Source organism: Cuculus canorus, chromosome 2, assembly GCF_017976375.1.
Source record: "Cuculus canorus isolate bCucCan1 chromosome 2, bCucCan1.pri, whole genome shotgun sequence".
In the NCBI taxonomy this organism is placed as follows: Eukaryota; Metazoa; Chordata; class Aves; order Cuculiformes; family Cuculidae; genus Cuculus; species Cuculus canorus.
In genome coordinates this window covers 52,043,910-52,332,267 of record NC_071402.1, presented here as the reverse complement: position 1 = coordinate 52,332,267, position 288,358 = coordinate 52,043,910, and the positions used below count along the sequence as shown (strand labels likewise).

Below are 288,358 nucleotides of genomic sequence, written 5' to 3'. Positions count from 1 at the left end.
CGGGGAAGCCGGCTTGGCCAAGGGCACAGTCTTTCCGAGTGGTACAGCAGCAGGAAGGAAAGCAGTCTCCTCCAGCAGGGGAATGTAGTTCTTTGTGCCAATGGAAGACTCCACTAGGCTACTCTCGGGAAGCTTGGTCCCTCGCCGCGAGATAGTGAATTGATTTGGGTCTTTGCCGTCCTTCCTCAGCATGTCAGGTAGAAGCCTGCGGCGTGCATTGATAAACCAGTTGCAGACCTGGGAATATAATAACAACTTAATTTCTACCTTCATTCATTTCCAACTATGTGCCATAAGAGTCGTTGAGTCAGATTAATGAATCCCTCCAAGCAGTTTCCTTAACTGCAGAACAAAAGAGAGACCTACTGACAAGTTCTGACATGCCTGGCAAAGGCCCTTCCCTTGTCCCAGCTCTACCCCCAGCTCCCGCTCCAGATACATGAAGCCCCGGGACATCTGAAGACTGCTTGGCCAAACCAAGAGGAGTTTAGCTTTTAACTCTGTGCACACACATTAACCTATTAGCTATTGTTCCCTAGCTCAGGTTAATTAACAACAGGAAAACCTTTTCTCTCTGAACAGAGCCACTCCTCCCACAAATAGTTACTGATTTTCCTTGTTCAACTGACTGTGTCGACAGACATAACATGAATTACCTCATTGAAGTTTGTCCTTGTTTAAATATTAAACCAGTTTCCTGGGTGATACAGGATAGTTTATAGTTTAACGTCTTTTTTCTGTTTACTACATAAAGGAGGATTTCTTATGATGTTACATTAAGGAAATTTTACTTTACAGCGAATTACAAAATTTGTACTAATGAATTCATCTGGAAAAACAAAGCCCAGAAGCCAAGAGGAACACTCTGTAGCACCTCTCAAAACCAAGCCAGGGTTTACCCCAGTTCTCGTGCATCCACCTTCCCATGAGGCTTCCCAGGTTGTTCCACTGATCTTGATGGAAGTCATCATACACATAATTATATACGTGCACACTCTACAGGAATGGGCCCCAAGCTGCAGTTTTAGAAGTGGAGAGCTGCCTATCTATCACCATAAAACCTCTGTTGACAAATAAATACCTTCTTCTCACAATACATTACCTTATACAGACACTTTATGTCTTTTGGGCCCCGATTGTGCAAAAATTAGAATGCATACTCGATTTCATTACTGTCTGTTCTCCCAGAGAAGTAATTTTATTCCCAATAAACAAAGATCATCATAACACACAATTCATTTGTATTTCTCCTTACAAGTACCATCAGAAGGAGAGCAAGTAACAATAAAAAAACGAAATCTCACATGCAGTACAAACATTTGTACTGGTGACCAGACCACAGTTAACAAAACAGAATACAGTTCCTTTGGAAGCAAGAACTACTTTTTCTAATACCTGTAGTGTGGAAAGGTGTGTTTGTCGGGATAACAGCGCTTTTTCTTGCTCTGAAGGATAAGCATTGTATCGATGCTCATATAGCCAGTCCCGAAGAATCTGCACGGATTCCTTGGGCAGGTTTCCACGTCTCCTCCGTTTGCCCGAGCCAGCAGATGACGAAAGATCCAGTGGGACATCCATAGTGTCATCATCCTCTGTTTCACTGCCTGATACTGCAACTACACCTGCAATTATAAGAAGACAAGAACAATCAGCCTTCTAAATCCGTAAAATACTCAGCTCCAGCGTTCTATTGGTTCAGACACTTTAATACATTAACTGTCTATACTACAAACCATGGTAAAGCCTCCTATGCAGGAGATCTATCCTATAGTGTCAACTTGTCAAGCTGCAGGTTTTTTTGTCAGCTGAACAAAAAGTAGCACCAATGATCCGTTCCTAAGGGAATCCTCTGTAAACCCTCATTTTCTTGTTCCCCTGGCAACCTTTTATCTACTGCATGTTTTCAGATAGATTCTATCTAATGCCAATATTGTCCAAATTTGCTTGCCATGGTGTGCAACACTTTTCTTCAAGGATAACTATCCAGTGGTTGGGCAAAAGATCAATACGCAAGAACCTAAAAAATCCAACCCAAGCAACTGGTTATTTAATTACTTCTGAACAGGCTGATATTTTCCTCCTGAGAGAGATAGCTTGTAGAATTTATAAATTAATACCTTATTCCAGATCTATTAACAAAAACTAACAGAAGAGAAAAATTGTATCTGCCCCTTCTCCCAAGTGGATTTTCACTTAGGAAGAAAAAAAGTGAAGGAAAAGGAAAGAACCAGGCGCCTAACTCATACGAGAGTCCCTCAGGGGCTTCTGCAATTTAATTGCACTTCTGTATTGAAGAACCACAATCACTTAATGTTTTAAATGTACTACTTTGCATCCCGATTATTTTTATAACTTAATATTGTTTTCATCTCATATTTCAATTTGCACAAGTGTGTGTTCTGTGCTACAAGTACTACAAAGGCTCCAGATTTACAAGTTAACTGCATACTTTTTTCCTTCAACACAAAGGAAGGAACAGGTACCAAAATTTGATTATCCCTTCATATATGCACCACACTACAAGAAACAAAACTATGGTATGTAAATAATAATAATTAAAAACCTAAACATAATAAAAAAAAATCAAACACATATTCAAAGTTAGGAAGACTACAATTTGATTTCTTTGGTAGGATATAACAGTCATAGAGGAAACAAAAACTACTGTAAAACAAAGAAACCTATGCTTGAAATACTCAACAGGTTAACCTCACCAGAAATTTTAGGAAGCTTACAATATATATAAATCCAAATAAAATACCATCAGTTATCAACAAGTACAATTAAATGCTAATTTAGAGTGAAGTTACACTGGCTTTCAAAGCATTTTCTAGAAACTAGAGAAGGAAAACAAGCCCTTAGTCTTTCTGCATTTTGAACTTGGAGGTGGGGGGAGACAACTTGCTCATTCATAACATCTAAACTAAAACGCTTCATAGTAAAAATGAGTTTTAAAAGTGCATTGTTTATGCAGGCAACCACCCATAGCTCAAAAACTCTGTAAGGAAACAAAGTCAGCCCTAAAACATGAGAAGTGTGCCCACGAAAGTATAAAACTATATACAAAGCTATAGTTATGTCTGTAAGTAGAAGAACAGAAGGAACTAATGTCACATACAAAAAACAGGTGGGGGGGACACTTCTCTCCACACTTTGAGCCAAAGCTGACATGGTGAATTATTCTTCTCCCTATTTATGAACTGGTCCGTTATCCTTAAATTTAGCTTTACTTGTCCAAATTTCAATGTGTACTTTGACATGCAAGCATTCCCAGCAGGGTGATCAATCTACCATTTGTCTGGCATAGTTACTTTAGTAACTTACTTAGTATTGTTTTCATTCTCCCAACTGCTGATTCATGTAACTGACAAACACCAAACTGACACACCAAATTTTTCCTCTGATGATTAGCTACATAAATTATTCAGTCATGGAACATGAACAATAGGACAATATTTAAATAGCCAACGCAAGATAAACCCCAGATTATGTAAACAGGTTCTTAATTCATGTAGAAAGTACGTCAAGTTTGCTTTAAAATGATTCCAAGCAAACTGCTTTACAGCTGTCACAGCTTCACAGGAAGCGCTGTCATACTTGCAAGTTAACCTGAGAACACGCCTTGCACAATGGACTACTGGAGCCACGAGGAGCACTTCTTGGAACAAAGATCCTGCCCAGACAATACAATGGCTCTGCAAAGTAGCTCATCCCTTTTAAATTGAATTCAAAAACTAGCTAAAACTAGCCCATGCAATTCAGCCGATGTTTTCAAGCACGCTGTTCTTGTTTGTCAGAAACCAGAAGTGTTGCAGCACTTCAGTGGGTTGGGGTTTTTTTGTTTGTTTTTAAATGTAATGGGCAGCAAGACAAGACCTTGGAAAACACGGAGAGGCAAACAGTGAGGGCTGGAAGCGAGAGGGAAGAGAAGACAAAGAAACTACTCCTGTGAGAAAGTTAGACGTCTAATGGTTTGCGAGCTGTTTTTAGGTGGCCTTGCAAAAAAAAGTCCTCCCAACACACACCACCCCATCTGGAGCAAACTCTCCAAGACCTAACGCGCAGCTAAGACACCACAGGAGCCTCTCTGAATTTGAAAAAATTGACTTGACAGCAAAACTTGCTTCAACAACTGTTGCATTTTTTTCACTGAAAAAAAAAAAAGTGACAAAATACTGTTGGAAAACGAGCAGCACAAAATCGTTTCTCTGTTTTACAAACATGCTAAACACGGTAAAGTAAAAGTTGCTGTCTGTCTAACCGTAACCTACCTAGCAAGAAATGAGTCAACAGCAGAGCCTGCCCTTTGACCTACTCGCTTAGTGTGTCATATTAATTGACACAGTAAGTTAGTGACACAAAGCAGGTTTTGGTTAAGCAGGAAGCCCAGTGTAGTACAACTTCTCCTCGTTTAAATGAGCTCATTTAAATAGACTATCAGCCGTCTGAACTTGTGGCAGTCTGAACTTGTGGCAGCTCTCCCCAGCACAGCACAGAGCGAGCAGCAACAGGAAGTCATGGCTAGAAATCACACACTACCCCAGCCTAGACTTCTTTTTTTTTTTTCACTAGAGCAGGAGCCACGTTGTTGCTGTCAAGGCTCTGTTTTCATTAAAGCATTCCTGCTGATTACAACCCAGCTTTGTTTTTCCGTTTTGTTAGTAATCAGGCTATTCGCTGCTGGTTTCCTGTTTTAAACGGGGCCCAACTGAAAAGGCTTCTGGCCAGGCTCCACCACTGGACCATTGGCTTACTTTTATTTACACTCAGAATAAAGGCTTGAGGACACGAGGAGTAGCCCCAGCTGACCTACTAATTTATTTTGCCTGAGAAGCAGGCTAGTGTCATGTTATTTTACATCTCCTACTAAATACGTTTAACCTAAACGGAAAAACTGCTTTTACAGGGCTTATTTAAAGCAGCACGAGTTCATTTGCAGAGAGGTCTGGGAAACAACACAAAAACCCAGTTGTGCGCTCCTGCCATCACGACTTAGATGAGCAGTCCAGGCTATTAACGACCTAAGAACTACACGATCAACACCCCTTCTTATAGATTACTTTATCCTCCTGGCTTCCCAGCTGAAGTCATATACATGATTGAACGCACTGTTGCATTGTATCACAGCCCAAAGGCTCTACAAGTCCTTCCGTAATCAGCTCAGAGAAGATTACACCTAGGTCTTCGAGGCTAGGCTCAACACCCAACCTAACAGCTTGAAACAACTTGAGTAAAAAGTACAGTGATGACTAAAGTTGATTTCAAAATAAACTGCTGCTACTTCAGAAGGCATGCTGAAATACTTTGAGGGGGAGCACAAAGCATTTAAAGAGGCCGAGACACAAGGAATGGAAGCTAAGCAAACGAAACATTTAGGCTGGGTATCAGGGAAGAAAAACCCCACAACTATCCCATTGTGTCGAGGAAGAGCTTCACAGAGGAAGTGGCAGGAGCCAATTGTTATTCAAAACGGAGCAAAGTACACCCCAAGGAACAATCTCTGCCCTCCAGAGAGGGCATGGACAAAAATCACCTTTCGGGAAAACCTCCCACCCCCTTAGGGTTCTCTGAATTTTTTTAGCTGGTACTATTTATTTTTTATAAGCACAGATAAACAGAAACAGTTCCCATCTAATGCCCCGATCCTGTTGTAACAAAGTTCAGTAGGATTCCACACATGTATAAACTTGAGCAGATGCCTGTGTCTTTGTGAGATTGTATTCTAAATCAGCTAATTAACAACGTGAATGTGTTCAGTGTGATTGCTATCACGTTATTATTTGCAAGTGAAACTATCCACAGAAGAGTCCTCGGGGTTTTAATCCACAGGCTATTAGCTAAACACGCCCCTAACCAAAAAAAACAACCAACAAAGAAATCCAACACAAAAAACCCTAACGAAAATGTAATGTGAATTTTAAAACCACCAACAAAAATTAATTAGTTTAAAGTTATTCATAAGTAACCAAGAACTAGAAGGGAATTTTCACAGTTAAAAAAAAAAAAAAAAAAGCCAACCCAAAACAAACCACATCAAACTTTTTCTCTGAATAGATTTCATAAATGAGGAACCAGGATACTTGTTTTCCTCTGCATTTCACAGCTTGAACTCTATCGCTTACACTTTAAACTTTTTTTTTTTTTTCCTAGGACTACAAGCAAGAAATCTGTAACAAAGTCACTCTTTGAAACTTTTTGAATGAGCCTCAAATGCCAGGAGAACACAAATAACTCCAAGCCCTACCTGTAACAAAACAAAAAAGGCACCCTAGCCCTAACATCTTTTAAAATGTTTCCGTCTTTGTCTCCTCACCTTTAAATTTCTGGCACGCAAACCCCAGGCCCATGGCCTCTCTCAAAAGTTCTGCCTCCCGCCTGTCACCTTTCATTGTTTCCATTGTTTCAGCCCAGGACTTGCAATCCTCAAAGCAGATCTCTCCCCTTCTCTCTCACACATACGCGCACACACAAAGCCCTACACATGCATACCTAGAAACTACGTCAGCATTTTTCACACGCATTTATTTCGGGGGTGGCAAGGAAACAGTTGAAAGTGCAGAGAGTTTGGTATTTCACCAACCAGCAGCTGCCCTCGGGGAGAGAAGTCTGAACAATGGAAGCAACAGCAGACAGGAAACCAGCTCACCACTGCTGTGCAAATAGGGAGCATAGGAATGTCCTAAAAATAACTCGGCTAAATTAATTCAGTTAAACCATTAAAAAAAAAAAAAACAAAAAAAAAACCAAAAAAACAAACCCAACAACCCTGCTTGCAATAAGGTTAAGATTATCCCAGGCTAAGACGACTGAAACACTTTAAAGCCCATGCTGTCATTGTCTCCAGGCACTGGCGGCTGAGCTTGGTATGCAGCACATGGTGTAATTTAAAAATCCGTGCAGTTTGCTCGCAGGCTGAAACGCGCCCAGATCGTACGATCCTGCGGGAACTCGGAATGCTTCGCTTTTAAACACCACCCTGCCTGTTGTTTAAACTTCGTCTTTGTGCTTTAATTCCCTTTGTGTGCCCTCGTCTTAGATGAGCAGCACGTCCATGGCTTCTTACGAGGGCTACAAACCATATTAGTACATCATGTTTCCAGCCGCCCAATGATTTCACGAACTACATATGCGTTAATTGCTCCAAGGATACAACAATGAGCGAGTCTGCTCTACTACAGAGCCGCAGGAATGCGTAGTAGGGGAAAGCCAGCACAACTCTGGAGTACTGAACATGCGCACTGCTCCCCTCTAACCCTCTACTTGGGATAATTTCATGGTCTTTGAATGCCAAACACCCTTCAGCCACACTATGGGCCGGTAAATCCCAACTTGAAAAGATCGTGCTTGGCTATAAACTTCTTTCCAGCCAGCGCAACGTGCTGAATGCGAAAGCACATTCTGCGTTTTTTGTGGCCGAGTTCTCATTTAAAGGTACTAAAAGAGCTAAAAGCGCCAAGAGCAACAACCCTCCGACTGCAAAGTTTGTGTCGGTGGCTGCTGCGAACAAAGAGCGGCCAGGCGCCCGCTCCGAGTTGCGGGCAGCCCCTCTTTCTTCGCCCCAAGTTGGGAAAACGACCCGCACCCTCGCCCCCACGATACCGGGACGGCGCGGTTCGGTGTGGAAAAGCGACAAAAAGCGTTTTAACGGAGGGCAAAAGGAAGAGGGTGGGCAGAGGGAGCGAAAACAAAACTTCGCAGGGGCACAAAGCGAGCGGCTGGACGTGTTTTTGACAGGGAGCCAGCGGCGCGGAGAGGCGCCTGATCCCAACAACAACCCCGCGTGTTTTGTCTGCGAGCGGAGCATCCACTGCCATCTCGGCCGAGGGAGAAAACGGCCGAGAAGGAAAACACGACCCTGTCTGGCTCGGCACCAGCCTCATCCCCCTCCACGCTCCCCGAGTTCTCCCGCAGGGAGAGGCGAGGCGAGCGCACCCCGCTTTCTCTCCGAGCGCGCCCCAACGCAGCTACCTTTTTTACTTTTCATCTTGATGGCCAGAACTGAGCCGCTGCAGGACACCCCGCGCACCAAGTTTCTGTCCTTCTGGCGGATGCTGTTCCCCTTTTAAACTCAGCGAGGAGGACGAAGGAGAAGCAGGAGCAGCAGCAGCAGCGGAGCCGGGCGCTGCTGTCAGCGGGAGCCGCGGAGCTCTGCCTTCCCAAGCGTTTTCTGGTGCGGCCGCTGCCGGGGTGGGCTTCCCTCTCTCTTTCTCTTTGTTCCCTCCTGCCGGCGATTGGCCCCGGCTCGTTAAAGTGAGGGAAGGCACGGGAGGAAAAGGTGCACAGGGTCCGCCCTCCCCCACCTCCCCGCAGTGAGTACGGGAGAGTAGCTGAGCGCTGGCACCCGCCGCTGCCTCCTCCTCCTCCTCTCTCCTCCCTCGCGGGCCGCTGTCAGACAGGAGGGGAGGGACAGGAGAGGGGGGTGCGTGCCCGTACCCGCTCGCTCACACACAACAGCGGCGCGAAGCGGGGGGGGGTGGGGGAGATTTCCGTGCCTCCCGCTCCCTCGCCTTTCTTCCAGGCAGACGTGTGATCATTAAACTGGAAGGAGAAGAGGGGGGAAGGGAGGGAGGGGTAAGATTTTGACAGCTGCCCTTGACTAGCCTCCTCCTGTTGCTGCCGGATGAACCACCCACTCCTTCGCCTGAATAGAGAGGAGAAGAAAGGAGAGGGAGTGCGTAGGGCAGGAGAAGGAGCCCTTCAAAGACCGGCGGGGGCTGCCTCCCCTTCCCCATGGCACCCGCGGAGCCCCGGCCGGTGGGTGCTGGGCAGCCGCGGGGAGGAGAACCCCGTTTCTGGGGTTATTTTTATATCAGTTCGTAAAGGTTGTTTTTCTCTCCTCTCCCCCCTCCTCCCTCCCCCTCCAGCCCGATGGATTTGTCTGCGACACATGGCTCATAGCTGTAAAAAAAGAGAGAAGTCTCACAGCTTGACTCATCCCTCTTAGGCGAGCACGTGCTGCAGCAACAGTTTATTTTCCTCCGGAATGGGAAACACGGGACCTTACGAGCCAGCTCCTTGGCGGAGAGCTCGCTCCGGCTTCCCAGCGAGCTGGAGAAGGCAGGGGGAGACCCTCCCTGGAATCCGCCCGGTGTCCCCCCCCGCCCCGCCCCAGCCAAAGCGAGGTGCCCCTAAGCGCTGAGCGCAGGCTCCGCGCCCCAAGGTTTTGGCGTTGGAAAAAACCCAAACCATAGAATCGCTAGGTTGGAGAAGGGCTTTTGAGACCGTCAAGCCCAGCCGTACCTGTCCACTACTAAATCATATCCCTGAGCACTTCATCTACCCGTCTTTGAAACACCTCCAGGGATGGTGACTCAACCACCTCCCTGGACAGCCTGTGCCAGCGCCCGATAAACCTTCCGGTGAAGAAATCTTTCCTCCTGTCCAATCTGAACCTCCCCTGGCGCAGCTCGAGGCTGTTCCCTCTCGTCCTGTCACTCGGGAGAAGAACGAAGCGAACCCGCCGTGCCCCGAAGCGGGCGCAGCGCGCTTTTCTCTTCCCTGCGCGGGAGCGTGTTTGTGCGTTGCTGCTGCTCCACCACGTGCTGCGCTGTGCGGGCTGGGGAGGAAGGAAAGGCTTTAAGCGGCCGATGAAAGAATCGTAGAACGGTTTGAGTTGGAAAGGACCTTAAAATTCACCTAGTTCCAACCCCCCTGCGATGGGCAGGGACACCTCCCACCAGACCAGGCTGTTCACGTTCCCATCCAACCCCACCTCCAGGGATGGAGCATCCACAGCTTCCCTGGGCAACCTGTTCCGGTGCCTCACCATCCTCATAGTGAAGAAATTCCTCCTTATGTCTACTCTAAATCTGCCCCTCTCCAGTTTATTCCCATTGCCCCCAGTCCTATCACTACAATCCATTGTAAGCCGTCCCTCCCCAGCTTTCTTGTAGCCCCCCTCCAGGTACTGGAAAAGCTTTAGAAAACAGTGATCTCGATGGAGTTGCTGCTGCCCAAAGCATAACAAAAATGAGCTGTGTGGATTTTTTTTTTCCCATTATTGCTTTTCAACGTTTCAAAAATGTTTTCTCAAAGCCCCATCCAACCTGGCCTTGGACACTTCCATGGTTGTGGCATCCACAACTTCCCTGGGCAACCTGTGCCAGCGCCTCACCACTCTCATCATGAATAATTTCTTCCTAATGTCTGATCTAAATCTTTCCCCTTCTGATTTAAAGCCATTCCCCCTCGTCATGTGACTCCCTGCCCTTACGAAGAATCCCTTCCCAGCTTTCCTGCAGCCCCTTCAGGTACTGGAATGCTGCTCTAAGGTCTCCCCAGAGCCTTCTCCAGGCTGAACCCCAACTCTCCCACTCTGTCCTCATAGCAGAGCTGCTCCAGCCTTCAGATCATCTACTCTGGACTAGTTAATAATGAATTCCTACAGTGAAGCAGGGATCCTTCCCCTCACTCATCCCCACACATTCAGCTCACTGGGAAAGGAAGCAACAGCGTTTTTTTACAGCAAATCATCTTTATTACTCTATTTACACGGTGTAATTACAGCGGCCTCACTGGAGATAAAACAGCTGTTACATCCTGAACGGGGGAAGTGTGCGGGAGCGGAGGGAACACGACACACTGGTGAGTCACGTCAGTTCACCAGGCACCAGCGTTTTGGTCACCCCCCCCTTTCCCCTCTCTTGTTTGTGTCCTGCTTGGATTCTCACCCAGGCAGGGCTGAGAGAGAGCTGCTTGGTGCCATCCTAGACCGCAGCAGCTCGGGAGGGACTGCAGACTCGGGGGATGTTGGAAGTCCTGCTTCCCAGCTGTGAGGGCTGCCTCTTCACCTTGGTGTTTTGAGCTTCCCAGCATGGTCATGCCAAAAAAGTAATTACGGGAAGTTAATGAAGACACATCAGGGATTTGAAGAGATTTCCCTTTCTCCACATCGACTGAGCTGCTTCATGCCGCTCATTGTCCGTGGCACAGCCAGCAAGCTTGTGAAACAAGTGCCTCTCTTTTCTTTCTTTCTTTCTTTCTTTCTTTCTTTCTTTCTTTCTTTCTTTCTTTCTTTCTTTCTTTCTTTCTTTCTTTCTTTCTTTCTTTCTTTCTTTCTTTCTTTCTTTCTTTCTTTCTTTCTTTCTTTCTTTCTTTCTTTCTTTCTTTCTTTCTTTCTTTCTTTCTTTCTTTCTTTCTTTCTTTCTTTCTTTCTTTCTTTCTTTCTTTCTTTCTTTCTTTCTTTCTTTCTTTCTTTCTTTTCTTTCTCCTCCTCTCTCTTTCCTCCCCTCTCTCTTCCTCTTTCCTCTCTCTTTCCTCCTCTCCCTTTCCTCTCTCTTTCCTCCTTCCTCCTCTCTCTCTTTCCTCCTCCCTCCCTTCCTATCCTTCCTCCTCTTTCTTGTTTGGTTTTTTTTTTTTTCTTTGAGGCTTGTTTGTCTTTGGGTTTTTCGAGTGGACTTTTGGGGGGGGAGGTTATTCTGTTTTGGCAGGATCACCCTTATGAAGGGAAAACATAAAGTTTTGCTTTCACACTGGGCTCAGGCTTTCTTTTTAGAGTGTTAGGAACAGCCTTTCTAGGTATACTGGACCTTTGGCTCCTGTGAATTTCTCAAAGAATGTTAGGAGAAAATTGATTTTGACTTAGCACAGCAGCTTTAGCTAGTAGGAGCAGAAAGTGGACTGCTGGGTGTTCATTCCTAGCTCCCTTGGTACAAAATGCATGGAGAGGCATTTTTTTGAACAAAGTTACTTCATGGATATGAGTATGGAGAGGTATATCCAGGAGCGGGACCAGTGGGAAAGACAGAATGGGCTCACGCAGTGCACCTTGCAGTTAGCAGGTGTAATACCTTGGGTCTGTCTACAAATTCTGGCCATCTTTACCGCTTGAAGACTCTTGGTATGTGTTTGAGGTGGTAGGGTGGATAAAGTTTGTGAAAAAGTAGGGCAGCTGGAAGGAAACTGCTGTAAACTTCTCTCTTAATAAAGCCTCAACACACCTGAAACATGGTTGCATCTAAAGAGAGAGCAGGTGATTTTTTTTCTCACCTATCCTGAGCTCAAATCTAAGAAATCGAACAGCTTGATTTTACGATGAATGCAGTAACCCAGTGTCCCATAAGTTGATGATGGATATTTGTTTCGGCACATTCATGCCAGGCAGGGGTAGATATGGAAGACAATGTGTAGCTTCCCGCAGTATTTCTTTTCTCTTTGCATGTTGGTGAGGTTGTGTTTCTTAGCATTACTTAATCTGCTACAGCTGCATCAGCACTAATCACCACATCTCACAAGCGGTTCACACTGCTCACTGAGCAACTTTGGCATCTGTGCAGCTCCTTGGTTAAGTAGTAGTATAAACGTGCATCAAGAATCATCTGTGCCAACAGGTTTAAACAGCTTGGTTTAGTCAGAGCAAGTTCAGCTCTGTCTGGGCCCATCTATGTAGACGTGCTGTAAGTATTTGAAAAATTGGATTACAAGAAGGAAGAGAAATAAAACTGGAGTGGCTGGATTTTGAATTGCTCGATGATTGTCCATATCAGAGGTTTGTCAATGTTCTGTGGTGATGCACCCATGTCCTGTCACACTGCCATGTGTGATATCTTGCACAAGTAAGTGTGACTTACTTTATAAGTGGTTTGCTTTGAGACGCTGGGACTGTGTTTGCCTTACAACCAAAGTCTCCAAGGCCATGCTTTGGGCACAGAAACTGTTGAAGGAAGTACTCTGGAAAATTGGGATGTAGGCATCTCAGGCCTTTGGGTGGTTGTTATCTTAGTCTGTTTGTTCCAGTTTGCCATTTATAAACAGGAGTATTGTATTTTTCCCCATTTTATAGGATTTTACAAAAATAACCACATGGATTTTTGTGGAATGCTCAGATGCCTTTGAAATGTTTGTGAGAAAATTTATTCCTTTAATTTATTCTAATAAATTAACTGGTGCACAGTAACTTATGCCAGTCATACCTTCAGCAATGAGAATGAAGTATTGTAACAAATAACTGAATAGTGAATAAATCTGTCCTATGTGCAGAAAAACAGGAATCACTACTGTGGGTCATACCCATTCTTTACCTTTCCTTATCCATGACATTGATTAGTCTCAGCTGTGTCAGAGGAAAAGGACAGGCTACAGAAGGCAGATGTGAGGTAATATTTTCCCAGAAATATCCCATCCAAATCTTTAATAGTTTGATACAGACACTGGAGCAATAGTTTAATAAAACTTCGAAAGTTGTTACTGAGGTAGCTGGATGGTCTTTATACTTGTATAAATGTTTAACATCTCTATAGCATTAGAACTCTGTAATGGTAGTGGCGGTGTAACACGCTGGGTTGTGAATTACATAAGAATGTTTTTATTTTTTTCCTTATCTTTTTATTTCATTGAATATTCTCTTGTGATTTGAGACAATGAAAACAGAAGTTCCTGGTTTTTACCTTCTCTGTACCATTCGTTACTTTACACACTTTCATCACGCCTGCTTTCTGAGATGAAATTTTTTCACTCTTCTCAATATCTTTTCCTATAAGAATTACTCCCAGCTTTTGATCACTGCCTTGGTTCTCCCCCAAGTCTATTTAGTCCTACAATATTGCACTTTTCAGTAAAGATGACCTATGCTGCATGCTGTATTCTAAGGAAGGTTATGCCTCTGATTACAATATATATATATATACTTGATATTACTCCATGACCTATTTCTTATGGAATCCGGCATGTTAGGCTTTACCTTTAGCTGCTGCTACATACTGAGCATGGGGCTTTATCAGCTTTGGAGTTTATATAGCTTGTTTAAAGTTTCTCTTGTGCATGATTTCATGTTCATCTCAGTGCTGAATTTCTTCTGTCATTGCATTGGTCATACATGTAACGGAAGTCACACTGAAGTTACTCACAAATTTCTCTTGTCTCAAATATATTTTTGATAGCTGCAGACTCTATCACCTCACTATTCTTTACCTGTCCTTATTTCTCCCTCTCTCACTGGTCTGAGTTAATATACTAAAAACACTGGACAGAGTATAGGACCCGGAAGCACACTGCTGTTAACCTTTAGTCATAATAAAACCCAACCATTTGATCTTACACTTTGATTGTCTTGCTCCCACCAGATATTAGTTCATTACAATCATTTGCCTTTGCCCTCTAGCAGCTTCTTAGTTTCTCCAGTAGCCCCTTGCATAAAAGCTTGTCAAAAACCTTTTGGAAATCTAAATATATTATGCCAGCCAGCTGTGCTCACATAATTATAGCTCACTTTGCCACCTTTGTGCAAGGGCAAAGAGGATATGTCAAAGTAGTGAAGACAATCGTGAGATTTCTGAACTTCTGCATAGTAGACTGCTTTTCACTTCTTTTATGTAGACATTCTTGTGGTTGTGGAATATCAAACAAGAACAAAACCCCGAGGAGTTCCTTATCTAGAATCACACTGACTGCTGTGTAGAATCAAGTTTGCAGGTTTCCAGTATGGACTTCAGTATGGACTCAAGGTAACAGGCAGTAGTTATTTTTCTAGATGATCAGCTGCTGGAGCAATCTGTGCTTGCCATTCAGTTTCCAGACAGGTACTGGCAAACAGGACCAACGGCTTCTCTACAAGATTCTTGTGTCAAGTCTCTCTCTGGAGAGTCTTCCCTGTGACAGCCCTAGCTTCCTTATCTCCACATGGGTCCTCCCTCATGTCAGTGCCTTGGTATATAAACATATGGAAGAACTACAATGTTATGATTACTTTAGGGGCAACTTAAGTAAATACAGTAATGTTAGTTATGATTATAAGACAATGCAGAAACTTCCTCAGTGGCATAATCATGCTCTGAGACTAAAAGCTGTGCAACTACTCTGGAGAGTGGCTTACGAAACTTGCATTAATGTAAAAGCAATTTCTTCTCCATAGTTTGAAGTCAGACTGTGTAAAATCAAAAATTTTAAGAAGTTAATTATAGGTTTAATCTTGCTTGGACTAATAGTGTTCACTTTCAAGTTTTAGCTTAAAAATAAAAGTACAAGTTTGACAAGGAACAACAGACCTCATGTATTCCTTCCAGTTATGCAGAAATTATAATTTTTGTCCACTGCAGGTGCATCTCATAACCACTTTGCCCTCTTGTCTAAGGGTGGGGGGTGGAGGGGAAGGCAGCTCTGGCTCCATTTTCTTTTGTGGCGCACAAAAGAACACATTTTGAGAGCATCAAAATCAGCGTGACAAATGACATGATCCTTGACAGTCTCAGTTTAGCTCAAGAACTTGGGGCAATCAAGGAAACGTCCTTCTCCTGAAATTTGAAACTATGGGTGGAATTTTGCAATTTATGTAATCAGTTTTTGCTTATCTGTAAGAAGTTAAGCAAGTAAAGCAGGTATGGTTGACAAAAAATATGTGGTTTTAGGGGGGGTTGCTTTGTTTTGTGTTGTGTTTTAGTTATGGGATGACTAACTTACTTTTACCACAGGCCAGTTAGTGCATACTGAAGACAAGGCAGGAGGTTTACTGGGAGGCTCCTAAGCAAGAGTAACCTTGCTTAGTTGACCTTGTCTAACTAAATACTAGAATGTCTATCTCTGCTTAAGGTTTTGCATCAACAAACCATACCTACTTGTATAAAATCACATTATAAAGCAACAAAAACAAGCCTAAGAGATGTCCACACTTCATAACATTCTACCCTGCTAAAACTATCAGTTAATTTAAACAATTCTTTCATAATAATTGTTTCTGCACATTTTTTATACTGTTTAGTATAGTGCACGCTAAACAAAATAAAGATGTATTGAACATTTTAGAATAGTTCAGCTGAGAGGGACATGCAACAACCTGTCCAACTGCCTCCTTTAGAGCTTCTACTGTGTTTTCCTGAAATTGGGATGGAAAGAACTTAAACATTCAAGATACAAAAATCTCAAAACAGGAAATAGAAAAATTACTCTCTGAAATTCCAGCTTTCAGGATTACGCAAATAAATTTTAGAAATTGTGCTTATGGTACTAATTGTTATCTTAATGGTCAGATAACTGTTTCTTTGAATCTAATCTAAAAGTTTTCTGGTTTGTTTTTTTTTTTTAAATAATTATATTTTAGAAACATTGTCTCCAAAGTTATTTCTGTCCCTATAAGACAAGGTTAAATTTGACTTGCAGAAGGACAAAAAATGTAATTGTAGTGAATGAAATATATTGCTTACTGTTATTTAATGTGATACCAAATACTATATAATATAGTTTTCTTTATAAGAAAAATATAACGTGGAATACTTATTATGACTGTGAACTGAGGGCACCACATCTTAGTACTTCGGGAAATAGGAAGTTCTTGCTAAAGACACACTGTCATCATTCCCTGTCATTGAGGTGGAAGGCTTATGTAGGAGATGAGTTCCTTCTGTGGCTGCAAGTTTTCCCTACCTTTTTAGCAGAATATAAATGGGGATGTTATTTACTAGGTATAATAGTAGAGGGAAAACTATTCAGATATATAACCTCACGTTCAACAAAAATTGAAAAGGATACAGACTAGTTAAAAAATAGTGAGATTTTATGACAGGCCACAATTAAACACTGTATATTCAATTTAGAGAAGCTTTCACTGCTGTGTACCTGCTCTGAATATATGTTTTATTTTCAAAGCCGTCAGCTTTATATGTTTATGGGTATTGCATCCACTTTATTTTTGCTGCTGTGATTGTTTTATTAGTCTTTGATATTATGCAATTTAAAATTAATACTTGAATTATTCTAAGTTACCTGTAATTTTCATATATTTAAGTGCAAATAGAAGATTCTTTCAATATTATAGACGTGTTACAGAGATTTTGAGTTATCAGTCAATTTTACATCATTATGACACACTTTCATCAATTGAATATATAAGCAAGCTACTCATTTTATATACTGAGCACTTATGGACATAGTACTCGGCTGAAAAGACTCGGTGCCTGCTTGAAAGGCTTAGACTTAAAGAGAAAATTTTGCAGAATTGGGGACTACTGCATCTGTCTTCCAGGTGATACTTGTGAACTGATGTTTTCACCTGGGTGGAGTCACGGAAAGGATGTTTGATGACTAAAGAAAAGAGTTAAGTTTTCACTGCTGCAAGAGGTGTGTAAAGTTTTTAAAGTGACGGGTAATGGGTGTTGGCTACCTTTCTATAAAATCCTAGACAGAGCCTGAGGCTCTGGTCTTCTGAAGGCAAATACATGTTGTGATGGTTTGGAACTGTGCCTGTCTGCACTGAGGATTTCAGGCAGTAAACCTGCATGTGGCTCACCATATTAGGAGACAATGAGCACTACAGTCTCTGGAAATTAAGTTTACAAAGTGTTTTTTGGTGTTTTTTTGGGGGGAAGATCACAGCAATAGTGTGGAGGCTTCTGCTTTCTCGCCCTCAGTACTTTTGTACTAGAGAAAATAAGTCAGGTGTCAGTGCTTGGTTTTAAAGCCAAAATCCTGAAGGTTTGAAGATGAAGGAGGATTGAGTAGGGCAGAGAAACAGAAATGTACGCTACTTGTGTTCAGTAACACTGACCTTTTTGAGTCTACATAAGGCTCTCTGCTCTTTATGTAGTGCAGTCTTACACATAATTATCAAGTCCAACGCTACTTAGGAGAGCATTCCTTTTGGCTACTGCTCACTAAAGAAAAATAGCCGAATTTAACGAAACAAAAGGCATGGAAACAAAAAAAACCCCAACCTACACACCATGAGAAAAGTGAAACAGAGCTTTTTATATAAAAGTATTTTGTCTACATCAGGATATTTCTTGTGGATGCTGAAGTAAAATGATGTCACGTACAGAACTGTAATCTTCAGGGGTTTTTTTTTTGTACTATGATGTGTTGGTGAAGGGTAAACTGTCGCCCAGGAGGAGCATCCCTAGGATTGTTTTTTTTAAGAACAAGGCACTTAAAAATACGGGTATTCTGGGCAGTCCATAAGCAGCTTCAGACAACCAGTTTGTTTTGTGAAGCATTAACTTCTGTAAAGAGAATGGCATCGTGTCAGGCAGTCCCTAAAACTGTGCGTATTCTAAGCAATTACTTTTGTAAGATTTGGGCATTCGGATGCTTTTAGAGAGTAAATGTTCAAACCATCCTTCACACGAATATTTTCATGAAAGTCTTCATGGTTTTAATCAACTTCAGGAGTCTTTAAGACATAGTCAACTCGGATGGGGGGGGGGGGGGGAATCGTGGGGACATTCTTAGTACTTTTGTGGCTGCATAATTAGATAGGTGATAGGAGTCCTAGCTAATGATTCTTTGTCCTGCAGCAGGAAGAGCCACATTGTCCTTTGAAGAGAAGTGGGAGATAACTGCCCTGGGAGCTCCAGGAAAATTATTGTAATGCATTAGGAGTAGTGAAGCTACAAGGAGTTGAGCTTGGATCCTCAGTGTAATGTGAGTACATTAGCAGCTGACTGCAAGCAACCTTGGATTGAATACTGAAACTATAGAGTGGAGAGTTCGTGTCTTGATGAAAACGTGTCTCAGGACGCTTAAGGAAGAAATGAAAGTAGGTGAAGAAACTATGTATCCTTATGGAGCAAATGTTAGTGTTTACACAGCTGTTAATTATCTGTCAATTATTAAAATGCTAAAATCTGTGTCTCCTCCCTCCCTTGCAGTTAAGAGGCATAATAAGAGCTACACTTGTTCGTACCAGCAAATACCAGAATCTCTCATACCCACCCACCTCTCCACCCCTTACGAGGTGTAACAAAACCTGACAAGTCTAAGTAGAGTCATTAATCTCCCGAGGAACTAGAATTGAATCACCTGGATGCTAGCAGTCTTATGCAGGATCATCAGCTGTTCAGAGATAAACCTCGGGTGTGGAGCTGTTTGATTAACTGGTTAGTCCTGAAAAGTGTAACAGAGGCTACAGTAAGTTTGAATTACTTTCAGTGTTTGTGTTGCATTGTTTACAACTTTACGAAGCTCTAATTGTCTGTCTTACCTGTGAGTAGTTAAGGCAGATGATTGACATCTGTTTCAATCTCTTGCAAGTCTGCCTGCAGTCACAAAATAGAAGCAAGCTGCATATAGCTAGATCCTGGCTAGCATTTCTATTAAATCACGTTAGCTGAAAATTGAGTAACTTCCCCTTTGAAGACAGAACATTTTAACTTTAACTGTGAAATGAAAAGACTGAAAATTTCAAAATTCCCATATTTATTTTTGACTCGTTAACTGAAATCTAATTAATACTGAACCAATGAATGTGTTCTTACTCATTTTTCTGGAAAAAAAATGCTGCCAGGTTTAATGCTAGATAAATCATGTATAGTTGCAGTAAACTCTAGTGGACACAAAGCACTATATAACTCTACATGATCACATTGTTAACCTATACCTGTTCATGGTTAACATAACATGCCTAACTCGTACTAAAACAGAGAAGCACCTGGCCATGCATGATTATGTCATGTGGTTAGCAGGAGCTGTGCTGCGATGAGCAGTGCTGGCCAAGAGGGCAGTAGAGCAATAGCTGCTTTTGGTGAATCTCATTTCTTGTTCTAGAATAAAGAGCCTTTTTGTCAACAGTGATAACTGCATAGACACTGCATTGTATGCCATGTACAACAGTGAGATGAACGGGGAATCTTAGGCCAAAGTGGCATTAAATACTTGCCCTCACTGAGCGCTTGGAAGATTTTTGGGGAAAAGGGGGAGTTTATGCAATGTGTAGGTTACAATCTGTGTTCCAGTTACAGAAGTTGGAAAAGCTGAAATAAATTGAGCTTTTTTTTTTTTTGTTTTCTCACGTTCCTTAACACACACTGAACTACGTTAAAAGAGACAGAAGTAAGGATTACGTTACAGACGGTACTCATTGCTTGATAATGAATATAGTGGTAGTAAGTGTCGTCTTCCAAAACATAATTTCTTACATTGTTTGGTTTTTAGAAGTGGAGTAGCTTTACATTGTACAGAAATTTAAATAAATTTAAATAATGCTTATTCTATGCTATGGAGATAAAACACTGAAAGAAAACAGCTGCTTTCTTGCCATGCTTTACTGTTTCTTACTTTATTTTGTAGTAATTCAGTTAATATATCAATAATCTTAGTATGGAAGCATGAACATTGCTAAGAAACCAAAAAGTTAATTTCATGGGTATGTCCTATCAATCTAAGAGGAGAAGAATATCACAGAGTGCATTTATCTAAACCTTTTTTTGCTGCCTGATGTTCTGTTCTATAAGTATGGATGTGTCCTGGGCTTACGAATATGTATGTGCTTACAAACACACACACACACACACACACATGACTGCGAAGAAAGTCATGCTGATGATGCTTTTCAGTAGCACACTTTCCCTGAAGTGGCCGAACAACATGTTAACTGCTGTTTCAGAAACACAGTGACCCTGTGAAAAATGTCCATTATATCTCAAAAGAGTAAAATTCTGTTCAAATAAGATAAGGCTTCTGGGTGGCCCAGTGTCAGGAGTAGCTTAAGGCAGCAGAAAGGTAGGCAGGTGTTAGTGAAGACAGATAAACACAAGATCATCTGGGACTGCAGACTGCATGGACAAGTGAAGCTTCTTTGAGTGGGGTGCTCAGCATTACTCATGTTTAGATGATCTTAGAGTTTGGAAGTGACACTTCGGTCTGCTTCAGATTTATAAAAACACTTCCATGGACTTCAAGTGAGGTAAGGTGCTATAACTTCTAGCTCTGCTAGCATTCAAAGATGCTGCACTTCTCAGTAATTCAATTTCTGCAATGTGAATGTACCTGATCAGCAAATTAATAAAGTGTAACTTGCTTTGACAGAGCCAGAGGGAGATATAAAAGAGATATACTGGAGACAGGAGAATGAGACATGCCGGAGAAGAAACACTGAGGCTGCCCATTAATGCCTGGTGATGGCATATTGTGCTTTGCTGTCAGTCTGTTGACTCATGTACACTTCAAAAGAGCTCTCAGGGGAGCCAGTTATACGAGTCACTGCCTGATGCATTGTAAATCATGGCAGTACTTTTTTTCTGTTGTGATGGGCCTTGAGTGTGCCTAATGCTGTTTCGAAACATCATCTAATGCTATTGGAACTGGGAGATTACTGCAAAAGTGGACAGTGGGATAGGGAAAACCTATCACAGATGTGATCAGTCAGAGCTGCTTCTGGGTTGGCTGGTCATCTGCTCTTTAATATCATGTACTGCTCCTGTTCAAAGCTAAGGAAGCAGCAGAAACTATGAGTTTCACCTGATTTGAATAGAGGTGAAACCAAAAACTCTGTCTCCACAGCCTGTTTCAGGGAAGTTGAAGTGCTAAGACTTGGTCAGTGAACAGGACAAAGGCTTCAGAGGGGCAGGGCAGGAGTTGGTGCTGCCAGGTGCTGCTTTGGCATGGAATTTCTTCTTAGGAACAAATGAGTGCTTCTCTAAGGAGCAGGCCACAAAGGCTACCCAATGAAACTGAATGAACCTTGAAATGTTGCAGTCCTAACATTACAGAAGAGCCAGGTCTGGGCTTTTAGCCAGGGTTGCCAAGAAAAGCAAGCTTAAACAATTACGTTGCCCTTATCTGCTGGTCTGCCTGGGTTCCTCGGTAACTTTGGAATTTGTTAGACAGTTTGAGACAAATTTTACAGAGTTCACAACTCTTAAAGGTGCTTTGTTCTTGATGAAAATGATTGAGTGGGTAAAAGCCTGAATCTTTCCACAGAAAGAAAGGCTTTAGCAAGAGTTCAGCTATATTCTTAGTGATAAACCAGCAAGGGGGATATTTTGAATGCCCCAAGCACATGACAAATGACTGTCAGATTTTGCATCTTAGTTGAAACAGGATAATACAAACATGAGACACAAAGGTGCAGGTAAACATGAAAAGCATTTAATTCCCTGTGAAACTGTTTAGGCCTTTTAAAGACTTGATGGATCATTTCTGTTCTTAAAGCTAAGTTGGACAGCTTACAGTTACAAACACACAAGCCTAACTGAGGTGATTTCACAGATGAGTGACTTATTAACACCAAATTTGATGTCTACTCTATTTATGTCCACAAAAAAAAACACCACCACCCAAACCAAACAAACATAAACAATTATCCATCACACCAAAACAAGTATCTGTCTTGGTCAAGTTAATTTTGTGCAAAGATGTTAAACCAACAGCTTGGCTTGTCTGTCCCTTGTCAGAGTTCAGTTTCTAGAGTCCAGCACAAAGAAGTCAGTGATATCTCCAGTTGTCTTCCTCTTCTTTTAATTACAGTAGATCACCGGTGGAATTTAAACAAAGGGTAACTGATGATGAGGTTTTTAATTCAATTGCTGATAACAGAATGATGCCTTCAGCTATGTTGTTGGAAGTATTTCCTTTTAATTTTGAATAACTAATGGAAATCAGTTCTCTCTTAAACTAGTTGAAGCAGTGGCGGTTCCTATAAATTCAAAGCACAGAATTGCCTATGTAAAGACTTGCAGATCAAAGAGGATATGGTTACGAAACATTAAAACAAACTGTAATATCCAAGTCGGAGATTATCTAGGAACCTTTGGTTCTGGCAATTCAGGAGCTCCCAGAGCTGCATAGGTTTGCCTCTTTCTTTGGTGCTGAGAACAGAGGAAATCCCCCTTCTTTTGAGAGTGCTAAGGAGAAAATTTTTATTTATTTTAAAATATAGTAAATATTTGCAAGGAACTTAGGGCTGTTCAGATTCTTCTCTTGCTTCACAAAACCCAAGAGGGTTACTTTAGATGTCCTTACTTCAGGCAGTGATGTCACTATTTCCGCATACTTACTCTGAGAACAGAATGGGTTCTGATCTCTGACTCCCAATTCACTAACTCATACTTTCATGGCTATCAGAGCTCGTAGAGCTGATGACCCTATTTTGTCAATAGCAGTGATCACAGCGGATACAGCTTGAAAAAGATTATGTCCAGCCATGAAGACACAACATAAGCAGTAGTGTCCAGACCTTAGATTTGAATCTGGTTCTAGGCTTTGTCTGGTATTTGCAGTGCCAAATTGCTATACTTGCACTTAATAATTTGCAAAACTCTTGAAATGCATCTTAAGTATGTGGATAGCTATCATTAGGATAAGGAAATTAGGAGTCAAGGGACTTGACTTCCATATCTGATGCTGAAGTACTTGGCACAGGGAAGTGGTGGTGGTCTTTCCATATCTGTAAAACCAGAACAGCTTTTACTGCTGGGCAAATATTTGGGAAAAGGTTCTCTCCAGTTAACATGATGCCATTCGCGTTGTCATAAATGTGACTAAGCTCACAAGATTACTTAGTGCAGTTTCGGTATGCATACTTTGCCTTCATGTAAAATTATTTTATGTGCTTAATATGTTATGGGCACTGCAATGTTGCAGGATGACAGTCCAGCCAACCAGTTAGCTCTGAAGTTAAACTGTAACAATGAAATGGTGCTCAGTATGTTTCCTGCAGACATATGAGTAGTTACACAAAGAAGTGCCTGATTGGGTAGATAGAGCCTGAATTAATGGTTACTCCTCTACTTTCCACTTGGGCCTTAATGAAGGGTTAAAAGCTAAAAAAACCTATAAAGCACTACTCAGCCTCTGAGGAACAGAAGGAGGAGATGTGTGGAGAAGGTCTTTAAGAAAGGAGCAAGGAGTGATGAGTCCCTGGTCTGAGTGTTTTGCAGACTCACTACCAAGAAAATTGTATCAGAAACCAAAAAGTATTTGGATGCCCCAGGGAGTTTGTGGACAGTTTTTACTTCTCCTAGGAAACAGACATATAGTTTGGATGGTGGGATAATGTGACTGTGCATGGAATTCTGAGTTTGCTACCTATTGTCAGTTGTAAATCAGTGACGTCTCTGCTGATGCAGTAAAGTGGCTAAGTTATGCTTTACTGGAATGGTTTCACAGGCGGTGGTGAATGTAGAATCTGCTGCAGAGACAAGACTAGAACTTCTTTTTATGATTTTGCTCTCTGTTCCTCCTCTGGGTCAGGTAGGGATGTCCTAGCCAAAAAAAGCGTATTCTTATCCGAGCTGTGGCTTCCCAGAGTAGTACATCACAGGAACTGAACTAGCAATGAATTACATATCTGAATTCTAGCAAGGCAGGTGCTGTCTTGTCGAATATGTGCCAAAAGCTCCAGTGTCAACAGTGAGGGTGAATGATGTAATGCCACCTTACAGCCAGAACCATCATGAGCTCATTTCATTAAATAATGATCAGTTGGAAAACAGTTCTTTGTCATTAGTAATCTGCCAACAGATTTACTACTTAATTTTCTATTGAAAGTGGCAAGGAGACCGAAGCAGCTCTTGCTGGTAGAGCCTTTGTTTGGCCAAAACCACCAAATCAGATCTGACCTAAAAGTAATTTTTGACTGTGTGTAGAACGATCATCTAAAAACCCAGTCCAGATATAAAGATTGCAGCAGAAGAAAGGAGTGGGAGGCAGTAAGCTGATAGGGAGGGAGTTTTGGCTAGGATTCCCATGTGCTACTTATATCTTTAGCTGTGTTTTCAAGCTCTTCTAGCTGTTACGGTGAATGACAGGCTTGGGAGACCTCAGAATCCTCTAGATTTTCATGAGGAACTTGGGTAATTCTCCTTTTAGGAAATATTACACTCTTTTGAAGTAATAATATTGTGCAGAGATGGATGTAAGGTTGTCCATAAAGATAAGTGGTGAATTTTATGGGTTTGGGAAAGAAATTGCCTCTCCCTGCCCTGTGTTTATATAGCTCACTAGGTCTCTAGGTTAGTGGTACAGTGGAAAAATATTATTTCCTCCTTTTCCCCCCTTTCCCCCCCTTCCCCCCCTTGCTACTATTTCCCCTCTTGCTACTGTTTCTCTCTTGCAATTATTTGTTTGAAGAACATCTGCTTTATAACAAGTATACTCATTACTGCTGTTTATACTATTTAATGAAAAGAATGAATTAGAATGTAAAGTAATATTATACATCATTGTTTTGTTGTTTGTTGTTGGGGTTTGGTTTTGTTCTTTAAGTATCAGGTTATTTATCAGAGGCATGGAGCCTTCTCCTAACCTAACTACATCTTGTTTCTCTAATACTGAAATATCAGTTCTAAGCAATTGCCAAAATCTTTTTCATTTTTCTTTTTATCTTGACTTGACCTTCACTGACTTTGAAGTCTGGTTCAGGTCAAATTGTACATTTATCTTTTAAAGTATCTGAAGTGATAACCTCAGTTTGTCCTTTAGGTCCTGAAAGCTTACATTTCTGTTCAACTTTAAATCGGCCCTCCGTGGTCTGTACCAAAATTATTAGAGGTACCGAGTGACTGATTTTTAATGAAAAATAAAAAGTATGTATTAAGCATTTCACAGACTTTGCAAGAATGTTTCTTAGGTTAAAAGCTCTTTAACTTTTCTGCCACTGTCACTGGTGAGTTTGCTTTCCAACAAAATCTGATTTATAGACATAAAAACAGGGGCCTTGAAAGCTTTCAGTCCAATAAGAACAATTCATTAATTAGCACTTCTTTGCTCTTGATTATGAGTGATATAACTTTATGTCCTGGAATTTCCTTTTTGCGCCCTGAGAGTCTAGTCTGCATAAAACATCTGTATCTCCACATACGATTCATTATCTGCACCGGGGTAAAAAAGTGTTATAGGTACCTTGCAAAATTATATACTTTGTAAAGATTTATGTTTTCTGCATCAGGATCATAATCTGTCAGGCAGATTTCTATCATCGTTCTGATTGAGTTCTGAGAATTTTGCACTCTCCAAAATGGAGAATGCATTAGGGCAACTATTTTGAACTAGGACCTGCCTTCCCAGGAATAAGTTTTAGATGTCTTAGAGAAAGGACATGATAGGACAGGGTTTGGTTTGATCTCAGAACTGCCAGAATAGGCCCTTGAATTAGAGAGCACTGGATTATTTTTTTAATTTTTTTTTTTAATTTTTATTTTTTCTTTGCTTTTACAGAAGGGAACCAGCATGGGTGACAGACCTGCTGCTTCTCAAAAGGAGCACAAAATGAAGAGAGCCTGTTTGGCAGAAGAGATGGGTAGGAGGCAGACCTGGATTGTCTGAACAGGAGCACTTGGAAAGAGAGGAAGCAGGAAAATCTTTGTCTTGAAACGCTGACAAAACTTGGACTGCTGTGGAGGCAAGGCCAGGCTTTGCAGAATTTGGGGACACGGCATTACTTCTTAATAATAAAGCGGCTGGTTGAGAAATGCCTTTGTTAAGCCTAAGTACCATGTGTTTTGGGTTGGGTTTGTTTTGTGTGTGTGAGAGTGTGCCTTGGGGTGTGAAACTTGAATTACAACATTGAGGAGGGGTTCGGAGAAAATATAAGAAGATTACTGAATGGAAAGGGCGTCTTGGACACATAAGTCTGCCATTCACAGCCCTGCACTAGCTGGATCAGGGAGCACTGTGGCTCAGGGAAAGGTTTACACAAGGAATCTGGGCCTGGGTGAGAGCAATGCCAATCCAGGGACAGAAACAGCAACCAAGTCAGTTTAAAGAGAGTCAGCTTTGGATTCATCTGACTCTCCCAGCAGGTTAGCAGCTATCCCAGGCCTGTGGGCTCAGCTTTAGGTTTCAGTGAAGAGTTGTAAAGTCTTTGATCCGTCGGCTCTTAATGCCCTGAATTTTCAGGAGTGCAGAAGTGGCAGAAATGGATGCTGTTGTCTTCTAGCTTGTCTTCTGGCAGCTTTGGGGCACTTCTAGTCTGGCTGCATTCATGGAATGAGAACAGTGTGATGCTGTGGCTCTTTGTGAATCCCCATTTGCCATGTTATTGTGGGCAAGTCACGATCCCCACTTCCGAACAGAAGATGGAGACTCTTACAGGAGAGTTGGATCCAAATGTTAACATTACAGTGCCTATACTTAGGCACTCTATGTTCTTATTTAGTGCCTTACTAAGAGGTGACATATGCATCCTGTGTAATGAGCACTGAGAATGCAACAGGCCTGTTCCCAATCTGATAGCATTTTATAATGATTTTAACTTTGATACCAGTGAAACTATTACTCACAATTTTTATCCTTTGACGCAGAAGAACTAGGTTTTTGTGTTTTCTCTAACTGTGGTGAGACCTTGACGTTAGTTGTAGTCTTCCCCTGCTCTGGTAGCTTCACCTCCAAGTGACAGCATAGAAAAATTTTTGGAGCTTAATTGTAATGCAGCTTTTTCAGTATCTGCTACTAAGATAGAGAATTAGCTGCCAAAGTTCAGGTTTGTTAAGAATCACTCCCTTTTTCTGTAATTAATAGAATGCCTTCACAGATGCAGCCAGATGTACAAACTCAATGCTGAAACATTATGATAAGGCTATAGTGATTATTAACTAATTTGTAACGGTTGAGTACTTCCTTCAGGAACTTTTATTTCATATTTTAAGAAAAAAAAGTGAAAGAAGTAGGACGAGAGGATAGAAATTGATCATTCTTACCGAAAATAATTACACTGGCTTTCCTGAGACATGTTTTGTGTAAGAAATTGGCACTGGAGATCTGAGACCTCATCTGGAGTATTGTGTCCAGTTCTGGAATCCTCAACATAAGAAGAATGTGGAACTGTTGGAACAGGTCCAGAGGAGGGCTACAAAGATGATCAGAGGGCTGGAGCACCTCCCATACGAGGACAGGCTGAGAGAATTGGAGTTGTTTAGCCTGGAGAAGGAAAGGCTTTGAGGAGATCTTACAGCAACCTTCCAGTACCTGAACGGGGCTACAAGAAAGCTGAGGAGGGACTGTTCACAAAGGCATGTAGTGATAGGACTAGGGGCAATGGGAATAAACTGGAGAGGGCAGATTAAGACTAGACATAAGGAAGGATTTCTTCATGATGAGAGTGGTGAGGCACTGGAAGATGTTGCCCAGGGAAGTTGTGGCTGCCCCATCCCTGGAGGTGTTCAAGGCCAGCTTGGATGGGGCCTTGAGCAGCCTGATCTAGTGGGAGGTGTCCCTGCCCATGGCGGGGGGCTTGGAACTAGATGACCTTTAAGGTCCCTTCCAACTCAAACCATTCTGTGATTCTATTCTGTGATTCTATTCTATGATTCTATGATCTAGCAAAAGGTGACACATTTGAATTTATTTGCTCAGAGGGTTACTGCATGTTAGCTATGTTGTAGTAACTGCTATTGCTTATGTGCTATTAGGCTATCAGAAGTCTAAGGTAAAATGTGTTAGAGTGAATTTCCAAGAAAAAGGTTTAAGCTAAATTGTATCTCCTTTTGATAAGCTAAAAGGAGCCACATACTATGTTCCTGCAGGACCCTGCAAAGTGTCATAATTAAGCAGGGTGCTGCAGGAACATCATGCTCCAGAGGTGGAACTGCTCTGCTAAAATAATTTAAACCTGGATCTGCAATGTTTTTGATTTGGTGCCGGTATAGTTTGTTTTCAAAATAGTGGGGTAAATGAGGAAGGTTTTGGTTCAGTCTAGTTATCCCAAGAAAGAGTAATTATGCAATTTTAAAAGTATTTTGGGATGAGTGACCTGAATTCTTAGTGCTGGTCATCCCTGCGTTCACTGAAGTGCAAAGTCTAGCTTTGTAGATGGCGTTTGTTTTACTGGGCAGTCAGCCCTGGCTTAATCCCTAACACTGACTCTGTCCAAGAAAGGCTTGGTCTGAATTTACTTTAAGGAATGAATACACACTATGAAATGCTTGCATTCTACGTCCTGTCGCTTCATTCATACCAAGTGAGAAGCCAGACCAGCTTTTGCCTGGCTGTCTTACATAAAAGGAACAGCGTAGGGAATGCTGAGTCATGTCAGATCTCACCCTGGTGGGACACATGTTTTGTGTAATGTTGCTGGAACAGTTTAGCCCTTTCCAATCAAACAAAAACCAGGTCTAAACTGACTGTTATTATCCCGTCTTACCCCTCATGTTTATTTGTATCCGCATATGTTTGTTTACAGAAAGCTGTTTGCGTTGTGCTTAGAAACATTTGAGATGCCTTGTGATCAACTCTCACCTACAGGTCATTTGATAAAGATCAGTGATCCAGAGGTCTGGGTCAAACATGCCTTTGTGTGGCACAGAATTTTCTCCTTGATCTGTGACCTAGAGATCATATTGAAAAAGGCTGTGATTTAGAAGAACTAAAATTGGGTGAAATTGATTTTGATGTTTTCCAGAGGAAGAATTCACTGTTTCAGGAGTTTGTATCCAACACGGCAGGAGAGAAGAAAGAAAAAATAAGGTGGTTGTTAGAAACATTTATGTTTTCAGACCATCTTGTTGGTTTCCTCTGCTTGAGTTTAAACCCTGTGAGATTCTAGAGAGTTTAGTTGTTGACACTGCCCCCCCCCCCTTAACTAACTTTGTCAAAGATTCAGTTTCACACGTTTGTCTTGGTGACTGTTAAGAGACATCTTCCTTACCTTCAGTCTACTATATATTTTTTCAGTTTCAATTCAGACTGTCAAGTCACTCCACTCCATTTACAACCTTTTTTGGAAGGACTGCTGTTTTCCCAAGTCACCACGTTGAGCCGGCTGTGCAAACAGGAGAGTGACCAGAATAGCTGTGATTTCCAGTATCACGAGAACTGTTCAAGTCCTCCTTAAGGCTTAAGGTTGTAATCTTTCTCTCTGTGTCATCATCCTCTCCTGGAGCTCTTTCCCAACCAGACTGTGGAAACTTTTTTTTTCAAGCTGTGATCTTTAAATCTGGCGAGTCATTCAAAAGTAATGCCAGTCATTAGCTAGAACAAGCATATGCTGCTTAGTCATGAAGTGATACACATCCTAAGGGAATGTTCCAGCTCCTGGATTCCTGCTGCTCTGTAAGAGATCTCTTCCAGTCTCTTGCAACTGAATATTTATCAAGTCAGAGAAAGAAAATTACTTCCTCTCTCACTCAGCTGCCTTGTCATTGAGTGTGGTTCATATCTTTGCTTTAATGGATGTGTAGTTATTTTATGCAAAGCTATATAGAAAGTTAAACAACTTAATGGAAACTTACCTAAGAACAGTCTGTGTTACACAGAATCACAGACCCCTGAGTTAAAGTCCAGTTTAAGGTCTTGAAACAATGTCTTCCATGGTAGTTGTAAATACTCAAAACACTAAGCTACTATGAGAAGATAAGTGCTAAACGTTGGGGGTGGGGGGAGGATAGCTTGTTTTGGCTTGTCAAGCACTACATATATTTTAGGGATGTTCAGAGCTGACTGAAGTGATGCTGAGATGTGTTTGAAGACATCAAACAATGAAAGTGTACCTATCTGCAGGGTTAGAAAGCAGCTGTTGCTTATAGTGGCCTCAGTTATCTCGTATCACTTGAGTTTTTGGAGCTTTTTCTCTGTGTTTACGTGTCGTTTAGGTTGCAGTTACTGATACAGGCAGGGATTAGTTATGTGTCCCAGTATTGCCATTTTAGAATGAAAACCAAAAAAAGTAAAATGGTCCTTGAAGCATTCATGAAAGTATCTCAGTGTCTCAGGGAACAAATAGATCTAGATAACAATTTATAGGGTTTTAGGTTCTTCTTCCTAAAAAAACCCCAAAACACTTAGTCTTGTTCCTAGATGCTTTTTGACCCATTCAAAAATGTGACTGGAGAAAAGTCTGTCTGACTGCATTTCAGCTAAAGGTATAATCATAGTAAGCTTGAGGGAATACCACCCGCCCCTTCCTCTTCAAAAGGAAGGTTTTAACAGTTGGGGTTTTTTGCTCTCAGGTGCATTTTCATAGATTCTGGAAGTTGGGAAAATCTATAGGTTTTGCAGCATGAACAGAAGACCAATAAAGCAACTGCTTTATTTCAGTCTTGGTAGGCAAGGGGAAGTCAAGCAACTTTTTGAATAAAACTGCCAGGCTGTACTCGCTTGCTGCACAGAGCAGTATAACCTGATGGATCCAAGGGCTGCACAGGGCTCTGTAGAACAAAACCAAATGCTTAAATTCAGTCTGCTAATACATAAGTAACCCATGCAGATTCAAAGCACAAACCTTTGATGCCTGTGAAAACTATGTTCCTGTAACTAAGGAACTGCCCGATTCTGCAATCGTTTCAGTGTCTGGATATGTTTAAAATGCAATGTGACATGAAGGAAGAGGAAGAACAGTCTTGGGGATCGTACTTTCATTTACCTGACTATGCCTAACTGTTAATTTAACATCAAGTTTAATTTCATTCCAGGGTTTAGTTTGCTCACTTAACTGGGGTAAGTGTAAAGTGGATTTAGTGACATTGTTTCAGACTTGTGCTGAATTAAATCAGGATGTGAAATCAGGATGTGGCCTAAACCATAGCAAGTACAACATATTTTTCCACAGTTCTCTTTTCAATGCTTATTTCAGTTTATGCTGACAAATATTGCATGCTTTCTCTACTTTTTGCGTCTTCTTTTGCACACTTGTTTTGAAAAAAGTATGGTTGATGTCTAGGCCTGATTTAATAATTTGAGTTTGAGGTTTCTTTCCCTTGTTTCAGCAACAGCAGAGTAGTGTTAGGACAGGATTAGGATATATAATTACACGTAAAAATAAAAAAATAAATTAGTTCACCCTCTTTTGGGGAGGTACCACACGCTGCTCCTTGATGTGATTATGAATATTATCTATCACAGTTTCTAAAATGAAGGCTCCCCACATCCTTGCCTTCCTTCTGACAGCACCGCGAGGTTGGGTGCTTCTGAGGAAGATGTTTAGGGAACAGGAGCTGAAACTGTCACAGACTTTTGCACACAAGGCAAAACCTTACAAGCAGTGTGTCACCCCTGCTCTGGAGAACTGGGGAGAGGTCTATGGCTCAGCTAGAGCCTGGAGAGCCATGTGGCAACACCTCACACACAGCCTGGCTGAAGGAAGGTCTGTACCTCCTGGTCTGGGAGACAGCTGCCCAGCCAGGGCTTCCCCATCCTTTGGCAGACTGAGCTCTCCTCCACAGTAGAGTGGTCTCGTCATCCGTTCCTTCTCTGTGGGAAGGGCAAAGCAGAGTGGCATCTCAACAAGAAGAATCTTCTTCACCTGCCTGAGAGGTGAGAGAGTAATAGGGGCCTGAACCTATGAATCCATGTAAGCAAGACAGTCCCTACAGACGTGGCTCTGCTCTACTGACATACATTGGATGATTGGACTGCTGAGTGTGAAAGGTCTTAGCTTCCCTGGTGAGACACTTTGTGTGCAGTGGTGATGTAGGAGGTTCTTCCAGAGCAGCCGAAACAAAAAATCCAGCAACACTCCATTTGATATGTGTGTGTCCTTCATCCAGCACACCCAGCTCCACCAGTGAAAGCAACCTTGTTGGTAGTTCACCATGTGAGGTGAGTCTAGTCCAGTGGCATTATTGCAACAGATTCAAGACCTTATTTCCCTTTAGTTCCCCGTTCCCTCTTTGGATCTTCCCCAATATTCAAGGCAGAAGCCTCCAGGGTGGAAGATGAAGCTTATGACCGCCATGCCTCATCTGACCATGGAAGGGAAGGCAGTTTTGGCAGTTTGAGGGCTATGCCAGCAGGCCAGTGAGGCAGCACCGAGGGAGAGCTCAGGCTCCACACAGAAGAGGACTGCTGATTTAGTGTGTCCTCATATAATAGATGCAGGGTGTTCTCAGATCAGAAAGTGGCACTTACAATATACAGATCCCTGTTTAATCAGATATGCTTCCAGAGTACTAGATTTGATATAGCTGTTATAATTTCCAGTTCTATGTGAAAAAAATTGTTTTTCTTAAAGAACCCTAATCTGTTTAATGAGATAATTGGCTCCCCACCACCAACAGGATTTTGATGTACAACTTTTAAATAAAGGCTGTGGAAGAAGTGTTTGCCTAGGTTCAGGATGCTAATTTTGGAGAATGGCAGTTTAATATATTGAAGAAATTTTGACTAGGAATGTTCGATGCATCAAAAATGACCTTGGTACTCTGTATTGTTAAACTAGGTGTCTGTGGAAAGAGAAGCAAATCTTGTATTCAGTACCTTAGCCTTTGCTGTACAATGCATCTAGCAACATTAGTGTTTACCTATTACATTATTTTCTCTGGTTAGAAATGCATATAAGTACTCATAGCTATAAGATCACATTCATTTTATAAGGAGATCCAGTTTCCCAAATCCTGCAATTGGACTATTGCCATGGTCATGACTTATAATCAAAGAGGAGATTTTGGCTATGTCATGCAATAGGATTCCAGTGAGATTGATCAAATATATAGTAGATGAGGCCTCGAACTGAAGAGATTTAGTAAGTCAGAGTGATTTAGTGACATGTTTTTCATGGTGCATGTATAAAAGAATGACTAAGAACCCAAACCCCATATAAGGTATATATTTCCATGTAAGCATGGAAATAAAAAGAGAAAACTGAGCTTATAACCTGATTGGGAACAGTCCAGGTCCAGTATTTGCATCCCATTTTGCCAGCTCTTTTTCTAATGTTCAGATACCTGCACCAAAATAAATGGTATTCTACATTTCTGTCATCCACAAAGCCTGTGGACTAAAGAACAGCAGAAATGCTGTTGGCAACAGAGTACTACTACCCTGAGATATAAATAATTTTTAAACAAATGGAGGTGAAATATTTTTCCTTTGAGCTCAGACCACAAATGGGACATCTCAAGTGCATGAAATTGGAGTTTAAAATGGAGATCTGCAAGTAATTTCAGCTATATGGCTTTTGCTCCACACATTCTAACAATGTGCTTGCTGCAGCAATAGTGCTGTGCAATAATTACTTGCAAAAATAACTTATCTCTCTGTTCACATTCACCAGTCATCATTAAAGGGCTCCTGTAGCATTAAATGCAAGTCTGATTTTAAAGTGATGGTTGCAATAAGAAAAGATACTGGATTAACATCTGAATAAGCAGGAGGAGATGATCCACGAGTGATTGATCAAGATTATTTTCACCTATCATTGTTTTAATGTGCAAGTCAAAAGTTTTCTTAGTAAAGAGAGAGAGCTTTGGGGGATGACTGGACTTGTAGTGAAATGTCAGTTTAATATTTGACTAAGCAGAAAAGCCTTGTTTTAAGTTTGGAAGGGGATAGCTTAAACAGCAAACTATTTTGCTGCTACTGTTCAACTCAGGCAAACTTTCAAAGTGTAATCAAAGCCATATCCATCATACAGTATCTTTCCCCTGTTCTTGAAAAAAACTATTTCTATGTAAATCAAATGTTTTCTTTCTAATCAGAAAGAGTTCTATGATGTCCAGGGGGCACACAGCCAGAAGCTCTTCAGTTTTAATCACACCTTCTATGTGACTTTTTAGCTTGCCTCCCTTCTCTGAAGGGCAGCAATAGCTGCCTGCATAAATTCTCATCTCTCAGGCTGCATCCTCATTCTCCTCTGGAATGTGGAAGGGAGCAAGGAGCCTGCAGGGTCCATTGGGTCCAATGTTTGGTCAGCCACTGAGGAGGGAGAAGGAGTTCTGTTGAAGACCCACTAGGTCAGGTCCTCTGTGCATGAATCTGACAGTACCCAATTCAGATTTGGGTGCCACTTCAGTATTACCATTTTCTGGACTTGGATACATATTTTGGGAGTATGGGAAGATTTCTATGGGCATGTCTCCACTGGATCTACCTGCCATCTAGGTCCTCAGCCACCTTCAGCATTTTCCTCAGTTATAGTAGCATTTGTCCTTTCCTGAGCCCTGCTAGTTTACTCAGTAGCTACTGATGTCTGCTGTAGGACCTTACTGGTAGTACAGGTCTCTGCCTCTGAAAGCCCATGTAGGATAGCAAAGCAGCGGTAACCGGCCCAAAGTCCTGGTCTTAGTCATGTAATGATGTTGCAACGCAGACTTTGACAGCAAAACCTATACACAGGAAACTATTTTGTATAGCAAGTATTTATTCTGCCTATTACTTTTACGTTAACCTACGTTTGCTTTAGGTTACAGTTTCACCTTGTAGGGTCACTTTCAGGGTAAGAATGAATCAGCATGAGTGAGGATGACAAATGGCTTCAAAAAATTCAAGAGGTAATGCAAGAGAATATTAAGAAACGGGGCAGTGTCATCCCTGCTAGGTAAGTGTAACCTTCTTTCAGTAGTTGCAGGAGTCTGCGGCTGATTCCCAGCCCACCTGCCCTGGCCACAGCCCATGAGGTGTGCTTACCTGATCTGTGCCCTATGCAGCACTGCTGATCATGATTGTTGCCTCTTGTAATGCTGAACCACGAGCTTCACAAGCTGTTCTTCCGCCCATTCCTCTCTCTCCTCATCTGCTGGTGCACTTCAGTTGATAATGCCCCTCCTTTCCCGCAGACCTTCGCCTTTAACTTTCCCAGCCTCTGTCTTGGGGGCCGCACACAGAGGATATTGCTCATTAGAGGGAAAAGAGGGGGCTTGATCTAAATACATTTTCTAGGTGGAAGAATCAGAAGAGCACAGAAGAAAATAAAATTTTAGCCTGATGGTGTTACTTATTTTTTGTGCGTGTTAGTTGTAAACACATCTGAACTGACTGTGCCATCCATACAGACAGCAAAACTTCTGGTTTCCAGGAATTTTCCTACTTTTGCTTTGAAATGGCTGCCAGAGTTCTGGGGTTATATTGTTAAACCTGACCACAGAGGAGTGGAATAAATGCAAACTTTTGATTTCCACATGAAATATTAAGTAAACTTCTCAATGGAGCAACTCAGCAGAATTGACATGTGGTTTGATCTGAATTTTCCTCTGTGGTTTCTTTTGTCTCATTCTGATTACACTCCATACAGTCAGTTCTATTCTTGCCCTTGCTGGGAATTGCCCTCTTGCTCGTCTCCCAAAACTGGAGACAAATTATCTACAGCTGGGCTCACCTACCCAATGCTCCTTTTGTTCTATATGTTTTTCCATCATCTCACCACTCAGAAAATGACCAGCCAGTGCCTTTCTGAACATACTGTTCCTCTTCCAGCCATATTTCCCCATCTTGTTCCATACCTTGCTAACCTTTCTCCCCTAGCCATTATGAAAGCGAAGAGTTATATTTTGGCCTATTGGTATCTCCTTTCACGACCAGGAACTTTCTCCATGCCTCAAGGTATCACAGTACAAAGTAATTTGGGATTCTCAAGTAGAAAAGACCAAGGTAATAGCTTTCCTCATCTGTCATACATACTGATGCTGTGCTATTCTACAGTGTTCTCAGCAGCACACTAATTTCTGTTATTAGTTGCTATCAGAAGATGCTAATAATCCTGATTCCCTTTTCTATACCAGTAACTTTCATCTCTCTTTTCAGCTTGGCTTCCTCATTTGGCCTTTTTCCTGAGCTACATGCAAAGAATTTTGATCTGTGTTAATCTAAATTCTCTTCTTCCTTCAAAAGCCTCCTACCAACTTCTAATACTACTAGTTTGCTTGCTTCTGACTTTTATCAGTAGGCTCTTATGCCTTCCCATCACTAAGGAACCCCCGTATAACATTTGGTCTGTGCTCACCATCATCGCTATTATTGCCCATTGCCCAGATTTCCTGAGCTTGCTCTGTAGTGGGAGCCCCTCTGCACTCTCCCATTATCAATTGCTCCTTTCATGTTGACAGTCTGACTGCTTCCTGTTGAAGCTCAAAAGCTCCCTTTTCAGTGAACAAATCATGAAAGCACCTTTGTTTAATCTTTCAAGGTTTGTCACCAAATACAGCTGAAATTAATTTTAACTTTTTTAAATCTTTCACAGCAGGTAAATAATTAAAGATTTACTAAAGCTTTCTCTTCATAGTTTTCATGTGTTCTTGAACTTGGTAACACTTTGTATACTAATTATTGCTTATATAGTAGTTATGCAGGCATCTTCCCCATTAGGATACCTGTTTCCCTTAGTTCATAGTGATTCTTTTTTAGTACCATAACTTCTCTTCCACGACCCTGGAAAGGCTGTGTCAGACCATATTTGGTCCTAATTCTTCTCTGCAAACACGTCAGCCTGCACCAAAAAGTATTTCAGTTGGGTGTATTCTGACTGCTTGGACTGGAACAGGAGCTGCCTGGGTCAGACGCTGAAAATGGACTTACATGGAGTGTGGAATAGGCTCAATGTACTGATTCCAGGCAATTTAAAAGAAGGAGAGTTGCAAACAAGCAGGCTTGTTGCATAACTTCAACTCACATCAGAGAACAAACCACTGGATCAATGCCTTGCCACTGATGGAACCACAGATGTGGAGCCAGAACCAGTTCACTTTCATGACTTGCCATACCCATGCTACTTTTTTCAGGATCTGGGCTAGGGGCAGATGAATTCTGCCACAGTACACTGTAAAAATATTGAGAGAGCTACACAGCTTACTCCAATATTACAAACCCTAAAAACCACAACTGGAAAACATGGGACAGGGTGCATGTAGGACTTCACTCATGCAGGCACTTGTAGAACCCCTTTGCATTCCCACCAGTGCTTGACCATTATCCTGTCATTCTCCATTGTGGTAGGCTAATGCAATGGGAGTGTACCAAAGGTGTCCCTGTTTCAAATTAATCCCATACCGGCGAGGCACCCTGCGTTGCTGAGAGCATGGAAAAGCAACGTAATTTAAAGGCATGGAATCCTGTGTGTTGGCATGGTCGGGCTGTGGCATAACAGGTCTGCTGAGAGGGAGCTAAAAATTGGCAAGACTGCTGTCTGAGGTTAGGGTTGGGTAGGAGCCCGAGCAGAAGCAGGCATAATCTGTAGCACAGACACGGTATGTTCCTACGTACCACCCCCTCTCCCCCTACCTTTTACAGTTATTTAGGCTTGACAAATGCTAATCCTCTAAACTGGACTTAAAACTTGAAATATTGCTTCAGGTACTTTGGTATTGACCATTCTAGGAGTCTGAGTAGCTCTTCCATGATTTTCTACATCATAGGCCTAGGCTCTACCTGCTGTATCGGGCTTTGGGCATCTTTCTGTTAAATATTTAAGGACCATCTGAAGAGGGAGCAGGTCAACAGAGAAAATGTATGAGTTGTACATTTGTAGGTGTTTTACCAGGAATGGTAGGTCCAGATTTGCTTTGTGACCTTTTCCCTACTGGAGGAATTTTTGATGTGCAGCTGCTTCCTGAGTTATGCAGTGAAGGAGTTCATCACTTGCCTGCACACACCTCAGCCTCATCAACTATTAGTTATAGTCATGATGGAGGTTACACTTATGCTCCACTGGATGTATAGTGGAGGAAACTAAATGAAGGGCAGAAAAGAGCATCTTTCAGTCAAGTCCCCATTGCCTGTGTGTTCTAAAAGCCTACAAGAATTCTCCAACTAGAAGTTCAGACCCATGTGGAAGAGTAGAGCATAGGCAGCCTCTTTCCCTTATCTATATTCTTGCCGAACACACTATCCAAACCTAATCAACAGTAAATCAGGAAGCCAGCATCTTAACTCTACTTTTTCATTAAATCCAGATAGAGAAGTTGCCTATTTAAAGAAAAAAAAATAAAAAGAAAGAAAAAAAAGTTCCTTGTACTCAGGATAATCTGATATTAACGTATCAGTTCTTGCATTCCCGTCCATCCTTCTGGTAGCCCCATTTAACTGGGGCTTATTTGCAATGATCTGTGGATAGCCTAAGATCACGCTGCCTTCTTGAGATTTTATTCTTAGGAAGAGGACCCGTTAAGTGTTCCTTTTCACTAATATAATTTTCTGCCCACAGAGTTATAATATCTATTCATACACCAGACCTTCACAAATGAGAATAATATATTCCTTGAAGGAGGATATATTTAAAATGCAACAATCCCTAATAACTCAGATCCTAAACTAGCAATTGCCATAATGACTAACGCAGCATATGAAATCCCACCACCCAGTTTGCACAGTACCATATAAAAAAAAAAATTCTGTACACAAAAATGAGACTGATAGCCATCATATTAGGAAGAGAAGCCTCTTAATTAGACTAAAAGAAACACAAATAATAAGGGTATGAACAAAGTAGAAAAGGAGGTGGGAAAAAGAAAATAAGTTTGAACCCACTTTTACAGTCCACTAAGAAGGTAATTTCCCAGGAGGGAAGGCAGGCCTGGTGTCTTCTGAGGAATTCTTCGCTTTGAACAAAATGCATAAGCTGTATTGGGCATTGGACTGAAGAAGCCCAATGTCAAGTTCTTCAGAAACTTCTGAATTGCAGGGCCAGGCATATACACTTTCTTTTTTCTGTCTTCCTTTGTGCTCCCATGAATCTGACCCTCCTTTAAAAGCGCAGGTTCAACAGGAAGAGTAGGAAAACGTCTCATTCTAGAACAGCTTCTGATATAATAGCCTTGAGTCTTCTCAGGCTCAAAAGGAAATTGCATCCAGGTCTGTACTTGCTGTATGTAAGCTACAGATACTGAGCTGGAATGCAAAAGGCATGAATCTCATCAGTCATGATTCTGCATGAGATGCCACTGTGCTGTGCTTCACTAAACGCTGTCCACCCTTGCTAAACATGTTCAGCATATGATTGCTGGACTCGGGCTGTGGAGGAGTGGGATATGATCACATTGCAGATCACTTGTGGCTTTAGGTTGGAAATAACAATGACGCTGTTCAGCTCAGCCTGAAACACGAGATATATTATGAGTCTTCTAGAAAAAAAATAAATATTAAAAGGCCTCTCCAGACAATCAGGCATGTAACCAATTATCACAGGAAAAGTAGTTTACTCTGTTTAGAGTTTTAAAGCCTCAGTTCAGTATGGATTGAAACCTGGAAGTTTTAAATTCCATTGCAAAACCTGTGTGCCCATGCATATGGGACATCAGTAGATGATGAAGTCATTTGTTATCTTAGTTGTCTCGTGTTCTCAAAAACAGAACTTCCTTTCAAGCACTTCAGGATGGAAACAGATCTTCACTTGTTAAAAAGTGAATTGCAGGCACAAAGCCAAAACTTGCCTGTCAAACTTGTATGTGTACAGGATTTACTTGTATGGATGCAGTCTAGGACTTGGCCAATACAGCTTGTTCCAGTCCCGGGTGTTTTAAATGGCACTAACATGTTGCACTCTAGCTAGCCATTAGTGCAAGGACTAAGAGTGTCTTGTCAGTAACGTCAATAAAATGTAATTGGACTCAGTTCCTAGGCTTATAAAACCAGCTTTGCTGAAGCTTCGGCACTACTTTCACCTGTGTGATTCATGCTTATATAGCCACCTGCAGCTGTAATTACCGGAGTTAAGTGCGAACCTCTCCGGGAACCTCTCTGAAGGTGCTCAGTAGCTCACTGATTTATGCTATCCTAGGAAGTGATTCAGACCTCCTTTCCTCTTGCTCTTCACAGAGGGTCTTAGCCTGCTGACACATTTAACCCAGACACCTCTAGCTACATGCACACATCGGTTCTGTTCATTCATGCATGGTGCCAAAAGAACACTGTCATAGAATGGGCTTCTTTTGCAAGACATAATAAAAGCTGCATAAGATGAGATAAGCTCATTTAACCCACAGTTTCTGAACTCCTAATACAACATGGGATCTCTGAGCGGGCATGAGAGCTGCAGATACAGCGGGGTGCAGCACAACTGACATTAATCAGCTAGATTACGTATTCATCTGTGCCGCGAAGGTTCAGCAGAAGCTTCAGCAGTTTCACAAGGAAACAAAATCTTTCTGATGCTTTATGGGAGGTTTTCCCTGATTCTCTTCACAACACACCAATGTGCATGCCTTCTGCTAAAGCAGAGAGTCACTGAAGCTGGCTTACTCACCTGACTGCTTGGAGGAGTGGCTCAGTTTTAGTCAGAAGCACGCAGACCATATGGTGCCCAGATGATGTTTAATAGCATTTATTTAGTGGCCTGGAGATCTGATGTTCCACTGGCTGGCAAAAGAAGCAATTTCCCTCTAAAAAAACTCTATTGACAGGTGGCAATGCTTGCATTTGCTCTTTTGTAATACCATCCCCATGGAACTGCAGCCAAGAGCTGCATGGAGGACCTGTGCAGGCAGTGTCACAGAATGATGATTAGCAACTTGATGACAACATAAGCCAAAATGAGAGATAAAGCACAGCGTGTAGTTAGCAAACAAGGTACAATTGTCTCCTTTTGTCAGTAGTCTGTGGGATAAGAAAGGATGAGGCAGCCTTGGAATATTTTGGTTGCCACTTGTTATCTAGAACACTGCTAACAGAAAGCCGCTAAATCACCCTAACCAAAGCTGGAAACAATGTTCTGACAAATTACAGAGGGCATAGTGGAAGCTGTTCAAGCACATTTTTTTTTTTTTTTGGTCAACTCTACTGAAAAAATGCTTATTACTTTTATTATGGAAATACCTTAAGACACAATATTTTCACTCACCCCTCCTCCGTTTTGCTAGACACTGTACAAACGCAGAGGGAGACCTACTCACCTGTCTGGAGCTCTGGGAGCATTGTGAGCATTGGCTCAGAAGCTGCTCTTCATCCAGCTGTTTTTCAGTGTAGTAAGAGGAAATATGCTCAGCCAAACAGCAAAATATCTATTAAAGTCAATTCAGGAGTCTGTCTGTCTCTTTCCCAATAAAGAGGTAGCTTATTTCAGGAGTCCAAACTATTTCTGACTATGGATTACAGGACAGACTGTCTTTGCCCAAAGTTTCTATCTTAACTCTGCTCTTATTTAGTACTTAGCTTCAGTAATAGCACATGTAGAAGATTATGTAAAACAAGATCGTACTGTGCAAAGGGCCCCAATTAATTTAATCAATATGTCTCATTGTGTCTGGCTGATTACGTACAAAATGCCAGGGGCAAAAAAGCAATAAAATCAACAAGACACTAGAAGTATTGTTCAGGTAGCTGTGTAATAATCTTAAGCAATTTAATTTTCTGTGTTGAAAGTTAATTACTTACTTTAGGGAAAGACCAATTTAATGTCTTCAGTCAACTAAGTGGCTAAGATTCATTAAAAGGAACCCATATTACAAATACCTTCATGCCACATTGCTTTTCTTTCCAAGGATAAAACTTCTCACCCCCTACGCCAACCAACTTCTGTTCCAAACAGATTTTATACAGTCCTTTTCTCCATAGCTTCTGGGAACAAAAACTTGAAACAAGCCTTTGTGGACTCTGTAAGAACATGCCCAGATATCACAAGCGTTTGACATCAGCTGCATATAGCAGAGAAATGCAAGAATGTTCTTTACATGGAAATTTAAACTTCCATAGAGATGAAATGGGGCAAACTGTATAGGAAAGTTATTAATGTGCTATTGATTAGAGGCTAAAACTCAAACAAACTGTACTTTTAGAAAGAAAGGTAACACATCTCCCTAGCCAACTAAGAGCAGCAGAGTCAGGAAATGAGCCAGAATTACGTATTGGTATGTAAAGGTAAATATTGGAAACTCACATAATGTTGCTGAAATGGCCTTTTTAGGTGAGCATAAGTGAATTTAGTGCTATTTCCTTGTAGGAGGAAAGCCTGTGAATAGACTTAAGGAAGGCATGGAGGGATTGGAAGGAGAAGAAATAACTAAAATAAACACAACCTAATCTGTTCATAATAACAGCATCTCCCAAATCCTTTCCTTGCTTTTATAGTCATGTTAAAAACCACGAGTAGGGAACAAAAACATTCCTGCAAAGGGGATGTGTGAGCAATAAATCTGTCATAGGTAAGAATAATCCAGAATCAGTCACATAGGTGTAAAGTACCCTTCAAGTATGGAAAGTGGTTGTGAAAATAAGCAGCCAGCACCCCTTCATTTGATATGTGCTCTTTCCTAGCAATACTTGAGATCAGTGGTGGAAGAGGCACAATTACCAACCCTGAAAACCTGGCATTGGATAAGATCTTCCAGGCATCACTAGTAAGAAATTCAGCCAAAAAAGCCTCCTGTTTTCCTAGCTCACTTAACCTACTGCCCTCAGATGGCAGTTTTGTCATGTGTTGTCCCATTGCTGTACACCCAGATATGCGCACAAGAATCTGATTTGCACTTTCAGCCAAGAGCCTGAAATGTCTGAGGTACTGACGTCCCACTCAGAGACTGCCAGTATTTCCAAAGATGCCACTGAATTACTCCTAAATCCTGCAGTTGTCTGAATTTTTACTCATAAAAATTTGCAAAGTCTGCCTCACAGCTTATTAGCTGCTTTGAATCCTATCTCAAGGTGAGGTCCAAGGTTTGGTACACAAAGCAGGGAAGGGAATGCCTTTTTTGCTTGAGGGCCTCAGCCTTTAGGCATGTGTAAAGCTCGTAACAGAAGGAGCAGATGCAGATCACAGACATGTGGAAGGCATTTAAGTGCTTGTATAAAGGATGGAAGGAGGAGGGGGGAGCGGGAACAGGGAGAGAGGGTGAAACGTTAAATATGAAACAGAACCCTGGAAGAGCTGCTGTGCCTTACCAAAGTGAGGGGTTACCTAAAGACCTGACTAGGCATTTGTGTCAGCTTCCGGAGAAGGCTGAAGACTGGGATCTCAACTAGAGAGTCATCTCTGATCAACTGCATCAAGAAATACCCAAGTGCCTCAAACCCTTCTCTCCGTTTTCTGCTATTTTAATCTTCACTACCTTAGATGGCTACTTAGCTATCCAAATTCTGTATGCAGAGTGGGGCAGAAAATTTCTGGGGCAGCAGGCTGCATGTATTGCAACAGGAACAGAGTAAAGACCAAGTGCTTCTAACAAGCCTCTTTCCTGCCTTCCAATTATCGTCCCATCCGTGTTGCAACTTCACTACAAATTCTGCTATAGCTACTACCAGCTAAGGTCTCTGCTAATCACACAGCTATAACTAGAACTTATTTGCAACAGTTTATTCTCCTCTGTTGGGGCTCAAGTAGCTCATAATCATCTTCCAGTAAGGGAATAGGGGTTTTTACAGTGTATTCCTTCCTCATCCTTTTGTACAAGTTTGATGATTCCTTCCTCTCAGGCCTGCATGTGGTAAGACATTCCCAAATACAGCTGTAACAGTACTGCTGTTCTCTGCCTCACTTAGACAAAGGGGCCATGGGATAGACGGATGTGCTAAAAAACACCAAGAACAAACACCAGCAAGACAGATGCAGTTTGTCTAACTACACTTGTTACAGCAGAGAAACTAGTTATTGTTAGTTACATTCTAAGATAATGCTCAATTAGTTACAAAAAAAGGTCAAAGTCTAAAAGAAATGTTGTTTTCCCAGAATTGAAAATTGCATTGCTACCTTTTAATTTTTTTAATTAGCGAGGAGGGAGGCAGGCAAACTAGAAGGGTTTGGATTCATGGCCAAGTTCCCCTGTTTTCCAACAGGATAGCAATAACACTATTATAACTTGTGGTTTGCACAACATATATCTCAGGTTCTAACAAATATACGATAGTTTATCTCCTAAATCAGTAAAGCAACAGGCAAGCAATAACTACAAGTAATTTTCTTCCATTTAATTCTCTTCCAAACATGTATCACAAAGTTCACGGGCTTATCTTGCTAACATGAAATCTGTCAACTCCCCTTTCAACCGACTCCAGCCCTATAGCTTTGAAGCTTACTAGGGCTGTGGGGCACAGAGCTGAGCAGATTTCTCAAGGAAATCTTGGGGGTGGGGGAGGCAGCATGCAGTGATTGTGGTCTCGCTGTATCTCTTTGCAAACATTTCCAATGTCACAATGACCTGCAGTTATTTGAAAAGGAAGTTTCCAGCTGCAAGTATCTTTAATTGGCAACTCTTATCTACTCACTGAAAGAAGCCTGCCGGGACTGGTATGCATCCCTATTAAAGTTGTGTGAAAGCTTTCTATATTTGCAAATACTCAGTTTACATGACACTTCTGATCGTATGATGATTACATAGGAACTCTAGATAGGTTTGCCATTCACAGCTAATGAGTATTACTAAAATAATTTTTATACTTAAGCAATGGGATGCATACAGTGGAACTTGAGATGAGTCAGCAGTTAGCTAAGGTTATTTGAATACCGATATAAATCATGCCTGCCACTAGGAAGCAGCCCACAAAGGTCATACCGAGTTCCTAGTATATAGACGCTGCCGCTCTGGTGATATGAATTCTCTTAAGACCCTCAAGTTTTCAGTCCAAGCTAAAGTCCAAGTCTATTTGGCATTTGGATGTTGATGTATGAAATACCCATTACATGGTATCCGGATGACAGGGAAGAATGCTTGATATCATTTGTCCTGCTCACAGGGAGGCCTGCCTGCCACATTGACAGGTGCTGCTCCCTCCTCATCTAGGGCAGTTAGGCACTGAAATTAGTAACTATTAAAAGAAGTGTTACTGACCAAGGATCCGCTGAATTTCAGCAACAAGAAATACTGGAGAGAAGGAAAGGAGTCGCCTCTGCTCTCTCTACTGGAGATAGGGCTGTAATTCACAAGTAGAGAGAGCATTACAAAAGGACTGCCACCAGTACAGAGATAGTTGCTCGAGGATAGTCGAGTGCAGCTTCCTGCAAACGACGTTAAAGCAGAGTAAGGGCAGTGACAACCTTTACAAGTTATTACCTATACTGATGGGGAGTAAGAAAGGGATGTGAGGCCAGATACAGGATGTGCGAGCCAGTTCCCTGGTGAGGCACTGCTTCTAACAAACAGCCTCGCAGAGGGAAACGTTTACAAACAGTCCTGGAGAGGAAACGGTTTATAAGCTAAAACTCATTTAGTGTTCAGCTCTGTTGCCTCTGCAACCACAGGAAACAAATATACCAGCCCCACTTGTGAATCATAGCTTTTGGGAACTTCACCTTGAAAAGCCGGGAAGTCTTTCTTCAGGTAGAATTGATCTTTTTAATCCCTTCTACTGAGATCATTGCCTAAGCTCCTTCATTTGCCAAATAAAAAAAAAAAAAAAAAAGGAAAAATAAAAGCATAATAAGAAACACAGCTGCTTGTGATGGTTCCACCCTCCCTTATTCAATTGTTTAGTGGTTTAACGTTCAGCCTGAATGTTGCAGACCTACTTTTACTTCTCTCTTCTAGCTGAGAAGATTGAAGGCCACATTGTTCCAGCCCTTCATTCAAGTGACCGAGCTACAAAACAACTGAATTAAAAAAAAAAAAAAAAAAAGAAAAGAAAAAAGGAGAAGGACATCCCATCATAAACGGCTTCATGTTCTGCTGACGCACTTCAGTGAGAACACTTGAGATTCTGCACGGCTTCTCATCGAGACTGATTTCACCAGGACTGAGAACTGCATTTAGTCTGTAAAACCAGTGTTACTGGTTCCAGACAGACACAGACTCCAAGGCACCTTCTGCATTAGAGGTGAGCAGGGTTTTATAAGTTCTTTGCAGGAGAAATCCCAGGCCTCTGGATTACCCACCAAAAGACTAGGTTTATCAGTCCCTCTGACAAGTTTGCATCAGAGCATTAAATGCCATTAAACTTGAGGGGGGTAAAACAAAGATTCTTCCAAAGGCAAAGCTAAGAACAATAGCATCAGTGAATTGCAGTTCATCATCACGAGACCCAACGGCATTCAGGAGTTGCTGTGCAGCAACACAGTGAAGAACTAGGGCTTAACAATTGACATTTATTGCTATAGATAAATACCAGCTGCCTCACCCTGAGTCTCAACAGTTTAGTTCGTATCACGAGATTTAGTGTTTCATATGTAAGCAAAGTTATGCAAAAGTATATAAATTTGAATTTGGAGTAGTTTTTTTCAAAGCTAATCTTATAAAACATCAAGAACACTTACTGAGATCCGAGAAAAGCAGGAGCAGGGTACCTGGTCTGAGTTACAGAGGCAGACCTAAGTCCTTTTGAAAACCAGTCTTTTTTAAACACACACCACGTGCGTTTGTACATACATGACTTAGATACCCCTTCACTTTCTTTTGTCAGGAATGAGTTTAACTAAAGAGCCAAAATTCAGTGACTACCAAAACTGCAATTTGAAAAATCCCGACAGGATCAGTCCTTGTGGTAGGAGCAGGGCTTCTACGGGAACTGACCGTGTTTTCCTCCGTACCAAAGGAGTTCTTCGGGACTCAAAACAAAAAGCAGCGTGTTGTGAGCCATTTGCCGTTGAGCTGTTAGTGCTGGGAGCTGTAATGCCACCTACTGGGGGTTCTGGAGAGTGGGCTCAAGCTCCCACCCCGCTCCCTTCAAAGGGAGCAGAAAGGAAACTTGTTTTTGAAGCCTTTGGATTTGTCTTCTCTGAAAGCGTTTTGAACCCTTCCCCCCGCTCTCTGTTTTTCAGAATCTTCCATACTTTTCTTAAGAGGCCTCTTTTTAGCATCCTGTGGGCCTTTATGTGGCCGGACAGCCCCCACTCTTTTGCAAAGCTAACTGGGACTGAGGTAGGGCAGAAGCATCAGAGCTTCTTACAGGTACCAGTGAATGGTTTTCATGGCATTGTCCTTCTCAAAAGATGACAGTCCTGGTAGGTTTTTCATGAAAGAACAGTGTAGTTCTAAAACAAACAATCACTGTCCTCTAATAAAATTTATTGAAAGTTCAGTTCCCAATAGCAGCCTACCAAGAAACAGCAAAATGCTCTAAGCCAAATAACATTTCTTAACTTTATAGTCTAAATTCTTAAGGTATAACAATGTCATTCCTAGAAGCGACAGGAACAGCTCTGATCACCCTTTCTCTCAAACGAAAACACTAGAACCACAAGTATTCAGATTATGTCAGAGTTGCTTCAGAGTACCGCAACAAATCTGCTATGCATTCCACACCACAAGAACTAGACGATATAATTACGAGAAATGGAGCAAAAAGGAATGCTTCCTTCTCACACACCCAAAGCACCACTCTCAGCAGAAGCTCTTAAAAATACCTTGTGTATGGTTTCATTTGGGAAGCAAAAATAACACTGTCAGAAAGAAAACAAAAATGAGACAGCACACCTTCCATCTTCATACAGCCCCATTCTTGCTGTGCCTTGAAAAAACACAGGAAGAGGAAAGAAAAAAGAAAAGAAAAGAAAAGAAAAGAAAAGAAAAGAAAAGAAAAGAAAAGAAAAGAAAAGAAAAGAAAAGAAAAGAAAAGAAAAGAAAAGAAAAGAAAAGAAAAGAAAAGAAAAGAAAAGAAAAGAAAAGAAAAGAAAAGAAAAGAAAAAGAAAGAAAGAAAGTTGCAACAATTCTGAATTGTCAGCCCTGCAGATATAGTGAGAGGCATCACTCAAGCATTCTACTCACACACAGTATCTTTTTTCTGAAAACACTAGGATTTACCACGTAGGTTTTTGAAAAGCACCATTAACATTGTAGTCAGTGTCAAGTAGAGGTGCTAAGGAAGTAAAATACCCCCTCAATTACATCCATAAGATTTAGGTTTTTTAATGTGCAAGTGTTGGAGAGAAATCATTAATTTACAACATGCTAAAATTCAAAGGATGGAAATTTATTCATTGTATGTGATCATAGTAGTAAGTGAAGTACTTAGTTGGTACCTAGTACTTACTGGATTACAAACATCAGTATGCTTAAGTGACTTATGCTTCATTCTTAAGGCAAAAATAGGTAACAACACAACTGCTTACAGCTGCAAAAAATATTTACAGATATGAGTAGATAAACAGTCCACTTCTAGCATGAAATTTTAATAATGTACTTAATATAACAGTGTTTTATTTGAAAAGTTAGCATTAAAATGTAAAATTAGCTAGGATGGGTAGCACTGGCTTTTCACCTGGGCCTCCACACTCACTGATCTTTGTCCCTAAACCTGTATCAGTGTAAGCTGTCCTCTCTCCTTGTCCATTTCCAGTCTTATTACACAGGTACAGATGTGCCTGAGCAGCCCCAGAGGCCACAGAAGAAAAAGCTAAAAATGTACGCAGGAGGTCCCAACAAGAAAAAATAAAGGAAAAAAAAGGATCCTGAGAAATAAAATTAATGTGAGTGGGGGTAGAAGCTATCTGCAGGTATCCAGGTATTTGCTCAGTCATCCTTGTCTTTTGCTCCATGTTTCAGGATGCGCGTGAATTCAATGTAGTTGAAATTCCCCTTTTTGTCAATGGGTGCCTCTCTGTAGAGCTCATCCACCTCTTCATCTGTGAACCTGTCTCCCATTGTAGTCAGCAGTTCTCGCAGGTAGTCTTCCTGAATGAACCCTAGAATGAAATGTACAGAAAGAAACATAGAAGGGAAGCTGTTTCTTAGCTGAGTCTTCAAACACAGTAGGATGAACATAAGACAGACATGCAACTATCTAACACAGATTGCAATATAGGCACTTGCACCAATAGTTCAAAATGGTTTCTTGATTGAATTCTAAAGAAATTCCTTGAATTGAAAGCGGAAGGCAGAGAAGTTTGATGCCTTTCATACAGATTTTTGAAGAGCGCCTGATCTGCTGTGATCTAATAATGCCTATTTTCATGTTGATCTTCAACAGCTCAATGTGGAAAAATAGGTTCCTGTCACTGCTCGTCCTCATTACACAAGCTGTTCTCTTAATTGAATTATATTTTTCTTGACTTAATCAGATATATTTGCACATCCTCTATGAACTAGTTTCCTCTAGGGACTCAGTAATCACTGCTTGACTCTTCACTGCTGCACAATAACGTTGCTGGAGGCATTTTACATGGATGCAGTGCAGTCCTGGCAAGCTTCCAGGGAAATAACAGAAAAGAATTTCAGACAGGATTGAGCAAGTTAACTCAGGAGGGAGGAACAATGTTTACTCTGGAGAGGTAGGAGTGGAGAAGCTACTCAGAAAAAGATAGGATATATTATCTATTTTATGCTAAAATATTAGCAGAAGATTTTGGAGGAAATTAACAAAGATACAAAAATCAGCAGTTGATAAGTATGTTCTGTTAATTCAGTTTCAATAGATGAGGAGAAGCACCAGTTGCCAAATAGTTCCAGGATTAAAAAAGGAATGTGTACAACAAGTAGATGGAAAAACACAGGAACTGCTTAAAGTTGAAATAAGACCTACCATGCCTTTAAATGCACAATAGTGGCTTCATTTAAGGAAGAAATCGGTTATTGAACTTTAGTTGGAGAAATATCAATTAACAAAACAGAGGAGGTAGAAGTACGTTCCAAAAAAAAGATAAGTAAACTATGTAAAGTACCTGGAAATAACTTGTAGACACCCACATCAACCAATGTAGATTCAATAAGAATGTGATAAAAAAATAAAAATTTTGCTTTGGAAAGATTGTTGAACTTAGGCAAGCAGAGTTTATTAGAGAGATGAAACCGAATGGGGGATCAGGGGACCAGAAGGCAGTCAATGAGCATGACAAATTATTATGGGGTTGGTCTATGCTGCAGGGAAGGGAAAAAAACCCATTACAACATACGCTAATTAAAACAGCATCTTATCCCAGTGCAGACAAGCCCTTCACTACTGGCTCCAAATGAAGTAGGCGAACAGCAATGCTCTACTTTAAAAACAGAGCGAATGTTCAGTTAGCCAGGCCTATCCTATCTGGGTCAAATTTTGGAGTTGTCTTGTTGTGGATGTGCATGAAGAAAGGGGAAAACATCCAGGTAAACAGCAGGCTTTCTATTTCGGCAGTCCTACAGGGACCAAGTAGTGATGAGAGATCATGTAAGGATCAGTATCCAAAGAATGCAAGGCCTTTGGTGCTACGAGTTTAGCCTCAAGGACTTAATTGCTTCTGTCTGACGAGCTAGGTGTGTTTAAACACCGAATTAGGTTGCCAAACTAGGAATACACTAAATGTTTTAGTAGCACTGAATTGTCAAGCAAACAGTAATCCCACTCTCCTTCACACACAGCTTCAATGAAGATTGGGAGTAACAAATCAATGAAGCAAAATTTAAGATTCAGCCTGTGGTAGACAGCACAAAACAGATGACAATGCAGGATCAAAGAGCAGACAAAAGTCATAACAAATACAGACAGATATAACTTTTGTACCAATTTCATTGCACTACGCATGATAGTAATGCTGAAACAATATACCCAATTAGATTGGCAACACAGGAAATGTAGGGGAAAATCAACAAGTACGACTACCTTACCCTCATCAAGAGGATCTGATTTATATTATTCTTTCAAAAGAATTGGAAAAAAAAAGAGCTGGAAATGCTTTTATTCATTTTCAGAAGTAGCAAACTGACAGAAACCAAGTTTGAGAATAAAATGAATAAAAGGCAAGCATAACAAGGGTTCTACAAAAACACCACACATGGTTTTGAAGACAGCATTTTGACTATAATGAATCAAAAATTAATACACTATAATGATTGCTGGTTAAAATTTTGAGGAAGGCGTAAGACACAAAAGAGACTGTGGAATCATTATCCTTAAACCATCCTAGGACTAGACTAAAACTTTACAACACAGCGTCAAGAGATAATAAAATCAATCTTATCAGGACTTGGGGGCCTGAACTAGTAACTCATTGTTTACATAGACGTAGAAGGTTACTCTTCAAAAGCTCTGGTAGCACAATAATTTTCTTTATATTGTAATTCAAGGCTCTTGTTTTGATGCACACAAAAAACCCCTGTAGCACAGTGAGTCATACTACCTGTGGAGAGAAAATAATTAACTACTAACAAAACTTCCTACTGTAGGAGATGGCAAAAAGATTTCCCTCGAGAGGGAGGAAGTCAATTAACATTTGAAAAGGCCTAACCAGCAGAAAGCCTGTTTACCTACACCTCAGCAGGAAGGGGATGCTCTTTGAAAAGGCAAAAGGTGCTAAAAATACACAGACTGAAAATAGCTGTTTGAAATGCAATAATAGCCTTTGAAAGGTTAAGAGCATCCACGTATCCACAGGTTGCACTGAAATATTGCGGTGGACAGCTGCAAAGAAAGTTATAGGTGCAGTAACGTCTCTAGTACAGAGGCAACCTAATTCCAGCACGCACTAGTAAGATGTGTTCACAGCATGTCAAAGCGCTGATATTCTGTAATTCTGCAAACCTGCCCTAAGGATTCACCCCTACTTGATACACACTTCTCTGGAATCTTAGCCTACATGAATAAACAAATAAAACCATAAAGTCTAACTTCAAGATTACAGGCACATCCTTGAAAGTCTGGTATAGTAAAAATGAACTCTGTATTTTCCTCTTTCGTCTGACCCCTTGTTACACAATTTGTTACACAAGTCAGTCCAATCGGTCACTTCTGTCTTTTAGACACCACCTACTTTTTATCTTTAGATCTTTAAGAGTACAGCCCTTCCTGCAACTTAAAAACAAACTGAGCCGCTGGTGAGGGCATGACAGATACCATTTGTTATCAAAGCCATAACATACACCAGGCAAGATGAGGGTTCAAAAGAGTTTACATAATCTGGACAGCTTGTCTTGAAATACTAACAGCATTGAAGAACACAGATGCATCTCAGATCTGCTGCAGCGGGAAGACAAACTCAGTTGTATTACAGATTTCACACCCATTACCTTTTCAATGCCACAGAAAATCACGTATTACTGATTTGAATTCCTCATCATTTTCCAGCAAATGCATCTTATTTTGCATTTTGAAGAATGTACGCGCTGTCCACTTAAAACACATTTCTTTAAAGTCTCACAGAAGAACACGGCTACTAATCCTCAATACTCACACAGAACAGCCAGTTTCTCCTCATAGTAACCAGTCAAATTCTCATTACTAGGTAGAATATGCCACCTAGAAGATTATTGTGTCACACTTCATTTATAAAGGCGCAAAAATGAGCATACTATTTAGAAAACCAAGTAAACAGCTTAAAAGCACCTCCCTTCCCTGCCAAGCAGTTGAGTTGCACCCACATACCTGTTGCTTCTTCATCAAAGCAAGCAAAAGCATTCCTGATTACGTCTTCTGGGTCTGTGCCATTTAACTTCTCACCAAACATTGTGAGGAACATTGTGAAGTTTATGGGGCCTGGAGCCTCATTCATCATGGCATCTAGGTATTCATCTGTTGGATTCTTTCCTACAATTAAATGGATTCATATTTGGTTTAGCTTTCAAACTAAAGCAAAAAGTAATCTCAATAGTGTCACACCAACTGAGACAACTCTCTAAGCCATCCCAAACTCAATATTATTGTAACAGCACAAATTTGCTTGGCAACTGTAAACAGAAAAGTGACATTACCAAGGGAGGCGAGCATGTCGTGCAAGTCCTCTTTGTCAATGAAGCCATCCCTGTTCTGGTCAATCATGTTGAAGGCCTCCTTGAATTCTTGAATTTGTGACTGATCAAACATTGCAAATACATTGGAAGTGGCGCGCTGAGGGCGCTTCTTGGTGGTCTTCGTCTTTGCCTTTTTGCTAGACATGTTGATTTTTGGACACTAAAGAGAGATGTAAATATGGTAACTACAATAAGATCAGAATTAGGACTTATACTTCCATCTGCTTTCATCAGAATGTATTCCCCTAATCAAGAAGGGAAAAAGAGAATCAGAAAATACAAACAAATGAAAGACAGACTCCTAAATAGAAAAAGTCACTAAAAGAAGACCTAAGTTAAAGAAGTCACTAAAAAAGTCAGTAAAAGAAGACCTAAACTTGAATTTCAGTCCTCAAAGGGACAGCTTTTGCCTGGGATTCCTTCTTGAGACACGCAGCTGCAAGAAGGGAACTGGACAGGTCTCAAGTTTAAAAGAGCAAAGGAAGGTTTTTCAGAGCTGTTGTTAAGCCTCTAAAAGAGCTCTGTAAGGATATGCATATATGATAACTGTGTGCAATATTAGGTAGCAGGGGAAGGAGAATCACAGCTCAGTTCACCTGAACGAACTCTGAAGTGCCTATACTTCACACCTGAGGCGTTACCAGTTGCTATTTTGTATAGTGATGGGTTTCTGACCTTGCCTTGCCTTCCATTATTTATAACACCCTAAAATTAGAAAAGAGCTGTGCAAGCTGTATTTCTGCTCATATCAGTAAGCTCTGCCTGACCTCCAATTATGTTAATGCATATAATTTTACCTGAAACATACATCAGGTCTGCCATACCTGAAAGCTGACTTTGTCTGTCTTCCTGTTTAAGCAAAAAGAGAAAGCAACTGATTCACACTACTTTCGCTTTTCCCACAGAAAAACTGCTCAGAAAAAGGTATCTTCAACTCTAATACTTAAGCTAACTGAGCTTGGATATGAACAACGCAGAGCAATAGGCACACTTTGGTCTATTTCATCGCTACCACTGTCATAGTTTACCTGCTGTTAAGCCTGCTAAGGTTTCTATCGTATATTCCTGTGGAGAAAGCTTTAGGATTTTATAGGATCATAGAATTATTAAGGTTGGAAAAGACTTCTAAGATCACCAAGTCCAACCATCAGCCCAATACTACCGTGCCTGCTAAACCACGTCCCAAAGAGATAAGTCTACACGGCTTTTTAATACCTCCGGGGATGGAGACTTCACCACTTCCCTGGCCAGCGTGTTCCAATGCTTCACCACTCTTTTGGTAAAGAAACCTTTTCTAATAACTAATCTAAACCTCCCCTGGCACAACTTGAGGCCATTTCCTCTCATCCTATTGCTCGTTACTCGGGAGAAGAGACCATCACCTGCCTCAAGACAACCTCCTTTCAGACAGTTGTAGAGAATGATAAGGTCTCCCCTCAGCCTCCTTCTCTCCAGACTAAACAACCCCAATTCCCTTAGCCGCTCCTCATAACAGGGAGGTGGTTGAGTCACCATCCCTGGAGGCATTGAAAAGACGGGTAGACGAGGTGCTCAGGGACATGGTTTAGTGGTAGATATGGTTGGACTCGATGCTCCCCATCGCCTTCGCCGCCGGCTGAGGCTGAGGCTCCGGCAGCCACGTATGTGGCTGAGGCTCCGGCAGCCGGCGGCGAGCAGGGAGCCTGTGCCATGGCTTGTCCTCAAAGCATCTCCCAGATGTCACTCTTTCCACAGCCCCTTCCCATCCTTGAGCATACCCCTCTCTCCCCCCCTCCGGCAGCATCACCCGTATCCCTCCCATCCTCACCCCAACGTCGGCTGCGGAAACCCGGTAACCAGGAACCGCGGAAGAGAGGAAGAGGAGGTGTCAGCATCATCGACCCCGGTGCTTCCCGGAGAAACCATCGGCTTCCCGAGCGGAGGGTGGGGACCAGCGGCAGGCTAACAGCGGGATGAGCGGCGGAGAGCAGCGAAGGGACAAGGATGCTTTTTTCCCTAAGGATCGCAGCCCCTCTCCTCGTTCTCCTCCGGGTGGACGGCTTCGGATATCCCCGCGATCGTTTCTCCTCCCCCGCCGGCAGCGTTGGAGCAGCCCAGGGGAAGTCGTCGCCGGTGCCCGGTCCTGCTTCTTGTCGCCAGGCTCCTCCTGCATCCCGGGAGGGGATGGAGGGAGCCCCGGGGGCGGCCTGAGGGTGGGAGTGCTGGGCTGGGCTGGGGAGAGACCAGCGGTACCAAAAATGCCGTCAAATAAACTCTCCAAGAGTCGTTCTGGAGTTTTAAAAAGCAGGCGCCCTTTAATCAGGTCTGGGCAACATGAGAGAGTGCACTCCATCAGTCATGTGCAAAGAGAAAAGCTGAGCACAGGAGGTATTTCCCACTTACATGCATATGTATAAACTTTCCCAGAAATCTTATGCATATGCTATTACTTTCCAAGGACTGCCTTTAAGGTTGTTGTGAAGAGCGATAAGGTCTCCCCTCAGCCTCCTCCAGGCTAAACAACCCCAGTTCCCTCAGCCGCCTCTCATAACGCTCGTGCTCCAGACCCTTCACCAGCTTCATTGCCCTCCTCTGGACACATTCCAGCACCTCAATCCCCTTCTTGTACTGAGGGGCCCAGAACTGAACACAGTATTACGAGGCAATTGCAACTCTTAACCAAAAGAAAGACGTCCTTGGAAAAGCAGCACAGGCCCTTGGGAAGGGTGGCTTTGTGGTGGGGTGCGAGGTGATGGAAGGCAGGACGGGAGCCTGGTACCGGCACAGGGAGGCGGCAGGGCGATGTTGACACTGAAAATGCCAGGAGATAAACTCTCTGAGACTTGTTTTGGGGTTTTAGAAAGCAAACACCCATTAATCAGCCCTGGGCAACATGAGGGAGCGCTCTCCATCAGTCATGTGAAGTGAGACAAGAGCTGGGTGCAAGATGTATTTCTCACTGCCATGCATATGTATAAACTTTCCCAGAAATCTTATGCATATGCTATTACTTTCGAAGGGCTAATTTAAAAGTTATTATGAACTTCACAGCAGTCAAATCTCTTGCTGATTTGGAGCTGGCTACAGCTCTTTGTTTGCCCTTGCATTTGAGATGGGGGAAGGCTACAAACAGGGGTGGTTACAAAAGAGACGCCTATTCAGCACAGATCATATTTCACAGTTATCAAAGAATGAACGATGTCTGGCAAAACACTGCTTGAAAGAAAACATGCTCTCAGAGAGACATTCTGTCTAACTTTCAAAAAAAAAATACCTAGATGAAACTACTCTAGCTTGAATAAAAAATATTCCACATTTTCTAGTAGTAACTACTTCTTGTATCACCAGAAAACTGATGAGGAAGGATAAATTTCTTCACCGAAAGAGTTATCAGGCGCTGGGGCAGGCTGCCCAGGGAAGTGGTGGAGTCACCATCCCTGGAGTATTTAGAAGTTGTGTAGACAAATTGCACAGGGATAATGTTTAGCAGTGAGCAGGTATGGTTGGACACAATGATCTCAAAGGTCTTTTCTGCTCAAACAGTACTATGATAAATCCGAGATGCCTTAAAAATGTGTGTCTGTGATCAGGGGGTCACACAGGACAGCTGTGGGATGGGCGCTGCCATGTTCAGCTGGGCCAGAGTGTGCTTTGCACCGCGAGTTTGAGAGGCGGAAACATAGTTCTGGAGGGCTTCTTTGGGTCAGCGAGCTATCCCCATGTGCTTATTTGTTATGTGTCATATCAGAGATGGAACTTTGGTCCATGTTCTTGAGGCCTGTACTGGCAACTGTGGACTTCACGGGCTCACGGTGTTATAACAGGGAGGGTAAATGAAACCTGATCGTCTGGTAACGTACTGCCTGATTTAACAAGTATATGGTGATGTCCTTATATTCAGTCTTCATCATGTTTCACCTAAAGGATCAGAAAAAAATCTAGTTTGGGTTTTCAGGTCTTCTAAGCAAATACTCCAGCATGAACAAGAGTTAATGCTTCTCACAGGTATGGATCCAGCCAAGAACCCTTGGAGGATTTACGCTTGCTTGTGTTTTCTTCACGAAAGCCGTGAAAAGGATAACACTACTTTTTTTTTTTCTTCATTTACAAATGTAGAATCTCAAAGAAGTCGAGGTACAAGCTCTTTTTATTCTGCTGGGGGGGCACTGCTTCAAACTTTCAGGTTTTAGATCATGACTGCTTCTGTGTTTTTAAAATCATAGAATCATAGAATCATTTCGTGGGAAAAGAACTTTGAGATCATTGAGCCCAACTGTACCTTTCCACTATGCTTCTGAATAGAATGTTTGTTCATATTTTGCATATTGGAGTCCCATACAATCACTTGGGCTTCAAGAAATTGTTGTTTAGACAAAAAAATGATTCAGAAGTATTATCAGATGGAAACACTGTCAATTCATCATTCTTTTAACTCCTTCCCTACCTTTTGTCAGTTTTGTTGGTATGCAATTGGTATCTCGGTAAATAATAATTCCTAAAAAGGAAAGGAAAAAAAATCAATGAACTGAAATTGCTGAAATTGCCAACTATATTTACAAATGTAAATGGATTATGTTTAGGCACTGTGCATACTGAAGTTGATATATAATCTAGAGGTTGCAGTCCCAGATTTGAAGGGAGACACTTTAATTACTAAAAGGCCAAACTTTCTTTTCCTGCCCTCACCTCAAACCAGAAGAATTATTCCATGAGGCCTGAGAATCTGGTCTAATTAGCTTCTAGGAGTAATTCCCCAATGAATTTTAATAATGCTCTTCCAAAATTTGCATCAAAATTGGAGTTGTTTAGCCTGGAGAAGAGGAGGCTGAGGGGAGACCTTATTACTCTCTAGAACTGCCTGAAAGGAAGTTGTGGAGAGGAGGGAGCTGCCTCTTCTCCCAAGTGACAGAGGACAGGACAAGAGGGAATGGCCCCACGCTCCGCCAGGGAAAGTTCAGGCTGGATATCAGAAAAAAAATCTTCACAGAAAGAGTCATTGGGCACTGGAACAGGCTGCCCAGGGAGGTGGTCGAGTCGCCTTCCCTGGAGGTGTTTAAGGAACGGGTAGATGAAGTGCTTAGGGACATGGTTTAAGGGAGTGTTAGGAATGGTTGGACTTGATGATCCAGTGGGTCCTTTCCAACCTGGTAATTCTATGATTCTATGATTCTATGAAAATGCAAGGGGGGGGTGGAAATGCTAGATTGAGAGTATGCTTATGGAAAAAATATTGGGGGAAAAATCTTCTGAACTTACTAGACATAGTTTCAGGATCTGAGTGGGCAGAAAAACAGTAGAAACACCAAGATAGTAATAGAGTTTATTAAAGTACTCCGTGGTATTCTTGAAAAACTGAATTGTGTGATGAAATTTAATTACGAAAATAGTTATTTAATATCTTGATTAAAAATACTTTCATCTGTTACTTTAAATTGAACCACAGCTGCAAACATGCTGCTTTATATTGCATTGATTTTCATTCTATTGAAAAGGGGTTATATGAGATCTGTCACTGTATACATTGTTTCCAGTGTTTAATTTTCAAAGATGTGAGAATAGATACGGTGGCATTACCCAGTATGAGATCAGATCTTAGTGATGAAATTAACTGTCTCTTTCCCTCTCTTAAACTTTTGTGTCCAGTTTGTCACATTGTAATGGAAGGAGAAGCAGTTGTTAAACACAGACCATTTTCTGTGTGATGCAAATCTATATATGCTTTTACAAATGGTTCTATTTTATTCGATTCCAGCATACATTATATCACTAAAGAAATTTAAAGGGGGGAAAAATAGATTTGGGGTTTTTTTTGCCTCATATAATATTTGGAGAACATTTCTTTCCTCATTGACATAAATCTTAAGAAGAAAAGGAAAAAAAAAGGAAAGGTCCTTTTTTGTGACATGTTTTAGCTTGTGCTTTTCTTCTCTCTTAATTAAGAAGATGCGATGATCACTCAGTTGAACAGGTCATACTTCTCCTGTTTAAACCTCCCTCTGGAGAGGGTGCTGTTTGAGAATGGTACCTGTAAGCTGCCCACAGGCTTGAACAGTGCTTGGTTCGCTGTGACAGTGTGTTCCTGGCTGTTGCTGGAGAAGAGCGTGAGAATGGCTGTAGTCCTGCTCCTGGCTGCCTTACAGGCACCTTCTGAGAGAACAACGAACCCATGGGCTGTTTCTTGAGTACACGGACTCCCCTGCGCTCTGATGGAGAGCTCTGCTTGCAGATCGCTATCTGACGGGACAGCAGGTCTGGTCTTGAAGATAGCCTTCTGGCTCTTCTAGAAGAAACCTTCATCCTAAGGAGAGGGTGTTCTGGGAAGCCAGAGGTTGAAATGGGTAGCTCTGCTGCCAAGTGGTTCATCCAAGTTTTTTTCCAGCACACAGTGCCAAGTATATCCAGAGTGCAGCATGCCTACAGCTGCTTTGTAGAGTGTCCTCTCTGCTGTCCTCTGTGTGTGCAGGACTATGGGAGCGTTTGGGACCAGGAATCCACGGGCTGTGTTGAAAGGATGCTCATGTGGTGCTGTACCAGGAAACAGTGACGCCTAGTGATGGGCTCACATTTTATACTGCGCTTCGATTAGGAGCTGGAGAGATATGATTGCACTACCACATCCTAGAACGTATGCCAAACAATTGTTTATGTCTCAGTGCTGCGTAACTGCCTGCATAAACCATACAGAATAGGTATTTTTCTATTCTGAAAACATGATTTAAAAAAAAAATGCCGAGGTCTTAATTCCTTCAGTTTTTTTCTTTCTACTACTTTTTCCTTCATTACTACTTTTACTTGGTTACTTGGTTACTACTTTCCTTGGCTACTCTTTCCCATTTATGTCAGTCTTGCTTAAAAAAACTCCCTTTTAAACAAGATGTGTAACATTTTCCTATGCTTTACATCTAAAGTACTGGAATACTTTGGTGCTGTTGCAAAGCTTTCCTAGACTTGTTTTCTTTGGATTGTCTAAAAGCTTTCAAAATGATCTTTTTCATACATAAGTTCTAAGGCTGTTATAGACAACAAACAATTTTACAGTAAATCTTTTCCCTCCTTTCATTTAATTCATAGAATCATAGAATTATAGAATCATAGACTGGTTTGGGTTGGATGGGACCTTAAAGATCATCTAGTTCCAAAGCCCCTGCCATGGGCAGGGACACCTCCCACCAGACGAGGCTGCCCAAGGCCCCATCCAACCTGGCCTTGAACACCTCCAGGGATGGGGCATCCACAGCTTCTCTGGGCAGCCTGTGCCAGTGCCTCACCACTCTCATGGTGAAGAAATTCTTCCTTACATTAATTCCCTTCATAACCTCACCTCTGCTGAGTTATGATGACAGTGCAAATATCTGTGATTAACTTGGTTGCTTAACGAAGCAGACTCAATTTGTGTCGTATGATGTTTCTTTATGAATCTCATTAATGTTACAGGAATAGCTTCACTGGCTCACAGTGAACTTCTGCCTAGTCCATTGTGCCCTATCAGTAAAGAGATGTATATTCTGGATGTGGAAAGCGGGAAGCAAAATCTCATCCCCATGGACTGTCTGCACTATCTGCTTCATAAAGGCAATTGCACTGGTTGTTAGCTACTTGCTGGTGGTTATGGTGCACCACTTCTTGCTGCAAGGCCAGAAAAAAATACCAGGATCATCCCCAGCACCTGTATTTGGCCATACACAACAGTGAGGAGCAGAGCAGGCCTGTCAGGTTTGCTCATGCTGGAGTTTTGCTCAACATTCAGGTATTGCTGCCTCCTAAGAAGGTGTGAACACAAAATGGGGGTTAAATGAGATTGTCCAAGTCCCACCCTGATTTTTCAGCAAGTCAGAGTTGGCCCAGCAGCTGTGTCCTCCTCCTGCTTCGTGCATTTCTAGGTGGAGCACTACTGGGATGTTTCTAGTGCCTCCTTGGATGCCTTCAACAAATAATAGATGCTGTGAGGTCTCCCCTAACAGGTCCCTGGAGGGTTTATTTTTTTTGTTTTGTTTCAATTTGTTTTCCTGAGACTTGGCGTCATCAAGATTTTTTAAAAAAATCTCTTTCTCTTTACTTCTTTTTGGGCGAGAGCAAGCACTGGGATGCTAGAGCATCATATGACAACAATATGCCAAGGCCAGGGACAAAGCAGAGAAATACAATGGAACACAAATAAAATAAAGTCAGTCTCTGAAGTGTTATAAAACAGAAGAAACAAAAAAAAATTCCAATATAACTTTTAAATATACAACTCAATCACTGTATTAATAGGCACTGAGATATGTTGATGGAGTACGGAGGGACTGGACTCAGCAGACAAAGTGCTCCTTGCATTCCCAGGTCCAAAGTCCTTTATAGGTAAGAACATAAATTAAAAAAAAAAAAAAAAAAAAAAAAAAGAGAAAACCATATCTTGGGCTGTTGATTTATGCTATGATTTTGTCCTTTGCTATCTCTCCTGTATGATAAAGAAGGCACTCTACTGCCACTTGTGCTGTATGTCCATCACTTGTTTTTTGTCCAGCTGGTAGGTTGCAATAACTGTAGCCAAATATTTGTTGGGTTTTCTCCCTTTTTGTACTAGTTCTAAAGAGAATAATTGCCAGATACCATGATTCCACGATGTTTATAATTAAAATGCAAAAAAAAAAAAGTGTTAATAAGCCATTCTTAGTAAGAAGAGAGTGAGGCCTCAGGCCTTTCAAACACATGTAATTAATTCTGCTAAACCTAAGGACACACACACATGCCCTCTCCTTGCATATTAAATTAGTGTTTCTGTCTATCTGACAATGTATATGTACAAATAAGGAAGAAAATGAAATGTGCTCAACGCTTGGCTGAAGGCCTAAAATATTTTAAAACATACCCAGAAAACAAGAAGGAACATATTTACTCAGGTGTTTGGCATAATAAGTAAGCTGTTATCAGTTTTCTTCTTGGCTGGTGCCTGTGCAGGTTAGTTTGGCTGGTGGAACAATTTCAAATCAGAATGCTTCTTATGAGGTGGTAATATGTTGCCAGTATAAAACCTATTGCATTAAAGACAGATAGATCATAATTAAGGAAGATGAATTTGATAGAGGAAAGAGAAAAACAGTATTTGTTAGATACAATGCTAAGTCACGGCTCAAGTTACTTGTGTATGATGCCAGTTCTATTTTAGCAAACACAAAAACAGGGCTCATAGGCCCCATTTTACACCCACACACTGAATTTGCTAGACAAGGGCTGGAAATTATTGTGAAATGCTGTGCTTTAACACCTGTGGGGCTATGACCTCAGCATTCATAAGGGAAAAAACCCAAACAAAACATAGTTCAATAGTTAGTGAGGTTGTACTCACTGGTACCCTAAAATAGTCAAAGTGAGGAAATCACAAATTAAGGATCAAATAAACCTTGCAAAACTGAGCAGTGACAGCTTATACACATGCTTAAATGAATGCTGCTGTCACACACCATCTGCTCCTTTAGGCGCACATATTAGTCTTGACCTGCTTAATCTTGTAGTATTTGTATCTGACTTTTATCAAAGTGCAAGGCTGATTTGCTAAGTAACTGAATCACGGCTCTGTGGCAGAGGAGTCTGTATACAGGAAGCAGGTGGGATTTTCCAGGAGGCAGTTTGATTTCCCGCTTTCCTGTTGTTTACTTGTTTCTCAGAAGCATGTAATTATATTCCCTTAGATTTGTGACATTCATACAAACTGCATGATCCCTTAGGTCTGTGACACAACATCTATAAGGTATGAACTGTTTTCCAGAGAGTATCACACATTTGGTCTAAAAACATTCCTCAGCAGTTATTTTTTTCCTGTATTGCTGAAATTTGCAATACAAGTTTTTTTCAAGGTCTAGTGCAGGAATTCCCAAAGAGTGTGCTATCCCAGCAGCCTCCTGCTCTGTCTGACCAGTCCTACCCAAAATGTGGGGTCCAAAGGAACGATGTGTGTACAAGCCCATGGGCTGCAGAGGGATATGCGAAGAGCAGGCATAGGCTGCCACTTGGACTTTTAAGATGAAATGTTTTATGTCTAGTCTATAGAATCATAGAATAGTTTGGGTTAGAAGGGACCTTAAAGATCATCTAATTCCACCCCCATTGCCATGGGCAGGGACACCGCCCACCAGACCAGGCTGCCCAGAGCCCCATCCAACCTGGCCTGGAACACATCCAGGGATGGGGCATCCACAACTTCCCTGGGCAACAGGTTCCAGTGTCTCACCACTCTCATCATGAAGAAATCCTTCCTTATGTCTAGTCTAAATCTGCCTCTCTCCAGTTTACACCCATTGCCCCTAGTCTGATCACTACATGCCTTTGTAAACAGTCCCTCCTCAGCTCTCTTGTAGCCCCCTTCATGTACTGGAAAAGCTTTAGAAAACGATGATCTCTATGGAGTTGCTGCTGCCCAAAGCATAACAAAAATGAGCTGTGTGGAATTTTTTTCCCCACTATCGCTTTTCAACCTTTCATGATAACTTATTTTGAAACTGCATTTTGAAGAGGCATTTACAGATTTATTTTTGACTCCATCTTGCTTCTGGATTCTGGAATACTATTTCTGAGCTACTGTCATGCTAAATAAATTTCCTGAAGGAGGAGATTATCTAAAAATGACAGTAGAGTTTAAAAAATTAAGTAAGCGAGCCAAAGTACGAGCACAGGTACATAGCAATACCAGTAGCAGATTAACGGCTTGTACGTAAAATGTTCCTGACTTCATTGATTGTTACTCATCCATTATTTGGACTTGCATTGTCTGAATGCCTTCAGTGGTAAAAGAGCTATTCATTGCCATTGGAAATTCCCCTAGGAATTATAGGTTAGTAATGTTCCCAACAAGAAAAGGCCACAGCCAGGAAAAATGTGACAAGATTCCAGGTATTCTCCAGCTTTTGGAACAAATGGACTGGGTGGGACACAAAAGCATATAGCATTACCGATGCTCTGTTGCAGGATGGGGCCCCTGTATTACATTTCATTTCTCAACATATGATAGTGATCCTAGAAACAAGCCATCTAAAAATAGTTCTTAGGTCAGTGGTGAAATCCTTCCTTCAGAGCATATGGACACCACCTCTGTGACATCAGTTAGTTGCTGAGCTAGTATATTAAGCTGACTTCATGTTGTGAAATGCCTCAGTCATCCGATAGCTGTGTGATAAAAGCTGGTTTAATTTGCTTAAATGCAGCATAAAGGGCAGAAACAATCATATCCTGAGTGGCTAAGATGTCACATATTACCATTATCTCCAACAACAGCCAGAGAAGAAGGAAAAAAGTGGCAAGCAAGCATGTACTGGCAGCACTTCACACAAACATAGTCCTCTTTGGAGATTTCTCATGCAGCTGCAATAGCTCTTTGGCTTCAATTCGACCTTTGCGGATGTAGCCTTAGAACAGAGTAAATGGGTCATGTGAAATAAATCACCGCTTTTCAATAGTGCTTTACAAGGCATTATATATCACTGTAGACATAAGACTATTAAATGTGTGCATCAGCCTATGAAAATAGTTGTTCATCATAAGCTTAGTCTGGCATGGACCTTGCAGACCATTATGTATGAACCTCAAGGGAGAAAAGATTAGGTTCCAAGATTTTGACTGCAAAATGCTAAGTCTAAGTCATCAAAATCTTAAGCTGTTTCAGAGACCAAAGTTATTTTTATTTTTGGAAGTGGATTATTGATGACACATCCCTAGAGCCCTTGGCACGCAACCTCAGCTGTCTGGACATTCCTCGCTGCCTAGCTACAGAGTGGATCTGATGCTCTTATATGGTCTCCTGGCTGGGTCTATCAGTTTCATGGCCTTCCAGCAGTTAAAGGGTTTGTGCCCCCTTGCAGGTTAACTGGTCTTCTACATTACAATGCAGATACTGGGGAAGACTGAACTTGGAAGGTCATCATTAGTTATATTCAAACATCCTCGGAAATTCTTTCTCAATAATATGCCTTCCAGAATAAGTATCTTTACAATTAAAACAGTTCCCTGTCCCTACCCTCTAATTCAGAAAAACCAGCCAAGAGCACAGCACCAACACAACAAGGAACAAAGCAGCAACATACCACATTTCAGCTGCCCGTTCAAAGACTGAGAGCTGGAGTACAGATTTTTAAGTGGGCAACTTTCTCTCAAGGGGGATACCAGATTCTTTTACATAACTCATCATATTCACTATTTAAAAATTACTTCTTTAACACTTATTTCTAGCAAGAAAAATCAGGCTGGCTTGTCTGGCAATTACTCAGCGTAACATACCAGCACCCAAGATCTACTGAAAAAACAGGAAAATAATGGTTCAGAGACCCCCAGTGTTCATGACAAGAAAACTAATCCTCTGAATCTTACACCATTTAAACATTCAAGTGAAAAACAAAACAATCCAGAATCCAACATCTATCCTTACTGCAGGTTGCTTGCATGTGCACACGCAATATTGAATTACACAGGTGTGACAAGATCAGTCTAAAGAAGCAACAGCATAAATGTTCTTGGGCTTAATGTTACATAGCAACATTTCAACAACACAGTGTTTCCTTATCTCCACCCTGTTGTCTTTGTCAAATGGGCACTGAAGGTGAAAACTTCCATACATGCATGTAAACTACCTTCTAAAAAATCAGCTGCTGCTAGAACCTTGCAGGCATCTCATGGAGAAATACCTCAGCAACCATACTCAGGAGCACAGAGGTTGCCTTTAAACTAGCTTTGAGAGAAGGAGCAAGTGTGACAGTAGCATAGCAGACAACATAAACTGGGTAGGAGCAAAAGAAAAATTGAGGCCAATTTCCAGTTAGCAGATTAAAAAAAAATGGCAAAACAATGGCTGAAAACTCATTTTAATTAAGCCCAGAAGTGGAAGAAATCACCAAGGAAATTAAAAATAAATAAATAAAAAATAAATCAAAGTATGCCTCCTGAGTATGCTTTGTCAGGTTAACTGATGTACAAAGCTAAAGCCAGAATAGTTTCAAGAACTGCCATACTTGGAACATAAGCAAGATTAACTAACCAAGCCTTTGCACTACCACACAGGACATGACACAAACCCTTCTTACAGTATAAGATGTCCCAGCCTCTACAAGCTCTTTAGCTGAAGTAAAATTCCCACTTTTGTGGTCTTAAGTCATGTGAAATAGCTTAGGGCACGGTTTCTGGATGAGACATCACTTTAACAGCTAAGTATGTAGCATAAAGCCCCTTTATATTTTTCAGCTTGCAGTAGCCAAGACTATGAGACACATGGACGGACATGATCATCCTACAACCTTTCTCTTTTCTTGGTATTTAAGACAACAGCATCAGCACAGCTGTTTTTGAATAAATGAGTGTTGCTTGCTTGAAAGTCATCTTATTGATGTACATAAGAAAAATGTATGACCTTTCAAAAAATGTGAAACGCAACTTAGCAAGTATAGAGTTTTACCAAGTTAATTCTCAGAACTACTTTGCTCACATTCTCACATGCAATTTAAAAGCTGCAGAACAATAAAGCTTTATAGAGGTTTTCTGGCCACATATTGCTGTTGATTAGCACTAGCCTGACACTTCAGCTGAGATGGATTCCTTTGCACAAGCTTCCTTCAGCAGAAGGGGAAAAATATGCCTAATTCCCACTTATTGCCAGCATGAAAGCTTAGCAAATGGGTATGCAAGCTTCGACATGAAACTACTGCTAAAAAAAACCCTATCAATGGTAAAAGGAAACAAGAGCTGGGCACGGTATCTGCATAAGATTCATAAAAGTTCTCTGCTGGCCATTAGGTAGTTGTAACAATCTGCCCTAATCATTTCTTTGGCTAACTTCAAAAACTTGAGATAAGAGATGTGTAGAACTGCATTTTTAAAGACAACAGCACATAATGCTAGGAGCATTCAGAACTGACACTGCAGAAAACATTATGAAAATGAGTTTTCCAGCTTGTTTTGCAACAACAAGTAAAATACAGTTAACACATTTGCAGTTGTAAATGCATAATAGAAATGTCATTCTTCACAAAAAAAAAGTGAGGTATTTTTATCTATATAGCAATCTTTATTTCAAAATGGCATTTATTACAAAAATGTAAAAATCCAGCTAAACCAGAAAGATTGAGATTATTTTCCTGGACTATCTAAGTCCACACATCTTTGTCCCCATACCCTCTTCCGCATAATATTTTCCCCATTTCCAGTCTGATTGCACAGGTGCAAATGTGCCTAAATGGCCTGGAATAGATAAATACATCAAGAAAGGCAAAAGCTGTAAAGCTAAATGCATGCAACAAGTTCTATAAGGAAAAAACCCTCAAAAATAAACATAAGAGTAAAAGCAGAGAATCTGCAGGTATCCACGTATTTGCTCAGTCATCCTTGTCTTTTGCTCCATGTTTCAGGATGCGCGTGAATTCAATGTAGTTGAAATTCCCCTTTTTGTCAATGGGTGCCTCTCTGTAGAGCTCATCCACCTCTTCATCTGTGAATCTGTCTCCCATTGTCGTCAGCAGCTCTCGCAGGTAGTCTTCCTGAATGAACCCTACAAAAGAGCATAAGGGGACATAAGAAAAAGGAGTTTTTACATTTATCTGCTAATAGACAGATGGTAATATCGATCTTTGAATTTTGTTTCAATTAGAGACCTACAGTCTTTGTGGCCAAATGAAAACAAAGCCATTAAAGACTATTACAATAAATGCCAAATAATTACAAGATTTCAATCAAGTCAAGCTTCTTAGTTAATTTGCACGGTCTCACTACTTCAAGTAAAGGCCTTTTTATTATTTGCCCGTGTTGTTTCAAAGAATATGCAGATTTGGCAGTTTATATATTAGATCTTCCAAAACAGCAAGTTTATACTCCCGGTAGTAGTGAGGCCTTCTTACAACCGTATGTTTTACACAAAGAGGATCTGTTTGTCTAGAACATATATAATGAAAACTACTAAAATAATGACAGAACTTGACTAACCAATGTTCAACAAGTGCACGGAGCACAAGGAATTTTGAAATATTTCAAACATTACCTTGATGTTAAAGGTGACAAAACTCAAGTCTACTAGACTACTTGCAAGGAATAACTTTCTGACATTGTTTATTAAACAAGCTGCCTTATTTCACTTGAGATTCCCTGTCAGCACAAGGCTTTTCTTGTATAAATTTTCTTCTATAATTGCAGCTTAACAGAGGGATACAGGTTGCTGACAGAAAACAAGTTCTTCATAAAGCACAACAGCTTTGAAGACAAGGTTTCCCCTTACAGAAGTTGTCCCGAAGCCAAATTTCAACTTTATGCTGTCTTGAACAAGAGAACCGAAGCACCAGAAGTTTGCAGTTTTAAGTTTTATAGTGTTTGAAAAGGTAATCTCAGCTGCTGAGGATACATGGCATGGTTTTATTTTGTAGAAATCAGGATCTTCAGTTTAAAAATTCACCACCACTTCTATGAATATAAGTATTTATTAATACAAACACAAGTAGAAATAATACATGGACACTGTTGTTTTACCCACATACCTGTTGCTTCTTCATCAAAGCAAGCAAAAGCATTCCTGATTACGTCTTCTGGGTCTGTGCCATTTAACTTCTCACCAAACATTGTGAGGAACATTGTGAAGTTTATGGGGCCTGGAGCCTCATTCATCATGGCATCTAGGTATTCATCTGTTGGATTCTTTCCTACAATTAAATGGATTCATATTTGGTTTAGCTTTCAAACTAAAACAAAAAATAACCTCAATAGTGTCACACCAACTGAGACAACTCTCTAAGCTATCCCAAACTCAATATTATTGTAACAGCACAAATTTGCTTGGCAACTGTAAACAGAAAAGTGATATTACCGAGGGAGGCGAGCATGTCGTGCAAGTCCTCTTTGTCAATGAAGCCATCCCTGTTCTGGTCAATCATGTTGAAGGCCTCCTTGAATTCTTGAATTTGTGACTGATCAAACATTGCAAATACATTGGAAGTGGCGCGTTGAGGGCGCTTCTTGGTGGTCTTCGTCTTTGCCCTTTTGCTAGACATGTTGGCTGTTGGTTCTAAGGAGATGGAAACATATCCAAGATTTAGCCTTATTAAATGAGATTATAAGTCTTTGGGGAAAGAGATGGATAAAGGAATATCAAATTCCATGTAATAAGTGAATATTCTGAATTATACATTTATTTTAATATCTCCTGCTCTATTTTCTTTCATTCAGACTTCACTCCCTATTAAGCACAATGTCTTTTGTGATTCAGGGACTGGCACTGTAGGCCAACAGCAGGCTACATTAAAAAACAAATAAAATCATAGTTCTTGAAATGAAACTCACACAATGCTTGTATCGCTGATCCAATACTCTACCCGCATCTTCTGGAAATTAAGACGACTACATACTTGGCATTTTAGGAGGCACTCTTGACCTACCACGCAAAAGGAAATGGGCTGCTAACCTAAACCAGTATGTAGTGGTTAAATAAATCAAGCAGTACGCTAAACTAACATTTGTAAGGAAGAAAGAAAAAGCGTTTAAGTCTCTGAATAACATTCTGTTAGAATAGTTGCTGTTAAAAGAGCAGTAGGTCTCAGGACACAGAATGACCCTGATGAAAGCCTAATGTTTTTGTGAAGATTGTTGGATGGTGCCGGGAGAGATCTGCCAACCCCCCCCCCCATTAGACTGCTTTCAGTTAAAGTCAACTAGAGGACTGTGCGTGTTCAAAAAAAGGACATTGACTTAGTTCAAAAGCACCACATTCCTATTATCTTACACAGCGGAACTATTACACAATACATACACAAGCAAGCATACTGTTTTAAAATTAATTAATGACACAATAGTTCTAAAAATCTGACAATTCCTTCTTTTAAATTATCAGACTTTCAAAACATTTACATATTCTCATAGAATCTTTATATAATCTCACAATCGTACTAATTTCCTTGTTTCTCTTGAGTTGTCAAATGAAGAAATAAGACATGGTATTTCACATGTTATAACACTAATATAATCAGGGTAGAAGTGAGGCTTTCAAGTTACTGGCTTCTTTTTAGCTGGCAAGGTACAATCAGCGTTCAACTAGGGTTGACAGTACAAACACAAAGAGCTGAGTCATTCACTGAAATACAAACACAAAGACCTCAACACTGCTAGTGAATAAAAGTAAGGTAGACCCTGTTTAATGTTGTTAAGTCTTTTATACCCTCTGTGCTTTAGTTTTATCTAATGCAAGCAATCCATCCTGCTATAATCCTTTATTATGCCCAACTCAAAACTTATGCAAACCAGATTCCTTTCATTCTTGATTTTAAATTTTACAGGAAGCATCTGCACGACGTATTCTGAAATAGGACAAATTGAAGCTTCACCTGTAGTCACAATAAAGCCAACATTTTAAAATTAAGTATTTCTTTTAAAGTTATAAAATTAATATCTGATCAGAACTGTAACTCTAATTAGAGTCACGGCACAGTTCTAATAGTTTGTAGACAGTTTGCTCAAAGTTAGTATATTTTCTGTTAAGACTCCTGAAAAGCAAGACTGAAGTTACCAACTTGGATTCATCCTCAGGAAAAAAAAAAAAAGGAGCAAAGTTAAGCAAAGTAACTCCCTTAAATCGTCAATCAATCCAATATTCAGGCAAAAAGCAGTTGGCTTTTTTTAATTTTAATTAAAGGAAATGCATTTTACCTTGCTTTGCATCAGATACCTGACATGCTGTACCAAGCATCTGGATCATAAAAGGATATTCCATGGTTATGTCCTTCTCAGACTTGTCTACCAAAAGCGTTACTGATTTCCCCTGCTAATTCCACACTCTTAAATCCTACGTGCATATACAACGTTCTTCTGACGTATTAAAAACCCCATTATGTCCTGACCTAAAAATAGCCTGTGAAATGCAACTGCACATCATTTGACAACACTGAAGTTCTCTTCATTGCATTCACCGACCACAAGCTATCTGAGATGTCTGGCCTCCAACAACACTTCAACAAATAAATATAAACTCCTGACATCTAGATATTTATGAAGACAGCTGACAATAAAGGTGATTTGCTTTCAAGCTGCAGTTAAGGGTTGTGCTAACTTGAGTCTTTTTCTAAATTCTGTAAAAACACTCATACAAGTTACTGTTAAACTTGAAACTATTGATTAAAAAAGTTCCATTATCCAGAATTGAGTGAAAAAAAAAATCTGTTCATAACTCTTCTCTGAAATTATTCAGAGATTTCAGGATATGGCCTATTCAAAGTAAACTAAAACGTTTACTCTGAATGCAATTCTCATAAGTATAATTCAATCCTAATTGAGAGGAGGTAACAAAAACAGACTACTGACTTTAGCTACACATGCTGGGAAGAGAGCCTGTTTCTTTCTACCTTTGTTCAGAAGACTGCCGTATCAGAATATTGTAGCAGAAAAGATGAAAAATTTGCCACTGCTTGCCTTATTATTTCCTATGTTTCTCTAACAAGGGTTGGGAGGCAGCCATACAGAATACAGTAGGCATGTTGCTCACTTGAATAGACCTGCCAGCCTGCATGTAGAGAAACATTAGGTCTCACAAAACTGTAGTGCCTCTCACCCCAAGTTTGGTGCAGCTGTGCCTGAGATGGTAAAAAACTGGCTGGCTGGCCAGGTCCAAAGAGTTGTGGTGGACAGAATTGGTGGCCAGTCACAAGTGGTGTGCATCTAGTCTTGAGTGTCAGGGCCAGTTCTGTTTAATATCTTTATCAATGATCTGGATGAGGGGACTAAGTGCACCCTCAGTAAGTTTGCAGCTAACACCAAGTTGGGTGGGAGTGTTGATCTGCTTGAGGGTAGGAAGGCTCTGCAGAGGGATCTGGACAGGCTGGATGGATGGGCTGAGGCCAGTGGTCTGAGGTTCAACAAAGCTAAGTGTCAGGTCCTGCGCTTGGGCCACAACAACCCAATGCAGAGCTACAGACTTGGGGAAGAGTGGCTGGAAAGCTGCCTGGAGGGAAAGGACCTAGGGGTGCTGGTCGACAGACAGCTGAACATGAGCCAGCAGCATGCCCAGATGGCCAAGAAGGCAAATAGCATCCTGGCTTGTATCAGAAACAGTGTGGCCAGCAGGAGTAGGGAAGCGATTGTCCCCCTGTACTCAGCACTGGTGAGGACGCACCTCAAATACTGCGTTCAGTTTTCGGCCTTTCACCACAAGACAAACATTTAGGGGCTGGAGTGTGTCCAGAGAAAGGCAGTGAAGCTGGTGAAGGGCCTGGAGTGCAAGTCTTACGAGAAGCGGCTGAGGGAACCGGGGTTTGTCTAGCCCCAAGAAAAGGAGGCTGAGGGGAGACCTTATAACTTCCTATAGCTACCTGAAAGGAGGTTGTAGCAAGGTGGGTCTTGATCTCTTCTTCCAAGTAACAAGTGATAGGATGAGAGGAAACTGCCTCAAGTTGCATCAAGGAGGTTTAGATTGGATAGTAGGAAAATTTTCTTCACTAAAGGGGTTGTCAAGCACTAGAACAGGCTGCCCAGGGAAGTGGTGGAGTCACCATCCCTGGAGGTATTTAAAAGACACGTAGATGTGGCACTTAGTGACATGGTTTAGTGGTAGAGTTGGCAGTGCTAGGCTTGTGCTTGGACTTGATAATCTTGCTTTTACAATTGAAATAGGGTAAGTACAGGCTGAAAATCAAAGAATTTCAAGTAGATAAATAGTGAAAATACTGCACTTTAGATAGTACAAGTCACAACAAGCAGGTTTAGTCTGTCTGTGGTGCCCGAAACGGTCTGGGCCTTGTTTTGGAAACTGTTAAAGAAACTTCGAAAGTAAGATCTTGCCTGTAAGACTTACCATAAGATATTTCCGAAACCATGACCTTTATTTAGGAAGATTTTCACATATTAGGAAAAACAGTAAATTGCACCCACTGGAACTAGAGAGGTAGTAACAGCACTGTGCTACTTGTATATGTACATTCAATTGCCGAGTTAAGCAGTAGCAATGGATATCAAACTACAGAAGCACAAAAAGTCATCTTATGCTACGTACCTCTGGGAAAAAGACAAACCATAGAAGGAGACTAAACTGAGCAACTAGAGAGTTCAAGCCAGACAACAAAACATGAAGCTTTACACCCCCCTAGCAGTGGTGCAACTTCGATCTGTTTGAAGGCAGTGACTAAAAGTTGGGCTTCAAAGAACAGATTTGTTTCAATGTGTTTATAATGACTGTGGATGCCTATCAGTCAAAACTAAAAAAAAAAAACAAAAAAAAAAACAAAAAAAACCAAACAACAACAACCACAAAGCAAAACACATGCATTACATCTCTAGTATAAAAAAAAAAAAAAAAAACAACCCCAAAACCACACACCCAAGAAAGTCTCTACACAAAATTTCACAGAACAACAGGGTTGGAAGGGATCTTAAAGACTGTCTAGTTGCAACTCCCATGCCATGGGCAGGAACACCTTCTACTAGATCAGGTTACTCAAAGCCTCATCCAACCTGGTTTTGAACACCTCCAGGGATGGGGCATTCACAACTTCTCTGGACAACCTGCTCCAGTGCCTCACCACCCCCATAGTAAAAAGTTTCTTCCTAATTAAAAACCTAATCTAAATCTCCCTTCTTTCAGTTTAAAACCATTACTCCTTATCCTATCACTGCACACTCATCTTTCCTGTAGGCCTCCCTTTAAGTACTGGAAGGCTGCTATAAGGTCTGCCTAGAGCCTTCTCTACTCTACACTGAGCAACCCCATTTCTCTCTGCCTGTCCTCACATGGCAGGAGCTCCAGCCTCTGATGATCTTCGTGGCCCCCTTCTGGACTTGCTCTAACAGATCCATGTCCTTCCTGCGCTGAGGACTACAGAACTGAAGCAGTACTCCAGATGAGGTCTCACAAGGGTGGAGTAGAGGGGGAAAATCACCTCCTTCACTTTGCTGGCCATGATTTTTATGATGCACCCCAGGATATAGCTGGTTTTCTGGGCTGCAAGCATACACTGCTGGCTTATGTTGAGCTTCTCATGAACCAGCATCCCCAAATCCTTCTTTTCAGGGCTACTCTCAACCCATTCTCTATACAGCTTGTAACTGTGCTTGGAATTGCCCTGGTCCACTTGAGAACTTTATTAAACTAAGAGATAATAGTCACCTTCTCTTAAATCATCAAATTCAAAGTTCAGTCTCAAAGCTAAACCCCAGGTTTTATCTATGTACACCACCATCACTCATTCGTCACAGTCTGGGCGGTAGCAGGAAGCGATGATACAACCAAGGCACTCCAGCAGAACTGCAGCAAAGCTCAATAAAGAGGAGATCACAGTCTGAAAGAAATACCTTATGCAATCTCACCTAGTCTTGAAAGACAACTTAATGCACTCTTCATTAACAAGTTTTCCTGAACCCTTGCACAGGAGTCAAACCTGCCCCAAAATCCACTTTTTGTGACTCAACAAAGCCTCTGCTTGTGATACAAGAAGTAGTTATTGTTACAAAAACTTAAACATATTCTGTAACCAGCTTTTGTCTCTTTGCACACAACAGATGGAGATCGCTCCTTCGTCTTGCCCAGGCCTGATAAAGGGTGCTTGCTTTCTACAACTCCTAAACGAGTCTTGAAAGAGTTTTATTTGGCGTCGTTTTGGGTATCTATCACAAGCTAGAGAGCGGAAACCTCTACGAAGTGTCCGTAACAGCTTCGTTGCGGCCACAATTATTTCAAAACCTAAGCAGGAAAGGACAGGCTGACGCCCTCTCCTGCCATTTCAACCCCTCCCAACCTCGGGAGCCCTCGGACCAACATTTCCTGTGCTTTAACATAGGCGAGGGAAGGCTGGCGAGTGCCGATGCGGCCAGAAAGCAGCCGGCCCCCCCGACCGGGTCCCTGTGACACCGCGCGCTGCTGTCAGTGCTCCCCCCGACCCAGTCCCGGCCACACAGGGCGGCTCCAGGCCCCGCCTGGACACGGCATCAGCGATCCCCACCCCGCCAGCGACCCCATGGCTCCCGCAAGCAGCAGACGCCGACGGCCGTCGCTATCCCACCCCTTCTCCTCCCAACCTAGAGCTCACCGAGAGGCTGCGGGTCCGCGGCGGGGAGCGGCTGCAGAGGCACTCCAGTACAGCGCGCGGCGGGGAGCGGCACTTCCGGACAACGCGCGGCCACCCCCCTCTCGCCGGCTCAGAGGCAGGAAGTCGTGGGCGAAACCATCCGTGCGGAGAGGCAGGGATGTGCGCGCACGCACTGGTGTGTATGTGGCGACGGGGCTCGTCGCTACGCCGGCACAAACCGTGCCAAGGCAGTGTTCCGACGGTGATAGTGTGTTTCGTGCCTCTTCTCAGGGGCCTCTACCCTCCTCGAGGTGGGGGGAGTAGTCAGGTCAAGGGCTCTGCTGCTTTCCTCCCCCCGCAGACCGGGCCGTTGGTACAGCCCGCGGTGCAGTCACCGCATTCCAGGGGAGCGGGGCGGAGGCAGCGCCGAGCCTGTCCTTAAAAGGCAATGGCGGGAGTTTCCTGAGCGCCCGGCTGGCGGCGGCTCGAGGGACGGGGCCGGGGCGGGCCGGGCCGGGGCCTGGGCGGGGCGGGGCTGGGCGGGGCGGGGGCGGGGGCGGGGGCGGGGGCGGGGGCGGGGGCGGGGGCGGCTCCCGTGGCTCTAGGACGCCGTCCCTGCCCCGCCGTCCCTGCCCCGCCGTCCCTGCCCTATCGCAGGAGGTGATCTTTAAGGTCCCTTCCCACCCAAACTATTCCATGATTCTGTTGACGCAAAGAGCGGTTCCTATTACAAAATGTGGAATATTTTGATTTAAGCTAAAGTAAAGTTCATCCAAGTAGCTGTATTCTTTGAAAGTTAGACAGACTGTCTCTCTGACAGTGTGTTTTCTTTCAAGCAGTGTTTTGCCAGACACTGTTCAGTCTTTGAAGATGATAATGACTCATGTTAGGTATGACCTGTGCTGAACAGATGCGTCTTTGTCTATAATCACCCCTGTTTGTAGCCTTTCCCCATCTCAAACGCAAGGTCAGGCAGAGATGTAGCCAGCTCCAAATCAGCAAAAGATTTGACTATTGTGAAATTCATAATAACTTTTAAATCAGTCCCTGGAAAGTAATAGCATATGCATAAGATTTCTGGGAAAGTTTATACATATGCATGGCAGTGAGAAATACATCTTGCACCCAGCTCTTGTCTCGCTTCACATGACTGATGGAGAGCGCTCCCTCATGTTGCCCAGGGCTGATTAATGGGTGTTTGCTTTCTAAAAACCCAAAACAAGTCTCAGTTTTGAGAAATGCTGGCATTTTCAGTGTCAACATTGCCCTGCCGCCTCCCTGTGCCGGTACCAGGCTCCCCTCCTGCCTTCCATCACCTCGCACCCACCACAAAGCGACCCTTCCCAAGGGCCTGTGCTGCTTTTCCAAGGACTTCTTTCTTTTAGTTAAGAGTTGCAATTGCCTCATAATACTGTGTTCAGTTCTGGGCCCCTCAGTACAAGAAGGGGATTGAGGTGCTGGAGTGTGTCCAGAGGAGGGCAATGAAGCTGATGAAGGGTCTGGAGCACGAGCGTTATGAGAGGCGGCTGAGGGAACTGGGGTTGTTTAGCCTGGAGAAGAGGAGGCTGAGGAGTGACCTTATTCTCTACAACTACCTGAAAGGAGGTTGTAGAAAGGTGGACGTTGGTCTCTTCTCCCAGCAACAAGTGGCAGAATGAGAGGGAGTGGCTACAAGTTGCACTAGGAGAGGTGTATTGGATATTAGGAACATATTCTTTTTTGAATAAGTTGTGATGCTTTGGAACCGGCTGCCCAGGGAAGTGGTGGAGGCGTCATCCCTGAACGTATTAAAAAATACGGAGATATGGCATTTCGGCACATGGTTTAGTAGACATGGTGGTGTCGGGCAGACAGTTGGACTTGATCTTAGAGGTCTTTTCGAACTTTAATGATTCTATAACTACCACAGGCCTAAGCTGCTCCTGTTTTCTGACAGGGAAATTACACCGAATTCCCTGCTGTCTTCAGCTTGTCCAGGGCAGCGTGGTGGTGTGGGGTAGCAGGTCAACAACTCAATAAAGCAGCAGAAGACATTTTATCATGCTGTCTGGCGTGCTTAGAGAAGTGCCATGTTGCAACAACTGATGAAGCCGGTATGTCTGGAAAATTGCTTTTAACAAGTTAATTACTTCTCTAACTTGGGTTCAGAGACAGTAAGTAAGGCTGCATAGCTTGCCTGGTTTCCTAAGTAAAAGGGCTTATACCTTTTTTTTTTAAATTTTGGAATAATTTTTACCCACCTTGGCCAATGCCAGCAAGGCTAACAGGCGGCCAGGTGTCTTGGGCATATTCAGTTCTCACCTAGTCTGTGAAATTACCCCTGTTAATGACTTTTTTTGAGAAAATAAACTTAGCTGGGTGACCAGGAGGTGCAGCAGCCAGGCTGTTCCCCTGGTCAGGGCAGGGAGAGCAGGGCTGGTGAAGAGAGTGGGGCTCTAGGAGGACATACGCCAACACTGCTGCTTGCACAGTTTTTGTAATCACTGCTGCTGCTGTGATATTTTCTGTTTGCGGGGGTGTGTGGTGGTTTCTATCACATCTCCTGTGTTTCTCTTGTGTGCTGAAGGCATGCTGCAGGCTGCCTGCTTGGGATGAGTCTTCTACATTGTAACTGACAGTACCTAACCCCAAGCACGCACGTTTCGATCGCAGAGCAGCTATGACATGGCAGCGGAGACAACCTTTCCTCTCGTGATCCAGGAATGGGTTGTTCTTGTGCTGCATATGAAACACACACCTGTTTTGCACCACTTTCTTCAGTCTTTGTTTTTTACGTTTCTAGAGTCCAGTATTTCCACTACTGGAGTCAGTAGCGAGATTGGCATGTAATTTAGCAGAGTTAGTCTTGCTAAGAGCAGGCATGGGAATATTTATCTATATTGGAGGAGTTTTTTCCAACAATGAAATAAATACTACTCAATAAGAATGAATTCCTAATTCTTTCCTTTGGAACTTGATAAAATACTTACTCAACAATTTATAAGTGTGTTTATTTTTATGATCTATTCTGAAATAATTTTTTTAGTTTACCCAAATTTGAAATAATGAAAAATGTATAAATAAAAGAACAATCAATGGATAAAATGTGAATAGTGGATATGTAGGAATACCTGTCAGAATAAGTCTTCAGATATGGAATCTGTCTCCAAAGTGTCTGGATATGTATAGCTGCCAGATTTAATATTTAACATAATGAGTAATACTTAATATACTGACTAACCATGTAGGACTTCAGCCTATGCTCTAAATTACTGTAGTTTAGTTTACCCATTGACCTTTCATTAGATCATTTTCTCAATCATTTCTTAATGGGAAAATGTGTGCAACCTTTTATTTTGAGAAGCAGGGAGAAATTTGGAGGCTCACTAGATTGTAGACATCTTTAAGAAATAGAGATAGCAGTCATTGATTCATGAAGAGCAATCTTGGTTCAAAAAAAAATGAATAACCATTTATATAAAATAATGTGATTAGTTTTTAACATTCCTCTTCATTAACTCTTATTGAACTTGTTTAGACAGTCCAAAAGTGTTCTGAGTTCTACTTTACAGATGGTGAAACTGAAGCACAAGTGGGTTAGACAATCAGTGATTCATAAATGCTAAAGATGTGTCTGGGAATGTAAAATAATTTTTGGTAAGGTCAGTAGTTTCAGAGTCTATCTTCAATGGGACTGGGAAACTTGCACGCTTCCGAAACTCCTACAAGCTTCCAATCTTTGGACACCTAAATAACTTATAATCTACCTTAAAGTAACTTACCTGCTACTTCCTCAGAGGCTAGAGGTTCCTGAAGGAGGAAGATTTAAAAGGCTGCTTTTAAACTCAGTCTTGAATATATGCTACACTTAGGCTAATCCTTCTGGGTTGGTGTATCTTTTTTTTGTATGTGTAGGTAGCCTCATTGTGGTAAATACAGTATTAATGGAGTAACCAGGCTCCTCTCTTGACTAGCAGGCAATCTGCTTGGGAACTCCTCTGTAGTGGCTTGTTTGCGGAAGAGTCCGCCTTTCTGGGCTTTCTTAGTCACTGGCATCATCATGTTTTGCACCTTCCATGTCTTTTCATGCTCTGCTGTTGTAAGGCTCTCCACCACTGTTTTCCATATACTTTTGGGGACCTTGACACTCAGTAATACCTTACTCTGCATGTAGATCAATATTTCCCACATACATACAATACAATTCCTTTCCAAGGAAATGATCATGTTGCAATGCAGGCTGGTAATGGCAGCCTAAAATTAATTATATCGAGTTGCTGGTCTGCAACCAGCACATTCATGACCATACAGAAGTAAAGGGCCAGAATGTCACATCTCTTTATCAGCACGTCTCCTCTACGAGGATGCATTTTAGTGGGAGAAGCATATTTTAATGAAGTGCATAGTTTAATGAAGCTCATGCTTCATAAAAAAAACCCAAACACCACAGTGAGACCTAGGACATTCAAAGAAGCCAAAGCTGAGCACTGTCCTCAAGCAGATGATTTACCTACTGTAATCGTGTATCAAACTTAGCAGTTTGTCTAATGCTTTTCAGATGTTTTATTTTCTTTGTCTAGAACTGAAACAATGACCAAAGTTAAGTAACAATAATAAAAAAAAATGCTTAATACTTCGCAACAAAGATCAAGAAAATATATTATTTTACACTATTCAGTTATGCAGACAATAGTATAGTCTGACTATTAAATAAAATAAACCAAGGACACTGAACTATAGTTACATTCTGGGAATTGCCAATATTGACAGTCAGGAAAGAAGGAACATGCTCTAATTTGTTACTAATTACAGCAATCAATGCATGTCTTCAACACTGCAGCAAATGATAGGAATTTACTTAAACAGTGCAATTCCAGCTGAACCAGCACATGGAAGGTGGGTGCCACATCGCGGGCCTGGTGGTACCATTCCTAGGGCATTCCTAGCATGATAATATGGCCTTGCACCTCACTGACCTGTGATGATGTGCCTGTGGAGAAGTCAGAGCTGGTGCTGCTTCCTCACTCTGTGCAGGCTGAGCTGGATTATCCTTATTGTCCATCTGCTTCTTGCATAATTTGGATATCCCAGTCACAGCTGAAGTAAAGAAACATTTTGAAAATGAGGAAGGGACCTCAAGGATCATCTGGTCCAACCTTTCTTAGCAAAAGCATGGTCTATACAAGATGGCTTTGTACCCTGTGCAGCTGAATCTTAAAAATGTCCTATGTTGGGGGATCCACCACTTCCCTGGAGAGGTTATTCCAACGGCTTATTGTTCTCTATGTGAAAAATTTTCCTCGTGTCCAATCGGAACCTCCCCAGGACCAAGGAAATCTCACTTGTACGCATTACCCCTTGTCTTTTCCATGTGACTCCTTGTAAAAAGAGAGTCTCCATCTTCTTTGTAGTTACCTTTTAAATACTGGAACATGGTGATAAGGTCTCCCCTATGCCTTCTTTTCTCAAGGCTGCACAAACCCAGTTCACTCAGTCTTTCCTCATATGGCAGGCTTCCCAGCCCTTTGATCATCTTTGTAGACCTTCTCTGGACCCTCTCCAGCCTGTTGACATCTTTTTTCCATAGTGAGGACCAAAACTGACCACAATATTCCAGGTGTGGCCTGACAAGGGCTGAGTAGAGTGAGACAATGACTTCTTTATCTCGTGATGTCCTTGTTGATGCAACTCAGCATCCTGTTGACTTTTTTTGCCGCAGCGGCATACTGTTCACTCATATTGAGGGGGTCCTTGTTTCCACCAGAACACCCAGATCCTTTTCCGCAGAGCTGCTCTGCAGCCAGGTAGATCCCAATCTGTGCTGCACTCCTGGATTATGTTTTCCTAGGTGCGAGACCTTACACTTGTCCTTGTTGAACTTCATAAGGTTCTCGTTAGCCTACTCTTCCTGCCTATCCAGGTCTTCCTGCAGGGTGGGTCTCCCTTCTGAAGTGTCTACTTCCCAACTGGGTTCATCATCAGCAAACTTCATCAGGGTATACTTGATCCCACCATCCAGATCATTTATGATCTTCATAAACAATGTTGGGCCCAATATCAATCCCTGGGGAACCCCACTTGTGACAGGCTGACAGTTTGAAAAGGAGCCGTTCACCACCACCCTCTGGGTGGGGCCTTTCAGCCAGTTCCCCACCCACCCGCACAGACTGATTACTCAACCAGAACACATGAGTTTCTCTAAGAGGAAGCTGTGAAAAGCCATATTGAAAGCCTTGGAGCAATCCTGGTAGGCAATGTCTACCACTCACCCCACATCAACTGAGCTGGTCACTTTGTCATAGAAGGCGACCAGGTTTGTCAGGCATGATTTGCCCTTGGTGAACTCGTGGTGGCTTTTCCCAAACAAATTTGACTTGCGACAGCCCCTAGGAGGATTCATTCCATAACTTTCCCAGGGACTGAAGTAAGACTGATGGGCCTATAATTTCCTGGATCTTCCTTTGAGCCTTTCTTGTAGATGGTGGTGACATTAGCCTTCTTCCAGTCTTCTGGGACACCTCCTGATCTCCACAACTTCTCAAAGATTACAGAAAGCAGCCTCACAATGATGTTAACCAGCTCTCTTAACAACACCCTCAGGTGGATAATGTCCACTTCACTTACCTGTGGGTGGGTTATGCAGGTTGTGCAGTAACTGCACAAACCTGATGTGGGTGCTGTGTGAGCAGATTGGGTTCAGGAACAGCACAGTCACGTTCCAGTGGCATTCACTGGGTGGACTCCCAGCCCTCCCTGATTGGCAGCTGAGACATCCCTGCTCTCAGTAGTTGCATTCCTTCATTCGTTAAGCACCTATTGTAATCTTTATCCTGTAATTTTTATATGGCTTGTACTAGAGCATTACTTTTTTCCAGGTTATTTCTTTCCCTGACCACTGTGGATGTTGACTGTCGTACACTTCTGGTGCAATAACTCTTATGCTTGAGCCTTGCTCCTGGAGGAAGATGTCTTTTTAATTTGCAGGAGCAATCTTCTACCTTTCCGTGCTGTCCTTACAAAGCCTGGGATAGAGAGGCTCCATCCACACCTGAGCAGCGTGCCCGTCCGGGCTCCGAGTCCATCCTCCCAGCAGCTCCCTTCTCACCCCAGTGCCTCCTTTCGGGCTCCGAGGATGATTTTCTCACCTTGGTTTCTAATTCTGACCCGGAGCTGGGCTCGTGGCTCCCGTACCGGCTGCCACCAGCGAGGGGAGCTCCTCGTTTGGGTAGGAACCTGGAGACAGGCGAGGTTTGGTGGTGCCACAGACACGAGAGGACACGGTAAAATGATGTTAAGCCGATTTGGGGCTAAATCCTGCTGTGGCCTGGAAAAGGAAGGGGCAAAACTGTATGAGTGCTGCGGGAGCCCCGGAGTAACACTTGGAGTGCTTCTGCGTTCCTCAAATGCCTGTAGCGAGCCTCCACCTGCCTCTACACAGAGAAATCACTAAACAGTTTACGCAGTGGGATTCTGCCTTGCTGTAGGAGCCCCTCTGTACTCTTCAGTGCTGTTAATTGCTTCTACCCAATCAGCAGAAAAGTAAAGAAATGTCTCCAAGCACGGGTTGCTTCAGCTTTCCCGAGAGCTTGGTTTATCATAGCTGTTAAAGCTCTGTGAAGCCTGACATCACAGTTTCACCTCTGATGAAACTCTGAGCGATCTGGTTTCAGTACAGGCTGGGAATCAGAGCATTTGTTTTATGAAAAGCTCAAATATTTCTTTTTCTGGGATGGAAAGCATTTTGTTTCACGGTATCGTGACCAAAGTTACAAATTAAATAGTAGGTACAACATCATAGTAATCAACACCACCTATGGTAAATATGTTTGGTGCTTGTATAACAAGATTAGTCGCATTGTTTTCAGCAGAGGTACCTGTGTGAGCATGATGAGCTGGAGCTGACCTACCGCTCGAAGGAGGTTTGCAAATCTTCCTTTGAATCTGGATTGAATTTACAGTAGGCCAGAAGGAAATTTTGAATAAATCTGGGTTGCATAAAATACCCAAGTGCTTGGCAAGTGTATGAAAACGAATATTCTAGGGTAGGCTAAGAGCTGGAAAAAATGAGATTTGGGGTCAGATTCATTCAAACCTGAAAGCCAATGGAAAGCTCATATTTTATGAACCCTTTTGAGGGAGAACTGATGAAATGAGCACACAGACAGCAGCGACCAAACAAACAAACATGGCAAATTAAACTCAGCTTCTGTCTTGAGCCATGCTTCTTCCGAGTCCAAGTCTACCTGGATAGCTCACAAGAACATGTTAATTTTGATGTTAGGATTAAGAACATGTTTTCTCCCTTGTGCAGCATAGGAAAAGTAATAAGGACTCCATGAACACCAAGAAAAATTTATGAAATACATAGACGCTTTTAAAATAAAATATTTTCAAGTTTTCCTATATTTAGGCCTATCCCCCTCAACATTATCTGGATGATCTTCTTGCACCTGGGACTCCACTGGCTCCTTGTTGCCAGCTATGGAAGAAAATATGATTTTTACTGTTGATGAGCTGGGAAGACATCTCAAAAGCCCTTGTTTAGAGAGCTGGCTTTGTGCTTTTTAAAAGGAAATCTCACTTTAAAAAAACAAAGTATTAAGCCTCTGGCCATTTCATGGATGAAAGCAGCCTTGAGACTACAAACCAGGCAATAAGGTGAAATGACATGTGTAACTTGACTCAACTTCTCCAACTGAAAGTGGGGATCAGGGAAAGCATAATCATTTTCCAAAGGCTCCACCCAAAACTGTAATCTGACTCGTGGCCCTGGAGTGATAATAGTCAACAGCAGCTGATCGCAAATGGTAAGGGGAATTGAAAAAGCTATTTTGCAGTCCCTCTAGATACTCCTATTTTAAAGACAGTATTCTTGGGAGCTTCTCATATTGCAGAATAGCTGCTGACAGACTATGCTCCCCAAACACCGTACCCCAAAAAGGCTTCTTTGGAGTATCTGACATGTAATGAAATCCCTTTTTTTCCCCCCTTTTCATGCCCTTGTACTGATTTCAAGGAAAAGGGAAGCTCCCATGTTTCTAACTGGAAGTTTTTAAGCCTTTGCCTGGCCCTTTTCTCACCAGATTGCACTTACCTAGCCCTCACTGTTTTTTCTGGAGCATCTGCCAGGGAACACAGCACTTTAGCTTCCTTGTTGCAGGTTGGGTTTCCCACTGGTTCTGCACCCTGCTGTGGAGGTACCCTCTTATTAGGGCAAGCAGCGTGTGCACAAGACCAGGCACGGCTCTCTTGAGCACTGCAGGCAAGCAGACTTGTTCTCCTCTTGTTCCCTTCTTCATTAGCAACCCAGCAGCAAAAAGAATTAAGTGCTGCACCAGGAATTTCTGGAGCTCAGCTGTTATTAACCCTCTAGCAATCATTACACAGCTGCACTTGGTCATGAGTCCCTGCTGGTGTTAGCAAAGCAAAGGCACGTATTCCCTCTATATTTACTCTGCAGCTAGTATAACAGTCCCTAGAGAGCTGTAACAAAAGAGTAAAATTTTATGCAAATGCAAGAAGGTAAACAGAAAATCAGCCCTGCATCAGGAAGCCGCTAAGACCTTTTGCAGGGCTGTTCTAAGACATGCCCTGCACTTACAGCTGGGGGTAGAGAATTCGGATGTCTGCTTGCAATTGCTGTTGGAGCAGCAGACTCCCTTCCTTTCTGAAACCCCATTCTGAAACCCAAACGCAGGACTTTTTTGTTGATGGGAAATGTAAAATACTGTGGTACACTTAATAAGTTAACATTTTTCTGTAGGCAAAATCCAAGAAATCTGAAAAATCTTCATTGTGGTTTTGATTTTAATGACACTTTCAGACCTGCAGAAGTAATGACGAATACATGCATTAGAAATATCAAGTTGTCTTTGAATGGCTTGATTAAAACTGTTTTTTCATCATATATAGGTAAGTAAAAGAAAATACTAGCAAAAATCTTTAAGAATAATGTGTTTCTGGCCCCAAAATATTGCCATCTCCCCATGTGGATTAATTGCAAAGGTTTTTCCCCAAATCCCAATGGAGTCTGAAACATTCAAGAAGTTCAGTCTTTACAAGTTCAGTAACCTAAAACTTTAATTCATAAAGCCACAGAATGTGAAAGTATGCTTGAACTATTCAGTTTGAGCTGTCCCTTGTAGCTAGCTTTAATTTTCTTTGGCTTTTGGCCAGAGCTAATGTAATGTTTAAATAAATCTCTTTTGTAAGAGCAAATACAGTAACTTGTGGCTAAATTTCAAAGAACTGCCAGGAGGTGATAAATGGTCAACAGATGGGCTCAAATTTGGACCATCTCATAGAAAATAAGGCACATCAAGTGGACAAATGCTTCCACTCTGTTTTGGCATGTGACTATAAATAGTAAATGAAGATACACCCTATATTTTCTGCTGTGCACTTTAAGTCATTGGGTTGGCATCATTTTTATAACACAGTCAATCATATGAACTCCGGATTCAACACTCTTCTAACTTTCTCTAATAACTTTAAGTGTTGTGGGTCCATATCATTGTTCTAATTATTCCTATATCCATATTCCTATTCTAATTATTCTGTTGTCTGTAAGAGTGTTTCTAATTAATCCAAAGACTATGTATATAGAGATAGTAATTCTAGGGGCTATCTTCTTTCCACTGTTTTTCTCATGATAGATACAAAGATTAGGAATCATATCCTTAGGGGTCAGCAGTGTAGTGGGCCATGCAGAGCAGCGTCTCTTGTGATAAAGACATTATGTTGGAATTATGTTAGCAGGCATTTGAAAATAATCTACAGTACATGCCTATCCATAAGGAATATCCTCTGTGTGTAGTTCTCTGAATTACTGATCTAGCTTGTTTTAATATATAGAGAGAATGAGTTCTGGAAGAACTATTATTATATTATAAGAAGTTCAAAAGCAGAAAGTACCTAGGCAAAAGAGGCTTTTCTGCCCCATTGCCAGCTCCCTACCAGCAATACTGAGATCGAGTAGTAAAGGTATATGCAGCCAAGGATTTTTATAATACACTTACCAGAACAGTTCAGAGACTCATAGAAAGGGAAAAATCAGATAGGACCAGGGGCAATGGCTATAAATTGGAGAGGGGCACATTTACACTAGACGTAAGGAATTTCTTCACAATGAGAGTGGTGAGGCACTGGCATGGGTTGCCCAGGGAAGCTGTGGATGCCCCATCCCTGGAGGTGTTCCAGGCCAAGCTGAATGGGGCCCTGGGCAGCCTGGTCTGGTGGGAGGTGTCCCTGTCCATGGCAGGGGAGTTGGAATTAGATGATCTCTAACGTCCCTTCCAACACAAACTATTCTACGATTCTGTGATTCTATGATTCTATTATTCTATGATTCTATGATGATTCTATGATTCTATGATTCTGTGATTCTGTGATTCTATGATATAAGGACACCAGGATGAAAGACATTCCGTGACAAAAATGCAGAATTTTTAATGCCAGATCCGACACAGGTTTCAAATGGCTGCCAAGCTGCCCGTGTAGTCCATTTACTAGGTGAGTAGGAGAAACACAAGCAAAGCAAAGCAGTTCACCAGCCTTTCAGTTGTTGCAGAGAATTAGATTGCAACATCTTCCTTAATGTTTGCAAATTTGACTTAGATGACAGGAGGTTGAAATGCATTTCCAGTGCTATGTTCTCCAGCCAGTCTTGCACATATTTGGCTCTTACATCGTATGTCCTTGTTGCCTTCCACCTCCATGAGTAGACTGAAAAGGCAAAGATCACAGTGTAGAAAAAGCAGGGAAAGGATAACTAACCCCCCTGTGCCCAAATGCCACTGGCGCCATTCCTTGTTACTGTGTTTAGATTTGTCATCCCTACATCTGCCTGCTCAGTTTGTGATAATGGTGAATGGAGTTCCCCATGAACTCCACTGTTCTTAAGACCACTGTTATTAAAAATTAAGCGTATATGCAGATCGCTCAGTGAGTGCTGTTCACAAAGTCCCTGAGTGCTGTTTCTTAAACAGCAATACACTAATGTATAGTCTTTCTTCCCTGAAGTATTTTGGGATTTTTTATAGGTATCTTTCCCAGGCAATTGCTTCTCCTAGGTAAAATTACTTGTATTCAAAGATCAATTTGATATTGCAATCTTGTTTTAAGAACTTGTGCTGAGAAGGGACTGAGTGAGTTGTAGAGTTGGTGTCTGTTTGCTTATTACTTTAATGTTGTTTTCAGTGAAATAATATTATGGTTGTATCTAACACTTGGAAAGAAAAACTAGAAAACAAATAAGGCATTGCTGCGTTTGCTAGAGGCAGAGAGTATCAATATTGCTTTCAGCAGATTTCAGTGGTCTATGCAAATAACTATGTTGTTGATTAGCTAGTCTGAGCTTACATTCAGAATACTGATCTATTAATTACACACATAATTTGGAGATGCAGTGCTCTGAAGAATAATGTTATTCAGCAATTTCAGCGAGCAGATTCAAATTTAAAATGCCTAGTGCTGCCACAGCTCTGTGTTCTCACAGCTTGCAATATCTATACAACTCAGTGCTTTCAGTGTCAAAGATGAATACCCTCGTTGTTGTTCAGCATCAAGTTAATCTTCCTTCATATGGGTCAATAAACTCCTGAAACCGCTTCACCTTCTGCGGATTAGTAAATACATCTTTCACAACCAATGGAAAGACGATTTCCTTCTTCTCATGTCTGCATCCTTTATATGGACATGCAGCTGAAGACCTAACCACATTTCTGAACACCATATGGTTGTTATTATTAAATGTTTATGACTGTGAGCCCTCGTGACAGTCTAGCAGTGACTAAACCTTCCTGCAGCTCTAAACCTTCCTGAAGCTAGGTCCAGAGTTTTTCCAGACGTCATGGTTTGCTTTCTTAGGAAAAAAACTGCTTTTTGGCTGTAGCAGCCAACTGATAGTAGGGAAACCTGTTCTCCTGAGAGGCTTTCACCAGATGCATGCTTTCAGATGCTCCCAGCACAATGACTTGAGTTCTGCCACTGATTTTCCAGGGTAGGGCAAAGCTTGGAAAGCATGAGATAGGGCCATAGCATCAGAGATGTAAAACTGGGCAGTTAGATTGCTATGTAAAGAAATATTTTAAATCTTCTTTAGAGCCTGTCATTGTCAAAAGTCAGTCCTTGGGTTGCAGGAGAGAGAGCTCTGCAACCACAGGTAGACACTGGGAACTTGTTCAATGGAGCAAAATTGCTTTGCTTTGTGCCATTGATAAACTACTTGATGCTAACAGATGTTAACCAGTAACAAGAATAGTAAAATACAGAACTACTTGAACTGCAGAGGTTTTTAAAATGGTTCTGTCATCAGACCTCCAAACAGTCTTGTTATTTGTTGTTCTGCAGCTTTCAGAGTGCTGGCAATCCTGTGAGATTATCTGGAGGAGCTCAAACACCAGACTGTAGAGCCAGAAACTTGTCACACTTCTTTAAAAAAAGCCAAAAAAGAATCCAGCTATGATTCTAGAGGGGAACCTCCAAATTTATGAGCATCTATGGATTATGCTTTGCTCTCTCAGCAGTCAGAATGATCAAGAACTACGTCAGGTTGTGGAGAGAGGTTGTGCAGTCTGCGTTGCTGGAGGTTTTTCAAGACTCTATTAAACAAAGCTGTGGGTGATCTCACAGCTGATGCTTCTTTGGGCTAGAGGTTCAACAACAGTCCTCCCAAGTCCCTTCTGACCTGAATTATTTTGTGACTCTCTGATTCTCCTTGTAGATCTAAACTCAGAAGTGCTTTACTATATGTTCATAGTAAACTTATTACTAGAAATTATTAGTTGGACTAGCGGTATGGTACTCTAAGATGGAAAAAGATATGGAAATTTCCACAAACAAAAATCTAAGTAGACAGAAATGATGGACACTTGTCCTCTATTATTGTCCTCAATCCTATATTATGAAAATATATGGCCAGTTTCTTAAGTCCTTCACTTGTACATAGGCTTAATTTTTTTCCAAGGGAGATTTTCTCTACTTAAGATCAAACTTTATTTTCTTGGCAATTGAATGTTTTTCCATGGACATAAATACAATCCAATAAAAGTGAAAACCACTCTTTAATTTTACTTGAGACGTGCAAACCAATCAGAGTAACTTAAAAGGCTGGTCTTCTACTGCCACATACAATTCAGGCTCATTGGAGACAAGTATGATTGAAAACCACAACTGAAGTAGTGCTAGATTTAGAAATTCTGCTGGTGGTACATTGTTTTAAATAGTAATTCCCTCTAGCATAAGGAAAATTTAGAAATCAGTGTTCCATGCAGTTAAGAAATACTAAGATCCTGTGAAGTGCAAAATGCTTAGGGGAAAGAGAGGAAAAAGAGAAGAAAATAAAGGAAGAAGACAGAAAAACAAGATAAAAAGTTCTATAAAAGAGATGAAATATGAAGTGGTGATGCTTACAGACTGGGAAAATTTCCCAGATTCCTCTGGTCTGGTAAAGGGAGCAGGACCAAATTACCAAGCTGGCCAGCAAAATGGGGGTGTTTTGCCACAGTCATTGGATGAGTTTATTTTCGTAGACGTCAGAGAAGAATGGGAAGTTGATCACATTCTTGAGATTAATTTTCTTAATCTGGTGCTGAGAACGTTTTTGTCTCAGCCTACCAGCAACACTTGGCAGATCAGTAAGTGACACTTACTCATCTGTGAGGGCCTTCAGCAGGATTTCTCCAGCTCAGGTTTACTTAAGCAAAGCCAGTGGCTACAAGAACAGGACCCACAGCCATGGAGCAAATCAGTTTTTCTTGTGCAAACCATTATATTGCTGCTAGGTTTCTGCATTAAATTATTTTTTGTCTGTTAGACTGATCTTTGATGCTTTTGAATAGAAGACTTTTCAAAATAAAAAAATATTTTAAGTAAATTTCATTTATATTTGCAGTATTCCTGCCTAGTTTCAAATACGGCAAGAATATAATTCTCTATGGGCCGACATTCAGAAATTCTTTATTTAAAAATGAATAAAATAGGTAAAAAAAAACCCCAGACATTCTTTCAAATGGAAAGAGGTCCAATTTAAAACATGCAGGGAATTCTGGTTTAGCTGAGATGGCCATGACATGTAGTACATATAAAAGTTTTGACAGAAGAAAATAAGAACTGATGAAAAATCCAGGCTCATAAATAAATGGTAAATGAAGCAATATTTAAAATATAAACCAACTAGAATATGTGAGATACAGTATCTTAAATCTAAAACGGCGATTTTTGTGTAAGCACATCAGCACGTGGAAGATTTTTGATGAATGATTTCACATGGGAAGCTTGAATCTCCAGCTCCCACAGCTCTGCTGTGATTTATGCCAAGCAATAGTAATCATCAGAGTTAGAAAGAAAAAAGAGCAAGAGAATGTTTCTCTGTAATGATTTGCATATTCTGAATAAATGTGTATTACTCGTGCCTGTCAAATTTACAAGCACATAAAAAGTAGCTTCCACACAGAGACTGAGTAGTGACAAAGCATGGAAGAGACTCACAGTAGTTGGTGTGAAACTGTACAAAGGTTTTTAATAGATTTTTAGCTCAGTTGGACAATGGTTTGTTTTCAGCATCCGTTTACAATGACAGAATCACTAAACAAAAAATACTGTAGTTAAGAAGCTGGGTGTGCATAATGTGCCAGGCTGTACACTCAACAGTTCTACAGCCTGTGCTTTACACAACGGTCCATATGTCACTTGTTTCTGCCATATGATGTCATATCTTACTCAGCCTTTTAAGACCTTATTTAAGGTTTCAGAAGTTGAGCTCCTGGGATACCATTTACCTGTTTGACAGCATGTAGAATGCTGAATTTATGTTTTTAATACTTACTTTATATATTTCTGAGACCAAATAAGGCATGCCAAATAGTATGGTTTAATATTTTGCCTCAAATTGTGAGGACCAACATCAGCATGCAGAAAGGTGAAAGCGTGGAGATTAAAAGTAAACAAGAACACAGGATTTAAGAATAGCACAAGAAAAAGAGAGAGGAGCAGGTGATCAGTGTGCATCCACATCCAAGTAGTGTGGACACACTGTATACTAGAAGAAGTGGTAGGAAGTATAGATGTGTCATCAGACACAGTGACAGAATTAAAGCTGTATAAGCAGAGCATTGACTAACTAGCACTCTTTGTGTAAGGTAAGTAATTTTCTTTTTTGTTGTTTTCGTTAGAAGGCAAGGCTTTTTTGTTGTGTGCAGTTGTGATATGCCTTCTGTGGTTTTAATAGAGCCTTGAAGACCTCAAGTTCTTGCACTGAAAAAATGATGATTTGTCCACACAGCCATCATATAAAGACATATGTGAGAGAGCAAACTAACTAGTTCATTTGAGCTAGCTGTATACCTGCAGCAGTGCTGCCATCAGGGCTGACTGAAAAATTCACCGCAAACAAACGAGCTCAATAAAGAGTGGATGATAAGGTCCTATGCTGAACTTCGTATCGCCAGAGCTATGCCATCACTGATGCTGGATTTAGCTACACAAATCTAGCATGAATAAATCTATACTTTGTGATAGCTGTTATCAGGAAAAAAAAGATGTTCTGCTTTTCAAGCCAGCTGCTTGTGCAGTCAGAGTAAGATATTTTAATAGCTAAAATTCACCCCTTACTTCATCCTCCTCTGTTCTTGAGGTTGCTTTTGGTACCTACTCTTCCCCCACCTACAGTCACGGAGATTTCTTTCTCTGGCAGTGAACCTGCAGTCCCTTTTCCTCCAGAGTCATGGCAGCCAGTGAGGTTAGGGCACATCGGTTGGTGCATGCCTGCCACTCAACATTGCTGCAGCACGGTGGAAATAGCAAAAAGAAGTGTAAGTGACACATCTAGAGGTAATTATTTTTCACTGGTGGCATACACAAGCACAGCATTTTGGAGGATCATTTCTGAAATTTAGTATGACTAAGTGACCTGGAAAAGATGAGTTTGCTAGAGTAGGATTCACATTTTACCACCGCTGTTATTTAACTTCACAGTGAGTTACGAGGCCTGCTTCGAGTATAAAGATGCTGGATTGTGAATCTCAGTCCTTAGAAAGGAGGCAGTGCTCCTCTGCTTCTTTCCAGTCGCTGTGGGGGAAGACTGCTGCCACCTTGCTGTTATGTCCTGCTGAAGATTTCAGAGGAAAAGGCACCGGGGTGCTAACAGGACATTGACATCTTCTGGGAGAAAGCCAGGAACAAGCTGTAGTGAGAAAAAGACAGATGGGAACTACTAACTTTTGACAGCTTATAAAGTAACCAAATCCAAATTGATTTTCAGAGAGTCAGTAAAGGTTGAGTTCCCATCTGTAGGACTAGCGTTATCCTGAATTTTGAAGTTTTAGTATAAGCAGCTATTGCAAATCATATTTATTTTTAAATAAGGGACTTTGTTAAACTATCACAACTTCTCCTATAAGTCACATGAGTTATAAGAGCCTAAAATAACCGGTAAATAACAAATGTTAAGCTGAAACATCCTCTTGGAAAAGATATTGCAAACTTGTCCATTTCTTGCATCTTTTCCTGGACTATCTAGTACTGACGACCATTAGTCAGGAAACTGGACTGATTTTGCCCTGCAAATTCATACGTTCTCCAGTCTTTGAAGTGTTTTATTTTAGCTGATGCTGGTCCCTTTTGTTGAGTCTCCAAAGCTGAACTTGCTCAGAAACACAGGAAGCTTGTCCTACAGAATGGATGGAGAAACAAAGAGTACCAGCCCATCACATAAAAATCAGAACTGATCCATTTCAGAGTTAAATATACTGCTGTCCTCATGGAATAAGGCTGTACAGCAGCCTAAAGCGACCAGCTATAGGAGATGTTTTAAGTGACTGGAAAAAAAATATTCAAATAATTTAATTAACTCTCTAAATATTTATAAAAAGTCCCAGTGGGTTTAGCAGTTGTCTGAAAATCACTTGCTGCTGCATTTTATGCTGCTGATGTTTGGACTACTTCATACCACACATGGCAAATAATCAATAGAATTGTGACTTCACCCATCAGATCCTTCCCAGTTCTTTCTTTTCTTCAATGTACCTCCTTCTCTTCTTCAAATAGTAAGCTCCAGTCTGTTTTCCCTTTTGGCTTCACCAAGTCATTTTGCATTATGTCTGGAATAGTTTTTAATTCATAATTGATGCTTTAAATTTGATGGCTCTGTGTTGAATGAAACAATCGATTTTTAAATTTCTGATGTAAATTTTCCTCAAAACTTTGCATGGGTTAATTACTGTATTGGAAATAAATTCCAAGTGTGATAGCTAAAAGAATTTTTTTTCCTATTAAGACATTGCCACTGTTCTTTCCTCTAATGGAAAAATGTGATTGATTCAGAAGTATTTCATCAATCAATGTGACAACAATGAAAATGAGTTATATTGTGTACTGAGTGGTAAATTTGTGTTAGCTATGCCTGAATGATTGTGGTAATGTTTATTGTAATACCCGAGGCAATTGCTTTATTTCAGTAGTGGCTTAAATCCGAGTGAGATTATATCTACAGTTTATTTTCTTTGCAATGAAATAGTGCAGTTAAACAGACTTTAGATAACAGGAAAAGGGAAAACAATCAATATAAAGTCACCATTTAAGAGTTTGGGCTTCCCGGGAGCATGGGAGTTGCCCATAGGGTCCATCAGGGTCCCAGCAGCCAGGGCCTGTCCCACCACCCCAGCCAGGAGCAGGGCAGCCAGGAGGACCTGGGTAGCCCCAGCCCTGGGTATCAGGCACCTCTATTTGGCCAATACCCTGGCCAAACTATTTAACTCATATTTTTAAGTGTATTATCTGCTTCTAAAAGCTGCATAACTAAATGGCAAGAGCTCATATATTATACCTCAGTCGAGTTTTCTGGCTTTGGGTTATCTGTGGTTGTAGTGACTCTTCGGTCCTTTAGCAGTCATGTGTCAAGGTGTTCTGGCCAGTCTTACTAAAATGCAAAACTAGATAGAGTGAGGGTAACAGAAATCTTCTGTCATTATTGTTATAAAGGTACTGAAGGATCTATGATGTTTAGGAAAGACTGACGGATACAGTATGGGACAACATTTGACAACCATCTGTTTTGGTATGTAATTTAAAATGACAAAAGATACGACAGATTAAAAAAAAAACATATAGAATCATAGACTAGTTTGGGTTAGAAGGGACCTTAAAGATCATCTAGTTCCACCCCCATGGCAGGGACATCTCCCACCAGAACCAGGCTGCCCAAGGTCCCATCCAACCTGGCCTTGAACGCCTCCAGAGATGGGGCATCCACAACTTCCCTGGGCAACCTGTGCCAGTGCCTCACCACTCTCACAGTGAAGAAATTCTTCCTTATGCCTAGTCTAAATCTGCCCCTCTCCAGATTATACTCATTGCCCCTAGTCTTATCACTACAAGCCTTTGTAAACAGTCTCTCCACAGATTTCTTGTAGCCCTCTTCAGGTACTGGAAAGTTGCTTTAAGATCTCCTCAGAGCCTTCTCTTCTCCAGGCTGAACAACTCAGCCTGTTCTGGTAAAGGAGGTGCTACAGCCATCTGATCATATTTGTAGCCCTCCTCTGGACCCGTTCCATCAGTTCCATATCCTTCATGCATCGAGGATTCCAGAACTGGACACAGTATTCCAGATGAGGTCTCACAAGAGAGGAACAGAGGGGCAGAATCACCTCCCTCACTCTGCTGGCCATGCTTCTTTTGATGCAGCCCAGGATACGGTTGGCCTCGGCTGCAAATGCACATTGCCGGCTCATGTCGAGCTTCTCATCCACCAGCACCCACAAGTCCTTCTCTGCAGGGCTGCTCTGAATCACTTCATCCCCCATCCTGTATTGAAAATGAGGATTGCCCCGACCCAGCTGTAGGACCATGCACTTGGCCTGGTTGAACCTCATGAGGTTCACACAGACCCACTTCTCCAGCCTGTCCAGGTCTCTCTAGATGACATCCTGTCCTTCCGGTGTGGCAACTGCACCACTCAGCTTGGTGTAATCCTCAAACTTGCTGAGAATGCACTCAATCTCACTGTCAATATAATTGATAAAGATATTAAACAGCACCGGTCCCGGTACAGACCCCTGAGGGACACCACTTGTCACAGGTCTCCATCTGGACTTTGAGCCATTGACCACTGCTCTCTGAATACGACCACCCAACCAGTTTCTTATCCACCAGATAGTGGATAGGGCACTTAAAGAAATGATAAGAATTTTCTGTTGGAATGTCTGTGGGAGTCTCCTATAGGCTCTCAGGGTGAGGTTTTAATATGAACAGAAACCTTCAGAATGTTATGAAGGAAAATAAATTCTGCCAGCAATGAATTTGTTATGGGACACTTTCAGCTCTAAAGAGACACTGCAGAATAAATGGTACCATTAATGGTAAGGCAAACATTTCTGTATCACAAAAAAATCCATCTAGGCACCGAAGTGATTTTTTTTCTGGAGAAAAATATCTTTTTTGGGAATCCAGTCAGAAAATTGGATCTAAGATTGAAAATACATTCTGGAAGATGACACATATATTGAAAAACTCTGTCCGCCAAGAAATGTTTTGTTATTTTATTTAGGATTCTACTCTAGTGAAAGAGATGGACTTGGATGCCTTGGAATTTGATTAATACATGCAGCTACAGGATGCTGTTCCTCTCAAATCTTCAATGGCCAAATACTCTAGTAAGCTATTTTTTCCACTGTGTCAGGTTCTAAGTTAATCTTCCAGCTTTCCATTCAGAAAACAAACCAGTTTCTGGCACTATGTAATTCTAATTAGAAGGAGACAGAACTAACACTTATGAGGAATCTCTCTCACAGAACCAATGTGACTAAACATACACGCATACACAGCGCTTCATGGATTTTCTGACTTACAGGTCTCCAAGCGGTTTGAAACATGTACTTTGATATTTAAATTGGAGTGAAGTGCTTTAAAATTAGCTGTGGATATTATCTCCTTTTAAAGCCAGACGAAATTTAAGTGCTAAAATAATAAAAGAACCCAAAATATTTTGCTGTCACACTCTGTCTCCATTTTAATCACAGAATAAACAGAGGCAGCTCAGAATTTGAAAACTGTATTAGACTTGATAGTGCCATTATACCCGCAAAACCACTAAAAATGTTGTTTAGATTTTTATATCCCACCTATGATCTATACAAATTTTATTGCAATGAGAGCAGAGAAACAAGATGTTTAATTGTTTAATTCTTTACATCTCTCTGAATTTCTAAAAACCGATTTGCACGTCATTAAGTCATTTAAGGTGTCAGTGCAAATGGCCCATGGTGAAGGAGTTGATTGGGAGTCTGTAATAGAATCCAGGAGTCCGTCCACTGAATCCTCTAATTTCTTTAATTAAAATGCATATGATAGTCTATATTCTATAGCTCAAGGGCGCTGCCATTGGCACAGAATTCTGGAGGAAAGAAAAGGTTATATCAGGTTTCTTACTTTTTGTTCTTTCTGTTGCAGATTTGGCCAGTTTTCTGAGCCAAGATACAATTTCTATGACCGTACAACCTTTTGCTGTCTGTACTTTCTGTGCTCGGGAGCAAAGACCAACAGCCCATATGGTTAACGGAGCCGAGCAGCTCCTGTTGTGGGAGGTGGTGTAGCATCAGGCAGGAGGTAGTGGGACCCCAGGGAATAACTAGGTAGTGTAGAGAACAAAGAGATTTCAGGTGGAATCACAGCAACGTGGTGAAAAACAAGATACTGATGAACCTTTGTACAGAAAAGCCTGTGACCTGCTGGCCTCATCCAGGCCTTCTGCTGGTGGTTCAGCCTGTGAGTGGAAAGATCTCAGCACAGGAGGAAGATCTGCAACCTTCTCAGTTGTGTGGCATGGTTGGTGTTGTGAAAAGTGACTATAGTGGAACTGAGAGGGTTAATATTTCTGTCAATGCAAATACACAAAATAAAGTAGACTAATCACTTCTATTGACAGTTAAATAAATGTACAGTGCAGAGCAGAATCTGTATTTACAATTAAGTCACAGTGTGTTCCACATATTGGACCTCAGATGACAGAAATTGTTCTGATATAATATTCAGCTGCAGTGATTGTATGTTTCTATGCCAAAATGCTGTGACCAAAATGAAAGAAGCCCATTTAATTATCCTTAGTGGTAATACTGTTTAATTTAGAAACAGAAAGTTGGATCTTAGAGCTGCATTGTTTGTATCTACTTAGGTGCCTCATGAGGTCATGTTCTTAATTTAGTGTTTTATCTTAAAGAGGATGATAAGAAAGTAACACTTTGTCAAATGAACAAAGAAAGTACAGTTTTATTGAATTGTAACACATTGTATGGCTTTATCGAATTCTGATGCTAACTACTTCTCTAGAATGTCTGTCATTAAGCTGAAATATCTACATTACACGGACTGTGGCTTGGCATTTAGAAAAGAGAAGAGAACTCATAAAATATTCATATTCTTGTACCATAGCAAAGGTCAATACAGTGACTGATGTTTCCTGCTTTCTTGTTCATGACACAATACATTTTTTCTTTCTTAAATCTAATTTAACTGAAATAATTTTGAATTCAAATGCTGGTTTGATATGGAATTTATTGAAGATACTTAAAAGGGAGAACTCTCAGCTTGAAGCTGCTGTCACCATGTCTTTGCACAGAGATAGCACAGAGTATCAGTATCTGTCTCTGTCCCTCTTCAATGCTATATTTATCATCCCCCTGGCCATAAAAGGTCTGGACTGGGGCTCTGACATTCCACTGACTGCAGGCATTATTTTTATTCTGGACCCTGAAGTCCAGTCTTCACCCCTCGTCCTGACTACCTCTTTCTTTGCTGGCTTCATCATTGCTGTATTTTTCTGCTATTCATCTGCTTGAGAGCTATTCCATTTGCTGCTGTTCATTTGCGCCCTGGTAAGTGTTCCTTTATGACATAAGATTTTATGTGTTCAGTTATTTTTAATCTGAATCTATAACGCCGAGTTGATGGTAGCTTCCTTTATTCCTCTCAGCTCAACAGTTATTTGAGGGACTTGTGAACGTGAACCGAAGACATGTAAGAGTTCAGCTGTGAAACAGAGCAAAGTAGTGCAAGGGTTCACTTATTATCAACTCAAATATCCTTGCATATCGTCACAGTACTCTCAAATTACTATGGGCTACTAAAATACAGATGGAATTTGATGTGTAACCTCCTTTGGGCCTAGAGAATGTGTAAATAATCTAAATATTTTCTCATTGCATAGGATTTCTTGTGATTTGTAAACCCATTGACTGAGCTGAAGGAAATGTTATCCTTTTTCCCTGCTTACAAGAGTTTTTGGGTTTTGTTTCATTAATTTCACTGATTGATCTTTAAAGGATCACACAGACTGCTAAACAGCACAGGAGGTAATGCCAGTAAAATTACTTTCTTTAATATGCTGTTATGACCTTTGAACAAGTACAGAACTGTCTGTCTCGTCAATTATCATCTGGAAAGTTCAGTTCAACAGCTGTTAACACATAGCTCAAAAACGCTCATATTCATTTAACTATGGCCACTAATATTTTTAGGCCAAGTGCTGCAGTTATGAAGTACTACACAGATCTGGAGAGGGAGTCTTGCTCTCACACTGAAGGGGGCTGATTAGTGGACCCAAACTATGAAGGTGGAGGTAACATGAATTCTCTAATTCTTAAGAGATGAGAGTCAATCCAGTAATCAGACAGTGCTCCAGATAGGAGCAAAATCCTCCCATGGTTCAGAGTTTCTTGTCATCTCTGTTAGTGTCAGACTAGTATATCTGATCAAACTAGTGTAACTAACTGATCCTGACTAGTAAGCAGTGCTTGATGTTTCAGAGGAAATATAGATCATAACTCATAGTGTGAAAAAATACTTGTGAAAGGAATTTCCTCTTACACGACATGAGTCAGAGTTGGCCTTTGATTTCAGCCAGGAGAGCTGACTCTGTGCTCAGCTCCTGCCTTACTGCCTTACTTTGTACTGCTATCATAGACTCTTTCTCTTACTCCTGAGCATACCTTTTTGGAAGAAAAAAGTTGCTTTTATACTTTTTAAGCTGAGTTTAAGCCCACTTCTTGTCCTTTTGCTCTGCTAAGATGTAAATGAAATGTCTCATTTAACTTCTCCTTGATGGGCAACACATGAGTGCTTAATACTTTTGGATCACTTTTGTTACTTTGAAGGTTGTGGGAATCCCTGAGCAACAGCAATAAATAGCTGCTAGCCTTGTTGCTTTTGTATCCTTGATGAAGCTACCAATGCTGCAAATAAGGCTATTGAATATGGAGATAACTGTAGTCATCTACAGAAGGAAAACAGGATATTCTCATGTTCTTCCCCCTTCAGTGTGTCAAACAAGACTCATCTGTACTCCTTAACTTCGCTCAGCAGAAATCACAATGGCTTGCAAACCGCATACCTAGCTCTGAAGAGTTGGGAGAGAAAGCAATGGAGAAAAATGGGGAAGAGATCTTCTGAAACTAGGAAAATGAAAAGGAACTACTTACTAATGGAAGCCAACAAAGTGAAATAAATAACAATGCAAAATATTGATAAGTATTAGAAACAAGGACACTAGACAGAATAGTTGCATTCTTTGGACTTAGATAAAAAAAACACATGGCAGGATAAACAAGGGAATTAAAGATGGACATCAGATTTTGCCAGGGAGAACAAAAGGCCAACGCTCTTTGCCATTCCTCCCTCTTCCTCCAGTGAAAATGAAATAAATGGATGAACTGATCTCCTTGAACTTAGTTTCACTGTGGTCAAGATAGCAGCAATTTCTTATACATACTTAGAGACTTCTGAATGACCTTAGTTTCTTGTTGACTTTCTACAAACAAGTGATCTGCTCTGTTATCACACAAAGAGTAGTTCCTTGAGACAGCCCTGAAATACAAGAAAAGTGAAACTCAGGGTTTTTTTTCACAATTTGCCTTAGTATGGGTGAGTCCCTGAGCAGTTACCAAAAAGAATAGTTTGCAATTTGTTGATTCACTATCAGAACTAAATACTAATGAAAACATCAAGAACTGAAGTCTTGGTAGCATAAAGACCAGGAGAAAAATAATCTTGATTTTCATGAAATCATGATTATGCTCCAGCTCTGTATTATGCTCCAGCTCTTGTATTTCATATCAAAACACCAGATAAGTAGTTTCACTAACATGAATAAAAACAGAAGCAGAACAAGTCTTTTTTTTGTTGTGATTGATATTAAAACACCCAAGCAAGCACCTGTCACCATTGTTTTTTCAATCAACTTTAAACTTTTCTAAACATTCCCCCGTTGTAGTTCATTTCCATTCATAATCATACACCTCCTTCAGGGACAATCCTAGCCATGTTGTAAGCCTAATAATCAATGATAAGAGAAGGAAAGTTTATCATGAGAGATTCATAAAGGCAAATTTATATGTCCGAGAAGAAAATATCACTTTTAGTAACAGCAAAATAAACAAATAACAAAATAAAGATTGGATTGGCAGCTGGAAAAAAAACGAGGGGAAATCCTTTCTGCACTCAACCCTCATCCCATTTTGAGAGGGGAACTACCTCTCATCTGATCAAATTTCTTACTACGATCAACTGCAAGGCAATCTATTTATGACTGTGCAAAGGAAAACTTAGATAAGGCTATCATCTGGAGGAAGTTTCTTAATGATATTGAACATGAAATTCTAGGTTTAAAAAAAGGGTCATTCTCACCAAGGAGCATGATATTACTTTACTCATTGCACACAGATTTGTATCCCTGATGAAACTGCGAAAGTATGATAAGCCACTTTAAGTAGCTCTCTGGTATCACATACAAAATAATCTATGTAATGAATGTTTACAGAGAAAAATGGCATCCTCTCAGTATTAATGCTTTTAATACACTGTTAAAACATTGAATGGACTATTACTTTCAATCTGAAAATTGGATTACAAAAATGAATGAAATGTTAATACATTTTTATTTCAGCTTATATAACATCGTTGGAATTGCTCATGCCTATTTAAAATAATTGATTACTTTATTTTTTATTTTGAAATTTAACAAAAACATTTACACTAACTCTGAAGAAGCTGAGCACGTAGAATTTCACTAGTTTGCAGTAATGAGTGGAGAGGTTGAGCAAGTAAAACTTGAATAGTTTGCAGTAACAGGGAGACCAACTACAAATGAACAGACACAATACTGTAAGGTTTTCTGCTCATGATGAATGACATGAGCATCTTGAAAGTTAAATACAAGTCTTAAAGTCTAAAACACATCATAAAGGATAACACTAAATTAATTGCACTTCATTTTTGAAGTTTAGGTTCTGTGTTAGTTTGTATGAGGTTATGTATTGTTTGCGTGCTAACATAGAACTCTCTTTGACAATGGTCCTTACATTTCTTCTCTTCTTTTTCAGACTATTCTGTTTATTTACGTTCAGAAACGTGTAGTAAAAAACAAAATTAGAAGACATCCACGATGTCTTTACCTTTCTACCAAAGACACCATGAGCACTATGACCGTGCATACCGCCATAAAGCACTGCAATCCACTGTAAGCCAGTACCAAAAGGAAGCAAAGAGCAGATCTGCTGTCTATGCGCAAGGATCTACAGCTTATGCTAGGAGGTCTGCAGCCTATCGCCATGCATCTGCAGCAGACTTCAGCCTTGAATCTTCAGCAGCATACAGTCATGGCTCCTCAGCATATGACCTGGATTCAACAGCCTACAGCTATGGATCTACAGCCTATGATCACTCTGCTGCACAGAGTAAAAGATCTGCTGCCTACAGCCTTGATTCTGAATCCCTCAGCAAGAGGTCAGCTGCCTACAGCCATGGATCTGAATCCATCAACAAGCTGGCTGCAGCCTACAGGCTGGGATCTGAAACCTACAGTCTTGGGTAAGAAAATCTGTCTTTGAAACAGTATTCCAAGATAAAAATGTCCAACCCATCTCCCATTGAAATCAATGGCAAAACTCTCCTCTTCTTCTACAGAAATGGGCTCTGTAACTTGGTGTTAACGTCGTGTTTTGCTTTGGCTTTGACAGTGGGAGTGACAGTGATCAGCATAGTTTGTTGGCCTAACTTATGTATAATAGCATAAGAACAGCACTGACCATGCTGACTTGCCAGAATGATGGCAAATACAATTCACATTCATGCTCTGAAGTGGTTAGGCATGAGTCGCCTCTCCTCCCAAGTTCTTTAATCATGTTAGCGCAGTTGAAACAAATATGCAGCACTGAGGTAACTTTTGGGTTGATGGTGGCTCTTATCTGGCCAGGTTGGACCAATGAAAGACCTTAGGGCTATAGATACAAGTTTGAGCTGACATGTCCATATATCATTAAACAATTCTTCTTTGGCCTAATAAACACCTTCTTTTTTCTGCTGAGTGGTTCAAGAAATTGAGATTTTCACACTGTGTATTACTTGAAGTGTACTGTTTCCAAAGCAGGAATACCCTGACGTGTTCATTTTATATTAGAAGAGCAGCTATGCTTATCTGCCATGAATTTAGTTTAATTAAGATAATAAATACTGCTCAATAATTACATTAGCAGAGTATTTTCGATATCGTAGCTTCACATTATTTAAATATATATCTCAGAAACTTAGACAAATTAGAGGACTATTAAAGTAAGATTAGAGCAGCTGTTAGCACTAGAGGAAACGATCAACAAAACATAGCCCAAAACTTCTGCTTTCGGATATATTAGTATAAAATTTAGAGCATTATTAGCAGAACTGATCAAAACTTGTCCGTAAGAAAATTTAAATTTTGAAAATTGAATATTCTCCAAGGATTGTGGATAAAGACAGATCTTTGGCAAAACCACTGAGGGAAAGATACCTATGCCGCAGTAAACAACACCTTGCAATTACAGCCTTCATTTGGCTTTCAGGAAGCTCAGGGTCAAGTCTCTGTTCGCCAGAGTTTGTTTAGGAATTTGAACCTCAGGCTGTTAGAGCCCAGATGAATGACCTGACTACTTGACTATCTTGGGCTCGGTAATATCCAGTCTTTGCTGTTGAAACAATTTCACTTGTGCAAATCATTAACCACCAAGTGGAGCAGCAAGAAGATAATTTATAATCTGCTGATGAAGGGAAAGATACTGAGGAGAAGCTGGAACTGAGGATTTTGTTTCCAGAGAGAGTTGTGTAGAGGAAGATATTACAGTTTCTGTAGCAATGCAGCTGTGCCTACAACTGTAGCTGAACCCTAACCCAAAGTGTCCTTCTCATAGAAAACAGTCCCATAAGAAATGGGAATGTTACTTGAAGTTGCAAAATGTGATTGTAAAAAAACCTGCTTCCAAGACCCAGTTGCAAACACTTCAGTGACTCTGGGTTGTCAGATGATTTTCTTCTGAAACCTGTATGTTCACACCAAGAACTTTAATGTCAGCAAAGTAATATTAAAGGAAATGGAACTGCTTAATTGGCAGAGAACTTAAGACATTTCCAGGTTGCCCAGGACTTTGTTTGAGATCATAGCTTTTGGGTTAAAATAGTATGTTTGGTGATACTTCCAAGCTAGCGGGTAGTACAAGCGTTGCCAACATATTGATATACTATCCTGGTAAGCAGAAATAAGAATGTCTCAGCTGTAACTTCTTTTTTTTTCTGTGATTCTACCCTTGTGTTTGAGGTTTGAGAAACTCAGTGCTGCTATGCAAGACTAGGACTCAGGAGAGTAGAGCTGTATCATTTAAATCTCTCTTGCACGAAACTTAACTAATGCATGAGAGAATACGGTTCTGAATAATAATCTCAATATTTAAGCTAATTTTATGATCAATATGGAATCTATATTAATATTTATTTGGGTTTTGCAGCCCATCTTGCTGCAATTTGCAAGAGGTTAAATAGAACAAATAATGCAACTATATGCAACTAAATGTAGTGTCAATTTAAAGCAACCCAAGTTTGTACTATCTTCCCCAGATAGCTCAAAACACTTTAAGGGATAATGTGGAGACAAAAAGTGTTGCTAAAATAAATTGGCTCTGAATTGAAATGCTGTGTCTAAATGGCCTAGAACAGTGGTGGTTGCTTGACACCTAAATGGACACACAGATACAAATTCAGAGAAAATTCTTCAGCTAACAATTGATTATTGTATATAATTGGATTTTAATACCAAATATACATTTATGTATAACAATTATAGTTTTGTGGATAAACGCCATTAAGTCCAACAGGAAAAGTATACTATTCAAATACGGAGTTTTATTCAGTTTGCTTCCTATTTTTATCTAAAATAGCTTCTGATAATCTTTAACTTGCAAAATTTATGTCTCATCCCTTTCTGTAGCCATCTTACAGAACAGATTGTTCATAAAGCAACAGCATTGACATGCAGTTAGTGCTATGTGAGGAATTTATCAAGGGAAAACAGTGCAGAAGGACTAGGGACTAGGTAACCCGCAAGACCTTGACCTGAACCTAATTCTCCAACGTTGAAGCCTGACTTGGGTGGAAAACATGCCCAGAATGTTTAAAGACATTTTAAAGGACGTGCAGCTTGCTTTTCTTGAGAACAAGAAAGTGAGCTGTCCCTTCCCCACATTTCCAGTCTTCTTCACATCATGACAGCTTGAAGAAGTAAAAGGAGAGAAATGAAAACTGGCAGAACAAAGAAGCTTGTAGCTTTGATGGTTACAGTTTGCCAAAGCTGCAAAACCCTGGCCTCCTAAAGGGAAGTGCATCTTACTGCGTGAAAGTTACCACTTCACACCTAGCCCTCCCTACCACCTCTACCCAAATGCTTCTTCTTTGCCCTCCTCAGACCCAGGAGAAGTAGGGTGTGCTGCTTCCCCCAAGAAGTGGGCAGAGTCTGTACAGGCGAGGGCTAGCAGCTTTCTCCCAAAATGTCTTGTTGTGGACACCTGTGCTCATTCCTGTGCTGTCCTTGGGAGTGCTGGTATGGGTAGGTTGGCTTCTGTGGGAGAACCTTCTTCCCACGACACCTCTTTATCCTCCATGTGCTTCTTAGAAGCTTCTTGAAGTCAGGTCTGCTAAAGCTTCTAGTAGTACTACAGGCCCATCATTGGGACAGCTGGATTAAATCTGTTTACCTCTCTTTTCGGAAGCTCTGTCATTTGCCTTTGTTCAAACTTTCACTGTTTTTCCATGTGTTATTTTCCTGGCAAGCAGCATCAGATAATCCCATGGTGTCACAGTCTGGTTATTGGCCACCAAATGGGCCCGAGACTTGCTTAGAGGGAAAATACAAGTTATCAGTGTGGCTCAGAAAATTGCTTATATTTTGCAGGTCAGGAGAAATATAGCAAAGACATGACGTACCCCAGGTGAACCAAGCAAACAGAGGAAAGGAGCCTTACTAACTTGGTATTAGTTACACTGCCAGACATTAAGACTGAATGCTGTTCTGAGGAATATTGTAACCAGGATCGGGACAGGGCTGAGTAACTGTCAGATTTTAAGAAATTTAAGAAACATGAGAATACCGTGATCTTGAGATACCTATTGGCACTGCTTATGTGTGGGTTTATTACAGGTAAGCATTGAGAAAGTGACTTCCAAACATCATAGCCAAGCATTGAAATTGTTTTAATGAGATTTGTTATGTGGAAACTATTCCCCTTTAAATTTTTTTTTTGTGGAAGCTGTGTTAGGGAAGAGCGTGATTACTGCTGGTACTATTGCCTGGGCCTGTGACAAATCTGTCAGCAACCTGAAATGCATATAGCCACCAGAGAGCACTTCTTGTCTTTAGAGGCTGGCTTTAAAGAGCTATCTTGTGATCCTTCTTTTTCTCTCTCCTGTACCTGGATTTGTCAATCCGCTCTTTCCTCTTTAGGATGAGTAAATTCAAACATTTAATATTAGGAAAGGAGCGGCTGCTGGAAAGAGAGCCTGGAAAATGCCTTTTGGCTAATTGAGCTCCTCCAGCAGATACAATTGCCACAGCAGTTGTGTATACCACATGCATCCCTCTCTGCTGTTGGAATAAAGTGGGAGAGACACATAACAAAGGTGTGCTAAGGACAAGATACATGATTTTATAGAAGTGTAAATAAGCTTACAGGAGCCTTTTCATGACAGGGTAGATATCTAAGGAATGTAGTATTGTGGTCCACAGGACACATCTTTTTATTTGATGGGCTCTCTGGGGAGGGTGGGAAACCCATTCCTTCAGGCAGAGAAATAAGGGCAGTACCAATATATTGTAGTATATTTATATCAGAAAATTAGACATTGAAACAAAACCTCTGGTTGGGAGTTTCAGAAGCCCTGCATAATGTTGTATTCAGTTTCTCTGTTGGGTTAGAGGGAAAAGGTAAGTGCCTATCTGTTTTTTACATATCCACAGGACAATACCCATGCCTTTAGCATTTACGGTCACCAACTCCCAATTCAGTCACTACTGAGAAACTAAGAAAATGCTGGCCTTGGTATTTTAACAAGAAATGAGGACACTAATCTTGGGTCACCAACCTTGATAAGGCAGTGAAGATACTATCTGACCTGGAAAAAACAGGCATACGCTATCCGAGCATATCAAATGAGGCTGAAAGCTGTTAAAAGGTCATGGTACTGTTCTTCCCTGTGAAACTAGAGAGCACTGATACCCTGCTCCTTCTCCTCCAGGGAGATTCTGTTCCACATATCAGGTAAAAGGTTGGAACATTTTAAAATAAAGGGCAAGATTTTAGAATCTGGTTCAAGAAAGCAGAGGCCTCCTTTGGGCTTCCTAAATAATGATTGTAGGTAGGGTTTGGGTTTTGTGTAGCGCAGGAGGAAATAGTAGTAACAAAAAAGTAAGACAGGGAAATAAACTTCATGATAGAACTAGTGACCTATTTGTTTTCCCATGCAAAGATCTCCATTTGAATATGCATTTCTACTAGTCTGCACATAGTTCTGCCTGAAAGGATTTGAAAAGGAGGAACATTTTTCTACTGCTTAAAATTTATTCATCTCAGCTCTTCATTTATGCAGTGCAATTCTAAAAAAAGTTTTTGGAATTACTTTGGATACTTCTCTGAAAACACCAGCTGGATGCACTAATGTGGTCATGAAGCAACTGCGAGGGAAAGTGAAAATAAAATAGAAAGCATATTTTCTCAGTGTATTAACCCAAGTTATGCTCCTAGCTGAACTACTGGGTGCAGTTCTGATCCTTGCGTCTTAAGTACAATTTGAAACTAGAAAAAGATCAGAGTTGTGCAAGGAGGGTGGTGGGAGGTGTGGAATAACTTCTGCCTAGAGAAGATAAAACACTGGGGCTCTTACCTTGGGAAAGAGACAAATGAGGGCATGTAATGTTAATGTATAAAACAGTGAAAGATGTGCAGGGCATGAACAAGGAACAATTTTTCCCTATTTCTCATGCAGAGAGGCATGTTAACACAAAAGAGATTACAAAGTTTCAGATTAAAAGAGGTTTGAAAGAAAGTGTTGTCCTTATATATAAATAAATTCTAAGTTCACTGCTATAGCCAGGATGCAACCTCTGGATCAGGATGTACCCAGGCATTTGCTTGAAACCAAAAGGATTTATTGGGGGGAAATATTACTCTGCATAAGACTTCTTTTTACATGCTCTTAACCATTGCTGGAAGGAGAAACTGGTCTGAAAGGACCACTGACATTATTCAATGAAGCACTTCTCACTGGGGCCCTGTGTGGTCCAGGTCAAGTTTTTGGAAAAGCAAATGACTGCTGTAAATTGGTGTGAGTGTCATGTTAGCAATCTGAGAATAGCAGGCAATTAGAGGATCCACATACATATGTTTCTCAACTCACAGTTACCATGTGCACTTTTGGTAGCCGAGGGCTTCCTCTTCTGTACCCCTACAAAGTATTGGGACCCAACCCTTGCTCTTAGAAGACAGCACAATGACTCTTGTGGCAGCTGCCCCTGCCAGAGAAAGAAGAGTTGAAAAGGCGTCTAGAAAGGTGCTTTTCTGGTCCTGAGCACACACACACACAAGGGTCAAGCAAATGTTGCAGTAGAATTAAAGATTCAAGAGAAGTAGTCCAGAAAACAGTCAAGAGGCTGCAGTGAAAGGTGCCTTAATCAAGAGACATTCAGTTTAGAAAGCTCAAAAGAAAGTGGGAATCAGCTGTGCGTGTACAGCATTTTTATCCTTGTCATCATACCTCAATAAAAGTCCCAGTTCCATCCCTATTTCTCAGGCTCTGTTGAGATGGAGATCTCTGGAGAGATCTGAAGGATTCGGGAGATATTTTCATAAAGCCAGCTGTGGAAGGCAGAAAAAATGAAGGTGAGATGTTCAACTTCAAACACTTGGAGTGTTTGATGAAAAAAACCCAAACATCAAACATACAGAACCTGTAGCAAATTATTCTTTCATTTTCAAATAATTTTAGAGAGTTATAAGTGAAAGATAGGAAAAAAAAGATGTAGGAACAGCATCAACAAAAGGCCTAGGAGAGAGTGATGTGAATTGCCATGTGCACTCCCTTGTTAATTCCCTACATGAGTGTGCAATCTGGACATTAACTGAAAACTAAACTGACATGACAGCCAAACTCTGTTTTAGGAAAAAAGTGCAAGTCTGGATTTAACAGCACCTGAGCTGAAATTTTCACCATATTTCATCTATTTTTATGAAAATAGAAACTTATTGACTTTTAAACTGCAGTTCAAACAATACTGTGGTTCTTCAGTCTAGAAACAACCAAGAATCAAGTGGCCTACTGAAGAGCTCACCTTAATGCCCCTTGGAAATCCGATGTCAGTTAGAGTCCAAATTCCAGGTTTGTCCTTCTTTAAATTAGCACAGGAATCAAGGTCATTTGCTAAGTAAAGAACTGCAGCTCCTTCCGGGTCATAGTTAATTTCTGAAAAATATTTCAAATACTTTGGCCTTTATGTTTCTCAACATCTATTTGACAATGAGTTATCCCAATACATTTGTGGTTGATTGTATTGACTGCACCTCATTGTTGTTGAGCCCAGGAACAAGGCCATCGCGTACCCTGTTTTACTCCATCTCTTCCTTCTTGTTTTACTGGGCTGTTTTCAAGTGTTTTCTAATGGGATTTCTGTCCCTAAAGTTGGATCTGCCTCCCTTGAATTCCCTGCCTGCAGCTCTGGGCAGCACCTGGCATTAGACACTGGAGCAGAGAGCATCTCTCTCCTGTAAACTCGATCTGTGCCTTGGCTGACCCAGTGGTGCTTGCCATAGTAAACACTCAAACCCAGTCCTGTGGTGTGTGCCAGAGCCCCTTTCTGGTTGTGCTTTTGTTTGCATGGCAATCAGGATACAGATGGAGGAGGAAGGAAAGAGAACTGTATGAGTTAGTTCTTATCCCCTGTACCAAGCATTTCTTGACTGTGGTGCTGTAGACATGGTGGTGGTGGCTACAAAGTGGACACCTAGTGAGCACAGAGGAGAGGGCTGCCTCTCTGTGGTACTGGGGTAACTGGATACAGTTGAGTCTGTATCCAGATGATATTGATGTACTGATGAGGTGGGGACTAAGCAGAAAGGAGGGGAAATTCTTACTGACAGTACTTGGAGTTGTAGGGCAAAGAGATGAGGACTGGAAAGCAGTTGTAGGAGGGGATGTGAAGCTCAGGCAAGGAACTAGATGGAGGAGGGGAAGGCGTGAGAGGAAAACATCCACTAAGAAAGCTAGAAACTGGGAGACTGATCTAACAGGCAGTCGGTAGAAAGAGAACTCAGTATGCGCAAAAGTACAGACATAAAGAAACAGAGGAAGAAAAGAATGAAATTGAACCTGCATGATTCTACACACAGTCCACTTTGATAAATTATTAACACATATTTTCAAAACTAAGCACTCCTGTGACTTGTGTTGGTGGCATCTCCAGAGCTTGGTACTTTTATAGGGCTGCAGCCTAAGGAAAACATTAGCTTATGCGTGTGTCTGTCATCTTAACATTACACATCTCAGGGGCCCAGCGCTAGCATGAGTTTTGATTGTATGTGTACAGCATGCTGTGTAGAGACACCGGAATAAGCTGCCCAGGGTATGGGAAGCAACTTAGCCTCGTTAGTGGTACCTGTCTGTGCTAATGAGTCTTGCTGAGTAAACACGTGCCTTAATTCTGCTCCTGTGTCTGTGCACATAAGCAGTAAGCTTATGCAGTGTAGACAAAGAAGCAGACTTACGTGATTTCCCTTGGCGATGTGGCGACAGAGATGAATAGACACTTCAGAATTTTATAAAAGGCTGACAGCTAATTAGGGTGTTCCAGCTGTAAGACATAGATCTCAAGAGTTAGAGATGCTATGTTGCTTTCAGAAAGGGGGGGAGGGGGGGAGAGATATTTGGAGCTTTGTTAAAGCAGTTTGGAACTTTGTTAAAAGCTCAAAGTGACTGCCTCAAATATGTTGTGTATCTGTGCTGTGTTAAATGGCATTACTTCACACAGATTTCTGCTTTCAGTGGCTTGCGGTAGTATAGGAGAGCAGTGGGAATGGCAACACAGCTTCCAGAGCAATATGCTCCCCTGCAGTTTCCATAGAGAATTAAAGGCTTTACTACTTTGAATATATTTGCACACCAGCATTTTGGTTGGGGACCAGACAATTTCAGTGAATTTTGGAAAAGCAGCGTTTGTGAATTCAGATACGATCTTCAGAATTACTCAGTTGTCTCAGTGACTTCAGGATTTACCAAACCTGGGTGTGCAAAATTTACAAGTCCCAGACCAAGAAGCCATTAAGTGTGCATTGCTCATTCTCTCTGTATTTTTATTTAATATAAAGGATTATCAGTGTTACATTTATAATGATAAGTTTGTTCAAAGTGCATATATTTATATGTTTAAGAACTCTGAAGCCAAGGCTATTAAAATTATATTTTCTAGCTTATCAAACAACACAGAGGGAAAAAAATGTAGCATTTTAATGCTATTTTGGAGTGTTTCTGAACGACCTTTTTTTCCCCGAATTTAACAATATTATTTAAATTTCAGACTGAAAGATGCCAATTTAATGATTGAAGATCAATCCTATAAAATGAGTCCCAAAGCAAAGAGAGCAAAACAGAATTTGATATCCGAGGACAAAGAGAATGAAGCCATGGACTACTCAGTGCCCATTTTCACAGGACGGTATGTTCATTTTCCCTCTTATTTAGTATCTTATTTCTGACATTTTATTAACAAATTATGAAACAACAAATTCATTAGGTCTTTTTACACTCCTGGATCTCAAGGTGATTTTTTGCTCTTCATATAAGTGATAAAAAGGCAAAGATAAGTCAACTAACCAGCAGAAAATCAGACACTGAGCATCCAGAGCCAGAACAAATGAACCTGGGTGTCTGGACTTTGTTTTGAACACATCACCAGAGCCACTTTCTATGAAATTAGGGTATAATTATAATCCTGCTTACTGGGAATTGGACAAGCATGTCATCCAAATTATTTAGCTTGTTCTTTTGATTTGAAGACTTGTTCTGTAATTCAATGTCTCATACCAAGCATTAAACATAGAAACAATAAAACAATGTGCTAATATTTTGTCCTGGCACATGGAAGGAAGCCAAATACTTTCTCAAATCATCATAATGATTCATATTGATCTCACATGTTGGTGATATTTATTGCATGGTTACTACTGATGTAATACACCTTACTGCAGCAATGTCCTCAGTAAAGCTGAATGTGAACTTTAAGTGGAAGCCAGAATCAACATGAGCAAGGAGGCTCCCATGCCCTTTTTGGGACATGGCATACTGATTTTATTAGGAATCTCTGACAGTTTGAGCACAGTCACTTGTTCAGATTAATACATACTGAGGTGTGCTGTGGAAAACTGATTCCTTATTGGAGGCCAGGAGAAAAATTTCTTGCCCACCTCCTGTTGAACAGAAACCTTCCTTCAACTTACCAGCACAGCATTTTTTATGGGACAATTCCAAGTTGTTTCTGGGAGCCAGTGCTTTTCTGTCTACTACTTAATCAACACCCTATCGCTTCTGCTTTCTGTCCAGATTTGTGCTTTCATGTGAAACTGAGTTCCATTTTGTTGGTGGAAGAAGTGATTGCTTTGGCCTTTTGAGCGTTTGTGGTGATTTTGTGATGGGGCCAGCAGTTTTGGTTTTTATTAATTCCCTCCCACCAACATGGAATAATTTTTTTCCCTCCCCTTGTACATTTCTGTGTCAGATTCACCACTCTTTGATCCAACCAACACTCAGAAGCCCACACTGTTGCCTTTTTAAACCACTTCTTTTGAGTTTCAGCTATATGTTCTGCAACAGAAATACATAAATATGAATCATGCAAAACATGGGTAATGTATTCTCAAGGCTTCATACTATTTTTGCACGTCATCAAGTGTTTCTTCTTACATAGCAATATATTTGCAAGTCACTGTCATTGGTCTCCCATGCTCTCAAGTACAAATATCCTTACTTTTTATTGTGTCCTGAGCCTGTAAAAGTAAAATTTATACTGTTGGTCCACAGTTGAAAATCATGACAGATGGTTAGTGCTCCCAGAGGATGATTGCTTTTTTCACACGCTCCTGTGATCTTAACAAAACATTTTAACATCTTAACAAATCTTAATATTTTTTTTACTTTACTTTTTTTGATAAAATGAATACAGTAATATATGACTCAGTGTAATGGTGTATAGATTAATCTATTTATGTCTGTGCAATACTTAGGGGTTCTACCTTAAATGATACTGTCAGATTCTTACATCATTTTTACTATTCTTCTTCTTCTCACTGTTGTTGATATCGATCTTACTTTTTGCACATGACAACTCAGGAAGTTGTGTGTCCTTTTGTGCCACTAAAATGACCCAAAAATACTTTTTTTTTATATTTAAAATTACTAAAAAAGGCATACGATGATTGTCACGGTACCCAACTCAACATAGCATGAAATGGTTGGAGCATCTGTTTTAGACTCTTTTTCTATTGGCATCATGTTGATGACCACATGCCAAGACTGCGGAAGTTGCATGCCACATTCCTGTCAGATATTTATTTTTGTTTGAAAGATAACAGCTGAAGCTCATTGAATCATGTGCATGTTCTATGTCATTCCCAAATTCCCCTGTGAAATTGATGTGTTGTTTCCCATGGGCAGATAGCTTTTACAAGGAACAGTTATTTATAAAGGTCAGCTCTCTATGGGTTCATCGGAACTGTTGCCCTTGCTGCTGGATGACCTTCAGCACTGCATCACCATTTCCATGATTTGGTTGTACTTCCGAGCCCTGAAGTTCTGCTGTGGAAATCTCCCTTGCTCAGATCATTCACTTCATAATTGTTGTTCATAAACACCTAGCCCAATCCTTGCAAGATAAAATTAAGGACATCCATCAGCATTCCAGATAATAAAACGCCTGGAGCTTGATTTAATGTCATAGGTACTAAACCTATGGTATGTGGTGTGTGGAATTATTTGCAGCCACTAATAAGCCTATGCCAAAGGACCACATATGACAGGTACCCTTTAAATAATATTTTGTATTTGCCATTTGGTGTTAGACACCCTTGTTTCTGTTTGAAAAGTGTTTTCTACTGGATCCCCTGAGACTTGACTGTAGATTCATTTATTAAATGGTAATGTGTGCTGTTTCTGATGCATTCATCATTTCAGGGAACATGGTTCTCTTTGATCTGGAAAGATTATAACAGGAAGAAATGGTTAGCAAATCTAAATATTTAATATTGTTGATCAAAAGCATCTGGGGACCACTAATGCAGATGAGTAGGCTGAGTACCATGTTAGTTTGAGGATATTCATCAGCTCCCAGAAGATACTCTATGCCTTGAGGAGTGGGTCCACATTGTGAAGTTGCTGAGATTTTAACTGCTGTAATTAAGGAGGAAATAATGTCACCTTGCCTTTGAGGAAAAATGCCACTGATTCATTTAAACTGAACGTAGACAGCTACATTCATATGAATTAAACAGAGTTTTCAAAATTGCCTTTAGAAAGCTCTGCCATATCTCCACAGCTTCAGATGATGTTTCTAGAGGGAGATGATGTGGCTAAGTGAAGGGAATCAGTTATCTCACTGATACGTTTAAGGATCATCCTGTTAAAGCAACCTGAAATACAGAAAGTTCAAGGCAGAGTTTGAACATGAGGATGGACAAAGCTTGATGTCATTAACTAAGTTTTTTTAGTCTTTTGAGCAATTTTTATGTGTAATTAAGTTTACAGCACTTTCCACTGCTTGGCTGTCTTGCATCTCACTGAACTGAGTTCATAGCCCAAAGATAAGGGGCTGGACAGTTAATTATGGGCTTGAATCCAAATTTTCTTGAGTGATGAGTTGTGCTATCAAATGCATACTATTAGCAATCTTAAAGAAAATAGAAAAAAAATTCATTCTTCCTAACCTTTTTGCTTTGTAGCAGTAGTAAGCATGTTATGATAAAATAGCAAGGCTGTGCTTGAATGCTTTCTGGAAATAGACAGAGGCTACTTTCTCTATAGTGCTGCATGATCACACTTAATGAGAACTTAAATAGACCTTCTTTTCATTGTGCCATTTAATGTTACTCTGAAGTAATTAAACTCAGCATAAGGATATTAATCCTTCTCTTTATGCCAAGGAATTCGCATTATATATGCACTACTGTAACATCTATGATGTCCCAACAGTGCCAAAAAATATGTCTGTAATGATACTTCCAAATGTGCATATGGAAACAGGATTTGACCTATCGAGAATAATCATTCTTTGCATCTCACCCCTGTAGAAAGCGAGAAGAGGATGCTTCAAGAAAATCCTTAATCATCTTCTTGCAAACATTTGGAAGAACAGTCACCTTATATGCATTACAGGATTTTCTATGAATAAAGCAAAGTTTTTGTGATATACAGTAATGTGGGTTATTGTATAAATCACAAATGAGGACACTGTTAAGCAGCTACTGTTATCTCCTGCCCCTTTGGTAGTGTTGCTATGAATGCCGCAGTCCTAAGTCAATAACCGAAGATCTGTGGGCATGCCTTACAGTAATTTTATACTGATGGAGATATGAAACCACGGCAGGATAATGGTTAAACTGAAAATGTGTATGCCATGGTTATACAGAGAGGCACTGAAAACAGTCATGACTTCAGACAGTGAAACAGTCATTCTGCAGTACCCTTCCATGTTTCTGCTTTGAATACTTATGAGACTGTAACAGCAGAAATACGTTCTGAAAGTGTTACCCATTGCAGTTGACTAATTAGAAAGTGTGAATGAAATATACCCTTAGCATTTTCCAATGGTATTCTGCTTTTTAAAAATCCTTTCAGAGAAACGAGTATCAGTGGGATCACAGACACAGAAGAAGAAAGAATTAAAGAAAGTGCTGCATACGTTGCCAAGAGGAACCTTTTTGCCACAGGTGAAGGAGTTAGTGTCAGCAAAGTGGCCAAGTCAACTTCTGAAGAGGCACACCATGAAAAAAAATCAAGGAAAGTAGCAATCCGGGAGTCTGCTGAGCGTGTGGCCCTGAAGAAAACGGTAAAAGAGTAGAAATGAACACCTAGGCTGCAAACAGCATAGGTGGTTTTTGTTTGGTGTTTGTAACATGCCTTGTACAACAGGGCCTTGATTTACACTATGGGCAATAACAATGGAATTAAGGTAGTAAAAAAACAAAGTATTTTCAATGGAAGTCTTCTCAGTAACTGAAAGTCCTGTTATCTTGGTGTCAGGTGGGTAAGAAAAGTGATTCCGTGCCTGAGGTTGTTGGGCACTGGAATAGGCTGCCCAGGGAGGTGGTTGAGTCACCTTCCCTGGAGGTGTTTAAGGGATGAGTGGATGAGGTGCTGAGGGGCATGGTTTAGGGAGTGTTAGGAATGGTTGGACTCAACGACCCAGTGGGTCTCTTCCAACCTAGTGATTCTATGATTCTATGATTCTATGATTCTATGATTCTATGAGGTAGTCACCAGGGACTCTTCTGTTGTGCTTATGGTTATTCCCTGTTTTTAATACAGTAATTCTCCATATATGTGAAAGAGAACAAAATAAATGCTTTCATTTGCAGAAAAGAAGATTTATACTATATTAGGATTCTTTTCTAGCTCTGCAGATAGCCAAGCAGTTGAAACAGTTACCCTGTGGGCACAAAAAGATCCCATCAACAGGAAAGGACTGAGAGCAGCTCTGTTAGATATGGTATAGACACACATAGTTTTACATTAGAGCAAGGTACAGAAGACATCTGAGTTTCAGACTTATTCCATCTTTCACTGTCTATTAAAAAAAATTAAATGTGGAAAATTATTTTACTTAGAATAGCTTTAAGGGAAAAAAATTTAGTAAAATTAAATATAACTATTTTGGAAGGAAAGCTTCTTGAAGATGAAAACTTGGTTTTCTGTGTCCAGGTGAGATAAATGTATTAAACATGTCTATCTGGATTTTTAAATAAAAACTGCATGTTTTTTACTGCTCTTAGGAAAAAAAAAATGCTTTTTGCATCTTAGTAGTTTGCACTGCTGCCATTTATAGTTGAATGTTTTTTTTCCAGCTAGAGGAGACTCAGGCATTCCACAAGAAGTTGAATCAAGACAAACTTTTACATCCTCCTGAGTTTGTTATTGAGCCTCGTTCTCACACTGTATGGGAAAAGCAAAATGTCAAATTTCATTGCTCAGTGGCTGGCTGGCCAGCACCCCGTGTTACGTGGTAAGTTTACATCTCTATCACTGAAAGTCATCACATAACCTGATGTCATCTCAGTGAATGGGATATTTTTTAAGGAAAGATACAAGTTCAAATGAAAAAAAATCAAGTACAGAGGTCTGTCAAACCCTTTTCAGGTTACCTTGTATAAAAAGAAAGTGAAATATTAAAAGGCAAAATAATACTTTGTGTAACAACAATATGAATACGTTGATTATTTTTCTTCATAGAGTAGAGACATCCTATTATTCCTTTTGTTTTCTGACGAAGAAAAAATAGCAGTTTAATTTATTGTCAGTAGTATTTTTAAAATAGTGATTTCCAAACACTTTTGTTTAGTCTACAACTGTCGTTAATGTCCCTGGAGCATTAAAGCGTGCTTTGGTTAAGAACTAGCTGCTTGGCTGCTGAGCAGTTATGGTTCTGAATCTCCGTGAAATTTCACGATGCAAAGTCTTCATAGGAGACACATCACAGTTATTTGAAGTCAAAGACTGTAGATAGATCCAGGACCATCCAAATCTTCTAAAAGCTTTCTATATGCTTGAATGGTCTTTGGATGAAATCTTTACTGTAAGAACTCCAAAATATACTCTTAGTCATAGCTGAAGGTCTAATTTGACTCTTGGGTTAAAATTTACCCTGACTGGAACTGGATCTAGCTTAGTTAACAGTGACTTGTGAATCTCTACTGTCTCACCATCTACTGAGCTGATCCTTCTTATCCATTTCATGCAACACAGTTAAGTGTACATCAAGTTGTGAAGAAAATAGTTAATAACTTTTTTTCCAAGCAAAATGAGATTTGATGCTCATTACTTAATTTGGAAGATTCTTCTAGAATGTGTATTTTTAATGTGTGAATATGTTTAAAAAATGAACAAAGAATAAGCCTGTGCTCAGCATTAAGTCTTAATTAGGAGTAAGTCCTATGGAGATTCTATTTGTGGACACAACAGAAAACATCTACCATATCATGTTATTAAGTAATGCTCATATTTTGTAATTTACTACTGGAATTTCTTAATGGACTCTGTGTTTATTTAGATCTTGAAAACCTTAATATCAAAGCTTGATAAGAAGTCCTACTAAGAGGTACATTAGTATGCCAGGGCTGATGTCCATGAAATCACTTTGTCTCTCTCCTTACACAATGACAACCGGTAGTTAGGCTCTGCATGGACACATTTTTCCTATCATGTAAGAGCTGTGAGTGACCTGTTTTAACATTCCTTCTCCAGAGGATTCCAGACAAACCCTTTAGGTCTGTTCTCAGCTGGACATAAAGAATATAATCCAGCTCTGTAAACTGAATCCTAACCAAGAACACAAGAGCTGGGCCATTTTAATTTCCGTTGAGATTCACCTTATCCTGAAAACCTGACATGGTTAAACCAAGAGTTCAGCTGTCTGCCTCTGCTCTCACTGTGAACCAGCCTTTCATCTAAGTGCTAAATATGGATGGTGGAAATTAATACACCATTTTATCATACAGCTGAATTCCAAAGGGATTTCTGTTTACCAAAGGCTACTAATGGAAAAAAAAGAGTTCACAGCAATTTCAGCAGGTGTCTTTGCTTTGAGATACAGAGCAATGCTAACCCGAATCCATCAGCTTTCATTCGGCATTTCTAATGAAATGCCAGTTCAAACAGTCATTCTTTGTATAAGCAATGGAAACCTTTTCCTGCTAGGCGTGATAAACCATAAAGCTTTGTGAACTTTGTCTAAAGAAAACCTTACTGTGTGATGCAGCTGTTCTAATTCACTTGAAAAAAAAGCATATGGAAAACCCAGGACATTTGAAACCAGTAGCAGAAAGCATAAACTGTCAGTGCATAATGACAGTTGGAGGTAGTGGTCCAACATTAGCTAATGACTTGGCTCTTCTGGAATTTGTATTTCCAAAAATAACAAGTGGTCCTTGTAACATATGTGCCCTATTCTTTCCATGGACTAATATAAATATGCAAAAATGGAATCAATTATTTTTTTACTAACTTAGTAATGAAGAAAAAAGAAGTGAAAGTCTTCTTGCTGCTGGCATGACTCTGTTAAAGCTTATTCTGCACAGCACCACATGCTACCAAATGTCCTTGCTGCCAACGGGATCCAAAGACTGTTGAGCCCTTTGGCGAAAAGTTAAAGAAATTATGGAGTCAAGTCCTGTTTGACAGGATTTCATATTCCCTGGAAAATATTATGAACTGATGGCTTTATTCTATTTTCTAAATTACTTTACACACTACGTGGAATATAAAGATGCCCAGGTGTTCCCAGGCAGACAAGGCTGGGGATCATCATTGCACAGATGAAATGAAGATTGATGGTGAATAGATTACTCTTGCCGGACCCATGTATTATTCCTTGCTGTAAGACAGGTTAATGCAGTAGAAGTTTTGTAATTACGTCAAGCATCTCTGCAATTATTTGAAGTTCAGAATAGAGAGTATTACCCTACATCGAGTCCCTTTCATAGGCATGTTTCTGAGAGAAAGATCGGTATGAAAAGGGTTAGAGTTTATGATCCTCGCTCACTTTGAGACTTGTAAAAATCCCAGTGTGCTACTGTGCCCGGGGAAATATTCTTTGTTCTGCAGACCCTAAAGTGCTGAAAGACAATTTTCAGATTTATTGTGGCTATTGCTTCATCTTGAGACGTGTTTAACTAATATTGGTTTTGGTAAAAATAAAATTGCTTATTACTGACTTGTTTGGTTTAGTGGAGCAAGTCAGTGACACCAGACCAATTCCCTTTCCTGACTGAGACCCAGGAGTTTTAATATTTCAGATCTGAAATTAAGAAGAAAAGCTCTTTGGCTGGATATATGTTATGACTTGAGAAGAGAAGGGTTTATTTAAGCTACATCAAAGTAAGAAATGAAGATACTTCTATGCAGGATCGTTTCTATTTCCACTTCCCGTATATGTATACTTTATGGAGCACAGGGAAAGCTGTGTTAAAGGACACTGTCTTAGGAAACTTACTATCTTCAGAGACCTCAAATCATTCCCAAGTGTACTGGGAGCAAATCAGTGTGTAGTTTTATTAGACTTCTAGCACGTTTGTTCCATATTCCTAGACCTTACTTTAAGACAGGATTCACCCAAACATTTGCCTTGAACCACTGAACTCTTCCTCTATAAGTCTCAAGCTGTTTATATAAATTCTGAAATTAGCCATGCCAGGTCACTACTTGTTCATTCCTTCAAGTTACTTACTGGGAATTTTAATGGTAAACTTTTCCTACCTGAAGATATGCCTGTACTAGAAAACACTGATAGTGTCTACCTGTAAAGGCAGAGAAGGTTTTGCCAGATACCTTGCTGTACTGCACTTGACCAGAAAGACAATTTTTCTTTACCTGTCTAGCCCTGTCAGGGCTTCTGTTAACTTAGCTATGCAAGTAAAAAAAAAAGTTAACTTTCTACTTGCCATTTTTGTAAATATGCAGGTTTTAAAAGTAGATCAAATAGGCAAAGCAAACAAAATGTTTATTATACCCAGTAGGTAAGGACGCAACATGATTTTCGTTGTTTGCAATTCACAATTGTGACTCCTCCATGCCTTTACAAGTAGTAACACAAAGTTTGTGGCGATATAAACTGATTCTCATTCCATTCAAGACTATTTTCTCCTTTTAATTAGAATATAAAATTCACCTGGGGCAGGCCAAAGAGGAAGGGAGAGGGGTTAAGCTTCGAAAAGTATGTAATGTCTTCCCAGGAGATTAGACTGAAGTTTATCTGGGAGAAACAGGCAGAAACTGATGCTCTATTTCAGACATCAAGGCTCTATTGACCTTTTGAAATATATAATTATACACTTCCATTTGTGATGTACTGTTTCTTTGTTTTTTCCATAGGTACAAAAACAATGTGCCCATCGATGTACAGGCTCACCCTGACAAATACATCATTGAAAGTCGATATGGGTTGCACTCACTGGAGATTAGCGAGTAAGGAAATAGTAGATAACAAATAGCTTAAGCTGAAGTGTTGCTATAGATTGAGACGTGTAAAATGTGGACTTGTCTCTTGGGAATGTAAGAGATATCACGTTTGTAGAGCTGAGGTGAATGCTTCCAATCAAATGTTGAAACGGTTCTGGTTTTCCTCAGTAGAGCACATGCAATTTACCTAAGTGAGTAATGTAGCTGAAATATTGGGACATGCGATTTATACTTTTTCCATTTGTTTGTTGCATCAGTACAGCTAAACATGAGAAAAATCTAGTTAAGGGTAAAATACGTGTGTTAACTTTTTTTCCAATACAGCAAATTCCTGATTCTTACTGGAAAGGGGAACAGAATGGAGATAGCCTCACTTGTACATAAGAATGATCTTTAACGGTATTCATCCTCCAAATGGGAAATTTTTGCATTAAAATCAGCAGTCACTTTGCATTAAAAAACATTGCAAATGTGAGACTTAATAATCTAATTTGACAATCAGCAGTAATCTAGATTAAACAATTGAGATCCTAGTAGGTGCCCTGTGAAAATGTTTTACGATATCTACTATTTCTACAGCTTCCACGTTAGGCAACTCTCCACAGGAGGAAGTAAATTAGAGGTAACTTAGAGACAACTTAGACAAATATTTTCAATAGTTTTTTTCCTCCTTCTCCTGTAGTCTCAATTTCAAATCTGAAAGTGATATTTGAAAAGAGGTATTTATTTCAAACTTGGAATTTTTAACATCAAGAGAAACTTAATGGCTATGATCAGTCCAGTGACCAGTGTGTCTGTCTCCCAAGCTTTTACTTCTTTATAAATTTTACTCAGAGTTCTGAGAATTTCTTTCACCTAAAACACAGGAGAAGCTACACCAAAGAGCATATGGGTATCTTGCCTAATAATTTCTATAATTTTAGATGTGATTTTGACGACATTGCTCAGTATCGGGCTTCTGCTATGAATGTTAAAGGAGAAATTTCAGCTTATGCTTCCCTTGTGGTAAAGAGTAAGTTTGCAAAATATTTCTTTCAGATTTTTTTTATGAGATTCACATTACCAATTTTGGTTTTGTGGCTTGGAGAGTCTTTACCTCTTGGTGATAGTGACTGGAGTTGTTCTTTTTCTGTCTAGGGTACAAAGGAGAAATCGATGCAAGTCTTCTGTATGCTGGAACTGTTTGCATGCCTCTGGGCTGTAAGTTGCAATATATGTTTATTTTGATAGCCATTTACAGTTGTGACATCATGACAAATGACTAGGCAGAATATTTTGTAACATTATTCAAAAACAAGCAGGTGTGATTTACAAAGGTACTGAGGTCTACAAATTCTGTTGGTGTTATGCTCACTTATAGGGGAAAATGGCATTTGCTTCTAGGTCTGTGGCTCTTTGCTTATACAAGAAATAACTGTTTTATATTGCATTTTGTCATGGAATAAAATCTGTCAAAGAGAGAGACACTTCATCTTTTGCAATATGTAAAACATGACCTGGAAAAAGAGCTCCGGGGTGCATGTTTATAAGTAGAGTACTTGACTAAAATCATTCTTGTCTGCTGCTATGCAATTCCATGTGTTGCAAAAATGCATAGAAAAGATTAAATAGCCAGAACCCAATTTGAATATTTTGGATATATCATGGTAAAAACTGTAGTTTGTTTTACCTGAGAACCTCACATTTTGAAATGATTTACAGTATTGCATAGATACTTCCATGATGAGAACTGTTAAGACGATTCACCCACACTTGTGATATGTGTGAAGTGCCTTAGGCTCCTGTGCAGGGAAAGCTTGACAGAGGAGACATTTCTTTCATTATAGCAGCACAAATAGAATCGAGGATATGCTGCAAAGGCATAGCAGATATCGTTTATACACCAAAGAGCTGAAATAATAAAAACGGGATTATGTACCACATTACAAAATATAAGGCCACTAGATTCCAATATAATTTGGGATTTATCACTTGTTAATGGGAAAGGAAGGTAGCAATCTGATGATTCATTGATCGCATGAAGACTGTGAGCTACTAGTGTAGGGCAGTTGTGGAGGAGGAAAACATGACCTCAGGCTTTACCAACTGAGCTGTTTTTTAAAAAAATATGGAAGTACCTGTGCCATTTATGTGCAGAATGCAGAACAAGGGTAAGATTTGTGCTTAGGATATCCTGTCTGGAACACTGTGTGATTTGGGTCACACAATATCTGTAATGGTAAATTTGGGAGCAAGTGCAGAAACAGGCTACTTGAATGCCTGGGTGAACGGAGAACTCATTTTATATTGAGAGATCCCCACCAGAGGCTTGTTTAGCTTATAAAAATGAAGGTTGAGTGGACACAAGACTACCCTGAGATTGAGCAAGGAGTTGAAACAGGGAAAGAAAAGAGCCATATAAGCTAAAGATCATTTTGACCTGAACAAATAATTAATCAAAAACTGAAAGCTGTTTACATCATAAAACAAACCTTATGACAAAATGCTGGATCTGAAATTTTGGAAATTGTGAAATAAAATTCTACAGGAGCCTCTCCCTGATCAAATGAACTAGCTGTAAGAACTAGAGTTGTATGAGTAAAGAAATAGTTGATTCTCTGTGACAGTAAGGGACTGGATTATTTGACACTGCAATTACTTCTGAGTATGATTGATCAATATGTCTTGTTTCTATGTATATTTTAAACTTTACCTGTGCTTGGATTCATAATTATAGGATATTTCTGCTTACTACTCTGATCACAAAAGACAAGAAAAATTTAACAGTAGGTTTTTTTTCCCCCTTATACAGTTGGAGTTACCCCTCATGGCTATGCTTCCAGGTTTGAAATCAAATTTGTCGACGCGTTTGATGTAGCTTTTGGGAGAGAAGGCGAGACAATGAGTCTGGGCTGCACAGTTGTCATCAGTCCTGATATCAAGCGCTTCAAACCGGATATTGAATGGTACAGAAATGGTGAGAATGTTTGTCAAGAAGAAATAAACTTCTTTCATGTAAATATTTACTTCTTCCAGCACATTTGAACGTTTGATTTGGTCATCACTTTCTCAGATTTCTAAACAGTAATATTGTCTCTATTTCAATTACAAACTTTTCAAAACTTGGCATTTCTAACTGTGCAACCACAGTTAGAAAACAGACAAAACCCTGGGAAAATGTCTTCTAGGGATATTTTCTTCCTTAAAAAAAAATAGATTAGAGGTATTTCAATCAGCTCCAATATCTGTGTGGCCCATCTACATGTACTACAAGTACATTTATTTGTATGCCAAGACATTTCTTAAGTGGTTGTGCAAATGTGTTAAGCAATAGTTATTGCCTTCTGAATTTGCACTTTGAAAATGAAGACAAAATTGGCATGAGAGCAGAATTAGCTCTAATTTATGATGGTTTTCAAAGACTGAAAGTTGTATAATAAGAATGGTCTCTTGCGTATTTCCAGTCTGTCTATTCCCGATGTTCAGAATCTATCAGTCAGTACATCCAACTAGTTCTCATCATGAAATTCTCTAATTTCTAGGTGTTCTTATTACACCATCCAAATGGGTCCAGATGCAGTGGAGCGGGGAGCGAGCTGCATTAACATTGACTCATGCGAATAAGGAAGATGAAGGTCTTTACACTCTACGAGTGGTGATGGGTGACTACTATGAAGAGTACAGTAGTTATGTCTTTGTTCGAGGTAGGATGTTTTCTTGTGAATAAAATTCACTAGAGAAATGAGGAGAACACTGGCAAAAATCAGCCTCCACCATTTTAGAACCTACCTTTTGCCCCCCCCCCAGGAGAATAATTAATTTCTGTTAACGGATTCTAGCAATTCTAACACTCTTATGATGTTATGTCTGGAAAAATTGAATGCATACCCCAAGCTTTGGTGTCACGTGCTAGAAGACTTCTAAACCACATCGGCATTCTGATGAGGAGATTTAGGGTTTTGATGTAACTTTGCTACTCTTTTTCAATTCCAGCCTATGAAAAGTATTGAACATAAATCATAAAAAGGAAACGTATATAATAACTTAAAAATGTATTTTTGTAGCCATCTCACTGCTAGCTGAACTGCACTGTTTTGATCAAGATTTTGCGTGTCATTTGAGTTCTCGTTCTCCCTACTGCACAATGCAGTAAAACATACAGTGGAAGGGGAACACAAAGGTCTGCACCTGAGGAAGAACAACCTCATCCAACAGTACAGGCTGGAGCCCAGCTGTCTGGAAAGCAGCTTTTCAGAAGATTTGGGGGGTCCTGGTGGACACCAAGGTGAACATGAGACACCAATATACCCTTGTAGCAAAGGACAGTGGCATCTTGGGCCACATTAGGAAGAGCATTACCAGCAGGCTGAGGAGGTGATCCTTCAACTCAGCGCTGATGAGACTCATCTGGAGTGCTGGGTCCAGTCCTGGGCTCTTCAGTACAAGAAAGACAGGGACTCACCACAGTGAGTCTAGCAAAAGGCTGTGAAGCTAATTAAGGGCTTGAAGCATCTCTCATATGAGGAAAGGCTGAGAGAGGTGGAGCTGTTCTGCCTGCATAAGAGAAGGCTTGGGGGGATTTTGTCGGCGTGCATAAATACCTGATAGAGAGAAGTAAAGAAGACAGAGCCAGGCTCTTTTCAGTGGTGCCCAGTGCCAGGACAAGAGGCAATGGGCACAAACTAAAATACAGGAAGCTTCATTGAAACACAAGAAAACACTTTTTTTACTGCAAGGGTGGCTGAACACTGGAACAGGTTAACCTGGCAGGCTGTGAAAGTCTCCATCCTTGGAAATATCCCAAACCTGATTGGACACAGTCCTTAGCAACCAGCACTATCTGACCCCACTTTAAGCTGGGAGTTCACTAGGTGATCTCTGGAGTTGTCTGTTGATCTCGACCATTGTGTGACTTTCTAAAGTAAAGCAGCAAAGTGTAGGATTAAAATATAATTTCTCTAGGTGTTGTTTGCTTCTACAGTGAAAAACTTCCTTGAATTTCTGTTAGAGAAATATTTCTTTAAGAGAAGTCATGGCTATCTAGTTGCGTGCTGATTCTATATCTGTCCCAGCTGCTAGAAGCAGCTGAAGTGTGAAATGCTATTTCAAAAGGCTCTGGGAATTCTTGGCTCTGAGACCATACCCAGAATGGCACTGTGTTGGCAAGTCCAGCAGAGCTGTGTGAGTTAACAGCCTGCTCAGAAAATACAACTCAAACAGATGTTTTCATTACAAGAAGAAAGGGTCTACTGAAATGAATATCGATGACAAGGAATAGGACTCGCTTTGTTTTAAATTGTGCTGCCTTATAAAAAAACGGTCACTCTTGTTCCTGTTACATTTTCTAGCAATGCAGGTAATGACCCGACTGTGAACCCACTAACCTTTTCGCAAAAGTATCTTACTAGCCAATCCATGTATTTCCCAAATTGTAATTAGATTAATTATATTCTACATTTCTAATTAAATGGTCCCTACAGCCTCAATTGGCTAATATATTCCTTACTGCTCCTCCCAAATTGTAAGAATTTTGGTATAAATGTTTAGCTATGGTATTTAAGCAGAAGCAGTTGTCTTTCTGTGTCAAGTCTAGAAATCCCTGTGTATTGATGGAAGTGAGCAATGCACTAATTGGGCTCATAACTTTAGGTCTTTAGACAGGCTGCAAGAACATAAGTGGCTCTTCTGCCATGGCTACAGTTCAGCATTTGTCACCGAGCTATCAGGGATGAAATCCTAGCCTCCCTAAAGCTGATCGGCATTATTGGTTGACCCAGCTATTTCCCAGTCTGTCTTGGAAGGAAACTGTGGTGCCTCATATTAGTCAAGTGGTAAATATGGGCAATTAAAACCTTTTGTAGGGAAATCCCTGAAGACTTCTTACTATTTTGCTATTTTAACTAGATTGCTTACTGGACATTATTGTTTTTAAAAATATATCAAGTTAGCTTTAATTAGAACCTGGAATTGGTAACTTTGGCACAGCTTCAAAAGCTTGATGTGATGCTACTCTTCCTATAAGAGAAGACACAGTATAAAGTGTGGGGTTTTTTTTCTGAGGCTTACTGTTTTACTTAATGAAGCATGTTAAATACTTTTATAAAGCATTTCTTTCTGAAAGTCAAAACCACAAAAAATAGAGATTAGTGTACATGTAGTACAAAATCCTGTAGTGCTTTGAAACACCAAGACTTTTTAAGAAGTCTGGTGTTTAGATGCAATGTATGAATAATATTTATTAGCAAAATATCTTTTTTCTTCAGGTATATACATCTTTCTTGTCTAAGTCAGGTCTTGTTTTGAAATAGGAGGCTTGAAAAATGCCACGTGCAACTGTGCAAATTGATGTTATTCTGCAGAGAATAACATCTTTGTAAGTCTTCTTTGTAAGTCTTTCATACAGTCTTCTGGCAAAAGTTATTTTTCTCTACATGAAAATTACCCCATCTCACAAATCAAACTCTGACTGTGTAAACAGTAAAATTCCCTAGTACTCAACACTGTAATCTGTTTTTTTAAGCTTTAGATAAGATACAAATCCAGAAGCTGTTGCTGGACCTTTGACACCGGTAGTTCCAGATTTGTGATAAACACTTGGAACGGAACAATATGTTCATCCTTATGAAGGTCATATTCCACAGTGATAATGTACATGTAATATAATTAAACTTCAAAAGGTTTTGATGCCTCTGCAGTTCATAGCTAAGCGAAAACAAACAATGAAGAACTAAGTGTGGAGATATTTAATTTATTGTTGTCTATACAAGGTGTGAATACTTTTGATTGAGCTATCGCCTGGCTATAAGGCAAAGTATTGGCCTCTTCTCCAAAGTCCAATAGCAGGTAAATATATAGACTGCCTAGTTTTCAGTTGAGCTGTGTCTCTGGCAGCTACCTAACCAGAATGCATGTTAATAATTTCATTTAAAATACCAATGTGAATTACATTTCCAGCATGCTTCAACATGTCAAGCATTTGTAAATGTGGCTAAGAGAAAACCAAAACCTAGAAGAACACTGGTGATATAGAAGCAAACACTTTTTGAAGCCAGTAATGGAACTTCTTTGAAGTTTTGGCTTAGTAAGAACAGAGTTCAGTCCTTACAGATAATTATGAAACAACAGTGGCTTACATTTGGAAACATATGTCTTCATCCACATAGATGCTGATGCTGAAATCCCTGGAGCCCCTGGCGCACCACTAGATGTGCGGTGCTTAGATGCCAACAAAGATTATGTCATTGTCTCCTGGAAGCAGCCCGCTGTTGACGGAGGAAACCCCATCCTTGGGTATTTCATTGACAGGTCAGTGAGCATGCTGGACTGGAGAATTTGTATTGCTGCTCATTCTAACTCAAAACCCTGAAAGCACATTGAAAAGCGTGAGATAAACTGATTGTTGCTATTGTCATTCTTGTTGCTGGCAGGAATAAAACTACTTTTTTTGTTTTCGATTGGCTGGGCCTGATCTAACTTTCATGGAAATAATTACACCCTGCTTCATTTAACTAAATACAAAGAATTCTGTGAGGCACTGTGTAGCTTAGCCCTCACTGCTTTGCTTGAGGCTTGAGAGGCCTCAGGACTTTGCAGTTTGCTAATTTACAAGATTGCCTCTTTCATCAGGCAGTTTTGGCTTCTTCTGTATCATTGTTCTCCTGCCACTTTCCAAAAAGCTATCACATACCAGAAAGAAAGACAATACCTCAAAGGGAGTTGGATTTCTTTTATATGCTGATATTTTCCAAGTTCTTAGTTTCACGAGCTTCATGCAGATCAGACCTATGTGTTTTTCTCTGCAACAATAAGAACTGGAAATAATTTTTAAAAATATGAAAGCTGAATATGTTACTAGTGGCAGGACTCCAGAACCTCAGGATTTAAGAAATTCAGTCAGCATTTTGAGATTTGCAATGAAGTTTCCAGAGCTGGTAATATTTCTTTGAATTTCAGTAATTGAATATATCACCAGAAATATGGAGTTCCCATGGGCTTATTGAGATGCGTGTAAAAAAATACCCAAATACTGTGTATAATATATATAAATGCCACTATATATAGCCATTGTATATACATAATATATATATATGTAAAAAGAGGGCATTGCTTTGTGAAATATACCTAACAGCAGTACATTCAATTCAAATATAATTTTACTGGTTTTATAACTTACGAGTTGCTGCTGTAACTAAGTAGTGCTACATCTAGGGTGCAGCTCTTTAACACTCATTGGAAAAGCCTAAAGAACTGACAACACTACACTCTGAAAAATAGCATCTCATTTTAAAACTAGGCTACTGAGGGATGTTAGCACTGAGAGTAACTGCAAGACAAATGGCATTTTGCTTTTTGTCTTATGTTCACCTCCTTTATTCTACATTTACTACTAAATACAAAGCTGTGTTACTGCTTTCTAGTATTCAATCCCACTAAAGGTATTTAAGCACCCAAATACTCAGCCAAGGTAACCCCTAACTGCCTCACCGAGTCAGCGGGTCACCCGAGGAAGCAGGATTAATCTATGCTAGTGCTAGAGGTGAAACTCGGGCATCCTTTGCACCAAGCAGAAACCAGAACCACAAAACTGGTCAGAACACAACAATAACAATTCCCAGAGAAGAAGTGCTTGTGTCTACCAAGAAATCTGGGCAGGCACCCTAACATTCAGTTCAGCAGATATCTCAGCAGCAATAAAAAGTCTTTCCCAAACTGATAGTTCATGTTTCTATCGACCATCTTGTTGGATACAGGGAAGCCATCCCCACAGGGTCCTCCTGGTTCCCTGAGCCGAAGTCACGGTGTTCCCTCTATGCTGCTAGTGATCCCTTCCTTCTACCAGAACCCAATGTCCTGCCAGGTGTGAGGCTTTGCAGCAGCAGGACTAGCATCATCCTGCTGGGTCTTATTGCTGCAGTGGCTGCAGCCACCACACCACAGGCTCCTTTGGCAACCCTAGCAGTGTTTAAAGCAGGGTTCAGCTGAGTGCCCGACTTTAACCCCATTCACAGCCACCGGTGTGCTAGGCTAGTCACAGAACTCACAACGGAGATCTTCATGCCCACGAAGCCCATCATTTTGTAGGATTTGCAGTGGAGCACTGTGCATGAAAGATGAACTAGTTGCCTTCTGGAAACTGCGAAAGGCACATGTGTCTGTGTATTCAAGTATGCTAAAGCTGACACTCCCTAAGCATCCTGGACCATACTTAGGTGGGTTTAAATGGTGAAGTTAGTTCTGCTCATGTCACTTTCTCAGTTCAGGAAAGAAAGGGGGGGGTGCAGCTCTGACGGATTTAGTGCATGCCCAGACAGTACTTCAGCCCTTAATGCTTGGTGCAGCTGCCATGAAGTCACCAGTATATAACAATGCTGAGAAAACTAGTATGGACCAGCCAATGAGTATGAACAGATAATGAAGCTATAAAGGAGGTGGATGCTTTAAATTTGTGTTTTCCCCTTTCCATCCCTACTCTTGCTGTTTGTGTTTTTCAGGTGTGAAGTTGGCACCACCCACTGGACCCAGTGCAATGAAACTCCTGTGAAGTTTGCTCGCTTTCCTGTCACTGGTCTGATTGAAGGCCGTTCCTATATTTTCCGAGTCAGAGCTGTGAACAAAGCTGGCATTAGCCTACCATCGCGGGTGTCAGAGCCTGTGGCTGCTCTGGATCCTTCTGACAGAGCCAGACTTAGAAGTAAGATGTGCTCTTTGCAGGTAGTCCGAGAGGTTTAACAAGTCACAACTTGTTAAAAAAAAAAAAAGAAAATAAAAAATATGACTATCTACTCATAAGCCTTCAAAATCCCACTAGAGGGAGCAGTGTAAAACCGAAATATTCCTTGGAGGCAGTTTTGCCAAGAAGAAATCTCAGTGCTCTTTGCACTCAGTGCTCAGTGCTCTATCTGCTCAAATGGCTTTGGCTGACTGTCGTGCTAGGCTCCAAACTTGCAGGAAGAGTGGAAAAGTAGCTCTCCTGTGCCTTTCCCCTATAACTGCCTATAGAGACTTCCGTTTAGCCAATGAAAAGCTGAAGAGATCCTTTGAATAGGCTCTCACTTTACCACAGGTTAGGGTGGCTGAATCATGTGGTGATCAAAGTCTTGCAGTAACATCAACACAATACCCAGGTACCTGGCTAGATAGATATTGGTGGATAACTGATACTAAGCTGTCTGCTTTCAAGCTAACATTTTACAAGTCCAGTATATTTTTCCTGTGTCCTGGCAATATCTCAGACATTTTGTTTCTAAATCCATCTCTCTACCTATGTGCCAAAATTGTATACCTAAAATCCAGTTATTTCTACTTGTTTCTGAAGCTTTACTATTTAAAATGGTCTATTGTGAAGGACCTACAGGGTCCTGCTACAGGGTTCCCATGGTCCCAGCTTGTTATGTCTTGATGTACATAAAGCTACAGGCTACAGACTGCAGTCAGGTGATCAAGGTTCTCATTCAAAATAAAAACAGAAATCTAGAGGAAGGAGGTTTGAAACTGCCAGGAAATATTTTGCTGAACTAGACACAGAGAAATCTGAAGTCTGGGGAAGGCCTTTTCTGCTCGGTGGGAAGTGTGGAAGCTCTCTCTGGAGATGAAGTTGGTCTTGGTAGTCTATTCCTATTGTATCTCTCCTTCTCATTCCCTTATGATCCTCTTTGCTCCCCACTTTCTCCTTCTCTGCTCACATTTCCAAAAGAGATCAACGAACGTAAGGTGAAGCACATGGAAGTGGAGAACAGCATTTACAAAAATTATCTCTGAATGCCCATTGACATGGTTAATAGCTCAAAATGTAACTGCAGTAATGTGATAACATAAAGGTGCTGATAGAGACGCCCAACACATCAAGTTGAAATGCTGAGTAAGGCTGAGCCATTTCTGTTTGTGACTGTGACCCATGATTTGAAAGCTGGTAATATGAGTGAAAGAGGTTAAAAAGAGACAAAGAACAGCCTGCAGGAATTTGGCTGTTCCTTTAATGAGTGACCTGTTAAATGAGACAAATAGAGTATGGAAAATAAAGTTGGAGTTAATTCTCTGAATACGATGAGCTGAGTGAGCCAAATGCCTCTGCTTGTCAGCTAGGTGACTTCAGTGACATTTCAGGAAGGAACAGATGTTTCAGTGGATTAAATTTTCTAGGTGTATTGATTGCTAAACTGCTCTGTATATTCAAGCCGGTTGGCTTACAACTAGCTTTGGTAATTAGCTTGATGTATGAGCAACAGTCACAGCAAAGAAAAAATGGAGCTCATGTAAATTTTGCCACTGTTAGTTCTGAACCATGGAAGAGTTAATTTTCTCATTATTTCAAAGGTCCCTGAAGTTTCCTATGTCTGTGATACCTCTAACTCTGTTTCAGGCCATCCTTCCGCTCCCTGGACTGGACAGATTATTGTCACTGAGGAAGAACCTGCAGGTAAACACAGCCCTTTTGCCTACAAAAGTATCATGTGAAGCTGGCTGAGTAATTAGGAAATCTCAGTGAGTTCAGTGGACTTTGGCATGCACCCAGATTTCATTGTTCTGAGAGTCACTTGACCTTGAATAACTCCCAACTTGGTTGTTGATGTGAGGTTTCATTATTCAGGACCTGAAAAATAAACACATTAGAGTTAAAAGAAGGACATTTAAAACAAACATTTAGAAGACACTGAACTCTGCATTTAAAAAAAACATATCAAATGCCAAGGTACTCCATCTGTATTTTATTTATGGCACTAATTCGGATACTAAATCCCAATTCCCTTTCTTATTCTTCTCCCCTCTCCTTCAGAGGGTGTTGTTCCTGGTCCGCCTACAGACCTCCAAGTTATTGAAGCCACCAAGAACTATGTTGTGCTTAGCTGGAAACCTCCTGGGCAGCGGGGCCATGAGGGCATCATGTACTTTGTGGAAAAGGTAAAATTAGACAAAATCAGAATAATGTTGTGTCAATCTTTTACATTTGTTTTGCCGTCTCTTCTGGACTTTTATTTAACTTTAATTTCCACCTGATACATTTAAGCTAGGGTCGGTACTAGAACTTGTATCCTTGATCAAGATAACTGTTACTGTAGATAAGATAAACTAGGAAGAAAAGAAAGATGGAAAAGAGAAAAGTAGATGCAGAATGCATCACATGCTGTAACAACCTGCCACTCCAATCTTCAAAAGGGCAAGAAGGGGGATGCAGGAAACTACAGGCCAGTCAGCCTCACCTCCATTCCTGGGAAGGTGATGGAACAGCTCATTCTGGATGTCATCTCCAAGTATCTGAAGGAAAATAAGGTTATCAAGAGTAGTCAACATGGATTCACCAAGTGGAAATCATGCTTGACCAATCTGATAGCCTTCTGTGATGGCATAACTGGCTAGGTGGATGAGGGGAGAGCGGTGGATGTTGTCTACCTTGGCTTCTGTAAGTCATTGCTCATCTTCATCGGTAAGCTTAGGAACTGTAAGTCAGATGAGTGGACGCTGAATTGAGAATGGGCTGGATGACATTACTTAGAGGGTTGTGATTGGCAGCACTAGAGTCTAGTTGGAAGTCTGTAGCCAATGATATTCCCCAGGGCTCAGTACTGGGCCTGGTCTTGTTCAACATTAATGACCTGGATGAGCGGACAGAGTGTACCCTCAGCAAGTTTGCTGATGACATAAAACTGGGAGGAGTGGCTGATACACTGGAAGGCTGTGCTGCCATTCGGTGAGATCTGGACAGGCTGGAAAATGGGGCAGAGAGGAACCTAATGAATTTCAACAAACACAAGTGCAGAGTTCTGCACCTAGGGAGGAATAACCCCATGCATCAGTATAGGTTAAGGGTTGACCTGTTACAAAGCAGGTCTGCAGAGATGGACATGGGAGTCCTAGTGAACAAGAAGTTAGCTATGAGCCAGCAGTGTGCCTTCGTGACCAAGAAGGCCAATGGTATCCTGGGATGCATTAAGATGGGTGTGGCTAGCAGCTTGAGGGAGCTTATCTCCACCCTCTATTCTGCTCTAGCGAGGCTACATCTGGAGTATTGTGTCCAGTTCTGGGCTCCCCAGCTCAAAAAAGACAAGGAACTGCTGGAGCGAGTCCAGCAGATGACCACAAAGGTTATTAGGGGACTGGGCCATCTTTCTCATGAGGAAAGGCTGAGTGACCTGTGTCTGTTCAGCCTGGGGAAAACAAGACTCAGAGGGAACCTTAGCTTGCCTGTAAATATCTAAAGGGCAGGTATCAAGAGGATGGGACCAGACTCTTTTCAGTGGTGCCCTGCAAGAGGAGAAGGGGCAATGGGCACAAACTTGCACACCAGAAGTTCCTGTGCCATGTGCTCTAGGTGAATGTGCTTTAGCAGGGGGTTGGACTAGATGATCACCAGAGGTCACTTCCAACACTTATGATTCTGTGATCCTTTTATGAATTGTGTCATTAGCCTACTGGGAAATAGACAGGCTGACAAACTCAAAATTTACTTTACTAACTCAACAGAGATGACAAAATTTCTTTTCTAGAACAGTATCAGTTTTACTGTCAGTCTCCTACTTTTCTGAGATGTTTGTTGCATGGCTGCTAGCCTAAAAAATTCTTCATGCAGTCACCCTTTTTACTTGTATCTCACGGCTCACAAACTTTTATCAATGCTTTTTCCTGTCAGTGTAGAGGTGTCATCATGGGAGACATAAATATCTTCCCATTATGTGTTTTTGATCTCTGTTATGAAATCTGGTCTAAATAAATGAGTTTCACTTAGCAACAGACTCAGAGAGAATGAATATATGAATGTTGAGTTTCCACATAAGCGAGCTTTTTAATAACCTATGGCATACTGAGTACTGAACACTAATGTCACATAGTCAGATAATATTTTCCTGAGAATTTGGAATCACTCAGAAACTAGAACCGTTAGTTACAAAATACCCTTAATGTAAATCACAGGCAAAAATTAATCACAACTATTAATGACCTAAGCAATCATGGTATGTAGAGCTTCTAGCCACAGAAATAAAAACAATTCACAAATTAATTGCACATATTAGTGTTTTTTTCTGGAAAATGAAGGTCAGATCCTGATTAATTCTGAAAGCCACACCAAAAACATGGTCATTAATAACACAAGAACATCTAGAAACAGTGTGATAATGTTAGAATTTTGTTCTTTGGATGATGCTGAACATCTACAGAACTTCTTTTGAAAGTGGTCCAGAACTTGAGGCGGTTAATAATAACATCACTTCCTTGTCTCAGAGAGTAATTTAGCTTTCATGTATTAAAACCAGTTAGATTTTGTGTACATTTTCTGGAGTAGGAGGACATCTGGAAGATTCATAAGCTTTGAAATTGCTCCCTCTGTGGAAAGGCCCAGAAAAGAAATGTGACCCCTTTTTCTCCATAGCAGATGTGTGTTTGGTGGTCTGCATAAAAAGTCTTGTTGAGTTAGACACTCAGGTTTCGGAGACTTTTGTTCCAAATGCAGTTTCTGGGTTTGACTGCAGTGTGTTGCCGGCACAGAGGATTGGCAAAGGGTGAACACTGAGATCCCTGTGAAGTCTCCTCGCTTCGCAGTTTTTGATTTGGCTGAAGGAAAATCCTACTGTTTCCGAGTTCGCTGTTGCAATTCAGCTGGAATCGGTGAACCTTCAGAGGCAACTGAAGCCACTGTGGTGGACGACAAGCTTGGTAAGTGTGTGGTCGTATGTAGTAAATTACTCCTATTGTAACTTTTCAGTTTATGATGTCATTGTTTTGCCTAGAGGAAAATGGGTACGCAGTAACTAATTCAAGTATGAAGAGTAGTGGGTGATTTATTCCCTTTAACTAAAATAGGTTTTTTTGACTTGTTGATCCATTAATGTGTAGTCAAATGACAGAGGCAAACCAAGGGAATTAAGTTGCAGACAGCAGTGCCAAGAACTGCAAAGGCTGCAAACAGTGAAAGAAAATGAAAACTCAAGGAAGTACAAAAATGTTTTGTTTTACTTAGAGTCTCCATTGAAAATAGGCCCAGACATCAGCAAAGTTTAACCTTCCTTGTTTGCCAAATGAAACAAGAATGAAGAATTTAATACTTACATGAATGCACAGACTATTTCCACTGGAAGAGAAGCCAAGATGTTCACCACAGTAAAGCATTAGTAGCTATGTCTACATTAGCAATCTGTTTCCAAACAGCAATGCAGATATAAATACATTCCTCAGATTGTCTCTGTTTGCTTCATATTGATTGGATTCTCAGTGGAGTTTGATGCAGATGAACTACATTGTTTAAGAAGAAGAGTAAAACAGCTCTTCTTGAAAAAACACTTCAGGTGCATTTTGCTACTTAACAGGGGCATTTGTTTCTGATTTATTCTGTGGGCTGCACAAAATCCTTCAGTGTGCACCTAACACATTTTCCTTTTTAGAAATCTCCAAATCATATCTCTAGTGCAGATACTCAGCACAAGGGAATAAACTAAATCTCATTTGTAGGAAATGCCCATAATTATTTGCAACAGAGATGTGAGGAACTTCACTAGAAAAAGCTTGAACATGCTGATCCTGTCCTGCTGTGACAGATTATTTGATTGAAAACAGAGAAGTTTGGGGAAGTTAGATCTGTATTAGTTGTGCAAATATAATCAAGAATAGAATGCCAATGCCACTCTTATTTTATTTGTAAATTTTGACTGACTGGTCACTAATTTATTTCTGTTTCTCTCCCACAGATATTCCCAAAGCTCCTGGGCGTATTATGCCAACTAGGAATACAGATACCTCAGTAGTTGTCACTTGGACAGAACCCCCAGATGCCAAGGAGCTGGTTGGGTACTACATTGAGTCAAGTGTGGTTGGATCTGGTTGTTGGGAACCATGTAACAACAATCCAGTGAAAGACACGAGGTAATGGATTTTAAAACACGGAAATTATGGTCACCAGTTTTTCATTTACCGGGTATATGTGCTTTGCAGCCATTCGTAGTAGTGGAGTTAATCACTCTGTGGTTATAAAAACATATTTCAAACTGCAAGTCTTGTCCAAAAGATATTTATAGTCAACCTTGTGCTAGAAACAATTAGTCAATGGGAAGGAAACATAGACATTACTAGTGAAGAAAAGAGAACCAGCTCACCAGTTTTAGCTATCGTACAGCCTATCAGTTTGATGAAAAACAGTACAGCAAGAAATGACTGAAGTTACAAATGTGGAAAAGTAAACTGTGTAATGCTTAGAAGCAAAGTCCTTTGTTTTGAAAAACTACTGTAAACATTTCTGGACTGTATATCTAGAATGTCAAGATGACATGTGGGCAGTATCATACTAACAATATTACTTTCTAACTGCTCTTTCACTTGCAGACATCAAGATATTAATGAACACTCCTAAATATTGGGTATAAACTTGCATTTCTTACTGACATGAAACTCAGTCTCTAGAAGGGAAAAATAATCAGATTTAAAACTTCACAAGCTAAATAAGATTTGGTTTTGTTTGAAATAGGATATAATCTTCAGAATCTAAAGATATAATTGCAGAACTTGATCTCAGGTGGATTGTTGTTACTCCAGAAGCAGTCCCTGCTTGTTATGACTGATTATGTTTATTTGTAATTGCTATCCATGACAACGCTTATTACAATAAGTAAGGCTCTGCTGAACACTCTTGGATGAACTTCGTCGTTCAGAAGGACATTGTAAATGCTTAGTATATCGGAAGTACTTCAAACCCTACTTGCTTGAACACAAGCATAACAATTTCCTTGAAATATTGTTTTGTGCATTTATATTGCAACAACTGTATGTGCTAATGTTACATACTTTAATATATACTTCTATGTTTTTTATTGTGGTTTACAATAAGTGTTAGTGAAGATTTGTGCTATTTGCTTATTTTAAAATATGAAACATGATCTTGATTCACTACAGAAATAAAGATATTGTTTTGAGTTACTATATATTGTGATGTAACTACTTGGCTCAGGGTCCTGTTAGTGCAATTTTAGTCAATGTGATATACTGTATCACAGTCAGGTACGGGCTGTCTTTTAACTCTGTTTTTTTCTGGGTGAGTTGATCTCAAAGCATTAGCTGTAGCTCATTATTTGCATTATGCAGTATATTTTGATCTTTCGAACTTTGTTTTCACACAACAGTGAAAACTTATTATTTGGAAAAGCCTGGTAGAACAGGTAGGGAAAGTTCTGATCTGAAAATGTTTATTCAAGTTTTATTTTTTCCCTCGTACCACATTTTTGAAACACATTTTACTTTCCACATTATATTCGCTTTGTATATTATTGCATAATGTCAGCATTGCTAGTGCAAGACATGATGATCCAAGAGGTCTTTTCCAAGCTAATGATTCTATGATATTGTGAAATAGAACAAAATAAAAGTAACATGAAATACAATACACTTAAAACGTGTATTGAAAAATAGATGTTATTTAAAATAATATGTTCAAAATTCCAAAACATAGTTTTTCCCAAATAAATCATTCCTGCCCTGGGAAATTTTGTGTTTACCAGAGAAAATTTATGACCTGTAATTTTTTTGAGCACTGCAATTTTTTGTTTATGATTGGAAGTGGATTATGGGAACTTGTGCTACAAGTGTTTTTTATTTATGTCATAAAAGTATTCCACAAAAAAATATAGTCCTTATCTTCTCAGATTTTCAAATTATTTCCATTACAAATTATGGATTTTATGCAGCAGTAGTCTTAAGAAGGAAAGATTGTTGCCTGAAAAGACATGTTTTTAGACATTATTTTCATTGTGAGAATGAGGTGCTTAGATACATTCTGCATTCTCTGAACTTCATTTATGCGAATGAGGTCACAGTTTATCCTCACTTTTCAGAAGCCAGAATAAATTTTATTGAATAAATGCTTTATTTTCCCCATAAGATTTTTATAATAATTTTTAAATATTCATTCACTGGTTTGTTTTAGATTTATTTGCCATGGGCTTATCAATGGTGAGAAGTACATTTTCAGAGTCAGAGCTGTTAATGCAGCGGGACTCAGTGAATTTTCACAGGATTCGGAGCCTATAGAAGTGCAAGCAGCCATTGGTAATGTATTACTTTTTTAATCGCATATATTTTTTTAAATTAAGTAAAAATGTTTTCAGCAAGTATTTGTAGCTAGTTGTTTTGTTTTACAGTACTGTCCACAAATAATAATTTATCTGTAGAACTTATGGCCTCACAGCTTATATTTTCACAGTAACTGCACTCTTGTAGACTGTTCACCTTCACCATCCAGTCTTCTTAAGGTGTTTCTCGTGAATCACTGTAAGACAGCACTGCCAAGTTAACTTCATAGGTATCTTGGAAAATGGAAAGTCATTCTAATTCTGTAATATGGTATTTAATCACCTCTGATGCACGCCATGCTATATACAGTCCATTCCTAAGCAATTTGCATCCATACCTAAACGTAATAATCAGTGCAATGTTTTTTTGTAAGTCTTCTATAACATTGTGTTCTCCCTTTACTGGTGAATTACTTCTGTTTGTCACTGACTGAACTAATCCACAAAGATTAATGAGATCATTGGGTTAGAATAAATTGTATGTCTGTAACATACTCACTCTCATTTGTATCAAAACTGCATACCTCACAATCTTCGAGAACAGAGATGTGGCCTTGGGCAATTTTGTGAGATCATCTTGAAAGGACCAGCAATATTACTTGGAACATCTAACACTAAAATAACTGTAGCTAATGAAGATTACTATTAATTTGCTATATTTCTTCTGCTCTGAAAAGACATTATTAAAAGAGCATTACTTGTGAGGAGGTTGAGAGGTATTCTATGCATTTCAAATTTTTGTGAATTCAAGCTTAGCATTTTGGGCATAAAACCTATGATTTGTCATAATTTGACTGTATTGTTCGCTGTACGCTTTTCTTCATTTTGTGAACTAAATGGAGAAAAAAAATTGTATTCTAATGCAAACTATCTTTGCTGTTTTCTGGAAATTATAGGGGGAGGATTGCTTCATGGTGTGTGTCCTGAACTGAGTGGTAAAGCTGGTGGACTAACAGACTGCACTACCAGCTGGGAAGGCATGCATGAGTCCTCCCAGCCTATCTTTGACACAGATGCTTTGCTAAAATGCAGTGCTATATTTAATAAAGACACACTGCCCAGTTGTTCCGAGAAACTGGGGAGTACAAGAGACAATAACATGAGAGAAATGGTTAAGGATGCTGTCACATCTACACCACAAACAGTTGCTGCTAAGCAGGCAAGTAAGTCTCAACCCAGGGATCTTTTGACACTGCAAAAAGTGACAAAGAAGAAAGATACAGGTGAGAGTTAACAAAATAAATAGATTTCTCTGCTTTTGTACATCCACTTCAGACATTTGTAACATCTGCTCATCTGTGCCACAAGTAAACATGCTCTCCAGTGGTGCATCGTCCAGAATACCCACTAATTACAAGCTCAACTCTCTGTTAAGATCATTATGCATGTAATGGTATCAAAGACCAATTTACAGACTTAGTGGCTACTGAAAATGTAGCATAGATCTGTTCACTAATTGAATAGTGTGTTTGATTACATGTTCATGGTACTGATTCCAAGGTACTGCATTATTTCCAAATCGCTTCAGTAATTTTCTAGGAGTCTTCTTACTTTGTCTCTGGTCTATGTATGTGTGAAGGAAACAAAATCTGGTAAGCATGAAAATCTGTATTGTGTTAGGATATATGAAGATCCTATGTGGATTTATGCCTAAGCTACATCTTATGGTCTGAGAGACAGTACTAATGAATGTTGTGTTGTACTTCTGACTGAGGGTAATATGTAATGAGGGAAACCTATCAACTTGATGGCACATGTGCAAAATCATGTTTTATGTTGTCAACACCTGAACACCCATTGTGCCTGCAAAACATGTGGCTTGAATTTCATTTAAGTCGTGGAGCTTGGCTGGTGAACTGAATTCCTCCCCACACCTGTGAAGTGAGACTCAAAACTCTTGTGCAAAGTGCTGAACAAAAAACAAAGTAGGGGCGCCTGGGACCATCTGACACTGATATAAAACATTGTAGACAAAAGGAAATATATATGATGTGGGATTTCCATTAAAATTAGGTCTTCAATGTCACAAATAGGGCTTTTCATTGGTGCACGACATATTGGGTGTAGACTAACATTTCCCCACTAGATACAGATAAGGCTTTATAAGAAAAAACATTGGGACGAAGTTAATGGTTTCTGCCTTGTTAAAAAAAAATAATAGAAAGAGGATTCTGCAGCAAACTTTTTAATGTAAGTTCCAGTAACAGACATGTGCCATTTCTGGTCAGTCTACAGTGCCTATGATCCACACTTCCTTCCATTAAGGTAAGCTCATGTGACGGGTGCAATGATAAACCTTGCACAGTGTATAAATCTGGAAAATAAAAAGAAAACTAAAAGGAACAGATAACCTCCATTCTCGGAAGGGAAAAATGTGTGCCTATTTGAAAAAAGGAACTGCAACAAATACTGAATGTGTGGGAAAGAATTTGCTTCTAGCAAAAGAAAATAAATCATTGCATCTCCAATTTTTTTACTTTTCCTGTAGTGTTAGTTTTAGTTCCTCATTTTTCACAGTTTAAAGCAAGTCCTGATCACTTACATCAGAGCTGCAATTGCAACACATTCTTTCACTATGTATCAGCTTGCTTGTCAAAAATGAAATCATCCTGAAAACTAATTCATTCACAGTTTGAACTTTTTAATTTGGTTTATGGAAGCTTTTATCCTGCATTACTTATTCTGACTCCAGAAACTTCCCTTGACCACATAAATATTGTCCTAATGAGGAAATGCAGGATGGGAGCCACCCAAATATGGTAATTGAATGTCAGTCTGACTATTGAAATAATGCTTCCTACTCGTGTATTGTTCACATTGAAACAGCTGCTCCATCTCCACCTTATGACATCATGGTGCTGGAGAGTGTTCGTGACTCTATGGTATTAGGATGGAAACAACCTAAAGTTACTGGTGGAACAGAAGTTACCGGCTACTATGTGAACTATCGTGAAGTGATTGATGGAGTTCCTGGGAAATGGATGGAAGCCAACATTAAGGCTGTTACTGAGAGGGCATACAGGGTAAGGTGTTAACTTCTGTTATTGCTATGGGCGCAGACAGTATTTCCAAAACAAGTCTCAAAGACAGATTGGGATGAATTATGATTCAGAGTATAGGTTGCTGTTCAGAGGATTTTATGATGATAAAATAATTTAGCTCTGTTAAACTTCTATGCAAGTTATTTGTACGCTTATCTGTTAGTCTGGTACCAGCCATCATCTGTGACTGCACTATTCTAGACATAGCCTGATTGTTTATAAGTCAGGCCCTCACAACATGATGATGCAATCATACTGGGCTTGGTGGGCCTACTCCAGTGTTTGTGGGTTCTGGAACCAGCTCCGTGCCAGCTGTGATCAGTTCTTGACCCAATTTAGAGATGGTGCTAACTACAACCTCATTGAGCTGCTTTACAAATGAAAAGTAATGCCAGGACAGAGTTTCACCCTGCTGTGAGGACAACTCTTGCCTTAAGTGAACTCACTCTGTATCACAAGACAGATTAATATGATTGTTGAGTAATACCCTGTACACCAAACTGTCAATAGGAAAAGAGTTTAAAATTTGACCATGTTAAAACCCATTCGTGTATACTCCACCACTGATTAGAGGAAAATCCAAGATAGTTATCTCCTTATATATGATGTCAATAATGCTTTCATCTCTTCAGGCACTTAAAATCATGCTCATGTTTTGAATAATTGTCATTGCGACTTTCTCCTAAAGCCTTAATCTAAAGATAATAAGCACCATGTTATTGATTCTGCAGATTCAGGACCTGAAGGAAAACATGGTGTACCAGTTCCAGGTGGCTGCTGCTAACCTGGCTGGGGTTGGGACACCCTCTTTACCCAGCCAACCCTTCAAATGTGAAGAATGGACCATTGCTGTACCTGGTAGGATCCTGAGTGGGAGGTGCAGGCCAAGGGTACTCTGTGACCGATTATCAAAGTCCTGAGTGACATCAGTTTCCAGGGAAGTCAACAGGCACTGTAATTCATACCAGGCTTCAATCTTCATAATTTTGATTTAGTACATTTACACTGATGTATTAAACGATACCCATTTAATCACTAGCATTTTACAAGCAGCTTGTATTTTCTTTGTCCTTCTTGCTTGATTTTTGTTCTGTCTGTCACTTTGCTTCCCAGTTTAAATGCTAGACAAATAGCATCTGCCTAAGGTACAAGACAGAGAAGAATGAGGTCCTGTAACTCTTGTCTAAATGTATATATTCAAGTCAGATCACTGGCCTTTTAACACATTGAAATGAATGAAAACAACCTCCATTGACTTCAATGGACTTTAGAGCAGTCCTTGAGGCTGCACATTAGCTTAATAATTAACTTATTTCCCCGAGTTTGGAGATTATTTGTCATTTTTGTTTGTTCATGAATATTTGATCAAGATACCAAATCTCAACGAATTTGATTGTTTTTTGGGCTAGTCTTTTTAACAGGCATAGGTTGTATTACATTTGCTCTTGTTATGATACAGAGGAGCTGCACATGTTATGTCAGCTCTGGGCGTGCAACATGGTGTCTGGTTTTGTTTTCTGAAATCTTATGCATTAGCACAACTCCAGCTTTCACTCTCACCTTTCAGGGCCACCTCATGATGTCACATGCACAGAAGTTAGAAAGGACTCTTTGGTTTTACTGTGGAAGGAACCAGTTTATACTGGTCGTAGTCCCATATCTGGTTATTATGTTGATATGAAAGAAACTGAAGCAAAGGAAGAACGTTGGAGAAGTGTCAATGAGAAGCCACTTCAAAAGAAATTCTTGAAGGTAAATAGCTTAAGATTCTAATACTGATATAAAAAGGTGATCTTGAGGAAGCTGGTCTTCGACAGCATCATCCTGTACTGATCATGGTTCCATCTAACGAAATACATAGTAGTTTATGTTGTGCTGAGGATATACATGTGTAATGCCTGTGTAGTCAGACAAGACAGTAATTCAGAAGACAATCTGGTATGACAAGATTGAAAATAAAATAAAGCACTACTAAAATAAAATACCATTCTTATGATGCAGGAGGCAACTCTAGGATTTTCTAGCTCAAACAGCAAGATAGGTACCACTGCACAAAAACAGATGGCACAAAAATAGATGTGATAATGTGGCAGGTGATTCTTTCTAATACAAAGTAACCTCTCCTCACATTTCACAGCAAATAAACCCTAGCTTTTTTGCACTATCGTGCTATATCATTTTGTGGAATGACTTCTAAATAAGGGATTGGCTGTATCTCCATTCTAGAGATATGTCTTAAGTAGGTTTGCTATTTGTATGTTTTTCAGAATATTTTAAAAACAACTCACTTTTAAGTGTGATCCTTTCATTTATGTTTAAAAGGAATATTTACAGATGTTATAATGTCAGTATGACTCCTCAACTCACTACAGTTAAATCTGTACAGTTAAATGCCCTCCTGTTTCTAAGTAGGTGTGGCTGGCACTTATTACCCTCATAATTTCATTTTTAAAAGCCAGAATTTACTGCAGTCAAAGACTAAGCTGTTTCAGAGGTCAACCTACATGACTTAAAAACACCCTTTTCCAATAACAATGCTCCTTTTGCAAAGAAATCAATGACAATAATGATGCTGCCTAAAAGTTAGCTATGCATACAAGGGAGGAGAAAGATAAACAGATCAGTCATGTCACTCTGGAATCAGGAAAAAATATAAAACAACAAAAAACACACGGGAGGAATATTTGTCAGCTGGAAAAGCAGCAAAACAAAAAGAAAGGAAATATAATTGTCAAGCATCCAGGCTGAAACTGTAAGAAATGTGAAATTAAAATCAGTGTTTTGTAACACATCATGCTTGTATGTATATTTGCTTCCTCCAGATAGGTGACCTAAAAGAAGGTGTGAGCTATGTGTTTCGTGTGCGAGCAGCAAACCAGGCTGGTGTTGGGAAACCATCAGATGTCACAGATCCTGTCATAGCTGAAACACGACCAGGTTTGTTGGAAATACTTTCTGTCTTTTGTCACATTAAAACAGGTTCTTGTTTGTGCAGTGTGTTTACATAAAGGCCACATGTAAAATATCTGACCCTTCTCAAGTCAAACTGTTTTTACTAAGCAGGAAATGTGTTGAAGGTCGTATCTCAGTTCCTTATCTGGTATATTTTAAGGTCAGAACAGATTGTCTTACTATAAATACAGGTTCAGAAATATAGAAACACAATACAGTTGTACAATATATCTATAGATAAATGCATAAGCGGAAGACCCACTAAGATCAGCTCAACCAAATCTCCGGATGTACATTTTGCCCCTTCTATAGTAAACCATATGTCCATGTTTTGTCTCTTTCCTTACTTTAACTTATGTATTGTGCCTAAGGAAAGCTTTTCTTTTAGCTTAAAATGTAATGAAGCCTGTTTGGAGACCACCTTCGGTAGGAATTCAAGTGCAACTCTTTGCTGGGTTCATCCTGGAAAGCTGGCTTTATCGTGTCTACAATGCTAGCAAGAAACATCGGAACCAGTGCAGAGGCAGAATCTGTGTACCTGGATCTTCAGAAAACCCATGAGTTTTATTTAGCTAAACAGGTAGCTTAGGTGATTTTGATCAGAGTCAACACCTTTTTGACCCTAACAGAAAACACAAGCACAGGCTTATGGTTTACTCAGCTATAGACTTTTTATAGAAGTGGAGCATCCTACAAGGTGGAAGAAGAAACTCCCAGATATTTTGACCAAATCTAGTATACAGTTAGTATGATGTAACAAGATTCAGGAGTACAACGCAACCTGGATCCACCATACACCATATTTTCCTCTCACAAGTTCTCTTCCTTTTCCCACAGACTACCGTATCTGATCCCACCTGGGAAGGTTTCTAAGAGCCCTAAAAGAGCAGGATTGAAAACAGGCAGAGCAGGCAGTGGGCAGGCAGAGCAGTGCCAGGGGCCTGGGGCAGCTGGGCACAGGGAGAACAAGTAGCGATTGTTTTCTGCTCCTTCTTGGAGAAATAGTCAGGGTTTATTTGGGATGGTATCAACTGTGAGGCATTGAGCAGATGCCTCTGGCAATAATCAGTTTCCTTTCCAACCCCAGCATTTTCCCGGGATCCTTTCCCTGTTTCTGACTCGTAGGTCCATTTTACTTCTCCCACTCCCGCAGCAGCACTGGCTCAGCTCCCATGAATGCCTTGTCCTTATGCCCAGGATGGTAAAAATCCTAAGAAGCCTTGAGTTAGCTCTCAGTGAGTCCGTAAGTCAAGAAAGTCTGAAAATGGGGGGCTGAAGCTGAGGATGTAAAAGAACTAGAACACTTAGAGTGGAGAGACTGGAGCAATTGCTAGTGAGGCTAGGGTGGGAAGACAGGACTGGAAGGAGTAAGTGGTAAGTTGAGAGGGTGTAAGATTGGGATATGAAGAAAAAAAAAGGATAGGTATGTGAGTAAGATGAGCTGGGACAGGATCTTTCAAAAATACAGTAGCCATAATTTCAGATCTATAAGCCACTGAAGCTCTAGGGCTATTTCCAATACCTGCAAGTGGAGCAAGGCAAAACTTAGAAACTTATTTCTGAAAACATCTTATATACAGCAACCACTTCTAGAAAGAGACCTAAACCAATATCAGTACTAAACTTTTGGCTTTACTAATACCTTTTGTTTGAGGGTTAATATCTATCTTTCAGACTTTTGATAAAAACTTGCTTTGGTAACAGCCTTCAAGTGTACTAAATAAAGGATGGGTCTCGCCATTACGATTAAAAAAAAATTTGAGTGTAAACTCTTGTGAAGATGATCGTTATGACAAAGAAAATTTGTACAGTGTTTTCAATGTTCACTCAAGCAGGGTGCATGCCCCACCCGGCAATATGAGCGTAAGTAGAATATCTGGTTTGCAGATCTCACTGTTAGAGAGGAAGCTGGATTATGGCCCTGTTGCCAGCGAGGCTTGGGTTCAGAGGTGTAATGTCTGAGGGACCAGAGGAAAGCCAATGTTTGGCCCAGAAAAATCTCTGGGAACCTGAAAATGATTTACTTTTACAAATCTGGTTGACCCATATTTTGAGCTGAGATTTACAGATAAGGCATCCACCAAACTAAGCTTCTTAGAAGTGTTAAGAAGGGACAAAAGGCTTATTAAAAAAAATTATTTCAGACAACAGTCTCTTGGGCAGGCTCCCACCTTTCTCACTCAAACCACAGAAATCTTCAGAACGTAACATTTTTTAGAATTATCACAAATCTTTTGGTCTTGACCAATTAATGCTGCCTTTGTTAACAATTTTGATGAAGAAAAAGTATCATCAGGTCTCTCTAAACAATTCCTGCTGGAATGTTGCTTTTGGCAAATGTACAAAATTGCCAGACAACTGAGCTTTCTAACAGAAAATGTGAGTAAATAATATCCTGAATTAAAATATTTGCTATAAGAGGCGCCAATTTTCTTTATTGGGTGACATGTAAATATAATGATGTGATACTTTCCATCCACCTTCTTTTATTTGAAAACCATATTTAATTTTTACAGTTATCTTTTAAAAATTAAATTACAACCCTAACCCCCCAAAATAAATACAAACCATGCTAATTTTGAGCTCTAACTTTGTCTTTAGACAAAAGAACTCTGGTGTGTGTGGGTTTCACAACAAGCAGAGGAAATCCAAGAGCAGACTGTGGTTCTTCCCCTTTGCTACTGTTGGTACTTATGCATGTTGGTGCAAAGAAAACTTGGATTCTGATCCTGCATCAGTCACTTGAGAAGGGCTTGAACCTCAGAAATTAATGAAACCCTGTCCCATTCAACTTTTCTGATTAGCTGTGTTTAAGATCATGCCATTAACGCTAGTATTTTGAAGCTGCCTGCTTTACCTTCATGTCGTTCCCTTCAATTCAATAAAACACTCAGTTAAATGGAGATTTGATATGACATCTAAGTATTCTATTTCTTATGATGCCTTTAAAATTTATGTTGAAACCACCAAACTATCTATAAGAGGAAAATTAAGACTGCTACTACTATGGCAGCGTCTTTGGTTCCACTTTGTAGGACAGATGGAATCCTCTGGTCAGTAATTTAAAAAGCTAGGGGTTTTTTTAATTATAGAGGTCATATTAGAGGTAAATGCCATCATCACTTCTGGAAATAAATGTTATCATAATGAGAATACTTTGAAACAAATATAAAAGATTCTGTCCTTGAAATGGACCTTCTGGCTGTAATTCTTTGCACACAAGCTGCCATCAAAAATTCGTATGCTAATGATCTACAGGAAACTAAGCACGAATGAAATGTTAAGTGATGAATTTGCATGTAATAAATGAAATTATAAAAAAAGTTGCAGATAGGCTGCTGCCTAGTAAAATATTTCTAGACCATAAGACATCATTTATCACATATTGGTACTTAATATGCACCATTACTGCAAGGGCTGGTAAATAACAGTACCAAAATGGGAATATTAATCTTATCTTTCATTCAATGGTTATGACAAATTGTAGAGACCAAGCAAGCTGTGTGTACACATTGTCCTTACAGGATCTACTCACAGTGCTGGAGAGGACGTGTACAGTATTAGGATGATGAAACACAGAAATCTCCTTGTATACTTGAGGCTCATTAAGAATTATGCTGGAACTAAAGCATTTAATCTCAATGTCAGGAATAAGGCTCTTGTCTTCAAGGTACAATACTTTGTGGAGAAAGCGTGTCATTAGCATTCTGGGCAGCCCAGAATTGTCTTAAGCTAAGTAATATGAGTGTTCTATTCAGACACGAAATCAAGCTCAGAGCTCTTCAGAAAAGGAGGCTGGATGTTCTCCAGCACCTTTCAGTGCATGCACTCTCCCTGACATTCTCAGACAAGTTGTTGAAATGAAAGTTAATGCCATAGATGGTGAGACTGCCAAGCTGCTCAAATCCTTTACAGGGCGTGAGGGGGCAGGATAGAGGAGCCTTCAGGTTTCTGATCTGGGTTTCACCCCTGGGGTCTTTTAAAGGACAAACTGGGTCACCTGATCCAGCTCAAGGACTGTAGGTACTGGCAAAACAGGGTGGGCAACTTAAGCATTTAATTGCAAATATTCACTCCCTTTGTGGGCCCTGGATTAATTCTGCAGACGGCAGCAGGGCCGGATGCCAAGCACAGCAATTAAAACAACCTCCCAGAGTGAAGCCAGAGTCACTGAAAATGTGCCTCAGTTGCACAAGTGGGTTCTGATGGGGCAACTCGGTTGTTTCCTCTTCTACCTCTTCAAACACCACCATTTGCACACAGTATTCCCTTTAGAGCTCTTCATTTATTAAGAAGGAAGAAATTCATGCTGCATAATGAAAGCTCTTACTACCCCTTACCACGGAAAATACTGCTATTTAATATTTCAAGCGCTTAGTGGATTTAGAGGCTTGCTTTCTTTTTTGCCACTTTCAGATTTTTCCAGAACAAATATCATAACTCTGATGTGCGCTTAGACTTGCTCAAATAAATCAGTTGACTTATGATACACTTTAATCTGTTCCTTACTTTTATGGATTAGAATAAGAACTGTATTTGTGAATCAAAGACTGAGGATGCCAATGTTTGCAGCAATTTACGTCATGACTGAGAAAACAGAAAGGATAATCTTAATCTACCCTATGAATGATATCTATATGAATGTATTTGCTGGCTTCTCTGGGCAAGTGGAATTACCTTGTTCTGGTCTTTCAGGAACCAAGGAAGTGGTGGTTGATGTAGATGACAACGGAGTCATTTCATTGAACTTTGAATGTGATCAGATATCTCCAAACTCTAAGTTTGTTTGGTCCAAGAACTATGAACCAATTGAGGATGACTCTCGACTGAACATTGATACCAAAGGCGGAAAGTAAGAACCATCAGGGGTAGCAACACTTCCATGCTTTAGAGATGTAGGCTGATCACAGAAATCCAACCTTTTCCATGTATGACTTCAGTAAGAGTTACATCTGCCTCTTTTACTGGAAGGCTACTTTGTGAGCATGGTGTTCTCCAGCAAGCCCATATGCAGTGAAAATTGCAGGAGTCAGGCCTCCTATTTAGGCAACTGAGTTATGTTTGGGCGTAGGGGAGAAAATCTGGGCTCTGCCAGCTTGTAGTCGGCTACTGAAGGCAAATTATGATTATTATTCCTATTTTAAATCTCCAAAGGATAAAATTATCCTGCTGCTTGCAAAATGCTTTTACCATGTAACACTGTTGCAATCTTCAGGGATGCTGGAGTAAGCAGGAACCTTCTGAAGGTGTCACCATGGCCTGATTTAGTAATGTCTGTTGCGCTCTGCAAACCTACTCTGTTTCTTCAGGCTTTCAACAGAAAGGATGAAATGTGAAATGCTCTTTTTGTTATAGAAGCCATATAGAAACAAACAGTGGCTTGCCATAGTGTTGGTGTAGCATGTGAAAATGCAATCACCCTGTACTGACAGTATCTGTTCATGCTCATCAAAGACTTTACAACATGTTTTTAAGCATGCTTGAGTTAGTCATCTCCAGTTCTTTTAGCACTATCGATCTTATGGCATTCGTGCCATCTCCATTTGTACCACATGTGGTACCATGTATGGATCTGCTGTGGTTTATACTGGCCAGAGCCCTGCATTTGCCTGTTCAATAAGAGCAAAAGCTAACACAAGACTATTTTTATCTCATATTACAGACATAAAGGAAAGGTTTGGTTCAGACTGGTCTATTCTTTTCATCAAAATGTATGTTTTTCCCCTAAAGGTCAAAAGCTACCTTTAAGGATCTTGGAGAAGATGATTTGGGAATTTACTCTTGTATTGTCACAGACACTGATGGGGTTTCATCAAGCCACACAATTGATGAGGAAGGTAGACACAATGTCTATTAAGCATACCTGTTTTGTTTTCACATCTGTTTTTCCCTGCTGCTGTGTCTCTCAGATCCATAAGGCATGCACACCTTATATTATTTCTTTTATTTCTTTTGCAGAAATGAAACGCCTACTTGCTCTGAGCCACGAACGCAAATTCCCAAGTAAGTGAACCAAACACGTCTGTAACTCCTGCCATCAGATAGGGAAGTCACTATAGTATTTTAAAGTGGAAGTAGTTTTGAATTGAAATTTTAAGATTCCTTCATCCCCTCCTTCCAGTAGATTTGTGTATTACTGGTGTTCTTCCTGATCTATTTCAGGCTATTGGTCTGAGCATACGATAAGTCAATATTACAGTTGAAAAATAAGTATCCCATTGGCTTTGTTTTTTCTCCAGAACAGCCTTTATACTTACTTAAGATACCTAATATGATTTGAAAACCTCAATTTGAAAAATTCTCTAACTTACTCCAACTGAAGTAAGCATAAGTTAAATATAAGGTTAAAAAAGCAGGCGGCTGTACTAAATTCATCTGTAATGTAATGTAATACAGATTTTTTCTGCTGAAATTCATTCCCTTCCTCTTCTCTGTAACACTTGACACTGTGAACATCCTTCCTTCTGCTTGGGATGGTATTTTTGTCAGCTCCAAAGGCCTCCCATACCTTTGCGATGTCCTGGGGTAGTAGGATAACTTGGTTATTTTCATTAGAATGTAACTTCAATAATTGCACAAAAATAATAAATTGGATAGTATAATGCATTCTGTTACGTACAACAAGACAAGACCTAAACTTTGTCTCATCTTTTCCCATTACATTTTCTTCTTCTTCATTCCAGGCAATAAAAATCTTGCCTATGTTCTAACACTTTCAACTTTGTGCATGCACTGCTTGTACCTCTGCCAGCTCAGCTCACATTGTGCATCTCAGCTCAGTCAAAGCCTGGCTACAGAAATGGCTTGCCTTTTTTGCTCACATCATCTCTCTTCTCATTTCCTTCTGTGTTTATTTCCATATCAGCTCTACTCTTCTCAACACATCATATCACCCTTTGACAGCTTAATGAGAACCCAACCATCCCTTTATTTACTCCTGCTCCTCCCGGTTGTTTTGTGTTAATTGTATCTTCATGCTGAAAGATAGTCATCACAAAACCTTCCTGTCATTGTACATCCATACTTGCCCCAGTCCTTCTCTTCTTAGTGCTCTTCCACCCTCTGTGTTCATAACTAATGTCACAAAATAACCTCCTCGGGACACAGACCGTTTCATTTACATGTCAGGTAACCATACACTTCTAGCTGTGCACAAACTCCTAGAAGACACAGGCAAAAAGGGAGATCACTGAAGAATGTATCCTCAAGGAGGAAACTGTCTTACTTGATTTGGCCTCTCTAGACCCTGCCAACATCACCAAAAATCTTACAAATAAGGGTTAATATGCAGCTTGTTTTGAGTGTGAGGCTAGAAAAACTCCTATGGGCACGCACAAAACTTCAGTAATATCTCCAGATATTCTCTTTGACGATTACTCATATTCTCTAAAAAAATATTCTATTCTGTTCTAGTTGCTAGGCATAGCTGATTAAACATAAGCGCTTGCATGTTGCTTTGTTTGTTGTTCTGAACTGCATTTAATTGTAACTTCTGCTTAGAAACATCTGCAGCCAGTAACTCCTTGGGAAAATGGGTTGCTTGAATAATGTGGCCTTACAGAATGCAACTACGTATGGCTGCAATACTGTATTTGTGTTACTAAAATAGATTTGTCCAGCTCTTCCATTTAGCAACTGCCCGAGGACTCCTTGTCAAGTGATTGTGGTAATTTGTGATGCTATACAAATAGGGTGTAAAACCTTGTAAGCGCAATGGCTGGAAAATGCCTAAAGTAGCTGTCAGTTGGTGCTTATAGAAATATTTTAAAATAAGACTTTTCTGTATCACAGATCTGCCCAGTTCCTTTGGGCTGGGGAGTGAACAGACTTTTCCCAAAACAGAATCTTTTTGCATCCTTTCAACCCTTTACTAAACAGCTTCTAAGATACTTTCCTCTCTTCCATATTAGACTAAGATATTCATAGTTAATTACATGCAAATCAAGTGGGAGTTTAAAATTGCTGACAGTGAGACAAAAGCAGTGCAGCCTGATGTCTGTTCACGCCCTCCCTCTCTTGCTTCCACTGGCTCCTGTAGAATTTCAGATGCTTTGTTTTGAGAAATTGCATGAGACCTGAGATTCCTTTTGTTTCTTAGAAGCGAGGTGATGCGCTGGGTGAGGAAGCTTCACGTGGACCACGTGCACTGCTGAGGCACACTCCTGTGGAGTTGTTCTTTGCCCTGCTCCCTTGTGCTAACACCATCCCTCCAGGCTTCAGGCTTTACTCTGCTTTACTCTCTTTGGTTAAGCCTGTGTCTGTTTCATAATTCCCTTTTATCCTGTGATTCTTGCCTCACCTCTCAGAAGCCTTATTTTCACAAGAGACAGGCCCTGTGCTGCTCAGGCACCAAAGGCAGATACGCAGGTTTGGGAGGTTGTAGGTGCAGGGAAAGGGTGAGTGTAGGAAAAGACACGAGAGGTCCTCATCCCCTGACTTAGTTTGGCAGTCATTGGGATGGTAGCTCTGCTCCAGAAGGCACCCCAACCATTTAGGACAGTGCATACAGAAAGATGAGAGAGATTGGACACTACCTCAGTCCCAATCCTTTCCTTCTGTAGCTGGACCTTTGCATACACCGAGTAGCATAGAGGAGAGGAGAGGAGAGGAGAGGAGAGGAGAGAGAGGAGAGGAGAGGAGAGGAGAGGAGAGGAGAGGAGAGGAGAGGAGAGGAGAGGAGAGGAGAGGAGAGGAGAGGAGAGGAGAGGAGAGGAGAGGAGAGGAGAGGAGAGGAGAGGAGAGGAGAGGAGAGGAGAGGAGAGGAGAGGAGAGGAGAGGAGAGGAGAGGAGAGGAGAGGAGAGGAGAGGAGAGGAGAGGAGAGGAGAGGAGAGGAGAGGAGAGGAGAGGAGAGGAGAGGAGAGGAGAGGAGAGGAGAGGAGAGGAGAGGAGAGGAGAGGAGAGGAGAGGAGAGGAGAGGAGAGGAGAGGAGAGGAGAGGATAGTTTTCAGTTGGAAGGGAAAAACAACGCTGTCTTGGGATCTGCCTGGAGGGAAGTGTATCTTCACTCTATCACCAGACTACATCATCAAGAATTTTGCAATGTGTTTATACGCTGTCCTCAGCTGTTCCATGTTACACCCTTGCAATGCACAGCACACTGCTGTGAAAGTGGAGATTGGGGTACAGTTCACACACTGCACATGTGCTCCTCAGAGTACGTATCTGAGCACCCTCTAAGACAGCTAAAAATGATGGAAGCCAATACAATGACCAATATCTCCCAAAATCAGAGTCTAAATGCTCATGTTTAATGTTGCTGGTAAAGATATTTTAACAAAAAAAAATACAGTGAAAGTAAGCTGAGAACTTTTGCTAACAAGAACAAGGAAAACCAACAGCAAAAAAAAAGGCTAAAACTACCTGTGGTACTGTTCACATGTTTTTTTTCCCAGCTAATATGAAGAATTCATCTATATGTGAGGGATTTCCTTTATTCATAGGCAAATGAAATGTATTGGAGATATTGTGGGTATGTTGTAATACTTACTGAATTCTGGGAGATGGAGGTTCCACCCAGCAAAGGAACAAGGTGCTTACAAAAATCTCCCAACCTGCAGTTCAGCAGCTGACTTTCAGATCTGGCTTCATGCTTGAGGTTTAAGGTTAACAAAGCAGGCAACTATAGTAAATTCAGCTTTAATGATCTACATATGCAGAAATTTCCTGCTGAGATTAATTCCCTCCCTCTTTCCTGTAACACATGACAATATGAACATTCTTCTTTCTGCTTAGGATGGTGTTTTTATCACCTCCACAAACATCTCATACCTTTGTGATATCCGTGATTTCACTGTCTTACAGTAGTATTGTTAAGCAACTCATTAAATATGAACCATACAGACTCACATTATACCACAGAAATACTTGCAATTCAACTTTTGAAATAGATTTAGCTTTGTGTTAGAATGGAGGGCACCACCATAACTCAAATCCGGTCTGTACAGATCTAGTGATTGAAGGATCAAAAGATTAAATCTTGTCTGTCGTCCTGTGTGTGTGAGGTAGAGAGGCATTCTGTTTATATGATGAAGAGCTACCATAAGCTAGCTACTTTGCATACAGTATCTGAATACGTAAGGAAGAAATGGCTTTCTGATTACAGAAGAAAACAGTTGTTGGGGTACAGGCAAAGTATATGCTTCACTCTTCTCTTTCTTCTTTGTAGCTGTCCCACTTGCCTCTGAGTTGGCAGTGGAAATTTTGGAAAAAGGAGAAGTGAGATTCTGGTTGCAAGCTGAAAAACTGTCTGGCAATGCAAAAGCCAACTTTGTGTTTAATGATAAAGAGATTTTCAATGGAGAGGTAAACCTTTTTATTGCTTACACGTGTTTGAAATTTAATGAGTATCAATGTCTCCGTCTCCAATACGCTTCCAACTAGTGTTTGATACTAATGCATTTTCATGGGAAATAACATATGTCATTGAAAGCATCATTACAAAGATTTTGTCCATAGTTCTGAGCTGCAGCTGAATTCTCCTGGATGCAGTTTACAAAATGGAGTTAAATTACTTCCTGCCACCTTTGTGACTACCACATGTTCTGTTAACTGGTGGGGACCATAGGAGTTCTTGCAATAAGGTAGTCCAGGTAAGCAATTACTGTGGTCCTCAAGGAATCACTGCAGTAGCCCAGATTCATCCTTTCTCCTTCATCTATGGCACTAGCATACCCCTGTGCTCAGTTGTCACTTCCCTTTGCTCTTTTGGAGGAGTTTATTATACCAAGGAAAAATTCTCAAGTGATTGTTTCCAACAGCAGAACTAGTTGCTCTCAAAACCATGACGTGGCATGCTTTTGTTGCAACATTGATATTAGGTAGAAGGTACAGATGGAGCATTCTACGCAAAACCTTATAAAAGTATAATCATCCTTAAAAAAAGAGTTATTCTGGAGAGATGCAAATCTAAACCTCTCTAATGAAGAACACAGTAGTTGCCATACAACAGGAATGTAACATGTTTGTATAGCATCAGTAAACAGACTTCACCTTTAATAGATTTCTTATTTATTTGTCTTTACATTTAGAGCTGGAGCTCAAGATAATGTGAATCTGAATAAAGAAAACAAAATTTAACCTAAAGAGACGATATAACATTTGACAAATATTTTCTGACTCTGATGTCCATTAACTGTTGCTTTACTTTCCATTCCTGAAGAAATATAAAATGAAGGTGGACCAGAAGACCGGCCTTGTTGAAATGATTATGGATAAACTTGAGGACAAAGATGAAGGGACTTACACTTTCCAACTGCAGGATGGAAAAGCAACCAATCAATCCAGCCTTGTCCTCATTGGTGATGGTAAGATGATCTACGTTGCACAGTGGCTGGGAAAATTATACTGAGGCTACCCCAGTTGTTGTCTTCACTTTCCACTGTTTTCAGTACCAATAGATGGTTTTTTTCATGTCACAGTTCTTGCCTGCCTCATATAGGACAGGGCAGGTGTGTGATTTTTTTTAAAATGCTGGAAGGAAGGGGAATTTTTATAGACATGTAAAATATTGCAGTCTGTTATGGTTTAATTTTCTATGGATGGAATAAAAATTTCCCATGTACAAAGACCATTCAGGTGGGAACAAGTAGCTAAAACTCTTAGAGCTCGAGCAGCTTGCTGATTGTGCTGCTGCTCATTTGCCTTCCTACCAAGAGTGGAAAGTAGCTGCATGATTGGGAATTACGCTTCATCAGACATGACAAATTAAAATCCTAATGACTGCAAGCAGCTAGGAATGTTGGGTTGGCTCTAATTAGCTTCTGACACTTCAAAATGTTCAGTGAAAACCTGTCGCTATGGCAGGATTCTCATTGACCTCCAAGACACAGAGTTGCACCTAACTGTTATAGTGACATTCAGTACCACATAAATGGTACTTAATGTTTAACCTCAATATTTCTTGCTGGTTTTAATTCCTAGTATTCAAGAAGCTGCAGGATGAAGCAGACTTCCAGAGAAAAGAATGGCACAGGAAACAAGGTGATAATATGGATATTTACAAGAATCACATATGCGTTAGCTTGTTAAGTATAAAAGCTTGTTTATATTTACATATGTTCATTTGAAATAAATGCTTTTATTCTGTTATATAGTTGCTTAGCTTTTGAAGGGGAAATAGGGAAAAGGAAGCAACACTAAAATTTATCAGTAATTTTGTCATGAAAAATACATCTGTCTTTGGTTTTGTATCATGAATACCATTTATGCGATCCTTAAAAATATATCTGTAATTTTAAACAGGCCCTCATTTTGTGGATAAACTGGGATGGGAAGTTACTGATGAGTGTAACGTGATGTTGAAATGTAAGGTAAGGAGCAAAGAAAACATTGAGTACAATGTTCAAAGCACTTTGACCTATGACTACTTAGACAGTGAGCATAGGAAGGAACTAAAGACATGCCCTTTGTGTACTCAGAACTGCATATTGGATAGCAAAAGAGCCTCTGAAGACTAATCATGCTGGGGTGACTGCTCATTGCGTGTAACAAAATACCTTAGAAAACACCTTGAACTTTTTAGTTCAGCTCTGTCAGCCATCCACCCAGGAAAAGCCACCTGAACAGGGATGACAAGTCTTTGTGAATCCTGAGACTTTCCCGTTTTTGGCCAGTTCATGTTTGTAGAAATCACCTGAACAGAACCGAGTGGTTCCCTGGGCTCCTTGAAGCTACTGGCAGTCCCTTTCTCTCTCTGTTTTCATCCCTGTTATATTCCCTCTTGCATCCCTCATTTTAAAATGGAGACCTGCAATAATTCACTGCGATCAAGTTTTAAAGGTTGCTGCTCTTTTATTTAACAGACTAACACGTGGAACACTATCTTCCCCTGCTTGAATGAAGACAATAATTGTGATGTGGTTTTCATCCATTTTAGGTGGCTAATATTAAGAAGGAAACACACATTGTATGGTACAAAGACGACAGGCAGATAATGGTAGATGAAGAACATGACTTTAAAGATGGTGTGTGTACTCTGCTGATATCCGAGGTGAGTGACTGTCCTTGTTAGCCCCCAGCTGAAGTTAGTGCTAAGAATTCAGATGAACGATACTTTCTAATCTGATAGCTCAGCCAAACAATCAAAAAAGGAAATGGGTTTTAAGAATGGAAAAACTCATGAGGCGCCTGTGTTTTAGCTAAAGCAAATGTCTATCTATAACTGCTCATTCAGACTTTCAGGAAATGACGACAGAAAAGATAATAAGCTTGTCGCTTCCTTTGCATGTCTGTTTAACAACAGAATGAGACCACATTTATATTTTGAATGGCATTTGGAAAGTGCTTGTTGTTCAGAGGACCACCCATGCAGAGTCACCAGAGAGGTCTGGTCCCTACCCAGCCTTGCTGAAGACCGAGGGGGGCGGTGGGGTGGGGTGGGGTGACCTGCAGTCACCACTTCATCTCTTTTATCTTGGTTCTTTGGCTGAGGAAAGGAAGAAGTGTCAGGGAACCCTGGGGCCATAGACTCCTCCACAGCTGCAGGACCTCCCAGCCAAAGACTGTCCCACTGCCCCAGCCAGGAGAAGGCCAACCAGTGGGGGGGACATTGGGGCAGACCCAGCCCCAGGCATCAGGCACATCCCTGGGGACAGGGACAGAACATCAGCTGGATTGAGGTTGTTCAGCCTGGAGAAGAGAAGGCTCTGAGGAGATCTTATAGTGACCTTCCAGTACCTGAAGGGGCTACAGGAAAGGTGGGGAGAGGCTGTTTACAAATTTTTGTAGTTACAGGAATAGAGGCAATGGGTATAAACTGGAGAGGGGCAGATTTAGACTAGACATAAGGAGGAATTTCTTCACTATGAGGGTGGTGAGGCACCAGCACAGGTTGCCCAGGGAAGTTGTGGATGCCCCATCCCTGGAGGTGTTCAAGGCCAGGTTGGATGGGGCTTTGAGCAGCCTGATCTAGTGGGATGTGTCCCTGCCCATGGCAGGGGGTTGGAACTGGATGATCTTTAAGGTCCCTTCTAACCCAAAGTATTCTATGATTCTATTCTATGATTGAGTAGTAAAATCTAGATTTTTCTACATTAACTGTTCTGAAAACTGATTTTATTGTTACAATATTGCAGTTTTCTAAGAAAGATGCTGGCACTTATGAAGTCATACTGAAGGATGACAGAGGAAAGGACTCCAGTGAGCTAAAGCTTAATGACACAGGTCAGAGCCACTTTCTGCATGCTGTCAGCCACACCAACTGACAGCCTGACTGCTCGCCTGCAAGTGGGTTTGGGGTAATACAGACAACTGGGTGTGTCACCTTCCTGTGGCTTTTCTCCTCCCGTGTATAAGATCTTCTCATTACAAAACTTGAGATTTTTCAGTTCAACTAATATTAAATACAGCTTTTTGCATCTGCATTCTGTACAAATTTGGGAGAATATGATGACTAATGCTGAGCAAAATGATAACAGGTTTCCTCAGAGGGCCTTCAGAAATGTAAGTCAATGAGTATAGAAAGAAATTATATAACTAGATAATTTTAAAATATTTCACATTTTTATTATGTTCAGCGATTCATTTATTTAGGGGCCTTTCCACTCATTTTGATTACTGTATTTTTAAAATGTCACTTACGTTTCCAAGCAAATGGAGAAAAACTTATCCATTGCAATGTATATAGATGGGTTAGGATTCCAACTGAATAGTGTCATTTGTGGGCGAAAAAAAAAAGATAATACAGTTTTGTTCAGCTGTAGCAGTATTCACCAAGGCTGCTGTTATACAAATTGTGATAATCATGGAAAAACAGGATATACTTCTGCATTACTTAGATTTCTAATATGCTTTATAAAGTAGGTCTGATTTATTTTTCAAACCTAGTGGGGAGAATATTTCAGAGCCAGTACTTGTCCTATTATTGACTGTGCTTGAGCTGCAGACAGAGTCTTAGTCTCTGGATTTTATTTCCACAGCTTTCGCAGATCTGATGAATGAAGTATGCAGAAAGATTGGTAAGCACTTAATTCTCTTTTCGAATGAATAACTCATTGTGACAATGAATGGCTGCATAAAACCATGTGCTCTTCTTTCAGCTTTATCTGCAACAGACCTGAAAATCCAGAGCACAGCTGAGGGTATCAGACTGTACTCCTATGTTAATTATTACGTTGAAGATCTGAGAGTAGGTTGGGTGCACAAGTAAGTATGCAAAAGCTTAGCAAAAGACAGTGCAATTTTATTTTCATAGACTCAGAGGGAACTTGGATATATGAGAGAGACAAGATCCCAGGTTTCTTCTCGTCTCTCATGAGTCTTTCTCTCATATGAGGTAGTTTCAGTGAATTACACCCATGTGAAACCAGTATAAGAGATGGATGTTGGTAATGCAGGGCCCTCCTGGTGTTTCCCTTGTGAGACATATGGTCTTGTGTCATGGGATGCTGTCAGGGCCAGGTTGCCTCAGAACACTTCCCACCTCCCCAATGGGAGTTGCATCTTTCCCTGAGTCAGTTTTAAGCAGTGATGCAAATATAACCTGAGACTGATAAGGTTTAAAAGAGGACAGTACCACAGTTCAGAGATACCTAGCCTGAAGGTCTACTTGTCTGCAAGCTGCAACTCATGTGAACTGGGACGAGTGGGCATGTCCTCTTAAAGCACGGGTTTGTGTTTAGGAGGCAAAGCAAGTTTCAGCATGTGCCTAGGGCAGGAAAATCAGATGTCCTTCCTGTAAGCGTTACAAACCTAAGACAGACAGAAGAACTGAGATTTTTAAAAAGAATGTGAATGCTCAGCCTTCCGTAAAATTAATGGGATTTACACATCAAAATCCATGAGACAGCTTTGAATTCTGAGCCAGCACAAACAACATGTACTGGAAAACCCAAAGAAGTAAACAACTTAATTTTATTTAATAGTAATAATAGATTTGAATCACTTCAAATCTGTCATTACTATTCTTGGTGCTTCACTTCCTGTGGACATGGTAGTAGTTAGTCTTTAGGATGGAATTTGAATTACTGATCTCTCAGTAAAACTCATGTAAACAAGGCACAGGATGTGCTGTAGCTGTCTGGCTGTAATTACTAACACTGATGCTAACCAGCAACACTGTCAGAAAAATGAAAGCAGTTTGAGGTTTTCCTGTTTCTCAGCACTCATTTCAGCCTGGTATCACCAGGAGTCCTAAGCATTTCCAAAATGGAAGTGAACATAAAGTATCCTGTATTTCTCTCTCTCTTTTTTCTCTCTCTCCTTTCTCTATTTAATTTTTAGAAGGTAATTTAATCTTGACACACATCAAATTAATCTACTAAAAATGTTCTTTGACCCTCTAGTATATTCAAAGTTATCAATTTAAAGACAAAAAGAAAATGAGTACCTTATTTGACTGCTATCTTTTGCCTCATCCAAGGCAATTAAGTGCCTAGATAGGAAGCTGAGAAATTGATATTTTTTTGTGGAAGAAGATATACTTCTGTCAAAGTATGTTTAATTGTAAATGCCAAAGCACAGCAAAGTGTCAGAAAACACTTCAATGAGGCAAAACCCATTTTGGACAGAAGTGTGGGGGATTTGTAGGTACTGCCCTATATAGTTTTGTTTTGCCCAAGAAGAAATAATCTTATGCTAAAAGGAGTACATGAACATTTGAAGATGCATGGATTACCGTTCAGAGATCTGGGTTTTAAATCTGTATAACTCTTCTATGGCTCAGGTCATACACTAAGATGTGTACTTTTACTGTAAGCTTTGAGGAGAGCTAGACTTGAACAGGGAAAGACTGTTGTGTCAGTTCTGCCTTGTTGGTCCACAGCTCTATTAAGAATTTTACCTCAAAAGTTTCAAAGTATGGGGGCATACCACAGCACCTTGGAAATCAGTTAGTAACAGAAGACATACTCAGTGGCTCGTGATGAACAAATCTCATTTACACTCCAGTAAAACAAAAGGATAACATTGCTGTGTATTTTTCAGCGATACTCAGATTAGGTTTACAGACCGAGTGAAGACTGGTGTCACTGGGGAGCAGATCTGGTTGCAGATCAATGAGCCAACTCCACAGGACAAAGGAAAATATATAATGGAACTCTTTGATGGTAAAACAGCACACAAAAAGACAGTAGATCTTTCTGGACAAGGTAGGCTATTCCCTCTGCTAACATCATCTATATGTGGGCACTACACTGTGTTTGGGGAGGAGCTTCTATAGCAGAATCTTGCTCAGACCTGTTACTTTTTGGATTGTAGGGGCTCTGTGTATATCCAGCAGCCTGGCAGTGTTGCAGGGACAGTGTGATTTGTTTTCTTCAACCTTGGGTCATCAATTGCGAAGAGCTTTTTCCTATTCCAGATATCTGCTTGCAGTTTGCTTCATAAGATGCCAGCCCAGTTTCTGAGCTATCTTACAAAATCCTTTGTGTTGCTGACATTGATTGGCAGTTTTAAATACAAGCTGTAGCACTGAATGCCTTCTGTATCTCTCCCTTCCAAGTAATATTTAAAGGAAGAAGTGAGGGACAAGTTTATTCTGTTACTTTCCTACTGCGTTTCTTTCATAGATATAATAAAGGTCCTTATTCTTTAAAGCTGTCAAGACTGGTCCCTTTCATCAGCACAATGAGGACTGTTAGGGCAACAGCTAAAATTATTTGGATTGAGTGTTGGATGGTTTTACTTTGAGAGACCTCTCTGATCCTAGGGAATAGATTAACGCCTTCCAAACTGCTGAGTTTCCATTCCCAGCTCTTCCCATCTCTAAAGCGTTACTTTGGGTCTACAAGCTCAGTGTAAGGGCAATAACTTTATAATCATCTCCATATTCCTCCTTCTCTATGCTACCTCCACTTTCTGAGAAAAGAGATTTCTTCCCTTTCAAAGTGGAGAGGTTGACCTCCCACTTTGGTGATAGCTACCACTACTGTGAATTTACGAAGGAGACAGGAGTTTGCTGTTTGGTTCGTTCGTATTCATCAGTGTGATGCTTCTGAGCAGATGTGAAAAGCACTTGGCAAAACCAGAGTTCTTGTGTTTCATAAATCAGTAGTCTCCAAAGTGGGCTGCATGCAAGAAGATCCATGAGAGTGTGGGGAAAAAATAGAAGAATTGTAGTGGTACATCTATATAATATTATAAATAAATATATATTATGAGGGCATGCTAAAAAAAATTTACTGATACAGGTGCACTATCAGAACAGTTCAGGAGAACACTGCTCTAAGCTGTAAATTAGGTGGCCGCTTGTGGGTTTCTTCCTTTATTTTATGATAATTTCAGCCTATTGCTCTCCTGCATCCATCCATTAATATTTCTTTAGTGATGTCTACATTTTAAATTCATTTCTAAATTTTAAATTTAAAGTTGTGATGACTTATCTCTGAACCTACCTTTAAAATAAACTTTTCTCTTTACCAAGCATTCGATGAAGCCTTTGCTGAGTTCCAAAGATTAAAGTAAGTATTATACCATTTAAATACATTAATGGTAGCCATAAAATAATAATAGTATTTGTTTGTTATGATCTGGAGTTAAACATGTCCTATGAAAAAAATCCTAGTCCTAAAGAAGCCTGTAGGAGTTTTACATGTGACTTCTTTGGAGTAACTCTTATATAACAGTGAGTAAGGAAGAAAAAGCAGCATTTCCAAATGATGAGAGCTATTTGTCCTAATGTGTTAAAGACAGTTTAAAAAGATAAGCTATTTTTCAATCACTCTAAGTAAACCTTAACTGAAACTGGACTTCTCTTTGGTTCTTTCTACTCCAGACAAGCTGCGATTGCAGAGAAAAGTAAGTGGTCCTTTTTTGTCATTCGTTGCAATAACGCATTCATGAAGGTTTTCTTCTCTCCCGGAAGGCTGCATGTTGGGAAAGAGATGGCATGCATACAGGTGCATGTGCATGCACTGATCCTAAAAGGGGTTTGTCCTTACACTAAGGAGAAGCCAGAAGCTCTTAGTGATTTAACGTTGGTACTCATTGCAGCTAATCAAAATACAGTTACGAGTTATGTTGATTTTTCCCATCTAAGCTCCTGTTCTTGTTACCAGTTAGCCTTCTTTAAAAACTAGCTTTATAGCTGAGATCTCTCATGCATGTTTTATGCACAAAAGTAACTTCTTTTTCAAAGATGGAGGAAATTGCTTGGATAGTTTTGAACTATCTAAAATGTCAACTGTCTCTGCACTACATACAGAAATGGGTAAGAAAGCAATGGCAGCTTTTGCGTTGCGTAAAAACAGATCCCTGAATCTCCTCATACATTTGCCTGTTTCAATTCCAACATAGCAACTAAAACAAATGTATGTATTAATTACTCAACAAATAAGTTTTTAGAATTTAACTTGAATTATTAAGCTCGGTATTCTGCCTATTGACAGAAAAATCCAGGGAATCGTAGAATCATTAGATTGGAAAAGACCCTTGAGATCATCAAGCCAAACCATACCTGTCCACTACTAGATCATATCCCTAAGCACTTCATCTATTCATTTTTTAAATACCTCCAGGGATGGCGACTCACCACCTCCCTGGGCAGCCTGCTCTGGTGCTTCATAACCCTTTTGGTGAAGGAATTTTTCCTGATGTCCAATCTGAGCCTCCCTGGCTCTACTTGAGGCCATTCCCTCTCATCCTATCACTTGGGAAAAAAACTAGCACATCAAAAAAGCTCTCTCACGGCAGAAGACTTTCAGACCTGTATAAAAATGAGGGCAGAACTGGCATTTGAAATGTTGGAGAAAAATGCGTAGAGAGATCTGAGCGAACTCCTCCTGGACATAGACTCCAAATAGAGCAGGGCTTGGATATGTACAGTGATCACTACGTGTGCCAGCTGACACAGTGTGAAGGCATCAATAACAGCCTTGCCCTGGGCATTTAATTTCTAACACTGGAACATTCATAAGGGACTGGCATGTTAGCTGACATAACAGTCCTATTCCTGGTCTCTTAAGATTGTTATCTCTGTGCTGCAGAGCACATCTCTTACAGAGCAGATGAGAGATAAACATTCTGTAGACTCATTTCCTTCCTCTGCTAGACTCCACCAAGACTTACACTGAACAAAATCCATATTCCAGAATAAGTGCACCAGAGCCTGCATGTGATCAACTTATTTGTATTTATGTAAGATTCCTACTGGACTTTGAGATTAAAACTAGACCAGATACTGATCCAATTTACATCCAGATACATACAAAGGAGTGGAATTTCAGTCCTGTCACCTAGACTGTCTTTGTATTTAGACCAAAACCTAATGTCTACCACTTCATTAGCTGTCATTCATTTGCTTTTGGAAATATTGTTGCTTTAGTTTAGGACACTGGAATGTTAGAGCACCAATTCTCAAAACCTGTTTTTTTTTATGTGCATTAAAAAGTAGCACCAAATTGATGGCAAAATCTGCAGGACACAGCACATGTACTTTAATTCCCCTCTGTAAGTGATTGACACCAGCTATTAACACTTTTTTTGTTGTGAATTCAATGTTTTTTTAGCATCCAAATGGTGTGCTAAGAATGCTGAATTTTTGCTTGTGCAGATATCAGAGACAAGTTGTACATAAATAAGATAAAAGGAAAGATCTAGAGGGGGAACAGAATCTGGGATACGGTTGATTTTGAGACACTGAATAAAAACACCCTTATTTATATTTCCAGATCGTGCACGGGTACTTGGAGGTTTGCCCGATGTTGTCACCATCCAGGAGGGCAAGGTACAGTAAATTAACCAAAGCTTTGTGCAACAGCCCAATGGCTTGAATGCCTTTCAATGACAGGAAAACATTCACCTTTTTTTAAAAGATCCCATCTTTAAAATCTGCTAAATTATTTATTCATCCCCTGCCTTCTGTACATAATTCAATGGTTTTGCACAGATGGGTTTATGTATTCAGGGCAGTGTCTTTTCTTAAGCATTAGATAAAAGTGAGATGACAATGTGAGTTGAGACTAAAGCTCCTTATAGAACCAGGTCTTTAAAAATTCATGCACAAGTTTCACAGTTAGGTTTATTTTTTGCCTGTAACAGGGTATCAGGAAAGTTTAATTCCTTTTTTTTTACAAGACAGGTAGTCATTCTATGTCTTTTGCAATCAACTTCCTTTCAATGGGGCAAGATAGTGACACCTCTCAAGGCTGCCTTTTATATGGTGTAAAAGTAGTAAACCATAACAACTCAGTTCTCATCCAGACAGAAGGATAAACTTTTCTGTATTTCATCAGGGTAAACAGGAAGGAAGTCAAAAGAAGTCACTGGTGTTACAGTGGATTATATTAGCAGCGCTTAGTCACAAAATTATTGTAAGGCATTTGCAGAGGAATATGGCTACACCGATGCGTAAGCACAGAACAGATGACCCAGAAATTCAGTTCTCAGTCTTGCAGCCTTTTCCCAGCATGCTGCTTCTACAAGTTGCTCTGTAATAGTTCTGAGACCAAGAAATGCCTGGCCTCCACTTCCCACTGGTCTGCCACTAGCTGGTTCCTCTTCACGGTGTGGGTGAATATTGAAATAGGGCATGTGAATGTCATTGGAAACCTGTAACATGACAGCTACAGTAAGGCATCTTCCTGATGTTTCGGTCTCTGTCTGGCAGCAGATCAGCTGGGTTAAAAGTATTTGGTTATAACCTGAGTAGAAGTACTAAGAATCTAAAATCTTAGTCTGAATCACTTAAGAGAACGAGATAGAGCATAGCCAGCAGATAGTGAACTGCAGTGCTGCCGGGGAAATTAAGAATGCTGGCATTACAAACTGAGTTAATATTTCATTAAACTATTCATTAAAGGATTTAGCAGTTTGGGATATGCTGTACAAGTAAGAAGTACTCATACGAGCATTAAAACTATAGGTAGAAGACACAAAGAAATGGAATAAATTCCACTCAGTTAATAGTGCTTGTGTTTAGAGAAAAGATTGTTGTACTGCTTTGGCAGGGGATGAATTTGGGTAGTTATTATCAGTTGTAGGCTTTCTGCCAAAAGAGAGCTGATATGAAGTTGAGTATGAGCTCTCTAAAGCAAAATGTGTATAGTTTACAAAAAGGGAGTTTGTAAAAAATAGGTTGCAAAATCTTACCCAGACACATATTGTCCTTGAGAGGAAGGACATCTGTAAAGTTCGAGTAAGTGACTGAAACCCTCCCAGAACTCGAGACAAATATCTTTGACCTTATGTTTCTGTATTCAGCAGATGATTATTTTGAGAAACAGAGTAGGACATGGAGCAATCCGGAAAAAACGTGCTTGTTTGGGTGGTGTTGGCTCATCTGTCTATTGTTTGCATATGTGCTGGAGAGAGGGCAATGCAGTTCTCTGTGGTGTAATTCATGCAAATTGCACAGTCATCAAGGATTTTGAAAAACAGTAAATGAGGTAGCAGAGGCAACTGCAAGCTTTGATTCTGAATACAAATGCAGCCATAACTAGAGAGATATATGAACAGATTTGTATCCCTGGATTGAACTACCAAGCATATGCATGTCTTTAACTTAAATTTAACACCCTGACTGTGATGCTATTTATTAGCTTTTACGTGTGAGCTGAAGGATATGTGTGAGAATTAATGAACCAGTGTTTACCCAGTGTTAACCAAACAGCATTCCAGACAGCCCAAGAGGCTTCCGCTGATAGACAGAAATGCTCCTCAGCAGTGTGATATGGTTGGAAAAGGCTAAGTATCAGTTCATACTAGGAAGCTCATACTAGGAAGAAATTTGACCTGACAGAGAATACTAGCATAAGTTTTGCGTACAGCCAGCCAAATTAACCTAAATGGCTGTTTTAATGAAGGCCTGTAAGTGAGTAACAGGTTTTGTTTTTAAAAGGAGAAGCTTAGGATTCTGACAGACAAACACTTTCAAACCCAGAATAAACATATTGCATCCTTCTGCCCACCAGCTCCCCATTCTACCCTTCTGCCAGGAGTAGGTGTCCTCACAGGTAGGCTGAAAGAAGGGAGCAGGTTCCTATGATTGAGCTGCTTCTATTAATTCACTGTCATCTTAGCCCAAACCACCCACGACAATGTTTGTGCTAATAGGCAAGAGGAATGGCAACACTTGAAATACAATGACCCGTTTCCCTCTGCCACCTGTACTACCCTAGTCATGATAATCTGACACAAAGGGTCCTGCACCTGCTGCCAAGCTCACATCCCTTGATGCCTGACTTATGTCCAGGCTTATGGGAGCTTCCGTGTGGAGTTCTGAAATACTGAGATGAAGTTCAAGGAGGTGGGTTTTAGTCACCCAGAATTTTTCAAATACTTCAAATTTCCTGATAGGTTTCATCTAGACAGGTTTCCAGTCCTTCCTCCACTTCTCCAACAATCATCAGAGCCAGATAACTACTGGAAAAGTGGGGTTAACTTGAAGGGAAAAGGTGCCTCTTCTCCTCAGGAGGACAGGACACACTTTTTACCAGGATAAGAATTTCAGGTTGAGTACAGCATTATAATCAGGGGTTTCTGTGAGCAATAAAGATACGCATTAACTTATGAACACATAAGGAAAAGCAATCTCCTGCCCAAAGAACAGAAAAAATGAAACAGATAGAGGCAGTCACAATGGGTGGTCACTTCTCCTTGGCTAAGCTGCTCCATAATTAAGGAATTACTTTCCAGAAATCCACAAATCTCACCATCTATATAGTGAATGATGAGACACATCTCTACACATTAGTAGCTGGAAAACAATAAGAGTCAGGAAGATAAAGAAAAGTAGAGATGTCAAAACAGGAACTCATGATGCAAGCGTTAGCAAAAGGCAGCTATTTTAAGGAATTATTTAGAAGAAAAAAAAGACTAATCAGTGCTGCTTGAATCTCTTTGATTTAAGGAGTACTGACACCACTTCAAACACCTGAGGTTTGAATGATGTCACTAATAGAGCTGTTTAGACTTGGACATCAGCTCATTATCATCTTGGAGTGGCAGCTGGGGCCACTCAGTGGTGATCTCTTGCTTGTTAGAGAATCAGAAGACAGTAAAGAAATCCTGAACACCTGAAGGGACCTGTATGCAAAGCCTGGATGAGGTTGAGAGCATGTTTGTATTGAGAGTGATAAGGAAGAGAGGGAAATGTAAAACCTCTTGTTTGCCCCTTGTTTTTCAAAAAGACAGGCTGATACAGCAATCAAAACCACATTCGCATTCACACTAGTGGGCCACAAGAGAAGGCACTCAACAGCCCCACACCAGCCGTACGTGCTGTAGGAAATCAGATAGAGGCCATTTCCACCATGCCGTAACCACCTCTCACTTGGAATCTGCCTTCCTTTAAGTATCAAGAATTACATATTGTTGATGGAGGAAAGACTTCCTCCTCCCTTTTGTTTTCATTTTAGTCTTTAGGGGATGTGGGATTTATTTGAATTTTATTTTGTTGTCAGGTGTACAAAACTTTCATTTCTGTAGAGGTATCAATTTTTTTCTATCTGCTCATTTCAACAGCCTTCTGGGTATCTGTTTTCTGTCCCATCTTCCACCATCACACTACCAGATAAGAAGCAGAGAGGTGAAGGGAAGGTTGCCTGTTAAACAGGTCTCTCACAGTGAATTTTTATCATGACAGCCTATAGGACCAACAATGTTGAATGCTCTTCAGTTGTCTCTATTTTTGACGTATTTTTATCAAGGCCCTTTAAAAAAAAAAAGAAAGAGAAACTTGATTCCAGTCAACTGGAAGCTTACCCATTCCTTAAGTACCACTTAGTCCATTCCTAAAGAGCCACTGAAGACCATTTTCCCTGCAGTAAAAATTCTTCGGTTTCCATTTAAAAAAATAAATTCTGCTTTGATTAACTTTTTAAGTTTGTACCAAGGTGCTATTTACTACTTAGCCACAAATGGATTCCTTCCCAAATAAAAGTCCAGAGAAAGGCCTAAGGACCACTGAAGTTTCATAAGAACATTTTTAACGTTTGAGTCTATGAGGTGTTCATTTTTGCAAATTACTTTGAGAATATTCCCATGGCATTGTGACTGGAGGAGGGGTTAAGTTATATGTATAATTGTTTCCCAAACATGGATTTCTCAACGGACAACAAAATAAAGGAGGCCTGAACACTGTGCCCACAATTGACTCACCTGCCTACAGAAAGTATCCAGCGGCCAGTGGTCTCTCCAATGACTGATTCTCTGATAACGAAGATACTTCCTTCAGTCTGATGGGACTGAATTCAGCCCTTAGGAACATTAGTAACATCAAAGGGAAATGCTTAGATGAACGCCAAAGTAAGTGTAAAGCCTCTATTGACGTCAGTTAAAAATAGTTCTGCTGAAGTGTGTAAAACAATTCAAGTCTGTTGGAAAAGCTGTCAGGGCACAATTTAAAAAGATCCTGATTTAATCAAATATTCCAGGGACCCTTCGTTCTTAGTTATTTAAGAAGACTGGCATACTTTAATTCTGTGGCAGATAACTAGTGATCTTAATATGAACAAATCCATCTGATGGTTCCTCAGATTCTCATCTCGGGTCTATCACACAAATGCCGATGATATCTAATTACATATTAAACATTATGCATGGAGAAAGATCTAGTAATGATTATGAGAGTAGAGAAGAAGGTCCATAAAATATTGAAAGGTTTTAATGGAGTTTTTTATTTCACTGAGTTCCTTCTTTCCCCTTACAATACAGAAGACTGACAAAAATTATTGATTGCTGCTGATGATATGCATCCATTTACTAAAAGCAGAAAGCTCAGTAGGAGGCTAGAACATTTGGAGAGTCAGGCATCAAAAACCACAGCAAATATCTACTGACTCTAACCTGTAATTCCTTTTGTACTTTTTCTATAGGCGCTTAATCTTTCTTGCACTGTCTGGGGAGATCCTACTCCAGAGGTCTCATGGCTGAAGAATGAAAAATCATTTGTATCAGATGCTAATTGCATCCTGAAATACGAATCTGGGAAAAAAGTCAGCTTTACCATTTCTACTGTGTCCACACTCGACTCTGGGAAATACAGCCTTGTAGTGAAGAACAAGTATGGCACAGAGACCAGCGATGTCACTGTAAGTGTGTTCATACCTGAGGAAGAGAGACAGTCTGGGCAAGAGGAAAAGAAAGAAGATAAGAAAACAAAAGCATGAATTTAAGACTAGGAAATAGAAGTATGAGGGAGACTTTCGATGATAGACTGACATAATCTGTGTGCGTAAATGGCTTTCTGCTTTAGCAGGCAGCCTTGGATTTTTCCATTCGTTTCAATTTTGCTTCTAGTATACTTAATTGTGCCAGGGAAAACAGGGTCTTTCCTAAGTATTTTCTTACTGCTAACTTCACAGAACCTGGTTGTAACCTCTTCATCCAGGCTAAATGCATGCTGGCTGTAAAAGGTCCACTATTTGACCCTCTTCCTGGAGCATTTGACCATACAACAACAATAGAAAGAATGAAGAATAGTTTTAGTGGAGGCAACCAATGAGGTAGATGGAAAGATGATCGAGGCATTTTTGAGTAGGAGTTTAGATTTGTTCCAACTTTGTGAAGTAGCATAGATGGAACATGTTAGAGAATTAAATCATAGAGAAATTAGTGCTGATTTTGTCTACATTAAGGCCCCTTTGTATTGCTGTGTTAATTTAGAGAGGCCTTAATATGGGTGTAATTTACATCCATAAATATTGTTTAATCTGCCCGTTTGGGGTAAAAGTACTGTAACATAAATGAAATCAGGCTTAGGAGGCCAGAATACTAATGTGTGTGTGTCCACAAAAATGTATGAACTCGCCTCTGTGTTCACAAATAAACAGAATTCACTTCTTTGCTTCTGTCACAAGCTTGTTGCACTGTGTCTTGTTTTACTAGTCACAGCTTCGGTAGTTGTGCACTGTATCTTAGTATCTTAATGCTTTCACTGCTGTAATTACTTCTAGTTTCCCTTCAGATCCCTGTTAATCTTCACTTTATCATTCACGACAAAACCCACAATGGCATCTCCTCACACCTTTCTGACCAGCCCTTCACTGCTTCACATCTGAACTCAACAAGGTATTTTTGCAAATTCAAGCACAGTAGTAATCTCACGCAATTCAATGGACCCACTCATGAACTTTGTTTTAAGGGTGTCAGGTAAGTATTTTGTTAGACTGAGACCTCAATTAATTCATCCAAACATAAGGCTGGAGATGAGAAATAACATATTTTGTTCAGATCTTCTAAAGCTACAAAAAGAATCTTATCTGCAACATGGAAAAAACTATGGGCTTTTTTTCAGACAAGAATGTTTCAGACAAAAAGCATTGGTCCAGATCTTTGAATGCATTTATAAAAACTCCATCATTTGTTTTACAACAATGCCACTGATTATTATGTACATAATACATCCATACTGCTGGACATATATATGATATATACATGCGATATTCTCTCTCACACACACATACATATATATGATCAGAAGCAGTTATCAGCCCAATTCCTAACTAGGAGAGCAATGTGCCATATTAATCTCTTTTCATCACTAGTGTCACAACAGCACAATTCACATCAGAATCTGAAGAGTTAACATATATTTTCAGTCTGAGCACAATCTGTGTGCACCTTTCACATACTTTCTCTTGTCAATTTTAGCTATTGTGAATACAGACTTAGTGCTGTTTCCCAGGCACTCATTTTGCTGCAGTACTGACATTTCTGTGAGGATGACATTAGTAAGTGCTGTACGTTTAAGGCTCACGTAAACCCTTCACGTTTACTGCCAGCTAATGTTAAAGGTGAAGTCGAAGCATGAGGGAATTCTTGATGGCTCAGGTGACAACAGATTCAAAATACTTATCAATGGTGAAAATGGCAATTTTTGCAATTTTTAATAGGTTTTTTTATCTGTTTCTATAAGGGGCTAATGATTATGATCTTAATCATTAAAAAAAAGTTCAGATTTAGATCAGATCAATGACCTACCAAAACACGTTAACATGTGCTTAACTTTATGCATGAATAGTACCACTGGTTTCAAGTAACATGTTAAGTTCAGCTGACATAAATCTGTGTTTCTTCCAGAATAGATTTCACATCACAGGAATTTTAAACTTGAAATTATATAAAACTAATGCATTTTCAGCATTTCACATAAACAGTGTGTGCATTCGCACAGTCTTATCTCTTAAAATAGTTAAATCTCAAGTATCAGACTTAAAGACATTGTTGCAATTTTAAGTTTTAAGTGTATATTAATGTATATTAATGTACACTTAATGTACTAATGTACATTAATGAATCAATATCTTTTATTTTAAAAGTTCAGACGATTCAGTCACAACAACTGCCTATCAGACAAAAGAAAACAAGTTATCTTTTAAATTTCAAAATAAAAGCATGACAATATGTGTAATTTGAAATATAGCAACTTTCTCAGTTTAAAGAACTAATGTCAGATCATTTAAAGATTTTGCTTAGTATGACATGAAGCCAATTCAAGGATGATAAGTAGGGCACTCCGTTTTGGTCCCAGGATATACACCTTTAAAGCAAGTGTCACACACCTCTTCCATCCTCCAGAGAGCAAACAAGAATATGGCTTATTCTTTGCAATACCTCATAACTGATGGTTATCACTTAGCATTAGCATATTTTTAATAATGATTGCATTTGAGCAGCAGTTTATTTCTACTGCTTAATCTTCAACAATTTGTCCTCATGCCTTCCTCCTTTTGGCAGACTCTACTTCTCTTTGCTGTGGAAGATATATTTGTCCCTGAAAGGCAGAGTAATAACTGCTTCTAAATGTATTGCTGCCAGTGATTCAGTTACGGTGGTTTCAAACTGAATTTGTGATGCATCCACATTTCTTGCTTGTGCACTTTTTGTTCTTGCTTTGCTTCAGGTAATCGTGATTTCTGTGTCAGGACAGACTGACACAGTCCAAGGACACAATCAAAATAATCTAACTGTATCTAAAAAGAAAAAAACAATGACAGCAAGCAAACGGAATGATGCGGAAAAGAAAGGTAAGAGCACGTTCACCTTTATCATCTTCGACTCCAACGAAAAAATTTTTAAATTACGCAGTTAATAGTCTGTGCCGATCAATATTTCTTGGCACATGTAAAGGCAGGTTTACATGCCTTTAGTCAATGACAAATGCAAAGCATTAATTGCCAGGTTTTGAATGACCTTTCCACTGGGCTATGAGTTCTCTCCTTGGCTCAGTTGGCTGATGAAAGTTTTTTGAGTAATATTAAATACTTTCAAATTTCTGAAGGCAGCGGAAAGATCTGTATTTATACAGAAGGTGTTATTTTCCAAAGTGACACTCATTTCAGCAGGCAGGCATTTGACACTTAACAAATAAAAAAACCCAAACCTTGCTAATTAAGGAACCCTAAGTGCCAAAAGGTTTTAGAAAACCCTGATTGTATAGCCACTATTTGAAATTAATAAATTATTCTCTCTTAGTTTTATTGCCGTATTGAATGGTAAAGTTTAAATTGTACATGTCCATTTTTTGGTCCAATTTAGAGAAAAGATGGAAAATTAAAACCTCTCTGGTGATTTAGCAATCTTGTATATTACAGGTTTTTACTGTTCTTTCAGACCCTTACTATATAATTCATACTTGAACATTGATGTATTCTTCTCAATTACAACTTCCTCATGCAGAGCATGTTAACTCCAAATAAGCCTTAAATTCCAATGTTATCAGAACATCTGTTTTACACAGTTTTGTCTAAGTATTTTTTCTTTGTATACAGGTTGTGTACATGCTATATAATTGGTGACAGAACACTTTATAATACTCTTATTCCCTTCCTCTTTCTGCTCCTAAGGCAAGAACAAATTATTAACAGCATTTCTGTCCTCTCTTGCCTTACTGGTATGGGTAACCTAGACATTTTTGAGCAGTCCTGTAAATTACATGACTTAAGTGAGAAACAATTATTTACATCCATAAATACTTTGCAGGTTCAATCCCTTAGTCTTTTTAATTTCAGACCGTAAAGGCTTGGGCTTGCTTTGGGCTCTGTAAAAAGTAGTGATGTTATTTGTAATACTGAATGTCTTTATAAGGGTGTGGGAAGAGGAAAAGGACATGATAAGGTCATAACAATGTGAAAGAAAAATCTTAGTCTACATACTTCTGTCTCGCTGAGCATAGTAAATATACGGCAAATTCTATTACTTCTCCTAAATCAGATTTTATTAAGCCACAAGTAGAAGAAATTATTGCTACAGAAGAAACACCTGATCCAAATGAATTCCCCCCTGTGGAAACAGAAAAGGATACAAAAAGCAACCAGCTAGCAGCAAAGAAGACTGATGGAAAGGCAACAGTGGCCGAAATGGTTTCTCAGCCCACAGAAAGCATGGACAGGCAGGGAAAGAAACCACTGGAGAAAAAGCCTTGAGTAAACCCTGCTGTTCTTGAATGAAGAATGTGATATTGTAATAATCTGGATAATAATTTTAAGCCAAGATTTCACAAGTAGTAGACTAGCCATGATATTTTAACACAGAAGTTTATTGGTGCTTTTCTTTTATATAACATTTGTAATACTTCACAACTTTACATACATAGTAGACAGGCACTTTTGTCTCCATACCATATCAGTTCCACTGTAGTCACTTCCAAGTATCTTAATAATGATCCATGTACTGACACGGTGATTTTAATTACTATAAAATGTCCATGATAAGCAGAAGAGGTTAGAGCAAATCTTGTCCAGAACTGACATACTTACTGCTCTGTTAATTGGTATCTGTAGGCCATCACAGCATGAGGCACGCGCCACTCACTTTCTCAAGAAAACCATGCATACAGTTCTCTTAATGACATGTGGGCTGTACTTTGCACCATGAGCAGTTTAGCCGCAGGGGAAGATCTCCTGAAACACAACTATCTCCTATGGATGCAGGAGGGCATAAGTAGGTTTTCTTTTGAACCAAGTTTCTTTTGTGTATACCTGTTTCATCAGGTGGATCAGGATGACATTTGGCCATTTCTCATTACTGAGACTCACGTGACTGCTTGTCAGTTCTCTCCGCTACACTAATCCCCTTCTGGCCTTCCTGAGGTACTATGTACATAGTATTAACCCAAAGCATCAACTGCCCCATACGCTCATTTCTCTCCACCCTTTTTGCTACAGCAATCATATATCTGCTGGCAAGACTTGTTAAACACACTGTCCTCCTTCCACTCAGTGACTCAGCCCAATGCTTTCCCTTCTTCTCCTCACTCAGACCAGACCCACTGGTTTCCTAGAAGAAAGTACAGCTTCACAGTTAGTGTGAGGAATAAACATAAGCCACGAATCTCTGCTTTAAATCATTACTGTGCCCATTCACATTTATTACTGTGTTTATTCCCATGTTTATGTACTGAGGATATAAGAAAAGATGACTCATTTGTGGATGCTTAAGATACCTTAGAAGAAGCAGAGTTCAAACTGAAAAACAAACCAATAAAAACAAAGATCAGAATTTATTTTGCTAATATGCAAGGTAAGTTCAACTTTTAAGTGACCAAAAGTTATTAAACTAAATAAATTAAGATATTTTAATTACTAAACATTTTTATTGATTTCAACTCTTATAAGGTTCATATTCTATTGGCTTTTTCCAGATGGATTATTGATGAAAGATTAATGATCTCAACTGATATTTCTAGGGTGTTAGGTCCCAGACAAATGTAGAAATACTGAAAACACAAGAAATATGTTTCTTCTTAGAAACTGATATTTATAGAATTGTTAGCATGAGAAAAGAAAGAATCTTAATAGCATGTAAACATGTTAACACCTGAGACATTGGTGCTTCTGATGGAAAGAAATTAATTTCCTTCCAGTAGAATTCCAACGGGGTTCTATTAAACTCTCTTAAAAAGCAACAGAAAGATTCCTGATGGATGAAATACTAGTTAGAAAGCTTAGATGGAGGTAGTTAAAATAATAACATTCTGTAAACAAGGTAAAGGATTTAAATAATTTGGAGGGTCCATTCTGAGTGACAGAAAGATGTTGCATGCAACAGAGAAAAAAACTATGCAAATGAAAATATTGACCGATACATAAAAAAGTGGTGAGAGAAACTTAAAATACAGACAGAACTACAGCTAAAATCATCCTACTGGACTTAGGTACTGTTTGACACAGAGCTTCATTCAGTTCTACATCTAGGTATTATAGTTTAAATGAGTAGAAAACTGGAGGCCCAGCAGTGAATGCTGTAAGCATAGGTCCCATACAGAAAAGCAGTAAGGAGCACTTTCATGGTAGGAGACTTTTGAAATGAGAACCTTAATACCTGTAGTTTTTCAGGCAACTATTATATTAAACGGTAAATATCTATAGATGTGTGATTATATCACTCTGCCAGAGAGTTAGAGTCTGGCCTTTCAAAACCTTACAAAGCTGCAGGATGTTTCACACAACTCTCAGCTGCTCTTTGCCATGGCAGTTGTTTCAACCTGCCTTATCTCTCTAAAAATCCATCACTTCTTACAGCTCCTTCGGGTTGGGAATCTATCTCCCACAAATATCAGCGGCAGTGTGTAAGTTATATATAGAACAGATTGTACCACTGAGAGCCTGATCCAATTCCTGCAAAATGCCACAGGGGTCTTTTCGTTAGTTTTAATAGAAAACAAGCTGGATCTCAGAAGCATGTTCTAAAAATGCCCCAAATCTCAGATTACAAAGCTCATTTTACTCACCGTGAAGCCAATGGCAGCTCTCTTTTCTGTTATTGCAGCAGAATCAGGTCTTAGCCTTTTGCTGAAAGAAAAATCAGTCTTTTCCTGGCACTTCAATTAAAACCTATGGGAAATACTTCTGAAAATTTAAACAAAAACGTACTAGGGGTTTTTGTTGTTAAATTTGTATGGTTCCACAAAAAGCTGGAAAAGCAATTACATCAGTATTGTTTGACTGGAAACTATTTGCCATCCAGAAACACAGTGTTATCTGTGTTGAAGGAAATACACAAATAAAAGATATCAAAGATTAAAAATAAAACTTTTTTTAAATTTTGATTATTTAATCTGTAGTTGTTCACAAATGTATAACAAAATGGTGAAAATTATTAATAATAGAATTGTTGAGTGTATTAAAGTTTATTATGTCACCATGGTTGAATAATTTTTGTATTGCAATCTAAATGTATTATTTATATTCTCTTCTCCATGATAACTATTACCAATTGTTTCAGTCTCTGTCCATTACATAATTATAGAATGCAAATTATTTCTGAAGCAACAGAATCTCCTATCAAACACACGGAAGCATTTGATTGCATTTAAAATCAAACACTGGCTGCAATATTTACCTGAAGTGCCACTTCTGGATATCTTCTTTCTCACCTACATATTCCATTCCAACACATACACATATTTGAATTTGTAACACCATTATAAATTCATATTCTTCTGTTACAACTTTATTTAACAGTGTGGTAAAGTGTTGCATTAAGATATATTGCCTAATCACCTCCCAAATTTACAAAGGGTGATTTTGAAGATGAAAAAATGTGTGAAAAATAGGCCTTGCCTTCTACTGTGGTAAAGGCATTGTGATTCCAGGTGTCCCCAAGTTCCCAAGGTGTCCCCAAATCCAAGTGCTTGTTTCGTTAGCCAGTTATTGAGGAAGATCTATCTGTGATTTGAGACTAACAAACCATAATTGGGTAATTCATGAAGCCATAATCTTTGAAGCAGCTAGTCACAAAATGAGATCATCTTTAAAGCAGGGTAGGGTGGACCTCTGCTCTGTACCCTTGAACAGTAACAGTAAAGCAAACGAATGAACCGTATTTTATCTAAGCTGCGCTTACACTGGCCAGACATCTGAAACAAATCTTTCCACACAAGTCTTCTCGTGTTGTTAAAAGGATAGTATGTTTTAAGAACAGAAGTAAAATGTTGTTGAGAGAAAAGAGTAACAAAAGCTGTAAAGAGAAAAAAGTTAGAGAAACTGCTCTGTCCCACAAGGGCTTCTGGAGTTGAAGGTACCGTGAGAGAGACAGTGAGAGGATGAGACCAGTGGCAAGGAGAGGAAAGAAGGCACCAGATTTGGCTTAAAACTTCTGCTGACTTTTCCTTTTATGTCACTTCCCATTTCATTATGTGAGAAGTCTTTCCTGTAATCTTTCTACTTCTGCATTTTCAAATGCAACACCTTTCCTTCTCTCTTTCCTCACCCCGCATCTTCTATCACCCCTCCTATCTGATATTGGCATTTTCATTTACTGTTTCGCCACTCCCTCACAGGAGCAGAATAAAACCTCCTACTTACTTAGGCTGTGATTTTGGCAAGGATAAGGAACCTCTTAACAGTAAGCCTGGAACCCAATCACATCTATTATCAGAAGGTGGTTTGTGAAACATGCTAATGCTTGACAAAGAATGGAGAAATATTGCTCACATGAAACTTGATCTGAGTGCACTGATATAAACAAACATCCTAAACCTACAAACAAACACATCAACTACAGTGCAACTGTGCTTAAACACTTTGATGTCTCAGGCTATAGCCAGGGCACAGCCCTGAATCCTTGTCACTAGCTTGCCCCACTTTTTTTCCAACTGTTAAATGAGATTTAAAAGACAAACTAAACTAAATTGTTACATGCTGTCATAATGTCATTCTGAGCTCAGAGAGTTATTGAAACACTCCTCAGGGGACATGCAATCCATGACTAAGAAGCAAAAATAAGGAGTCCCTTGAGTTTATGGGTGAAGATATAACAGAGTCTAAAAAACAACTTAAAGAAAGAAGGTTTAAGGATATCCTGACTGCTGTAAGATGAGCACGGGTGGTGGTGGGTAAGGAATAAATGACTGCTCCGAACAATGGTTTCTGGGTGTTGAATGCACACAAAAAGGGCAAAATGACATAACAAAATCTCATCACCAGCATAAGCTTTTTTTGCCATATGTGGCCAAAGACACTGTTTATTTACTGCTGCAGCAACTAAGCAAAAGGCCAATTTTTTCTTTCACCCACAAATATCAGCAACATGTTGAGGACTCAGGGACCAATACAAGCTAGGAGTTGATTCTGCCTGCTTACACCTACACCTCTCTACTACCCACAGACCCACAAATATCCTGAAACTTCACCAAAGCCATGCCTAGCACCCTTTATCCTCCCTGACCCCTGATTTATCCCTGACACACTGTATCCTAAATTGCTGGAGATCATTCATCCTTTCTCGCCTAGCCCTAAGCAGGCTACCTTTCTCACACGCTATTGCTGCTAGGCATGATCTAGCAATGGAAAAGCTGGAGAGCCACTGATCTATATATGGCATTAGGTAACATGATTTCAGATTATTTCCCCTCTACCAAACAAACAAATGAATTTAAGCAGTTGTTCTCATCATGTCCCCCTATCACTGATGGGGAAAATAATAGCAACATTTGTGGTGAAAAGGTAAAATAAACATAAATGAGGTGGCAGGTTTTCTGTGGCCTGGAGGCCCTGGTTTAACTACCAGAAAGTTATGTCTCAATAAGGACCACAAATCATACACAGATGTACAGAGATCCTATCTACACCACTATGGTGTGTAACTTCATGCAATCAAAACAGAAACAAATCTCACCTGATATAGCTGTGGAAAATGCAAATCATTTTCACAGCTTGTCTGTAATCTTCTGTTTAACTGCAAAAAAAGTAGAGAATGCAAAAAGAAAATACAGAGGCCTGTACTCCTGTAGCCTTCTGATTGTCTAGAGATGATAATTTTGGAATGGAAGAGGTTACCTAAGGGAAAACATTTGTGTTTTCAAATAAAAACTCTTTAATCAAAAGCATCTGTTCCAGGTATGAAATATTAAAGTAGGACTTACCATTTTGTTACTTGTTTTCAAGTAAAGATTTTTCTGCCACCTAAGAAGCTAGCCTGCTTTTGGATTAGGGTTTATTTTTATTATAAGATCTAGCTTAAAATTGATATTTGAGGACATAATGATAGATTTAGCCCCTACCTCTTATCTCCCTGTGTCTGGTGTTGGAAAGAAGAATCCCTCAACTAAAAAAATCACTTGCTATTATGATCAGCGAAGATAAGATCACAGGAATGCAAGCAAAAATATTTTGTTAGAGCAACCACTGATGCGGTTACCCTCACAAACTAAGTAACTAAGATGTGAAATAAGGAACTCGTTACAGCACAGGGAAATGATCTATTAGCCAAAGTGCACACTGCGTGCTTGTGACAGATGTTGTGCTACCGTGGCTAAGTAATTATTATGACATTATATTCAAATGGGAGGCCTCTTCAGAAAAATGCTGCAGCTGAAACATGGTTGAACTGAAGGGTGGAAAACTGCTGCATTAGCCTATGCCACATCCATGATCCTGAGTCCGGGAAAGCATTCCAAAATTGATTCAGAATTTCGGACATGACAATAACATCATCAGAACAGACAGGCATAAAATCTGACTTTTCTGTCTTTTTACATACGTATAATACAGTCACCCTATCTGTGTAATTCTGTGTTTGTGTCTTCTTCCACAAAATGTTTTCTGTAAAAAAAAACAGCCTGCATGTTATGCAAGGATTGATTTTTTTTTTAGTTCCATGCTCAAAGGGATTTAAAAATGTTATTTGCAAATAAGCAAACTCACTGACTATAATCTTTTAGGCAGCTTGTCCCAGGAGGTACAGATGAACAAACAGATCATATGTCTTTGTAGGACTGGTACAAAAGATGGTCAAGCATCTTTTTAGAGGCGCATGGATTATCACAGTAAACTGTCCATACACTGCTTTGCATGCCAGTACGTCTTGTTGCCAGTTGCATTGGATATTCTGTTAACTAGCCTTACGTGATGATTATATAAAACCTATGTGAGAGCCCAAAATCACTTTAACACCAAGTGATGTTAGAAAAAAACATCTAGCTAGTGTAAGAAACACTTATTCGCTGGTAAAATATTGAAAAGGACCAGGTCTTCGAAGCAAAGGCAATAATATTTTTATTTTACAATCAGCGCTGAATCGGATGCTCTTCTAAAAATGGCATCCCATTTTACAAAAGCAGTGGGTATATATACTAGTTTTAGACAAAGAACTGTGTAAATCCTCAAATTATGTTCAGGTTTTTTTTTTTTTTTTTAGATTATCCAACCACATCTGGAGACTTCTTTCAGGTTATCTCCTGACCTAAAACAGCTATATCTTAAAAGAAAACTAAGCATATCAATAAATTCTTGCAGCCCTAGGACAGGTTATCTCCTGACGTAAACCAGCTACATCTTACAAGACAGATTTATATGATGAGATAATTAAACATACAAACCAGCTGCAGCAAAATTTACCAATTAATTCTCACACTAGCTTTTAACAAAACTCTTGTCAACAGACCGGCACATGAGAAAGTAAATGTAGACAAGTAAAAGCACAGTAAAATAGAGCACGAATAGTGATAAAACACTGAACTGCGAAAAACTAAACTATTTCCAATTATGCTACTTCTTTTTTCTTTTCTATTTTTTTGTACTGCAAGTTGTTTTGGGGGAGAATATTACTCTGTTTTAGTACATATTATGTCTCAGTATCTTATGTGGCCTCTGGGCCACACAGTGACTCAAGTAAATAACATGTAATCGAGCTAACTTCAGTGAGCAGTGGGGTGAATCACAAAAGCAATGGGCAAGGAAGCTGCTGACCTGAAATACATACCTGGCCTGCTGGACACGTTTTGATTTTGCAATTCTACACTTTTGTGTAAAAAAAAAATAAATTCTTTTCCAGCCTGCTCTGGGCCTACTGGTAACTTTCAAAGCAAGGATGCCGTAACAGGTGTGTAAAGCGGCAAACACCCTGAACGAGGAGGCAGTTTCTTGTGGAACTCCCCCGTCACGAGGTGTTAATTCCAAGACGGAGCTCAGACCGCAGCTAGAAATAGCTACAGAGAGCGCTTTTCCTGCTGATGGCCTCAGGAAACGGGCGGGGACCAGGTCACCGCCGCAGGTAGCCGGGATGCGTCACCCAAGCCGCGGTGGCCCCGGCTTCCCACAGCCACAAGGGGACAGGGAACGAGAGCAGGGCGAGGTGGCGGGGAAGGAGCCCTGCACTCCGCCGCGGGTGCCAACCACAGGCTCAGCCTCTGCCTCTCTGTGTCCCCTCGCTGTCACCGCCTGCCCCTCTGTGCCTCTTCGCTGTCACCTCCGCCCCTCTGTACTCCCGTCTCTTCGCTGTCACCTTCTGCCTCTCCGTGCCCCTGTCCCTGCGCCACCTTGCTGTCACCTCGTGCCCCGCGGCCCCTCTGCGCTCCCGCCTCTCTGTGCCACTTCGCGTCGCCTCCTGTCCCTCTGTGCCTGTCCTTGTGCTACTTCGCCGTCACCTCTTGCCCCTGTGCCACCCTGCTGACACCCCCCTGCGCCCCCGCTTCTCTATGCCACTTCGCTGTCACCTCCTGCCCCTCTGTGCCCGTCCCTGTCCCACCTCGCTGTCACCTCCTGTCCCTCTGACCCTGCACTCTGACACTCCCTGCCCCTCTGTGCTTCTGTCCCTCTGTGCTTCTGCCTCTGCCCCTCTGTGCCCCTTCGCTGTCACCTCCTGCCCCTCTGTGCCCTTGATACTTCGGTGACTTCTGCCCCTGTGCCACCTTGCTGACACCCCCTACCCCTCTGTCGCCCCGCCCTTCTATGCCACCTCGCTGACTCCTCCTGCCCCTCTAAGCCACTTCCCTGTCGCCTCCTCCCTCTCTGTGCCCGTGCCCCTGCCCCTGCCCCACCTCGCTGTCACCTCCTGCCCCTCTGTGCCCCTTCGCTGACTCCTCCTTCCCCCCTGTGTTCCTGCCCCTCTGTACCACCTCTGGACCCTCTCTGCCCCGTCACTTTCCGCCCGTCACTTTCCGCCCCTCCCTCCGCACACCAGGCTCTACGTGCCCCGCCGCGCTCTGCCCCGGGAGCGCTGGGACACAACCACCGCCGCACCTCCCCCCCACCCCTCCCCGCCCTCCCCCACCCCGACGAGGCGCCACGTGACCGAGGCGCGAGGCGTGGCCGCGCCGATGAGCTGGCGCGCTCGCTCCTTTCCCCCCGCTACTCCCCCCCCCCCCTTCCCGCTCCAGACACCGGCGCGCGGGCGTGTGCGCGCGCTGCACCAACCGCCGGCGCGGGGCTGGCGCAGTTCGCGTCCGAGCCGAGCGCGGCTTCCTCCGCCCCGTCCCTGGCCGCTCTCTGCCATTCATCCATCCATTCGTACCGTCCCTCCTCGGCTGGCGCCGGCCCTGACGGGCCCCGGTCGAGGTAAGCGAGAAATGGGAGAAAGAGGAAAGGAGGGGCGCAGCCGCCGAGTCGGCGCTGGGAAGGGGGTGGGGGGGGCAGCGACCGGAGGATACCGAGGCGCCGCCGTGGGTGCCCGCAGCCCGGCCCGCCCTGGAGTGCGGGGGGGAATTGTCTTACCCCGGCCCCTGGCTGCTAGGTGACCTGGATAAATGGGCGGCAGGGGGAAAAGGAAACATCCTTACCCCATCCCCGGGCTGCCAGGTGTCACGGATAGATCGGGGCAGGGGGCTGCGCCTCTGCTCTGTGTGGGGTGGAAGGGGAAACATCCTTTCTCTGTCCCTTGGCTGCCAGGTATCCTGCACAGATTAGGGGCAGGAGGAAGGGGAAACATCTCTTCCCTATCTCCTGGCTGCCAGGTGACCTGGTTAGATGGGGGGCGAGGGGCTGCGCCTCTGCCTGCCCTGTGCGGGGGGGAAGGGGGAAAAATCTCTTCCCTGTCCCCTGGCTGCCCAGGTGTCCTGGGTAGATCAGGGGCAGGGGTCTGTGCCTCTGGTCTGTGAGGGGGAAAGGGGAAACGTCCCTTCCCTATCCCCTGGCTGTCAGGTGCCTTGGATAGATTTGGGGCAAGGGGCTGCGCCTCTTCCTGCTCTGTGCGGGGAGGAAGGGGGAAATATCCCTACCCCATCCCCTGGCTGTCAGGGGACCTGAATAGATCGAGAGTGAGTGGCTGCACCTCTGCCTGCCCTGTGGTGGGGGAAGGGGAAACATTCCTTCCCCATCTCCTGGCTGCCAGGTCACCTGGATAGATAGGGAGCGAGGGGCTGCGCCTCTGCCTGCCTGATGTAAGGGAACGGGGAAACATCCCTTTCCTAACCCGTGGCTGCCAGGTCACCTGGATAGGTTGGGGGTGAGGGGCTGTGCCTCTGCCTGCCCTGTGCGGGGAGGAAGGGGAAACAGCTCTTCCCTGTCTTCTGGGTGCCAGATATCCTGGATAGATCAGGGGCGGGGATCTCCACTTCTGCTCTGTGCAGGGGGGAGGACAAGCGTCTGTCCCCCCGTCCCCTGGCTATTAAGTGCCCTGAATGGATTGGGAGCGAGGGTCTGGGCCTCTGCCCTGTGCTGGGGGAAGGGGAAACATCCCTTCCCCGTTCCCTGCCTGCCAGGTCGCTTGGATAGATTGGGGGCGATTCTGCCTGCCTTGTGCGGGGCGGGGGGAAGGGGGAACATCCATTCCCTGTCCTTTGGCTGCCAGGTACCCTGGATAGACCAGGGCAGGGGGCTGCACCTCTGCCCTGTGTGTGGGGGGGGAAGGGAAGCATCCCTTCCCTATCCCCTGGCTGCCAGGTGTACTGAATAGATGGGGGGGGACTGGCTGCGCCTCTGCCTGCCCGGCACTGGATGATCCCTGGAGCTGTCTTGTAGACTTGGGTTGGTGGGAGGGCGGCGTAGCGGTTTCAAACTGCCGATTTACTGCCAGGGCTTGGCGGTGCGACTCTTAAAATGTTAAAAATCGCGATACGTGCCTTTGCTGCCCGAGCTCCTTCCGTTTTACGGATGTGCATTTCTTAAAACTCGGGCTGTTAACTTGCGTGCCTGCGGGGCACTCCTCCTTTGTGTTTTCTTTTTATCCCGGCTGGTGTAGGGAGTGTGAAGCGTTAATCACTGGAAGTACACTGTCTGCATTTTTTTGTGTATGTATTTGAGTTTTTGCCAAGTTCACGTCTAAGTTAATTTGTGAACTGCATTTTTCCTCTCATTAAGTGGTTACTGAGTACGTGTAGCAGACATCAATGATTTTTAATAGAGCAAAAGAATATGCTGTTTAAACATCTACATCCAGCAAAATGATGTAGTCAGTATATCTTGTGTGTTGCCTGCACTTTGTATGTGCACATAGTCTGATTATTTTTCCCCACAGAAAATTCCATTGTTGTTACACAGAAGAATTTTTTAGCCATACCTCATAATGGTATATGGTATTATTTAGAATACTGTCAGAGGAGAAGACAGTATCCTACAGAACTTGGTTGCTTGGGGTTTTTATTTGTTTTTTTATACTTCATAATAGTATTTCTCAGGACAATTTTGAATACTGAACTCTTAATGTTTGCAAATAATATCAAAAGAGGAAAAAATGTATAGTGTTCTATACATTTTAAGAATGTACAGCTATACATTACTCAGAATGAAAAGTCTTAAGTAACAAAATACCTTCACTCTGCTACTGAGAGTGTGGGCATGTCAGTCACTCAGGAGACAGGTAACCATTGTTTGTATGCATGCTAGGCAACTAGTTGCAGGCAGGACCATCAATTGTCACTTCTCTCTTAGACCTTGTTATAGCTTCCTTACATCCCAGAACATAGAGGAATGTAAACGATTCTGCCATCTCCTACCAAAATCAAGGAAGACCGCTTTTCTTGAGGAATAACTAGATAGTGCTGGAAGGTACTCTTAAGCAATTCTGGTATTAATTTTTCAGTTCATAGCATAACTTTTCAGTTAAGCATTTAAATATGTTTTGGTATTCCAGTGTCTTGTTAAAAGGTGTTTGAACTTGTCTTAGTACTCAACATTCTGTTTTTTTACAAAATTAAGTTTAGTTCTTTGCTTTTGTTTGCTTGGATGACATGTAAAATGTTACAGTTCCGCAGTGCAGAGAACTTTTTGCCTTTCTTCCTACTTCCAGCAGCGTTTCTTTACAGTAGTGCAGAGTCATGATCAATTAAGGGGAAATATAGACTACATTTATTGCACTTCACACCTCCTTATGCAAGTTAAGGTCCAGAATAGCCCTTCTTGCATTAAGTGCTCTATGACTTCGACTCTGCCCCAAAGGGACTTGCATTCTAGATCAGAGAAAGCTGAAAGGATTTTGTCCAAAGCCACATCAAAGCTAGAGGTTGAGTTGGTTACTCTCTTCCTGGAAGATGCTCACTCACATGGTTAATACTCCAGTTCACAATTTTTCTTCTTTTCCAGTTTTCTATGTGTAAAATGCAAGATCGCAGCTTACAGGAAAATGGTTCTTCCAAGTCGGTGTATGATCATAGAATATCTGTGCTGAATTAGTAAGCTACTTTTGGGAGTGTTGGGTTTTCTGTTTCATTTGTAATAGAGTTTTTTTTTGGTTGTGTTTTTTATTTGTTTGTTTGATTTTTATTGGTTTTGTGAAATAGCTTTGGTTTCTGTATAAAGTAACTTTTAATCATTGTTTCTATCGTGAATTGCAAATACATTATAGGTAACTGCCTGAAAAGAGATGAAAGGATACCTTCCAGTGTGAAATTCAGTGCTGCATGTTACACATATCCGCAGTAAAAAAGCTTTCAGGCTGATAGAAAACAATTGATGATATATTTGTGATCAAACTCGGATCTATAGCACATGCTTTAGATGTCTTCCTCCTGTACTGGGCAAATTCTGAGAACGCAACAGAGTAGTGTACTGTATCCTAGTGATTTTTAGCATAGTTTCATAGCGTAGTAAGGGTTGGAAGGGACTTAAAGATCATCTAGTTCTGACCCCCCTGACATGGACAGGGACATCCCATTAAATCAGGCTGCCCAAGGCCCCATCCAGCCTGGCCTTGAACACCTGCAGAGATGGGGCATCCACAACCTCCCTGGGCAACCTGTGCCAGTGTCTCACCACTCTCATAGTGAAGAAATTCTTCCTAATGTCGAGTCTAAATCTGCCCCTCTCCAGTTTATACCCATTCCCCTGGTCCTGTCCCCACAAGCCTTAACGGATAGCCCCTCTACAGCATTCCTGTAGGCTCCCTTCAGGTACTGGAAGGTTGCTCGCTCTAAGATCTCCTCTGAACCTTCTCTTCTCCAGGCTGAACAGGCCCAACTCTCTCAGCCTGTCCTTGTAGGGAAGGTGCTCCAGCCTTCCAGTCATCTTTGTAGCCCTCCTTTGGACCCGTTCCAACAGTTCCGTATCCTTCTTGCATCGAGGATTCCGGAACTGGACACAGTATTCCAGATGAGGTCTCACGAGAGAGGAATAGAGGGGCAGAATCACTTCCCTTGACCTGCTGACCACGCTTGTTTTGATGCAGCCCAGAATACGGTTGGCCTTCTGGGCTGCGAGCACACATTGCTGGCTTATGTCGAGCTTCTCATTGACCAGCACCCCCAAGTCCTTCTCAGCAGGGCTGCTCTCAAGCATGTCTTCCCCTATCATGTACTGGAAATGGGGATTGTCCCAATCCAGGTGCAGGACCTTACACATGGCCTTGTTGAACCTCATGAGGTTCTCAGAGGCCCACTTCTCCAGTCTGTCCAGGTCCTTCTGGATGACGTCCTGTCCTTCTGGTGTGGCAACTGCACCACTCAGCTTGGTGTCATCTGCAAACTTGCTGAGGGTGCACTCAATCTCGCTGTCAATATCATTGATAAAGATATTAAACAGCACCGGTCCCGGTACAGACCCCTGAGGGACACCACTTGTCATGGATCTCCATATGGACTTTGAGCCATTGACCAGTGCTCTCTGAATACGACCATCCAACCAGTTTCTTATCCACCATACTGTCCACCCATCAAATCCATATCTCTCCAATTTAGAGAGAAGGATGTTGTGTGAGACTGTGTCAAAGGCTTTACTGAAGTCTAGATAGATCACATCTGTTGGTTTACCCGTGTCCGCTGCTGCAGTTATCCCATCACAGAAAGCCACCAAGTTGATCAGACAGGACTTGCGCCTGGTGGAGCCATGCTGGCTGCCATCAATCGACTCCCTGCCCTCCATGTGCTTTAGCATAGCTTCTAGGAGGATGTGTTCCATGATCTTCCCAGGCACAGAGGTGAGGCTGACAGGTCGGTAGTTCTAAGGGTCGACTTTTCTACCCTTTTTAAAAATGGGCACAACGTCACCCTCCTTCCAGTCACCAGGGACTTCTCCTGACTGGCATGACTTTTCAAATATCGTGGAGAGTGGCTTGGCAACCACATCTGCCAGTTCACTCAGGACTCTGCCATGCATCTCATCAGGTCCCGTGGACTTATATATGTTCAGGTTCCTCAGGTGTTTGCGAACCTGATCCTTCTCTACTGTGGGAGGGGGTCTGCATCTATCAGTGCTGATCAGCACTTTCTTTATGAACCTTTGGTCTCACTGGCATTGTGTTTTAAGATTCTATAGTAATATAAAGGTGATGACATCTCTGTAAGTATCTCTGTTATATAGGTAAACAGATAGTTTTTAAAATTGTGAATAAAATTATCCTCTTCAAATGTAGTAAGAATGTTGCTACTGTTTCAAAGAATGTTTTGCTTATAAATGATTTTTTTTTATTTCACCTAGCTGCTATTTCATCTGGGTTGTTACAGACACTCTAGTATGTAGTAACGTAAGTGCTTGCATTTCAGTTTGTGTGGGCAAGCTGATTTAATATGAAACTGTCATGCCAAGATGGTATTTAAGGACAGAGCTTAAGTACCCTTTGGGGGGATTTTAAAAAAAAATGATAGAGGTTTTTTTTTCTTGTGTTTTTATTTCAAGGGAATTTCCAAGTAAAGGATGCAAGCTTCCCCTTCCTAGTTAAGTCTTTTATTATCAGTTTCTTTCAGCTTTACAGTAATGTAATTTGACAGTGTGCATTAACCGCTTAAGTTACTCTTTCCCAAAATTTGCTCATTGCTGCTGTCTGTACTGAGTGAACAGTTGAGGTTTTTAATTGAGAAACTAGTATGTTTCTTTATCTGAATGATTAAAGTTCAATACTAGAAGATTAAATACGTAAAGTAGTAATAGAAAAGTGTCTGGTGTACCAAGTGACTTTTTGTGTAGGTCTGTGTGGCTGAAGCCAGCGTATGCTAAGCCAGTCTTAGACCACAGGCCACGTCTTTAGGTTTACTTGTCTTATTTTAGTCTGTGTAACTGTCTTCTCAGGAAATGTGCTTCCTCTAAATTGATAGTTATGTAAGGCCTTTTAAAGGAAACATGTAAAGGATTCTTTGCAAAATTGTTTCAAAGAAGTGCTTCCAATAATGAATTGCAGCTGAGATTCTGTCATAAACAGAAGTAATTGTCTCTCCCTTGGCTAACAATAGAATTTAGTTTGTGATGTGAACTGAAATACAGTGATTAAAAAAACTCCAGAATTCCATGGGGACTAAAAGCTGTTCTTTCCCCAAATGTGTATATTAACACAAAGCAGTCTGTGATGCTGTGTTACAGGTTAATCATGTCCCGTATAGACAGTGCAGACGTGCTGCTGTGTGCTAGGGATGAACATATAAATCCTTCATACGGATGTGATCTCTGTGTTCATTAAAACTCAATAATGCAAGTAGATCATATTTGGTGAATAAGTAAGTGTATGCTACTTTGCTCAGCTATATCTAATCTTCCCCTTCCCAACATCTCATGCTATGAATAACTTTGTGTGGATATTCTGTAAGACTAGTAATTTTACTCCTTTTTTCCTTTAGTAAAATAGCCAAATATTTATGCAATTTAAATTTATGGCTGTTATTCTATTTTTGGTACATGTTCATTAGCCCAACAATGTGGAGAGTCTACCAAGTAAAAAAGTTTATTGTTTATATACACTGTATTTAGAAGTTGTGTATTTCATATGTGAATTTCACAGAACGAATATATTTCTGATCCTGCTTGTCAGCCTGAAGATATGTACTAGTATTAGATCTTATTCTAAATTATTATTCAAATTATTCGATGCTAATAGATCAGGATGCATTTCACACTTAAATACATGACTATGTTCTTCTGTAAATCCTGGAAGGCTGCAAGAAAATATAAATACATCTGAGGCAGACCAGTGCCTGGAATGCAGCTTTTCTTAAATGGAGAAAATAGAAAGATAAGGGATTGCTTATTAGGGAAAAGTTTAGTGCTTTCTAGAAACACGCAGGAAAATCTTCATCTGCTTTTTGTCATCTTATGTTAAAATGAGATAGATAAATTTCTATTCAGAAATTTTGGTTTCTGTGTCTAGAAATAATTTCAGCCAAGTATGATGTGGCTGTAGAAGAGTCTGTGCTGCTGGAAATACATGTGTGAAGCGTGGCAGTCACTTGTGTGGGATGTACCCATGCAGAGTCCAAAGGAGTGTGTTCAGTTCCTTGAAAGAAGTTAAGGTCTTCATGTACATAAGAACTTTTTGTGTGCATGTCACCTAAGCTTTTGATTGAAAGATCACTTTAACAGCAAAACTCACTTCATAAACCCTTTAAGTGTCTAATCGAAGTTCCTTTGTAAACAGAAATAAAGGTGACTTTAGAAAAAAAAAAAAAGCTCAAATTAATACAAGGAAAGATGCTATAATACTAGAAACAGATGATTCATAGAAATCATACATATGTAACTGTTGAGATATTACGTAAGGGCCAAGTCCAAGTAAACTGCTGATTTCCTTTCTTGCTATCTTTATTTTTCTTAGAGATAAAAAAAAAACGTGTAAGCTGCACTGAAAAATATTCTAAGGTGAATGACTCTTGACTCTACCTCACAGGAGACCTTGAAGAAATTGAATTTATGATCCTGCATCATAGGTAGAGAACTAGATGTTTGATTTCGCTCATTTTTAACCTTCAGCTTAGCAGGCAATGCATTGCTTTTGAATGACTGGTGTTTTTCCAAGGTCTATTAACTGCTTGGATTCTTGTACTATGTAATTGTTACTTGTGATGGGGAGGGTGGACTGCCTTTATATTTTAAATGGCTGAGACTTCCGGGTGAAAGTAGGTGACACTGCTTTTTAGTCTTTTTCAGCATTTTTAGCAGAACTTGATTTTTAGTTGCACATAACTTTGCTAAAATGGAAAACTTCATTCCGAGTTATCTATTAGCAACCTTCAGCCTTTATATAGAAAATTTTAGTAAGTATATTCATTTTTAAGACGTTAAACTTAGTGGTGTGTTTCCATTCTACTAGAGAAAAACTTCAGCTGTTTCCAAAAAATTCTCCAGTCCCTTTCAGAAGGGATCTGAGGCAGATGGTCTTCATTCAGTATGTTTTCTGTTATTCATGTGTAAATTTATTTTAATTCGGCAGCTATTAGCCTTTGAATTAAGTTTAAAAGTCTATATTGAGGATGGATAGTCTTTTGCAGTTGAAAGTAACAAAGATGATGTATTGAATGTATTTTACCACAACCTGTAAGGACCAGAGCTTTATTTTCAGTTTCAGTAAGCAAATGCTTCAGACCAGGACTAGGATCAAAAAATTGAGCACAGGAAAGTGTTTTCAATCACAGTCTGATTTTTGGAGTCTCTGTAGGAGAATTGGGAACTCTTCCACGTTGTTATATGATAGACAAAGTGTAAAAAGTGCATGAAAAGAAAAGAGAGGTGGAATTTAGGAATCTGAGTTGAGGCATGAAGTGAAAAGACCCTTTTCTAATGTCAGGATGGGGTATGAGACTGAGAACTGTGGTGCTTAGGTCTTTGTTGGTATGGAGTGGGCAGGATGGAGTGAAGGAGACAAGGAATGTGAACAAAAGTTCCCCGTACTTCCTGTATCTATTAGGTTATGCTAATTAGAGAAGGATTTGTCTCATTTATTCATTTCAGCAATTTTACCCTGATCTCTGGGTGAATTGTGATTGTGTACTGATAGAAGCTCACGTCCATAGGATTTCTTTCCATAGTGTCCTTCTTTCCAGAACTTGACGTGCACTGATGAAAGCTGGGGAGACATCCTGTAGCTATTTTCTGGCAATGCTTGTTCTACGGTTTCTCTTTAGTATGATCAAATCACTTAAATGTAATTTTAACAGACAATCAAGCCATTATTTTTTTTTTTTTAATGACCATCTGGGATAAGTAAATCTAATTAGCAGCTACAGATGCTGCCTATGGAAGCAATATTTTGAAGATGCAAAGAGGTAAAATAATGGAGGGAACCTTTGCGAAGTCCAGGTTTTAACTGTGCTAAAATGTGTTGTATTTTTAATTCATAATCTCGTGGCCTGAGTTTCCCATTGCAGTATTGCGTCTCTGGGATGCTGTAAAACTAAATCAATGTGATCAAACACTAACTATAGAAAAATACCATTAAAAAATGGAAACGTACTTCCCATCAGGGATTTTGACTAATGAGCAGTGGGTTAAGATGTGTAGAACCGCAAAGATCAGGGGAAAAAAAAACAACCATAAGAGGATGCCTGATCTTTGTCAGCATTATTAACTTGCATGAGGCTAGTGGAAAAACTTATATGTGCTTTCTGAGGCTAAACCACTGTAAAGTCTGTACACACCAAAGAGCTGGATTAAAGTTGCATGAAAAATATTGCTTCTAACACTTCCAAATTTGGGGTATTTGCTTTTCAAAACTAAAGCTAATTTTCCCACGTAAATTGAAGTAAATAACATAATACTTAAACTTATTGAGAGGGAATTACATTCTATTTACCTTATTAATACTGAGAAATAAAAGACGAGGCTTACTAAATGTGCAAAGCTTATTACTAGTTTAAACCTTACCTTACTGCTTGTGTAGAGACTGCGATTTCATCTGTTTTCTAGAAAGGCTGTCTTCTAAAATGCTTCCACAAGCTTCGGAGAGAATAATGTCAATCTGAAATACTGAACAATATTGAAATAGAATAGATCAAATAGAAAATTGTTCACAATAAAAATAACTAAAGCAAAGTCAAAAATCTTTCACAAGAAGCACTGTCTTAGAAAATTAGCTTCTATTCTGCTCATAACTGTGTGGTTTTTATCGTATTTCAGTGAAGCACACATGATAAAGGAATAACAAGCAGAGGCAAACTTATTGTGTCTAGTAATTTTTAATATGCTACAAAAATACTTACCATGTCTGCTGACAAAACCAGTAGTTTTTCCTGTAGCAGCCTTATGAAATGTGAACTCATTCAGTGCATAGAAAAGTGCCCAGAGATGGTAGCAGCTTATTGTAACCTTAGTTCAGATACAGCAGTCCGAGCACTGTTTAGGAGTTTATCAAGACTGATTTAGTTTTGGCCTTGTGTGAGTTTTATTATTTGGAAACCCACAAGACATTTGGCTGCATCCAATGATGTGGTTCCTTGTCCTTTCTTGAGAGCCTAATGCCTTAATTTACAAAACTTGGAGGAGGATAGAGTAAAGATAGTAGAAGAATTGTAGATTGTCTCTTAGTTTGTAATTCAAGAAATAGTTCTCCCCAGTCTTCTGTAGCAGACTTAACACCATGGAGGTGGGCAGGAGATGTCCGGGTTTAAGGTAATGAGTCTCCATTGAGGTGGTATTAATGACCCTCAAAGTATGTTTCTCCCATTCAAGGGTAGAATTGTTTCTGTATACTACTACACTTCCTCAGCTATTTCGTCTAGCCATGATACTATTTAGATAAGTAATGACACTTCAAAATTCCTCGGATCAAAAATTAATTCTTATTATCAGTCATGGAACTAGGTGTACAATTAGCCTATATGCATTGTCCACACACCCAAATTATACTGCTTTAATAATTCAGTCTAAAGAAAGTAGGGAAGATTCTTCAGGAGAAAATGTGTATTTTGGTGTGTGTTGTTTTTTTGTGGTTTAGTATAAACTTGACACCAGGACAATTGTCTCTTTACCATTGTAAAACAATTTCAAAGAGTAGGGGAAATAGCCGACAAATACCAGACCCTGAAATATCATCAGATTTGTCCTGCGAAACGTGACAAGCTAGGCCAGTGAACCATTAGTGGAGGGAGCAGGCAAGTGGAGTGGCAGCAAGTCTTCTTGAATTCTATGTGCAGCTGGTTGAGCTAGAACTTTGAATGCTGCTACAGGTGGTAGAGTTGCAACAGCGGGTGAAAAGTCTCCGAATGAGCTAATGTAGACTTTGCTTAAGAATCATTAACTAAATCCCTGTTTCTCTTCATGGGAGCTTCAGCTACAGCCACGTGACCTGATGTAAAACAAGATCATTACCTATCAGTGCAAACATATGTCAAAGTCTGCCCATGTTATTACTTATCTCAAAGAGCGCAAGGAGGCTGTGACATTTCAAGCAAAGCCAATTGGTTTGGCAATTTCTGTGTGAGCTTTCTTAAAGAAGCACTTCCTTTTTAATGACAATATTGTGTGGGAAAGTGTACCACACATTTTTCGCTAAGAGACCAGAAGATTTACATAATTCTGCTTCTGCAGAAAGAGAAGAAATGCCGATACAACATTCTGTTATGTCTGGAAGCTTTGCATTTACCTGTACTGTGCAAAGTTAGTTTCCTGTTTTCTGGGATGCATTTCTCAGAAGAGGATGGTTTTGAAGATGACTTCAATAGAAATGTTGTTGCTGCCCATGAAAAGGTTCCTTCTGGAATCTTGGTGAGTTTGATAGATTTATTACTAATTATTGGTATATGATTTTCTGTTAGCCTAGGTAAAATATATAAAAATTAATTGTGTATACTTAATATTAGGTGGAAGATTTTAATTAGGCATTCAACAAACTTACTTTTTTTCCCCATCTTTGTGCCGTAAGTGCTCTGTGCAGTACTAGGAGCAATACTAAATCCCAATTAAAATCTCTACTTGGGAGCAAAGATAGTTTTGTTTGCTTGCTTTTGCTGAGTAGACCTGATGCTATAGCGGTCCTGTTTCACATGGTCATTTTTCTATTCCCCTATCTTTTCAGGGTACAAAGCAGAAACTAGTAAAACGCTTCATAAAGATTTTCTCTGGTTAAACAAAGCTCCTGCCTGATAAATATAGGCAAGGAGAGGTAAATGAAGGGAAGCCATTACTGTGCGTGTTCTTTATTTTATTTTCTACCTAATCTCTTGAAACCAGTGCAACTTTTTCACTATTTACATTATATGGCATTACACTACCTTTTAATTCTCTAAATGTATCTCAAAATAGATGAGATTGATAAATATCTACTCTCTTATAATCTAAGGTCTACATTTAAGTACTTTGTTTTTGCAGTGATAGTTAAAATTCATACCCATTAAAGCTGTCTCTTTCTAGAGCAATCTGATAACTTGCCTTTAACTAACTTGCGCTCTTCTTTTTGTTGTTGAACTAGGCATTTGTAGTGCTTATGTTCATATGTGTGCACTTGTGTAAAAGATGTTGGCTTTGAGAATGCAAAAACCACAGTTTACCTTTACTAGAGCAGTACTCCAAATGCACAGAAAACACAAATATGTGGGCAGCCTTTTGGTTATATCTTGCACATGGATATTACTAACATAGAAACTGGTTCAAGAAAACATCTTGGGTTTGTAGCAGCCAAAATAACATCTTTGTTAAAGGTTCAGAGGTGTAATACCTATCCGTAAAACTTCCCGCACAATTTTTGCAAACGTAAGCATTTCCTGGTGATGAGTTTTGAAAAGCTATCAATCATGAGTATGTTAAATCGTTAATCTGAGCTGTAGTACTGCTTAATCATTATTTCTGAGACCCATTCTGCTCCTCATTATTGTAACATGAAGAAGTCGACTAACACTGCTGGGTTAATTTTAGTTTAACTGATTTGAGTATTTTATAGATGGAGGCATGGAATTTTATTTTTAATTCTTGAACTTCCAAAGCAGATATTTTATTTTCTTCTTTTGTATTTACTTTTATGTTCTCTCCCTAAAAAAGAAAAGGAAGGGGGAAACAGTTTCAGTCTGCCTATTGGGATGTAATGGCTTCTTGCCACAAAAAAAACTTTTTTAGGATATAGGACAGAAAGATCTTTTCCCCCCGTTCCAATTAAAGTTGCACTTTGGTTAGTAGTATTAATATATTCAGCTATAAGAACTTTTGCAAACTAGGTAGTATTGCATAGACATTCAAGATTGAGTCTCTGGAGCCTCGAAGGTCACAAAAAGTGTTTTTCTGCTGTCAGACTTTAGGTATTAATAGCCTTTTAATTTGCTATCCTAGAAGAATTAGTAGTAAGCTATATTAAATTCAGCTTTTATGTAGAGTTTTGGAATTTGAATGCATCAGGTAATGCATATACTCTGGATATCAAAACAAATAAAACTTGAAAGTTTAGCAATATTGTGAAATACTGCTGCATTGCCCTTTCTTAGCTTGTCTTGTCCATCAGACTTTTTTGTTTTGAATCGCAGAACTGGGAATTGGCATGGTTTTTAGGTTCTTACAGAAGTTTATGAAGGATACTGCTCTCCACTATTTGCTGCTTTCAGGACAAATATATTTAACTGATGTTTCCTAAGCATGAAATAGACTGTTATTGAGGAAATACTTTGTCTTACAAACTTACTTTGTGATCAGGCTATTTCTATTGCATTTACAAGAATTAACACAATACTGTTTTACATTGTTCCTCTCTAAAATCAGATTCAGTGCAGCGCATCACAACTTTTCCAACAAAACAGAATAAAACTTAAAGCAGAACAAAAAAAAAACCCCAAAAATTTAAAATCTTGATCATAAATGTGACTATGTTATAAGCTACAGAAAAATAACTGAAATCTCTAAAAAAATTTTTCACTACAGGAGAGCAAGAATATATGTAAAATAGGTGAATGCTTAGGTATTTTGGGTAGTTTTTGGTGATTTTCTGTGGTTCGGCAAGGTCAGTTAGCATGTATGTGAGGACAAGTAGGTTATCTATCAACTGAACTCAATTCTTACAGTTCCTGTGAAATTCTGATCTCTTTAAAGTCACTACTTAAAGGTATTCCTTGCTGATGTCCACTTCTTAAGACCTATTCACTGAAATGAAATATGTGGAATGGAGAATTTGTTTAGGACTTCAGTTGCTGATTGTGCCAAACACTTTTTCTGACAAATTCAGTCTCCTTGGTGACATGAAATCAAGTTTTCTTTGTAAGGCAATACCACAGACCCCTCTTGGAAGTGGCAAAGGTATAGCCATGAATGATAATGACTATGTGTTAGAGGTTTTTTCCCTAAGATTGAGAATAAAGATGACTGGTATTGTAGGGGAAAACTAATCGGTTAAACAGTAAAGCTGAAATGTTGTCACCTTTCTGTGAGGTTACAATTCCATGTGATGCAGGAATTATTTCGCTTGTCAAACGCAAAGTGTTCAGTTCCCTATCCCAGCCTTTTGTTTTTCTAGTTCTGTGGTGCTGCTGTGTACCTCATGACTCTCTGGTGTTGGTCCTGGTGTTGGTCATGTTCTTCTTTGTGAGCTAATCTAACTTACTAACCCACTGAAACAAACCAGAACAGCAGAAAAATGGCAAGCTAGAATCAACTCGTTAAGAGGGTTAGATGAGGAAAAGTTGAAGTGACACCTCTCCTTTTTAGCAAGAGTATGCTATTATTTCAGTAGCAAGCAGTTGATTTTATAGTTGTACATGAAACTACTTAGAGATGAAACTGAATTTTATTATTCATTTATTTTGATAGAGAGTCCGTTTTGCTTATCTCATTAATCACTCCATGACAATCTTTTTTTTTTTCTTCATCAACCATATTGAACAAAAGCTATAGGAGAAGATTCTCTAGTATGTTGCCTAGCATAGTAATTCCATGAATCATTTCAAAACAGTTTTAAATCTTGATTGGGAAAGCCTTGTCTCCCTTTTTAAGTCTTGTGGAGAGGAAGGACTTTTATTTATATATTTTCAAAAATTTGAATGTGATTGGTTAATGTTATGTTAGACTTGAGAAGGCTGAGATGGTGAAAAATACTTCCATAGCTGCTTTCAGTGTCTGAAAGTGGTTCTAGATTTCCTACATATTTACAAAGAGGGAAGCAATTGTTTGGATATATTTGAAACTAGCTTGTAGCAGTCTTTCAGGCGGGAGGCAGGGGAGAACAGAATAAGGAAGGGTTGCATTTAAGTTTCCATTAGAATGTCTTCTCAGTTTTCTCTCATCTTTCAATTAAATCTTAGATATTCTGAGAAATCTTTTGACTTTATTTCTTATTGGCATAGTTCATGTTGAATTCTTTGTCTGAAAGTCTTGCAGTCATTGATTTTTAATGGATTACTGTTTGACAAGCGATTGTCTTAACTCCCCACTCTCATCTAGTAAGATTCCTTCAACTAGACTACGTATCGTTCTCTTTCTAATTTCTGTATTCAGGACTATGAACAACCACAAAACCCTGTAAAATATTTGTTTTCTCTTTACTGAAACTTTGTGAAACCTGTGGAAAGTAGTAGGTAGCTCTTTACCTTAAATAATGTATTGCAGAGTGTGTAGACTTGGTTAAGACTTGCTTTTCACATATGAGACTGTAGTATTTGGAATTTAGCGTTTGTTCTTTAGCTGTAATTTCTGTGGAATTTGGTAGGTGGTAGTCATCTGCTTCTCATAGACAAGAAATGTGTTCAGGACAAGGTCATATTGCTAGGTTTGTGGTTTTGCAGAATAGATTTTACTTCAGCAGCTGTTTTAAATATAGCTACGGTTTTCATGAAGCTGTTCAAAGAAGTATTGATTTTAACTATGTAGATGGTACTTGTAGTTTTATTTAATCAGAGATTAATGTGAGTGTCTCGATAGCTTTTAATATCTGCTGTCAGCTACCACAGGTGGAAGTCTTGCTTGCCTCAGTTTTAACTTCTGAGGGCAATGACAATGCTAGTCAAGAGAGGTTTTGACAATCTCATGATTCTTGCAGGATATTTTAGTACTTGTTTCATGGCAAATAAATTGACTGGTGTTGTGCTTTCTTTATATGTGAAGAAAACTGGATTTCTTTCATATTTATTTTCTCTACACTGAGTTCTCAAACTCCTCTGTCTCCCGTTAAAACTCCACTTGATAATTTCTTTAAGGTGACTCAGCCATTTTTGACATATAGAGCTGTAAAAGAAGAGTTACATGTAGTACACTCTGCATAACTTCTCCTGACTTTTAAGATTGTTTTGCATGCTTATGTACAGTTATCTCTATTTTCAATACAGGATCAATTGCATTAAATAAATAAGCATAAGTCTTGAAAGAATGAATTTGTATCTTTAGCTTATCTGAGTAATTAAGCATCACTTGAATCTAGGCTTTGAGGTGTAAAAATGTCCTCCAAAATTTAGCTGAACGTAAGATTATTTAAATATTTTTGAAGTTAATAAGCTATTAAGAATAGGTTTTATAACTCTGGAGACTTTTAGTAATGTAAGAATTGGCTCAAAACTTTTTCAACTCTTGAAGACATTTATGTAAAGCTTGATACAATAATTGGAGTAATTGATAAATAACATTGCACATCTTTCTTCACAGAAAGTATTGTCAAGCCCTGGAACAGGGTGCCCAGGGAGGTAGCTGAGTCACTGTCCATGGAGACGTTTAAAAGGCGGGTAGCTGAGGTGCTTGGGGACGTAGTTTAGTAGTAGACAGGTACTGTTGGAGTTGATGATCTCCAGGGTCTTTTCCAACCTAATGATTCTATGATTATATTTAGATGTTTTAAAAATATTTTTAAAAACTTTTAAAGTTTTAAAAATTTGTTTACTACTTTTTTTTTTCTTTCTCTCCCTTAGTCTCAGACTATGAACTACGTAGGACAACTTGCAGGGCAAGTCCTGGGTACTGTGAAGGAGCTGTACAAAGGCATTAATCAGGCTACCCTTTCGGGATGTATTGATGTCATTGTGGTCCGGCAACAGGATGGTACATACCAGTGTTCTCCTTTTCATGTCCGATTTGGGAAGCTTGGTGTATTGCGCTCTAAAGAAAAAGTGGTAAGTTCCGAAAGTAGGCCAAACCAAAGTTTTGAATACTGATGTATTCCCTATTTTCCCCTCTTCCTTCCCCAGCCCCTAACATACCTAGTTAGCAGGCTGATTTAGTACAGAGCAGTTTCTCATATGTGCTGTACAGAGTGATAGTTTGGAATGCAGAACAGAATTTCCTGTAGTAGTCTAAGAACTGTGTGAAAGTACTGTGAAAGAAAAGCTTTGACAGCTCTTGAGCTATTAGACTTAAAATGTTTACAGGGCTATGTATTTATAAAATGCTGGGAAAGAAATGCTTAATGCCATTTAACTCTCCATCTTGAATATGAGTATTTGTATCATAATACTAGTTGTATGGCTTGGGGTGTAATTTTTTCTTTGTTTTGGCAGGAAACTAGTGCTTTAGTAATGTACATATTGGGTATCTCATAGCAGTTACATTATTTGACTTGGTCTTCTTTTAAACTATACATAACCTGAAATGCCACTGCCATTTTCTACAGCAAGGCAAGTGCGCTGTGTTTCTGTCTGACATGTATTAAATACTTTTTAATTAGCTAGGCTAAATGCAATTATACAGTTACCATTAGATAAGCAGATTTACTGAAAAGTAAGGTAATTTTATCTGAATATTGAACATATTTTGTTTGGAAAAGTTTGGAATAGAACTTAACTGGATGCCCAAGATTTCACGAAGAAGAGGAAGTAAAATAGTTATGTCTTGGTTTTAGAAGAACACTTGTTGGGGTTTTTTTTTTCTTTTATGCCGTACGTGTGAAAAAGAATAATCTCTCCCTCTTGTGCAATGTAATCCAAGTTAAAGTACCTTTTTATGAGAATAAAAACATTCTTCCTCTGGTGAAAGCATTATGGTTGCAGAAGGGTTGTGGACATGTGTCATATCCCCATAAACTCATAAGCAGGGAAATCTAAAACAAGATTAACGGAGTTGCAGAAACAATCGTGGCAGATCTCTACCCTATTGATACAAAGCTTGCCTTCAGAAGGCTTCCAGTTTGTCATCTTGAACTTTTGGTATTTGGAACTCAGATTGGTACTAGGCCCCAGTTCAACCTGAGCTTTAAACTTACAAACCTGAATAATCTCAGTCGTTGATCATTCTTCCACAAAATAAAGACTAGATCAATTATTACTTATGTTCCTAGCTCTCCAAATCAGTTGAACAAGATTCAGCTTTCAGCTGTTTTGGGTTTCTTTTTTCCGATTTAATATTAGGTTCTGTTAGGATTGTGATGTATTATATAGCATTTTGCAGGTTAACAAAATAAAAATCGTTATTATAACAGATCTCTTTGAAAAAGCAGAGGGAGGCGAAAGATGTGATTTTACAATAGAACAAAGTTTTCTCTCAGAGTGAACTGGGCGTTGAGATTTGGTGCGTTCCCCTATGACGAATTATTTGTATTAAATTGTCTCTTTCCACAGATTGATATAGAAATCAATGGTGATGCTGTTGATCTTCATATGAAACTTGGTGACAATGGAGAAGCTTTCTTTGTACAAGAAACTGAGGAGGAAGATGTAAGGGCTTTGTGCTTCATGATGGCTACAATGCAGTATTAACAGAGATGTGTTAAAAACGCATAATATATTGTGGGCAATATTGTGACTTTTATGAAAGCTAGGGGTTTTTTTTTTTGTCTGAATCTTAACATAACTTTCATATGCCACCAAGATGCTTGGTGTTTTGCACAGTTCAGCTACCAGTGATAACAGAGTAACTAATTAAATTTTTTTATTATTAGAGCATTATTTGAAAGATCTGTTGATTTTTTTTACCTTGTTTTAGTGTATCCATTCTTGTTGATTGCAGTGATACAAATTGCAGTGCCTTATAATAATTTCTGTCTTAAGTTCTTAAAGCTTGTGTTACTGACCTGTATACTTAGACTGTCAGTTGTGGCATATTTTTAGTTTATCTTACAAATTTTAGCACATTTTTTCACAATTTTATCTATGAAACTTCCACAAGTTACTTAACAGTAGCTTCTTCAACTTGAGAATTCTTCTTGCATTCTACAGTAATTAATTTCTCCATAACCTCTTGGAAGTTAATGAGCTTCTAAAAAACAGGAATAATGGTTAATTTTTAGTCTGATTTCCTAAGGATGTGGGACCTACGTAACCACAATATTTGCCATTGCTGATCTTTGTTTTTGATTACTTTTGAATCTGTTGGTTCTAAAAGTTTTAGTGGAAATAGTCAGGAGAGAGAAAAAAAGAAAAATTGTCTCAGTGAAGTAAAAGATGAATTGTAATTTCCCATTGCTCTTAGGAATTGGAGTCTTTTCAAGGAAATTAGCTTGATCCAGTTTTTGGTTTAGGGTACCAGTTGTTCACTGTGAGCAGCTGGAGGAAGCTTATATTTTGAAAGAAGCTGAATATAATTTAAAGTGGAGGAGAAAATAAGGATTAAGACCCTAAAGATGAACTGTGGTAAGGATTCATAACACTTGAGAGGTAGTAAGGTTGGGTCTGTTTTAGCATACAACATGATTAAAAGCAAAACTGAAAGCAGGTTTTTTTTATAGAAGTGGGCAGTGTCAGCTGTTGATGGGAAATGATCAGTCTTAAGATGTTCAGAAAGCAAAGGTGATAACCACTGCATTTGTCCCCAATACAGTATTTTAAATAAGCTATTGCACTTGTTTAGTATGTTTCAATTTGTAACAAGAATGCCTTATCTGTATATAATGTGTTCTGGAAAGCTGGTAGTTCATGCCAAAACTATAGATTGAAAAATTAGTTGAATTGAATAATTAGTTTTGTGTCTAAATATAGATGCAAGGATCAATTTGTAGCTGACAACTATCCTGGTTTGTTTTTTTGTTTTCGGTTTTTTTTTTTTTCCGCTTAGGAAAAGGTTCCTGCATACTTGGCAACATCTCCAATACCCACTGAGGACCAATTTTTTAAAGACACTGACAATCATTTGAAATCGGGTGAAAATGAGAGGACATGTACAAACTCAGAAATCCCACACTCGGTGGAGACGGAGACTGCATTCACCCCAGGTTCTGTGAAAAAGAAAAAAAGAAGAAGAAAGAAATACAAGCAAGATAGCAGGAAGGAAGATCAGATCCCTTCTACTGGGACGGAAGAGATTTTTGAAATGGAAATAAGCTCAGATGATGAAAAAAGTGTTCAACCCCTAAGGTAAACTATCAAATACTTGCTGACTGCTTTCACTGTTACCACTAGACATTTCAGTGGCAACTTGTACCATTTCTCTTTGCAGGTAATGCATAAGTTTCAGTAGGCTATAGGTAAACTTTTCCTCAAATCAAACAAACAAAACTCCAAACAGTTATCTTCCACGCCTTTATAGAATCCTTCCAAGTTTGGCCATTTCATTTGAACTTGAGATCCAGTTAAGCCCATTTTGGAAAAGAAGTGTTGTCATGATTTATGGTGTGACTGAGAAAGTTTCAGTGTAATTTCTCAGAATGGTCTTTTAGTGTGTTTGGTAACCTCTACATAAAATGCAGCATGGAATGCCTGGATTTGACTTCTCTGTAACTCGAAGTCTACATTGGTAACTGAAAACTACATAAATGAATGCTCCTTATGTTAGTGAAGAGCACTTTACATGTGTGTAGTCATTAAGGGGGATTGAGGGTGGGGAATCTGTCCTGTATTTTGAAGTGGATAAGCTGTTAATAAAGCAGTAAAGTGGTGGCACATACTCATAAGCTGAAGAAGCTTATATGAGTAATAGGAAACATTATAGTAGTAGAAGAAAGCTGTCAATAATATAAATGCTTAAAATCCAGGAAAGGCCTGCTCAGCTTCTGTGGAAATTTCTTAGGCTGCTTAGCAAAAGTGGACTTAAGTTTTACACAAAGGTAACTGCTTTATTGGACAGCATTTCTGTTAAATATAGTACTGTCTGAATAAATTCAAGATCTGGTGTGGGAATTGAAGGAATGTTTTAGTATAGGAGAATAAAGTACAACTGAAAAGACTCCTTTGGTATAGGTCTTCAAGGGAGTCTTTAATAACTACCAGTCAAAAAAAGGTTAGGGAAGCAGAAAAACATGAACTTAACTGGTATCACACCTATGACTAGTAAAACATGACAAACAATGAATGTTTGTGGTTTTCTTAGTTCATTTGCCTTTTTTTCGTTGTCATATTTATGTCAAGGAAGTGTCCTTTTGATATTCACTGCTTTAAGTGTAGGAACAGGCATTTGGTTTGGGATTTTTCCTTTGCTCCTTTTTTTCCAATTTAAGAAAAGCAAGATCTTTGCTCAGTCTTCAATGTGAGGGTATTAAGATAAAAATAACCTGTCACAGTGAGGCTGTCAAAAATAAAAATAACCGTCAAGTACAGGAAGAAAGAAGATATAAACCATGCATTGTTTATTCTTTATTTAATAAATTATTACAAATGTATGAAGAATTTAGGAACGTCATGCTGACGATGGCTTTTCATCCAGTGTTTTAGAATTCAATTTGCTATTCCAGCAATTATCTTAATTTGACTATAGATGAATAAAAAAACAGTAGGTTTGACTGAAATGTCAAATATTTCGTCATTGCTGAACAGACCATGGTGTGTCCATAAAGGTTACTATAGTTTTGTTTTTTGTAACCGTCAGAATGACAGATTGAAAAGACTTTTTTTTTTTGTAAACCACATTTAAAAAAATATGTAAATGTATAGATAGAAACAGCCGTAGAAATGCACTCTCAGTCAGAGAAGAGTGTCACAATGTGGAAGGAAGAAGATTTTGTAAAAGAATGCAATTTTCTTCTGAACAGCAAGTAAATGCAGGACTGAAAAAATACATTGTTGTAGTGGAAGCCCAGAAAACAGTAGGTTTGTGGCTATATATCAGTTAGTGGAGTTCATTTGCAGTCATTCCAGTGGGCTAGCAAGGCAGAAATTAAAAAGCTTTGCAGTAGGCATAGGCAGTTTTTGCCCAGCTGAAGATAAGGTTGTAGGAAAAACATTTCATCACTTTTCACCTCCTGTGGGGATGTAAGATGATACCAGAGAGCTTGTTTGGGTTTGGGCTTTTGTTTTTAGTTTTAAATATGTAGCTCTGAAAAAAAGAAAGGGGGGAGAACCCCACATATAGAAACTTAACTTTTATTACACATAGCTTCAGATTTCAAATTGACACTGGGAAAGGAAAAGGGAGACTGATGTTCGAACAGGAAGGTCAAAAATTCAGACACGGGTACCGGTCTTACCTAGATCTATTCTTGTAAAGTGGAAAACAAGCTGTTTCCTGTTCCTTGGGAAAATCCATTTCCAAGAGTTTATGTAACTTTAAAAAAAGATGTTCTTTGTCTTTTCTTGCTATGATTTAGGTGTGTTATTAGTGCTTGTCTTACCTAAAATAATACCAGGAGGCCTGAGATTAGTATTTACACTCAGAAACAGAGGGCATTATTTCTCCAGTACTGAGGGTGTTAAAGAGTTAAAGTAGTTATCAGTCTCTAAAAAATATATATGTTTAGACCATGTGTAAAGTGGATAAGGATAAAAAGTGGTAGCACTGTTTATAAAAGTTGTGAAATAAATAGCTTAGAACTGCTAGTGCAACTCAGTTATAGGTTGATGCATACTGATTTTTTACCCTCTTATTTTCAATAGTTTGACTGCATTTGCGTTTTTAACTTTCAAACTTATCCACTTACAGATAAAATTTCATTTTTTTTATGCGTCGTGTGAACTCAGTTGCTAATTCCCAGTGAATAAAATCTGTTCAATAGCACCTGTGTGTCATCTTGGCCCCCTCTGATGTCATAATATTAAAGACCTCTCTATTTTTTTTTTATGTGCTTAATTGTTCAATCATTTTGTCTTTTATTGTTCAGTACCTTTATCCTCTTTTGGAGACACTTAGCACTGAATACAAAGATGGTATGAAATGTGCTTGTATCACAGCTTGGTTTATGAGTACAGAGGGTGTACAGTCTCTGGAGCTCTCATCTCGAGTCAAGCTGTCATCATCAAGTTTCATGAGAATAATGCTACTAAATAAGAAGTGGAGCTATTAGGACATTTTTAGGGTTCAGTATTTAATACAGTCGAGACTGTTTTCCAAATGAAAGACTTGTGCAAATGAGGTAGATCGCTGTGACTATGTAAGATCTAATGGACTGTATTGGTTAACTGTGTAAATTCTAAATATTTATGTATTTTAATAGATAATGTTGAAGTCTTTCCTTTTCTCTCTCCATAAGAGAAATTAGCAGTAGCATTCCAAAACAAGTCCAATGCAACTGTGTTGCTATAGAAGAAAACTACTTTTTCTTTTTCCTTTCATAATAATGGCTTAAAATAATTTGTACTGCATTTTACACTCAAATTTCAGGCTTATCTTCCTTGTATTCTGTCCACTGCATAACCATGATGCCTTCGGTCTAACCTCAAAACAAGTTAGCTGTATCCTGAGAATACCTATTTTTTTCAACTTAAAAGGGACTTCTGTTTACAATACAGTGCATGCCTGCTCAGTGGATCTTGCTGTTGTTTGTTTGGAGGTTTTTCTGTTACAAATACTGAGTACACTTGCCAGTGCAAAACAAACCCTACTGTTTAGACAAGTACGGTAATCTAGCTGCTTGTAATTATGTAAAGTTAAAAACTCTTGGGTAAACTGTAAGGCTAATACCTACCCCTGTTTCCTTAATTTGTGAAATGTGCTGTTGTAAAGCACATTGTCAAATTACCTATTCTATTTAACTCTTCCAGTGATTCTAAGGTTTACCTGGTAAATGCTATATGGAAATCTTTTGTTAATCTTTGGATTTTGGTAATATTAGCTGGCTGTACGGAGTAATGTCATTTATGCTATTCTGACTTCTTCAATATTAACTTCCTATGTGTCAAGAATAGATTTTTAAAATTGTAGTATTTTCAAGAGTTAATAATAGTTATATACCTTTTAAGGTGTGTTGCAAACAATGAACTCTTTAAGCTATACATTCCTCTCTTTTGATCTTGGATTTTAATAACATAGAAGTAACTTTTCTAACTGAACTAGTAATGCAGATTTCTTATAGCTGTCTTTGTCTCATATATCTCCCCAGGGGATCCTCAAATTCATCACCAAAGGACGAAGAACAAAAAGAATCTTTGCTTTATCACTCAAAGGATCATTACCCCTTATCTGATGGAGAGTGGTCCCCTCTGGAGAAGTAAGGCACCTTGTAATGTCATCATATGTGTACAGATGAATAATTATTAAAAAGTATTATGTCCATTTTCAAATGGAAAAAAAAAATAATTCTTACTAGAATTCAGTATTAAAGAAAGAAAATACAGTTACTAAAATTTCCTTAGGTTGAGAACGACATGGAAAATGAGTGTGTTTGTATGATTCATCCTGGCATAAGCAATGCTTGATTTGACATAAGGCTGTGTGTAAGTTAGCTTTTACTAGATGCAGTAGTGCAAATTACTTGAGGTAAAGCTAGATCCTAAACTTGAGACATACTTTACTTCAGAAGGAGGATTTGATAGTTACTGGAATTCTGTTATCTCTGGTTACCCAGAGATGCTAGAAACATTCTCAGTTGTTTGTGGATTCTTAAAAATTGCATAATACAGCTTACCATTTGTTTTTCCGTTGCAATCACTAGGGCATTTCTGTTTATATATTCAAGCTCTTCAGTTTCTGATATTCATGCTGTTGCATTCCTCTTGCACTCAGTTTCTAGATTTCAAGGCTAACCTTCACCACACTAACATCAATCTCTATTTGCATAAGAAAGCACTCTGTCCATAATGTGGTAGTACATGGGGTAGATTTTGTACTTTTCCTCAGCACTGGACTTGGGAAGAATGATATATATATATATATATGTAGCACGTAGCATGATCTTGATCCGTCTTAACTATTCCATGAGTGTCTAAGTTTTACTGCTTTTCACTTTGAAGAATCTGCCTTGTAGCAGATGCATTCATAGTGATGGTGAGGATTATTTATCAGCCTTATGTGACATCTGTTGTCGTATGTTAGCTGCTCAGTGCACAGGTGCCTGTTCTTCTGTATCCATAGATGGTCGTGCAGAATAGAAGTAATTAAGCTTCAGAGAATACTTTTTGAAATGCGTATAATTTCATATATGCATATAATTTCATATATAATTCAGTCCGCTTTAAGTGTTTCCAGCACTGTGGCCTCGGTAGAGTCTGAATGTACCACACCATGCTTGGTGCCTGCTAATTCCCCTAGTTCGTAGCTTGTTAATGAACACAAGCAGTTGGACAGGAAATACCATTATCGTTCCTTTTTTATGTTTTGGGCTGACAACCACATCCTCAATTGTACTTGTTGAGATATAGTCTTCAAATGTTCCAGTAAGGTTTGTGGTGGTGACTGAAAAATTAGTCATTGTCTGACCTTGCGGATTGACATGGTGTTGTATGGATTATACCACCTAAAAATAATAGGCTACAATGATAATTGTATCCTAGAGGCTGATACTCCTTTTCAGTTTATAAAGCTAGCTAACATGTCCCTGAGAAAGTTGTTGCGCTGAATGATTAGTCTTACTGTAAAAATTTTTTCTTATATCAAGGTGAAATCTCTTCCAGTGCATTAAGTGCAAAAGCAACGCGAAGTGCTGCACTTGGGATGACAAATCCAAAGAGCCTAGTAAAGGCTTGCATCTGTGATGCTGGGGACCAGCCTTGCTGAAAGGGACTTGGGAGCTCTGGTGGGCAGCAAGCTGAATGTGACTGAGCAGACCACTGTTGCAGCAACAGAGGGATATTGGATACTGGGCTGCATCTGCAGGGTGTTACTAGGAGAGATGGTGATATGATCATCCCACTCTATTCCGCACTGGTCAGGCCACACTTGGAGTGTTGCGTTCTGGTCCCTACAATTCAAGTTCAAATAATGATAGATATATATAACCACAACAAGCCACCGAAATACTCTTTGAAAGACAAAATGTAAAAAGATTTCTATAATAATCAGTATAAATAATTGCCCTGTTCAAGAAAGGATTGACGTGGACTTGTCCCGACACTAGTTGCTACTTCAAAACAATCTCTTGTGTTTCCTTTCTTCCCTAAGATCAAAAGTATTCTTGGTTAAAGTAAATTTCAGAAGTTTGTTTCTGATTTATAGATAGTAACCACTGTAGGAAAAATAGAATGGAACTTTAAAAGGTCATGTAGTCCTAACACATGAAGGAAGTTTTCAGGGAGTCTCCCTTCCCTCTCTGAAGTTGTCTTGTTAATATCATTTTCCCTGCATCAGGAATTGGTGTTGTTTCATGCATTTGTGAGTTAGGTTTGCAGGACTTTTATTATTCAAGTCTTGGCATACCAAGTTTAAATGCTGTATTTTTACAGAAGACAGGAAAGTAAAGCTAATTTCAGTCTTGCTTTTAGATAAACTTCTTTTGTTTTGTTCTGTTTTCTTTGAAAAATGGAACCTGGGCTGAAGGGAGAGCTATACCTACACTGCAGATAGAGTGGAGGAACCTGTTTAGGGTGATTGCTATGTAAGTCCTTTAATGTGATTTTAGTTTTAACCTAATTTCTCACTGTCTGAAAACCCTGCTGGGCTTCTTGCCATGTCACCAAATAATTGAAGCTCTGTTAAACTGTAGAAAACTCTACCAACAGTAGCTGCACAACAAATGCATTTTAAACACTGTAGCTTTCTCTTTTTTTGTGTGTGTTTTTTTTTGTTGTTGTTGTTGTTGTTGTTGATTTGCTAGCCCTTTCTCTGAGCCAGTGTGCCCTAAAAGTGATTCAGAACTGGAAGTTAAGCCTGCTGAGAGCTTGTTCAGATCTGAATCTCACATGGAATGGACATGGGGAGGATTCCCAGAGTCAACCAAGGTAAATTTATTTGTCTCTAACTCTGATTTTTGGCATATCTAAAATTGTGTCCTAAGAGGGAACTAGGAATTTGTTGCCGCTTTCAGATTAATTCAGCTGAAGTGGGAAAGTAGCACCCCCTTGTGGCTGGCTGATAGTTGAATTTCTTGAGTTCAAAAGCTGGTCAGAAAAGTAATTCTGTAAAACCTAGCAATAAAAATCTGAAAATTCTGATGTTTTAGTTAGAAACTGCAGGAGGCAACTTTATATATTTTCTTTATAAGGGGAATTGTAGCCTTAGTAGTGTAAGTTTGATATCAGGTTAGCTGGTGATAGAAGCCTGGGTATGTCTACATTTATGCTTTTTTCTTGCCATGGTCTGGTCAAGTCAGCACTTCCTCTATGCCAGTTTTGTTACTGAACTTGTAAATAAGCTCTTGCAGTGAACTTTGCTAATAAGGAACTTGTTTTATGTTGCTAAAAGACATGTTTAAATTCTTACTGGGTTTACATGTGACAGGGACCTGTACCATGAGTATAATTTTAATGTTTAGACCAGATTAAAACCAATCTGAAGTGGAAGGATTGACTAGAGTCTTGTTTTTCAGATAAGCAAGAAAGAGAAACTGGAACATCTCAGAACGGCTACCATTACTCCATCAGAGAAGACTCATTTTAGGGTCATCCTCAGCTCTGATGAAGTTGAAGATGATGATGATGTGAAAGATTCTGTCTGTACAGTACTGAAACCTGAGCCAAGAACTCATCCTCTGCTTAAGCAGATGGATGTTAAAGATTCTCTTGCTTCTGCAATCACAGAACCACAAGATTCGTTGCCTTTAGATGCTGATCATCATTCCAGACTATTGGTGGACCCTTTACCAGAAACAAAGCCAGCAGCAAAAGTTGACTCTCCTTCAAAAAAGAAAGGTATGTAATAAAGCTGTTGATTTTCCTTCAGTGTGATCTTACCAAATTTGAGGCCGTAGTAGAAAAAGTATGAATACGCCTTTTCGGTTTTTTCTATTTAAAGTCTTATCTGAATAAAACTATAATTAACCTCTTGGATTTATAAACACTACAAATAAGTCCTAAGTCTTCCACAATTGTGTTTGTATTGAAAGTGTCTGCATAGCTTCATCTTAGTAATCTTTATTGTTAAAATGAACAGGGGTGCACAAGCGAAGTCATCATCAGGGGCCTGACGATATTTACTTGGATGACCTAAAGGCTTTGGAACCTGAAGTTGCAGCACTCTACTTTCCCAAAAGGTAATTTGGCATTAAGTTCCTATGGATCTAGGGTTATATTACAGTTGCATTATGTGAGTTTATTACATGTATGATTTAGGAGTTCATTGAGCTACTTCTGATAAAGAGAACTGGACTTCATGTTTTTAAGTTTTTGTGGAGTAATTAGTACTGATCTCATGATGAAAATCTGTTTCTGTTTTGGCCAGAAACACTGAAAGTTTGCGTGAGAGGTCATTATTGAGAGATGTCATTTTTGTGGAACCTGAATGTTTTGCAAATATGGAGAGGTGGAGGTTTAGACTGCACACTGTTATTGCACCAAGACTTTATTGTGCTGTGTTGCTAGCTCGAGATAAGCACATATCAGTTTATTTTTTCGCATTCCTTGTGTATCCTTCCCAACTTTTTTTAATATCAAAAAGACTGAAAAAATATGAAGATCTTCATGCAAGGCAGCTCTGTCTCAAAATTCACTCTTGCTTTTTTTTTTTTATGGAATGAAAGCATTTTATACGCCTAAAATACTCTCTAAAAGAATAACTTGTCTAGTAACACCTTTGTAAAAGCACAGCTTAATAAGGAAGAAGTGCCTGTTGGTTTACGTTAAAACTAAAAGTGTAAACCTTTCAGTACTTTCTTATTACATTACTTGGATTCAAGTTAATAATTCTAACCTTAGATGACAATGTGGTATTTTGTGTTTCAAAGGCCTCCTTTCTTTTCTATTGTACTTCTTCCAAATACAGTGTTCTTTTTTTATTTCCTTTTATTCTTATTCTACAGCTTTCTGGTAAAGATTTTGAGGAACATAGTATTGTTCTGTGGCAACAGAATGTTTTCCTCATGTAACTCCAATTTTGTTGCAAGCAAGAGAAATATAATTACTTAACAATTTAGGTGAATGATAGGTGAACTGGAAACTGTCTATCTTCCAGTATTATGAAGGATTGGGGTCGTGTGCTTGTGTCTATTCCTTTGGTTTGAAATTTATGTTGTAAAGTTGTGTAGTACTGAAAAGAAATGCAACAGCAGGATGGTTTGGGTTTTTTTTTAGTAACCATATGGTATGTTCAGTAGCCTAAAATCTACATTTTCTTGCAAGTTAAATACTTATGGAAAATGTGAACTTCTTTTCTTTAGTGATTCTGATCCGGGCTTCAGGCAGTGGACAGAGTCAGATACCCTTTCCGGTTCCCAGTCACCCCAGTCAGTAGGAAGTGCTGCTGCTGATAGTGGTACAGAGTGCATGTCTGATTCTGCTATGGACTTGCCTGATGTTACACTTTCGCTTTGTGGCGGTCTCAATGAAAATGGAGAGATTTCTAAAGGTATGTGAAAGACTAAAACGTAAACAGTAGTAAGGCTCAGACAGCTTAACAAATGAAGTGACTTGAATGCTCTGATTTCTACCTGGCAAAGCTTTACTTATTATTATGCTTATGTTGAGAAAAGGGAATGGATGATCTTTCATTTTCTAAAATTCTCAAGCATTTGCCAAGCAGAGATAACAGAATCTAACTTCAAATAATCAATGGCACTTCACGTCTTGAAGCTTTCAGTCTGTGTTTTGCACTACATACTGCGTATCTGATGCCCCACTCTTGTTTCTGTCAGCAATTACTTGCTTTTTCCTATATAAATCTTCATGATTTGTATTGTTTGCAATTGCCTGATAATTTTTTCTTAAGTGATTAAAAAAATTTCAGTTATTGCGTTGGACTATCTTTTGTCCTGCTCTTTTCCTATCCTAAACATTGTTAACCTTTAGCTTCTTTTACCAGCTTATTCTTTACTGGCTTTTTTTACAAGCTTATATGCTCTTAATACTCTGATTTTAACATTGAAGTTGTATGCATTTTTGAAGGAGCTTTTAGGAGTACATAATTTTCATGACCACGTGCTGCAACGTTTTTAGTATTACATTTTAAATGGTCATCCAGTCTCTAACGCAGCAAGTGAAATTGAAATGCTTATTAATAAAGGCTCAGAACAGCTCTCTTGATAACGTGATAGTAATATTGGATATGATTTGAAAAGAATATGTACTCATTGCAGGAGTCTTACACTAAATCATGAATTTCTGCAAACCTGTAGTCATGAAAATGTTATTAATAGTTGATGATTTAAAAAACCCTGAAAAGCTGACATACTTTCCTCTCCCCTTTTACTGTAGTATGTAGGCCCCTTACCTGCCTTAATTTTAAAGAAAACTTGCTTAGGCAAGCATGGCTCTTTTGGTTTTATTCCTTCCAGCCTGCAAACTGAAATAATTCCTACCTCCTTCTTTTCCTCCCTCTTCTAATTTCTTAATTGTCATTACTATGACTGTTGAAGTGACTAGTATGAGGCTTTCCCTGTTACTAAGGAGGCAGTCACAAGACACTCAACGGTTATACTGTATTAGCATACCTTACATGATGTTGTAAGATCAGCAAGGCTCTGAAATGACAAGAAAGCATTTTCTAGATACAAACTAATCAGAAAACTTGGGATTTTGTATTATTATTTTTAATTAAAATCTACTTCTATTGCAGAAAAATTCATGGAACATATTATTACTTATCATGAATTTGCTGAAAACCCTGGACTCATAGACAATCCTAATTTGGTTATAAGGATTTATAACAGGTAAACTCTTTCTATCATGTAATTAGGGCATAGAAGATCTCACTTAAAATCTGTCCTTTAAAGTGACTGCATTTCTCAACTTCCATTGCAATTTGTGCTTTTGATGGATCTGTTTCTCAAAGAGAATGATTTTGAACTGAAGACTTACTTTAAATTTAAGTGAGATTTTTTTTTTTTCGGTAATTGCTATGGATGTTGAATTGTGTATATTAAAATAACTCTGCAGAAAACTTTAATATTAGTTGTTGGCAGCAAATACTTATTTTCATCAACAAAAGGACAGTTTGCACACTGATACTTATTTGTCTCTAGTCAGGTTTTCTAATATTTTATCAATAACATGTTTTAAAACAGGTACTACAACTGGGCACTGGCTGCTCCAATGATTCTGAGTTTGCAGGTGTTTCAGAAGAGTTTGCCCAAGGTAAATCAATACATCTATACTTTTATAAAGATTTTGTATGTAGTGACAGATGACGATCTCTTTCTATACACATTAAAAACATGCCTATTTTTTCAGGCTACTGTTGAGTCTTGGGTCAAAGAAAAGATGCCAAAGAAGTCTGGCAGGTGGTGGTTCTGGCGCAAGAGAGAAAGCATGACTAAACAGGTAAGTGAGACCTATTTTGATTCCCCCCTCCCCCTCCTCCTTAGCCGTTAAATCAAAAAAAGAATGTAATCTGTCAGAAGTGCCTCAGGACACTGCTCATGTAGTGCTGTGTCACCGATTGCCAGCTGAGGGCTAGTCAGTGTTGCAGTAGCTGTAGCTGCTTCGGTGTATTCTTAAGCAGAACATCTTTATTTCTTCTTACTCTTTGTTTTAAGAAAAATTATAGTATTCATCTGTTGCACGTTATTCTTAAAATTCTTTCCAACCTGGTGATTCTGTGATTCTATGATCTAAGCCATAAGCACTTGTCAGAGCTACCTTTCAGTCACATCAGTAATGTTTTAGAAACATATGCACAAATAAGTAGGTGTTGTGCTGCATAATGGATGTTATGCTGAGGCACCCCACTTTAGACTAATTTAAGCTTTCTAAACCTTGAGTATGTGCCTTAAATGTACTTTCCCCTCAAAAAAAGTGAATTTTACAAGCTTAGAGGTTTAAAGCTAAATTTATCATGTTAAGCTAGTAGTTCTCAACTACTAAATGATAAAAAGCTTTAACGGATCATTTATTCAGAAGCATCCTTTTGTTAAATAATTTACCAAATGAAGGATTCTAAGGCTTTATATATTTTTATGTACTATATTGATAGCTGTTTGCTTAACTCTGAACTATGCATTCACTCGGATCAGTTTAAAATGCTTAAAATGTCAATGTGTTTTTTATTATCCTGTTGCTTTAGATACCAGAGGCAAAAGAGGGGAAAACTGAGACGCAAAGAGCAAATGAACTGCCAGCAACAATAAAAGAGCAAGTTAATAGTAGGTGTGTTCCTGTCTGAAGACTATTTTGTGGACTGATTAGTGTCTATTTTTCTTTTTTCTTTTTTTTTTTTTTTTTTGCATGAAGAATTAGTAGGAATTTACTGTGGGAAGAAACATTTTCCTCTAAGCTACTGAAGAGGAACCAGATGTGTTTGGCAAACAATTTGGCAAAATAATATGGCAGCAAACGTTGTAGAAACTACAAGTACATTACGGTTATTTATATTACAGTTATTTATCCTAAATCCTATTGTGTTTACTTTTAAAGTTGGTAACATAACTGACAGAACAACAAAGGCATGTTAACCTTTATCAATGGGCTAGTGATGTTGTTTCTGAGATTCTTTTGTCATTATTTTTTGGGTTTTTTGTGAAAGCCTAATATTGGATAATTGGATAATTTGTGGATAATTTAGTTGGATAATATGGATAATTTAAACCAGGTGCATTTTTTGTAACATTAAATAATTGAAACAATAAAATAGTTTTAATTACAGTGCACAAATTGCCCAAGCTTGTGGTTGAAAACCAGCAGAATTTAGCACAAAACTAGCCTAGTGTAGGTAACTTATTATGCATGTGTGAAGTCTCCCATGACTTTAGGAAGATACTTGTACATGTCGTTGGTGTCTTAAAGATTTAAGAAACTAAATATATTGTGATTGAGAACTTCAGAGAAATTAAACGCTGCTTTTAATCTTGAAATCTCTAATCAGCAGAGAAATAAGTCTGAATAACCTTAAAAGGTGAGGTACTCTTGGCTTTTAACCACAGTTTAAATTACATAGTAGCTGTGGCAGCTTTTTTAAGAAACGAAGCACTGTTAACTCATTCAGTGTCCCTTTTCATGTACAGTTTACCTAATTCATCAACACAGTACTAGAGATCGCTTGACACTGTCTCTTTACTAAACTGATCGTGTGTGGAGCCATCTAGTAATAGGAATATTTAGAGCTCTGCCAATACTAGCGTGTGTTACCAGTCTTGTTTGCTTATTAGCATCTACTAGCTTTATCTGGGCATTCACTAGATGATGGACTTTGTTAATCCACACTGTCAGACTAGTAGCAAATCCTCAACATAAGCAGAAATTACTCTTGCATAAGAATCACACCATTAAAGAAGGATTTTCCGTAGCTTATATTTATTCTGGTTAATGTCATGCTAGACCACCAGAAGATGATTCTTCCAGTGATGAAGCATCACAGGAATTGAAGGAATCCCTGAAAATAGATTCTGCCGCAGTAGAGCATCCAACCCATGGGAGCATTACATCTTATAAGAAGTCTCTTAGACTGTCTTCGGACCAAATAGTAAGTGGCATGCCTTTCTTGTACATAGGGAGCTTCAGAATGCCACTCTGCTTGATTTTAAAAGTTGCATTTTTTTTGCTTTTTAGAAACCACATGCAAGTACATTTCACAAAGTAAAAAATTATTTTTGGATTACTTGCTAGTTGGAAAAAGGAATGGGGAAATTTAAAACTTAGAAAATACTTTATTCCTTTCTAGTGCTGGTGTGAGCAGCTGCAGGGATTTTTTTTGTTGTTGTTGCATTTTTTAAGAATCTGTTTGAATTAAAAAAAAAATCTTACAAAGTTCTATAATTAAACTTCTACATTAATATTTTGCTAAAAAAATGACATTGGTGGCTTCTGCAGTTTGGATATCCTGGGATCTTAACAGTCTAGTACCATACACTAAATAGGTATGCAGTTTACATGGCATTCTGACTTACAGGTTAGTTCTGCTACCGTCTAAATATGTGGTCTTCATCACGGAAGCATTTTAAGGAAAGCATCCACTAAGTAGAAAATACTGTTTTATACTATATGAAACGAAACTCACTGTTCGCTGGTAGCGTAAGTCTACTATTACAGCAAGAATTAAAGTAGCTGAGAGTTAAGTGTCTTACTACTAGTGCAGTTAGTGCTGCTGTATGCAGATATAGGAGCTATGGACAAAAACATTACCCGGACTGCAAAACAGACTTTGCAAGCAAAACCGTGCTAGTGTTAAACAGTGGTTCACTTTTTGATGAGTTAATCGAAATAGATGAGGAAGAATATACAAGCCATTTTCTATAGCTTGTTCATAATTCTGAAAATTTTATAGTAAGGGCAACTTATATTTTTCAATTATTCTTATTTATTCTAAAGGCAAAGTTGAAGCTCAGAGATGGCCCTAATGATGTTGTGTTTAGTATCACAACCCAGTATCAAGGGACTTGTCGTTGTGCAGGAACAATATACCTCTGGAACTGGAATGACAAAATCATCATATCAGACATTGATGGAACAATAACCAAGTAAGTATCACTGGGTTTTTTTTCCTTTTCTTTGATACTTTTATCTTGCTTTATTGATCTTATTCTGCTTTTCAAAATAAGAAAATAGTTGTCTTCTAAATTCCTTTAAGGGATGTTCGCTAACAGTCATGAAAAGCTTGTTCCTTTGATCTTAATTTGTATTTGCATTTACAGCAAACTAGAAAATGTCGTTTTTAAAAGAATAACGCAGAGGTGATGTTTATTGTATGACTGCTACCCTTTCAGTTAGATGACTGCATGTTTAGCAGCCATAAGTTAACCTGGAAACCACCATGTGCTGTATGGCCCCACTAGTTGCTCTGTCTGGAGTAGTTACTTATTTTCTTTTGAAATAATTAGAACCCTCTGCAGAGATATTTCTATAAATATTCATAAATTTTATGTTCATTAGTGGTTGTCCTTAACAAAACTGATATACTTAGTATCAGCTACCTCTGATTTTGCTTTCAGGTCTGATGCTTTGGGACAGATCCTTCCTCAGTTTGGCAAGGACTGGACTCATCAGGGCATTGCAAAACTCTATCATTCCATAAATGAGTGAGTATGTAATCTAGGCAGCAACTTGGGTTTTCTGGAATTTGGCTATTGATGGGCAGATAATTAGATTGTGGTTAATAATTAGGCAATTTGTTATGATTTTTTGGTCTAAATGTTGGAAAGTGAGTTACTTCTGTCATTCACAAAGACAGCTAAGTTCCTTCCCCAGATGTATGTGTTTACAGGAACAGAAAACACCACTTTTACTAGCTCCACTCTCAAATGTTTGATTCTGAATTTTAGTTTCAAAAAAGTATTTAATATTGTTGTTACTAGAGAAGAGCATCATAATAGCACTAATTGCTCAGTCATGTCTGCCCCCACCAGCTCAGGTTGATCACAAAGCCCATTACAAACATGGTACAGTCCAAATTCAAACCTAAATAGTGTCCTTCCAATGCATTGTGTTTTAATGTGCTTGCAACTGAGTTCAAGTGAATAGTCCTTAAGATAGATTTCATGTTCTGAAAAAAAACAACTTGCTGCTGCCAAAATGGGAAGGTTGGTGGGCTGGCCCAGGTTTTCTGTCACTTTGTGCTTCCTACATAAGCTGATGCAGTTCAGTGATGCAGTTCAGTGATGCAGTAGAGAAGTGATTCAGTAAAACAGCAGTTTCCCCTCTCTGGGCTGGTCAGCTGAACATGCTCACCTTGCAGTCTGCAAGAACCTGTTGAAGCAGTTCACATGACTACAGGAGGGGAGGAAGGAGAGGAAAGATCATTTCCCCCTTGCAGCAGTGGTGAGGTGTTTGCTCAGTTCAAAAGTGGTGTGAACTACACCTTTATAAATGTACCGTTCATCTGAGAGGTGTATAGCCTTATAATATTTATGTCCAGTAACTTTGGGCAGAATAAACTTGCATGTTTTCCTCTCCTTTCATATTTTGTCCCTTGTTTAGCAAACTACTTTCCGAAAATATAGTGATGACAGAGACAATACTTGCTACTGAGAATCGCAAGATGATCAACTTTTATCTTTGTTTTAAAGTTTAATAGTCTTTCTTCACTGACAGTCTTTGGTGTCTTGGAATCTTTTGTTGACCTTTGCTCTCTTACATAGAGGTAAATTTTGTCTGTAGCCCCTTGCAGTCCACAGGAGATACAAAACAAAGTTGAGGTTATTCAGTGCACAGTAGAAGACTAGTTCTGGAATTATAATTTGAATCAAGAGTGTTATAATTTGAATCATCAGAGTGTTACCATCCCCATTCTTTATGTATTTCCTGTTCCTCAGTTTTGAGTCATGTATTCAAACTACTGTATTCCCTGCAGATTTTTTTAGAAGTGCAACAGTCTTTTACTTGTGTGTGCGCAGAGCACTGCAATGAGTCAATACCTGAACTGGTGCCTCCGGACATTGCTATAACTGTATGCTTACGTTTGCAAAGAAACTCTTCAGCAGGAATGGGAACTAAGTTGATAATTCTTTTCTAGAAATGGCTACAAGTTTCTGTACTGTTCTGCCCGTGCCATCGGGATGGCAGATATGACCAGAGGATACCTCCATTGGGTGAATGACAAAGGAACGATTCTTCCCAGGGGCCCTCTCATGTTGTCCCCCAGCAGTTTGTTTTCTGCCTTTCATAGGTGAGCATGTGGGATTTCACACATCCATCCCCTCATATCAGAGAATTTGGCATGCTGACCATTACAGCTATAACCAAACATTCCACCTTGTGCTAGATTTGCTACTGAGACTTGATGTTCCTATAGTGATCATTTATAAGCTATTTGTTCTGTCTGAATTTCACTTTTTGTATAATTCAGTTTCTGTGAGCATGTTAGGAGTGGTTACAAAACACAAAATATCAGTCGTAGAGCAGCTTGCTTTTCCTTTTCTTCATCCTTCTAGTCCATAACTGATTACTATTAGGTTCTGTTTATATCAGTACAAGTGTCTTTTCAAGTATAGCCACAAGAATTTTAATGCAGTGCTACTGTGCAAGATAGAGGGAAAAGAAAACAAACCGGGGAATATAGACTGTCATACTATATGATCATCCAGTATTGGGACTACTCCATGTATGACTACTTAAAAAGCAGTATGCAGTTTAACTGTGGTTCAGCTTTGCTGATCTTTCGAACCAGCCATAGTCTACATGTTCAAGATAGGAAAAGCTAATGGTAGAGAAGTCTTTTTTGTTTTGCTTGGTTTTAGTAAAAAGAACTGAGTCATGGCTTGCGATGACAGCAACTTCCGTTAAGATCACTAATAGACCTTCTACACGCTTTTGTCAGAGACATCAATTTAACAAGCTTGCGTATACTTGATTATGTCTTCTGATTCAGATAGTCATCTACAATAAAAGCAGTTCATAGATGCATTCACGGCTGGGAATTTCATCCTATTTACTTATCCTACACACAGGTTATTCACCTGGTATTTTACTGTGGAGGATGGAAAACAGTGAATGTTATATTGTTTTATTCTCTCTTGTATCATTCCTGGAAAACTACTGACCAATGTCTATATAACTACCAACGGTAGCAAAAAGAAGCAATAAGAATATAAATATCAGATAAAGGGGGGAAGGAGGATGCCCTCTACCAAATCACGGTTTAGAATTTGACTGTTGAAATTTTATTTTAGGGAAGTAATAGAAAAGAAGCCTGAAAAGTTCAAAATCGAATGTTTGAATGATATCAAGAATTTGTTTGCTCCCAGTAAACAGCCTTTCTATGCTGCTTTTGGAAACAGGCCCAATGTAAGTCTTTCCCTTTCTAATTGAAGGGTTAAAATGCATGCAGTACTTCAGAAGCAAGAGAAATACGTGTTTCTTTTTTTGTCTGCTTAAATTTGAATAAGGCAATGAGACACTGCTGCTTTTATGGGCTTGGTCAGGAAAACCCTTGTGTATGTTCCTTAAATAAAAGCTGCTAGAATTGCTTATATCAGAAGGGTTACAGAGATGTGTTAGTATCCTCAGGATTTTATGAAATATTTGCCACCTTTCCATGTTGCTTCTCAGTATTTTGGACCGCTTTATAATCAAAAGGTATTAATTCAGTGCTCCTCAGTCTTGAATCCTTTTTTCCTATCATATGGATCCTGTATTTTCTCTGCAACGCAATGTTATCATAATTGAGGTAGGGGGAGAGAGAGAGAGAGACGGTATCGTAAGAGAAATATTGTTACAAAGAATGGTATTATGTGGTGTAGATTTTGTGGGGGTTCGTGGTCCCGTGCTTGCAAACAGGAGTAAGGCATATGGGAAGTGGGAGGCATGGTTTTTTACAGTATGTGTGTGGTTTTTGGGTTTTGTTGTTTTGGTTTTTAGCTGCTGTTTAGGGGGACTTTTTTAAGGGGCAGTTTTACTGTACCCTTTTTGGATCAACTTTTCTCGTTCCTTCAATAAATTATTTGTTGTATCATAGTCAATAAGGAAATGTTGAAGCATGTGCTTTTGTTCATGCTTTTTGCAGGATGTGTATGCTTACATGCAAGTGGGAGTTCCAGACTGCAGAATATTTACTGTGAATCCAAAGGGTGAACTGATCCAAGAACGGACTAAGGGAAACAAATCTTCGTAAGATCATTTTTGTTATTTTAGCTAAAGAAGGTATTTAGGAATGAGATTACAAAAGAATTGAATTCATGACAACGATGATTTGATCTCCTATTACATACAACACGTGAAATTCTTATTTGCCAGAGGTTTAAAGCTTTGGATACTTGACTGAAACTTTTCTTTTTGATAAGTAAACTGGCAAAATAAAATTGAAGATTGCTTCAGCCTCATTTGACGATAGCTTTCTGGTCTAGACTTCTAAAGCTCCTTTTTGGCTGCAGTGGAACACTTACTAGACTTTTAAATAATGATCTATCCTTTTTTTTTTTTTTTTTTAGGTATTACAGACTAAGTGAGCTTGTGGAACATGTGTTCCCATTGCTTAATAAAGAACAGAGTTCTGCATTTCCATGCCCAGAATTCAGCTCTTTTTGCTATTGGAGAGAGCCTCTTCCTGACCTTAACATGGACGACCTGGCCTGAAAAGTACTTCTCGCCTAGAGATGGAATTTCATATTCAGCTACTCAACTTCAGTTTAAATGTGAAGAGCTTCCTTAACGAAGATGCTAATTTATATACTGGTACCGTAAGTCTTACTAAGGAAATCACTTTAACTCTGTTGGTTTAAAATAAGTAAAATGCAAAGCTACTGTTTATTTTTTGGGGAGATGGAGGTATTTTTCTCTGTTTGTTTGTTTCTTTATTGCTTGTCTTTATATACCTGTTCTAAGGCACTTGAGATTGGCCTGTCATTGATGTTCATGGTACCCAAGTGCTTTAGGGCAACTAAATGTTGAGGTAAACTGACTTTGCATTTTCGTCAATACAGACCTTATTGTAAACATAGATTTATTTTTTTTATTAGTCTTAATAGTAGATTTTCTAAAATGAAGCCAAAAAGTGTATGGAAACTGCCAAATAGTGTGTCAGATCTATTAATGAAAAATGTGGTCTAATGTTCAGATGGGCATGTAGGCTATCTTTTAAATGAGCCAGAACCTAAGACCAGTCTGCTCTTTCTCAGCTAAAATACGGAAAATGTGTAGACATTACTAGCCTGACAGACTCTGAAGACATACAATCTCTCTTTTAAATGTAAATATGCCTTTTGTCACATGTACAAGACTCTGCTTGTACAATTCATGCTCAAAGTAACTCTACTTACTACTGTTTTTTTACATGCAATCTTTAAACTCTTTCACAAGCTTGTTAAAATGAAAGTTGTCTTCAGATACTCACATGGCTTCTGTTGTTTTCAGGCTGCACTATGTCATGCTTAATTTTCATCAAGAAAAACCTTGAACATTTCTGTAGGAGTTGAGGAGCTGGCATTTTTATTTACTTTTTCAACACAGAGATGATGCATATTTGAGTGTATGCTGTGTAGGCCAGTAAAATGTACAGATTATATTCAGGGAATTGTAATACTAAAAAGAATATGTATTTAATTTTTTAATTGTCTACTGCAGGTCTTTCCAGAATTCTGTATTGCAGGTTTTCAGTAGCTGTGAGGAAATGCAGCTTAATAGTGAGATTCCAGGTTTGAGAATGGTTAAATGCTGCAGAGCAGAATAAAACACTTTTTTTTTGGTTTTTTTGTTTTTTTTTTTTTACAGTTTAGGTTATTCATAAACTTCATGCTGGTCATTCTTCAGGTTCAGATCAGAGCCTGTGAACAAACTGCATTCCAAGTCTGGTGTTTATCCACTGTAAAAGCAGCTAATATTTCTTTCTCCAAAAATACTTGAAGGCAATGGTAGTTCTTCTTTTTAAGTTGAGTTAGTGCATTTAACCTCCTTTGGACAAATCTATGGTAAGAATGTATCATTCCACCAGCCCAGAGGTCTTAAGGACTGCAGTCGTTTAAAACATCATTTAAACATCAGTCACTTGAACATCAGTCCTGGACTTTGTGGGCACAGTCTTTTCTGTCACTCCTTAAGCAAGTTCCTGGAGCCATGCACTAAAGTTTCTTCCAGGGACTGGCCAGAATTTCCATGAGGCTCCAGGGTGAGCTCTCCTCTATACACACCTTACACAGCTCCCCGTGGGACCAGGGAGGTAAGAGTGATCTTTTGATAACGTTTGTATGGCTGCTTGCTGCCGTGCCTGCACCAGAGCTGCTCTTCTCAGAGACAGCTTGAGGAGACCCTTCTGCTTTAGCTTACTTGGGCTGAATGTAGGAAAGGAGCTTCTTTTTTCCTACCAGCAAAAAAGTACATTTAGAGGACTTTACGCTCCTTCCTCTATTCCCCCGCTGCCACCCCCAGGAATATTTTTCTTTATCAGGCTAAGTAGTCTTAACCCACAGTTCTGATGTAATGCCTGCAAATGCCAGACAATTGTCAAACTGCTTGGGAGGGGTAATTGCTGTATAAATGAAATCACTTTTTTGCCCCTGTTAAAACTAGTGTATTCCTGTGTTTATACAACATTAAATAATGAGTGGGGGCAAGCAAAATCAACATGGAACCTATCTTTCAAAACAGGAGTTGACATTGGGAAAGAAAACATACCTATCTGTCATAATGTACCATCCATGTAAGTGAATTGAAAGGCATCCTTGTTTTTGTACAGTAACAACAATACTTGCTGTGACTGTTCCAGCAAATTCTTGGTCCTGTCACTAATCCACTCTGTTCAAGTGGATTTCACAGGATTCATCTCAAAGGATATTTTGCTCTTACTGCTTTTTTTCTATTTTTTTTCCTGTTAGAAGCTTATAAACATAATTTTTTTTCCTTTGCTTACCTTTTATTCCATAGCTTTCATTAGAAACTGACACTTTCATGATCACCAAGTGCTTTGAATATCAATGAGATTTGAACTAAATCCATTAAATACTTTAAATAAATAAGAATCCAACCTAACAAATTATTTTAATTACAAGATGAAATAGTCTATCTAAAGATTCTATTTTACATAAAAGGAGTGAAGCTGCCTCTCCTAAAACAGTCCTTTGTGGATATCAAAATTTTCTTTGCCATGCTTAACTTATTCTTGGTGGTCCTGGTATTACGCAGGTTTTCTAAAAATAAAATCATTCCATGGAACTGGGGTGGGTTTCTGAATTGGACAGAGTGTTACCAAGATTTGGCTGTATCTTTCTTGGTTGATTTTTTTTGTTTCTCAGTAAATTTTTTTCTCTTCAGTTCTATTCATCTTTTTCAGTTTATCATAAAGATAAGCTGTGGATTTTAAGGTGAGGACTTCAGTAAATGAACATTGTGGAAAATTGAGTACCAGGTGTATCTCCAAATGCATATAATTTAAGCTGGTATAGATATGGGGGTTGTGTGGTTGTAGAGAGGGCCTCATTCTGGAGACCTGTTATTCTGCATTATAGGGATGTCCAAAAAGTTGCTTAGTTAAAAACTTCGATTTTTTTTTTCTCTGTAACAGCTATAGTTTTGATATTTGTTTTTCAACAAAATGTAAAATTGTTCTTGAAAATTTCTGATATGAGTAGGGTAGTGGTGGTGGTTTGTTTTTCTAAATCTGGCTTGTATTTGAAGCTTTTCAGATTGTTGACCCTGTTTAGGGGCAGAATATTATGAGGGGCACCACATTACGTACCATTATAATTTGGACTGCTGGGCACTTTACTGACTCTAGAAAAGACATCTCGGTACTATCAAACTGTAGGCTTGTGCTGCAATATTAATATGAAGTGGGTTAAATAAGAATTATACGTTAGCCTGTCTTTTCTTACCTTAGTTAAGAGATGTGGCCTGAAACTAATGTTTGAGAACAATTTGTGCTATATTTATTTAAAATTAGCACAAGCTAAATCATTCTTTCTGTGAAAGAGGAACTTCTAAGTGTGTGTGTCTGTAGGCATATGCGCACCCCTGTTAAGACTGTGTTGTTGAAGATGCAGATCCTCTTAGCATTGGAACCATGTCAAAGGCTGAGTCATTGATACCTATCTGGGAATAAAGGCGGAACGTTGCAATTCAAAACTTGTTAGTGACTTGGACATTTCCCATTTCTATAATGATTTAGCGATCAGTAATTTAAGTGGTGCACATTTCTGGATTTTTTTTTTTACTGTACTGAGCATGTTTGTACTTCAAAAGGTTGGGTGTTCATCCCTAACAGTATACAATTGCATGTGCAGTCTTGGCTCATGTATCTTAAGCTTCTTGTCATTGGTATCCTCCTAAACTTTTGTTTTCAACTGGAAAAGTTTTAACACTTGTGTCAACTCCATTATGGAACTTCTGAAGCAAACTCTTGAGTCTGCTTATGGTAAAGACAAAGGAGATGAGATTTCATGTTAATATTTCATGCAAGTCTTCTGAAAATGCCATCATATGGATGAATGAGAGTTGTCTAAATGACCGTAATGCAAATTCATAATGAAAAGGTATAGTGAATTTGAGATGCCTTTAAAGTGTCACTTTTGCCTGAAGAAGCTTTAGTTTCCAAAGTTAAAATCTGGTGAACGGAATGAAATTTTGAGTTTTTTTACAGTGTTAATTACTTCCAGATGAAAGTTGAAATGTTGGTTTATTTTGAGGGTGGGAAAACTCTCTTCAATCATTTGTTTCATTTTTATGTTGAAGATGCGGAGTACTTGATTGTTAAGCAACTCAATCACTAATAAGGTAATGTGTTTAAAATTGTCAAATCTGTGATCATAAAAATACAGTGGTTTTTGTTAAGACTGGACTACTTGGGTACAGTAACCCACACTTCAGTGCAATGTTTATTGATGTTCAGAACAATGTTATCACAATAAAACTAAAATCTCTTTGCTTTGTTCTGGGGAATTCTGTTCTTGTATTGCTAATTTAGTTAATGTGGGATTATTTAAAATGTATTTGTATTTTACATGGAGTTCAAGTTGTATCCAAGTTAAGGACTAGGATACATTTGCTTTCTCACACTCGGTTTACTTTTCTCAGAGTATTTATACAACTGGTAAGTAATTACTGTCATCAAACTTGCATTGTGTGCCAGCGCCAATATTGAGTTTTAACTAATGAAAAGCTATCATGCATTAATACTGTAGAATATCAGATACAGATGCAGGACTTAAATACACAAACTGCTTTGAAGAAAATCTTGCAACTGCATAGCTGGAGCACTTGCAAATCTGCCCTAATTTGGAGTTTTACACTAATTCCATCCAAGTTCACTTTTTCCTTTCAAGGCACAGAGTATTGTCTTCCAGGACAGCTGTTAAATTGTTCGAGGCAGTTACTGTGAGACTATTGTGAAAAAGGGGCCCCCGGCTTTCAGTAGAAACTTACTTTTCTTAGTCCCTTGCTAGCTTTGGTAAATGCAACTAACAAGCAGCCTACTTCAGAAAATCCAGCCATTTCAGTCACAGTTAAAGTATGATGGATCTGCATGAAAGTGTAAATGCCTTTTGATCCTTGTGCAGTGTGTCATTTGTGTTGCTGCGCCCAGCACCTACAGGCTCCACTTGTGCCCAGACACAGAGCTTACTAATAAAGAGTTCCATCATCTCCTGTGTTTCAGGTGGCTTTCCCCTGTGATTCTGCTCACGCACTGCACCCTTCTCTTCTTGGATGTGGTGAGAGCAGAATCACAGTTTCCTAGAGTGGGCACTTTCCTGTGGGTGCAGGGGCACCGTTCTAGAGTCAAACCATGCAGTTTGCGCACCAAGGGACCTGGGAGGCTGTATGTGCAACCCTGCACCATTTTAATTGGGAAGCTTGTGTGTGTTCCCGCTTTTGCAGTTGCTTTCAGACCAGTGGTGAACTGTGAGTCAGCTGGCTGCTCAGAAGGGTTTTCTGGGCAGATGTCCTGCATGCAGCATAGGAAGGGGAGAGATGCTTTAGAGCTTCAGGCGGTTTCACAGTTGGGCTCAATAATAAGGACTTGTCAGGGTTTTCTGTCTGGCAGGGGTGGCTACTTCTGTGCAACGTGTTTTTCTAAGCACAAGGATACTCACTGCTTATTTCTCCTCTCCCTTCACCTTAGAAAAATTAATCAAAGCCATGGTGATGTTGCTATCCCATACCGGAGATACCCAAGGCCCCTCTAATCCTGTGGGGAGCTGTAGCACAGAATAGCAGAAAGACTCCAGTGCTGTAACACTGTGTGGGGATTTTCTTCATGGCTAAAGTGGTTGCTGGGAATGGGGCCCCAGGCTGGCAAGTGGTGGGAGGGCCTCCCACCCAAAAGGCTGTGGAAGCAGCATGGTGCAGAGGGAGAGCAAATGTTAAGCTACATGAGTGAGGACTTGCATTAATGGCTTTCACGATTCATGCTTTAAACAGGGTACAATTAACGGTGCATTGGGATAATTACAAGTGATGCTAAGCCACCTCCTGGAGAGTGCTACAAAAGCTGTTCCTTGTAGGGCAGTACACCAGATAAATACCGTTTTCACTAAACATTCATATCTAGTCTGAATTCATCTGAATTCTGCTGTAAGGACTGGGTGGCTGTCAGTCTCTACCCCAGCACTGAGAGCTGGTGCACTTCTTTTCTTCATAGTAATTTCTGTTGTTCCAGTCTTTCTCTGCCTTCTTTTACTACTACTTCCTACCCTGATATTCTCAAATCTTACATTCCCCGCTTCTGATGATACCTTATCCGTAAGTGCTCTGGTGAGAATAAGCAACAAAGCCTTGAACTGTTCGGCCTAGAACTGGCTGAAGGGCAGGGCTCAAGGGGTTGTGGTGAATGGGACTACATACAGTCACCAGCAGGGTCCTCGGGGTTCAATTCTAGGGTCAATTTCATTTGATAAATTTATCAATGATCTGGACGCAGGAGTTGAATGCACCATTAGCAAGTTTGCTGCTGACACCAAACTAGCAGATGATGTTGGCTCTCTTGAGAGACAAGAGGCCTTGTAGAGGGATATAGATAGATTAGTTATAGCTCAATGCTCCAATAACTAACAAGTTGAAATGCAGCTGAAGTGGAGTAATGCTGGACAGAAGTATAAATTAGGAGACGAGTGGCTGGAGTGCAGCTCTGCTGAAAGGGATCTGGGGGTGCTGGTTGGCAGCAGGCTCCATAGGAGTCAACAGTGTGCCCTGAGCACAGCCGAGAGGACAAATGACACCCTGGGGTGCATCAAGCACAGCGTAACCAGCTAGTCAGGAGGTGATTATTCCACTGTATTCAGTGTTGAAGCAGCATCGGTTTGAGCACTGTGTGCAGTGTTGGGCTCCACAACTTAAGAAGGATGTGAAAGTCCTTGAATGCATCCAGAAGAGGGCAACAAATGTGGCGAAAGGGCTGGAAAGCGTGCCCTGTGAGGAGCGGCTAAGAACTCTAGGCTTGTCTAGTCTGGGGAGAAGGAGACTGAGAGGCAACCTCATTGCTTTCTACAGCTTCCTGAGGAGGGGAAGTAGAGATGGAGGTGCTGATGTCACTGCTATCCAGTGACAGGACATGTGGGAATGGTTCAAAGCTGCACCAGAGGAGGTTTAGAATGCATGTTAAAAAGCATTTCTTTAACCAAAAGTGTGGCCCAACACTGGAAGAAACTTCCTAGAGAGATGGTCAATGCCCCCCAAGGTGTACAAGAGGCATTTGAACAGTGCCCTTAAAAACATACTTCAACTTTTGGCCAGCCCTGAGGTGGTTAGGCAGGTGGACTAGATGATCACTGTAGGTTCCTTCCAGTTGAAATCCTATCCTATCTGCCAAGAATTGGAGCACTGAATTAGCAACTGAGACAGATAAGAACTGTGTTGGCAGAAATTCTGTGCACCACAAAGTCTATGTAACAGTGTTCGGCCCTGAATAAACACTTAAAATATACATGCAAGCTGGTGGAGAGCAAAAATTTTGGCTTACAGTGATGTTGTGTTCACTGGAAAGTGAAAGAGCATCAAGACATCACACAACAGGTACGTTTTATTTGGACAGATTTATCTGCAGTTGTTTTCCATCACGCATTTTTCACGTTCCTGGATATTTCTCTCTCTCTCCATGAATATATGTATACACATGCACACGTAAAGCATACGTTTAAATATGCTGGTCTTTGATGAAAAATTATAGTAATGTTCCTTTCTTCACAATCAAGATAGCAAAATGGATAAATGCCAAAAACTGCTTATGTAGTAACATGTTACAAGATGTTCTTTGAAGTATCCCATATGCACAGAACTGGCAGAGCCCTTCTGCATCTTGTCTCGAGTCTGCAGGGTACATTGCAGGAGGTTTGGTGCTGGCTCGAATGCAAGTCTGTCTTGTGACCACAGGGGACAGACTCAAGTATTCCTGGTGACCTGACAATTTGAACTCTATGCCATTATCTGGGAGCAACAAGCAGCCAAAGTGTACCTGCTGATCCGGTCTCAGTGGAGTGCTTACTCCTCTGGTCTCCAAGCTGAGACTATAAATGCATTTGTAGTGAAACAGATCTGTATCCAGTACTGGGCCATAACATAAAGACTTACTTTATCCAGCAGATGAAACTCACTTCCAAATGCATGATGTATCCTCAGGAAACAATTCAATTCTGATTTTAATTTCTTGGTTGCAGATGGGGAGCCCTTTACCTCACATTCTCAGTGCATTTTAAAGCTGCATTGGGTGGTGAGGGGAATTTTGTTTCAAGTTGCCTTCCTATGCTTTGCATTTACAGCTTGCTCTCTTATTTCCTTGACTATTGGTTATTATTCTGAACTGGCTGTTTGGCTTCACCAAGCTGACTCGAGTCTCTCAGCCAAACTGTACGAATTCACTGCAAGTAACCTGGCGTACCTTGAAAGGATACATGGTGGAGTACGACACAAAATCCTCATTGCTTTGAGTGGTCAGTATAGAGATGTCTCCACTGTCTCTAAAGTCATAATAGCAAATTAAAATAATGAGGTAGTTTTTTTACACATTTTGTGGTGGAAATTGCCATTCCTGTTTTGCTCCAGGCTTTCCTGGGGATCTGACTGATTTTTATGTCACTTCGTTGCCTTTCCTCATAGCTGATCTAGGATATACTTTCTAGGTTTGGCCAGAGCGCAGTTTCTCTGGTTGCTGGCAATACTGGCTCGTCTTTAGATGTTCTGCTGCTAATGACCTGGCTGTGGGAATTTACCTGTCACACAAGTGATGTTGCCTTAGTGATTCTGCAGGTTTTGATGTCCCTGAGGAACCACCATGCCTCGCTAAGGTGCTGTCCTACACACATCTATACAGCATCACCTGGTACGGTTTGGTTTTCTTCCTGTTTTGATGTCAAATGGGAACACCTGGCACAATAGAAACCGTTTTGCCTAAGAAACTCAAAATCCTCATACACTGCATTACAAAGCAGATTTAAAAGGTAGCCCTCTGACCTGTGAAACAGGCAGCGTACCTACCTTAGAGCTCCCACCTACTGGATTTTTTTCAAGGCTTTTTTAGTTAACAGATGTTTTTATTTGAGCTCATGGATGCTCTTGGATGTGGTAGTCAAATCATGAACCAACAGTATGAAATGCTCCTTTCCTTGGTATTTCCTTGTTCTGTTGCTGATTCTCACCAAAGACGTAAATGCTCAGTCAGTGGGTTCGGGCTATTCTGGAGCAGGGGCTCTTTGCTTTGAAACCAGGCAGTTCTGGATGGAGCAAACCCTCAGCAGGCCCATAAATGCATCTGTGCTTTGGGTCTCTTCCAGCTGCTCCTTTAATGAATGTTTTACCTGAGCACTCACGGGATCAGAGACTGGAACTCAGGTTCCCCCCGCCCTTTGCTATTCAGGGACTACAGCACTGTGGTCTTCACAGCTGGGTGAATAATCCTGAAGCCTTGTAAGCTCCAGGAAAACAACCCCAACTGGAGGAACTGAGCCGCCTACCCTGATTACAGCAATTACCAATGAAGTGGAAATTAAGGGTCAAATCTCTCTCAAAGAAGGCAGGAATCTAAGACAGAGGTTCCTTGTCAAAGGTCATAACTTTAGCCACTGTGTTGCTAGAGATGCTGGATGAGTATCCGTAAACGTTCTAGAACGTGTCCTCAAAATACACCACTCGGATTGAGTCCTGCTGTGACATACTTCACAGAGTGCCTTATACCTGTATACAAATACCGGTTATGCTGCATTAAGAGGGCTCAAACAGTCTCAGCAGCAGATTCTGGGTACAAGGAGAAACTTTCTGGTAGAAGATAGTACTGTCCCATTAGCACAATAGGGCTTGTGAAGATTTGTGGGTTGGACTGAGTAATGTACCAGAGATGCTAGTTAAGGATTGGATGATATAACTTCTGCAACTGCAGCACTAAACTTGCATCACCGATTCCTGAAAATGTCTCACTTAGAGGGGGGGTGGGAGGGGAAAAAGAGAGAAAGGTTGTGTTTGCCAGCTAGGTCTCCCTAAGCACTCAGCTCATTTGTTTGTTTCCATGAGTCATTTTTAGAACAGGCAACAATAATCTAGCAATACTTGAGTCATACATAGTCCGGAGCCAACTTCTTGGAGAACACAGCTTTCTTGAGAAGAGTGAAAAATATTCTGAAAGGAACAGTCAGTGCTTCTCCAGCTTTCGTACATAATAAGAAATTATGTTTTTTTAAAAAAATAAAAAAGTGGTTGATGCAATTGGCTTTTTGAAAACATGGAAAAATAATCTTTCCTGTATGTCCCTTCAGTTCTCAGACCTAGAAAGGCATGGGAGAGAAAGGGGCTATTGATTTAGGACAAATGAAAATAAGCTGCTCCCTTGAACAAAGGCACGGTTGCTAACTGCATGCTAATGCCTTGTGCTGTAGCACAGGTCAAGACAGATGTGCAGAGAAATGAGATGGATGGCTCCCTTATCATGCTGCAAAGTGCAAACTGATTCTACATCTTTGACTACCTACTAACAGCCGCTTACAGAAAGAGCCTTTCTGCTACAAAATATATCCAATCCTGGCTTCTGCTTATCAGTAACATCGTCATTTCTGAAAATCAGGCCCCAAGATATCTGTCTAAACCAGGTGCTTTACAAATCCACTCATAATTTCCTTCCTGTGCTCACAACTCCCCCAGTGCAATCCTGGCTGCACAGGGACTGATTAAGAATTTCTCTGTGGAGAGTGAGCTTTTTCCGCCTGCTTCTCTCAAAAGCAGCTCAACTTCCAGGATGTGATAGTTTGTTGTGGGAAGGTCCCATCTCATCGCCTGGAAACGGAGTTATTAGGGAGTATCTATTCCAAAACTAAGCAACAAAGGCATAAGTCTTCATCTGACCTCCTCAGATGGGAAGGGCTTCAGCTACACATGGTGTGCTCCTTGCAGCACGGGGAGTTCTTTCTTCACCTAAAGGAATTGTTTGTTCTGAGGCTATAAACAGCTGTTCTGGATTTTTAAGAAGGAGAATATACTGCACAAACTAGTAAGCTAAATACAAATCTACACATCATGAACAGAGTATTAAAAAGATCGATTTATATAAGGTGACAGCTGAACAGTGCTGATCTCATTGGAGCACAGCTGGATTTTTTTTTTTTAGCCACAAGAGAGATCAAAATGCTAACTCTACAGAGCCGAAATGTCATTTTTGTTACCTTCACTAAAAAGTGGCTCATATGAGAAATAAACCAATTGCCTCAAATGCATTTATCTGTTTAAGCTAATAAAGTTGCTTCGTCCATATAAACAGATGCTGAGGTAAAACAAACCTCACTCAAAAGCACAGACGCAGGAGGCTGCTAAAATAAAGACTTAGTGCAGCTCGTTGGTTTGTGGATTTGACAGTATTGGCTAATAATCTATTCTCCTCTTACCAAAAGTTTTTTCTCTGATTTGCCTTCTACAGTGCAACAAAGAAGAAATCTTCCTTTCTAATGCAAATTCTGCAGGAGTGCCAGAAGCAAACTTTTTCAAAGTTTTTAAACTTTCCAAAATTACCATTTTTTTTCTAGCTAAGCACAGATTATTCAGACTTTTCTGACCTGCTTATTCAAGAGGCAAGCTTTAATATCACGAGCATCACACTTAACTGATCATCTTTTTTTCCTGTATCAATTGACAATAACTGTTCTAAATCTTTCAGTCATAGCAACTGCACCTTACACTTGTATCTGCCCAGTGAAAAGCTGAGGCAAGGTCTGTTTCTCCCTGCACAGCTGCTTCCACTTGACTGGAATGAGTCACTCGTCTCTTAGCACAGTTTGGCCCTTAAAGGAAAAAAAGGAAACTGATGCAGATGAGTATTATTTTGCTTTGCACCACCATGGTTAGCAACTGCATTGAACAAATTGTTTATGTGAATGTTCTTGACCCAACTTATTATTAAATAACACAAGGACTACGAAGTCATCAACCATGTCCAATACAACTTCACTTTCTTGCCCCTGCTTTACTGAAAACATGAACATAGCGGACCACAACTGTAAACTTCAGCAAAGATGTAAACATTTGATACACTAGAGAGAATTTGTTAAACTAGGGAGAAGACTGCAAGGGCAATTTAATAAGGAATAGCAAGAGTGCAGTGGAGAAGTATCTATTGAGAACGTATTTGAGCTGCTCCTTGGGAAGGAGATGCTTTAGCTACAGAAACACATCTTTTGTAGCTACCTCTGGAAACAGGGGACAAGGAAAAGGTCTCAGTATAGCCTATAAACCCATCGCTGAAATCAAATATATAAACTGAATATATTAAAGCTTTGAATTTTATTACACTTAATTTCTTCTGAATATCTTACCCTTCGTTCCTCTTCAAGGTAAACCTAAACATGAGAAATAGAAGGATAAAGGAGAACTCCACTAAATGTAGAGTACATTTCGTCAGAGTCTGTGTAGGCCAGCTTGCCTCCTGTTACGACGACATTTACTTCATCTCCAGCTTTGAGGTGAAGAACAAGGTGGAATGTCCCAGGACCACCACAGGTCTGTTTCCCAGAGTAGGGTTTGTGGTACTCCAGCAGTTCCCTTCTGTACCCAGCTGTGTGGAGCTGAGCCACGCTTGCATTGGAGACAGACAGCACTGCTTCTACGTACTCATCCCTCTCTGGGGCCAGCACGGCAGTGATCAGGTAGCGCCCTTCATATGGTGATGTGAAAATACCTGCAGAAGAGAGACAAGCTGAGCTTTTCTGAGTTATTCAAAAGGGAGAGACCGGAGTGCTCCAACCGTGACGACAAACGTAAAGTGACATTGGTCACCCACTGCTACGTACAGCCTGGGCAGCTGACCAGCTGACCAAATTCATCAAGGCAAAGGGTTGCTGCTTTTGTGTTAGAGCCCACCATTTCTTCAGGAATTAAGGAGGTCACGTCCACATTTGGAAACCCCTTGGCCTAAGCAGCTGACATGACTCAGAGCTAGGAGAAAGGCACCCACATGCTGTGCACGTCCCCAGTAAGTTACAGCACACCTAATGCGCAAGTGGCATAATATCCTTCTTGAGAAGGAGACAGCCAGCAGTCACCATTATTGGAGAGGCAGGATGTATCACCTCCCTCCTCTCCCTGCGGTGACCCTGCTGGCTGAGCTCCAGTGAAGTGGGTTAGCAAGGAATCTCACCTCTGTTACCTGGGCTCAGCTGGCCTGAGGTGGGGCGAGAAGCACAACCATCTGTGCTGGCAGAGCAGAGGTAGTGGTGAGTTGGACCTCAGCATTACTGGGCAGTTGTGGAAAACCAGCAGTGGCAAAGTGTGTGCCTGTCCACATCCTCAGGAAGCTTTTATCCCTGTTTGTTTAGTTCAGGTGGACTTATTTGTTGAATACCTCTAAAAGTCATGAGTTGGCATCAAACATTGGTAACCCATCTGGCATCTCTGTGGGTCCATTCTTTGGCTCTTACCTGTACTGGGGTTATAATAGTCCCCATCATTCACAAGCACTTTGTTAAAGTGAACCACGCCAACATCACTAGAGAAAGGCTTCCGCGTAAGTCCAGCAGAAAATGATACCAGCGAGGTCGCAGGAGCAGCAGGTCCTAAAATGGGTAAACAATGAGTCAGAGCCGCATCAGGATGACAACACAGCCTTTCCCTGTGATGGTCTGTAATCCAGTGCCTCTGTTCCTGCACATACCCCACTTGGACTAACCCTGTCACTTGAGGAACACCAGAATTAGCAGAATATGTATTGCTGGCTCAGGTCCCAGGTGTCTCGCCATAAAAATTACTGAGCACCGTAGAATTCTCCCATTGGCCACAGTGTCCCTTTTTTCCCCTCTCTCCTTCTAAGGAAAAGGTATACGGCTTGTAACTGCTGTCAGTGGAAATCCCGCCACCCCTCAATTCAATGCTTCTCCTGCCACGGACTATCTTCAGGACTGAAGCTGCCCTTGGACATGTCCCGCTCTCCTCCCCTATCACAACGGCAACAGAAGTGATAATGGGTATAGCTCGTGCCAGCTTTCCTTGTCATGCTGAGAAGCTGTGCACAGCTTAGATCTCTTACGTTCACTACTGAAGGGTATTGAAATAGATACAAGAAATAGAGAACCATCACCGGGGCTTTTCTTTCTCACACTTGTCTTTTGGGGGACTTTTCACTCCACAGATCTTTCTTCTTTTCTCAGCGAATCAAACAGACAATCATGTATTTTATAGGGTCCAACTGCTTACTAGCTAAACACTGCTGTTTGTTAGATGAATTGCAATCTGATTAATTTAAAAAAAAATTACTTTTAACAGACTGACCTAGTGGCAAGCATTTAGGGACCAACACCTTAAGTCTCACTTTAGTTTCCTTCCCTCTAAACATTTCCCCTAAGGCAGGAACACTGCTAGAATAGTCAACTCTTGTTTCGTTGTTCGGGCAAGTAGGTAAGCAACAAATATACTTAAAAGTAGCCCTTAGTTATGCTTCCTGTTCTGTCCAAGTTAGGATCCACGTCTTCTCCATGCTGTTTCACCCCTGCTCCTTTTTCTGCCTCCCTTAAAATCTTTGGTTTTCTCTTCCTCTCCATCTGAAACACCCACCAGCAACCAATGTTCAATTCAGAGATTATATCCCTTAAAAATTTAAGTTAAAAAGTGACAAAACTTCACCTAAAATGTGGACATCCAACTGCTCTGCTATCCTTTTTTATTTTCTGAATAACTTGGCATGGTGGGGTGGGAGGGGAAGGCAAGAGGAAGGCACGCCTGCAACTTCAGAAATGGCAAAGAACTATCTTAATTTCCCTCAGGGGCTAGTAACCAGCTGCCTCCTATCTTTGGAAATCTCTTTATTCAGTATTTTGTTTCATGCTCAGAAAACAGACGGAAGCCCTTTTTCATTACTCCTACCTGCCAGTGTGCCTGCAAGTGCTCCTGTGAGCTAAGATGAGGTTATTTGAAAGGATGAAAATTAATTGCAGGAAGTCTAAACAGTTTCTGGAAACCTCCCCCACCTTAACACCATGCTGCTTACAGAAAGCACCTCTTTGTATTCTCAGCTTACTTTGAGACTCAAATGTACCAAAACTAACTTCTTCTTGTCTCACTGTTCTGGTTTGAACTTGGAAAGGTTTCTCCCTCTTGCAGTCATATTGCACAGATTGCAGAAACTATTTGCCACCTAACCAGAAACTCTGTCCTCTCTGTTTGAAGAAGCTACAGTTCTGCTTGGGTTGGTGTCATCTAGATAAGGGAGCGACTCCCACCCTGGCTCACCACACTTCCTTCCAAGATTTTCCTTCACTAATTGCTAGAATATTTATTAGCATTTGCTGCTGAAATTGCCTCAGATCTGCAGTGCAGTTGGGCACGCCATCTGTGTTTGCCCAGAGGAGAAATCCTAAACCCCTCTAAATATCCTGTAGATCAGTTTAGGGGACTATATAAGAAGGTGCAAGAAAGACGCAATGTGTTTATGCTCTCCTACCCTCCTCCCTGCTTCCAGCTGGAACTGTGCCTGTTTGCAGCTTTCACAAGTCCTACCGACAGCTCTCAGCAGTGTTTTTGCAGAGCATTACAAAGGGGTGAACCACCTTCTCTTACATGTCCCCACTTGCAAACACTCTGCTTCATGCAAAGACCAAAGTTCAGCTTCTCGAGGCCAAGGTCCAGGCTTGGAAAACGCCTTCACTTAAGCAGTCAGCATTGTGGAATTATAAAAATCAGGAAGTTTTAAAGCATTAAAAAGCTGAGAACCCCTTGCACAGCTCTGATGAGGAAACTGCTAGGCAGTCAAAAAAATTTTTACAAAAGATTCAACCACAGTTCTACTGCTTTTGGGGGAGGAAAAACTCTTTGACTTCAGGTGTGTTCAGGAAGCTTTCACAAAATACATATACATATATAAGAAGGAGCAGGTATGCATTTTCATGGCAATCTAAACTACTATAAAGCATTCTAGGGAGTCAAAAGACCACAGAACATACATAGCTGGCCTTTGTAAGGTTACTTCTGTAATACTTCCATCCATCTGCTAGTTGTATTTCTGGTTCTCCATCTCTCTTTCGCTTTCCTAGCAAAGCACATGCCTCCCACAGAGCCCAAGGGCCAGAAGGAGAAAAAGAAGACGACGAAGAAAAAAAAAGAGGAAGAAAAAAAAATCAAGTAATACAAAGCAGTGCACAGCACAAGCATTTTCTATCAAGATGAAAGGAGAAAAAACAATAGAATGTGATGGTGCTGCTGACAATTGCTCAGCAACTGGAATGAGGATTCTTCAACAATCTGCACAGAAAAGAGACCATAAGTATGTAATGCATTTGCCAGTATGCACTTATGACTCCTTTGCATGTGGCAAGAGCAGGGAGGATATGTCAGATTTCCTGTGCTTGGCCAGCACTCCTAGATTGAAACGAGGGCAAAATGCATAGTTTCAGTTAGAGAAAATGGAATGAAAGTGTCAGCAATTTATCACTTTTTCTTTTTTTTTTTTTTTTCCCAACTCTTCAGTTTGACACATCTCATTTTCAGGAACATTCCCTCTGCTTATGGGATGGCCGTGCAGCACAGAGCCACACTGATTTCTGTAAGACAGTGCTCAGTGATGCTGGGCCCCTTAGCTCTGCTCTGCTAAGTCACAGCGCTTCTGGTGTGGATAACTCACTCAGTGGGTTATGAAGACACAGCTGCTTTTCTCCTGAGTCAGCTCAGGAGCAACAGCCGAGTAATGGCTCATTCTGCTTTTCAACTCCTACATTTCACATCCCAGCAAGAGGTTTGCCCTAGCACTTACACACTTACACCTACTGCTCCTTACACAAATAACTATCTCTTAGCCTGCTTGTTAGCGTGCTTCTGTGAATTCCACTGTTCTTACATGCAAACAGCAGCAAAACACAACCACCGGTGCGCCTGCAGGGGATCACGTCTTTACCTCAAAGGCAGCAAACATGCTTTCCCCCGTGCTAGAGTTATGCACAGTAATGAGCGTACTGCTTCCTGTCCAATGATCAAAAAAAAAGAGCTAAACATGCAGCAGAACCCATCACAAGCACGGCAGGGGAAATTATGTATTCAGCATACTCTTTCTTCAAATCAAGGATCACTTACAACAACAAAAATCTTACTTTACAATAAACCTCATGCTTTTTAAATTTGACACGTCCTACAGGCTTGCTGCCTGGAGTACATGAAGAAAGTAAAGATGGTTGAGTATCAGACAAGTAAGAAGAATTAAAAAGCTCAAATGAAAATTGGCCTTTTCTCTGCACAGCAGCGTTCACACAGTGGCAGGGTTCACCAGCTCAGCTCCTTCGAGAGAGGAGCGACCACCCTCCACTGGAGCTGCAAAGTTAAGGACACAAGCAACACTGCAGACTGCATTAAGAGGTAGAGTGGGGAAGCCAGTTTGTGCCATTAGTGATTTTTTTTCACTGTGACCCTCTCTGTATGCTGATTAGAACATCCGGATCTTCTTCTTGGTTCTGTCCTTGCCTACTCACGTGACGTGGGGACAAGCATTTTCTCATCAGTTGCTACATCAGTTCAACAGCAAATGCATTACTTTGGTCTCTGCAATTTTCTTTGCTCCGGCAAACAGAAATTCTCATAACTGTAAAATTGTCATGCTTCAATAACATTTGCTGTGGATGGTTCTTTAAATAGCAATTGGTTCGAATCTTTATGTATTAAAAGGGATAAGGTGGATTCTCTTAGGTTCTGATACTCAACTCACCTTTGTCATCAACTCCTTGCCTGTGAAAATAGAGCTAATATGTTACATTGTGTCTCATACCCTCTCCTAAATACTTCTGAGTCCTTGAGGCTCTTTACTTACAAAATTATATTGTAATATGCATGCAAACAAGATAGCTAATGAATCTGAACAACTAAAGACGTTCTTCAGTATTGGAGTTATGCAAATTGTGCCTCAGCATTCAAGAAAAGCACTGTAGTGCGCTCGTTTAATCTCAGAGGACGGAATTGGAGCCCTCAACTTCTTCCTGAGCAGTGCTTTTATATAACAGAAGCTATTCAGGAAGAGAAATGAAAGGGAGTACTCAGAAGGCAAATTTAATAATACAGGCTGCTTATTTGAGGGATTTTAGTACAAGAAGGTCTGATCTTCTTCCAAATCTGAATTTCATTGCCACAAAATGTACTGGGTGAAGACTGGCGAAGACATCCTACAACTATGGTCCTGAACAAATTAGATATTAAGGATTCCTTGATGCCTTATTTAAGCATTAATTTCCTCCTTCAATAAGCCAAAAATCTTCCCTTTCCCAGCTGTTAATTTCTAGATCATTAGAACCATCTGAATTCTGCCCCAGAATGCTCTCTTTCTTCGCTGTTTATAAGCAGACGCTGATGATTAAGGACAGTTGGTGTAGATGCTTTAACACCACAAAAGTCTAATAGCTATTTGCAACATACTTACCTCTCTGTTTTCTACGACTACCTCACAGCAGAGTTTGCCAGGTATTTTGGAGAAATTGTAGGACAGATCAGCAGAAATATCTTATCCTTTAGATAGGTTTTCAAGGACATGAATCAGGAAAAGGAACTCCTCTCTCTGGATCCTTGGCTGATACCATTTCTTACATGTTCCACCAAGCAGCAAACAGGCGCACTACCTGTCACACCCTGCCTTTTCAACTCTATTAAAATGCACCTACTGCTTCACATAAATTTATTAAAATACTGCTATCTATAAATGGCAATAGGCTGTACAAAGTGGAAGGAAACCCCCAGGAAATTCATTTATCACAGAAATCTAGACATCTCTATTGGCTTTGCTGGCATGGAGATAAATGAACATTTCTTTACTTCTCATCCTCTTCCAGAAGCCTTTTGCTGCTTGTTCTTACCACGGCAATCCTCAAATGCAAAAAAAATTGCTTTAAGGCTACTACAGATTTTTAATTAGAAAGTATAAATATCAGCATTACAGTATGATCTCTTTATAATTTTTTTTATCAGTCCCCGGATCAGCTTTCGGGACGTGTACCTGTGATTTTGTTAGGGCCATCAAACTAAGTCCCAAGGGTAGGATTTTGGATGCCATAAAGCCTTAATGTTTTATTTTCCTCTATTTATCATATTTCCTCAAACAAATTTGGATGATATCATTCTTTTGAAGAGGAGGTGGTAATATTCATTTTGATATCATTCCCCAGGGTTTGACAATATCTTGAGTATGAGGTTGTAGGGCAGAGAGCACCCAATTGATGTATTTATCAAGGCTAACCAGCATGTCCCACACAAGATTTATACCTGTTTATCATACAAATCCATAAATGAACGGTGATATTAACAGTTATAAAAAATAAAATAACCCAACCAAACTAAGAAAACTGCATTTCCAGTCATTTTAAACTGTGGTTGTCGGTGGGAGCACTATTGCTTTCGCTGAAGTCAGGAACATGAGACCTTGAGATTTTAGCAAAGCCAGAAACTCCTCCATGAGGAAGATCAACTTGTGCACTAGTTCAGATGCCAACAGTGCTTCAAGATCTTAGTCTTGGCCTTACTCATATCTTATTAAAGAAATACTAAAATCATCATAAAGAAAGATATAATTTTTCATTTAAAAAGAAAAAAAGGTCAGTACTGACATTTTCTAATCAAATGGGAAACCCTTTATATTTAAAAAAAACCCCACCAAAGTAAATAACAATAATCCAAAATTAATTACTTTTCAAAATCCTCATATTGTCAAAGGATGTAGATTAATTTTTAACACTTAGGTATAGCAAAAATTTTCACTAAGCTTAAATACTAAAAATGAACACTTTGTTCTCTCATCTGTGACCTTCCAGAGACTGAAATAAAGATTAAGTACCCATGTAAAGAACCTAGGAAACAACTGCCTTACCTTGCGAGTCTGTGGTAGGAGGAGATAACTTTGGATATCCTACAAAGGAAAAGCAGTAAATGTAACATAGTACATAATGGAGTCCATTATGATAAAGTATCATTACAGTCTTCTAAAATGCATCCTTTGTTACCAAACAGCAACCTACCAAAATAGCTACCAAATAGTATCTCCTATGAAGTGTTCAATTATCATTAAACTGAGGTGACCATGGTAAAGAAAACCAAATTCTTACTATAATGCACTAAATTCACTGGCAAGCATTACAGCAACAAAGGAATAATTGAAGTTTTCCTAGTGGCAAAGACTGCTGTAGTTACCAAGGATTTCACATCATTCCTGTTGACCTCATGCTTTGTGCAGTCTTTGCAAAGGCAACGAAACTGGCACAGAATGTGTTTCCTCTATTTCTGTAGCCAGCTAGAGGCTGCAAAGGCTCATTCACAAATCATCTCTGCCCTAAGCCCATTCCTAACAGCAATAGCTACCATAATGAGCACCCACAAAAGGCTGAAAGGTGGCTGGTAAAGAGCAGCAGATTTCAGCGTCACCCCTCCAGCAAGACCCAGCATGCCCATTGCACTCAGATGGGAGCGATCCACCATTAGTTTGGTTCTCTCACCTGGTGCTCCAGCATACCCTTCAGCAATGGGCATGGTACTTTGACCAGCTTGACCATCCACGCTTCTAAGCCGCCCTGTTCCTGACATTAAAACAGTGCCAGGAGGCCCTGCCTCTCCAGTCTCCAGGATTATTCCAGTTGTTCCAGGCAGCAATGGCACAACTCCTGACCCTGGCAGTGCTGGGCGTGGAAGAGGTCTCAGCTGCGGTGGCTGGAGCGGAGGTCTCTGTCGTGGAGGTTGTACTCTCGGCCTTGATGGTAGCAGGGATATACCAGGTTGGGGCTGCAGAGGTGGTCTTGGTGGCAATGGTCGCCGTGGTACTTCTGATTGCCCTTTGAAATGATGAAAGAAGAGGAAAGATACAGAACTATTTGCCTAAAGCAGTATACGAAATTACATATTTTTGTAAAAAAACATGCTTTAATATTAAACAGGACTCAGTTTGAGGCCACCTTTACCCTCAGACCCAAGACTGTACTGGCAAAACTCTGTTCCACTCTTGCAGTACTAGACTGCCCTCTTTCCCAACCCATGACACAGGGAAGGGAGTGAAGACAGCCTGGAGACAGGACAAGCAGCAGTCAAAATACCCTGTGAACTTCTACCCACTATTCCAGCTTTGACTTTCAGTAGCAAGTGGGCTGCGTATCACACCTACAGTGCCTTCATCTCCATTGCATGCTCTCTCTCTCTCTCTACCTTCACTTCCATTCTCCTGAATCCCTCCCACCCATCGCTCCTTCTTTTGACTCTGTACTCACACAAAACCTAGCACAAGGCAGTCTTATTCCTATCTGACCCTTTAGCACTACCATGAAGAAAAATACCCGCAGCAAAAAAACCCTGAGTAAATGAACATCTACTTACAGAATTTTTTTCCCTACTTTGAAAAGCAATGACTTCAAAATTCCAAATACTCCCATTACTAATATTTTCTGACAACAAAGGCAGAGCCCTAGCATATAATATACCAGAAAAGCCTTCATTGTTTCAAGTGAGAAGATACCATTAAAAGACTTTTCCAGTAGGGCAGCCAACACATATGACATCAGGCATGAACAGCGCTGACATAGTTACATTTGTGTATCTGGTCCATTTCTAAGCCGCTCACAGGAATCACAACTTATTCATAAAAATGAAGTCCTAAATGACATAGAAGGATGCAACGTTCTCCTAAGAATGAAGTTGAATTACATCTACATAACAAACAGGAATTTACAAATGTGTACATCTCGGCAGATGCAATGACCCCTTTCACACAGAATAATTAGAATTTCGTTCTAATTAAACATTAGCATTGGTTATTTTGGTTGCATTTTGAGACTAAAGCACAGCTCTAGATGCAAGCATCTAGAAAATTTCTGGGGAAATGGACCCCCTTGCAACACCCCCTTGCAACACCCCCTTGCAAATTTATCTGATACATCTTGTCACCACCAGAGATGCTCCACAGTGGACACCACTGCTCTGAAGTCTCAATGATCAGAATGAAGCACTTCAATCCATCACAGTCCAAAATCAGCCTGGGTAAACTCAGTAGTGCCTACGCCTAAAACAAACTGCTGTGCCCAAAAGCAGAAGTGGTGTGAAGCTTCCCCTGGCTTTACAAGGGCAGATGGAGAAACCCCGGAGAGGCTTACACCGACTCTTTGGGTGAGAGCTTATGACCAAGTCATGCAAGTATTGACTGTGACGCACAGTCGGCATCCAGATCGTGTTGCTGGCAACCCACATGCTGTTTTGTGACTATTCAGCACCTGCACTTCACCCTTGCAAATCTCATTTATTGTTTTCAGTCTCATGCAAAGCACACATAAGCCTTCCAGAGCACTAGGACACTGTCTGAAGTCATAATCTTGCACCACCTGCATTCATTTACTAGATATTCCTGCTAGAAAAAACAATCTCCCTAAGCTTCGCTGGCTGACTGAAACTGTCACGAGAATTGAAACTTATACAAGCAACGCACCACAAAGCTGGACTGAAGCTCACTCAGCAACTCTATCCACAAAGCAGAGGACTAAAAAGAGAAATGTTCACATTACACAGATTAAAATTTCTCTGTAAAAAATCTCAGAATTAATAAGTCTTATAAAATTTTCCAAAACAAGGCTTAAAGCGTCAAAGTGAATTGTTTAGCAGACTTGTTGACTTAGTGAGACATCTGTTCACGGTGGCGCAGATTTAGACCTTCAACTGAGATCCTCAGATTAATCTCATTCAAAACATGAATTGACAAAATACCTTGGAGTGCCTGTACTTGTCTTTTCTTTAATCAGTTAGGTTGAGCTTGATTGAGCTGACACAGGGAAATTCAGGCTGACACAGGGAAAATTAATACCTTTGTCTGCTTGCTTTTCTAAACCTTTAAATAGCAATCAACAGATCAAATCTTGTACCCTGTGCAAACTGCTTCCTTGCACGCAGCATTAATACAGCAATATTCAGAACTGTCCAACTACATCTCCATAAAGCTAAAACCAAAACTACTTGCCGATAGCTCAACTTAAAGAGTCAGTAGTCAGAAATGTGAGGGTTGAGAGGGATCTGGTCTGCTGACTTTGCCAATCTTTTTGGCCTCTTCTGCTGAGATGCATCCTAGCAAGACAAAGTACCAATAAATCACTACGTAAAGATGGTAACCCTGGAGCCACCCTATCCTGATGTTGAATTCCATAACATATGTTTTCAGTTCACAAGACAATGAGAAAATGATCACCCAATGAAGGCTGGGCTGAATCTAGCTGGATCTGCTTCAGCTTTGCTGAGCAGCGGACAAAACAGAAATCTTCCCATCTATCTGGGAAGGCAAAGAGCAGAGCTGAGATAATTACACAGTTGAGAACAGTAACACAGCCCTCAGCAGCAGTGTCCTTGCTGCTCCAGTTATTGTCAATAAGTGACAGCTTGGTTATCATGTCAGACAACAGCTTCTGTTCTCAGATGCCCATCTGCAACTGAATAGAAGGCAAGGTTTCCCTTCTTGGTTGAAAATAAGAATGCTTTTGTTCCTCTCTTCCTCTTAAAAATATTTTATTTTATTAAGCTTGTTCAACAATACAGCTTTAACCTGCAATTTACTTCACTGAAGGAGGAATGAGTTGCTGGGAAGGAAGATGAACAATGACCTGGATGCATGAGGCAGGTGGAACCTTAGCGTGTGTCTGTTTCTAGTATCATTCTGCTCCAATCACACTCTCCTCATCCCTCAAAACACACAGAAACAAGGTGCATAAAACAAACTAGTAAAGGAATCTATGACTGCAATCAAAAGAAACCCAAAAGCTCTGATTTGAATTTTCTAATACAGACACAAAAGGAACTTGACAATTATGTCACAAAGTACCATTTTGCACAACCTTGTAGGGAGCCTAGAGGAATTGACTATATGACTCTCCCTTATTTGCGCTACAATACTAAGATTGTATGTTGCCCTTTATCAATGTTGTAATGTAGACAATACATTTGGTTTCCTAGACCATAACTTCAGCAGACAACATTTAGCCATTGCTTTCAAAACTCTGCTACAGAGAAAATTATCAGCAGAATTGCAGTTCAGGTCAAATAACCAAAGCAAACAGTACTCCCAGCACATTATCTGTCTAGAAGACCATATTTCCAACTCTTAGAAAACTTAATGAATCTATATGAGTAGGGAATAAGTTAAAAGAGACCACTAGCTTTAACACCACTTCCAGTTTTGTGTCACTTGAGAAGCAAATGTTCCTGCAGAGATGCTCAGAGAACGATGAGAACAACGAATTACCCTAGGAGACATGGAGCTGGGGGCAGTTACCACTCAAGGTCAACAAAGAGTGGCTGGATTACATTATCTTGGCAAGCACATCATGTGTGGTCCTCCATGAGCTTACAGCAGACCACCACATGCCCTCACCACCACCCTGTGCGCAGCAAACGGCAGGATGCTGTGCTACCTTCACCAGAAATCGTAACAAATACAACATGGGACCAGTCTCAGTCTGTACCTTACACAGCATCATTCACTAACCTGGCTTGGTAGTCTGGACTGAGACCCTTCAAACCCCCCAATAAAAAATTCAGAAGAAAACACAGCCATATTCGTAAGATCAGAGTCATTTAACTTTGCTCGGGTTTACAGTGTGTCAGACTTCCACTGCTTGATAAGATTTTATATTGTATTTTTTGCAACATGCCTTGCCTTACTGCCCTCAAAAACTGGTTTTAGTAATGAATTGTTTCTGTCTCAGACCTTCCAAAGTCAAATGACATAATTTGAAAGCTACGATATGCTGGCAAAGAATGTGTAAGAAACTCAACACTGATCTACATCCAGGACAGAAAGTCTTCTTTCCAAATTATGTCAGTATCAGAGAGAATTCTGCAGATCATGGATGTAAAAACAGTTAAAGCCATACCCAATTCGCATAACAGCATTCTCAAACTACTTCAAAGAAGATTTTTTGCCCAAAAATCTTTCTGCAAGTCCAGCCATCAAAACCTTCTTGGACTGTTGTGCCTGACAGCGTTATGGTAATCGGAAACATTTGGGGATCGAAGTGTGTGCTTCACAAATCCTTCAGAGGCCAGAGGCACCCCACAGCAGCCAGGGATGCTTAGAGTGCCTGCTCCCTAGGACCAGCAGCAGAATCCTTCCCCAGCGTTTAACATCTGATAATGGATAGAGAGCTCTGCCCTGAAATGGCATTATTTTATGGAAATTCAGGGGCACTGGGGCTTTTCAATGCTTTACTAGGGGCTGACAAATATAACCCATGAGGCCACTTGAACACGTGCTTTAAATAGCAAGAGAAAAATTACTGTGTGTATCTTGGACTTTTCTCCAATGTTGGTCCCTAGTGCAAATTTATTTTGGGCAGGATAGATGAGAAATAGGATTACACAGATACATTATACATGGGGATTGGCTCTCCTTTCCAAGATTTAGGGATGAAGGTCCTAACCCTGTTGAATATAAGTCAGTATTTCACCAAAAGAAATACCTCAGAATTACAGACCCCCTGCATTTTCCTTCACTTCTGCCTTTAAAGGAAGAGAAACATATTTTTCTTTATTTCACGCAAAAGTTTCTCATCTCTGAAGGCCTTTTTTTGTGCCAAATACTGAAATACATTTAGTTTTAAACAATTAAACACTCAAAACAACCCCATCTATCACAGGCTTTCGAGTCTTCACCTTGGGATTAAGAAAGATATTCTTCCCGGCAGACACTGCTTTCAGACCTTTCATGAAACACAACTTGTCTAATCAAGTAAGAGCACTCACGGTCCAGCATTTTATCTCCCCCAGCCACCATCAACTGCAACAGTCCACAGGCTCTTCTCTCAGCCAGCACCTCTTCTGCTTTAGGGCCAGTCACAGAAATTGGCCCCTTATTTATCTCACACATACACAGAATTAAAACCAGAAGCATCAGCCAACTGAGTGCAGCTTCAAAACAGTCTCCAGTTCGTGTTTTCGCATCATGCTAACAGAAACAGGAACTCAGCTTCCTTCTGTAAACTTCGACTCTCTCATACAAACCCTCCGTTGCTGAAATTTGGAGCAAGAACTGCAGAGGGAACCAAGCGCCAATTGGCAAGACCCCTAAATCTTCATGGCAAGGTTCACCAACATGTTGAGGTTACCATTTCATAGCTTTCTTAGCCAAAGGCAATCTGTGCTCGCTTCTTAGCCATTCTAACGCAAACTATAAACCACCTATGGAGGTAGATTTGAGCTAACATGTTGGACTACTAACAGAGGTGGCTGAGGTGTGAAAACAATGCCAGCTGGGGTGTGCACCTATTGCCAACTACGTTGTGGGAATTCAAACTTCTGGGACAGCTATAAAGCAGAAGTCTTATATCGCCACACCAAGATATGCCACAGCTTGTTTGCCGAAGTCTTAAATCAAAGAGCTGGTGCTGAATTATAATCACTAACTCACGCTACGAAAAAAATCTTACAGGGAATCTTTCTTATCATAAATTTGAATTCCTTTGACTTCGCTTTCCTCCATTTACTTCTCAATTTCCCCCAAGGAATAAAGAATAATCTCACCAACAAAATAAAAGAAAAGAAAACAAAATATCAAATAAAATTAACTGGAATAATACCCACTGATGATTATTACTTAAAACTCACTTTAAACCTACTGTCCAAAAATATTTGATTTCCCACTGCCTTTATTCTAACTCAAAGTAAACATGAAAGCATGTAAGACTTTTTTTACTTTTTTTCTTCTTTTTTTTTTTTTTGGTGAGAATACTTTTTTAATACCACTCAAAGTCCTCTATGGTGTTCTAGAGCAAAGAGCCAGAATTAGAGTCACTGTAAAAACAAAGCAGAAATTGAGTAATATTAAATTTTTCCTTCCTAGTTTAGTTCCTTTATAAATGATTCAGAAAAGAAAGCCGGTAGGAAAACAAACAAACAAAAGCATTTTAAAAAATAAAAGGAAAAAAAAACTTACTTGTGTCAGACTGAGATTTCAGCATGTCTTCAATGTCTGTGGTGATTTTGGAGACCTGACTATAAAACTGTTGAACAGAATTTTTGAGGCCAGAAATATCAGTGGAATGAGACACTATAGTTCCATTCATTTCACGGATGCAGTTCCATAAGCTGCTCACGTGTTTATTCAGACCATCTTTTATATTCTGCAAGCTACCCGAGAGTGAGTCCAGCTTGCCACAAACTTTTTCAACATGTGAGACTCTGCTCTCAACATCTGAGACACCCTCCTGGATACCCTGAGTCTTTTCTTTGCACTTGCTAAGATCATTCAGGATATGGTCATTCAATTGTTCTAGTCTCTCTTTAATGTCACCACAGCAATTATCATTGGGATGAGCAGTTTGATTCGCAAATGTCCTCTGCATTTGATCAATTTTTCGGAATACCCCTCGTTGTGTTTTTCTACAGGTAGAATTGACACCCAGAAGCTGCTCTTTGCAGTTATTCAGACCATCTTGAAGATTCTTCACATCTTTATCCATGATATTGAGACTATACCGGAATACACGTATGTCTCTCTGCATTTTCTGGATGTCACGTTGGTTACCCTTAATTAAGTTGACTTTCTCATTAAGAGAGCTATTTAGGGACTGCAGGAGAACAGAGTTGTTCTCTGTTTTCAAAAGCAAGTGATTGTATTTGTTGTTACAATTTTCTAGCTCTTTCTGAAGGTCCTCCGTACCTCGTGGTGCAGACTGACATTTCTGCCCACAGAGGTGTTCAAGCGACAGTAGCTTGTTCTTCAGGAAATTCATCTCTGCCGTGAATTGCTCATTTGCAAACCCTGCATCACTGGGCAAGATGGGCCCAGGATTAATAAACATTCCATCTGGGTCTGTGGTATTCGCGATCTCTAAAATAGTGCCACCTAGTCTATCTTCTAGTGCCCGTAGCTTCTGATCAAACAAGTCTCTCAGTTCATCTACCTCAGCAGCTATTGCACCGCGGAGAGTTTCCTCAACATAAAAGCAGTGTTCTTCAGCGTTTCGTTCTGTAACATTCATCCTCGCATCTATCTCCTCCCACCTCTCACCAAACATGTCTTCTAGATCTGGAGTTGATAATCGACTGATTTCATTATCTATTCTGACGTTCAAGATCCTATGCGCTTCTGCAACTCTGTCAATCTTCTTATCTAAATCTTTTATCTGTTGGTCAAAGTCATTTCTCTCACCCTCCTTGCAACAACTGAACTTGTCTGATGGAATCTGAGTTCGAAGAGTATTTATTTCTTTCCTCAAGTCATTCTCTTTTCCTTTTATAACATCAATTATTCCTGAACAGTTATTTTCGTTGTCATCACACTGCTGCTGGATATCCTGCAGTTTATATTCACAAGAGTTCTTCAGATCTGCCATTTTTTTTTCAAATCCTTCCAGTATTTCCTGTCTGAGGGACTCAAATTTTGAGTCTATATACTCCTTATATATATTGTCACTGGGCATTGTTATTGTAGGTCCCTGTGCTGCCTCCTGCAGCTGTTTTAATTGTCCTTCATAGCCTTTTACTTTCCCGTTCAGTTCCTCCAGCTTGTCATTCCTCAGCTTCAAGGCTTCTTTGACCTCAGCTAGCTCAGACTTTATATCTTCCATTTCAAAATCTATAAAAGGGTCTTTTTGATCTTTATTGCTGTGGAGTCCAGGCAAATGAATAGTGTCTGTTTCGCCACCAACCGCACTATCAGGCTCTGGGCGATCATAAAGGTTGTTCAGCCAAGTGACCAACATCTTACTAGCATCTTCTTGAACAGTCAGCTTTAGGTTTTCGTTCACACCTGCCACAGAGGACTGAAGTTCAAGTACTGATCGTGTAAGTCGAAACAATTCGTCCTCAAGAAACTGCATTCTCTTCTCATATGGTGGAGGTTCTGGCGCTTCTGTTGGTTCAGTATCTGTTTAATGGAAATAACATCAAAGTCTGGATGTAAATATTCCAAGTGGTATCTGTTTAAATCAGCTGAAGCTAATTTCACTTTTCTTTAAAGCAAAAAAAATGCTTTAAAATGCCTGATGCTTATTCCCCTTTCTATTCTTGCTTTATAATTCATAATTAAAATGTTTTCAAAGCTCTCCAAATGAAAAGTTTTAGCACATTGACCAATTCCTGCCAAGACACTACAATGACAATAAATACTTAGCACGCAGAAGCCCCCTTCTTGTTCAGAAATGAATCTAAGCTATGGCATATATAACAAATCATTAGAGATCCATATATATCATAACACAATCACCTTAGAGCCACTGCATCTCCTATAACAGTAATTTGGGAGGTGCTGCTTCCAAGTTCCCACTGAAACCTTAAGCGGAAATAATTTATGTGCCTAAAATGGGTTTGTACTCCAGTATTTTGCTGAACTGGCGTCCAAATGCATATACTAGAATTGGTTCTGCAAGATATTCCAGTTATCACACCTGCTTAAAAAATAACTATTTATATGACACATATTTAAGTGGGCAATAACAAATATGTATAAAAGCATAAGCCTTACACATGAGAATAAAGTAACATCAGCACTATTCTCTTTGAATGAAAACAAGTAAAATTAGACTTCTAGCTGCAATCTACTTTTTACCTAGCACAAATAATTTATTGAATCTGAAACCATGTTTCCAATCCATCTATCAATGGCAGCACCTCATTTGGAGGGCCACGTACAACTCCAGATGTTCAGTTTCAAGCAAAATGTATGACAATTATAGAAATTGAGAAGAAAGAAAGAAACATTATCAGAGCTCATGAAGTATAAACTGCAGGGAAAGGCAAAGTGATTTGCTATTTAGGCTAGAGGGGAGGAGAATGAGGAGTGATATTCTGAAAGGTATCTGCAAACTGGTAAGGAATAAACCATCTCTGTATCTGCCACTGATGGGATAGGGGAAGAAGATTGGGCTTCAACTGGAGCAAGTGAAGGTGAGGCTTGACAGCTCTACATAAAGTGAAATGACAGAAGACATTGTCCACAGGAACAGCACAATTTCCACCGCTGGAGGCTGGAAAGACATAGCTGATCCTACCTTAGAGGATGGATAAACAGACCCCTTAAGATCTGTATAGCCCTATTTTCTGGGTTTCTCAGCAACAAGGCACTAGTAAGTCAAGATACTGAGTGTGACCCCAAATAATCATATGACATGAATCAAAACTGCAACTAGGTCATTGTTTTAGTTTAACAACTATTTACTACCACTTAAATGTGTGGATCCATATTTATTTATTTATACTCCTATGTACCTTTGCCATTAGGCACAGTGGAGTAAACTCTATAAATACATCATGTGTATTCCTAATGGTGAATTTGCATGGTAGCTTTTATGCAATTCATAATCCAAAGACCTTTGCACAGTTAAGGCATACTATTACAGACATTAAAAGAAACCCCACATAAAAATGAAGTTAAGGAGCTGAAACAAAGAAGAAAATATACTTCTTTAAATACAACAGAAAACAGATGCACAGGTTGTTAGCATTAGAATAATTCTTTCAGATGACAAGTAAACAGGTATAGATAATTTCCCTGTCAAATTGAGACTATATTGTTTTGGAGTGGTGTTAGTAGTTAAATCTTCAGTCAAAAGAATTTTAGCACTAGTTCTAAGCTACACAAGCTAGACATACAGAGCTACACTGAGATAGGGTCTGAAGAACATGCAGTTGGAAATTTTCTTAGTTTTAAATTGGATTTCAACCTAAAGACATTGGAAAGAAAGTAAGAGGTCACAAATGTACTCTTCAAAACTGGCAGGGTGGCCAGTTCCTTTGATAATAAAAAAGTATGCACACACAGAGTGTAGATATTATATACACATTGGTCTATTTTTGCACTGAATTACAGTTCTTTTAGGGTCATGGCAGAAAGAAAATCTCTAGACATAAGCAGTGTGCAAGTTACTTAAAAATATCACCTTGTTTTATTATAATGTTTTGGAAATAAAATTTTAGGTGGGCTAACAAAATACTTTAAAAACTTATTTTCAAATCAGGTATATAATCCATAGGACTGGTTTAAACCCATATATTCAGACGCAATCCATTCCACTACACAAAAAAAACACAAGTGGAAATTTGACCGAGTGCTATACGTGACACTAATCTCCAAACACGCCAGGAAAAGAAACATCAGAAAGAAACATCTGTTTATCACTTTTTGTTAATGCAGAAAAGGCATAATACTGCAGTAACAGCACTCCTCTTACCCTTTCAGAAGACACTACCTTATACGAATATCATTCATTCTTTAAGGTAGTTTTTAAGCAACTGAGGCTTATAATTCCCTTATCCCTTAGTATTATGGCAGGCAATCTAACATGAATCCATAAAATCTGCACAAGCCCTTGAACAAACGAAACACTGTGAAACTGCTAGGGAGCCTATATATTGTTAAAATCTGTAGCTGTTCTTTTTTTGTTTTAATAATAATTATAATGGTTCCTCTCAAATACTTTTTTTTTCTTTTTGCTCAACATTGAAGAAACCACAAAAAACCCTCTTTCTTACAAATTCTTACAAAAAAACCCCGAACATAATGCAAAGATTATCCTGAACCATGAGTAGCCAGCTGGCATTTATGGCTGGTGTTCTACACCCACTCCTCTATTATTCTTCAGGAAATTCTCTGTATCAAGACTATTATTGCCTGGTTATTATTTTTCCACTACACAGCATCTTCCATATGGATTTTGTACCTGCCAGTAGTTGAGTTTAATAGAAACCATGAAGGTTCTTACACTTAAAAGACAAAACAGAAAACCAGACATGATCATGCAGATGAAAATACAAAAAAAACTTACCCAAGCCTTTCTTCTTAACAGCTTTTGCTGGTGTCGTAGGACGACGAGCAGGATTTGGCTTTTCTGCTGGGCCTTCTTTGCAGTCTTCTCCTCTGTACCCAGGACAACATCGCCATTCCAGCTCTGTTACTATCTTATATGCAACTCTGTACCGAGGTCTGAAACTTGTTCGGTATCTGCCAAAAAAGAAAGCATTTTAAATTATCCATAATCTAATCAGCTATTTAGATTAAACCTAAACTTTCAACATTTTTTTTTTAAATGAAAATAATTTAATTTCACATATGCTTCATCTTCTCCTTCAAACACCAAACGAACAAATGTTTCTGTCTGAGTTTTAAAGTTACTTATACTCAACACAGTTATGCCAGGGAGAGCAAATATGACCAGAGCAGCAAGGGGTTTCATGTATGAGCAGAGGGAATATATGTTGTGGGAAGTGAAGGTTTGTCTCATCAGACACTGCTGGGTGTAAAAGTGATAACCAGTGTATTACTCCATAAATTCAAAAACTTTTTCTTCTGCTCTTCCTCACAAACCCATCCACAGGGCTCCGCTGGCAGCAACTCTTTCAGACATCAAAAAATGTTTCTGCCTGCTTTGTCCCACTTATCTTTCTACAGACTCCACTTAAATCCTTCCTCGGAATCTGAATGTATGGAGCAGTCAAAGCTAGGAGGGACATTCTGGGGAGGACAAAATGCTGAAAGCATGAGTCAGATAAGGACATGAAAGAAGGAGTCAGATGAAAGCCTATGACTGATGAACAAATCAACTCTTTCCTACTCCAATGTTTCAATTGGGTTGAAGAGGATCTTGCAGACAAACCTGTGCACACATTATGTACATAAAACCTTAAGTTTCCATGATTAATGACTCAAAAGTTAATAAATGGCAAACTGATTCTGGTTGGGCAATTTTCTTTAACCATAGCCTTCTTGCCTAACTTTCCCTCAGCACACGTTTATAATAACTAAACCAATTTAAGGTACAGTTCATTTTGGCTTGAGAGATAAAGCAAATAAATAAAATAGGGATTCATAACCTGAGCTCTATAACTGATATACTTAGAAAACATACTGCAGTAGAAGCAAAAGCGTTATACCAGTTTCTCATGTGAATTCTCTCTCTGAAAAAAAAAAAAGCAGCATCATACTATTAACCTTCTTATCACATTTTGAGACCTGATTTATTTCAGGTTAGAACAACAGTTTGCATCCACTAATGCATGACAGACTCCCTTCAAAGCTGATGTGTCCCTAAAGCAGCAATACTGTCCGAAGAAATACAGGATGGCAGCATGGGATTCAACAGGAGGTCCTGCAATGGATTACATTTGTAGCCTGTCTGGGCTTACAGGCAGTGTACTTTGGGACAGAGAAAATACCGTCAGGCATGGGCACCAGAAGCATCCATGTGATCACAGGAAGAAAAAAATCAACTACACGTTTCATTAAAGTAAACATTTTTGGTATTAATACGCAGAAATCATTATTGTCTGAAAATAGTCAGTCACGACCTACCAGATGGAAAGAGTTAAATCTTACACTGTGAACAGTTTCTATGGAAAGTCAGAAAACAAGAGTTTAACCCTTACGCTTCAAAGCTTCTCATGCCATTGCATGCAAATAATTGCTGAAATAATTCTGTGGTTTTTTACTCAGCAGCCAGGTCACCTTCAGAGACATAGTTTTCATAATACGTCCTACATCTGACAGGCATTAACCATTCTGGTAAGCTGCTGAGCAAACTTGGGGCAAGGGGAGGGTTTCAATGCCTTAACTACTAATTGTGAACTTGTTTCTTTTCCAACCATATCTTTCTCAATTCTGCTACAGTATGTTCTAATTTTTGCATTTCAGGACACACTCTTTTGCATGCACTTTATCTATGACCTCTCCTTTAAGGGGAAAAAGTTACTTCGACTAGAGACAATGTCCTATTTCTCCAGCTGTTTGGGTGCCGAAGTTTTATTCCAATATGCCTCTCTGAACTCCTTTCTCCAGTGAATCTTCACAGGAAGGTAGAGGCAGGCTAGGCCGTGGCTCTATTAGATGCTCATAACTGAAGTGGTTCGCTGCGGCTCTCAGCTTTTCAGTTTCTGACCAAGAGCACGTAAACTCAGAGAGGTTTTCCAATCCTTTTTTACCTTCACAGCAACATATATGAAACAGCTGTTGACTGCACTCCAGCTCGTCATTTCTTCTACAATTTTCACCAAAACATCTGCTGAATCCTGTTTACAAATGTAAAGTAGAGACAGCTCCAAGGTCAAGTGTTTTAAAATTTAAATAGAGGAGTGCAATGTAGAAGGCACCACTGGGAAGGAAAACATCCTGGCCACCCAGGAACTTCCTTTTCCGTCTCCTTTATCTAAAGCACTAAACTACACATCATGTAGGTAATTTGGGTTTGACTCCTTTCCTTCCAACTAGCTGCCAAAGTCACAGGAATGACAGGATTAGCTGGACGCTTCAGTGTTTTGAAGTGGTTTGAGAGTCATTACAACCTCTCTCACAACTACCACATTACTGAAATGCAAACTTTGAACTTCCAGATCAATTTTCACATGCCAGAAATGGTTGCACATACTTTTCTCTGATTTCCGTAAAACACTACACAACTTCAAACTTTGTGTGTGTTCCTCTCTATTCTTTCAGTACCAAACTCCTTCATGAATGTTGCAGCATTAAGACATATTTCTCTACTTTTTCACAACAAAGTTTTAAGAATATAGTTGAAACAAACTTTATAAAGGGGTAAGAACAACTTTTATGCAAATCATGCACATCTTTGCTCATACTACAGACAAAGGATTTTCCTTGTACCATTTCTGCCATTCCTATCATATTTTTGACAAGTCTCTCTCTGCATACTTTCTCCGTAGTCATGTTCATCAATGTATATACACCTTCATATAAATGCTACATTCAGACAAAAAATAAATCACTAGGCAAAGCCAAAATACAAAAGAAGAATATAAACAAATTAAAAGAAACCAAATTTAGTATTTTTCATATGGGTAAATTATGAAATTTTCCAAACTCCATTTTAAAAATAAAAAATCATAATGAAGTCCAGCATTTTCACTCCTTTCTGTTTCATAGTTTCACGATCCTAATAGGCACAAAATGTTTTAATATGATTTAATATAAAAATAATTTGAAATGCAGAAGAATCCTCCCATCCCAAATTATGAAATATAAATACTGTCTATCTACAAATCTTAAAATATTGCAACAGTCTATTCCTTACAGATTCTTCTAAGCCTGAGAGCTCAAGCAAATACACAACTTAGATCTGTTTTGACTTCAGCTGTGGCACATCAAGTACAGAATAACCTGAACCACAATTCTCCTAGGGCAAAAATAATCTAGGATCAAAAAGCTTCAAAATCTGGACACAGAACAACTTTCATATTTTACATCTTCATCTGTGGTAATAAGACAGCTACATTTACGGATGGCTCAGAAATTAAACTGAGATTTACTTAGCAAGAACTATTGCATCCCTACACTGCCAGCCCAGCTGAACAAATCATACACGCAGTCCCATCTACTTCAGCAATGCTAGTCACGTAAGGCTGGGAAAAAGCAACTTGCCCTAACATTTTTCTAATATAAAAGTTCCTGAAAGATCACAGCTTCATTGCTACAGCTTCTCTGCCGATTATGTGCTTTACACACAGTTGTGGAAGTTGCCCGTGCAAAGAATGGTGTCACGGTGCCAGCACCATCCCTATGAACTGATAAATGACAGTCACCAGCATGCATCCAGACCAAGGGAGTTTTTTAATCATACAGGGTTTTTTTAAAGCCAGAACGTTGCTCGCTTAGTGGATTTCAGAGGAGGAGCTGGAGACTTCCAGGATTTTGCGAGGATACAACTGTCTAACAACATGGAACACAGTCATATTTGTGGTTACAGTTCTAACAAAAGAAAACATCAGGGACCGCATCCTGAATTTCTGGTTCTAGATATTTTAATGAAATAGGACTGGGAGGTACTAGAATACACAGATCAAATATGTCTTTATTTACATTTGCAGTATTCTGACTCCAATTGCTCAGTCATAGTCACAGAAAATATAGAATATACAAACACAAATATACAAACCAAACAAAATGTACTCAGTGTAGCAGGAGAGACAAAATTCGCTTCTCTATGCAGCTGGGTAGAGTTATGTGGTTGGAACATACAATGCCCAGGTTTTACATCTTTTATCTTGTAGGTATGAATCCTTATGCAGTTACCTAGTGAGGCAATTTGGTCAAAAGCATTCACAAAAGCTTTATAAATTTCTTAAAGAATTGAGGCTCCACTCTAATGCCTGGATATGCTGGAATGCAATTAAGAAATATTAAAACATTCCTTCATCTTCCTCCATTAGACTTGGATTTCTGTTATGCAAGTAAGTGTTCATAAAGACAATTATTTTCACAAGTGTTTCAAAGACAGTGAAAAAAAAATCCTTATGTAGTTAAAAGCTACACACGATACATCTGCATTTCTTGTGCTGAGTCATCCCATCATCTTGTAGACTTCCAGCCCAATATGATAGTCACATCCTTTTGGTAAATTGAACTAAATACTATAAATCAAATCATCCTTTTTAAAAGCATGAATAAAGGGTAGTTTCAACGGTCTCTAATCTCTCTTTGCAACAGAGAAAACAAGAACAGCTACGAGTCTTTCCACAACAGTCTTATAACTACCAACAGCTACTATCTTCACCACAAACTCAACATACTGAACAAATGAGAAAACATGTTCATAACTCTAATGACAATCTCCACTTTAAATATCTAAGTATTTCACAGTTGAAATAAATTCATACAGTGTGGCAATAGCATTCATATATTCTTCCTATTTGAGAGAAAACTATTTTATTAGTAAAACACTCAATTAAAAATACACATTTGCCGCAAATGCTAGACATTTCGACTAGGGAACAATCTGTAATTTTCTCATGGTGCTAAACCACAGAAGGAAGCAGTTAGCACTGATATTTGGAATGTCACCTAATAGAGATAAAATAAATCAGAAACATTTGGATGAAATTGGTGGGAAAACATATGGCTCACTTCTGTAACTAGATATTAACATACAACCTTTAGGGAAATGCATGGAGATAAGTGCCACCACATCCTCATTTTGAGGAAGAGACTGCAGAATCAGCATACGTTTCTACATAAGCAAAGTATAAAGTGTTTATTCTGAGCACAAAACTTTGAGGTTGGTCCAAAATACTGTAGTCATTGGAACAGGTCCCATAAATTCAGTCTGCAAATGATAGTTGTATTGAACAGAAGACAACGAATCTTCACTACTTAGTAGTTTCACCCAACGTAGATCCATTCTTCATAGAATCATGTGCACACAGACACCCCAAATACTACCTAGAATATATAATTAAATGCAATCATATTTTGACCAATCATTCCTTTTTTTTTTGTAGGCTGCAAAGGCTTCTGCTGAAAATATACTTAGGTCAGCCATTCATACCCCACTGTTACTAAACTAGAACCAGATTATCCCCAGTTTTCTGTGTCCCAAGAGTGCAGGCCTAATTGCAAGCCCTACAAATGGTGACAGAAATCCCAGTTCCTCTGGCATGAAGAGACTTTCAGCAACTGTACAAAATCGGGAACATCAGGTGCCTACTGTGTAGGTATGGAGAGGTGCTAGTTGTCTATATTTCCCTTATGGCCAACAGAAACATAGTCAGTACAGCCAGTAGAGTAGAAACAGGGATACATCTCATCCTAAAGACATTATTTACATCTGATTACCTAAAAAGCACATTGGACGCCGCTGACTGGCAGTTGAGTTGCCGCTACCACAGATGTCTAAGTTCCCACGCTCACATTCATCCCTCTATACAGTAGACAACTGAAATTAGAGCAACTTGAATTCCACCTCTGGATTTTGTTGTTTTATAACCTTGCTACTACATGGCAGCATTGGCAGCTAGCTTGTGTTCCAGTCCACAGATAAGCTTAATTTGAGAAAAATATGTCTTTATTGTTTATCCAAAGGCATTTACAAGAAGCAGTGAAAAGATATTTTGACAGGAATAGGTTAGCCTACAGAAGTCTAGGTGTTCAGTGAAAGCAAGCCATGGAGTCTGTAATAAATCCCAACCATAAGTTGCAGCAAAAATCTATTAAAAAAGAATCTTAGTGAACCTCAAAATAGTTTTTTGTTTTGATCTGGCATTAGAGACTCTAAGCTGCTTCTCACAGATGGATGTAGTCTAATCTTTCCACTGCTACTCTTCCTTTAGCTAGCAATTTTGCTTTCCAAAATTTGTATAAAGAAGGTCAGTACATGTGTTTGCAGTTTTGAGGTCTGAGAATTACTTTTTCTTCAAAAAAATGCCAACGGCTTTACCTGCTAGCCTAATGCCTGGCCCACTCACAGCCATCTCAACTGAAGTTCCCACAAGGCCATGGTCAGGTCTTTATATAACATAATAATCAGGTCCTAATATATTATAAATTATCAAAAGCAAGCAGAGAGTGTTTCAAAATTGTTTGTGCTTGGAAAAACACAATTTTGAAGCATTCCTGTGGGATATGTAAGGTTATGATGACCTCCACTAGTACACATTACCAAGGAGGCTCAGCTTCTCCAGGCTCACACAGGCAAATAAGGCTGCTTCTAATAAGGTCTGTATTAATGTATAGCACGGCCAACATTTGCAGCAGATCTATTCTAAGCTAAAATCCAAATAAAACACTGCTACAGGCTGAGGGCTTTAATAGGGATTGAAACTGAAGGAAAGCAAGAGAGCAAGTTAAAGCACTACACAACTGCTGGAACCCAACTGCCTGTTCTGCACACAACCAAGAAAGCACCCATCCCAGGTCACTGCAAAGAGCACTTTAATATCAGCCTGGTAAAGCACTGTAATTTTACTAAATGTTTCATAAAATAAGAATGAGCATTAGAGACCACAGATTGCAATGATAGGACAAGGGGTACTGGTTTTAAGCTGAAAGCGGGGAGATTTAGATTAGACATTAGGAAGAAATTTTTTACTGTGAAGAGTCGTGAGGCACTGACACAGGTTGCCCAGAGAATTCACTGGAAGCCCCATCCTTGAAGGTGATCAAGACCAGTCAATGAGCCTTTGAGCATCCTGATCTAGTGGAAGGTGTCCCTGCCCATGGCAGGGGGGTTGGAACTGGATGATCTTTAAGGTCCCTTCCAACCCAAACCATTCTAGGATTCTATGATACTTTTTTATTGTTTATTCTGTACCTTCATACTGCCTGAGTAGCACAATGTGAGTAGAGATTGCCTTCTGGCTGTAAGAAATTGCTCAGGGACAGAGACCTGGCATGGGTGACCTGCATTCCTCCAGTTCTCAGGATGGAGGGAGAAAAGCTGCTCTCCTTTACCCCTCAAGAACACTGTCCCCTTGCCAGGGAAGGAGCAGAGAATCATGGTGACCAAAGCAGCTCCCTACAGCCATGTGTCTCTCTGACACAGTTCTCTTCAACCCTGAACATTAGTTCAACGCATCTGAAAGAATCTGGCTGAATTTTACTGCAGTTTGTTTCTTTTTTTAGTAAGAGAGGCATAAGATTATAGGAAGTGGTAGAAGACAAATGCTCGGCTCTTCTCAGACAACACCACAGGGCTTCATTTGTAGTTCCATTCAAAATCTCCAGAAGTGCTATTGTCCATCGCTTGCTTATACAGTGAATTTTGATGTCACACATCTCAGTTAGAATTTTTCTATCTAAAAAATAAAATTAAAAATACAATTTCCTCTCTTGGAAGAGAAATGTTTCTTCTTGGGAAGAAACAACCAAGGGACTGCACACTTTGAAACATGCCCCCACATCTCATACTAGCATTTTATTTTTCCAAGGATACATTGGTTTTGTGCATGTATGGATATACATCTGTACCTCCATACACCTCCTCCAATTCTCTCTTTAGCCACCAAGGATTTTACTCTTAAAAAGATGACCACTGTAGTCCAGTAGGGAATGCCCCAAAAATAAGTTTCAGGTTTGAAATTTAAGTACTTCTAATGTTCATTATTTACCACTCCTTAAAGCTAAGTAGGGATTCTCTTCTAATGAGCAGAGAAACCTCCACATCGGATACATTCACGTAACTTCGAGCCACAAGGCAAGGCTCAAAGCAGAGCTTCCTTCTTGGAATTTAAAAACTTTGATAATCTCACATGGTTGCCTCCTTCCATGTTGTCACACGATAAACCGATAACAGTCAGCCACATGACAGACCAACAATAAGCCGCTAAAAGCCCACTAAATAAAATCATAGGAGAACTCTGAAAATACAGTGCTTTCAAAAGGACTTCAGAAAAAAAAATGTAGAGCAGCACTGTGATGTAACCTAAAAGTGATGGAATAGGAAAGGACTTTGCAACAAGTAATGTGTTAACAACATCTGCACCCTCTTTCAGCAGCACAGACCAAGTTTCTCACTTTACACCACTGGAAAAGTCAAGTGAGGATGCAGAGCACTGCTCCTGACAAAGCTGCCAAAGAAACTGAGCTCCACTAGTATCTTTTCTGCTTCTCTGCTCATGACATATGTTTGTTTCTAGGGTTATTCCAAGAAATAGTTACTGTTGACAGAATATTTGAAAACATACACAGCATAGATAACCAATACTTTTATGAATGCAAGAGCTGACCTGTGGGATTAACTGGGACCTCAACTTTCAGCATAAAACACAGCATTGTTTTGCAAGCTGATACTTTTCAAGACACTAGGTCAAAAGTGAAGCAGAGGGCAGAGGAAAGATGAGATGCAAATGCGAAAAAAAGTCAGATGGGAGTAATAATCTTCAATGTATAAAACTGGCACTGCCCACCTTCTAATGGTGCAGAATGTTCCTTGGTTATTTGGGTGATACAAGACAAAACAGACCTTTAAAAGATCTTAAAAGATGCAGATCCCTAAAATTAATAATTTGTTGTTTTGGCAACAGTTTAGTGCTTAACAGAAGAAGCCTCAGACCTCTAGGTCACACATTTCTCAAACCACAAAACCATAAAAGTTCCATTTATAACTATATTAACATGAACTGATGAGCAGTTTGTGATTTTTTTGAATTATGGCAACAAACTCTAATGACGTGCGAAATGAAAATTCCCCATTTGGATCACAGAAGAGAAAGACCCTGTTGCAATCAGTACATAGAGGCAGATATACACGATTTCAAGCACAAGGAGACAGCCAGGCAAGTTTACCACACCCAGCAGGCGCTCAAAGATTTTCAAACAAGCACTCCAGGAAACTGAAGTATGTTCTGAAGGTTTTTAAGTTTTCAATGCACAACCCCTTAGGCTAACCTCCCTGTGTAGTCAGCTAGCTGGAGCCTGTACAAAGAAATTCTGCTTCATACAAAATGCACTAAGTAGGGAAAAAAATCCTGCAGACTTTTTTAGATATGTGAAGGGAAACATTAAACAGCCCTCATTTTCCCTTCAAGTTTTTGTGCATCACAAACGTTTTTCTTATGAGATACACATTGCTAGAAGCCAGCCGCAAATACAGGCTCTGATCTGTACTGACTTGTATATCTTAGGTTTTATCCTGCCTGGTGCTGAGCACTCTGACACTGTTCTGTATGCTTAATTTATAGCAAACGAACAGTCACAGAGAAAACCACATTGAGACTGTTGAAGGGCTGAAAACTAACTCATGTGGATTTTCTACACATTCCGAGTCTGGGGTTGACACGCTCCACACAGGTTGTTCAAGGGCTGCAAGAGAATTGTAAATCAATGAAGCCATTTAACTTGAAGTCTGATACATGGGTTTTCAGTAATAAAATTCTGACTTTTACTCAATATTATTTTATTAATAAACATTGAACACTGCTTACTAAAAGCTGTGTGTTACTAATAAGTAGTCATCTATGCCAATATTTATGATTGCAGAAAACTAGCAGAAACAGACTCTAAAGTTATTTCAGCCTTTTACTTTAAATCCTCCTCTTGGCAATGATTAAAACCGTGATTAGTTTGGCAGCAGGCTTATTTACGGTCATTTGAAAGTATTAAACGACAAGCAGTTGGAAAATATTGCTCAATGAGAGATTTGGAGAGGCTTGCTAATTCAACTGTAGTGATTCATTCATCATTTTCTTGACCATTTTCTAAGTATGCGCAACCTAGTGAAATAATAAGTTTGCTTATTGTACATTTATCATTAGTCTTAAGATGAGAAGCTCACACTAAATCATGAAATCTACTTCCCACAAGCTAAGGACAGGTGACCCGACTTGTTACATACTTCAGCACACAAATACCTTTACGCACATGAGCAGAATTAATGGGGTCTGGTATTTGAATTAGGGGATCTGATAAAACATCCTTTCTTCAAGTCACTGAGCAACATGATCTAACTTTGAAGCTAGCTCTGCTGTTAGCTGGGGGCTGTGAGGGTATCACATGACCTTCAGAGGTTCCTCCTAATCTAAATTTTTTTCTATTTGATTTACTACCTCATTCGGGGAAATTCCATTTGCCAGTTCAGTAGCAAAGATGGAAAGCCAGAAAACATCCCTCTGCTTCAGTCACCTCATTTCACTTCAAACTTTAACATTAAGACCCTACTAGCAAAATCAGTTTTGCCCCAAAATGCTGGGCTATAAATTGGGGCACCTGTGGCACAGTCAGGTGTCCCAACATACTCTACAGCACAAGAGGCAAAACAAACAACTGGAATAACAACATCCTACCCTGAAGTGGCTACATTGACTAGAGGATATCCAAGAGAAACTGCAGCCCTAAAAAGCATGTAGGATCTAGCCAGAAGGGCAATACATTTTGCTTTTAGAATCAGACAATGCTCTTATTGCAAATTGCTAATAATGCTAATTAAGTGACTAACCCATTCATAAGAAAGCTAGGAAAGGAAATCCACAACAAAAGAAGTGGGGAGGGGTCAGTTATTAATGAAGCAGTATTAAATTTCAAAACATACAAGTTGTCTTTAGTGGGTAAAAACATTAATATTTTTGTACAAGCATCTTTCAGACCGGTGACCCACTAATAACAAAGTTCCGCACTCCTTTGCTAGTTACAGTTTTAAGAAAAATAAATCAGGAACCCTTCATACTTCAAAGGGAACAAACTTCAAAGGGCCCTTCTGCTTTTTCTTTCTGCTCCTTCTCTTCCTATCTCTTAAGCAGCCACACTTCAACTCACATTTATCCTTGACACCTTAATCAGCCAAAGCATTCACTAACTTTTTCAGTAAGGAAATGCACTATTGAGCCCACATACCTATAAAACACTCAAACAATGAAGTGTAATAATTTCCTGAATTTCAGCTTAACATTTCAGGAACTAAACTCTGTAGCCAAACTGCGATTACAGTTACTCCTAGAAGAGCAGTCATTCTAACAGTGGCACTGGGGTTGAACAAATGATATCTTAATGGGCCTAAAGGGTAGATAAAAAGGGTTCATGCATGCATATGATTTTTAGGCTTAATCACCAGATCCTTCTCTTGCTAAAAAATAGAAATTAATTTTAAAAAATGGTGCTGATTGTAACCTGTATCTGCAATACACACTCTCTTGTGAATGTGAAGAACACGTGAAACTCAGGAGTACACTGTGTTTGAGGAACTGAAATGCTCCCTTATAAAATACAGTGAGCTTTTAATTTAAGTAATTGTTATGCATAACCTAGACTGTACCTAAACATTAGAAGGGCTCTTTAAACCTAGTCTTAAACTGATTTAAATCAACAGTAAATCCGCTGTTTCACAATCCTTACGCGATTTAAAAAAAAAAAATTACGCGAAAAAAAAAAAAGCCCTAATACTACTTAAGTACTAATAAAACCCGTACATCTATGATACTTTTCACAAACTCTTTGTTTGATTTGGATCTCACAGTCCCCCACTGCCTGCAGCAGAATGAGCTCTTAGATGAACCACGGGTATCAGAAGGAGACTACACAGGGACTGCAGTTTATTCCAATGAATATGTCCTATTTAGTTTGTTTTTAACTTCTGCGTGTAAGTGTACAAAGGGAAAAAAGAAGAATAATTTCAGAAAAGGCCTCACAGTAATTTCTTTGTTGCTTTTATAGCTCTTTCCTGTCCTATTTTTGTCCACATTATCTTACAAACATATAAACACATTTCGTTATCCAGACCACTACTCCTACTGAATTAAACAATACTTTTCACAAGAATGAAATTACATTTGTTCGCAGGGGGCTGCAGGATTTGAACCATGTATTTCAAATGCACTGGATTAGTTCCTTTATTACTCAGTGACTAAAAGAACGTCTATACCAGCACCAGATAAAAAAATAAAAGTCACAGCCTACAAACAGAGAGTTTTGAACAACAGCATTTCAAAATTTTGATATTCCAGCTGCTTTCAGTGTTAATCAGCTGGCGCTTAATAGGTACTTAAAATATTTCATGTTAAGAATAAAGAATTATTTTTCTGTTGCCATTAGGGTCGTGAAGAAAGTAACAGTTACGTTCACCAAAGAAAGGCAAACTGAGGAAACAAAGGCTTATGATAAGTATCTAATTCCATTCTCAAAAGAACAAAAAAGCCCCATGAGACTGGCCACCGCAAGCGAGACCAAGTGTCTGTTTAGCTCCGTATTCTCTCTCTGGCAGCAGCCAACTCCAGATGTTTAGGAGAAGCACAAAGACAGACAATGCCATTTCACAGAACCACAGAGTAATCTGGAAGGGATGAGACCTCTGGAGGTCATCCAGTTCAGACCCTGCTCTAGCTGGGCTTTCCCTTCTGACTCCTGCCAAAGACCTGACCCACTCAAGCAGTTCCCAGTACAGGAATTTCCTGAGCTAGAAGCAATGCATTTCCAATTTCTTCATTATCTGATAGCAGATAGCCCAAGAAAATCCTGATTTACCGCCTCTGAAATTCCTTATCTTAATGCTTGGTGATTTATGTGTTCAAAGAGCCCAGTTTCAACCCCTCCTCACTCCTCCATAGCTCCATTACTGAGACTCCACACAACAGAGGGCACACCCCATTACACAGCTCATAAGCTCAGTCAGAAGTCAAAAATGGCCATTTTGACACTCCAAAGAGAAACACGGGAAATTACACAAATCGGCGTAACTCAGCTGTCCACTGCCTTTGTTATTTCCCTCAAATTCCAGTGTTTATATATTCTAATACAGAAAAGCTGTTTGGTTTTTTTAACAAAAATAACAATCCAAACAAACAGAAAACAGAGCATTTGAATACCAAACTCCCAACACCTATTGTCACAGACCCCAGGGTGGCATCATCATGCTGTCTATTTCAGTAGCACCCAGGACCTCCCAGCCTCACTGTTTCATGTCAAAATAAAAGCTAGTTATTCTTTGTTGTAACAGAATCCTCACCATCACCTTAGTCCAACACTCAGCCTCATCTCATGAAAACCTATGTGTGTTCTTCCACTGATTTCTGGGGGAGGTGAAATGGTTTCACAGAGTGCTCGTCACCTACAGCTTTCAAACAGAAGTAAACAAATATGACTGCTTTTCCAGTGGAGAAACTGAGGAAAGGGGATTTGCCCGGGTTCAGCCAGAAAATAAGTGAGATCCAGTTGTTCCCCGACTCCAGCTGTCCCTGCAGGCTCACGCAGCCTTGATACAGCACACCTTGCTGTAGATGGTTTACAGACTACCACAGCATCACACTCCACAGCATGAAGCTTAAAATAAAACAAGTAACTTTGTATTATCCCCTCTTACAATCTCTGCGCTGGCTGCTCCCCTTGCTGGACAACTGACAGGGAAACACAGACCGTTCAGTGTGCTGGCCCACGTCCCTGGCTCTCCCTCACCATTTATGCACCCATCCAGCAGCACAGAGCAACCATAAAACCGGTTTTAAGCGCCGTTGCACCCTGGCAAACCTGGACCAGGGTTGCGTAGGTGTGCTCCCAGCAGCTGCTGGCGTTCCAGCTGTCTATGGGAAGCATCCTGCATGCTTACCACCTCCGCGCCAACCATAAAACCGTTTTCGAGCGCCGCTGCACCTTGGCAAACCTGGACCAGGGTGGTGCAGGTGTGCTCCCAGCAGGTGCTGGCGATCCTGCAAGCTCTACCACCTCCGTGCCAGCCGAGGTGTGCCAGCGCAGCTCCCTTCCAACTGTGCGCAGCGGACTGGCTGTCCGGACCAACAATGCGCTCAATCTGGCTCCAATTAGCTTCGGCAGCTTGTGTTTGGAGCAGGAGAGAGCGCTTTGTTCGGGGTGGTTGTGCTGGGGAGCAGAGGGCGATACGTGTCCTCCTGCCCTGGCTGTAAGCTTTTGTTTTGGGGGTGCTGTGCACGGTCTGAGCGCAGCAGCTGCCAAAGCTTCTCCGTCGGGGCTCGGCATGCGGGTGGCCAAGCACTCAGCCCCCCTATTCCCGAGGTGGCCTCCTCGCCTACTTACACCGGGGTGGGCTGACACGGGAACTGGTTCCAGGCACACTTATACTGGGCTTGGACGTAGCTCTCCGTCCCGTCCAGCACCGAGCAGCTCACGTTCTTGTTCACGATGTAAGCGCACCAGTTCCTAGAGGGAGAGGGAAGACGAGGGCGCTCAGGGGAGGGCGCGGGGGGGCTCGCACGGCGGCTGCTCTGCTCGCCCCTTCCCCTCTCCGCATTCCCCGGGGGCTCCGCGCTGCCTGCCCTGCTCGCCCCACCCCGCCCCGGAGCGGCTCCGCAACCCCCGGGGCTCCCACGGCGGCCTCCCCCGCTCGCCCCATCCCGCCTCCGTTCGCCCCATCGCCGGCAGCGGCTCCGCATCCCCCGGAGGCTCCCACGGCGGCTTCCCTAGTTCGTCCCATCCTGTCTCCGCTCGCCCCATTCCGCCCCGCCGCCAGCTCCGCCTCGCCCCGGGGCTCCCATGCCAGCTGCCCCCGCTCGCCTCATCCCGTCTCCGCTCGCCCCATCCCGTCTCCGCTCGCCCCATCCCGTCTCCGCTCGCCCCATCCCGCCGGCAGCCCGCAGGGCTCCCACGCTGGCTGCCCCATCCCGCTCCGGAGCGGCTCCGCACCCCCCGGGGGCTCCCACCCCGGCTGCTCCCGCTCGCCCCATCCCTCTGGATCGGCTCCGCATCCCCGGGGCGGGCGGCGCTCACTTGCTGCGGGCGCCGGGGCGGCTGTAGCGCAGGTGCGGGCTGGCGAGGCTGAGCCCGGCGCCCAGGGCGAGGAGGAGCGGCAGCGCCCAGCCCGAGCCAGCCGCGAAGCACGGGCACAACTCCATGCCTCCTCCGCGGGCTCCCTCCGTCCCTCTGTCCGTCTCTCCGTCCCGCCCGCTCCCTCCCTGACGCAAGGCTCCCACCCCGTTTCCGCCCTGCGCGGCGGCTCCGCACCCCCCGCCGGCCCCGGCGCCGCTGCCCCCCCGGCCCCCTCCGGCCCGAGCACGGGGAGGCGGTGGGTCACGGAGTCGCAGAAGGAGGGATCCTTGAATCCCTTGCAAAACGACAGAATCGTAAAATCGTAGAATAATTGAATCACAGGATAGTAAAATTGTGGAATCATTGAGTCATAGAATCGTAAAATCGTACAATAAATTGAATCATAGAATAATAGAATCATCGAATAGTTTGGGAAGGGATCTTAAAGCCCATCCAGCTACAACCCCCCTGCCATGGGCAGGGACACCCCACCAAATCAGGCTGCCCAAGGCCCCATCCAACCTGGCCTTGAACACCTCCAGGGATGGGGCAGGCACAACTTCCCTGGGCAACCTGTGCCAGTGCCTCACCACTCTCATGGTGAAGAAATTGTTCCTAATGTCTACTCTAAATCTGCCCCTCTCCAGTTTATACCCATTCCCCTTCATCCTATCACCACAAGCCGTTGTAAACAGTCCCTCTCCAGCTTCCCTGTAGCCCCTTCAGGTACTGGAAAGTTGCTATAAGTTCTCCTCTGAGCCCTCTCTTCTCCAGGCTGAACAATCCCATCTCTCTCATGCCGTCCTCGTATGGGAGGTGCTCCAGCACCATAAAATCATTGGATCATGGAATAGTAAAATCCTATAATAATTGAATCATTTAATGGTAAAATCATAGTATCATTGAATCATAAAATAATAGAACCATAAAATCACAGAGTCACTGAATCCTAGAACTGTAAAATCATAGAATAATTGAATCATAAAAACTTAGAATCATTGAATCACCAAGGTTGGAAAAGACCTCTAAGATCATCCAGTCCACCCACCAGCCCAACATCACTGTGCTTACTAAACCATGTCCCAAAGTACCACGCTTTTTGAACACCTCCAAGGACAGAGACTCAACCACTTTCCCTGTTGAGAGGAGAGGGCTGGGCCTCTGGGAAGGAGTGGGGCAGGCAGGGGTCCATGCCCTCTGTTGGGGTCCTGGGGCAGAGGGGCAGCCCCCAGACCACAGGCAAGCAGCACCAGCCCAGTGAGAGGGAGGCTTTGGCAGGTTTGCTTCTGCACGGCAGCCTTGTGGTCCCCCTTGACACACTGCCCTGACACGATCAGCGTTCCGTTGCGTGGCCTGGTGGTCCATTCTGACCCTTTGGGTGTGGGAAGGCTTCTGGCAGCCACCTCTGTGAGTGATGTTCTCCTCGTAAGGAGAACTGTTCGCTGGGCAGAGAGAGCAATGGGCATTTCAATTCACTCAGGCATTCAAATCTAACTCCAGCACCACGAGGAGGCCCCTCTTATCCTCCTCAGCTCCTGCACTTTTGGAAGGATTGCTTTGGATTCAGGAAAAACTGAACGAAGCATTAAGACCAGGGCAGGGCAGGCTGCTCCCACTGGAGGGAAGGAAGGGAAGGGAGAGAGCTGTGCTTGGGCGGAGGTCGGGTGGGAGATTTGGGAGCAGTACTGCCTGTTGCTGCTGAGCCTAAGCAGTCCCGGCCCTGAACATGTACTCCCAAGCCTCCCATGGCCACGTACTCCCAAGCCTACCATGGCCACAGCAGACGCTCAGGCTTTCTATATCTCACGTGCAGGCGAAGCAGGCAGGAGGCTGGGCCCGTTCTTCTGCTGCAGGCAGCGGCCCATCCGAGCTAAACCTGCACCTTGTCATCTGCTCTGATCTGCTGGAACTGGCAGGTTTCGTCTGCCAGTTGTACAGTTGGTCTCGCTCAGAGCCTTCACTTGGTCTCTGAGCCCGATAGGGAAATAAACTTTAAACGCTGAGGTCAAGAATATACTTTCAGACTGCTTTTTTAGGACTTGATTCACTGGAAATCTAGGCTAAAGCTTTCTGCCCTCAAGAGAAACGTGTCCCATTACAAATGCATAGGAACACTTTGCTGATGATAAGCAGCAATGGGAAACTATGAGATTGTTATTACTGCTTCATTCTGTTCTGTCTTACTTGAAAAAATGGCATCCTCCTTAACGCTCCACAGCTGATTTGGAGAGGGTAGCACCTCACTGTCTAAGAAATTGTGCTTCAGGCAAAGGTTAAACAATTTGCTGTGCCACTGTTTACATTTGCAGGGGCGTGCCATTCAGGCGTCATTATTTATGCTGGCAGGAATTATTTGGAGTTTCTCCAACCTGAAGAAAGCAAGACTACAGTTCAGTCCCTAAAAAGCAATGAAGAAGGCTCTTTCTTCTTATTCCCCTCCTCATCCAGTCAAGGAACTCATGAAGTTGGTCCTTTTCCAAAAGTGATGAGCAACATGGAAGAGCTGTATGTTATCCCACAAAAGGAAAGTCATTAATAAAAGAAATGCTGAGGTCATGCCTGTCTTGGGAATGACTGCATAGTACAAAAATTAATAGGCTTTTTTTAAACAAAATTAGCACGAAGCAACGGTATGTTTCCATATGTGAAACATTTGCATATATTTTGGGGGAAGGAGATAATGCAGATGTTACCTGATTTGCCGTAAGGGCACTCATCTAACCTGTGAACCACAGAACTGATTGCATGATCAAACATAGCATGGGGCATTCTCAGAAGAGTCATTACAGCCTTTGCTTGCCCCATGGATGTGGGAGATAATGAGTCAGGATCTGTCTGTAGCTTCAGGAATTCTCTGAATGTTTGTTCACTCAAGAACTGTGCAAGAAAGACTCTTGATTTCCGATACAGAAGAGTTGTCCATGTACTGTCTGGATCAACTACTTTCTAAATATTGTGAAACAGGACTTTGATAGTTTTTGCTGCCATTACTTCAAAAGGGTATGTGAGACTTCTTCCACTGCAAGCACAGTGTAATTTTGAGTTTGTTTCACTTAAAATAAACGAAAACAATGAAAAGCAAAGTACAACAGGACCATTTGCTTCTGCTTGCTGAAACCAGAGCTCTGTGGGAACTTGAATGCGAGCACTGTTGCAGGGAGTGAAGTTTTATATGTGACTGTGTGATGGGCCGGTGAGGAGTGGCAGCAGAGGATGACTTGTGCTGAGAAGTATTGAGCTGAAAAGAAACGGATGAATTTGGGCAGATGCATGGAGCTGACCTCAACTCTGATATTCACACTGGGCCTATGATATCAGCTGATTCAACAACAAGCAGTACAGAAATTCAGAAATTATGCTTTGCCAGGAGAATCTTCAGCTCAGGTGCTCACCGAACATGTGGTCCGAGCTCTGCTCATGGCTGCATTTTTTCTATGGGTGTAACTATCTTTATTTCAGAGTGTAAATATGAAGGTTAATCATGCTCTCAAGGAGACAGCAATGCTCACACTTTATTTTTCTGTGCTGTATCATCTCATCTCTGAAATTCACAGAAATCCCAAGACAGATGATTCTTACAGTACATGGAAAGCATCCCTTCACCCTTCCCTCCAAATGGAGCATGTAGTCTGCGAGTGTACTGAGGAGGGCTTTGATGACTGGTGAGGTCAGTACACTTCTCCTTGGGAGATGGAGGTCACAGACATGAGTCCATAAATACTTTTAAATTGTTTTAAAGTTCTTGTTTCTTTACTAAGCAGTCTGGCTGTGTTTTCAGCATCAAGATCAACTGCACTTTCATACTTTGTCACAGGATAATGACAGGGAAACAAACAGAGCTACCTGCAAGGGTCTGTCAGAGAGGTGCACAGAGCAGGCGGGAAGAATAAATAACCAAACCATTATCAGAGTATTTACTGCAGAACACCAAAAGACAAATGGGTCTTTGCTTATGTGGTCCATGGAGACGAAATGGTGTTCTTCCTGCGGTTTACCTGTTTTGCCTATCAGCTCTTTCTCCAGATGTCAGCAATAATTGATTTGTGAATTCTGGGTTCCCTTTCTTCAGGTTCATCGCTTCAGAAAATTGCCAAAGTAACCTGAGGTGAGTGTTTTTTAGAGAGGAGTTTTTACTCCCTTGACACTTCTCTTTTTAAGAAAAAAAAATATCTCTCTTCTAGGAATATTGTCTGTGGCACAGGAGGTCTTTCAGGTACTTCTCCTCTGGCCTTCAGACACGGGAAGCCAGCCCACAGCAGTGCATAGGCTGTCATATCTGGCGCTGTATTAACTTCATCCATGAGTCAAATCAGGTCAAAGTGTCCCTTTGGAAAGATGAAACTGGTATTAGGGAACAAAGAAAAGTTTGAAAGGAAGCTGTAGGAAACTTCAAGCTAACAGAGGAAGGCTTGGATTGAGGTGTATGACGCATGCTGGTTTGGATATACCAGGAAAAGCACTCCGTGGGGAAAGAGGAGTTTGAATACTGTTTTGCGGAAACATAATACATCCCTATCCCATTCATTTGGCCTGGTGTGTATGTCACTACGTAGTAATCTTACCATTAATATTAACATTAACATTTCTAATTCAAGTTTAGGATCAGTGTCCTCCAACTTCTTCCCTCTCAGATCAGATTGTGAACTTTTTTTGCAATATCTTTTAAAAATTACTCCCCATTGGAAGAATCAGGTTTCAGTTTGGGAATTTTTATGTGTAATCATCTCACTAAAGCCAGCCAGACACGTATGTAGCTGTGAATGTTTAATGAAAATTAATGACTGAATGAAAAATAAATAAAAGTAGTGAATAAATAAATAAAGGAGAGGAGGGAGAACAGAAGATTTTCATTCTCTTTTTACTGGATAGCCACCTTGGAGGGCCATAGCAACTGTAAATATTTTGTTAATCCCACAAAAAAAGGTCTGTAGCAGAGATCTGCTCTAGCAGCTTTGGAGGATGCAGGGAAATAGAGAATGTTGTCCTCACTAATGCTCAGGCCACATTTTCACCTTGCTGAAGGCTGTATTTGCCTATGTAGGCACTGACAATGTGGAGTTGTATGGGCTCCGTGGAACAGGTTCATATTTCGGTGCATGGGTGGGCAACCTGGCAAGTACAGCCTTTCTTCCTTAGTGTTATTTCCTTCTTGAGGGAAAAAAAATGTCGTAAGTTTACTTATTTAAACAGAAAAAGAAATCAGTGTATTACCAACAGGCCAAACATTGCCCAGTTGTTGCATGCATTAAGAGTTAGTATTGAAACTGATGTTCTTTATTGTTATAGTTATGGTTTGGGCTAGAGAATAAAATAAACAAAGGCTAGTCCCTGGGAACAGTTATCTGAGCGCACTATTACATTTTGCTGAAGGCTTCAAGGCAGGACAACAGAGATCAATACACATTATTCTCCACCAGGAAGAATGATCTGCCTTAGTGCTGGACTGTCATAAACCACAAGTATGCCACACCTCTGGAGTGTCCTATGTACTCTGTACTGAATAGTCATGACAACTAAAGACATATTGATTAAGGTCCACACTGTTTCCATAGGAAAGATAAGTGCCCTTTCATATTGTTTACTATACGATGTGAGAGGGCTAAATGATGTATCATCGTCTGTTACCATGGATTATTTCCAAGCACAGCAAGTCTAGAGCCTGTGCAGAGAGAAGACATCAGAGTATAGGATGTCAATCATAAGAAAACACTTTAATACTCCACAAGATCCTTCGGTGAAGAGCCCAAGGCTGGCTCACACATGCGCAAAGGTAGAGGAGTGCTGGAAAGAAGATTAGAGGAGATCAGAGTTTCTTGGCAGATGAGTTAGGGGTGAGGGGGTAGAGGAGGTATGGGGAAAAGGTTTCTCTTGCATCTGCTTATTTTTGATTTGGTGGAATTGCAAGTGACTTCAATGGAGAAAATGTATAATGCTCTTTTCTTCTTTCCACAGCCACTACTGCTCTAACTTACACATACAGTAGGAGAAAGTTGGTTCATGCAGCTCTACATCTGCTAGCTGTGCACAGACTCTTCAAAAAAACCTGCAGGCAAATTGATGAAACATAGTTAAAGACTGAGTCTGAAACTGTATGCATTGTTCACCTTTCCTATAAAGAGTTTCTTCCAATCTTTCTTCCAAGCATTGCCGTACTGGTTTTGATACATCACCTCTGATGATAATGCAATATTTCAGAATAAGACTGAGGGCATTAGTTATTGTGCAGTCCTTACCACCAATACAGGGAAGCTTCCAGACTTTCGTGGAATGCACTGCCCTTCTTAATGTGTCTCTCTCTGATTAAATGCATCATATTTCAGCTTACATAATTTTTTAGAGAAGAGCTGGGAAGGAGAGAAAGGGAGTGGCACATGACTTTACAGAGTTTGGGACAGTTGTCAACAGATTTTTAAACAATTACATTGCTCCTGATAAAAAAATTACATGATTTTGAAGCTTTAATTCCTTGTTCATCAGTTTATCAAGTCTCTTGCTGAAGTTCCTGGTGTTTTAACTAACCAAGAAAGTTATGTGATATTAATCACAACAGGTGTGAGTTTCTATGCAGACATTATCATCTCAGTTTAAGCATAATAGATGTTGGTTTGTTTCAAAGAATTGGTTAAAATTGCAGTAAGTCCACTTAAAATTAAAATAAGAATCTCTTCCTGAAAACAAGAGGTGGAAATTCTTGATGTTCGTAAGACCTAATACTGTAATTCACAACATTGTTCTTGCTTCCTTAGAAAAAATAACTCTTGGCTTAATTACTTCCTGATCAAAAAACCCCAGAAAAAAAAAAAAACCAAAAAACCTGCTAGTTTCAAGGATTCAAGGAAACCTTCTATAATTTTTTTCTGATTCTTATCTATTTTGCATTCAAAAGCAAGGTTAAATTTAACTTCTCTTCAACTTGGATAGCGTAAAGAAGATTTAGGGTTCTTAAAGAAATTTTGTGTTTCAAAATCAGCTAATCAAACACAAAAATGCCAGGAATATTTTAAATAAGACCTCCTTAGGTAAAGACCATTGCCACAAATATTTCCTGCCTCTCTGCAGTCACACTTTGTTTTTAGAAGAGGATTTATGTAGGCTGGTTCATTTTTCTAATTCAGCCATTTGGACATCGAGCAATTTCTTCAGCTTCTCTAGTTTCTTCCTTGTTTCTCCCTGGTAGAAGATGCTGCTCATTGTTGGTCCTGTAAATCTCATTAAAGTTACAGCAGCGTCAATAAAATACAAGAACAAAATAAAAAAAGCCCTCTTTTTTTTTTTTTTTCCATCTGCCTTCCAATCTTATATTTTCACTGGATGATAATGGTGTGTGGCTGTCCTTAATCTCAGAAACTACAACTCAAAACGTATGACTGCATCTTCTGGTGAACAACGTGAAATGACAGCTCCAGGCCCCGGTGCCTGCAGCCAGTGACATTGCTCACCAGAAATGCAAAACTGTGGGCAGGAAGCGGGGAGGAGAGTCCGTTTTACCAGATCACTCTCTTAATCCTTCTCTAAGTCAGTTTTCTCGCCCTGCTCAGTCCCAAAGGCGCTTTTGTGTCGAAGGACGTTGGTGACCTCCTACAAATACTGGGGAAAGGGTTGTAACAATGTGCACAGACCTACTTAGGGAACAGGAATTCCTATGTAACAGTAAGGCTATCATAATCCAGTTCATAAAAAATGAACACGTAGCTTATACCCAAAGGAGTTTACAGTAAAATCAGACTGCTATACTGCCTGTTTCTCAGCACACCCACAAGCTCCAGTACTGTATTATGACAAATCAGATCTTGTTTTCCTCTTGATGTAAAAGCCAAAGGAGGCTATATGGTCATTTTTTGCATTTGCTTAGGATTCTCTGTTAATCATTCAAGAGTTTCAAAGCGCGTGGCAATTTTAAAAAATGAGAAGTTGAACAAAAGAATGAAGATGAAGTATAGTGTAAGAGGCTGCACACAAGTGTAACTGGGGGTAAGACATAAAAAGGCAATGGAGGTGAGGTGTGGAAAGAGGAGGTTGTGAGCTTTGTGGTGTAAGGATGGGATGGCATCTTGCTCTGATCATATGCTCAAATCCCATGAAACATCATTATTCACACATTTGCTGTGTACTTGTATTGTACTTTCTTGTACTTTGTGTACTCTAACATGAATTTCTATTAGGTTAGGCTGAAGGGAAAGTGTTTGTTCTTCCTCAGCCACCCCCCACCACCCCTACACCCCCGCCCTCGTATGTTGGGGAGAGTCTGACTGTAAATGGTCCATTCACGAACCCTAAATACCTTCTAAAGGGATGTGTGGTTGCAAAGCCAAATATACCAAGAAGGATATTAAGCTGGAATAAAGAGAAATTTGTATCTTATTTTGTTCACAGAGTTTAAAAAAAGTTATCTGTGTTTATTCTAGAGATTATCCTGGAAATTATTTTCAAGAAATGTTTTGCATTGTGTGTGTGTCTAATCATGTGTTAATCAGACTACACAAACCATTTGTATTGAATTTCTCAGGGCTGTGGTTAAATAAATTTGCCATAACAGTGCTCTGGTTTGATCAGTTAAGCACTCTAAATGAGCCAAGGGCAACGTCCTTGAAGTAGGTAAGTACTTACACCAATTTTGATAGGAATTAACAGCCCACACGTTGGTGAAAACTGGAGCTTAAGCACTCTAGATTTATTTCAGTCAAACCTCTGCTGGAGAACATCTCTGGATACCATCTATGTATGTTGTGTGCCTCACTCTGTCACCTTTTCTTGAAAATTTCAGTCAAGAATCAATAGGTTAATTAAAAATATTCTTTCGTTTAGACATGCTGGTTTAAAGCAATTGCATGAGTTGGACAGTGACGTTCACAAAGAATGAACGTGAATCTCTCAGACCTTGTTGATTGTTTCTTTCTAGTACCATGAAAAGTGGGTTGGTAGGTTTCAAATATATGCCTCCTAGCAATCAATAACCATGTAGTTAATTGCAGTTAATAGACAGTGAGGAGTATTTAAATATATATTTAAATTCTATCACCACTGACATTTCCACTCTGCATCATAATACTCTTAATAAATATTTATACTCATTAATAGCATTTATAAATACTGATAAATTTTTTAATTTTAGAATGCCTCAGAGATTTCTAGAAGTTATCTGTGAGATTAGTTCAGCTCAGTCTTGAATTTCCTTTTTCCCATCCGAGATCAAAACCCCCTGGTGACACCATTTCCTCTGATTCTTTCAGACGTCCTTCACTTCAGCACCTTCCTGCTGCAGGCTGTACGGATGAGCATTCTTGATCAGCCATGGATTTGTATCCTCTTTAATTTGTCTTTCATTGTTAAAAGGAAATATCCATTGCCAAGGAAGGGTGTGTCTTTTATATCATTTTGGAAGAGGAATGGCTTCAGGGATGATGGCTGTGGGATAAGTTGTTAAAAATTATGAATGTTGCTGGTGTTCCCGGTGTGGTGGACTGAAAACCAGTGGATCAAATGACTCTAATACTTTCACTAAACAATAAGACTGTATGCAGTAGTGGCAAAATGAACTCATGGTTTCAGGATTTACTTGAAGAGAACAGAAGATATGAAGAATTTATGTATAGAAGCATGCGTTCAAGAATGAACTCAGTCATGGACTCAGTTCAGGGCATCTGGCATTATTTACAGCAGTTGTTTTTACTTTTAGGAGTGCGGAATTTTAGGCTTGTAGAGTGTTATTTAAAATATTTTTTTAATGACAGTTAGAATCGAACCCAAACTTTCAGATGAACTCTGTCAGGAATTGTTAATGCTCTCTGTGCCTGTTGGTGTTAGGCTTTCTTTTTATTCCCATTTACAGAACAACACCATGGGGTCATTACTGCTCCAGGATGAGAAATGATTAAGGAAGGAATCCTGTTGTTTTATAAGTACCTGGCAGTGATGCTAGAGGATCTGAACAAAATCAGAGCTGCATTGTCTTCAGTGCTACACAGTTGCAAGCTTTGCGCCAAGGCCTGGTCTCTACAGAGAGTTTTGCCACTTCAGTTATACTAACAGCATTAAAGCCAGAAAAAAAGATCTGTAGATACAGATGTGATTGTCATGCATGAACTGGTATAGCCTATTTCAGTTTGGGATGTGGATAAACTCCATGCCAGATGAAATTCCCCATATTCCAGTAATAGCAGCACCCACACTAAGTGTTGTAGTCCAAATGAGATTGAGTTGGAGAGGAAGGCAATGGGAAGGAAGCAGAGGAGAAAGCATAAAGAGTTTGGGTCTTTCCTTTCATGTCGTGTAGCTCCTTCTGAAAGAAATGGAAAGCTTACCTTTGTCATTGCTGTTTAGAAAGATATCGGCTGTTGTTTCTCTCCTTTCAAATTTAATTGTGGAGAAGCAGGACCATCTCTGCTGTGAGGTGCTGCCTTACTTCATGGCAGTCTATACATTCAGTTTGAACAGTTTTCCAATGTTACCAACTAGAGGCCACTTGAAGGCAAACATTCAATTAATAAGTCAAACCAGCTTGTTCCTACTGCTTCCATGAAGTTTGCCTTTAATAAAGAAATAATATCACAGAGGCTGTAGCTGTAGACATATTTTTGAACTGCGCTAGCAGAAAATAAATTGTTTGAAGCTTATTATTTCCTAATTGGAGGTCAAGGGCGTTACTGCAAATTATTACACTGTAATTTCACTGCAAATAGAATACTGCAGAAGATCAACATAAATTATGGGGACAGTTCTCTTTCACAGAAGAAGACATCTGTACCCAGAGCATATAAAGTAAGCCAAGTATCTAGAAACATCAGCTGTGTATAATTGAAGAGGTTTAGATTAGCTTTAGATAACTCATAAAAGCCACTTCACTGACTATCCTGAGACAGCCAAAATTTCACTGCCTTACGCATGAGTTGTCCTTTTTGCCCTTGAAGAGTGGGAATGCTCCCAAGACCTTCATTCCTGGAGAGGTCTGATCAGTTCAACAGACTTTACAAGTTACAATAGTGAAACCCTGATGGAGGAGGAATGTCTTATCATTCTCAGATAATGGGATGTATTACATATTATTACATCAGTCTTCTCTTTAAAAAAAAAAAGAGGCATAAAACCAGTCTCTGCCACTGCTGTTCCTCATTTGTCTTTACATTTTTTCTAGTATTGCAGCATCTCATATATTTTGCTTTTTCATTCAACCTCCAGTTCCTGGAATTCCAGCATGATTTGAGCACTTCAGATTGTATTGCAAGAAACAGTTAGTTCTGGCATTCGTTTGCAGAGAGTAATTTGAAAACCTGACTCGAAACCATCTTACAGACTCAGAAACGAAAAGGCAAGTACAAAGAATTGTATGCTTATTAAGTCTCATTACATTTAAACCAGTCTCCCGATTTTTTTATTGCTAGATCTTTGCAGTAACTTACTGTCTTTATTCAACTGCTTTTGACTTTCAGCAGTCCTCTGGAGTTGCTGTTCTGGAGTTGGCAATGCAGATTATATTAAAGCAATATTTGTGATGTGACATATTAAAAGGCAACAAAGTCTTTAACTTCTCTATCTAATTATGGAATCAGAGTTCTTCACTCTTCTGACCTGCAGTTTAGCCTTCCTTTACAATTAGTTTATTCCATTTTCCTTGGCTGTAAGATTTCTCTGGTAAAGATAATTAATCTGAGCTGAGTTATTGGTGTGATCCTGACAGGTACTTACTGTAACTTTGAGTAAAGGACACTTGCCCTTTTTTCCCCTTAATTCAGTTTGTGGTAACTGAGTATTTAAACTTCAGCTGCCCCTCAGTCTACCGACAGCACTTCAAGCCTGTTTCATTTCTTGGTGAATTGCAAAACTCTTCTGAGAAGAGTTCAGTCTTCATAATCGCTTCCAGGCTTTAGTGATTCTAAGTGTGAGAAGCCCAGCTTAAAATTCAAGTGTAAATCTTTTGTATGGATATACTCCTGTTTTTAGGCAGCTAAAAAAAAAAAAAAAGGACAAATTCCACAGCCAAACATTGCAACATAGGTTGGACACATATCCAGGGGTGGAAACAAAACAATCCTTTTCTGCAGACTGTCTCTAGGGTCTGGTCCTGTTTTGCAATTGGCAAAAAACTACACTGAGAGCAAAACCTCACTGCTGTTAAGGACAAGGTTGGCTTGAGGATTTTGAAGGCGAGAGGCCTCTGCAGGTTCCACGCTCTACAAGAAGCGTATGCAGTCTGGAAGCGAGCAAGAGTGGGAAGTACAAAGTTGCTCAGTGTGTGTGCTCAGATTGTCGATAATGAACGAGTTACCCATTTGTGGTTCTTAGACCACTAGCAGACTGGCCTGCAGGGTACTGAGAAAAGTAGGCTGTTGCTGTGAAACTAGGCATTTTAATTTGCTTTTCCTACCATACGGTGCATTTGATTGTACCACAGAGGGAATCATTCTGTACAGGCTGCGTCTTAGCTGGTGGATCCTGGGAGCCGTTTCAGGTAGGAAGCCTGAATTCTGAGCCTCTGTGTCTATGCTTTAAGATGTTAGCATCCGACATGGCTGCAGGGACCTGCTGCTGAAAATACTGATTTTTGAACATTCAAAACTGTACACACATAAATAAATGATGGCTTCTACCTCAGGTCAAGCCATTTATCCAGTGTAGTAGAGGACCAGACTGTTGAAAAAGACAAGACCCAACTGCACCTACTCTCTAGTAATTGTTAGAACCTTAGTTCTTTTCTGGATATTTTAGACAAAGAAAAGGGGAGCAAAAACATTCAATTTTAAAACCATAATTTTGAGTGCAGGCTACTAAATGATAGATCATCTGATCTAGTGGGATGTCCCTGCCCATGGCAGGGGAGTTGGAACTAGATGATCTTTAAGGTCCCTTCCAACCCAAACTATTCTATGATTCTGCCAGATTTTGCAGCTATAACAGACAATAATGAGCAGATCAAGTCTAATTGTCTTCACCGTCACGTATACAAATAAGTACAGAAAGAGAGCCACCGTATTATGTTCTGGGAATGGAAACCCAATGGGACTTGATTCTCAGCAGTACGGAATAGCCAACAGCTCCCACAGAAGTCTACTGCATCACCGCTTGCAGGAATTAATCCTGTTTAATCATCTCTAATTTCCATCCTGGAGGAATCTATATCAACAGACTTAACTTGAAATTTAGGAAAGAAAAAAGTAATCACGTGAAGTAATCACTCACAAACCTTTCTCAATCTTTACTAAATATAAATGCAGAGGATTAGAAAACAGTTATTTTTTAAAAGGTAAGCTGACAAGAAATTATGCAGATTAAATCTTTAGATTTTATGGATTCTGAAATGGCATTATTAATTTTTCATCTAGGTGAATTTTACCAGGATTTGAGTACTTCTATATCTCTCTCTTTACATAGTTACTTTGTCAAAGTGTTCCAAGAGCAATAATGGGCATTGTCTGAAACCTGAGGAATGTTCTCACAGATTTCCTTCTTTCCCAGGAATCAGCAGCATTGCTGGAAAGAGTGAAGGGAGATATACAGTCAGCATGCATGCAAAATATGGCAAATAGGTTCCAAAGAAAAAGCAGACTTAAGTGTGATAGCTGTGATTTGCAATTCAGAGACATTCTGAAAACTGAGAACAAAAGGATGAGGTAACAATTAATAAACTTGCCAATTTCCAAAGTTTTAACTCTACTGCAAATGTTTTACAAAACTGCATTTTAATGCAGAACACTAAACTGCTCTCTTCTTTGCCATCTCAGGAAAACAGAGTCCAGATTTCTTCTAGTTCTTAACCCCAGGGAAGATGGCATATTTTTCATTGTTATTTTTCACATGCAATCTCTGCACATGCAAGAGAGATTTTCAACAAAGGCATGGCTCACATTTCAAGTACTGCTGTGGAAAATGTTCCGTATCGTCAGGTCCTTGACACACCACATAGATGTGTCAGCATGTCTCTATAAGGATCTGGAACCGTCAGCGTTGGCAACAGAGCTAACTGGCAAACTCTTTGACCCCAAATTCCTCTATTTCGATAATGTTATCATGAATTTGACACAAGGTCACTTTTACTCTCTTACGTACAGGAATCTTTATATACACAGAAACAGGGTAATGCTGCTTCAAGAGAAATCAATTTTGACGTGATAAGCTGGACCCCCAAAACAAATGTGTTGCAAATATCCTATGTTTTATGGCTATGTTTTTTTTCTTACTTGCTGGGTGCAAGAGGAGCTGAAATATGAAACAGTTCTGACAGATCACTTGAAAACATGGTTCTGCTGCTGAGAAGATCCATCTGAAAAAGCAAAAGGAAAAAAACACGAGTGAACATATACCATTCGGTTCAACATCATGAAAGAAGTTTAAATTTCCTTAGTAGCATCCTGAGTATAAAAGTTGGAATATAAATAAATGTGAATAAACCATGTTAATTCCAGACAATTCTATTTGCCAAAATTCTAACAAAAGCATCCACTTTCTGTTCTCTCTCCAAGCCTGGCAGAGACCCCTCCAGACCCTGAGAGAATGCAAAGGAGTTCAAAAGTTCACTTGTTATTTGCACTTCAACACATTTGGCTAAAATAACGTTTCCAATCTTTCTTTACACCAGAAGGCACATAAATTTCCATTCTAAGATAAGAGAAAATATAAGGCACTTAATGAAGAAAAAAACCCAACATGAATATTTAAAATGATTTTATGAGATTTAAGAATCTGTTTATCAGTATGTAAAGAGCAACTCCTCCAGAATACCTGACATTTTGTATGTAAAGCACATGAAGTATAATATATCTGCATATATCCATGGTTTATTTCTCTTTCTCCATGTCTACTTAACTTAATTTTCTAGTAAAATTCTGTTTACTCTTCTGAAACATTAGCATAAAAAATGATTCAGACTTATATAGCCTAGAACACGTTCCCACACTTCAGTGGGTGGCTGAGTAACTGGGGATTAGATGGCTTTGGCTCCAAGAGCCACAAAAAGCCCCACAAGGAAGATATGAAATCTATAAAAATCAGAGTGTTGTCTTTCCCATAAGAAAAATGCCTTATTGTACCACCAAATCTTGTTTAAAATTGACTCTGTCTCAATAATCTTTCAGTGACTCAGGGGAAGTTATGTGATCAAAAATGTGAAGAAAAGTGGTCCATAAAAAGTCTTTTGGAATAGACTATTCAGCAAAAGTAGGTTGAAAATTCGCTGCATTGAGGTTTTGCAATGAATAATCAGTAGGTTTCTGCATCCACGCTTACCTGTCTTGTTGCTCAGGTTGTTCATAAATCTGCCACAGTAGCTTCGTCTAATGTTGACAGATGTGTCCATCTCTCAGTTCAGATTTCATGTTCTTCTCGAATACTTACCTGGGATTTTATTTTCTGGATGTCCAGCAGTTTCTGGGTTTCTACTCATCTTCTCTGTGCCTTCTAACCGTAGGGAACCCTTACCACAGAGCTGAGTCTCTTGGAGGCTCTTGGAGTCCTCTATCAGTAGTCTCCGTGACCAGTTCATCTGTAACCCTAAGCCACTTCATCCTTGGAAGCACCCAGCAAAAGAGGCCTAACAAACTGTCACGTTTCCTTTTGGGAGATGTGAAACTTCAGACACAAATATCCAAGTCCTCGATGTCCAATTCCTTACACCTCCTCCATCTCTTCCATGCTTTCCCCCTCCCTGCCATATATTCCTCCATTCAGACTTCTCTGAGGGCTCTTGTTTATATTTGAAGTGTTTTGGCACCTGTGGGCAACAAAGTTTGGTAGAGCAGAGAGACTCTCCCAGCATCACAAGCTTACTCTCAACCTCAATTAAGAAGAAAAAATAAAAGACCCTTTTGGCTTTGTGGAGTGTCAGATGAGTCCTCCTCCAGCTCTCCTGCTGGCCTCACAGTTTTTGTGGAGTAAAGAAGAAGACAAGAATGGTCAAATCATGCTCGATGCTCTGATGCTGACTCCCAGATGGGCTCAGTTCTGCAGGTAGATAAAATCTCCATCCAGGGTCCAGCTGGATAAATCAGTCTTGGTCTGACCACCCACTTTCAGAGGGATGTTTTTCCCTTCCAAGCTGTGCATGACAATAAACTGCCTTCGGCATCTGAAGGCTCTCCACTCAGAATGTAATTACAAACTTCAAAACAATGGTTAAAATGCCAATGAAGGATGTGATTACTTGCAAGTTTGCACACGTCTGTCTAACAACTCATTGCAACAGCAACACATCATAACTCAGTAACTGATCTAACCCATCCCCATTTTTACCACACTGTTGCTGCAGTTCGACTCAATGAGCTTTGCCATATACCTTCAGGTCAATTCAGGCACAGATGACAGAACGTAGAACTGCTATACTGAAGGCAGGTCCCTGTGGCTAAACTATCTGCCAAAATCACTGTTTGCAAGAGGAGCAGGCTCAACTTCAGCACGCGAGGCTTCTTGCACGTGTACAAGTCTTCAATGTGCTTCCACTTCAGCAGCTCTGCTGTGATTTCGCCTCACTGAGCTAGCTCTGGTATGCATTACTAAAACTACTCTCAAGACTGCTTCTGACAGAATTCCCTACCATTAAGAGGACTTCCCACTTTTCACAGGACATCCTCTGTCCTAGAATTGCCCCAGGACTCTGCTGAAGAAAAGAAGTTCTTGAGCAACTTGTAGAATGGCCTCTTCCATTGTTTCGGAAGAATTCTTTTTGCTGCACTCCTAAGGCTGTCATGAATCTTCCTCTTGCACAACCAGCTTTTCCAGCTTGAGCAGAACTGGCCCTGCGATCTGTATCTTCCAACAGAACAGTCGTTAATTTGGGTTGGTATTATAGCTGAACACACACACACACGTGCTAAAAGATCCGTTGAGTTAAAAAGACTGGTTCTTGACAGTAAGACAAAGGGGGAGCACACCAGTTCACCTTGCCCATTTCTTATGAAGCACTCCTTAATTAAATACTAATTTTATGATATTGCCATTTAATTTCCCTGCTATATTTCAGATGTAGTTGTAAGAGCATGCTACAACCAGGAGCTGTATGTGATATAAACTATTTGATTTCACTACCTCTTTACCAGAGAAAGTTAACTTTTAGTCTTCTGGGATAATTTCCACTAAACAAAGTAGCAGCAAATTTTAATTCAATATCCCAGTTTTTTATTCAGTAACTTTTTAACCTATCAATTTTTTTTTGTGAAAAATAATGACTGAGAGGTTCCCACAGTTAGTTAATTGGTTCACCATTCTTCCAAACTTATAAGTACACTGGGGAAAATAAAGTAATTTTCCTGATGTAGAAATTAAGCTTCGATATAACAATTTGTGTATTTCTTGTATCATACAGTTTACTTGATTTGCCACAGCTACAGGATGAGGGATAAAGAAGGAGTGGACTTCAGCAAATGGAATATAACATCGCGTTGCTAAAAAGAGTGTTATACAGTTTAAGTAAAAATGATTGGACTAAACTACTAGATTAAAAAAAAAACTTACATAATTTGTTCTTATATAAGTCTGAAAAATAGTTCTGGTGTTGTAAATTAGTTTCAACTTTGGCAAACTGAAGGAAGGTCTATTCTTTGTGGCCCATTTCTGTTTCAAACCACATGTGCCCTCAATTGTGTGCATACAAACAGGGCCTAAATACTGTAATCATAAACAGTTAACTCCTAGCACACTATAAAATAATTACACACAAAATAATGAGTGGGGATTTCTTTACAGTCCTCATAAATACTCAGGCCTATAAAAACTAACAGGAGTTGTAAGAACCTACTAACATACAGTAAACAGACAGTAAAAACTGCAGAATTAGTATTTTTGCAAATGGAAGGTGCTTATTGTTTGCCTCCAACATCTTGAATATTCGCCTTAGTTTTACGTACAGGTTGGTTTAAAATACAGTTGCATTCACTTTATGTAAGTTTTATTTGCTAAGCTAAGACTGCTCTGTTCCTTGAAACCATTTAATTGAAGAGGAGACAGGATACACAGGCAGAGGTTATCTGTGTAGCTAAAGTACATGTAGTCATCGCAGCAGCTCTGTTGCAATTTTATGCATTTCCGCTGTCACAGTGGGTGTGGAAAGCCTGTTAATGGAAATACCATATAATACAAGAGGAATTATCCGAATACATATGTATCTTTGTATGAATATGCACATACACGTCTTTTTTGTGAAACAGAAATCATTCCTGTTGCTGAAGCCTGGGGAGATGATCTGGTGTGGCAGGAATGTCAAAATCACTGGATACACCCTTTGCAGCAATAGGCAGGGAGGGAGTCTAATAGCTAGTTTATACTGAAAAATACTGTTATTGCTACCATCAATAAAATGTGCTTGCAATTCCTACAGGATAAGCAAAGAGACTTTTTAAAAACAAAAAAAAATAAAACTAATATGGACTTCTATGGAAGACTGGATCCTGGCAGGTGAAGAACTGACTGCAGATCTGTTCCAATGACGGTTGCCTCAGTGGAAGTGATTATGGTTGCTATGTGCTAATGAAATACAATCTTATCCAGCTTTGTTTTCTAAATATGGAAAAAATCCTGGGAGCAGAAAATGTTGATGCATGAAAGCAGATGACATTTTAATGATAGATCCTTATTAATGCTTTATTAAATGTCCACAAAATGGATACTACTACAATTGCGGCCAAATTTTATAATCATTGAAGTTTTTGATTAACGACCCCTTTTCCATTGGCTGGGAAAAAGAGATGGAAAAAAACGTTTAAGAACAATACTGATGCCTTTGCTCCTAGCACATGTGGAAAAAAAAGAAAGAAAAAACAAGTATATTTGAAGAATCAGAAAATAAAAACTGTGATAAAGGATGATGATGGTCTCAATAAAAAAAAATGACTGTTAGGATTATCCTAACAACAAAAGGAACAGGAAGTCTGCAGCAAATTGTCTCCTGGAATGGTATTGTTTTTGCCTGAACAGTTAGTATTAATTTTCAATGAATCTTCAAAGACACGAACAGTGTCAAGTAAAATGGAGTTCTTTGATTGCTGTATGTGTATCAAACATACACGGCTCAGTGAGGCAGACTCACTTCAAGTGCTTATAATGCTAGTTGTGTGTCATTCCCCATGAAGGACAACTGAGTTTGTTTCCCCTTCCCCTTGCTCCAACTGAACTACTGGATTCCAGTTATCTAGAACCAGACAGCAAAAGAGGTGGAAAAATAACTGCAAAATGCACCTGTAGACACTGCATCCCTGAAAAAAAAACACATTACCACAAGCACCTTACCTCTTCCTGTTGTGACCAACTGACAGTACAGACCATTCATCAATGGTGTCTGTAAATATCTTGACCAGCTTAGTTGAAATGGAGTTCAGAATAGCAACATAAACTTCACTTAATCTAATATGCACCTGCATTGGAGGCTTCAGAGCGAAACACCCAGCCATTATACTGCTCAAGTGTCACAAGGGTTCTCAAGGACATTTAGAATGGGTGCGCTTTTCATCCATGTTACTGATGTAGTGATAACATAGCATCATCCTGCAGTGGTTTCCGGCCTCGCTTACTGCTCTGCCTTCCTTTTGCTCCCCTGGGCATCTGTCTTCCTTCCTTCCTTCCCCTGCACTGCCTTAGCTTCAGAGAGGCCCTGGAAGAGGCAGAAGGAAGTCACAGATGAAATACATGT

General features: G+C 40.1%; 6 protein-coding genes across 15 annotated transcripts in view; 2 read left to right on the top strand and 4 right to left on the bottom strand.

The window, feature by feature from the left end:
• TGIF1 (TGFB induced factor homeobox 1) overlaps positions 1-8,410 on the bottom strand; it is a 9,219-nt gene extending 809 nt beyond the window's left edge. Inside the window, exons 1-3 of one of the 2 annotated variants that reach the window (XM_054060328.1) lie at positions 7,969-8,410; positions 1,396-1,622; positions 1-237 (exon numbers count right to left, since the gene is read on the bottom strand). The exon at positions 1-237 is cut by the window's left edge and continues 806 nt beyond it. In XM_054060328.1, the coding sequence (XP_053916303.1) occupies positions 1-237; positions 1,396-1,622; positions 7,969-7,984 (480 nt within the window). In that variant the 5' untranslated portion in view covers positions 7,985-8,410. Of the gene's footprint in view, positions 238-1,395; positions 1,623-6,313; positions 6,697-7,968 lie in introns of those variants that run through there. The other variant, XM_054060327.1, reaches the window with a different exon arrangement.
• Positions 8,411-48,088: 39,678 nt separating this feature from the next.
• Positions 48,089-54,779, bottom strand: LOC104065488 (myosin regulatory light chain 2, smooth muscle minor isoform). Its single transcript, XM_009567967.2, has 4 exons — positions 54,641-54,779; positions 52,795-52,993; positions 52,469-52,630; positions 48,089-48,821 (listed from the first exon to the last, which is right to left on the bottom strand). The coding sequence occupies exons 2-4, from the start codon at positions 52,976-52,978 to the stop codon at positions 48,649-48,651; spliced, it is 519 nt and encodes a 172-aa protein (XP_009566262.1). The 5' UTR covers positions 52,979-52,993; positions 54,641-54,779; the 3' UTR covers positions 48,089-48,648.
• A 12,036-nt stretch (positions 54,780-66,815) lies between these two features.
• LOC104065487 (myosin regulatory light chain 2, smooth muscle minor isoform) lies at positions 66,816-74,975 on the bottom strand. Of its 2 annotated transcripts, none has more exons than XM_054059789.1 (4): positions 74,817-74,975; positions 68,621-68,818; positions 68,295-68,456; positions 66,816-67,318 (listed from the first exon to the last, which is right to left on the bottom strand). In XM_054059789.1, the coding sequence occupies exons 2-4, from the start codon at positions 68,802-68,804 to the stop codon at positions 67,146-67,148; spliced, it is 519 nt and encodes a 172-aa protein (XP_053915764.1). In that variant the 5' UTR covers positions 68,805-68,818; positions 74,817-74,975; the 3' UTR covers positions 66,816-67,145. The 2 variants fall into 2 exon arrangements, with proteins under 2 accessions (XP_053915764.1, XP_009566260.1); XM_009567965.2 differs by lacking the exon at positions 74,817-74,975 and adding an exon at positions 70,453-70,599.
• A 22,528-nt stretch (positions 74,976-97,503) lies between these two features.
• On the top strand, positions 97,504-178,651 carry MYOM1 (myomesin 1). Of its 5 annotated transcripts, none has more exons than XM_009568007.2 (40): positions 97,504-97,639; positions 101,141-101,627; positions 110,677-110,814; positions 114,984-115,194; positions 116,210-116,367; positions 120,231-120,323; positions 121,241-121,329; positions 121,455-121,517; positions 123,109-123,273; positions 123,839-124,000; positions 127,460-127,601; positions 129,788-129,987; positions 131,656-131,712; positions 132,070-132,194; positions 134,759-134,942; positions 135,971-136,145; positions 138,196-138,317; positions 139,237-139,254; positions 141,167-141,363; positions 142,113-142,239; positions 142,949-143,133; positions 144,204-144,318; positions 149,029-149,185; positions 150,064-150,170; positions 150,292-150,336; positions 154,500-154,636; positions 155,493-155,637; positions 156,254-156,313; positions 156,575-156,642; positions 157,209-157,322; positions 158,407-158,494; positions 159,250-159,288; positions 159,370-159,475; positions 161,255-161,418; positions 162,693-162,729; positions 163,044-163,066; positions 164,938-164,993; positions 170,083-170,298; positions 173,112-173,235; positions 174,422-178,651. In XM_009568007.2, exons 2-40 carry the CDS (start codon positions 101,203-101,205, stop codon positions 174,631-174,633), a joined length of 5,049 nt encoding a protein of 1,682 aa, XP_009566302.2. In that variant the 5' UTR covers positions 97,504-97,639; positions 101,141-101,202; the 3' UTR covers positions 174,634-178,651. The 5 variants fall into 5 exon arrangements, with proteins under 5 accessions (XP_009566302.2, XP_053914752.1, XP_053914754.1 ...); XM_054058777.1 differs by having other exon boundaries at positions 139,237-139,563; XM_054058779.1 differs by lacking the exon at positions 139,237-139,254.
• Positions 178,652-183,301: 4,650 nt separating this feature from the next.
• Positions 183,302-224,170, top strand: LPIN2 (lipin 2). Of its 4 annotated transcripts, XR_008448386.1 has the most exons (21): positions 194,454-194,760; positions 199,863-200,063; positions 201,504-201,599; positions 202,936-203,234; positions 207,128-207,235; positions 209,777-209,900; positions 210,488-210,809; positions 211,051-211,150; positions 212,273-212,460; positions 213,667-213,760; positions 214,115-214,184; positions 214,281-214,370; positions 215,113-215,195; positions 216,363-216,507; positions 217,353-217,501; positions 217,973-218,059; positions 219,493-219,645; positions 220,649-220,763; positions 221,482-221,585; positions 221,906-222,149; positions 223,185-224,170. XR_008448386.1 is itself a non-coding variant. In XM_054057407.1 (20 exons), exons 2-20 carry the CDS (start codon positions 199,872-199,874, stop codon positions 222,048-222,050), a joined length of 2,664 nt encoding a protein of 887 aa, XP_053913382.1. In that variant the 5' UTR covers positions 183,302-183,486; positions 199,863-199,871; the 3' UTR covers positions 222,051-224,170. The 4 variants fall into 4 exon arrangements, 3 of the variants coding, with proteins under 3 accessions (XP_053913382.1, XP_053913383.1, XP_009566259.2); XM_054057407.1 differs by lacking the exon at positions 194,454-194,760 and adding an exon at positions 183,302-183,486 and having other exon boundaries at positions 221,906-224,170; XM_054057408.1 differs by lacking the exon at positions 194,454-194,760 and adding an exon at positions 190,898-190,988 and having other exon boundaries at positions 221,906-224,170.
• A 6,892-nt stretch (positions 224,171-231,062) lies between these two features.
• EMILIN2 (elastin microfibril interfacer 2) lies at positions 231,063-268,885 on the bottom strand. Its single transcript, XM_009567963.2, has 8 exons — positions 268,714-268,885; positions 268,024-268,146; positions 253,598-253,773; positions 248,767-250,701; positions 242,312-242,644; positions 241,690-241,728; positions 235,286-235,420; positions 231,063-234,546 (listed from the first exon to the last, which is right to left on the bottom strand). The coding sequence occupies exons 1-8, from the start codon at positions 268,836-268,838 to the stop codon at positions 234,209-234,211; spliced, it is 3,204 nt and encodes a 1,067-aa protein (XP_009566258.2). The 5' UTR covers positions 268,839-268,885; the 3' UTR covers positions 231,063-234,208.
• Positions 268,886-288,358: the final 19,473 nt, after the last annotated feature.

Coding starts and splice junctions, on each gene's coding strand:
- LOC104065488 (XM_009567967.2), bottom strand. CDS start 52,978: ATGTCTAGCAAAAAGGCAAAGACGAAGACCACCAAGAAGCGCCCTCAG. Junction 52,631..52,794: donor CGACATGCTCGCCTCCCTTG/GTAATGTCACTT, acceptor ATTTAATTGTAG/GAAAGAATCCAACAGATGAA. Junction 48,822..52,468: donor CTTTGATGAAGAAGCAACAG/GTATGTGGGTGC, acceptor ATTTCATTCTAG/GGTTCATTCAGGAAGACTAC.
- LOC104065487 (XM_009567965.2), bottom strand. CDS start 70,516: ATGGAATATCCTTTTATGATCCAGATGCTTGGTACAGCATGTCAGGTA. Junction 68,457..68,620: donor CGACATGCTCGCCTCCCTCG/GTAATATCACTT, acceptor ATTTAATTGTAG/GAAAGAATCCAACAGATGAA. Junction 67,319..68,294: donor CTTTGATGAAGAAGCAACAG/GTATGTGGGTAA, acceptor GCTCTTTTGTAG/GGTTCATTCAGGAAGACTAC.
- MYOM1 (XM_054058777.1), top strand. CDS start 101,203: ATGTCTTTACCTTTCTACCAAAGACACCATGAGCACTATGACCGTGCA. Junction 141,364..142,112: donor TTACTGAGAGGGCATACAGG/GTAAGGTGTTAA, acceptor TTGATTCTGCAG/ATTCAGGACCTGAAGGAAAA. Junction 150,337..154,499: donor CCACGAACGCAAATTCCCAA/GTAAGTGAACCA, acceptor TCTTCTTTGTAG/CTGTCCCACTTGCCTCTGAG.
- LPIN2 (XM_009567964.2), top strand. CDS start 194,674: ATGCATTTCTCAGAAGAGGATGGTTTTGAAGATGACTTCAATAGAAAT. Junction 194,761..199,862: donor AGGTTCCTTCTGGAATCTTG/GTGAGTTTGATA, acceptor TCTCTCCCTTAG/TCTCAGACTATGAACTACGT. Junction 217,502..217,972: donor ATTGATGGAACAATAACCAA/GTAAGTATCACT, acceptor TTTTGCTTTCAG/GTCTGATGCTTTGGGACAGA.
- EMILIN2 (XM_009567963.2), bottom strand. CDS start 268,838: ATGGAGTTGTGCCCGTGCTTCGCGGCTGGCTCGGGCTGGGCGCTGCCG. Junction 241,729..242,311: donor AGGGTATGCTGGAGCACCAG/GTGAGAGAACCA, acceptor TTTCCTTTGTAG/GATATCCAAAGTTATCTCCT. Junction 234,547..235,285: donor CTATTATAACCCCAGTACAG/GTAAGAGCCAAA, acceptor TCTCTTCTGCAG/GTATTTTCACATCACCATAT.